The sequence below is a fragment of the Loxodonta africana genome, chromosome 1, assembly GCF_030014295.1.
Source record: "Loxodonta africana isolate mLoxAfr1 chromosome 1, mLoxAfr1.hap2, whole genome shotgun sequence".
In the NCBI taxonomy this organism is placed as follows: Eukaryota; Metazoa; Chordata; class Mammalia; order Proboscidea; family Elephantidae; genus Loxodonta; species Loxodonta africana.
Window position 1 is genome coordinate 75890826 of NC_087342.1, and position 288358 is coordinate 76179183.

General features: G+C 40.3%; 1 protein-coding gene and 27 non-coding genes across 32 annotated transcripts; 16 read left to right on the plus strand and 12 right to left on the minus strand.

The window, feature by feature from the left end:
* Positions 1-25409: 25409 nt before the first annotated feature.
* Positions 25410-59689, minus strand: ZNF184 (zinc finger protein 184). Of its 5 annotated transcripts, XM_064282123.1 has the most exons (7): positions 59558-59671; positions 59167-59266; positions 58808-58960; positions 52621-52709; positions 32714-32840; positions 32253-32351; positions 25410-28792 (listed from the first exon to the last, which is right to left on the minus strand). In XM_064282123.1, exons 3-7 carry the CDS (start codon positions 58812-58814, stop codon positions 26820-26822), a joined length of 2295 nt encoding a protein of 764 aa, XP_064138193.1. In that variant the 5' UTR covers positions 58815-58960; positions 59167-59266; positions 59558-59671; the 3' UTR covers positions 25410-26819. The 5 variants fall into 5 exon arrangements, with proteins under 5 accessions (XP_064138193.1, XP_064138188.1, XP_010598983.1 ...); XM_064282118.1 differs by lacking the exon at positions 59167-59266 and having other exon boundaries at positions 59558-59689; XM_010600681.3 differs by lacking the exons at positions 59167-59266; positions 59558-59671 and adding an exon at positions 59267-59509.
* A 4876-nt stretch (positions 59690-64565) lies between these two features.
* Positions 64566-64647, plus strand: TRNAS-AGA (transfer RNA serine (anticodon AGA)). The gene has a single exon. It is a non-coding gene; the product is annotated as a tRNA-Ser (tRNA).
* Positions 64648-65272: 625 nt separating this feature from the next.
* Positions 65273-65344, plus strand: TRNAD-GUC (transfer RNA aspartic acid (anticodon GUC)). Its single transcript has one exon. It is a non-coding gene; the product is annotated as a tRNA-Asp (tRNA).
* A 16771-nt stretch (positions 65345-82115) lies between these two features.
* On the plus strand, positions 82116-82197 carry TRNAS-AGA (transfer RNA serine (anticodon AGA)). Its single transcript has one exon. It is a non-coding gene; the product is annotated as a tRNA-Ser (tRNA).
* A 10249-nt stretch (positions 82198-92446) lies between these two features.
* TRNAS-AGA (transfer RNA serine (anticodon AGA)) lies at positions 92447-92528 on the plus strand. Its single transcript has one exon. It is a non-coding gene; the product is annotated as a tRNA-Ser (tRNA).
* Positions 92529-97171: 4643 nt separating this feature from the next.
* Positions 97172-97253, minus strand: TRNAS-UGA (transfer RNA serine (anticodon UGA)). The gene has a single exon. It is a non-coding gene; the product is annotated as a tRNA-Ser (tRNA).
* Positions 97254-101413: 4160 nt separating this feature from the next.
* TRNAQ-CUG (transfer RNA glutamine (anticodon CUG)) lies at positions 101414-101485 on the plus strand. The gene has a single exon. It is a non-coding gene; the product is annotated as a tRNA-Gln (tRNA).
* A 6592-nt stretch (positions 101486-108077) lies between these two features.
* On the plus strand, positions 108078-108159 carry TRNAS-AGA (transfer RNA serine (anticodon AGA)). Its single transcript has one exon. It is a non-coding gene; the product is annotated as a tRNA-Ser (tRNA).
* A 13963-nt stretch (positions 108160-122122) lies between these two features.
* Positions 122123-122204, minus strand: TRNAS-AGA (transfer RNA serine (anticodon AGA)). The gene has a single exon. It is a non-coding gene; the product is annotated as a tRNA-Ser (tRNA).
* A 5073-nt stretch (positions 122205-127277) lies between these two features.
* On the plus strand, positions 127278-127359 carry TRNAS-UGA (transfer RNA serine (anticodon UGA)). The gene has a single exon. It is a non-coding gene; the product is annotated as a tRNA-Ser (tRNA).
* A 6096-nt stretch (positions 127360-133455) lies between these two features.
* TRNAQ-CUG (transfer RNA glutamine (anticodon CUG)) lies at positions 133456-133527 on the minus strand. The gene has a single exon. It is a non-coding gene; the product is annotated as a tRNA-Gln (tRNA).
* A 13200-nt stretch (positions 133528-146727) lies between these two features.
* TRNAR-UCU (transfer RNA arginine (anticodon UCU)) lies at positions 146728-146818 on the plus strand. The gene is given in 2 exon segments: positions 146728-146764; positions 146783-146818. It is a non-coding gene; the product is annotated as a tRNA-Arg (tRNA).
* A 9132-nt stretch (positions 146819-155950) lies between these two features.
* On the minus strand, positions 155951-156057 carry TRNAL-CAA (transfer RNA leucine (anticodon CAA)). The gene is made up of 2 exons: positions 156020-156057; positions 155951-155996 (listed from the first exon to the last, which is right to left on the minus strand). It is a non-coding gene; the product is annotated as a tRNA-Leu (tRNA).
* A 1111-nt stretch (positions 156058-157168) lies between these two features.
* On the plus strand, positions 157169-157241 carry TRNAK-UUU (transfer RNA lysine (anticodon UUU)). The gene has a single exon. It is a non-coding gene; the product is annotated as a tRNA-Lys (tRNA).
* Positions 157242-161234: 3993 nt separating this feature from the next.
* TRNAM-CAU (transfer RNA methionine (anticodon CAU)) lies at positions 161235-161306 on the minus strand. Its single transcript has one exon. It is a non-coding gene; the product is annotated as a tRNA-Met (tRNA).
* A 3561-nt stretch (positions 161307-164867) lies between these two features.
* On the minus strand, positions 164868-164939 carry TRNAD-GUC (transfer RNA aspartic acid (anticodon GUC)). The gene has a single exon. It is a non-coding gene; the product is annotated as a tRNA-Asp (tRNA).
* A 5438-nt stretch (positions 164940-170377) lies between these two features.
* TRNAM-CAU (transfer RNA methionine (anticodon CAU)) lies at positions 170378-170449 on the plus strand. The gene has a single exon. It is a non-coding gene; the product is annotated as a tRNA-Met (tRNA).
* Positions 170450-172113: 1664 nt separating this feature from the next.
* Positions 172114-172186, minus strand: TRNAR-ACG (transfer RNA arginine (anticodon ACG)). The gene has a single exon. It is a non-coding gene; the product is annotated as a tRNA-Arg (tRNA).
* Positions 172187-176293: 4107 nt separating this feature from the next.
* Positions 176294-176365, plus strand: TRNAW-CCA (transfer RNA tryptophan (anticodon CCA)). Its single transcript has one exon. It is a non-coding gene; the product is annotated as a tRNA-Trp (tRNA).
* A 3366-nt stretch (positions 176366-179731) lies between these two features.
* On the plus strand, positions 179732-179802 carry TRNAG-GCC (transfer RNA glycine (anticodon GCC)). The gene has a single exon. It is a non-coding gene; the product is annotated as a tRNA-Gly (tRNA).
* A 3997-nt stretch (positions 179803-183799) lies between these two features.
* On the plus strand, positions 183800-183906 carry TRNAL-CAA (transfer RNA leucine (anticodon CAA)). The gene is made up of 2 exons: positions 183800-183837; positions 183861-183906. It is a non-coding gene; the product is annotated as a tRNA-Leu (tRNA).
* Positions 183907-189771: 5865 nt separating this feature from the next.
* Positions 189772-189878, minus strand: TRNAL-CAA (transfer RNA leucine (anticodon CAA)). Its single transcript has 2 exons — positions 189841-189878; positions 189772-189817 (listed from the first exon to the last, which is right to left on the minus strand). It is a non-coding gene; the product is annotated as a tRNA-Leu (tRNA).
* Positions 189879-195020: 5142 nt separating this feature from the next.
* TRNAT-CGU (transfer RNA threonine (anticodon CGU)) lies at positions 195021-195093 on the plus strand. Its single transcript has one exon. It is a non-coding gene; the product is annotated as a tRNA-Thr (tRNA).
* A 3227-nt stretch (positions 195094-198320) lies between these two features.
* TRNAR-ACG (transfer RNA arginine (anticodon ACG)) lies at positions 198321-198393 on the minus strand. Its single transcript has one exon. It is a non-coding gene; the product is annotated as a tRNA-Arg (tRNA).
* Positions 198394-202537: 4144 nt separating this feature from the next.
* On the minus strand, positions 202538-202610 carry TRNAR-UCG (transfer RNA arginine (anticodon UCG)). The gene has a single exon. It is a non-coding gene; the product is annotated as a tRNA-Arg (tRNA).
* Positions 202611-204509: 1899 nt separating this feature from the next.
* TRNAW-CCA (transfer RNA tryptophan (anticodon CCA)) lies at positions 204510-204581 on the plus strand. Its single transcript has one exon. It is a non-coding gene; the product is annotated as a tRNA-Trp (tRNA).
* Positions 204582-251349: 46768 nt separating this feature from the next.
* TRNAR-UCG (transfer RNA arginine (anticodon UCG)) lies at positions 251350-251422 on the minus strand. Its single transcript has one exon. It is a non-coding gene; the product is annotated as a tRNA-Arg (tRNA).
* A 1642-nt stretch (positions 251423-253064) lies between these two features.
* TRNAW-CCA (transfer RNA tryptophan (anticodon CCA)) lies at positions 253065-253136 on the plus strand. The gene has a single exon. It is a non-coding gene; the product is annotated as a tRNA-Trp (tRNA).
* Positions 253137-288358: the final 35222 nt, after the last annotated feature.

Consider the following 288358-nt stretch of genomic DNA (forward strand, 5'->3'; position numbering starts at 1 on the left):
CCAAAGGAGAGAACCTAACTCAGCCCACCTGACTTCTAACCTACTGTGAGATAATAAATGAGTGTTATTTTAAGTGTTAAGTAACTAACTGTGCAATAGTTTGTTACGCACCAATAGAAAACTAACATAGCTGCCATCTGAACTATTTGAAATCTCTTGGATTAAGTTATTTCTAGCTTTGCTGTCTTTCCAACTAGATTGGTTTCTTTAACCTGCTGAAGAACATGAACAAGTCTTCAGTGTGGAGAGAAATCAGATTCAGAGGCTGTGTCCTGTAATGGCCTTGTTGTTGTTAGCTGCCATCCAGTCAGCCCCTGACTCATGGCAATCCCATGAACAACAGAACGAAATGTTGTCAGTCCTGCGCCATCCCCATGATCAGTTACAGACCAGACTGTTCTGATTCATAGGGTTTGTGTTAGCTGATTTCTGGAGGTAGGTCTCCGGATCTTTCTTCCTAGTCCATCTCAGTCTAGAAGCTCCACCGAAACCTGTTCAGCATCATAGCAACATTGCAAGTCTCTACTGACAGATAGGTGGTGGATGTACATGAGGTGCATTGACTGGGAATTGCTTCCTCATGGAAGGTGAGAATTCTATCACCAATGCCCTGTAATGGCCTTAAGCTTCCATATATCCTGGACATTTTGAACAAGGCGATCAAAAAGATTTTTTTTTTTTCTCTATAGGAATTATATCTGCTGGTGTCAATGTTCATTTCATTCCCAGTTAGTTTAGGCTTAATCAACCTTATGCATCTTCATCTTCTACCACTCCACCCTGTACCCCATGCAACAGCAATTGCCCCAAGCCTATGTGGTGTTTGGGAATTCTCTATAAACTTTCAAACCTTTTATCATGCTGCTCTCTATTCCCAGAATGTCCTTCTCTTCTTCTTTCTCTGCTTAGACAGTTCCATGATTGTGGAAGTAGTTACATCAAAGTCCAGTTCAAATGTCACCTTCACTGGGAACCTTACAATCAAATAAAATGTTTTGATGCTTCTTGGTTGAGTGGAGCACTTTGCTCACATCTTTAGTACAGCTGACATTACATAATTTTATTGTCCCATCTATATGCATCCTCTTGATACTGAATTTTATCTTTGTATCCCTAATTTCCTTTTTTCAACAACATAAATGGTGGTTATACACATGGACATGGAAAACACAGGAATCAAATTGACTACATCTGTGGAAAGAGATGATGGAGAGGCTCAATATCATCAGTCAGGAAAAGGTCAGGGGGCAACTGCAGACAGACCATCAATTGCTCATGTGCAAGTTCAAACTGAAGCTAAAGAAAATTAAAACAAGTCCACGAGAGCCAAAGTAAAACCTTGAGTATATCCCACTTGAATTTAGAGACCATTTCAAGAATAGATTTGATGCCTTGAACACTACTGACCAAACACTATTGACCAAATACCAGACGAGTTGTGGAATGACATCAAGGACATCACACATGACAAAAGCAAAAGGTCATTAAAAAGACAGGAAAAAAGAAAAGACAAAAATAGATGTCAGAAGAAGCTCTGAAAGTTGCTCTTGAATACAGTAGGTAAATGGAAAGGAAGAAATGATGATGAAGTTAAACAGCTGAACAGAAGATTTCAAAGGGCAGCTCAAGTAGACAAAGAATTATGATGAAATGTGCAAAGACCTGGAGTTAGAAAATCAAAAAGTAACTCCAGACCAACATGGCGCCATAGACAGAAGCACCACGCCGTCCCTCCACAGCAAAGACCCAAAAAACTAAACAATACAAAGACAAACGTCAGTCCAGGAACCTGAAGTGTCAAATAAAGAGATAAAGAACTCAGCCAAGCACTGAATGGAATAAGAAACTGCCAGAGAAGAGAGCAAGAAGGGATATGTGCAGAGGTCCCCTAAGAGCAAACGCAGCTTGAATTTGCCATCTTGGGCTCCTGTCTGAGATTGGCACATGGGGAGCACAGGAAAGTAGCTTCACGGAGCTCCCAGGAGACAGAGCACCTGGTAACCAGCAATACACACTTTCCCACCCCCCATCCTCTCCCGCTGCTCTACCTCCATGCTTCCTAGCTGGCAGTGGTGGCTCAGCTGGCCAGGAAGCGCAACATCTGTACTGCTTGGACTTGCCCCACCCACATCGGAGATTGGCAGATAGAGAATACAGGAAAGCAGCTTCACGAAGTTCCCAGCAGGAGACAGAGCACCCGGTAACTAGCGATATATGCTTTCCTAGCCCCCATCCCTCTTCTCCCTCACCCCTCGGCCCCCTCCACTTCTCACTGGCCTCAGTCTCTTGGCCTGAAGGCAAGTGCTTCGGCCCCACGTCACTTGGATTCACCCCACCCACACTGAGTGCCATTTGTCTGTTACTGAAGTTGCTTTTTTCTGTTTCTTTTGGTTTCTTCTGTGCCTCCCACCACCTCCCCCTCCTTTCTCTTGAACACCTGGCTCTGTGTGCCATCTTTGCTTCCTCTTGAAAAGCTGTGAAGCAACACTCACTTGGGAACCACTCCCTTGGCCTGAGACACCATGCTGGTGGGATCCCCAAGGGTTTTTGTTTGTTTGTTTTGTTTTGTTTGTTTGCTATTTCTTTTCGCAGCTTGGGAGCCCCTCCTAGCTGGGCAGTACTGCACGGCTTAGGAGACATTCCCCCAATCTGCACAACTGCGTAGGTGGGATCCCTGGGGGCATCTCCTTTTTCTTTCTCTTTTTTCCTTTCTGTCTTTCTTCATTTCTCAGTTCTCGTCTCTCTATACTTACCTTCTTTTCCTGTCTCCTGAATACCTGATGCTGTGTGACATCTACACACCCTGTAGCCACAGTATATTGCACAGCCTGAGAGCCAGGTTCCTGGTTTTTGTAGCTGCACCAGTGGGGCCCCTGGGGGCTTTTCTTTCCTTTTTTCTTCCAAATTTTTATCTAGTTATTTTTTTCTCTCCCCCTCTTTTTTCTTTTTAGTTTTTCTCCATTTCTCAGTTTATTATCTCTCCACTCCCACAGCAACCTCCCTTAGAACTCCTTTTTTTGTTTGTTTTGTTTCTTTGTTTTTGGCTGCTGTTTCTCTCGCCTCTCTCTCCTCTTCCCCGTACCCGTATTAGCTCCACACGTCACAACCTCCCCCCTCCTTCCTGCCTACCTGCACTGTGTGCTGAACATCATACCCCTGAGCAGCACAGGCACACCCTGCCAGAACCTGCCCAGCACTGATTCCCAGCCCACTCTGTCGGCCCTAGCATGTGCCACAAACAACCCATCCCAGCCCCTCCACTTCAGTTGGATCTGCCCTGCTGCACCATAGCTGAGTGACTGGCCCTGCCCATTGGACAAGGAGATGAAAATTATCATGACCATGGACAAGGAAACAACAAAGAATGCACAGCCCACCTACTCAGATATAACCAAATAAAACAAAAAAGCTAGATGAATCAAACAGATCTACAATCAATAAATGAAGAAAATAACTACTGAATGACCCAAGGACAGCAGACAATATCAAAATATATTTAAAAAAAAGGACAGGATGGTTCCAGTAGGCAACCAAAATAAAACACCAGATGACTTTCTGGTAGAAGAAAAGGCACTAGAACTACCTGATAGGGAATTCATATCTCTAATATTCACAGCTATCCAAGAGTTGAAGCAAAAAGCAGACAAAAATGATTAAAAAAAGAAAAAATAGACAAATTCATGGAAAAGCAGAAAAATTCATGGAAAATACAGACAAAAAAATGGAAGAACTCAGGAAAATAATACAGGAACAAAATGCCAAAATAAATTCACAAATAGAAATCATACAAAAGCAACAATTAGTAATGCAAAAGGTAAACAACAAGATTTCAGAAATAGTGTCATAGAGGGGCTGAGGAGTAGGTTTGAAGTGGTGGCAGACAGTGTAAGCGAAATTGAAGACAAACACTTGGATACAACTCTGAGGAAAAATCAGAACAAAGAATGAAAAAAACTTGAGAATTATATGAGATACAATCAAAAGCAAAAACTTGCACGTGATCAGAGTTCTAGAACAGGGGAGAAAGTGGAAAACACAGAGAGAATCATTGAAGAATTGCAGACAGAAAACTTCCCTAATATCATGAAAGATGAAAAGCTGACCATCCAAGATTCTCAATGAACCCCAAATAGGATAGACCCCAAAATAAAATCACCAAGGCATATCATAATCACACTCGCTAAAACCAAAGACAAAGAAAAAATCCTAAGAGCAGCTTGAGAAAAACAAAGTCACATACAGTAGAGAAACAATAAGACTAAGCTCTGATTATCTGGAAGAAACCATACAGACAAGAAGACAATGGGATGACATATATAAAACTTTGAAAGAAAAAAATTGCCAACCAAGAATAATATAGCCTGCAAAACTTTTATTCAACTATGATGGTGAAATTAGGACATTTCCAGATAAACAGAAATTAAGGGAATATGTAGAAACCAAACCAAACTTAGAAGAATTATTGAAGTGAGTCCTTCAGTCTGAGAACAAACAACATCAGGTCACAGACTCAATCTAGGATGCAAGATTGTACCAGCCAGATAACAACGTAGGAAATTTTCTCTCAAGGACTATCCAAAACCAAAAGAATTACAACAGGGAACCAGAGAGGTTAATCTGCAAATGACAATAACGTCTAAACAATAAAAGAGGGAATAAACAAAGTAGTATAGAACTTCCCAATGCAAAGGAAGGCAAGGCAATACCAAGTATTAATCAACTCATTAAAATCTAAGAAAGTTGACAAACTTACTCATCAAAATGAAGAAAAACATAAAGTCTCAATAGAAACAAAATCTACAAAAACAAAAATGAAAAAGAAATCCACAAACAAAAGGAATTCAGCACAGGAGAGTAAAAGGAACAAAGGAAATGTCAGTACCACAAAAAAAAAAAAAAAAAAAAAGCACTACAAAATCACAGCAATAAACTCACACCTATCAATAGTTACACTGAATGTAAATGGCTTAAATGCACCCATAAAAAGACACAGAGTGACACAATGGATTTAAAAAAAAAACAGAATCTATCAATATGCTGCCTACAAGAGACACAACTTAGAAACAAAGATGTAAATTTATTAAAAATCAAAGGATGGAAAAAATATATCAAGCAAATAACTACCAAAAAAGAGCAGGATTGGCAATACTAGTCTCACATAAAATAGACTTTAAAACGAAATCCACAATAAAAGACAAAGAAAGACACTATATAACGATTAAAGGGACGATCCACCAAGACTTAACCATAATAAACATCTATGCATCCAATAACAGGGCTCCAAAATGCATAAAACAAACTCTAACAACATGAAAAGAGAAATTGACAGTCCCACAATAATTATAGGAAACTTCAACACACCACTCTCAGTAAAGGACAGAACATCTAGAAAGAAACTCAACAAAGATACAGAAGAGCTAAAGGGCACAATCAGCCAACGTGACCTCACAGAAATATACAGAACACTCCACCCAGCAGCTGCAAAGTACACATTTCTTTTCCAGCGCACATGGAACGTTCTCCAGAATAGACCACATCTTAGGCCACAGAGAAACCCTCAATAAAATCCAAAACACTTAAATAATACAAAGTGTCTTCTCTAACCATAATGCCATCAAAGTAGAAATTAACAGCAGGAGGAGTAAGGAAAAAAAATCAATTACATGGAAGCTGAATAACACCCTGCTTAAAAACCACTGGGTAATGGAAGATATTAGATGGGATCAAAAAAAATTCCTGGAATCAAACAAGAATGCAAACACATCATACCAAAACCTTTGGTACAGAGCAAAGCCAGTGCTTAGAGGTCAATTTATAGCAATAGGTGCACACATCAAAAAAGAAGAAAGGGACAAAATCAAAATATTAGCTACACAACTTGAACAAATAGAAAGGCAACACCAAAAGAAGCCCACAGCCACCAGAAGAAAGGAAATAATACAGATCAGAGCAGAAATAAATGAAACACAGAATAGAAAAACAATAAAAGAATCAACAAACCAAAAGTTAGTTCTTTGAAAGGATCAACAAAATTGACAAACCACTGGCCAAAGTGACAAAAGAAAAACACGACAGGATGCAAATAACCCAAATAAGAAATGAAATACAACAGACCCAAATGAAATAAAAAGGATCATAACAGAGTATTATGAAAAACTATACTCCAACAAATTTGAAAACCTAGAGTAAATGGACAAATTGCTAGAAACACACTAGCTACACAAACTAAAAAAAAAAGATGTTGAAAATCTGAACAGACCCATAACAAGAGAATAGATTGAAAAGGTAATTAAAAAACATCCCCCTGCCCCCTGCAAAAAAAAAAAAAAAAAAAAGCCCTGGCCCAGATGGCTTCACTGGAGAATTCTACCAAACATTTAGAGAAGAGTTTACACCAGTACTATTCAAAATATTTCAGAACACAGAAAAGGAAACAATACTGCTGAATTCATTCTATGAAGCCAAGATAACTCTGATACCAAAACCTTGCAACAAAACCACAAAAAAAGAAAATTACACATGAATATCTCTCATGAATATAGATGCAAAAGTTCTCAACAAAATTCTAGCCAATAGAATTCAGCATCATATAAAAAAAAAAAAATACACCATGATCAAGTAGGATTCATTCCAGGTATGCAAGGATGGTTCAACATTACAAAATCAATCAACATAATCCACCACATAAAAGGAAAGAAAAGAATCACATGAATCATCTCAATCGACACAGAAAAGGCATTTGACTAAGTCCAACAATCATTCCTGATAAAAACTCAATAAAATAGGTATAGAAAGGAGATTTCTCAACATAATAAAGGACATCTATGCAAAACCAAAGGACAACATCGTGCTCAATGGAGAGATGCAGAAAATACTCCCCTTGAGAACAGGAACAAGACAAGGATGCCCTTTATCACCACTACTATTCAACACTCTGCTGGAAGTTCTAGCTATATCAATAAGGGAAGGAAAACAAATAAAGGGCATCCAAACTGGTAATGAAGAAGGTAAACTACGTATTTGTAGATGATGTGATACTATACATAGAAAACCCAAAAGGATCCACAAGAAAAACTGGAACTAATAGAAAGATTCAGCAGATTAGTAGGATACAAGATAAACATACAAAAATCAGTTGGAGTCCTATACACCAGTAAAGAGAATGATGAAAAGGAAATCACAAAAACAAGGCCATTTATAAAAGCCCCTAAAAAAATAAAATACTTAGGAATAAATCTAACCAGGGATGTAAATGACCTGTACAAAGAAAACTACAAAACACTACTGCAAGAAACCAAAAGAGATCAACATAAATGGAAAAATATACCATGCTTATGGATAGGCAGACTCAACATTGTGAAAATGACAATTCTACCCCAAACCATTTACAAATACAATGCAATGCCGATCCAAATACCAACACCATTCTTTAAAGAGATGGAAAAATTTACCATTAACTTTATATGGAGAGGGAAGAAGCCCTGGATAAGTAAAGCGCTTTTGAAGAAGAAGAATAAAGTAGGAGGACTCACACTACCAGACCTCAGAACCTATTATACAGCTACAGTAGTCGAAACAGACTGGTGCTGGTACAATGATGCGTACATTGACCAATGGAACAGGATGGAGAACCCAGATGTAAATCCATCCACCTATAGTCACCTGATCTTCGACAAGGGCCATAAGTCCATCAAATGGAGAAAAGACAGTCTTTTTAACAAATGGTGCTGGCAAAACTGGATGTTCATCTGCAAAAAATTAAAACAGGGCCCATACCTCACACTATATACAAAAACTAACTTAAAATGGATCAAAGACCTAAATATAAAGACAAAAACTATGAAGTCCCTAGAAGAAAAATAGGATCAACACTAGAGGCCCTAATACACAGCATTAACAAGATATAAACCGCAACCAACAACACACAAACTCCAGAAGATAAGCTAGATAACTGGGATCTTCTAAAAATTAAACATGCCCATCAGAAGACTTAACCATTCCCAAAGCCAACTTGTCAGACAGGGATTGGACTGCACAATGGGATAGAAAAGATACTAGTGAAGAATGAGCTTCTTGGATCAAGTAGACACAGAGACTATGTTGGCATCTCCTGTCTGGAGGGGAGATGAGAGGGCAGAAACTGGTGGAATGCAAACGAAAAGAGAGAGTGGATGGAAGGAGTGTTCTGACTCATAAGGGAGAGAGCAATTAGGAGTATATAGCAAGTTGTATATAAATTTTTGTATGAGAGCCTGACTTGTACAATTTCACTTAAAGAACAATTAAAAAAAAAAAAAAAGAGTTTACCAAAAGAGTAAAAAGAGAACCTACAGACTGGGAAATTTTTTGGCTATTATAAATTAGACAAAGGTCTAATCTCTAAACTACGAGAAAATCCAACACCTCTACAGCAAAAAGACAAATACTCCAATTAAAAAATGGGCAAAGGAAATGAACAGACACTTCACCAAAGAAGACATCCAAGCAGCCAACAGACACATGAGGAAATGCTCACAATCACTAGCCATTAGAGAAATGTAAATCAAAACCATAATGAGATACCATCTCAGCCCAATATTACTGGCACAAATCAGAAAACAGGAAATAAATGTTGGAGAGGCTGCAGGGAGATTGGAACTCTTATGCACTGCTGGTGGGAATGCAAAATGATACAACCATTTTGGAAAACGATATGGTGCTTCCTTAGAAAGCTAGAAATAGAAATACTGTATGATCCACCAATCCCACTCCTAGGAATATAATATCCTAGAGAAATAAGAGTCATCACACAAACAGACATATGCACACGCATGTTCAATTCCGCATTGTTCACAATAGCAAAAAGATGGAAACAACCTAGATGCTCATCAACAGATGAATGGATAATCAAACTGTGCCACATACACACAATGCAGTATTACAGAACGATAAAGAACAACGATGAATCTGTGAACCATCTCTTAACATGGATGAATCTGGAGGACATTATGCTGAGAGAAATAAGTCATCACAAAAGGACAAATACTTTATGAGACCATTACTGTAAAAACTCCTGAGAAGGTTTACACACAAAAATGAACAGTCTTTGACAGTTATGAGGGATGGGATGGGTGAGGATGGAAAAACACTAAATAGACAATAAATAAGCAGTAACTTTGGTGAAGGGTAAGATGGTACACAATACTGGGAAAACTACCCCAACTTGTACAAGGCAAGGTCATGGATGCTCCATAGACATATCCAAACTCCCTGAGGGACCAAATTGCTGGGCTGAGGGCTATTGGGACCATGGTCTCGGGGAACATCTAGCTCCATTGGCATAACATAGTTTATAAAGAAAATGTTCTACATTCTACTTTGGTGAGTAGCGTCTGGGGTCTTATAACTCTGTGAGCTGCCATCTAGGCTACTCCACTGGTCTCATCCCTTTGAGAGCAAGGAATAAAATGAAGAAAACTAAAGATACAAGGGAAAGTTTAGTCCAGAGAACTAACTGACCACATCTACCACAGCCTCCACCAGACTGAGTCCAGTACAACTAGACGGTATCTGGCTACCACCACTGACTGCTCTGACAAGGATCACAATAGAGGCACCTGGAGAGAGCTGGAGAAAAATGGAGAATAAAATTCTAACTCAAAAAGAAAGATCAGACTTGCTGGCCTGACAGAGACTGGAGAAACCCTGAGAGTATGGCCCCCAGACACCCTTTCAGCTCAGAAATGAGGTCACTCCTGAGGTTCACCCTTCAGTCAAAGATTGGACAGGCCCATAAAACAAAATGAGACAAGCCAAACTGACAAAAGAAAAACAGGAGAGGAAGCAAATAACCTGAATAAGAAATGAGAGGGGCGATATTACAACAGACTCAACTGAAATTAAAAGAATCATATCAGATTACTATGAAAAACTATACTCAAGCAAATTTGAAAACCTAGGATGAATTCCTAGAAACACACTACCTACCTAAACTAACACAAACAGAGGTAGAACAACTAAATAGACCCATAACTAAAGAAGAAATTGAAAAGGTAATTGAAAAACTCCCAATAAAAAAAAAGCCCTGTTCCAACGGCTTCCCTGCAGAGTTCTACCAAACTTTCAGAGAAGAGTTAACACCACTACTACCCAAGGTATTTCAGAGCATAGAAAAGGATAGAATACTACCAAACTCATTCTATGAAGCCACCATATCCCTGATACCAAAACCAGGTAAAGACACCACAAGAAAATTAAAGACCTATATCCCTCAAGAATATACATGCAAAAATCCTCAACAAAATTCTAGCCAATAGAATTCAACAACATATCAAAAAAATAATTCACCATGACACAGCAGGATTCATACCAGGTATGCAGGGATGGTTCAACATTAGAAAAACAGTTAATGTAATCCACCACATAAATAAAACAAGAGTCACATGATTTTATCAATTGATGCAGAAGAGGCATTTGACAAAGTTCAACACTCATTTATGATAAAAACTCTCAGCAAAATAGGAATAGAAGGAAAATTCCTCAACATAATAAAGGGCATTTATACAAAGCCAACAGCCAACATCACTCTAAATGGAGAAAGCCTGAAAGCATTCCCATTGAGATCAGGAACCAGACAAGGATGCCCTTTATCACCACTCTTATTCAACATTGTGCTGGAAGTCCTAGCCAGAACAATTAGGCTAGATAAAGAAATAAAGGGCATCCAGATTGGCAAGGAAGAAGTCAAAGTATCTCTATTTGCGGATGACATGATCTTATATACAGAAAACCCTAAGAAATCCTCCAGAAAACTACTGAAACTAATACAACAATTCGGCAGAATATCAGGATACAAGATAAACAGACAAAAATCAGTTGGATTCCTCTACACCAACAAAAAGAACATCAAAGAGGAAATCACCAAATCAATGTCATTTACAGTAGCCCCCAAGAAGATAAAATACTTAGGAATAAATCTTACCCGTGAAGTAAAAGACTTATACAAAGAAAACTACAGTACACTTCTGCAAGAAACCAAAAGAGACTTACATAAGTGGAATAACATACCTTGCTCGTGGATAGGAAGTCTTAACATTATAAAAATGTCTATTCTACCAAAAGCGATCTATACATTTAATGCAATTCCAATCCAAATCCCAAGGACATTCTTTAATGAGATGGAGAAATAAACCACCAACTTCATATGGAAGGGAAAGAGGCCCCGGATAAATAAGGCATTACTGAAAAAGAAGAACAAAGTGGGAGGCCTTACTTTACCTGATTTTAGAACCTATTATACCGCCACAGTAGTCAAAACAGCCTGGTACTGGTACAACAACAGATACATGGACCAATGGAACGGAATTGAGAATGCAGACATAGATCCATCCACATATGAGCAGTTGATATTTGACAAAGGCCCCAAAACAGTTAAATGGGGAAAAGACAGTCTTTTTAACAAATGGTGCTGGCATAACTGGATATCCATCTGCAAAAAAATGAAACAAGACCCATACCTCACTCCATGCACAAAAACTAAATGGATCAAAGACCTAAATATAAAATCTAAAATGATAAAGATCATGGAAGAAAAAATAGGGAAGTTAGGAGCCCTAATACATGGCATAAACAGTATACAAAAGATTATAAAGAACGTAGAAGAAAAACTAGATAAATGGGAGCTCCTAAAAATCAAACACCTATGCTCATTCAAAGACTTCACCAAAAGAGTAAAAAGGCTACCTACAGACTGGGAAAAAGTTTTTAGCTATGACATTTCTGATCAGCGCCTTATCTCTAAAATCTACATGATACTGCAAAAACTCAGCTGCAAAAAGACAAATAACCCAATTAAAAAATGGGCAAAAGATATGAATAGTCACTTCACTAAAGAAGACATTCAGGTAGCTAACAGATATATGAGGAAATGTTCATGATCATTAGCCACTAGAGAAATGCAGATCAAAACTACAATGAGATTTCATCTCACTCCAACAAGGCTGGCATTAATCCAAAAAACAAAAGAATAAATGTTGGAAAGGCTGTGGAGAGACTGTGACACTTATACACTGCTGGTGGGAATGTCAAATGGTACAACCACTTTGGAAATCGATTTGGCACTTCCTTAAAAAGCTAGAAATAGAACTACCACACGATCCAGCAATCCCACTCCTTGGAATATATCCTAGAGAAATAAGAGCCTTTAACAAACAGATATATGCACACCCATGTTTATTGCAGCACTGTTCACAATAGCAAAAAGATGGAAGCAACCAAGGTGCCCATCAACGGATGAATGGCTAAATTATGGTATATCCACACAATGGAATACTATGCATCGAAAAAGAACAGTGAGGAATCTGTGAAACATTTCGTAACATGGAGGAACCTGGAAGGCATTATGCTGAGTGAAATTAGTCAGTTGCAAAAGGACCAATATTGTATAAGACCACTATTATAAGAACTTGAGAAACAGTTTAAACTGAGAAGAAACCATTCTTTTGTGGTTACGAGAGGGGGGTGGGAGAGAGAGTGAGAGAGGGGCATTCACTAATTAGATAGTACATAAGAACTACTTTAGGTGAAGGTAAAGACAGCACACAATACAGGGGAGATAGCACAACTGGACTAAACCAAAAGCAAAGAATTTTCCTGAATAAACTGAATGCTTCGAAGGCCAGCGTGGCAGAGGCAGGGGTCTGGGGACCATGGTTTCAGGGGACATCTAAGTCGATTGGCATAATAAAATCTATTAAGAAAACATTCTGCATTCCACTTTGAAGACAGGCGTCTGTGGTCTTAAACACTAGCAAGCATCCATCTAAGATGCATCAATTGGTCTCAACCTACCTGGATCAAAGGAGAATGAAGAACACCAAGGACACAAGGCGATTACGACCCCAAGAGACAGAAAGGGCCACATGAACCAGAGACTACATCATCCTGAGACCAGAAGAACTAGATGACTGCCCTGACAGGGAACACAACAGAGAACCCCTGAGGAAGCAAGAGAGCAGTGGGATGCAGACTCCAAATTCTCATAAGACCAGACTTAATGGTCTGACTGAGACTAGAAGGACCCCAGTGGTCATGGCCTCCAGACCTTCTGTTGGCCCAGGACAGGAACCATTCCCGAAGCCAACTCTTCGGACATGGGTTGGACTGGACAATGGGTTGGAGAGGGATGCTGGTGAGGAGTGAGCTTCTTGGATCAGGTGGATACTTGAGACTATGTTGGCACCTCCTGCCTGGAGGGAAGATGAGAGGGTGGAGGGGGTTAGAAGCTGGCAAAAGGGACACGAAAAGAGAGAGCGGAGGGAGAGAGCGGGCTGTCTCATTAGGGGGACAGTAATTGGGAGTGTGTAGCAAGGTGTATATGGGTTTTTGTGTGAGAGACTGACTCGATTTGTAAACTTTCACTTAAAACACAAGTATAAAAAAAAAAACTGAAAAAAAAAAATTGAGACAAAAGGGGAACACCAGCCCAGGGGCAGGGACTAGAAGGCTGGAAGGAACAGGAAAGCTGGTAATAGGGAACCCAAGGTTGAGAAGGCAGAGTGCTGAGGTGTCATGGGGTTGTTAACCAATGTCATAGAACAATGTGTATACTGATCATTTAATTACAAACTAGTTTATTCTGTAAACCTTTATCTAAAGTACAATAAAAAATTTTTTAAAAAAAGCAAATCAAAAAGTAAGAACACGTTCAGCATTTCTCAAGCTGAAAGAACTGAAGAAAAAATTCAAGCCTTGAGTTGCAATGTTGAAGGATTCTATGGGCAAAATATTGAACAACACAGGAAGTAGCAAAAGAAGATGAAAAAAGTACATAGAATTACTGTATCAAAAAGAATTGGTTGATGTTCAACCATTTCAGGAGGTAGCATATGATCAGAGCTGATGGTATTGAATGAGGAAGTCCAAGGTGCACTGAAGGTATTGGTGAAAAACAGCTCCAGGAATTGAAGGAATACCAATTGAAATATTTCAACCAACGTATGTAGCACTGGAGGTGCTCACTCATCTATGCCATGAAATTTGGAAGACAGCTACCTGGCCAAACGACTGAAAAAGATTCATTTTTGTGCCCATTCCAAAGAAAGATGATCCAACAGAATGCAGGAATTATCAAACAGTATCATTCAAAAGGTGCTGCAGCAGTACATCAACAGGGAACTGCCGGAAATTCAAGCTGGATTCAGAAGATGTGGAATAAGGGATAGCATTGCCGATGTCACATGGGTCTTGGCTGCAAGCAGAGAATGTAAGAAATGTGTTTACCTGTGCTTTATTGACTATGGTAAGGCATTTGACTGTGTGGACCATAACAAATTATGGATAACATTGTGAAGAATGGGAATTTCAGAACACTTAATTGTGCTCATGAGGAACCTGTACATAGACAAAGAGACAGTTGTTGGAACAGAACAACAGAAGAAGGGGACACTGTATGGTTTAAAATTAGGAAAGACGAGCATCAGGGTTGTATCCTTTCACCATACTTATTCAATCTGTATGCTGAGCAAAGAATCCAAGAAGCTGGACTGTATGAAGAACGTGGAATCAGGACTGGAAAAAGATTCAGTAACAACCTTCAATATGCAGATGACACAACCTTGCTTGCTGAAAGTGAAGGGGACTTGAAGTACTTACTGATGAAGATCAAAGACTACAACTGTCGGTATGGTTTACACCTCAACATAAAGAAAACAAAAATTCTCACAACTGGACCAATAAACAACATCATGATAAATGGAGAAAATATTGAAGTTGTCAAGGATTTAATTTTACTTGAATCTGTGATCAGTTCCCGCGGACGCAGCAGTCGAAAAATCAAATGATGTGTTGCATTGGGCAGATCTGCTGCAAAAGACCTCTTTCAAGCGTTAAATAGCAAAGACGTCACTTTGAGGACTAAGGTGTGCCTGACCTAAACCAAAAGCCAAACCCACTGTCATCGAGTTGATTCCAGCTCATAGCTACCCAAGCCATGGTATTTTCAGTTGCCTCATATGCATTAGAAGGATAGGCAACTAATAAGGAAGACCAAAGAAGAATTGATGCCCTTGAATGATGGTGTTGATGAAGAATATTGAATATACATACTATGGACTGCCAGAAGAACAAACAAACCTGTCTTGGAAGAAGTACAGCCAGAATGCTCCTTAGAAGCCAAGATGGCGAGGCTCCATCTCACATACTTTGGATATATTATCAGGATAGGCCAGTCCCTGAACAATGACATCATGCTTGGTAAAGTAGTGGGTCAGCGGAAAAGAGGAAGACCCTCAGTAATATGGATTGACGCAGTGGCTGCAACAATGGGCTCAAGCTTAACAATGATTGTGTGGATGGCACAGCACCTGGCAGTGTTCCACTCTGTTATACATAGGGTTGCTACGAGAGCTGACCAGTTGGCACCTAACAACAACTTCCCAATTTCCAAGAAATATGAGTGCTCAATAAATATTCCTTAAATAAAGAAACTCAAAGACAAAGGAGATACTGAATTTGTTCCCTGAGGAGGTGGTGATAAATTCAGTTTCAGGGGTATTTAATTTGACATGGCTACTTTTGAATTCTGTTAAATTGTTGAATTGTTATCTTTCACCTTACTAATCTCTAGAAAAGTTTTTATTGTCATTTAATCAACGTCTCAAATGGCACATTAGATTTAATTTTGTATTTCTAGCAGTTAATAACCAAAACTTCAGTATTTCGTACTAAAGTCACTCTACACACACACACACACACAAAAAAAAAAAAAAAAAAAAAACACCCATTGCCATAGAGTCGATTCCTACTCATAGGGACCCTAAAGAACAGAGTAGAACTGCCCCACAGAGTTTCCAAGGAGCACCTGGTGGATTCAAACTGCTGACCTTTTGGTTTCCAGCTATAGTACTTAACCACTATGTCACCAGTGTTTACAAAGTCACTGTAGCGACTAGCTATTTAGATATAGTACAGGGACCCAGCAGCATCAGTATCGCCTGTAAAAACATGTTCACAATGCTGAATTTTAGACATCTCTCCAGAATTACTGAAGTGATAGCAAGTCCACAATGATTCATAAGCACTTTAAAGTTTGCGATACTGCACCCTGGATTGTACCTTGGCAAATTTATGGTGCATGTATGTCAGATTTGGAATACTAATCTTATACTCAAATTTTGGTTATTAAGTATGTGTTTTTGTATAATACATTAGATGAAACTCCCTTATGATCCTCAACCTCCCCAAATTGAAAATTTCTTTGTTATAAAAATGAAAATTGCCCAGCTGAGATTCAACAGAAATCTTCCAAGAAAATTAAAACTCATGTATCCAATGTTTCTAATATTGTCGTTGCCTACTCTGTTTCTTAATTTACCATCTTTAACTTTATAGTTAAAGAAACAAGTTTTTGGTAAAGTGGATAAATTGATTTTTTCAGAAAACTGGTCATTCATTGATTTTTTTCTAATCGGTTTTGAATAAATTGGCCTCATTCCACAGGAGAGCTTTGTGAAGAGAGGGTGAGAAGTGGCTCAAGCACGCTGAAGTACCAGTTTTAGGAAGCCTAACAATATCCATTTCATAATCTTGTAGCTCTTTGATGGACAGAAAAGTTAAAAACCTGAAGTTCCACTGGTAGTAGTAATAGTGCTGAGATTTGATCCTGAACTAAATGGTAATAGTAATCTCTGTCCTTTGCACCATGTTCATTACAGCATAGATGGTATAATCAGCATCTACAATTAAATGCTGATCATTTGCTTTTTTCTATTAATTGTGGGTGCACTGGCAATCCTTTGGTAAACTGATACAATGAAGAAGTTTACCTTGCTGCTGATGATAACATGATCTATTTAGATTTTCAGAAAGCTTTGACAAGGAACCTCATCAAAGGTTATTATTTTTAAAAAAAGACTCATCTTGGGACTGGAGGAACTTTTTGACAAGGGAAGTGGTACAGAGATAGAACACTGAGTATATAAAAGGCAAGTTCCTATTGGAGATTGAAAGAGGTGCTTGACTGTGTATCCTTGTCACCAGAAGAAACCAGGCTGGCTGAATGCTCAGAGGGTACTGTTACCTTTGGTAATTTACTAACAGGCATTGTGATGACATGGAAAAACACATACTTTGGAGTAAGCCAGAACAGAATTTGAATGCTGATTCTACCACTTTCTATATGATTGACCTTAGAAAAATTACTTTACCATTCTAATTTCATCGCTTGTAAAACAGGCATAGCAACACAAGCCTCCTAGGGTTGTTATAAAGAGTGAATGAGATAACGTACATTATGTGGCTTTTTTTATGATGCTCGGAATGCTGCTACTTAATAAATGACAATTATTGTTGCTATAGTTACCATCAAGCACCTGGTCCCATGTTTTTATAGCCCCCAAAACTAGATGTGGCCAGAAAATAGAAGTTGAATAAATTTAGGGAAACTGATTCACATTGACCAAACTCATTTGAGACTGGTGTATAAAACAGAATGCTAATTTATTAAAAATAAGAACTGCAGTTGTCACAAGCAGTGCAATACTTTATCAGTTCAAACTCTGTAGTCAGGCCTATAGGGGAAGCCAACTTGTTATCAGAAAATAAGGGTGTGGACAAAGAAAGCAGCCTAGAAAATGTGAAAACAGTGCATGGGGAATTAGTTGTGTGATTGAAAATGTTTTGGATTAAGCTAAAATAACCTGATGCAGAACATAACAACATCACAGCTGCTTCTGGCTCTTTAAGCCCCCCAACCCACCTGCATGTGGCCTTCATGGGCCCCCATGTCCCTGTTTTCTTGGTCTCTTCCTGATTTCACTTCCTATTCACTCCAGCCTGGATTCTACAATTTACCTAGATACTTAGGCCATGGTTATTTTCCCCCTAAAGAATGGGATCATGATGATGGATATTGATTTCCCCAAATGTATCCACCCACTTATCTTACAACCACTTAATCAGTTACACATACTAATTGAGTGCCCATCATATGAGGTAGTGTGCCCAGGGCTTCGTACCCTCTTCCACTGCCTTCCTTCTTCCCCTTACCATAGGATTTGGGAGCTCAAGCTCTGTGATCACTATTCTTGACTCAAAATGATTTTTGGATGTTCCCAAATTGTCAAATCCATTTTCTTATATGCATTTGTAACAGTAAGGGAATTCACAAGAAAATGTATCGCAGACTCTGAAAACAATTCTCCAAATAATTCTGGCACTTTATAAAGATTTTCTTTACCTTCCTGCTTTTCTCTACCATCTTCCTTAGGTAAGCATTGGCTGCTTTTTCTTCTATATCTGACTTACTACTGGACCTGGAGGTGAGGTAGATGTCCTTCTTATTTCACGTTGCCACTTTCAGGCTACTTTTCTCCCTCCTCCTTAGAACCCTGTACCTCCACCAAAACACCTGCTATCAGACTAGATACTCACTACCTTTTCTTGTTGAAGTCAGCTACTGACCTGGAGTCACTCTCTCATTCATTGATGATTTTAGTACTTGGCTCACTCTTCCCATGAATGCTTTGATCATTACACTCAGTGATAATACATATGTAGACAATCCATCCAATACCCCAGGCTTTCAGTTCTTTAACTTCCCCTCCTCCCATGATTTGGTTCTCCCATCTTCAGACATCAATTTCCATAGTCAAAACCTACACCTAGTATCATTACCAATAAATTCAGTGCTCAAAATCTCAATTTCAAGCATCCCACTTCTTGACTACCACCTCCTATCTTTTCTTACTCCCTCCCTCTAGTCTTGTAACTTTTAATTTTCTTCAACCCAACAAAACCTAAAATAGTAAGACCCATGGATTTATTTTTGTTTCCCTCACTTCCTCCCCAACTTCTCCTCTTCCAATTTAATGCTCGATTTCATTTCCTCCAAGTTTAAATTCCACAGGGCATCATTACAACTTCTCTCTCACAAGTACCCTTGTTCCTTAACCCTCTCTCTCGGGTTATACTCTCCTAGAAAAATCCTGGTTAAATACAGTTTTCTGCTTAGTCCATCCCTGCCCCCATGCAGGTGAACATAGCTGACAAGAACTGTCATGATTGATCTCATTTTAAAATTATGACCACATACCTCAAACAGACTGTCAGTGCTGCCCTACGATCCTACACTTCCTTAGCAATTCGCTTTCCCACTTTCTAGGAGGTGACTATTCTATGCCTTATCTCCTCTTAAACTTTTAACACTTCTCATTCTCAGCTGATGACCTTATTTCTATGAAAAAAACAGAAGCATTCAAAAGAGAAATTCTCCACCAACATACCTGCATCCATAGTCAAATACATACTCTGTGTTCCCTCCTGTTTTAATGCCCATACTGTTTATGCTCCTATTTTAAGGCCACCCCCTCCACTTGTAAACTTGTGCTTATCTCATCTTGCTTCCTCTAGAACTTCATACCAATTGTCCCCTCTCCTTTTTGCATTATTTTTTCCCTCTACTGGCCAATCCTAATAGCATTCAAACATGTTGTAATATCTCTTGTATTTAAAAAAAAAAAAAATCCCCTTGACTCTACATCTCCTTCTAGCTACTACCCAATTTTCTTTTCCTTTACAGCAAAACTTCTCTTCAAACTTGCTTTCTTCAGTTGCTTACCTCCTATTCTTGTGTTAACCGCCTCCCATCCACTCTATCAAAATTGCTCATCTGATCACCAGTGACCTCTTCACTGCCAAATCCAAAGGTCCATTCTCGTCTTCGTCTTATTCAACCTTCAAAAGTGCCTGACACTGTTGATCATCCTCTCATCCTGAAACGTTATTTCCATTTGGCTTCCAGAATACTACACTGCATTGATTATTCTTTCACTTCACGTCCTCATCTTTCTGATTTCTAAAAGTTTGGATTTCTTCTAAGAGATCAGTCCTTGTAACTCTTCTCTCTTTTATATGTACTCATCTTTCCTAGGCCACAGCATCCAGTCCCAAGATTTTAAATATATATTGTAGGTTCCCAAAAGTGTACCTCTAGAGTGGACCTCTCCCCCATCCTCCAGACTTGTATATCCAACAGCCTACTCGGTATCTTTATCTGGATGTCCAATAGGTACCTAAAACAACACTTCACCAGGAAAGCTAAAATTAAAAAGACAGTGAAAATGTTGCAAAGATGTGGAGCAATGCCAAGTTTCAGACATGGGAGTGTAAATTGGTACAACTCTTTGGTAAACCATTTGGCAATAAATTCTAAAGCTTGACCTATGTATACCCTATGACACAAAAATTTCACTTCTAGGAATATACCTAACAGAAGGAGTTCACATGTGGACCAAAAGACAGGTACAAGAATGTTCTCAGTAACATTACTTATAATTGCCTAACACTAGAAACAGTCCAACTGTCTATCTGCAATAGAATGTATAAATAGTGGTATAATTATACAGTGGAATATTACATACCCATAAAAGCCTGTTACTTAGAACAACATGGATAAATCTTATAAATACAATGTAAGTGAAAAAAGCTCAACACATACTGTATGAATCCATTTATACAAAGGTCAAAACTAATCTGTGGTATTAGAATTCAGGATAGTAGTTACCTTTGGGGAGAAAGAAAGAGGTTGTGATTGGAAGGGGTAATAGGAAGGGTTACTAGGATGTTGGTAATGCTGTATTTCTTGACCTGGGTGATAGTTCCACAGATGTGTTCACTTTGTACACTTACATTTTGTGTTCATTTCTGTGTTTAATTCAATTAAAAAAAAATACTGTTCCAAAACTGAATTCTGACCTCTCATCCCATGACCTGCTCCTTCCTTGCTATTGTTTTTCTCGGTACATAGTAGCTCCTTTCTTCAAGTTGCTCAGGCCAAAGCCCTTAGAGCCATCCCTGACTCCTCCTTCTCTCACACCTTCATGTTTAAACCATCAGCAAACCTTGTCAACTCTACCTTCTAAATATAGCCTCATACCAGCTACTTTTTATTTTTATTTCTAATACTTTTTATCAAAGCCACCATTAGCTCTTACCTGGACTACTGGAATAGCAATCCATTTGGACTCTGATTACAATCGTGACACCCTACAATCTCTTCCCTATTTAGCAAATAATTCTTTAAAACATAATTCAAATCATGTCACTCTCTTGCTCAACACCTTCCAAGGGTTTGTCATCTCATTCTGAATAAAAAGTCAAATCTTTACCACGGCCAAAAAGGCCCTGCATGAACTGGCTTCCTGCTGCATCTCCTACCATTCACTCATTGTACTCATACACTGGCCCTTTGCCTTTCCTAAAACTGCCAAAGATGCTCCTATCTCAAGACTTTCATGGCTGCTAGTCCCTCTATCTACCTGGTTCATACCTTCACTTTCTCCAGGTCAGTGCTCCAATACCTTAGAAAGGCATTTCCCAACCATCCTATCTACAACAGCACCACCATGACCCCTGCACTCTCACAAGCACCCACTCTATTATTATTTATAGAACATCACCACTTGGCATTTCACACATTTATAATAGGTTGTGAACTCTCTGAGAGCAGAGACTTGGCTTTATGCGCTTCTGAACCCAAACCACCATTAATAAAGTCAGGTACCTCATAAGTGCTGGCTGTAACTGAAAGATTTTTAATGAAGACTTAAATGTTTAATTAGTGACTCAGTTACATGGTATTTCCTCTCTTTTCCTCTTCCCTCACCTAGTTATTTGTTAAAAACTTAGTCAAGTGACTCAATGTCTATAATCTGGTGGCAGCTAAGGAAATTGCCAACCTAGGTCCTAGAAAAAAATACTTTGTCTCTGCAGTGCAGTGGGTTTCTCTTATATATGGTCTTTCTGGCCTTGGGTTTATAATTCTGCCAAAAATGATTAGCTGCGCCACAATCTTGCAAGGGATTGGTTGATTACGATGCAAATAGGGGCTTGAGAACCCACCCAATATCAATGAGCCCCTTGCAGGGCTCAGGGGTTAGTTGCTTTTGCCATCCTGCTAGGTTTATATAAGGGCCAATCCCATAGAGGATCAAGGGGGAACCTCACTACCACCAAGACGCATCTGGATCAGAGCACATCCTTGAGAGTCAGGGTCCCTACACTGAGAACTTCCTAGACCCAGAAGAGAGAACTTTAACACTGAAGACAGTGCAAGACAATGAGAAATGGTGGCAATCACAGCAGAGAAACAGCAGCAGCAGTACAAGTGGTGGGAACTGCAAGACTCATGCAAGAAAAGACCTGCATCAGACAGCTGGGGTGGGCTTGCCAGCCCACTGAGAGAGACTTGAGCATCTTTGGGCAGGAGGCCTTCAGGCAGAGAGGGGTGCCTTGGTGGAGCTACAAGAGCTGTAAAATTTGCCCAAGCACAGGGCAAAGGCCTAGAGGGGCAGAGCTGGCAGTGACAGCAGAAAGCTGCTGTTAGGGGGGCAATAGTCAAGCAGGTTGCTATATTGGCCATGAATTGGGCCACTCAGCAGGGGAGAGGACATGGAAGCTGAAGGCAGAGAAGGGCATGGATGGCTAAGGACCTGCCTGCAGGCACGGCTGAGAAGGGTGGTCAGGCTAATGTGGCCAAGGAGCTGAGAACTGTCCTGGTTGGAAGCTGTCCTGATTGACAAACTGCATCCTGTCTCCTGAGTTGTATCCTGTTTCTTCCAAGTTGATCCTAATCCTGAGTTGTAACCTGTTACTTCCCTAATAAACCACATAAATGTAGTATGGCGAGTTCTGTGTGGCCACCCTAACAAATTATCAAACCCGGCAATTGTCATGAGGGGACGGCAGGTGTCAGAAATGGTGAAGAATTTGGAAAGTGGAGGTATGTCTCTCCTCTACCTCATGGGAATCAGCTTTGTGGTGATTCTAATTATTACGTGGAAATTTAAGCAGCCTCATACACTAGTTAATCTTCATATACTCAATCTTGGACACTGAAACATTCAAAGAAATTACGCACAAAGGTATTAGAATTTTTTGTAAGTAGCAAAGAATTCCCTGTGTGGCTGTGGAAGCTAAAAACAAGATGGAGTCACTTACGCCATGCCCAGGAGAGCATGGCTGCTACCTGGTCTCACAGGGCAAACATTCAAGATAACAACCTAAACCTTAGCGATAATAACTAGCTTGTTTCTTTAAGTTTATGTGTGGATCTACATTTCAGACAAGCTGGTATCAGCAGGCACTCTTCAGACCTGCTGTTTGTCTTCTTAGCCAAATGCAATTCTGAGGAAGAAAGGATTTCAAGAGACATTTTGACGAATTTCCAAGTCGCACTGAAACCCTTGGACATCCCTGACTTTCTTTGTTCCTTGGACTATAAAAAGCCCATATTGTCTCATCAGAGGTGCAACACCCAGTCTCATGCTTTGTGTTGTTCAATTCACAAAATGTATGATTGGCTAATAAATTCCTAGCATTGTTTTAACTTTGTTTAGACTCTTGGAAGTTATTCAACATTTCCCTCATAAAGAATTGTCTGGCTTTATTGGTTATTTCTGAGATCTTTTTATTTCTGGGCAGATCTTGTTCAACGGATGTTAGACCTCTAACATAAACTGTCTGATTTCCTCTCCTATTTTTCTGAATTCATTATAACTTTAATAGCTATAACTTCTAATTATCCCTTTTAGATTTTAATTTTGCTCTACTCTTTCAGCATAAGTATTAAGGAATTAATGTTAGTGTTACACCAAGTTCCTATGTAACCTAGTGTTATTGATTCTATATTCAGAATTAAGAAAGAACAAACTAAATAAGAAATCGTTATAATAATTTCCTTTCAAACTCCCCTTAAAATAGAGGTAAAGAGGAGAAAAGATAAGTGCAGGAAAGTACATGGCTAAGGAACATGTCAGGTGATCAAGGACAAAACCTTATTTCACCATTGTGTATAATTAGATTGACATGTCTGAGCAAGAGCGGCAAGTGCAAGGTCCACCTGCTTTGGAAAACAGGAATGTGTTCTGGGTGGCTATTAGAGATGTTTTTGAGATACTCAAAAAGGAGATAGAAAAACCAGGATCATGTTAACTTCTGGAGCCTCACTACCTATCCCTTCTCCAGGACTGTATTATCTGGCTTGTATTAGCACATTTCTAGTCTAGGAAGATGAAGGCCTAGCAAGCAGAAGGCAACCATCAAAGTTAAGAGCTTTTTTGTAAATTTTTCAATGAAGAATTAAGTTACGTGGTGGTCACATATTCTTGGCGCTCTGGGTTTGATTGGAAAGCATGAGAGAAAATTAATAAAACAAAGTGGGATCTTTCAGGGTTAATTACAAGTGCCCACATAACTCAAATTCTATTCCTTCATATAGGCAAAAATCAGAGCGGCACAAGGACAAGAATCTTCCCATTCCAAATTGACTCTGGTGTTTTCCATTTTGGAATCTCCTTTGAAATAGGAAGACTCTTTGATTGGATACCAAAAGATCATTTCCTCATGCCATGGAGATGCTCAGATTCCAACCAAAGCTTATCCTATAACCTGAGATCCATTCTGTGCAATGGGATAACTGTAATTCTCATACAGTGACAGCCCAGAGGAATTATTAACATCAAGAAGACATTCCTTTATAGAGATTTCAAATTACAACTGAAAATGGTTCTAAGATTTAAATGGTTATTCTGAATTCTGTTTTTTCTGTTCTTCACCATCTAGTAATGACAGTTAAAGAAGTAACAAAATTCTGATGCGGGTCACTAGCATTTATATAAGCAAAAAAGATGGCACTGATTTTTTTCACTTGTATAAATCTGCAGCACCTCCCTCCTCCAAACTTCTGTTTGTCGAAAAAGACTAGAAAAGCTCCTTTTACATAATAATCAATTTCCGTACTACCCTCTGTTTTCAGAGCTTTCCACACTCAAGTCTAGGCAGGGAAATTGTCAATTGCTGAGCTGATAATTAGACTGTATGTGGAGAAAATATAAGGGGCCTATTTACCTCTTTATGAAGAGTCCTTGGGTAGTGCAAAGGTTAAGTCCCGACTACTAGCCAAAAGGTTGGCCGTCTGAACCCATCTCTGAAGACAGGCCTGGCAACCTGCTTCCGAAAGGTCACAGCCTTGAAAACCCAATGGAGCACCTCTACCTGTGTACATGGGGTCGCCATGAGTCAGAATTGACTCAACGGCAACTAACAACAATCTCTTTACGATTAGACCTATAGTTTGTTCTGGCTCAAATGTTATCCTGACCAGGGCTGCTACAAATGGCCATGCAGGCTGTGGGCTGCACATCTCCAGGGATGTCATTCACAATCATCTGCTATCAGGTAACCAAGGACAAGTAAGTGACATCACATTTTTTTACACTGCTATTTAATTTTGGAAACCCTGGTGGTGTAGTAGTTAAGAGCTACCACTGCTAACCAAAAGATCAGCAGTTTGAATCCACCACGCACTCCTTGGAAACTGTATGGGGCAGTTCTACTCTTTCCTATACGGTCACTGTAAGTCGGAATCGACTCAACAGCAGTGGGTTATTTTTTTTTTTTTTTTTTAAGTTTTGCAGTTTGGTGAGGAAGCAAATTGACTTTACCTCCCAGACCTTTCAAGAAGAATTCAATTTACAAAACAAGATTAAACTGTCAAAGGTACATTATGTGTAATCTGAGGCTTCAAAGAGCAGCCACAAGGGAAAGACAATAAAGGTGTGAATAATGAAGCCTAAGACAACTGTTCTCTCCAGGGTGCATATTAGGAGTTAAAAACAAAAATTCTGAACCCTGCGTCCCATCCTAGGCAAATTAAACTAGTCTCTGGGCATAGGACCTTTGCAAGAGAATTTTATAAAGTTCCCCAGATGATTCCAATATGTAACCAGGATTAAGCTGTAGAAGCTGATCACTGTAGTTATGATAAATTCCTTGTTATGGACTGAATTGTGTCACCCAAAAAGACAAGTGGTAGTTCTAACCCCTGAACCTGTAATTATGACCCTGTTTGGAAATATAGATTTTCTTTTGTGATGTTAAAGAGGTCATACCAAAGTAGGGTGGGTCCTAAACCTAATCACTTCTGAGTGTTATAAAAAGAGCAGAATAGACACATGCACACACACACATACACACACATGGGGAAGAGACCATGAAAATCCATCTACAAGCCAAGGAATCTCAAGAATTACCAGTTTTTTACTACAAGCTAAAAGAGACAGAGAAAGGCCTTCTATAGAAGAGAGAGAGAAAGAGAGAGCCTAGCTCTGCCAACAACCTGAATTCAGACTTCTGGCCTCCAAAACTGTGAGACAATAAATTCTTGATCTTTAAAGTCACTCACTTGTGGCATTTGTGTTATGAGAGCACTAGAAAACTAAGACACTTCTAGATGTTAAAACACACTAGAAGGAAAAATAATAGGAAACTTTAATACTCATAGCTATTATATGCTACTGAATTACTGAGAGTATTTTATAATTCTTTTTATTAGGAGGCAGTTACCTAAACAACTTAGGTGCATTAGAACAGGAGCATAATAGATCCCCAGTCTAGTTACTGAAGCACAAATGCCTTCTACCGGCAAAACATGCAAAAACACACACAGTCCAGATTCAACACAGCAAAATGCTGATATACAATAATCCTATTCAAGAATATACTGTGAATATACAAAATTAATATAAAACTCCAAAGTACCTTTAAAATCATCTACTCCAAATTCCTCATTTCACAGATGAGGAAACTGAAGTTTAAAATAGTTGAGTTTCCCAACATCACATAACTGGATTAGTTTAATCCAATGTACTTTTCATTCTATAATGTGATTGTGAAAACTTAAAATATTTTAAGCTGTTTCTCAATCCATTTTGATTCTTCAGCACTTAAGAAAAAGATGAGCTAGATTAAATGTATCCCCTTAACTTATGATGTTCCTAAAATAGTCATATGCCAGGATGAAGTCTCTGATGTTTGTTGAGAGCAGAACGGTATCTAAATGCTTTTCCACAATCATTACATCCAAAAGGCTTCTCTCCTGAATGAATTCTCTGATGCTGAATGAGGTACGTGCTCTGACTGAAAGTTTTCCTGCATTCATTACAGTTATAAGGTTTCTCTCCAGTATGAGTATTCTGATGTTCAGTCAGATGAGTGCTCCGACTAAAGGCTTTGTCACATTCATTGCACTTATAAGGCTTCTCTCCAGTGTGAATTTGTTGATGCTGAGTCAGATGTGAGCTCTGGCTGAAGGCCTTATCGCATTTATTACACTGATAGGGTTTTTCTTCTGTATGGGTTTTTTGATGTTGAGCAAGAGAAGAACAATGACGAAAGGCTTTACCACACTCAGCACACTCATAAGGCTTTGCTCCTGTATGAATTCTCTTATGTTGTGTAAGGTGTATGTTCTGGTTGAATGCTCTCCCACATTCATTACACTTGTAAGGTCTTTCTCCAGTATGTATTTTCCTATGCTGAATAAGGGATGAGCCGTAACTAAAAGTCTTCCCACATTCATGACACTGATAGGGTTTCTCTCCGGTGTGAATTCTCTCATGTTTAGCAAGAGACGAACTACGAATAAAGGCTTTTCCACATTCCTTACATTCATAGGCTTTCTCTTGGGTATGAGTCTTCTGGTGTTGATTAAGGTTTGAGAGGTAACTAAAAGCCTTTCCACATTCATTGCATTCAAAGGGCTTTTCTCTGGTGTGAATTCTCCGATGTTGAGTAAGGGATGAGCAGTAACTGAAGGCCTTCCCACATTCATTGCATTTGTAAGGTTTTTCTCCAGTATGAATTTTCAGATGTTGAGCAAGGGATGACCAGTAACTGAAGGATTTTCCACATTCAGCACAATCATAGGGTTTCTCCCCAGTATGCGTTTTCTGATGTTGAGTGAGGTTTGAGTGCTGACTGAAGGCTTTTCCACATTCATTGCATTCATAGGGTTTTTCACCAGTATGAATCATATGATGTCGGATAAATGTTGAGGGTCCATTGAAGGCCTTCCCACATTCATTACATTTATAGGTTTTCTCTCCAGTATGAATTTTTTGGTGTTGAGTAAGGTGTGTGCTCCTAGTGAAAGTTTTATCACATTCATCACATTTAAAAGGTTTTTCTCCTGTATGAATTTTCTGATGTTCCATAAAGTGGCCTCTCTGGCTAAACGCTTTTCCACACACATTACAAGTATATGGTTTCTCACCAGTATGAATTCTCTGATGCTGAACAAGATGGGTCCTCTGACTGAATGATTTCCCACATTCATCACATTTATAGGGCTTTTCTCCAGTGTGAATTCTTTGATGCTGAGTAAGAGATGGTGCCTCAATGAAGCCTTTTCCACACTGATCACATTTATATGGTTTATCTCCAGTATGAATTCTTTGATGGTTTATAAGGTTTTCACTCCGGCTGAAGGCTTTTTCACATTCATTACATTTGTAGGGTTTTTCTCCAGTATGTGTTCTCTGATGGCGAATAAGAGCTGAACAATAACTAAAAGCTTTCCCACATTCATTGCATTTACAAGATTTCTCTTTTTTAATTGGGTTTAAATTCTGTTTGATACCTGCTTTTTGTTCATTACATTTAGGAGGGCTCCCTTCTGAAGATATTTCTTGTGTTACAAAGTTTGAACTCATATTGATACGTTTCCCATAGTCATTATTTATAGGGCCTTTCTCCCAAGTGGGTATTATCTTTTCAGTGATTTTTATTTCCCTTGGCAGTGTCTGTTGGTTTGCCTGTTCCCTATCTAGACTGCCTTCAGATTCACAAGTTTTTAAGAAGTTGGAACTCCCATGATCATCCCTTTTTACGTTTTCCACTATTGCTGCTGGAGATGGCTTTTCTTCAGAAATGTCTAGATCTGGGGCTGACCCACTATTTTCAGGCCTTGTCTCCCAGTCTGAAAGAAAAAGAAAATACCAGTATTCTCAGGAGAAAAAAAAAAAAAAAAAACTGCTATTATGGGAATGATCTAAAAATAGATCCCTCAGGAAATTCTGAGGGTATACAAAATACAGGCCTATTATCTGGAGAGGAAGTTGGAAAAAACTAAGGAAAATATTAAATAAAATATAAAAATGGCAGGAGAATGCCTAATTCAATTCTATAGATAATCTCTAAGAACTAGTAAGGGAACTCCATTTAAGGTATTAGTTAATTAAAAAGGTAATCATAGAAATGGCCAAGAGGAGATGCACATGAACTGAATCTAAACGAGGCATTCTGAACTGGGATTCGTTGGTAAGGAACAATAAAACAAAATTCCAAGAACCATGATTTAAAAACAGGACAAACTGGAATAGCTTGGCTAAGATCCCATGGTTTTTAAGCATAAAAGAATACTGGTAGAAACGGGAAAGTTGTAAATAGTAGAAGAAATAATTCAAGGGAAGGAAGATAGTAGGCTCAAGTCTAGGATTCTGAGGATTAGGAAAAGAAATGGAGGATTGGACTAGAGTAGTGCTTGCTGAGATTCCAAAAGCAGGTGATTAACCAGAAAGTCCAAATGCAGGATAAGAAATATCAGCTCAAAACAGAAACACAAAATAATAGTTGAAGCCATAGGAATGTATGTGAGAAGAGAGGAGAGGTAGAGGGACGATCCTTGAGGCTGTTTAGGGTAATGGGATGAATAAAATATATTAACAGAAAAAAGCAGTGTAACAGCAAACAAACACAAGATAAGAAAGGAAAATATACAACGAGAAGTACACTTGAGAAATGACAACTAAAAGAAGCAAGGTATTCAAATCTGGCAGTCTCAGTAAAGAATACAGGCTGTATTTAAAACAACATTTCTTTGGTTCCACTGGTAACAGATGGTACAGCAAACCCTAAGAACCCTGAGTCTCTCCATTGCTGCCAACCTGATCACTATCACTGCAAGCATAAGGCAGAGACCCAGAGCCGCATACCATCCTCCCCACACCTGGCATCATGGGTATTAGTGCAGGGAGTATAAGCACAAACAGCCTCATAACCACAGAACTTCCCCAACAGGGACAAAAAGATCAATGCAATCAGATTTTGGAAACAACCAAAAGGTTCCATAAAAGAAATGGGTATGTCTTCATCAACAGGAATGACACCAAGTAAGACATGTTTGTATAGCTGATCATCAATAAGAATACCTCCTGGAAGTGTACTGCGGTGAAGGAGATGGAGACCATGGCGACTGATGTTGTTAAAGAAGAAAAGTATGAAAGTGTCTTATCTTCAGCCCTGGTTGGAGTTCTAGTTGAAGGCAATAAATATGCAGCAGACTGACCGATGTTATCCATGTTGTTGGGTCTTCCATGCAATTACCAGCAGAATTACCAGAATATCGGCAGTGAGGCAAAGAATGAAGGACTGGAGAACGCTCCAGAAGGCCAGACCAAACAAAACCATCCCTACTGCAGAAAGCAATTCCCACCTTATGAGATGCAAAGTCTACAGGCATTTACCACAGTATTCAGACATCCCTGTTTATGGAGAAGTAATCGAGGGTGCTGACAACCAGGCTGCAGAAGAAAAAGGTAAACAAGGTAGACTGATGGAACAGAGTATTTATCAGGGTTTATAGATCATGATTCTACAGGGACCGTATCACCAAGACAGTCTAGGGAGAATGACCATAAAGAGGACAGAAAATGCTGACGACAAGGCCCAGGACAAGTGGCCACCTCAATGTAGGTAATGCCACACTTTAATTACCCATATAGATGCCTAGAAAACTGTAAACTATTTTTACAGACACAAAAGCAGCCAATCCACTAAAAAAAAAAAAAAAAATTTTTTTTTTTTTTTTAGCTAAGAATAAATCTTCTCCAAATGCTGAAGAGGGCAGAACCAAGGGCTGGCTTCCTAAGATTACCATCATCAGGTTAGTCATCCAATAAAAAAAGGGATCAGCAATAAAAATGTAAGAGCGGCATTAAATGCCTGAAGTGCTTTCCTTTTGCCCAGTGACTAGATAACTGGAACTATCTAAACTACCTATTCAACATGGGAGTCTTATTATTTTTACCTAAATAATTTTTTTTGGTAATGACTAAAACATTTTTTGAAAAACCTGGGTTTTTTCTATACACATTTAAACGTTTCAAAATTGTTTTCTATCTTGTCAAGCTGGGATTTTTCTAAAACTTAATTTTTAATTTGTAATAAAAACTTGACTTTATTTTCCCCAAAATTAACACTGTAAACACCAGTTAATAAAGCTGTATTACAAAAATAGAGTTTTCCAAACTCTGTTCCATAAACCATCTTCTAGGGGAAAAAATTTTAAAATATGATATGAAAAGAAAAAGGAATAAAGGAATCATGGTAAAAAAGAGAAAGAATGAGAGAGAAAGAAATACGTTACATTTTTTTTAATGCCTATTAGAAATCAAATTCAGCATTTCCCAAAATTGGCCATAGCACACTCCTCCCTCCCCTCATCTTCATAAAAATAAGCCCCTTCTCCCCATATTGGGAGCCCTGGTGGCACAATGGTTAAGCGCTCAGCTGCTAACCAAAAGGTTGATAGTTTGAACCCCCCCAACCGCACTGCAAGAGAAAGATGTGGCAGTCTGCTTCCATTAAGAATACAGTCTTGGAAACTCTATGGGGCAGTTCTGCTCTGTCCTATAGGGTCGTTATGAGTCGGAATTGACTCGATGGCAACGGGTTTCTCCCTGTATTAACTCTGAAGAGGTACTCCTTAGGCTATAACTAGGTCTGTGCAATTTTCCAGAGTCAAATTCTTGAAGAGGTCTCTCTGGACAGTTTGGGGACTTAACGGTTTATAAAAAAGTTATTCATAACTTTCAAGGATAGTCTGAGGAGGTGATAGGCTTAGAATCTACACAGTGAGACTAAGAAGGGAATAGGTGATAAAAGAAATGAAGGCCACAGGTATAGAACTCATTTTTGCTAAGTTTGGTTGGAAAGACAAGAAAGGCTGGGTGGTGGCCAGAAAGGTGAATTGTGCTGAGTAAAGATATTTGGAAATACAGGTTTGAAGACACTAGGGATGGAGCCTGTAGATTGAAAAAAGAAAACTGAAAGGGCTGAAAAGTGAGGTAATAATTATGAGATCAAGGTACCAAAGGGTATGGGAAGAGATGGGAATCCAGAGTTCAGGTTGAAAGGTTGGCTTTAGGAAAAGGCAGGAAGGATACCTCCTCTGAAAGGAGTATAAAAATAGAATATATATTGAGACAATTTGTGATATGAGAAACATAAGAGGGTCCAAAACAAATGGCTTCCCACTTCTCCACAGGAGACATTTTAAAGAGAAGCAAGCACATCCACATTTCAGGCAAAAGATCCTCCCTTTGACAGGCTGGCAGTTAGAGTTAAAGACGCTCATTTGCTGGGCTTCCATGACTTACCTCCAGAAGTACCTACTGGAACGCCTGGTTCCACTGTCCATGGCTCTGTCCCTTGTTCTAACTGAGAAATCACATCAGGTTTGGAAACCTGGAGTCCTGCTTATGGGGAAAAAAAGAAAAGAACTTGTCTGCAGTAAGGGAAAAGTACCATATCAAAATTCAGCCTCACCGCTTTGTCTTTAGAGGAGAGGGTATGTGGGACAAACCTGACGGGAGTAGATAGCTTATCAAGCTTAAATGTTACAAATTTCCACATGTGGTGGGTACATAGGTTGGGAACTGATCTCAGTCCAGAAAAATTATTAATCTGTTTGCTCCTCTACTTGTTAGTAGAATAGAAGCCTTTCCAAACCTTTTAAAATTTAGCAATCTCTGCTTCCCAAACCTAAAAGCAAAACTCACCTAAGCACAAGACAGAATCCCAGCCCTGCCACAGATATTAACATATAAGTCATCCTTACCTATAGAGACCAGGTGTGTATAATTTTCCAGTGTCACATCTCTGAACAGATCTCTCTGCACAGGATCCAGCCATTTCCATTCTTCCTGTGTAAAGTCCACAATGACATCCTTGAAGGTCACTGATCCCTGAAATATCAAATATATTTCTGCTTAGCCATAAAGCATTTGCCTGGGAAAGGGATAAAGTTAGCAATGACGGCAGAAGTAAGGACAGACTACAACAAACCCAAACCAAACTCGTTGCTGTCAAGTTGATTTTGATTCATAGCAACCCTAAGGGACAGAGTAGAACTGCTCCATACGGTTTCCAAGGAGCAGCTAGTGGATTCAAACTGCTGACCTGGTTGGCAGTAGAGCTCCAACCAGGACCCCCAAGGGTCACCAGGGCTCCCAAGGACAGGCTATAGGCTATTTGAAAAATGATTCTGACAATATTTTCTCCTTTGTAAAATAAATATAAAAACAGTACTTAATTCATACCGTTACTGTAAGAATTAAATAAGAGATGTTCAATGTGAAATGCTTCACTTAGGGTCTGGCACAGTCAGTGCTAGCCATTGTTGTTAATCATCATCTCTGTGTTCCAAGATATATCAAGTATTAATAGTATGTCTACTATGATCAAGAGTATTTTTTTACTACCTACAATATGCAGTAACAGCCAAAAATTTTTTTAAAGAATTTGGGGTGGGGGGAATTTATTCGACCACATTTCAAAACATACCAAAAATAAATTATTTAAAACAGAGTGGCCTAGTATAGAATAAAACTCAGTGAAACAAAATAGACTCTAGAAACAGACCCATGTTTATAAGAATTGGGTAAGATTAAGTCATAGGATTAAGCAACTTTCAAACAGGATAAACTAGATTAGTCAATAAATAATGTCATAACAAATGACTTTATTTGAGAAAAAAAAAAATCCTTCACAGCACACACAAAAATTCCTGCTAGATTAAATTTTAAAGAAAAAGCACAGATAAAATAGTAGAGTAAAAGACAGGAATAGAGATTTATAAGCTTGAAATATAGAAACCAAAAACTAGAAGACAGAGAGAAACTGACAAATTTAACCACACGAGAATGTAAAACTTCTATAAGACGCTATAAACAAAATTAAAAGACAACATTCTGATATTCCACAACTAATTACAGAAAAGATGACCAACCCACACCAATAACAACAACAACAAAACCCTGTCAACAACCCAAATAGGCAATTTACCCTAGAAATGGTTAAACCATGAAAAGATGTTCTGCTTCATTAAAAATAAAAAAATAACAAACCAATTAGATGTCAGATTGGCTAACACTGCTGAAGTACTCAAGTGTACTGAGGTAGGAACAGAACCCTAATGCAATCTATTTGGTGTGTAATCTGACAGGATCTATCAAAACTTATACCATTCAATCCAATCTTATTTCTTCTAGGAATTTATTCTTCAAAAACCCTTCACGGCACAAAGACATAAGTACAAGTGTCCCTGCAACACTTTGTGTGAAGAAAAAAAATTAAACAATTGCCCTTTAATAGCATAGTGCCTAAAGAATTTAGCATATGTTCATACTAAAGTACTTTACATAGCCATTTTAAAAATGAGGTATCTCTTTTTGTACTGATTAGGAAATATGTATACAATTGTGATTGTTAAGGTTGTGTGTCAATTTGGCTGGGCCATGATTCTCAGTGGTTTGGCAGTTATGATGTAGTTTGGCAGCAGTATGATGATGTGATCACTTCTATGATGATATCTGATATAATGTGATCACCTCCATGATGGGATCTGCTGTGAGTAGCCAACCAGCCAAAAAGGAGTTTCCTTGGCCGTGTAGCCTGCATCAAATATGAATGGACTCTCTGGCAAGGCTGGCAGGCTTTTGCTTGCTCTGGATTCTGCAGCTGGCTCCTGTTTGTCTGTGTGACCATGAAAGAGGGAGGGACTGGAAAGCCTGCACCTGACTTCTCTGGAGTCTGCTTATGCACTTATCTTTTTCCAGATGATCCTCTCTTGTATTCTTTTTGTAATAATCTTTAGCCTGCTACCGAGTCCTATGCATCATTCCAGAAATCACTGAAGAGTAGTTATGAGTGCCTAGAAACATAATCCTAGAGTAAGGCTACAGCTGACCTGCACTAACAAAACTTGCAGTTCAAAAACAAACCTCAAAAGGATCAAGGAGTGGCTAAAAAAGGAATAATAAGAACTGGATTTACCCTCCTGAATGAAACTACCAAAAAATTTCAAACAAAATGTATGAAACAACACTTTCCAAGACACTAGACGAAAGGCATCAAAGAACAGTGACCTCTGAGAGTTGGGACACAAATGAGGCTTCAGCTTACTGCCTTGAAAGTTTCTAGGTAGTGGTGCAGGGGTAGAGAACGTAGGAGGAACCCAGCAGACTCCCTGAATTAAAGAGAGAGATCTGAGAATTTGGGGAAACCAAAGCAACTAGGGTTCACAAGACAGAGTAATGGAGAAGAGAAGGCTGCACAAAGAGAGAAGCCAGGAGAACTGCAGAGGTTGCCTCTTGATTGTTCAGCAAAATACCAGTCAGTGTGTAGGTATGATCAAACTATCTCAGGTCAGGGAAAGAATCATCCAAAGGATTAGAGGGAACAGTACAGGCACTCAAAAAGAACTGGAAATACAGCCTGTTTGTATCAACCAGCCCGGGTAACTTCATAATTCATGAGGCATTAGGTAAAATATTCAAAATGGTCTTGCCCCAGTAGTGGGGAATAAATAGCCTTATGCTAAACACGGGTTTGGGTTCACCTTACAAGTTTTAAAAGTAAGATCTGAAAGGAACACAGTGTTTTCCAGTAAGTTAACTGCATCTCAGAGAGGGCTGAAGAATATATTATACGAATATAACAATATGTAGCACTCAATAAGGTAAAATTCACAATGTCTAGCATGCAATCAAAGATTACTGGGCATACAAAGAAGAAGTACAACGAACAATGAGGAGAAAAATCAATCAAAACCAACCTAGAACTGACAGAGATGCTAGAATTAGCAGACAAGAACATTAAAAGTTAATATTACTTCATTCTGTATGTTCAAAAAGTTAAGCAGAGACATGGAAGATATAAAGACCCCAATGGAACATCTAGAGCTGAAAGTGATGTTCTGAGATGAAAAATACACTGGGAAATATTAACAGCAGATTAGGTACTATAGAAGAGAGGATCAGTAATAGAAATAGAAATAGAAACTATCCAAAGTAAAACAGAAAAAAAAGGAGCATCAGGGAGCTATGGGATAACTTCAAGTGGCCGAATATATGTGCAACTGGAGTCCTTAAAATGAAAAAGAGGGCAGAACAATATCTGAAGAAACAATAGCTGATTATTTTCCAAATTTGATGAAAATTATAAACCCACAGAACCAAGCAGCTCAACAAACCACAAGCACAAGAAACACAAAAATATTCCAACGCACATATAATCAAATTGCACAAACTCAGTGATAAAGACACAATCTTACAAGCAGCCAGAAACAAACAAAAAAAAAAGGACATACAAAGATAAAGGAAAAAAGATTTTTAAATGACAGTAGTTTTTGTTGTTGCTGTTAGAAATAATGCAAGTAAGAAGACAACTCAGCAACATCACTACAGTACTTAAAGAAGAAAACTGTCAAACCAGAATTCAATTCCCGGTAAAGTATCTTTCAAAAATGAAGGTGAGAAAAAGACTTTTCCAGACACACAAAAATGGAAAGAATTCATCACCAGCAGGCCTGCACTATAAGAAATGTTAAAGAAAGTCTTTTAGGCAGAAGGAAATGATAGCTGATAGATAGAAATATAAACCTACACCAAGGTTTCTCAACCACAACACTTACTGATATTTTGGATCGGATAATTCTTTTTAAATAACAGTGGAAGGTTGCCCTATGCATTATGGGCAGCATATCTGGCTTCAACTCATTAGATGCCAGTAGGACACCTACCCCTCACCCCAGTCATGACAATCAAAAATGTCTCCTGGAGGACAAAACTGCTTCCAACTTAGAACCACTGATATACACAAAGGAATGATGAACCTTGGAAATGGCAACTAAATGGATAAATATGTGCAATTTTTCTTATTATTTACATATGTTTGAAAGATAATTGACTGCTTAAACAAAAAATGATTAACATATGTATACGCTGTCATGGATTGAACTGTGTCCTCCCAAAATATGTGTCAACTAGATTAGGCCATGATTCCCAGTATGTGTGCTTGTCCTCTATTTTGTGATTGTAATTTATGTTAAAGAGGATTAGGGTGAGATTTTAACACCCTAAGTGTTAAACCTAACTACGGCCATATCCCTGATCTAATGTAAACAGTTTCCCTGGAATGTGGCCTGCACCACCTTTTATTTAACAAGAGATGAAAGGGAGGTGAGCCAGAGAAGTGGGGGGTGGGGGGTGGGGGGCCTCAAACCACCAAGAAAGCAGTGCAGGAAGCAGAGCGTTTCATTTAAACCCAGGGCTCCTGCACAGAGCAGCTCCTTGTCCAGGGAAAGATTGATGAGCAGGACATTCCTCCAGAGCTGACAGAGAGAAAGCTTTCTTCTGGAGTTGATGCCCTCAATTTGGACTTCTAGCCTACTTTACCGTGAGGAAGTAAAGTTCTCTTTGTTAAAGCCATCCACTTGTGACATTTCTGTTTTAACTGCACTAGATAACTAAGACAAAGTAAGATATATGACAACAATAGCACAAAAACTAGGAGAGAAGAAAAGTATACTATTGTAAGGTTCTTATACTACTATTCAAGCAGTGGTATAGTATCACATGAAGGTAGATAGCTGCCATAGAGTCTACTCTGACTCATGGTGATCTATGTAAAATAAAACAAAATATTGCCTGGCCCAGCATCTACCTCATGATTGCTGACATGTGTGTCTATCAATGCAGCTATTGTGCCAATGTTTGGAAGTAAATCACTAAGCCTTTCTTCCTTGCCTGTCTTAGTCTGGAAGCTCTAGTGAAACTTTTCCACCATGGGGAGGCCCCCCGCAGGCATTTCAAATACTTGTGGCATAGCTTCCAGCATTACAGCAACACACAAGCCACTACAGTACGATAAACTGACAGACAGGTAGTGGCACTCGAAGGTATAGTTACACACTTTAGTGTACTTAAATATGTATACTAAAACCTTAAAGGAATAACTAAAATAACAGAACAAAGCTATTGCTAATAAGCCAACAAAGGAGATAAAAGGGGGAAAAAAAAACCTAAAAGAAGGTAGAAACAGAGGAAAAAGGGAACAAAGTACACATAGAAAACAAATAGCAAGATGACAGATTTAAACCAAACCACACCAGGAAAATCACATTAAATTTAAATGGTCTAAACACTACAATTAAAGGAAGATATCAGAAAAAGAAAATTTTTTTCTTTCTCACCAGGTTGGGTTTTTTAAAAAGGCAAAACCAAACTACATGTTGCCTATAAGTAATTCACTTTAAATCTAAAGACATGAGTTAAAAGAAAAAGGATGGAAAAAGATACACCATTCTAACACTAACCAAAGATCAAAGTAAAGTGTAGAACAAACAATAATACCAGGCTAAATATAAAGATCATTTCTAAATGATAAAGGGGTTAATTCATTAGGAGAACATAACAATCCTAAATGTTTATGTGCCTAATAACAGAGCTACAAAATACAATAAGAATCAACAGATCTGCAAAGAAAAATAGACAAATCCATAATTTTAGTCCAAGATTTCAATATCCCTCCCACAATAAATGAGAAAAACAAGTAGACTGAAAATCAATAAAGATGTGAAGACCTGAATAACACTATCAATCAAATTAACCTAACAGACATCTGTTGTAGAGAGAATAATGGTCCCTCAATGATGCCCATGTCCTAATTCCTTAAACCTATGAATATGTTACCTAACATGGCAAAAGGAACTTTGTAGATGTGATTACGTTAAGGGCCTTGAGATAGGAAGATTATCTTGACGTAATCAAGAGCCCTTATAAGAGGAAAGCAAAAGGTAAGAGCCAGAGTCAGAGTAGGAGATGTGAAGGTGAAAGTGGAGGTCAGAGTCAATGACAGAAAGATATGAGCATGCCATATTGCTGGCTTTGAAGATGGGAAAGAGAAAATGAAGCCAAGGAATACAGACAGCTGCTAGATGATGGGAAAGGCAAGGGAAGAGATTATCCGCTAGAAACTCCAGAAGGAATGCAGCCCTGCTGACTCATTTTAGATTGCTGACTTCTAAAACTGTTAAGACAGTAAATCTGTGTTGTTTTCAGCCACTAAGCTTGTGGTAATTTATTACTGAATTAAGGGGAAACTAATATAACATCTACAGAACATTTCATCCAACACAGCAAAATATACATTCTTTTCAAGTGCTCAATGGTCATTTACCAAGATAGACCATATTCTGGGCCACTGAACAAGTGTCAGTAAATTTAAAAGGATTCAAGTCATACAAAGTATCTTCTCTGACAATGGAATTCAGTTAGTAGAGTAAGTCCCTGACTTAAGATGTATTCAAGTTATGAACAACTGCACTTAGGAACTTTTTTTTTTTTAACATCTTATTATCAGTGATATTTACTACATACAATGTTGCAGCATGTAATTTGCTGATGTTGTCATTTTCAGATGTTCACACCCAGATGTTCGATTTTATGATTTACTGTTCAGAACACTCCTATATAGCAGGCTACGGTCTGCCCAGTCTACAATGAAGTCAGTGTTGGGAGTTGTAACTGCCAGAAGGTTACGGAGTGTCCAGCTCCAAAGACATATAACAACTGAACTACGCACACACCCGACAGCCATTACTTCCTGGACTTCAATGTTAGGACCAACTTCACTGTAGACCAGGCTTATAAAACCACTCACTGCAGTCAGTTGACTCTTAACAACCTTACAGGGCAGACCAGAATTGCCCCATACGGTTTCCAAGGTTGTAAATCTTTACAGAAGCAGACTGCCACACCTTTCTTTTGTGGAGCCGCTGATGGTTTTTTGTTTTTTTAATTTTTATTGTGGTTTAAGTGAAAGTTTACAAATCCAGTCAGTCTCTCATACAAAAATTTACATAAACCTTACTATATACTCCTAATTGTTCTCCCCCTAATGAGACAGCACACTCCTTCCCTCCACTCTCTATTACCGTGTTCATTAGACCAGCTTCTGACCCCCTCTGCTCTCTCATCTCCCCTGCAGACAGAAGGTGCCAACATAGTCTCATATGTCTACTTGATCAAAGAAACTCATTCTTCACCAGTATCATTTTCTATCCCATAGTACAGTCCGATCCCTGTCTGAAGAGTTGGCTTTGGGAATGTCTCCTGTCTTGGGCTAACAGAAGGTCTGGGGACCATGACCTCCAGGATCCTTCTAGTCTCAGTCAGACCATTAAGTCTGGTCTCTTTACAAGAATTTGCAGTGTGCATCTCACTGCTCTCCTGCTCCCTCAGAGGTTCTCTGTTGTGTTCCCTGTCAGGGCAGTCATGGGTTGTAGCCGGGCACCATCTAGTTCTTCTGGTCTCAGGCTGATGTAGTTTCTGGTTTATGTGGCCCCTTCTGTCTCTTGGGCTCATAATTACCTTGTGTCCTTGGTGTTCTTCACTCTCCTTTGATCCAGGTGGCTTGAGACCAATTGATGCATCTTAGATGGCCAATTGCTAGGGTTTAAGACCCCAGACGCCACTCTCCAAAGTGGGATACAGAATGTTTTCTTAATAGATTTTATTATGCCAATTGACTTATATGTCCCCTGAAACCATGGTCTCCAAACCTCTGCCCCCGCTATGCTGGCCTTCAAAGCATTCAATTTATTCAGGCAACATCTTTGCTTTTGGTTTAGTCCAGTTGTGCTGACCTCGCCTATATTGTGTGCTGTCTTTGCCTTCACCTAGAGTAGTTCTTATCTACTATCTAATTAGTGAATACCCTTCTCCCACCCTACCTCCCTCTCCCCTGCTACTAACCATCAAAGAATATTTTCTTCCCTGTATAAACTATTTCTCCAGTTTTTATAATGGTGGTCTTATATAATATTTGTCCTTTTGCAACTGACCAATTCCACTCAGCATAATGCCTTCCAGATTCCTCCATGTTATGAAAAGTTTCACATATTCATCATTGTTGTTCATAGATGTGTAGTATTCCACTGCATTAATGTACCATAATTTATTTATCCATTTATCCATTGCTGGACACCTTGGTTGCTTCCATCTTTTTGCTATTGTAAACAGTACTTCAATAAACATGGGTGTGCACATATCTGTTCATGTAAAGGCTCTTATTTCTCTAGAATATATTCCAAGGAGTGGGACTGCTGGATCATATGATAGTTTTATTTCCAGCTTTTTAAGGAAGAGCCCAAATCGATTTCCAAAGGAGCTGTACCATTTTACATCCCCACCAGCAGTGTATAAGTATTCCAATCTCTCCACAGTCTCTCCAACATTTAGTCTTTTGTTTTTTGGATTAATGCCAGCCTTGCTGGAGTGAGATGAAATCTCATTGTAGTCTTGATTTGCATTTCTCTAAAAAAAAAAAAATTTTCTTTTTTAATGGCTAATGATCGTGAGCATTTCCTCATGTTCTGTTAGCTACCTGAATGTCTTCTTTAGTTTAGTTGTCTATTCATATCTTTTGCCCATTTTTTAATTGGGTTGTCTTTTTCTAGTTGAGTTTTTGCAGTATCATGTAGATTTTAGAGATCAGGCGCTGATCAGAAACATCATAGCTAAAAACTTTTTCCCAGTCTGTAGGTAATCTTTTTACTCTTTTGGTGAAGTCTTTGGATGAGCATACTAGAATCTTTGGACGAGCATAGGTACTTGATTTTTAGGAGCTCCCAGTTATCTAGTTTCTCTTCTGCATTGTTAGTAATATTTTCGTATGGTGTTTATGCCATGTATTAGGGCTCCTAGCATGGTCCCTATTTTTCTACCGTGATCTTTATTATTTTAGATTTTATATTTAGCTCTTTGAGCCATTCTGATTCAGTTTTTGGGCATGGTGTGAGGTATGGGTCTTGTTTCCTTTTTTTGCAGATGGATATCCAGTTATGCAAGCACCATTTGTTAAACAGACTATCTTTTCCCCATTTAACTGACTGTGGGCCTTTGTAAAATATCAGCTGCTTGTATGTGGATGGATTTATGTCTAGATTCTCAATTCTGTTCCATTGGTCTATGTATCTGTTGTTGTACCAGTACCAGGCTGCTTTGACTGCTGTGGTAGTATAATAGGTTCTAAAATCAGGTAGAGTGAGGCCTCCCACTTTGTTCTTCTTTTTCAGTAATGTTTTACTTATCTGGAGCTTCTTTCCCTTCCATATGAAGTTGGTGATTTGATTTCCATCTCATTAAAAAATGTCATTGGAATTTGAATCAGAATTGCATCCTATCTATATATCGCTTTCGGTAGAATAGACATTTTTACAATGTTAAGTCTTCCTATCCATGAGCAACGTATGTTTTCCACTTATGTAGATCTCTTTTGGTTTCTTGCAATAGTGTCTTGTAGTTTTCTTTGTTATTGGTCTTTTACATCTCCAGTAAGATTATTCCTAAGTATTTTATCTTCTTGGGGGCTATTGTAAATGGTATTGATTTGGTGATTTCCTCCTCAATGTTCTTTTTGTTGATGTAGATGAATCCAACTGATTTTTGTATGTTTATCTTGTATCTTGATATTCTGCTGAACTCTTCTATTAGCTTCAGTAATTTTATTGAGGATTCTTTAGGGTTTTCTGTGTATAAGATCATGTTATCTGCAAATAGAGACACTTTTACTTCTTCCTTACCAGTCCGGATGCTGTTTATTTCTTTATCTAGCTTAATTGCTCTGGCTAGGTCCTCCAGCACAATGTTGAATGAGAGTGGTGATAAAGGGCATCCTTGTCTGGTTCCTGATCTCAAGGGGAATGCTTTCAGACTCTCTCCATTTAGGATCATGTTGGCGGTTGGCTTTGTATAAAAGCCCTTTACTTTGTTTAGGAATTTTCCTTCTATTCCTATTTTGCTGAGGGTTTTTTTTTTTTTTTTTATCATGAATGGGTGTTGAACTTTGTCAGAAGTCTTTTCTGCATCAATTGATAAAATCATGTGGTTCTTGTCTTTTTATTTATATGATGGATTACATTGATTGTTTTTCTAACGTTGAATCATTCCTGCATACCTGGTACGAATCCCACTTGGTCATGGTTTGGTCACGGTGAATTATTTTTTTGATAAGCTGTTGAATTCTATTGGCTAGAATTTTGATGAGGATTTTTGCATCTAAGTTCATGAGGGCTTTGGTCTGTAATTTTCTTTTTTTGTGGAGTCTTTACCTGGTTTTGGTATCAGGGTTATGCTTGCTTCATAGAATCGGTTTGGGAGTATTCTGTCCTTTTCTATGTTCTGAAATATGTTTAGTAGTAGTGGTGTTAACTCTTCTCTGAAAGCTTAGTAGAACTCTGCAGTGAAGCCATCTGGGCCAGGGCTTTTTTTTGTTGGGAGTGATTTGATTACCTTTTCAATCTCTTCTTTTGTTATGGGTCTATTTAGTTCTTCTACCTCTCTTTGTATTAGTTCAGGTAGGTAGTGTGTTTCTAGGAACTCATCCATTTCTTTTAGGTTTTCAAATTTGTTAGAGTACAATTTTTCATAGTAATCTGATATAATTCTTTTAATTTCAGTTGGGTCTGTTGTAACATCACCCACCTCATTTCTTAGTTCGGGTTATTTGCTTCCTCTCCTGTTTTTGTCCATTTGGCCAATGGTTTTTTTTTTTTTTTTATCAATTTTGTTATTTTTGTCAAAGAACCAGCTTTTGGTCTTGTTAACTCTTTCAACTGTTTTTCTGTTTTCTATTTCATTTAATTCTGCTCTAATTTTTATTATTTGCTTTCTTCTGGTGCCCGAGGGTTTCTTTTGTTGCTCTCTTTCTATTTGTTCAAGTTGTAGAGATAATTCTTTGATTTTGGCCCTTTCTTCTTTTTGGATGTGTGCATTTATTGATACAAATTGACCTCTGAGCACTGCTTTCACTGTGTTCCAAAGGTTCTGATAGGAAGCATTTTCATTCTCATTGGATTCTCTGAATTTCTTTATTCCATCCTTAATGTCTTCTATAACCTAGACTTTTTTTGAGCAGGGTATTGTTCAGTTTCCAAGTGTTTGATTTCTTTTCCCTGCCTTTTCTGTTACTGATTTCTACTTTTATGGCCTTACAGTCAGAGAACATGCTTTGTAATATTTCAATGTTGTGGATTCAGCTAAGGCTTGCTTTATGACATTATATGTGGTCTATTCTAGAAAATGTTCCATGTGCACTAGAAAAAGTATACTTGGCTCTTTTTGGGTGGAGTGTTCTGTATATGTCTATGAGGTCAAGTTGGTTGATTGTGGCATTTAGATCTTCTGTGTCTTTATTGAGCTCCTTTCTGCATGTCCTGTCCTTCACCAAAAGTAGTGTGTTGAAATACACTACTATAACTGTGGAACTGTCTATCTCGCTTTTCAATGCTGTTAGAGTTTTTTTTTTTTTTTAATGTATCTTGCAGCCCTGTCATTGGGTGCATAAATATTTAATATGGTTATATCCTCCTGGTATACTGTCCCTTTAACCATTATATAGTGACCTCTCTTGTCCTTTGTGGCATATTTAACTTTAAACTCTATTTTGTTGGAAATTAATACTGCCACTCCTGCTCTTTTTTGATTGTTGTTTGCTTCATATATTTTCTGCCATCCTTTGAGTTTTAGTTTGTTTGTGTCTCTAAGGTGTGTCTCTTGTAGGCAGCATATAGATGAATCATTTTTTTTTTTTTAATCCATTCTGCCACTCTGTCTCTTTATGGGTGCATTTAGTCCATTTACATTCAGCATAGTTTGGTATGAATTTAGTGTTGTCATTTTGATGTCTTTTTTTTGTGTGTTGTTGACAGTTTTTTTCTTATTTAATATTTTGTCCTGAGTAGTTTATATATTGTCTTTTCCTCTTAGTCATTGCTGTTGAATTTCTTTGAGTCTCTATTTTTTTCCTGTATCTTATTTTGATGAGTAGGATAGTTAGTCTCCTTTGTGGTTACCTTAATATTTACCCCTATTTTTCTAAGTTTAAACCTAACTTTTATTTATTTATATTGCTTTGTCTCCCTCTCCATATGAAAGATCTATGACTACATTTCTTAGTTCGCCTTTATTGTTTTAATGTTGTCTTCTTTTGCATAATAACATCGCTGTTTCCCTGTTTTGAGCATTTTTTTTTTATAGTGATTTATTTTTGTGATTTCTCTGGGTTGACCTCTGATTGCTCTACCCTGTGTTCTAGTCTTGGATTGATACCTGATATTATTGATCTTCTAACCAAAGAACCTCCTTTAGTATTTCTTGTAGTTTTGGCTTGTTTTTTACGAATTCTCTAAACTTCTGTTAATCTGGAAATATCCTAATTTCACCTTCATATTTGACAGACTGTTTTGCTGGATATATGACTCTTGGTTGGCAATTTTTTCCCTCTAGTGCTTTATATAAGTCATCCCCTTGCCTTCTTGCCTGCATGGTTTCTGCCGAGTAGTCCAAGTTTATTCTTATTGACTCTCCTTTGTAGGTGACTTTTTGTTTATCCCTAGCTGCTCTTATAATTCTCTCTTTATCTTTGGTTTTGGCAAGTTTGATTATAATATGTCTTGGTGACTTTTTTTTAACATCTACCTTATGTGGAGTTCAATGAGCATCTTCTATAGGTATCTTCTTATCTTTCACAATATCAGGGAAGTTTTTTGCCAACAAATCTTCAACAATTCTCTATTTTCTCTTGTCCCTCCCTGTTCTGGTACTCCAATCACTCATAGGTTATTTCTCTTGATAGAGTCCCACATGATTCTTAGGGTTTCTTCATTTTTTTTAATTCTTTTATCTGATTTTTCTTCAAATATATTGGTGCCAAGTGCTTTATCTTCAAGTTCACCAATTCTGCCTTCCACCTGCTCAATTCTGCTCCTCTGACTTTCTACTGAGTTGCCTAACTCTGTAATTTTATTGTTCATCTTCTGAATTTCTGATTGCTGTCTATGGATTCTTGCAGCTTATTAAATTTTTCCTTATGTTCTTGAATAACCTTTTTAATTTCTTCAACTACTTTATCTGTGTGTTCCTTGGCTTGTTTTGCATATTGCCTGGTCTCCTTCCTAATCTCGTTCCTGATGTCTTGAAGAGTTCTATATATTAATCTTTTAAATTCTAGGAAGGCACCTTCATCCAGAAGATCCACTGAGTCTTTGTTTTGAGAGCTTATTGAGGCTATAATGGTGTTTCTTTATGTGACTTGATATTGACTGTTGTCTCCAAGCCATCTATTAGTTATTGCATTAGTTTATGTTTGCTTACTGTATCCTAGCTTATTGCTTTGTTTTGTTTTGATATGTCCAAACGAGTTGCTTGAGTGAGCTAGCTTGATTATTTTTGCCTTTGAAGCTTTGACGTCCTCTGACCAGAAGGTTAGAGGTGTTATCAGGTATATCAGTCTAGGACTCCATTCACTTTTCTTGTATGAATTCAGCTCAGGTGTCCAGGTAGCTTATCATCAAATGTGTGCTACAGGTTCTGTCCTACAGTCTTAGAGGGGCAGGGGTGATTGGTGAAGGTACTGGTACCTGGTTGCAGCAGGGGGTCACACTCTGAACAAGGCAGGGGGCTTACAACCATCCTCCGAGCACCTGTGGGGAAAGCATGTCCCTGTTTCCTAGAGCGTACAGGTGGGTGGGTTCTGTAGGTGGATCATGGGCACCCAATGCTTTTGGTTGTAAGGATTGGGAGGTACCAGTTATCCCTGGACCCCTGTCATGGATGGCTGCGTGACCTGAGTGAAGCCAACAGTCCTTAGCCCCCTGATGTGGGTAGGTGACAACCCTGTTTAATAGGCAAAAAAAAAGGCAAAAAGGTATCAAATATCAAATACCCACCTCTTCACCGCACAGCTGAAACAGCTGCAGTCTGCCAACAAGGGCCTATTCTCCTGAAATAGGTCCACACAGGTCCATGCGGGGGGAAAGGTATTCAAAGTCCACGTACCATTTATGGCTGGAGAGGAGCCGCTTCTGTCCTGAGCTCCCCTGGTTAGTGGAGCTGGCAAATTATCTTTTCCCCCAATTGTGAATTTATTCCTACTCCAAGGCAGGAGGATGGCTCCAGGTACTCAACAAGGCCTATCTCAGGCACAGGGAAATGAACAGCCACTGAAGCCAGCTTTGGGGCTGGGGACGCAGTGAAATATACGCAAATACTTAGCTTTTGCTGAGAGCGCCGTTCTTCTCTGGTTCCGTAGGAGTGAGTAGGCTGTGCAGCTGACTGCTTCTTCCTGAGGAAACTGCAGCCAAACACTACTACCAGCCCACCACAGCCGCTCCCAGGAATGGTGCCTGAGGGATCCCGGTGATTCAGGTCCAGCAACTCCTCTCTGCTTCTGAACCGTCTCTCCCTCCCCCTGCTGCTCAGTCTTTTTTCTAACTTTGCCTTTGATGTTCAGGGCTCCTGGCTTGTCGTAAAAATAATCACTTCACTTATTTTTTCGGGTCTTTGTTGTAAGAGGGATCGCAGGAACCTTCTGGCTATTCTGCCATCTTGGCCCCGCCCTCACGGGGTTTTTGAACCACTGACCTTTAGGTTAGCCATGAAGCACTTTAACCACTGCACCAGCAAGGCTCTAGTAGGCCAGGCCTACAAAAAAAAGCATCATCTTATTCAGTGTTCTTTTCCATAAGAAATGCCAGTTGTTAATTTGAAGGCAAGCTGTTCAAGTCTCCCTAATTGTAACACCTGCACTGCTTATACTCCAAACAGTATGTCTAGCAAAAGAAGTCATGCCACTGAAAGTTCTAATCCAAAAAAGGTGAGGAAGACTCTAGACATGAATATAAATATGAAGAGCACTAACGCCTCTGATAATGGAAAGTCAGCAAAAACACCACGTGAGAAAAGACGGTCTCATTTGACTGCTTTGACAATCATTAAGGATTAAAATAGGATTCTGGAGGCAGTTAAAGGCACAACTGGTATAAAACCAACAACTTTAACAAAGAAGAGGTAAGGGCCAATCCATGAAATGGAGAAGCTGTTGATGATTTGGTAAAAGACTAAATCCAGAGGAGGGTTGCTATGAGTTCACTGACGATTCAAATGAAACCACACAGCCTTTTCGAAAACCTGAAGGAACAGCAAGGCTACCGTGAGTACTCTAATGCCAGCAAGAGCTGGTTTCATCGCTTCAAAAGCAGATTTGGCTTACATAACATGCATGTAACTGGAGAAGCAGGAAGTGCCAATGTGGAACAGCTCATGGATCACAAAGAAGGGGAATTGACAGATCAGGGCTTAATGGATTTTGAAGAGGAAAGTAATGCTGAAGAAGAGAGAAATAATGAGGAAGAGAAAGAGAGAAGTTGTCAAAAAATTTTACAGTGAAAGGATTAGCTGAAGTTTTTTCTAAACTAAATCAGGGACTTCAGTTGCTTGAAAACACAGACCCAAATGGTGATCACTTTAATAGTCAATAGGCAGATTTGGAAAGCAGTGAATTGTTACCAAGAAATACATGAACAAAAAAGGAAAGAAACATACAGATAACTCTCACTAATTTTCTGACTAAAGATGCCATCCCATTCCCCAGGATCATCTAGGTGACCCAGAACCTTCCAAAAGTGGAGTTATTACTGCAACTGACAAAATGCCAATGCTGTCCAACTCTTTTTCATCATTAAATTTTTTATGATTTGTGTATTTTTTTATGTATGTATGTATTAAAATATATCTGTGAGTTTATATGTAATGCTTCCAACCCTCAAAGACAATTAAAGATCAGATTTACAAAGATACTGATAATAAAAGGCAATAATAATGAAAACTAAAAAAAAAAAATATAAGGGATTGAATTTACATTGGAGCTGACTTAGGACAGAGGCGCTGGAACAGAACCCCATCATTAAGTCAGTGACCACCTGTAATTCGTATCAGAAAGATCTGGAATATTGCCAAGTATTTAGAAACTAGATAACACACTTCTAAATAACCCATGAGTCAAAAAAGAAATCAAAAGAGAAATTAGAAAGTATTTTGACCTAAGTGAAAATGAATACAAAACATTTTATGGGATGCTATCAAAGCTGTACTTAAGAAGAAATTCATAGCACTAAATAACTCTATTTGAAAAGAAGGGTTTCAAATCAGTGATTTCAGCTTCCACCTACGAAACTAAAAGAACAAATTAAATCCCCAGTAAGATGAAAGGAAATAATACAGGGCAGAAATCAGTGAGCTAGAAAACAAAAAACAGTAGAGAAAATCAATGAAACCAAAATCTGTGATAAACTTCTAGACAGATGGCCAGGAAAAAAGAGAGAAGACACAAATTACCAATATCAAGAAAGAAAGAAACTCTACAGATTCTACAGACATTGAAAGTACAAAAAGGGACTGTTATGAATAACATTATGGCAATCAATATGACAAACAAAATGGACCAATTTCTTAAAGGACATAAAGTAACCAGCCCACCCAAAAAAAAAATAATAATAATAACCTGAAATGTCAGAAATCAATTTAAAAAATTGAATTTGTAATCAAAAACCTAACAAAAAGTTCAGGCCCTAGAGCTTTACCAGTCCACTCTACCAAGCATATAAGGAAGAAATAATGCCAAATCTACTCAACTTTTCCAGAACACTGAAGAGCAAATAATACTTCCAAACTCATTCAATGAGGCCAGCATTACCTTGATACCAAAACCAAAGGCATCATAAAAAAAAAAAAAGAAACCAAAAAAGCACAATACAGTTGCTTTTGAGTTGATTCCAACTCATGGAGATGCAATATGTTTCAAAGTAGAACTGGGCTCCACAGGGTTTTCAATGGCTGTGATTTTTCAAAGTAGATTGCCACGACTTTCTTTCCAGGTGCCTCTGGGTGGATTTGAACCGCCAACCTTTTGGTTAGTAGATGAGCACTTAACCATTTGCACCACTCAGGGACCCATACGAAAAGAAAACTACGGACTAATATTACTCATGAACCAAGATGTAAAACTCTAATAAAAATTTTACCAAATCAAACCCAACAATATGTGAAAAGGGTAACACATCCTGACTAAGTGGAGTTTATCTCAGGAATACAAGGTTGATTCAATATTTAAAAACCAATCCATGCATTGCTTAAGTGGTGAAAAATTAATAACAACATATCAATATTGGTTCTTCAATCATAACAAGTATACCACACTAATGCAAGATGTTAATAACAGGAGAAACAATGTGCACAGGGGAGCAAGGGTGTATGGGAATTCTCAATACCTTCTGTACGAGTTTTCTCTAAACCTAAAACTGCTCTAAAAAATAAAGTGTATTTAATAATGATAAAAAACAACAGTGAAGTCACAAAACATCTCACAACATGGATGAATCTGGAGGACATTATGCTGAGCGAAATAAGCTAATCACAAAAGGACAGATATTGTATGAGACTGCTCTTACAAAAAGTCATGAAAAGATTTACACACAGAAACATTATTTGATGGTTACCAGGGATTTTTCTTTTTTTTTACCAGGGATGGGAGGGGGAGCGAGGGAGAACTAGATAGTAAAAAATACATGTTAATATTGGTGAAGGGAAAGACAATACACAATATGGGGGAAGTCAGCACAAGGGGATCAAGACAAAGGAAGACAATGAGAGGTACCCAGGAATAAAGGGCAACCAAATACCATAACATATACAATCCTGCAACAACAGTAATAACACACAATAATTTACAAAAAGTATACATAGTTAGATATGTATGTTAAATAAGTATGGGAAGTCATGGAAATATACCTGTGTGCTTATATAGGTTTGGCTGTTGATATTTCAACATACATACATGTATGTACAGCACATATATTCATATATATAACAGATCACATAGGGGGCACAGTTATGGAAACTCCCTAGACATAACCAAACACCTCGCAGGACTGTGCTACCGGGCTTGAAGGCTAAGGACCACAGTCTTGGGAGTCTTCTAGACCAATTGGCATAACACAGTTCATAAAGACAATGTTCTGCATCCTAGTCTGGTAAATAGCATCTGGGGTTTTAAAAGCTTGCAAGCAGCCATCTATAAGCAATTACTGGTCTCTTTTTGTTTTTTCCCCTCTGGAGCAAAGGAGAATGAAGAAAACCAAAGACTAAAGGAAGCAATTAGTCCAAGGGCCCACATGAGCCTCCTCTAATCTGGGGCCAGAAGAACTAGATGGTACCCAGCTACCACTACCAACCACTCTGACCTGGACCACAATAGGAGGTCCCAGTTAGAATGGGTGGAAAATGTAGAACAAAACTCAAATTCATACAAAAAGACCAGATCTGCTGGTATGATAGAGACTGGAGGAATACCTGAGACTATTGCCCTAAGACAACTTTCTAATTGGAAACTGAAGATACTCCTAGAGGCCACCTCTCAGCCAAATAATAGTCTGGCATATAAAACAAACAGTAACACCCTTGAGAAATGTACTCCTTAGAATAATCAACTGTATTGGATCAAAAGGGCAGAGTTTGCTCAAAAGCAAAGATGAGACAGCAGGGAGGGGCAGGGAGACTGGACCAGTGGAAACAGGGAACCTAGTGGGGAAATGGGGAGAGTGCTGACACAACGCAAGGACTGCAACCAATCTCACAGAACAATTTATGTATGAAATATTGATGGGAAAAGTAATTTGCTATGTAAACTTTCACCTAAAGCACAATAAAATATTCCAAAAATTTAGAAAAAATAATAAAGTATATCATAAAAAAATACGTGCAGTTTATTGTCACATTATACTTCAATAAAAAAATTAAGTGATACAAAAAGTACTTGAGCTGAAAGTGGGAAGAAATGGGACCATTTCTTTGTCAAAATTGTGGACAGGACGCAGGCAAGGAGAAAAAAGTTTAAGAAGCAGCCTGATTAAAGAAGGGTTTGAGGCTGATTATAGCTGTTGAAGAAACTATTAACACTTTTTTGTCTAAGTTCTCAATCAGTTATTGGATTTTCCTAAAACCTTATCATGTTGCTTTCCTCTTCAAAAACCATTACTGGTTCACAAATGGCCCACAGGATAAAGCCATCAACTTCTCATCTAGACATCCAAGGCCTTTCCTATTCTAACCTCATTCAACCATTTGGTTACAACTGCCAAAATAAACCACCTCCTCCAAATTTTTCTGAATCCTGCATAACATTTATTTGTGAACCTTTGCTCATAATCTTCTCCATATCCAGAATTCCTCCCCCTACCATGCTTCACTTGTTCAAATATCCAAATGTCATCTACCTTTGAGAGGCGGTACATCTTCTCGTTAGTGATACGTACTACATACAATGTTGCACGACATAATTTGCTAATGTTACAATTAGCAACCTCCAAAGACAGTCAAAGATCGGATTAATAAAGACACTGATAATAAAAAGCAATAATAATGAAAATTTAAAAAATTAAAAAATAACACTGAGGTATTCGACTTACATCAGAACCAACTTACGACAGAATCATCGAAATGGAACCTCATTGTAAGTCGGGACTACCTGTACTCATTTCACCTTTCTTATATTTACCTGTTTTGTTTTTTAGTAGTCATTTTAGTCTATACAAGTAAGGGATCAAATTTTGTACCTCTTTTTTTGTCTCACATCCCTGGAGCATGGCAAGATAGTAAGCAAGAGGTAAGTGATAGATGTGTTAAGTTAAAGCTGGAGAGGCAGAGCTAGGAAGGAGGCCACTGGGGAGATAAGAGCTCAGAATGTATTGCCAATATTCGTTTTTAGACAAACATTCTCCAAGGCAAACAAAGAATACACAATCCCACCCTAAGAATTAAAATGGTATTTCAGGAAATTCCAACTTACCTGAAAACTGGCTGATGAAAGTAGAGGGGTCAGTCCTCCTTTATCTGTATGCCCCCCTTGGAGAAGGGCAGAGTCTGAAGAAGACAGATCTAGAGGAAGAAGAAGCCGCAATGAATCCTGTCCAGCTTAGCTGCTCCCAGCAATCCATAAAATCCACTTACTTTTCTATTTGAAAATAACAGAAACTATACCATTTCCTTTAATATTAAGTGAGGGAAAATGTTTCTGCTACCTTCTACATATAAAATACGATGAAATCATCAGATTACTTTCTAAGAGTCTTCATTTAAAAAAAAAAAAAACTCAAAATCAAACCCACTGCAGTTGAGTCTATTCCGATTCATAGCAACCCTATAGGACAGAGTAGAACTGCCCCACAGAGTTTCCAAGGAGCGCCTGGTGGATTCAAACTGCCAACCCTTTGGTGAGCAGCCATAGCTCTTAACCACTATGCCACTAGGATTTCCTAGGCCCTATGAAAATGTGCTCTTAATGCAAATTAAATATCACAATGACATATACTACGCACCCACCAGAATGGCTAAAATTAAACAGACATTGTCAATACTAACTGCTGGCAAGAATGCAGTGCAACTGTAACTTTTGTACACTGCTGTGGAGGTGCAAATTTATCAACCACTTGGGAAAACTGATTGATAGTATATACTATAAAGCTAAACATATGCCTACCCTATGACTCATCAATTCTACTCCTGTATCTACACCCATAGAAATGAGTGCTTACATCCACCAAAAGACTTGTACAAGAATGGTCGTAACAAGTTTATTTATACCATCCCAATACTGGAAACAACCCAAATGCCCTTCAACAAGAGAATGGATAAAGAAACTGTGGTATATTCATACAATGGAATATTACTCCATAATAAAAAAGAGCAAGCTATTCACTTACCTAACAACATGGATTCATTTCATAAGCATAATATTGAGCAAAATAAGCCAGGCACAAAAGAATATATATGACTTCATTTACATGAAATTCAAAAACAGACTAAACTGATCTATGGTGATGGAATTTAGAATAGTGGTTACATGTAGTGGAGTTACTGACTGGTTATGGCACAAGGGAGCTTCCTGGGGCATTAGAAACATTCTAAACTTGGTGTGAGTGGTGGTTACAATGGTATACCCATATATAAAAATTCATTGATGTCTCAGTTATCTAGTGCTGCTATAACAGAAATACCACAAGTGGATAGCTTCAACAAAGAGTTTATTCTCACAGTCTAGTAGGCTAGAAGTCCAAAATCAGGGCATCAGCTTCAGGGGAAGGCTTTCTTTGTTGGCTCTGGAGGTAGGTCCTGTCATCGACCTTCCCCTGGACTAAGAGCTTCTCTGTGCAAGAACCCTGGTTCAAAGGACACACTCTGCTCTCAACACTGCTTTCTTGGTTGTATGTGGTCCACACTCTCTGCTTGCTTCCCTTGCCTTTTATCTCTTGTAAGATAAAAGGTGGTGCAGGCTGTGGGAAACTCCCTTTACATTGGATCAGGGATGTGACCTTAGTAAGGGTGTTACAATCCCACCCTAATCCTCTTTAACATAAAATTACAATCACAAAATGGAGAACCACCACATAATACTGGGAGTCACAGCCTAACCAAGTTGACATATATTTTTGAGGGACACAATTCAATCCATGACAATTAATTCACTTAACATTTACACACTTTACTGTATATAATTCATACCTCAACAAACAAAACCACATTTTGCTCTTGGAGAAGTCTATTCACAGAGTATTGGTTGACAGGAAAGCACAATTCTCAGAATGATTTCCCTGGTAACTACCCAGAACCCAGTGCCGTGAAGTCGATTCCTTGGCGTAGTGGTTAAGTGCTACGGCTGCTAACCAAAGGGTCAGCAGTTTGAATCCACCAGGCGCTCCTTGGAAACTCTATGGGGCAGTTCTACTCTGTCCTATAGGGTCGCTATGAGGTGCCCTGCTGACTAGATGTATATAATCACGTAAGTCTCTTGTCTTTTCCAAGCTTCAATTTCCTCATCTTGAAAGTGTGGTGACATATACCTGACAAATATAACTTTCAAAACTCTCCTGAGGAGGAAATGATGATGGAGCAAACCAAACTAGGTGTACCTGTTTCCACAAAGAAGTAAATAGGAAGAATTTTCTCCCTTTTGAGATTTGATGTATGCCAAAAGGCTAGAAGAGGAAGATGTTTCTGGACATAATACCTGAATGAGAGTCAGGCAGTATGAAACAGAAAGACTAATAATGCAGCAAGAGATACTTGGTAAAACTCAAGGAAAAAAAGGGAGGGAAAGGATCAAGGATACTTATCGTCACAGATACCCATATACTAACGCATGAAGTAGGGGCAATAAACCAAGTGAACTTACACCTGAACAAAAGGAGGAAAACACAATCTCTTAGGTATTACCAAGGTTTATTGAAACAGAAGTCATAACTGGAATAAGACCATCAGACTATATACTATTTGCCATCAAGTGAACTGCGACTCATGGCGACCCCATGCGTGTTAGGGTAGAACTGTGTGCCATAGGGTTTTCAATGGCTGATTTTTCAGCCGTAGATCACTAGACCTTTCCACCAAAGTACCTCCAGATGGATACAAACCTCCAACCTTTCACTTAGCAGTGAAATAACTGTTTGCACCATCCAGGGACTCCATCGAGCTATATAACTTTAAAAAAAAAAAAAAGGATTAATTGTAAGGACATTGGGGAGCTTGAAGAATAATAAGAAAAGCTGAACAACCAGAAATAGACAGAACCTAGGTCATCTCAGAGGATCTAGGTTGGACCATTAATGGGCAGCCTCTTTCGGATGCCACCGTCAGGTGGGTCTACCACCACCACCACGAGTTGCTGTAGAGTCAATTTTGGGACCCCATGTGAGTCCGATCTGATTTTATTCCCAAAATTCAAATTCTATAGAGATTCCAATGGCCTAGTGTGGGTTTTCTGACCACGCCTTGGTTAAAAGAGGGCTGGGTATAACTTACTTTAAATGATCTGACAGAAACAGATGGACTAATTGAATCCAGTGCAATAATCTTGAGAATGAAACCTGATGAAAACTGTAGATAAGTCAAAAGGAAGAGGAAAAAAAAAAAAAAAAGCAGCACCATGTTGTAAAAATGGTGTGTGGACAGCAGACCTTATTTAACTTCATGAGGGGAAGAAGAGAGGATCAAGGTCAGTATCAGCCCAAGGCCGTGTGAGGTGAAGGTCGGACATACCTCCTCTCTCCAACCTTTGTACCAATTCTGACACCACCCATCTCTCACACAGCACTCTCTACTTCTCTGCTGGGCTCGATAATTTATTGCAATGGCCACACAGAACTCATAGATCATACAGTTATGGGGTTTATTAGGCAAGTACCAGGTTACAACTCAGAATCAGGATCGATAGGCTACAACTGAGGATCAGAATCAGGAAGCACATAGGCAAAGTCTCCCTTCTTGAGTGCAGGACGGCTCTCTCAGCTCCTCTCAGCTGTGCAGGGCTCTTCTCGGCCCCCTCAGGACAGACCTCCTCTCTCAGCTCTTGGCCTCTGCCCTGTTCAGGCAAGTGTTACATACCTCTTTTAGCGTTGCCAACAAGTGCCCGGAGGCACCCCACTCGGCAAGGAACCTCCTGCCTGAAGATGCTCAGCTCTCTTGCTCTGTGAGTCAGCACGCCCACTGTAGCTGCATGGTCTCCCGCAGGTCTCCTGGTTCTGCTGCCACTGATTCTCACCATCTCATGCTGTCTCTGGTGTTAGAGTTCTGTCTCCTGGGTCTAGGAGGTTCTCAGCACAGGGACCCCAAGTCCAAAGGACGTGCTCCGCTCCTGTCTCTTATTCTTGATGGTAGTGAGCCCCTCCCTCCTCCCCCAGCCTCTGGGATGGCTCATTTTAAGCCTAGCTGGATGGCAAAACTGATCAAAAACCCCTTATTAGGGTTCCATATACTTTATTTGCATGGTCCCACTCCCACAAGGGTTCCATGCACCTTATTTGCATTATTAGCAAGTTGTCCAATCCCATTGGTGGGCCACCAGCACCTTATTTACACAGTTCCACCCAATCATTTTGTGGAAGTTACAAGACTATGAATGACTAGAAGGGCCATATTAAGTAATTCACTGTACCAAAATGCTGACAGCAGCACGCCATGGGCTGCTTAGGCAAGTGGGGTGACGGATAACATGGAGGAAAGCTAGAGTGGTCAAGGTGGTTTCAACTGTCTGGATAGGTTTGGAAATCTCATTTTATAAAAAGTGTTAATCAAGAAATTCTTGATTTATCTTCTTAATGGTCTCATGTCTCAGAAAACAGAGCAATAAAGGGAACTAATATTCTCAATTTTGAACAGTAGGAAAAACTGTTTTGTGGCAGAAATCTTGAGTAATAAATGAAGATGTTATCTTGGAGTTTTTAATAGTGAAAGAAAATGTTGCACATGGACAGATATACACCCAAAACTTTAAGAAAACAGAATCAAAAGATGTCTCAGGTAAGATGCTAAGTAACAGAAACCAACAGAACGAATAACTGAACCAGTTACAGAAGCCAACTAAGTGCCTGGCACATAGTAAGCACTCAGTAAATGTTAGCAAGTATTATCATGATTACAAAGGACATAGGCTCAAAAATAATAATAATAATAAAATCATGTTCTTATTTCTTAATTGCAGCTGATTTGTAATAAATGTTGATAATGTTGAAAAATAAGGACATAGGCTCAAGAAGATTAGTTCTAACTCTAGAGCTGTGAAAGATACCAAAGAAAAAGCAAAGACATTTAATGAAACTATTTTGGCTCATTTAGGAACTGAGAATCAAAAAGAATATTTATAAAATATGAGAGAGGCAAAGAATTTGAGGACAAATATTAAGTATAATTCAAACATAAATGCATAATATGTATAATGTTGAGGCATCTAATGATGTTATTTTTAACACTAAAAAGAAAGGGGGGGACAGTTTGCTAATATGTTAAATCATACCTAACTGTCTAACCATACCTAAAGAATGTAAAGGCAATGCCAATGCAGCGGGAAGTCTATAGTGACATATCCCAGGGCTCTGTCTATACCCTGATCTGTTTAATGACATGTAGGGAGAAACAGACAGAATACTCATCAAATCTGCTGGCTACACAAAGTTGGAAAGACGAGTTGAAACACTGAATAGCTAAATTAGGATTCAAAATTATTCTGACAGGCTGGAACACTTTGCCAAAAAATTCAACAAGCATAAATGTGAAGTACTCACATTAAGGATAAAAACAACCCCATTACACAAGCATGGTGTAAATCTAGTTCACTGCAGTTTACATAAAAAATGATCTACCATTTGCAGTACAATATTGCTGGGTTTTACAAAGCATATACAATCTGACACTAATCAGTAGAAGTATAATTCAAATAGAAAAAAGAAATACATCATACCTTTGGATATTTTTCAAAGTTTACCTAAAGAACTACATTTATTTTAGGTGCTGCATTTTAAGAGGAATGCTGGTAAACAGGAGAGTTTCCAGAGAATAAGTCCAGATATCATATCACATGAAGACCCATCAAAGGAAGATAGGCTATTTTGCTTAGAAAAGAATTTGTGAGGAGGAGTTGTAACAGCTCAATTCACATATCTGAAAGTCAGCAATGTGAAAGAAAGAGCAGACAGTGTCTTTCACTTTGGGGACAGAACTAAGGTCAGCACAGAAGTTACTGAGGCAGGCACTTCTGCCAAATATAAAGAAATAAAGAGCGCCAACAAGAGAATTAAAAAAAAAAAAAAAAAAAAAACCTGTTGCCAGTGAGTTTGAGTTCAATGCTACACTTCTCAGGCATAAGCTTGACAGAGGCCATCTGCCAAGGATATTTTTTAAAAACTGATTCTTGCATTGAAGGGATGGTTACCAAGATTTTCTCTGACTGCAAGATTACCATTCTAATATTTAATAGATTGAAGTCAGGTGGGGTTCGCAGACATTCTATACCGTCGCTTTTTTTAATTAACTCTTCCTCCACGTGTCTATGAGTCTCTCCCTATAATGTAATTGTTTCCTTTATTCTCTAAGCATACTGCTCTCTCCTACCACTTACTCCTCTCCTCAAGTATTTCATTCCCCCGTCATGACCGTTCTCTTGACTCCATCACCCCGCTCCCCCTACCCCCAGTTATTCCCACTACCTTCCATCTCAGGAGCTCATCCTGTTCCTCTGGAACATGGACAACCGTTTCCCAGACAGCGTCCCCTCCAGCTGGGATCTCGGACTGGGGCTCAGAGGTCCAGCTCTCCTTGCAGGAGAGTCCGAGCCCGTACATACGCTGAGGTTGGCTACCCTAAAAGACACAGGGTGGAATTAGCAGCATCCGTCACACAATCACACCTCAGAGTCTTGCAGAGTGGCCAAGAGGTCCCGGACAAGGGAAGTGACCCGAATGAGCACTGGACAAGAATGTGGCGCTCCCACTGAACAAAAATAGAATGGAGATCGAGCAAGCAAAGTTCAGGCCAGGTTAAAAAAAAAAAAAACCTTGGTGCCCACCCTAGATTCTGGTCAGAGGCGCCCACGGGACCTAGCCTGGTCTCTCGGTGCACACTTTCCGGGCTCACATCCCCGCGGGTTCGAATACAGGAAGACACACCTGTTGCGAAGAGGAAAAGCTAGGAGATGGACCAGCCCGGCGTGGCCCAGCTCCGGTCCTCCCTCAAGACCGGAACAAAAGAACAAAGCCCTCCAAGGGATCAGGGCGCGCCCGGCAAAGGCTGAGGTAGGCGAGGGGCTTCCCTGTCCAGAACTCTAGCTCTCCCTCGCAGAGGCCGCTAGACACTAATCCGGAAGGGTTACGTCACGCGCCCAGGGGACCGGCCGTTGCCATGGTGCTACCCGTCCCCCCCCCCCCGCCACCACCACCCTGTAAGCTCTACCCACGCACTCCAACTCCGAGTCCGGAAGCACTGGGGCGGTGTGAAGGCAGCCAAGGTTGCTGGACTTCCCGGGTGCCCACCTCTTTTCACGCCCGCAGCCGGCTTCAACAGCCACTTCCGGTCGGGCCGACAGCGACCCGCCCCCGCACGCAGGCTGTATTTGACCGCGCCTCGCGGACACGCAGAACTACTATTCCCAGAATCCTCCAGGACGACGTTTCTAGATTCCATTTTCCAGAGGCCCTAGCGGGCCTGCGCTTTTACGTTGCGCGGTTCCTGCGTTCTACGCGCCAGTTTTCAGATCATACGTGTGTCAGGTGTAGGTATGCGTTAGCGCGGTGACCTTCAAGCTTTTCTACCGGGACTGGTTGCAAGAAATACGTATTTACATACACATAGTTTAAAGACCGAAACAAGCGTTTCACGAAACAATATTTACCATTACCATGTATCTTGCATTCTATTTTGTGTTCTATTCCTTTGTCGTTTTAAAAATGCTTGTCATACGAATGATCTTAGGTGAAAAGAAGGACAACACACAGTACAGGGAAAATCAGCACAACTGAACTGAACCAAAATCCAAGAAGTTTCCTTACTACAACAAAACACTTTGAGGGACAGAGTAGCAGAGGAGGGATCTGGGGACCATGGTTTCAGGGGGACATATAGGTCTACTGGCATAACAAAGTTCATTAAGAAAATATTCTGCATGCCACTTTGGTGAGTGGCATCTGGGGTCTTAAAAGCTAGCAAGCGGCCATCTAAGTTGCATCAGTTGGTCCCAATCCACCTGGAGCAAAGGAGAATGAGTAACACCAAAGCCACAAGGAAAATATGAGCCCAAGAGACATGAAAGGCCATATAAACGAGAGACTCCATCAGCCCGAGACCAGAGGAACTAGATGGTGCCTGGCTACCACCAATGACTGCCCTACCAGGGAATAAAACAGACAGTCCCTGATGGAGCAGAAGAAAAGTGGGGTGCAGAACTCAAATTCTAGTACAAATACCAGACTTAATGATCTGACGGAGACTGGAGGGACCCCAGAAGACATGGTCCAGGACTTTCTGTTAGCCCAAAACTAAAATCATTCCCCAAACCAATTCTTCAGGCAAAGATTAGATTGGACTATAAGACGTAAAATGATACGCATGAGGAGTATGCTTCATAGTTCAAGTAGATACATGAGACTAAATGGGCGGCTCCTGTCTGGAGGCAAGATGAGCAGGCAGAAAGGGACAGGAGCTGGTTGAAAGGACACAGGAAATATGGGGTGGAAAGGAGGAGTGTGCTGTCACATTATAGGGAAAGCACCTAGGGTCACACAACAATGTGTGTATAAATTTTGTATGAGAAACTAACTTGAACTGTAAACTTTCACTTAAAGCACAATAAAAATGAAAAAAAAATTCCCATCATGACCCATTAAATAGTTGTAGGTGTTTATATTTTTAAACTGAGGCCCATGCACTTTGTTGTGCTTCTGTGTGTCCCATCCCCAGCATTTGGATAGAGATGCTAAGGTCAAGTCGTCGCTCAGCTTGTACACTTGGCCGAAACGCTACACCTGGAAATCCTAACACTGGATATATGAAAAACAAAGTTATAGTCAAGGGACAAAGGACAACATTTAGAAGTCTCAGCAGATTTCAGAAAAAAATCTAATGTAGTAACTAGAAAAGAATTTCATGAAACAATTTGGTATACTCAGTATATTGCAAGAAGACCTGGCCTGCATGGAACGGGAACAGAAAGCTGTGAGAGAAGAGGCTGAAATAACAAGTCCTTAGATGAAAAGGGGGTAATGAGATTAAGAACACATACACCTAACCTAATAGCAAACATATTTAAAATGAAGCAACATAATTAAAGTCATTCTTGAGAAGAACTAAATTGTTGCTGTGGGAAATTGAATCATTATATATAAGATATTCTTTTAGATCTCACCATGATTCAAAAGAAAAAGACGAATAGAATAGAATAAGACAAAGTAAATGGATAAACTATAGTACATACACACAATGGAATATAATGAAACGATAAAGAATAACAAATCCATGAAACATCTCACAACATGGAGGAATTTGGAGGACATTATGCTGAATGAAATAAGCCAGTCACAAAAGGACAACTATCGTATGAGACCACTATTACAAAGCACAAGAAAAACTACACACACACAAAAAAAACAAGTTTTTGTTAGTTACCAGGGAAGGGAGGGGGAGAGAGGGCAAATTACTAAATAGGTAGAAGGCACATGGTAATATTGGTGAAGAGAAAAGTAATACATATGGGAGAAATCAGCACAGCATGACAAAGGCAAAGGCAGACTCTGAAAGGAACACAAGAACAAAGGGCAACTACAGCAATTACTATAACATAGACAATCTGGCAACAACAATATTAATAAACTATAATTTATGAAGGTATAAGGTAGATGGGTATGCTAAAGAGGTGTGAGAGGGTGTAAGGGAGCACAGTCACCTGCAGATATAGGTGGCTGCGGGCCTCACTACATACATAGTTGTAGATCTTGCATGTATACAGACAATAGAACACACAAGAGGCACAGTCATGGAAACTTCTTATGCACAACCAAGCGCCTCCTGGGATGCAAATACTAGGCTTGAAGGGTAATTACCATAGACTCGGGACATCTATGTCAATTGCCATAACATAGTGCATAAAAACAATGTTCTACACCCTACTTTGGTGAGTAGTATCTGGGATCTTAAAAGCTATTGAGCGGCCATCTGAGATACAACTAGATGTGTCTTCCCATCCGGAGTAAACAGGAGTGAAGAAAACCAAAGACTGAAAGGATCATTTAGTCCAAAGGACTAATAGACCACACGCACCCCAGCCTACCTGACCCCAAGACCAGAAGAAATAAACGGTGCCTGGCTACCACCACTGACCACTCTGACTGGATTCACAATAGAAGGTCTTGGACAGAGCGGGAGAAAAATCAAATTCATAAAAAAAAGATCAGACTTACTGGCCTAATAGAGACTGGAGGAATCCATGTAACTATAGCCCTTAGACACCCCTCTGACATGGAACTGCAGCCATTTGCAGATCACCTTCCAGCCAAGGAACCGACAGGTCTGTAAAATAAAGAATAACACACTAAAAGAACGTGCTCCATAAAGCAACCATACGAGACCAAAATGACATTTGCCCAAATGCAAAGATGAGAAGGCAGGAAAGTGTAGGGAAACCAGATGAAAGGGAACAGGGAACCCAGGACAGAAATGGGGAGAGTGTTGATACAGTGTGGGGATTGCAACCAACGTCATGGAAGGAACACTTTTTGTACAATTTGTTGAGTGAGAAACTAATTTATTCTGTAAACTTTTACTTACAACGCAATAAAATATTTAAAAAGACAGAAAGTGATAAATGCAAAGGACAAAGGATGGAAAGCCAACATGTAGGTAACTGGTACTCACTAAGGAGCGGCGTAGTGGTTACGAGCCACGGCTGTTAACAAAGGGATCAACGGTTCGAATCCGCCAGGCGCTCCTTGGAAACTATGGGGCATTTCTTCTCCGTCCTCTAGGGCTATTATAAATTGGAATCGATTCAACCGCATTGGGTTTGGTTTGGTTTGGGTTTTAAGAAGAAGCCAGATAAAATTAGCTATCTCTTAACAATTTCTACGTACCAGGTAGTATTTTAAGTGCTTTACATATATTAATATATCTAATTCTCAAAACAACTTTATGAAGTTACTTCAAGGTTATTATTCTTACTTTACCAAAAAAAGGAAGCTGAAGCACAGATAGATTAATTTGCCCAATTACAGGACTATGCACCCAAACGCTCAGGCAAGAGTGGGTTAACTAGTAAGCAACGTATGCACAGGCTTAAGGAAGGCAACCAAAAAAAAAAAAAAAAAAACCAAACCCAGTGCCGTCCAGTGGATTCCGACTCATAGCGACCCTATAGGGCAGAGTAGAACTGCCCCGTAGAGTTTCCAAGGAGCGCCGGGAGGATTCAAACTGCTAACCCTAGCCATTACGCCACCAGGGTTTCCTAGTAGTAAAAAAAAAAAAAAAAAAAAATGGGTTTAATTGTGTTTCTTTACTAATCTGTAGTGAACAATTTCACGTGGGATTGTGCGCTGCAGATTAGTAAACACAAGTAAATCCACGCCTACCTCGATTATTGGGTAAACCGTCCCTGGCCCAGAAAAACACTGTGCCTGGCAGCCCTGGACGCTAAAATGGAATTAAGAAGGGGAAAAGAAAACATACAGTGTTGGTAAATTTAGTGAAAATGAGCTCCTGCCTTGGCCAAAATTCAAGCTAGAATCTTCCTTTTGGAAGGTAGCAGGTGGGGGAGGGGGAGAGAAACTCAGGAACTACTTATAAAATTCGTTCTTAACCTGACTGCAGTGTGGAAGCGCACCGTAAATTGCAAAGTATTGTGTAAACACCCTGGGATTGATGGTGCAGGCCTAGGTGGTAGCGACACCAGGGCTAGGGGAGGCAAGTGAGCTTCTCTGCATCGTTTTCTTGACGCTCCACCTGGGACACAAATAAGCGTTAATAATTCCTTCCCTGAAACCCAGGAACCTCAATGCCTGGAATTTTCAAAACAAAAGCAGTAGTATAAGGCCTAAAGACCCACTTAAATTGTGAGGAAACACTGTTGTTGATACAGCGAACGTCGAGTCCTACTCACAGCAAGCCAATATGACAGAACAGAACTGCCCTACAGGGTTTCAAAAGAACGGCTGGTAGATCAAACTGCGACTTCTTGGTTAATAACCGAGCTCTATAACCATCGAGCCACCAAGGCTCTCAGTAGTTGAAGAGAGGAGGATGGTCTTCTTTACCAAACTCGCCCTTCACCTGAGAGTTTCTATCTAACTCGCAGAGTACGTTCTATTACGCACGAGGCCTTTCTGACCTTTATTTAAAAAAAAAAAAAAAGGCAAAAAACACGCTTTATGATGTCAGGAGACAAAATTTCCTTTTATGGACCTGAAAAGAGTTGGAATTACGTATGTAGTCGTGGCCGAGTGGTTAAGGCGATGGACTAGAAATCCATTGGGGTTTCCCCGCGCAGGTTCGATTCCTGCCGACTACGGGCATTTTTCCTCTTCCTGGGGCTCGTACAAACCACCTGGAACGTCTGGCTTAGAAAGAAACAAGGGTAAAACTCGGTCTTAATTGTCTAGGGGAGGGAGAAACTACTCTCTCTATCGCTTCCTCCCTTTTTTTCACAAATAGGCTTGCCTCCATAGAGCCCAGACCAATTTTATTTTCCCTTTTCGAAATGCAACTATCTGCCCCGCCTCTGCATTTCTTGTGTTCTAAACCTGGCTTGAAACCTCTGTGGAGTCAACTGGCGCCCCTTTCAGAGTCTGGCGACTATGTTCTATGTTCGCTAGGAGACTGAGAAACCAGAGTTACAAGCGTTCTATGGGAACAGGTGCACCACCATGAAAGATAGCGAGGGCTTTTTTTTTTTTTTTTTTAATTTTACGGCTCTCAGAAAGCACCCTACCGACTGTCCCACCGCGCTGGCCTGTTCCGAAGGATAAGGGATGGATTACAGTGGACTGAGGGCTGGGCGCGGACACTCTCGGCTCAGATACAGAGTCGCGCTGTTGTGTGGGCGGTATGGGCCTCGCGTGCTTGCAGAGTGACTGGACGCAGGACAAGAGTGACTCACTTCAGGAGGATTTCTTAAAAGTAGACTCCTCGTCACTTCCTCGTTAGTATAGTGGTGAGTATCCCCGCCTGTCACGCGGGAGACCGGGGTTCGATTCCCCGACGGGGAGGATATTGAGGTTTTTTTTCTTTTTTTTTTTTTTTTTTCTTTGTTTGTTTGTAAAAAAAAAAAAATAAATCCTCCCGGTGGATATCATCTCTATTCTTGTGATCAAATATTACACCCTTCTGGCGAATGGCATGTCTATTCTTGTGATCAGGTAATACATTCTTCCTTCCTTGAATGCATTTTCTTCAAAGAAATAGAGTGATCACTGACAAAACGATGAGCTGTAGAAATCACGAGAATCAGTAGTACAAACAGAAAATAGTAACTCTACAGCGGAAAAACCTGGCAGCTACTACCACCTTAACCAAGTAGCTGAAGTTAACATCACCAGTAGTGGGACAAATAAACGTTATGTACCTCATGATGTAATGTACTGAGAAGGGCACAACATATCTTTTGTGATATTCCTGACAAAAATGCCTAATATGAATCCGATCAGAGGAAACACCAGACAAACCCAAACTGAGGAACATTCTACAAAATAACTGGCTTGTCCCTATCAAAAATAACAGTGCTATGAAACACACACAAAAAAGACTAAATGTTCCAGATTAAAGAAGGCCATAGAGATAGCACAATGAAATGGCAGAGAATGCAACACCAAAAGGTGATTCTGAATCAACTGGATATACAAAGGAAAGCAATGTGGACAACAACTCCCTCCTTAAGCTTTTCCCCAATTTAGTTCAAAGTAAAGATCTAAAATATGCAAAATAAAACAACAAAAGTTATAGAGAGAAAAAGGAGAATTTTTTTATTGTGTTTTACAGGAAAGTTTACAGCACAAATTAGCTTCTCATTCAAAAATTTATACGCAAATTGTTTTGAGGGTTGGTTACAATCCCCACAATGCGTCAGCACTCTCCCCCTTTCCCTTTACACCCGAGGCTCCCCGTGTCGGTTCATCCAGGTTTCCTGTCCCTTCCTGCCTTCTCAGCTTTGCTTTTGGGCAATTGTTGCCCATTAGGTCTCCTATACTTGATTGAACTAAGAAGCGCATTTCTCCCTTGTTACTGTTTGTTTTATAGGGCTGTCTAATCTTTGCATTAAAAGTAGACTTCGGGAGTGGCTTCAGTTCTGAGTAAGCAGAGTGTCCAGGGACCATAGTCTCAGAGTTTCTTCCAGTCTCTGTCAGACCAGTAAGTCTGGTCTTTTTTTGTGAATTTGAATTTTGTTCTACATTTTTCTCAAACTCCATCTGGGACTTTCTATTGTGATCCCTGTCACAGAGGTTAGTGGTGGTAGCGGGGCACCATATGGTTTGGGGCTTAGGTTGTTGGAGGCTGTGGTTCATGTAGTCTGTTAGTCTTTTGGCCTAATATTTTCCTTGTGTCTTTGGTTTTCTTCATTCTCCTTTGCTTTGGACAGGGTAAGACCAATAGGTGTATCTTAGATGGCCACTGGCAAGCTTTTAAGACCCCAGAATACTCACCAAAGTAGGATGTAGAACATTTTCTTTATGAGCTACGTTATGCCAATTGATCTAGAAGTCCCACAAGACGATGGTCCCAAGCCCTCAGCCTCAGTAACTCAGTCCCTCGAGGTGTTTGGATGTGTCTAGGAATCTTCTATGGCTTTGCCTTGGACAAGTTGTGCTGACTTCCCCTATAACTCTCTGTTGTCTTTTCTTTTACCAAAGTTAACACTTTTGTACTATCTAGTTAGTGATTTCCCTTCCCCATCCCTCCCTTCCTTCGTAAGATTGTCTTTTCCTGTGTGTTAACCTTTTCTTGAGTTTCTATAATAGTGGTCTCATACAATATTTGTCCTTTTGTGATTGATTTATTTTACTCAGCGTAATGCCCTCCAGATTCATCCATGTTGTGAGATGTTTCACAGATTGATCATTGTTCTTTATTGTTTTGTAGTATTCCATTGTGTGTATGTACCATAATTTGTTTATCCATTCATTTGTTGTTGGACACTTAGGTTGTTTCCATCTTTTTGCTATTGTGAATAACGCTGCAATGAACATGGGTGTGCATATGTCTATTTATGGAACAGCTCTTATTTCTCTAGGATATATTCCTATGAGTGAGACTAGTGGATCATACGGTATTTCTATTTCTATTTCTTCTTTGGTGTATTGTCCGTTTTTTAATTAGCTTATTTATCTTTTTGTTATCAAGGTGTTGAAGCATTCTATAGATTTTAGAGATTAGAGCCTTGTTGGATATGTCATAGCCAAATTTTTTTTTCTCAGTCTGTAGGTTCTCTTTTAACTCTTTTGGTGAAGTCTTTTGATGAGCACAAGTGTTTAATTTTCAGGAACTCTAAGTTTTCTAGCTTATCTTCTGGTGTTTGTGCATTATTACTTATAGTTCTGAATTTAAGCCTTGTGTTAGGGCCCCTAGCATTGTTCCTAATTTTTATTATGTGATCTTTATGGTTTTGGGTTTTATAATTAGGACTTTGGCCCATTTTGAGTTAGTTTTTGCATGAGGTATGAGGTATGGGCCCCGTTCCATTTTTTTTTACAGATGAACATTCAGTTTTGCCAGCAGCGGTTGTTAAAAAGACTGTCTTCCCCATGTAATGGACTTTGGTCCTTTGTCAAAGAATAGCTGACCATAGGACCATAAATAGCTGACCATAGGAGTAGAAAAAGGAGAATTTCTTCATGAACTTTGGGTTGGCAAAGATTTTCTGTTTAACAAGACACCCACACACACAAACATTAACCATAAAAGAAAAAATTGATAAATTGAACTTCTTTATACTTAACTCTATATATACTTAAAGTATATATAGAGGCACCATTAAGGGTGTGAAAAGGCAAGCCACCCAGTGGGAGAAGATATTTGTAATGCATATATCTGACAAAGGACTCATGTCTAGAATATATAAAAACCCATTAAAACCAATAAGAAAAAGAGAGGTAATAAATCAGTTTGGGATGGTGGGAACTGGCTAGAATCTCCTGGAGCAATGGCTGATAAACTAGTCACTAACAGTGACATCCTCTTTCAAGGACAGTGTCAGTCAGCTTTCCCCTCAGTGTGACACTGACATATTATTTTTTAATCTTCTGGGGAGGCCCTCCATTTTGGGCAGAACATTTCAGCTTCAATGTCTGTTCAGGGGATAATAGATTGGCAGTAACCATCTATTTCCATCTACTTCAAGTGAGACTTCCTGTACTACAGAGGCTAGAAAGTTAAAACGATATTTCCCTAACTTCCTTGCAGTTAGAGTTCTCGATGTGATTTAACCTTTGCCTCACAGTTCTGTAACACGGAAATGAGGCAGCTTTTGGTTCCGTTGTTTTGCGATGACAAGAATTATCGGGGACACCACAGGATCTCCTGCAGAGGAATGCAAGGTGAGGAGATCAATTGTTTTGCCATTTCATGTCTAGAACATGTGGTGTGCTCCACAACAGTGGTTCTCAAAGTATGGGCCCCAGACCAGTGAGGTCAACAGCAACTGGCTACTTGCTAGAAATTTAAATTCTCAGGCCTCACCCCAGACATACTGAATCAGAAACTCTAACTGGAACTCAGTAATCCGTATTATATAGAAGCCCACCAGGGATTCTGATACATGCTAGGTTTTAAATAACTTTATTGAAATACAATTGAAGTCTTGTATATTATTACACATGTTTAAAGTGTACAATTTAATCAATTTTGACACCCCCAAAACCATCACTGTAATCAAGATAAGAGACATTTTCATCACACGGAAAATTTTCTTGAGCCCCTTTACAATCTGTCCTTCCCTCCATCCCCACTAACTTGCTCTGTGTTGTGATAGATTATTTTGAGAACCACTACCAAGAGCCTGGAAACTCTATGGGGCAGTTCTACTCTGTCCCATAGGGTCACTATGAGTCAGAATCGACTAGACAGCACTGGGTTACCAAAAGCTCAGCTGGTAATCAAATGGTTGGCAGTTTGAATCCACCAGCCACTCCTTGGGAACTCTATGGGGCAGTTCAGCTCTGTTCTACAGTGTCGCTATGGTTTGGAATTGACTGGACAACAAAGGGTTTAGGTTTTTTTTTGGCCCTGGAAAGAACACTGCAGAAGCTTCATGACCCCTGGATTACAGTAACAGCATCCTGATTTCCTACTTAAAAAATTTTTTTTATTCTGATGAAATATATATAGCAAAACATTTGCCATTTCAACCATTTTCAGATATACAATTCAGTGACATTATCTTTGCCATGTTGTGCAACCATCACCACAGTGGTGTCACGGAGTGGGGGGGGTGTGGACTGCACCAGGTGACACCGTCAGAGGGGGTGACACAGTGTTTCAGCAGAAATTTATTTTTTCAAAATATCCCTGTAGTTAGTTGCAAAAACAAAACATTTTTTGTAAGCCCAGCTTACATGTATCAACATACCTACAAGGCTAAAACTCTATGCTAATTTACTTTTTGAACATTCTAATGCACTCTGGAAACCCTGGTGGTGTAGTGGTTAAGCACTAAGGCTACTAGCCAAAAGGTTGGCAGCTTGAATCCACCAGACGCTCCTTGGAAACTCTGTGGGGCAGTTCTACTCTGTTCTACAGAGTCTCTATGAGTAGGAATCGACTCAAAGGCAGTGAGTGGGTTTGGTTTAATGCACTCCGGTCGGGGCTGTCATTATTACCCAATTACAATGACACTTGGAATCACGTGGTTTCCTCTGCATGAACTACAAGCATGCGCTATTGTTTTTGTTGCTGTCCCTGTCGCTGATTTTGTCAAATTTTCTGGTGTATTAGCCACAGTATTGTAGTAATTAGTATTCGTGAACCTATATCAAGAACTTTTTTGGAATGTGGTAGTAATTACAGGAAAAGGAGAAAAATCGAAAAAGGCTTAGGCTTAGTTACTAATAATGTAACAATGTTGTAATTCAATGTAGAAAGATTTTACAAAATAATTTTGTTGTTAGTATTCATGTTATCTAAGAAATGTTACATTTTAGCAATTTACAAGTATATTTATCACATATTATTCTATGATTAAAATTGATAGTAGACATTACTAAGCATTCTGTATGGTCTGGTAGGAGAGGAGGTCCATGGGAGGAGGGAATGGCACCATGACTTACAACACTGGGTGACACCAACCCTAGTGACTCCACTGCATCACCACTATCCATTTCCAATTTTTTTCATCACCTTTAGAGACAGTACCTTTTAAGCAATGCCTCCCTACTTCCTCCTCCTGCCCACCTCTGTAACCCCTAATAAACTTTAGTCTCTTGGCATTTGCCTAATCTAGATACTTCATTTAAGTGGGATCATACGATATTTTTCCTTCTGCACATGACTTATTTTGTTCAACACACAGTGTCCAAGGCACAGATTAATTTCTCTTTATGGCTGAAATATATTCCATTGTATGTATATACTAGATTGTATTTACCTAGTGAACATTTGGGTTGGTTCCACCTTTTGGCTGTTGTGACTATGCTGCAATGAATATTGATGCACAAGCATCTGTTTGAATTTCTGCTTTTGATTCTTTTGGGTATATATGTAGGAGTGGAATTGCAGGGTCAGATGGTAATTTTAGGTTTAACTTTTTTTTTTAATAATTTTTATTGTGCTTTAAGTGAAAGTTTACAAATCAAGTCAGTCTGTCTCTTATAAGCTTATATATACCTTACTCCATACTCCCACTTACTCTCCCCCTAATGAGTCAGCCCGTTGCCTACTTCCAGTCTCTCCTTTCGTGACAATTTTGCCAGTTTCTAACCCTCTCTACCCTCCCATCTCCCCTCCAGACAGGAGATGCCAACACAGTCTCAAGTGTCCACCTGATACAAGTAGCTCACTCTTCATCAGCATCTCTCTCCAACCCATTGTCCAGTCCCTTCCATGTCTGATGAGCTGTCTTCAGGAATGGTTCCTGTCCTGGGCCAACAGGAGGTTTGGGGAACATGACCCCCGGGATTCCTCTAGTCTCAGTCAGACCATTAAGTCTGATCTTTTTATGAGAATTTGGGGTCTGCATCCCACTGAGCTCCTGCTCCCTCAGGGGTTCTCTGTTGTGCTCCCTGTCAGGGCAGTCATTGGTTGTGGCGGGGCACCATCTAGTTCTGGTCTCAGGATGATGTAAGTCTCTGGTTCATGTGGCCCTTTCTGTTTCTTGGGCTCATAGTTATCGTGTGACCTTGGTGTTCTTCATTCTCCTTTGACCCAGGTGGGTTGAGACTAATTGATGCATCTTAGATGGCCGCTTGTTAGCATTTAAGACCCCAGACGCCACATTTCAAAGTGGGATGCAGAATGTTTTCATAACAAAATTATTTTTCCAATTGACTTAGAAGTCCCCTTAAGCCATAGTCCCCAAACCCCCACCCTTGCTCCACTGACCTTTGAAGCGTTCAGTTTATCCCGGAAACTTCTTTGCTTTTGGTCCAGTCCAGTTGAGCTGACCTTCCGTGCATTGGGTATTGTCCTTCCCTTCGCCTAAAGTAGTTCTTATCTACTAACTAACCACTAAATAACCCTCTCCCACTCTCCCTCCCTCCCCCCCTCATAACCACAAAAGTATGTGTTCTTCTCAGTTTATACTATTTCTCAAAATCTTATAATAGTGGTCTTATACAATATTTGTCCTTTTGCATCTGACTAATTTCATTCAGCATAATGCCTTCCAGGTTCCTCCACGTTATGAAATGTTTCACAGATGCGTCACTGTTCTTTATCGATGCACAGTATTCCATTGTGTGACTATACCACAATTTATTTAACCATTCATCCGTTAATGGACACCTTGGTTGCTTCCAGCATTTTGCTATTGTAAACAGAGCTGCAATAAACATAGGTGTGCATATATCTGTTCGTGTAAAGGCTCTTGTTTCTCTAGGGTATATTCCGAGGAGTGGGATTTCTGGGTTGTATGGTAGTTCTATTTCTAACTTTTTACGAAAATGCCAGATAGATTTCCAGAGTGGTTGTACCATTTTACATTCCCACCAGCAGTGTATAAGAGTTCCAATCTCTCCGCAGCCTCTCCAACATTTATTATTTCGTATTTTTTGAATTAATGCCAGCCTTGTTGGAGTGAGATGGAATCTCATCCTAGTTTTAATTTGCATTTCCCTAATGGCTAATGATCGAGAGCATTTTCTCATGTATCTGTTAGCTGCCTGAATATCTTCTTTAGTGAAGTGCATGTTCATATCCGTTGCCCACTTTTTGATTGGGTTGTTTGTCTTTTTGTGGTTGAGTTTTAACAGAATCATATAGATTTTAGAGATCAGGCGCTGATCGGAGATATCATAGCTGAAAATTCTTTCCCAATCTGTAGGTGGTCTTTTTCCTGTTTTGGTGAAGTCTTTAGATGAGCATAGGTGTTTGATTTTTAGGAGCTCCCAGTTATCTGGTTTCTCTTTATCATTTCTGGTAATGTCTTGTATTCTGTTTATGCCTTGTGTTAGGGCTCCTAGGGTTGTCCCTATTTTTTCTTCCATGATCTTTATCATTTTAGTCTTTATGTTTAGGTCTTTGATGCACTTGGAGTTAGTTTTTGTGCATGGAGTGAGGTATGGGTCCTGTTTCATTTTTTTGCAAATGGATATCCAGTTATGCCAGCACCATTTGTTAAAAAGACTATCTTTTCCCCAGTTAACTGACACTGGGCCTTTGTCAAATATCAGCAGCTCATATATGGTTGGATTTATGTCTGGGTTCTCAATTCTGTTCCATTGGTCTATGTGCCTGTTGTTGTACCAGTACCAGGCTGTTTTGACTACTGTGGCTGTATAATAGGTTCTGAAATCAGGTAGAGTGAGGCCTCCCACTTTCTTCTTCTTTTTCAGGAATGCTTTACTTATCTGGAACTTCTTTCCCTTCCATATGAAGTTGGTGATTTGTTTCTCCATCACATTAAAAAATATCATTGGGATTTGGATCAGAAGTGCATTGTATGTATAGATGGCTTTTGGTAGAATAGACATTTTTACTATGTTAAGTCTTCCTATCCATGAGCAAGGTATGTTTTTCCACTTAAGTAGGTCCTTTTTAGTTTCTTGCACTAGTACTTTGTAGTTTTCTGTGTATAGGTCTTTTACATCTTTGGTAAGATTTATTCCTAAGTATTTTATCTTCTTGGGGGCTACTGTGAATGGTATTGATTTGGTAATTTCCTCTTCGATGTTCTTTTTGTTGATGTAGAGGAATCCAAGTGATTTTGGTATGTTTATCTTATAACCTGAGACTCTACCAAACTCTTCTATTAGTTTCCGTAGTTTTCTGGAGGGTTCCTTAGGGTTTTCTGTGTATAAGATCATGTCATCTGCAAATAGAGATAATTTTACTTCCTCCTTGCCAATCCGGATGCCCTTTATTTCTTTGTCTAGCCTAATTGCTGTGGCTAGGACCTCTAGCACAATGCTGAATAAGAGCGGTGATAAGGGCATCCTTGTCTGGTTCCATTCTCAAGGGAAATGCTTTCAGGCTCTCTCCATTTAGAGTGATATTGGCTGTTGGCTTTGTATAGATGCCCTTTATTATGTTGAGGAATTTTCCTTCAATTCCTATTTTGCTGAGAGTTTTTATCATAAATGGGTGTTGGACTTTGTCAAATGCCTTTTCTGCATCAATTGATAAGATCATGTGGTTTTTGTCTTTTGTTTTATTTATATGGTGGATTACATTAATAGTTTTTCTAATATTAAACCAGCCTTGCATACCTGGTATAAAACCCACTTGGTCGTGGTGGATTATTTTTTTGATATGTTGTTGAATTTTATTGGCTAGAATTTTGTTGAGGATTTTTGCATCTATGTTCATGAGAGATATAGGTCTGTAATTTTCTTTTTTTGTGATGTCTTTACCTTGTTTTGGTATCAGGGATATAGTGGCTTCATAGAATGAGTTAGGCAGTATTCTGTCATTTTCTATGCTTTGAAATACCGTTAGTAGTAGTGGTGTTAACTCTTCTCTGAAAGTTTAGTAGATTCTGCAGTAAAGCCATCCGGGCCAGGGCTTTTTTTTGTTGGGAGTTTTTTGATTACCGTTTCAATCTCTTTTTTTGTTATGGGTCTATTTAGTTATTCTACTTCTGATTGTGTTAGTTTAGGTAAGTAGTGTTTTTCTAGGAATTCATCCATTTCTTCTAGGTTTGCAAATTTGTTAGAGTACATTTTTTCGTAATAATCTGATATGATTCTTTTAATTTCAGTTGGGTCTGTTGTGATGTGGCCCATCTCGTTTCTTAGTCGGCTTATTTGTTTCCTTTCCTGTATTTCTTTAGTCAGTCTGGCCAATGGTTTATCAATTTTGTTAATTTTTTTCAAAGAACCAGCTTTTGGCTTTGTTAATTCTTTCAATTGTTTTTCTGTTCTCTAATTCATTTAGTTCAGCTCTCATTTTTATTATTTGTTTTCTTCTGGTGCCTGATGGATTCTTTTGTTGCTCACTTTCTATTTGTTCAAGTTGTAGGGACAGTTCTCTGATTTTGGCTCTTTCTTCTTTTTTGTATGTGTGCATTTATTGATACAAATTGATCTCTGAGAACTGCTTTTGCTGTGTCCCAGAGGTTTTGATAGGAAGTATTTTCATTCTCGTTGCATTCTATGAATTTCTTTATTCCCTCCTTAATGTCTTCTATAACCCAGTCTTTTTTCAGCAGGTATTGTTCAGTTTTCAAGTATTTGATTTCTTTTCCCTAATTTTTCTGTTATTGATTTCCACTTTTATGGCCTTGTGGTCTGAGAAGATGCTTTGTAATATTTCAATGTTTTGGATTCTGCAAAGGTTTGTTTTATGACCTAATATGTGCTTTATTCTAGAGAATGTTCCATGTACGCTAGGAAAAAAGTATACTTTGCAGCAGTTGGGGGGAGTGTTCTGTATAAGTCTATGAGGTCAAGTTGGTTGATTGTAGCAATTAGGTCTTCTGTGTCTCTATTGAGCTTCTTACTGGATATCCTGTCCTTCTCCAACAGTGGTGTGTTGACGTCTCCTACTATAATTGTGGAGGTGTCTATCTCACTTTTCCGTTCTGTTAATGTTTGTTTTATGTATCTTGCAGCCCTGTCATTGGGTGCATAAATATTTAATACGGTTATATCTTCCTGATCAATTGTCCCTTTCATCATTATGTTTTGTCCTTCTTTATCCTTTGTGGTGGATTTAACTTTAAAGTCTATTTTGTCAGAAATTAATATTGCTACTCCTGCTCTTTTTTGCTTATTGTTTGCTTGATATATTTTTTCCCATCCTTTGAGTTTTAGTTTGTTTGTGTCTCTAAGTCTAAGATGTGTCTCTTGTAGGCAGCATATAGACGAATCGTGTTTCTTTATCCAGTCTGAGACTGTCTGTCTCTTTATTGGTGCGTTTAGTCCATTTACATTCAGTGTGATTATAGATAAGTATGTGTTTAGTGCTGTCATTTTGATGCCTTTTTATGTGTGTTGTTGACAATTTCATTTTTCAGTTACTTTTTTGTGCTGAGACATTTTTCTTTGTAAATTGTGGGTTCCTCATTTTCATAGTATTTGACTTTATGTTTGCTGAGCCGTTATGTTTTTCTTGGTTTTTATTTTGAGTTATGGAGTTGTTATACCTCTTTGTGGTTACCTTAATATTTACCCCTATTTTTCTAAGTAAAAACCTAACTTGTATTGTCCTATATTGCCTTGTTTCCCTCTCCATATGGCAGTTCTATGCCACCTGTATTTAGTTCCTCTTTTTTATTATTGTGATCTTTTACATATTGACTTCAATGATTCCCTGTTTTGAGCATTTTTTTCTTTCTAAAATTAATCTTAATTTGTTTTTGTGATTTCCCTATTTGAGTTGATATCAGGATGCTCTGTTCTGTGACCTTGTGTTGTGCTGGTATCTTGATATTATTGGTTTTCTGACCAAAGAATTTCCTTTAGTATTTCTTGTAGCTTTGGTTTGGTTTTTGCAAATTCTCTAAGCTTGTGTTTATCTGTAAATGTTTTAATTTCACCTTCATATTTGAGAGAGAGTTTTGCTGGATATATGATCCTTGGCTGGCAGCTTTTCTCCTTCAGTGCTCTATATATGTTATCCCATTGCCTTCTTGACTGCATGGTTTCTGCTGAGTAGTCTGAACTTATTCTTATTGATTCTCCTTTGTAGGAGACATTTCTTTTATCGCTGGATGCTTTTAAAATTTTCTCTTTATCTTTGGTTTTGGCAAGTTTGATGATAATATGTCTTGGTGATTTTCTTTTTGCATCAATCTTAAATGGGGTTCGATGAGCATCTTGGATAGATATCCTTTCGTCTTTCATGACATCAGGGAAGTTTTCTGCCAACAGATCTTCAACTATTCTCTCTGTGTTTTCTGTTATCCCTCCTTGTTCTGGGACTCCAATTGCACGCAAGTTATTCTTCTTGATAGATTCCCACATGATTCTTAGGGTTTCTTCATTTTTTTTAATTCTTTTATCTGATTTTTTCTCAGCTATATTGGTGTCAATTCCCCTGTCCTCCAGATCCCCCACCCTGCATTCCAGTTGCTCAAGTCTGCTCCTCTGACTTCCTACTGAGTTGTCTAATTCTGTAATTTTATTGTTAATCTTTTGGATTTCTGAATGCTGTCTCTCTATGGATTCTTGCAGATTATTAATTTTTCCACCATGTTCTTGAATAATCTTTTTTGAGTTCTTCAACTGTTTTATCAGTGTGTTCCTTGGCTTTTTCTGTAGATTGCCTTATTTCATTTCTGAGGTCATCCCTGATGACTTGAAGCATTCTGTAAATTAGTTTTTATATTCTGCATCTGGCAATTCCAGGATTGTATCTTCATTTGGGAAAGATTTTGATTCTTTAGTTAGGGGAGTTGTAGAAGCAATCATGGTCTGCTTCTTTATGTGGTTTGATATCGACTGCTGTCGCCGAACCATCTCTAAGATATTGTAGTGATTTATTCTATATTTGCTCACTGAGTCTTATCTTGTTTTGTTTTCTTTCAATATACGTAGATGGGCTACTAGATTGTGCTGTCTTGATTGTTGTAGCCCTTGAAACACTTATGTCCTATTACTAGCTGGTTTGGGCTGTTACCAGATATACAAGCCTACGAGTCCATTCACTATTCTTGAGTAGAATCTGATTTTGGGTCATCAAGTGTGTGGTGCAGACTGTCACCTATCCACCTAGAGAAGTAGTGGTGATAGTTGTGTGCACCAGATTCTAGTAGCAGCAGGGTTTCACACTCCAGGGGTGGCAGGTTGCTGACAGGTTCCCCCAAGTGCCCATGAGGTAGGTGTGTCTCTATTCCTAAAGCACTTTGGTGGGTGGTCTGTGAAGCTGTACCCTAGGCCCCCAATGCAAGTACCTCTACAGATTGGTAGGTGTCACCCTCCTTAGACCCCTAAGGCAGGAGGCTAGGTGGTCTGGGGGAGCTTCAGCCCTCAGTTCCCTGTTGTCGGTCAGTGAGGGTTCTGTTGAATACGCAGAGATATCAGACCTGGGAAACTTGTCTTTCCAGTAATCCGCTAAAACAATTACAGTCAGATCCCTATCAGAATTGCCTTTGCTTTATAATAGCCACCTTGTTCCCTGTAGGGATAAAAGCCCAAGACTGTGGATCACATATGCTTGGCTGGAGCTGGTTCCGTGTTTTTAGTCCAATTAGGGAAGGATTTTTGGTCCCTGGGTTTTTTGTAGCTGCTTCTCTCAGGCCAGGAGAATGGGTTAGGAAAAGACCAAAAAAAAAAAAGAAAAAGAAGAAGAAAAACCACAGAGCCTTCACTCTCTGGCTCTGGAAATTCTAATGTTAATGAAGCCACTTGGGAAGGGGAGGGGAGGGTTCAGACAAATAGGAGAGAGTAGCACCCCGGAATATAGACAAAGTAACTTATCTTGCTTGGGATGACTGTTTTATCTGAGATTCCCGAGGGGCGTGTTACCTGTATGCGCTGGCTGGGTAGAGATTGCCCCCGAGGGTCAGGCCCCCGTCCGTGCTTGCGCTGTCTCAGAAGCCGTGGTCAGTTCCTCCTCCCCCAGTCCAAAGCCCAGGGCCAAGGTTCCCCGGCTGGGACGCCGCACTCCCGGCTCCAAAACCATTCACTGTCTCCTGGTGACTTCTCCTCCTGTCAGCCGCGATGCTGTGCTGCCTGCGTGCACTGGCTGGGCTTCTCCCGAGGTCAGTTCAAGGGTCTAGGGCTGCGCCCCGTGTTTGCGCTGTCTCAGGATGCAGTGCTCAGCTCCCCTGCGCCCAGTCCAAAGCCCAGCGCCAAGGTTTCCTGACTGGGACGCTGGCTCCAGGCTCCGAAAACAGTCGCTGCTTCCCCATAGTTGTTCCTTCTCAGTCTCTGTCTCTCAGGTCAACTCTTTAGATCTGTGTTTGATGGTCAGGGTTCGTGGATTGTCATGTATGTGATCGATTCACTTGTTTTTCTGAGTCTTTGCTGCAAGAGGGATCCGAGGTAGCTTCTACCTAGTCAGCCATCTTGGCCCTGCCTCCTGGATTTAACTTTTTAAGAAACCATTGATTTCCTTCTTTCTTGATTGTGGAACTAGTAGCAGCAAACCACCCTGTTCCCCCAGACCATTTCAGTAAGGTTGTTGTGGCAGTAATTCTGCAGGCCAGACACCTCCCTCCTTCCAAAAATTCTGTAAGCACTTGCATTTTTTTATTAATCCCTTTTCACTTAAGACAGCTTCAGAGGTTTTGGTTTTCAAATAATGTTCAATTGACATATAAAATAAATACAGAAAGGTACACAAGCCATAATTACACAACTTAAGAAATTTTCACAAATTGAACACATCCATGTACCCAGCATCCAATCTGAGAAACAGAACAAATCCTAGCATCCCTACCAGCTCCTTTCCTGGCCTTTCTCAGTGATAACCACCCTCAACAATAACCACCTTCTTGATTTCTAATACCATATACTTTTTCCACTGTCTTGAACTATGTATAAACAGAATCATATGGTATGTGTGCCTTTATGTCTGGCATCACATCAATGTAATGTTTGTGAGATTCTTGCAGTTTGAATATAGTTGTAATTAATTCTCATTTCTCTGCTATTCCTTTGAATAAAAACCGTTCTATCCATTTACCCATTTTATTGCTAATGGGCTTTGGGTTGTGTCATGGATTGAATTGTGTCCCTCCAAAATATATGTCAACTTGGCTAGGTCATGATTCCCAGTATCATATGATTGTCTACCATTTTGTCATCTAATGTGATTTCCCCATGTGTTGTAAATCCTACTACTATGGTGTAATAAGATGGATTAGCAGCAGTTATATTGATGAGATCTACAAGTTTAGATAGTGTATTAAGCCAATCTCTTTTGAGATATAAAAGAGAGACGCAAGCAGAGAGACATGGGAACCTCATACCACCAAGAAAGCAGTGCTAGAGAAGAGTGCATCCTTTGGACCTGAGGTTCCTGCACTAAGGTGCTCTCAGACCAAGGGAAGACTGATGACAAGGACCTTGTCCAGAGCCAACAGAGAAAGCCTTCCCCTGGAGCTGACATCCTGAATTTGGACTTGTAGCCTACCAGACTGTGAGAAAATAAACTTCTCTTTGTTGAAACTATTCACTTGTGGTATTTTTGTTATAGTAACACTAGGTGACTAAGACAGGTTGTTTCCAGCTTAGGGATAAAATGGCTAGGATAGTTTTGTTTCCTGCAGTTGAACACTGATTCCCTTCCTTTATCTGGGACTTTTTTTTTATTCTACCATGGTTTCTGTTTGTTCGTTTTTGTCCACACATATTAATGAGGAAAAAAACAAACAAGGTTAAAGCTCCCAAGAGGCTTTGTTCATTCTATTCTAAGTCAAAAAACAAACAAACAAATTGACTATGTCTTAGTCTGGGTTTTCTAGAGAAGCAAAACCAATAAAGCTTATAAATACATATATAGAGAGAGATTTATATTAAGGGAATGGCTCATACCATTGCAGAGGCTGGAACATCTGTCCCCAGTTTGTGAGTTAGGGTAGAGGCTTCTTCTGATTTACAAAGCCACAGGGGCTGGCGAGGCCAAGATCAGCACATCAGAGAGCAGGGCTTTTGCTCACAGGCTGTGAAGATTCACGAATTCCAAAATCAGCAGGAACCGCAGGTCAGAAGAACAGGAGCTGGCTGCAGGATACAGAGCAGCAAAAGGCCAGGAGCATTGCCACATGCCCCAAGGAAACTTTCTTTCAACTGATTGGCTACTCACAGCAGATCCCATCATGGAGGTGATCTCCTTATATCAAATCTCATCACGCAAGTGATGACATCATCATACAACTGCCAAACTGTATCATAACTGCCAGACCACTGAAGATCGTGGCCCAGCCAAGTTGACACCCAACCTTAACGATCATGGACTAAAACTTAGTTTGCGTTAATCGTATTTATTTTCCCTTTTGGCTGAAATTTTTTAAGCATGAAAAGTTTCTGTTTTTCTGCAGTACTTAACTGCCTTCAAACTAGAGTCCCAAACAAATTTAACCAAAATGTTATATGCATGTTAAAAACTTGTAGACCAAGTAAAATGGACATTATACGACTAATTATGGCAACATATATATTAAAACATATTTTACTTTGAGTTTGCTTTCAAGTCATGTCACAATTCGGAGTGTTTTTTTTTTTGTTTGTTTTCTTGACATGATTTTTTAAGGATGTTTATGTAATTGAAATTTATTTTGATGGGAAAAAAAAAAGAAAATTTAGGAAAGATGACTCAAATAATAGACTGCTCCGTTAAATATGGACGTCTGGCTCCGCTAACCAAAATTCTGCTTAATGCTCCGCTAGGAGCAGAGACCCCTCCATTAAACCATGGGGTTTCTTAGAGTCGATTTTTATCTCCACAGAAAAGCAATCTCTCTTCATCTCCCTATCCCCCCCCCCCGCCCTCTCCCCACTATTCTCCTCACTCCTCTCCTGGTTTCCGCTCTTCTTTGCTTACATGTGATGGTAGATCCTGTCATTTCTCTCTCTCTCATCTCCCCTCCACCCTAGGGGTTGGAGGGCAACTAACAACAATAATAAGACCCTCTAAACCCGGTGGAGACCCTGGTGGTGGAGTGGTTAAGAGCTGAGGTTGCTAACTAGAAGGTTGGCGTGTTCGAATCCAGAAGGCCCTCTTTGGAGACTCTAGGGTCAGTTCTACTCTGTCCTCTAGGGTCGCTTTGAGTCGGAATGGACTCCAAGGCAATGAGTTCAGTGGCTTTTATAAAGCTCAGTGGACAAAGTCAGTTTCAGGTCTTGGGAAAGCATTGTGACTAAGAGACCTGAGGTCGAAATGCAAGAAGGAGAAGAAAGAAAAACTGCAGTACTGCTTAAATTTAGAAGAAGGAAAAAGGAAAAATACCAGCCCGAGTATCAAAAATCACGCGGGGCGGGGCGGGGCGGGGCGGGGCGGGGCGGCGGAGCTTTCACATTATTTTTCGCGCCCTTCACCTGAGACACAAATCAGCAGAAACGATTCCATCTGAATCTACTACGCAAGGCGTCTTGGCTCTGGGATGTCCGAAGATCCAGGACTGGAGGAGGGTTAGGACCTGACTCCCGCTCGGTTCGGGCTAGGTTCGGTGCCACTTGCAGTGATCACCTGCAGAGGTCCGCACCAGGCGCTTGCCAGCCTTTAGATGGACTGACCTGAAGTTTGCCGGCAATGGTGATGCTCTGCGGTGAGGGCTTTCTCTCGTTCCAGTGCTCTTGATTCTCTGGGATGCCCGAGAGGTTGGCCTCCCTTCCTCGAACTCTCTTTCCACCTCAAGATTTCCACCAAACTTACCAAGAATGTATTTTTAGTCTGATTCGTGCCCCTTGATTTACATCAACAAATTAGAAAGGCCCCGGCTGTGCCGCTGTAGTCGTGGCCGAGTGGTTAAGGCGATGGACTAGAAATCCATTGGGGTTTCCCCGCGCAGGTTCGAGTCCTGCCGACTACGAAGCGCTTTTACGTAGGTTCAACTTACTTAAATTTCTGAGTTGACATAACCATCTGAAATTGCCCACCCAGGAAGAAACTCGATTTTTCCGCCAACTACGACGGCGAAGATCTCTTGACTAAGTTTGTCTTGCTCCAAAAAAATCAGCCAAAACTCCACTGCCAGTGGGCTCCGGCATGTTGCCCAGAAAAAAATGATTTAAAAAAGTTATCTTCATAAAACCCTAAAAAGCAAGCTTTTCTCTGAGCTGATGGCAGGTATTGGTAATGTCCATTTGTTTCCTCCCCTCTAAAACTCCGCTCAGGGTTTTCTTCCCCCACGGAATCGTGTCTTTTTTGAGGGAACACTAAGGCAAACATGCCGTACTTGGCAAGGGAAACTGTGAAATTGGTGATTCACTGCTCTCTTCGCAGGGACTCGATATCCTTTTTGGGTCAGTATGACAACTATTGCACTACCAAACAAACCAATCCTGTCACACTGAATCGGCTCGTCCAGAATAGGGGTAGAGCGAAAATGCTTTTTCCAGGTACTTTCTTCGTAGTAAAGTGGTGTGTATCCCTGCCTGTTGCGTGGGATGCTGGGATTCAATTTCCAAATGAAATGACTGGATCTTTTCCTTGAATTTTGTAGCTCTGACAAACTGTCCCTGTCCTTATGCTCAAATATCATATTCTTCCTTTAATTTATTCTTTTCAAAACAACCAAGTATGATGAAAAAGAAGTGTGCTGCCTAAATCATGAACAAAAGGAAAATACGAAAGAAAAAAATAGCACCTTGAGAGTGGAGAAACTTTACGAACACCACTTTAGTCAACTGATCATAGTTAATATTGGGAGTATTTGGGACTAATCAGCATCACGTTGCCCCTGATACGATGAACTGAGAAGGACACAACTTCATTTCTGTGACGTTCCTGCCAAAGTTCATAGTTTGAATATAACTCAGGGGGAACATCAAACAAATCCAAATTCAGAGAACAATCTGCAAAACACCTGACCTATTTATAAAAAAATTAGTGAAATGAAAAACAAAGATTAAAGAATTCTTCCAGATTAAAGGACTAAAGAGCCACGGCAAGTGAATGTAAGACACTTGCTTTTGTATAAAGGATTAACACAATTTCGAAAACATTAATAAGGCCTTGATTAAATAAAAGTTTTGATCTTGATTTTGTAATTGTTCCTTGTTAGGAAAGAGCAGGCCCCTGTTTTTGGAAAATACACAATGAAGTATTTAGGAATAAAGAGACATCTAGGCACTAGAAAAAAAAAAAGTCTGCAACTTACTCTCACAGTTTAGAAAATAATATATATTATAAATTTATACATAAATATAAAAAATTATATATAGAGAGAGCGCGCACATGAGAGAGAAAAAGAAATATAGCATACATAGTAAATTGTTAATATGTGGGGAATCTGGGTGATTTATGAGAATTCCTTGTACTATTCTGGAAGCTTTTCTATAAATCAGAAATTATATCAACAAAAAAAGTTAAATAAGAAGTTAAAATAAGAAAATGATGTCAACACGATGGCAGAAAAAGAAGCTTCACACTTCGGTCTCCCCATAGCAACATCAAAAAATAAGCAGAAACTGTCAGAACCAACCTTGCCAGAACTCTGGTAAACAATCAAAATTTCACAGCAGCCAATTACTCAGCCATAGATAACCCATTGCCATCAAGTCAATTCCAACTCATAGCTACCCTATAGGACAGAGTAGAACTGCCGCCATAGAGTTTCCAGGGAGCACCTGGTGGATTCGAACTGGCGACCTTTTAGTTAGCAGCCGTAGCACTTAATCACCATGCCACCAGGGTTTCCCACAGCAACCCCATAAATGCTGAATGAAGAAAAAAGGCAACAGCCCTATAGGATTTCCAAGGCTATAATCTTTACAGGAGCAGACTACCACATCTATCTCAGGAGGAGCAGGCTGGTAGGTTTGAAATGCTGACCTTTTGGTTAGCACCGAGCACTTAACCACTGTCCCACCAGGGAGATCCTTCAAAAATGGTAGGAAAGCTATTTGATTTTTTTTTTTTTTCCTGGCTTGTGCTCCAACCCCCTTCCCAGCTTGGAAGCAGCCAGTGTTTTCAGCCTGGGATCCTGATCCCTGGCTCCAGGGGAAGCAGAGCAGACCTATTCACAAATTACTGTGGTTGTTCCAGTCTCTTAGGTGGCTCATTAAGGTAAAGAAGCAAACCACATGTATCTGTTTCAACCATCTCAGAATTCATGCAAGGCAGGAAAGAGTCAAGCATTCCTGGAAACTTTTTAAGGCCAACTATCAGCCTGTAGCTGTATAAGCAAAAAAGTGCAATAGGGACGTACAATAGAAGGTCCAAGGCCAAGGAGAAAAAGCTAGAGAGATTTTCTTTGGAAAATTAGGGCACTCAAAAGCACTCATGTAAACAGGGATTCTAGAAAGCCATACACATGTCCCAGGAAAGACAAAAGCTCAGGAAAAAAACTGAGAAAAACCCAAGTTTTCACTTCAGGCTGATCTCTAGGCTTAGTGTAAGCCTGGCTAAGTGTTAAAGGAATACCCAAGCACTAAATCAATCTGCAAAGACTGCAAGAAGTGGTTTTATACTTTTTTTCCCTATTGTTTTTATTTTTAACTCTTGGGATCAAGGAAATCTCTGTCAGAACACTAGCTGAACACAAGCTAAAGAAACAGAGACTTCAGTGGCAACACTTGTCAAGGAATCTACTCTTTGCAAAAATAGTTTGGAAAAGTATTTAAACCAGTGGACTACTACAGCCTTCAAAAATAAAAAACAGTAACAACAATAAAAACAAAAACAGCAAATCCTGAAGAAGGGGGAGAATCTTATTTCCAGATTTACTACATTATAATATCCAAAAGTCTCATTTTCAACAGAAATTGCCATTGCATGCAGAGAAACAGGAAAAAATGGCCCATTCAGGGGAATAAAATGAAGTGACAGAAACTGTGAGGAAGCACAGCCATTGAACTTACAAGACAAAGACTATAAAACAGCTCTCTTAAATATGCTCAAAAAGCTGAAGAAAAACATTTAAAAGCTAAAGGAAATCAGGAAAACAATGTATGAACAAAATGAGCATATCAATAAAGAAATAGAAATTTTTTAAGGAGCCAAGCAGAAATTCTGGAGCTTAAAAGTACAATAACAGAAATAAACAATTCACTAGAGGTATTCAACAGTGGATTTGGGCTAGCAGAAGAAAGAATCAGTGAACTTGAAGATAGGACCATTGAAATGATCTGGTATAAGGAACAGAAAGAAAAATATACAGAGCCTAAGGGATCATTTGGACACCATTAAGAGGGTCAACATACCATTAAGAGGATCAACATTTTTATTGTGGAAGTCCCAGAAAGAGGAGAGAGAGAGAGAGAAGGGGGCAGGTGGAATATTTGAAGGAAAAAAAAATGGCAGAAAACATTCTATGTTTGGTGAAAGACATCCGAGAAGCTCAATGAACTCCAAGTATCATAAACTCACAGATATTCATATTTAGACACACACACACGTATATAAAGAGAGAGAGAGAGAGATTTATCTCAACGAATTGGATCTTGTGATTGTAGAGGCTGGCAAGTCGCAAGTCGATGGGTCAGGCATCAGGCTGGAGGCCTCTCCTGACTCATGCAGCTGCAGGTGCTGATGAACCCAAGACTGGCAAGTCAAATGGCAGGCTGCTAGCTCATGGGCTGCAGAGGCTAATGAATCCAAGGTCAGCAGGCTGCTGGCTCAAGTTCCACAATCCTGAGGTCAGATAATGATGAGCCAGATGCAGGATCCAGAGCAAGCAGAAGCCAGTGAGCTTTGCCAGAAGGTCCATATATATTGGATGCAGGCCACACCCCTGAGAAAACACCCTTTACAACTGATTAGTTAATCACATCATGAAGGTGATTACATTATATCACAAAATAGAGGATAACTAAGTCATTACATAACTGCCAAACTACATCATTACATAACTGCCAAACCACTGAGAATAATGGCCCAGCCAAGTTGACGTACAACCTTAACCATCAGAGTCCACCCCTTCTCAACTTGGCACCCGTACACATCTCCTTAAACCATACACAATCTCTAAATAAAGACAATTACAAAGTCATACTTGCACCTAACATGATACAACTAACATGCGTACAACTGAAAGGGCACTAGCCATGTTTACATCTTATATTTTATAAGTGAAGTAAACAAAAATATTTCATGCACACTGTCATGGATTGAATTATGTCCTCCCCTCCCCCCAAAATGTGTGTATCAATTGGGCTGGGCCATGATTCCTGGTATTGTGTGATTTGCCTATATATTGTAAATCCTGCCTCTGTGATGTTAATGAGGGAGGATGGGTGGCAGTTGTGTTACTGAGACAGGACTCAACCTACAAGACTGGATTGTGTCTCGAGGCAATCTCTTGATATATAAAAGAGAGAAGTGAGCAGAGGGACTTCATACCACCAAGAAAGAGGCACCATGAGCAGAGTGCGTCCTTTGGAACCAGGGTCCCTGTGCAGACAAGCACCTAGTCCAGGGGAAGATTGATGAGAAGGCCAACAGAGAGTGAAAGCCTTCCCCTGGGGCTGACATCCTGAATTTGGACTTTTAGGCTATTTTACTGTGAAGAAATAAATTTTTCTTTGTTAAAGCCATCCGCTTGTGGAATTTCTATTATAGCAGCACTAGATGACTAAGGCACACACATACAAGGAAGAAATACTCATAACAATTACAGTCTTCATTTCTGCAACTGGTCACATGGCTGCAACTGGTATATAGAACCACCTTCTTCCACTATCCATTCCGTACTACCTTTGCCCCCAACAAACACCTCAGCTGGTCATGGTTCTTTGCCTGGGAGGGTGACCCAAACCTTCATTCCTGAAGGGTCTGGGCCACTAGTAGTCATGTTGGCATTGGGTTGCTGTAATTTTCCATTGAATTTAATCACAGGGCATGGTAGTACTAAGACATGCCCTAAGGGATGTCCTGTTTTTCAGACATACTCTTCTTTATCTCCATTGTGTAATATCGATCCAATTTCTCCTTGATAATCAGGATCTATCACACCAGCGAATACAGTAATTCCCTTCTTTGTTGATCCGGAGGCATGAAGATCCCAAAGTGGCCGGATGGCATTGTTAATTTCCAGTTCAATGGAATAATTGCTGTGTCTCCTGGTGGGAGCATTCCTCCCTTTGGAACTAAGAAGTCTAGACCTAGAGAGCATAGGGTTGCGGAAACAGGAAGCAAAAAATTTGTGAATGGGTCACTAGGGGGTAATAGAGGTGCCACTCCCAACTCCACCCATGAATCCTGGCTATCAGAGAAATGGCACCATATATTGGATGCTGATTTAGAGTATATACAGCCTCTTGGAGAACATTGCCCTAACTGTGCAAGGTATTGTCACATACCTGGTGCTGTAATTTTGCTGCTTCAGCATAATGGGGAACATGGTAAGACCAGTGAATTCCATGAGCCTGGGCCTACTGCCACACTTGATTGGCTATGAAGTGAGTCCCTTGATCCGAGGCAATGCTGTGTAGGATGCCATGATGGTAGATAAGGCATTCTGTAAGTCCACGGATGGTAGTTTTGGCAGAAGCATTGTGTGCAGGGAAGGCAAATCAGTATCCAGGAAAAGTGTCTATTCCAGTAAGAACAAAATGCTGCCCTTTCCATGATGGAAGTAGTCCAATGTAATCAACCTGCCACCAGGTTGCTGGCTGATCACCTAAAAGAATGGTGCCATATCTGGAGCTCAGTGTCAGTCTCTCCTGCTGGCAGATTGGGCTCTCATTAGTGACTGTAGCCATGGCAGCCTTGGTGAGTAGAAGTCCATGTTGCTGAGTCCATGAGTACCCTCCATCCCTGCCACCATTGCCACTTTGTTCATGAGCCCATTAGGCAATGACGGGAGTGACTGGGGAAAGAGGATTACTGGTTTCCACAGAACATGTCATCTTATCCACTTGATTGTTAAAATCTTTCTCTGCTGAGGTCACTCTTTGGTTAGCATTTACATGAGACACAAATATCTTAACTTCTTTGGCCTGTTCAGAGAGGTTTGTCCACATATCTCTTCCCCATAATTCCTTGTCTCCAATTTTCCAGTCACTTTCCTTCCAAGCCCCTGACCATCCAGACAAACCATTGGCCACAGCCCATGAATCTGTATACAGTTGCATATCTGGCCATTTCTCCTCCCAAACAAAGTGAACAACCAGGTGCACTGCTCGAAGTTCTACCCATTAGGAGAATTTCCCTTCACCACTGTCCTTCAGGGAGGTTCCAGAAAGGGGCTGTAGTGCTGCCACTGTCCACTTTCAAGTGCTGCCTGCACATCACGCAGAACAGTCTGTTAACCAGGCATGAGTTTTCTCTTCCTCAGTCAACTGATCATAAGGAACTCCTCATGAGGCCATAGGTACAGACTTGAAGAGGGTAGGTAATGTGACAAGAGTGGAGACCACCGACATTTGGACCACGTCCACATGCAACTTACTTGTGCCTTCAGGTCCTGCTTGGACCTGATCGCGTATACACCACTTTCATTTAATGTTGGAGTGCTGCTGTGCACATCCAACTTTATGGCACTGTAGGTAAGATGACACCCAGTTCATGATGGGTGTCTCAGGCCACGTGGTGTCTTGGTGTCCCATGGTTAAGCATTCAGTCTCTACTAAGGCCCAGTAACAAGCCAAAAGCTGTTTCTCAAAAGTTGAGTAATTATCTGCAGAGGATGGCAGGGCTTTGCTCCAAAATCCTAATGGTCTGTGCTGTCATTCACCAGTAGGGGCCTCCCAAAGACTCCATACAGCACCTCTCTCTGCCACCGACGCTTCAGGCACCATCGGATCGGGGGATCATATGGCCCAAGTGGCAGAATGGCTTGCACAGCAGCCTGAACCCATTGCAGAGCCTTCTCTTGTTCTGGCTTCCACTTGAAACTAGCAGATATATATTTTTTTAATTTTTATTGTGCTTTAAGTGAAAGTTTACAGATCAAGTCAGTCTCTCACACAAAAACTTACATACACCTTGCTACATACTCCCAACTGCTCTCGCCTTAATGAGACAGCCCGCTCCCTTCCTCCACTCTCTCTTTTTGTGTCCATTTCTCCAGCTTCTAATCCCCTCTGCCCTCTCATCTCCCCTCCAGGGAGGAGATGCCAACATAGTCTCAAGTGTCCACCTGGTCCAAGAAGCTCACTCCTCACTAGCATCCCTCTCCAAACCCATTCTCCAGTTCAATCCCTGTCTGAAGAGTTGCCTTTGGGATTGGTTCCTGTCCTGGGCCAACAGAAAGTCTGGGGGCCATGACCACTGCGGTCCTTCTAGTCTCAGTCAGACCATTAAGTCTGGCCTTTTTATGAGAATATGGGGTCTGCATCCACTGCTCTCCTGCTCCATCAGGGGTTCTCTGTTGTGTTCCCTGTCAGGGCAGTCATCAGTTGTAGCCGGGCACCATCTAGCTTTTCCGGTCTCAGGCTGATGTAGTCTCTGGTTTATGCGGCCCTTTCTGTCAAAACTAGCAGATTTTTTAGTCACTTGATAAGTAAGCTGGAGTAGAACATCCAAATAAGGGATATATTGCCTCCAAAATTCAAAGGCCCAGTAGGTGTTGCGCCTCCTTTTTAGTTGTGGGAGGAGCCAGATGCAATCACTTTTCCTTCACTTTAGAAGGAATATCTCGACATGCCCCACACCACTGGACCCCTAGAAATTTCGCTTAGGTGCAAGGTGCCTGAATTTTTGTTGGATTAATTTCCCACCCTCCAGGATGCAAGTGAATAGCCTGGTGGTGTAGTGGTTAAGAGTTGGGCTGCTTACCAGAAGGTTGGCTATTCAAATCCACCAAGCTGTCCTTGGAAACCCTATGGGGTAGTTCTACTCTGTCCTATAGGGTTGCTATGAGTCAGAATCAACTTGACGGCAATGGCTTTGGTTTGGTTTTGGTAGTGTGCAAATGTTTTACTCATACGTCCACAGCTGTTGACACTTCTTCCTTACTATGTCCAATTGGCATAATATCATCAATGTAATGAACCAGTGTGACATCTTGTGGAAAGGAAAGGTGATCAAGGTCCCTGAAGACTAAATTATGACCTACGGCTGGAGAGTTTTTATACCGCTGAGGTATGACAGTGAAAGTGTATTGCTGGCCTTGCCAGCTGAAGGCAATCTGCTATTCTTTTGAAATCAGCATTGAGAAAAATGCATTGACCAGATCAATAGCTGCATACTAGGTACCACAAGATGTATTAATTTGCTCAAGCAATGGAATCACATCTGGAACAGCAGCTGCAGTTGGAGTCACCACCTGGTTAAGTTTACGATAATCCACTGTCATTCTCTAAGATACATCTGTGTTTTTGCACAAGCCAAATAGGAAAGTTGAATGAGGATGTGGTGGGAATCACCACCCCTGCATCCTTGAAGTCATTTCTGGTGGCAGTAATCCCTGCAATCCTCCAAGAATGCAGTATTGCATTTGGTTTACTATTTTCTTAGGCAGTGGCAGTTTTAATGGCTTTCACTTGGCTTTTCCTACCATAATAGCCCTTATTCCACTTGTCAGGGATCGACTATGGGGGTTCTGCCAGTGGAAGTGAATAATTAAAATGTCTATTTCAATTACTTTTGTATTCTTTAAATTTTTTATAAGCATTTTATAAGCATCTCCACTGTGAGATGGACATGAGCTAAGACTCCATTAATAACCTGACGACCATATGCCCCCACTCGACTGGTGGCCCACAGTGATGTTTTGGGTCTCTTGGAGTTAGTGTCAGTTCAGAGCCAGTGTCCAGTAATCGCCAAAAAGTCTGATTATTTCCTTTTTCCCAATGAACAGTCACTCTCTTAAAAAGTCATAGATTCCTTTGGGGAAGACAGGGAGAAAGATTAACAGTATAAACTTCTGACAGTGTAGTGGGGTCCTTCCTCAAGGTGACCCAGCCTTCCCTTCATTCAAGGGGTTGTATGTCTGTAAACCAGCTAAAGTCTGGGCCGTGACTCTCTCATTCTGGCAATTCTAGTTAGGTTGTCATTCACTTGACCTAGAATTCTTCAGCTTGTACGGATCAAGTAAGTCTTTTGTAGATTTCCCATCTATTTCACTCCTGAATATTTGAGAGAGAAAAACTGAAAGAAGAAAATACCCCAGTAAAATTAGTATTATTTTCCACTTATACATATCCAGTTTTCTTTTTTTTTTAATTTCCGGGTATGTAACGTTATGCTGTTTTTAACATACTTTTTCCATTTATATGTTTTTTCATTATATAAATGATGTAGAAATCAATGCTTATAAAAAATTTAAAGAATACAAAAGTAATTGAAATAGACATTTTAATTATTCACTTCCACTTCACTTTGCTCTCTTATTAGATGGTTGGGTATGCCTTCAGATGTTTTAAATTTCTTTATTTAATTTGGGTTCTATTTGATGTAAATAGAGTTATTTATATTTGGTTTTTGTTTTGTGTAGTAATATTCACACACATTTTTCCAAGTCAAAAGACAAGGATCTACCTTATGTTTTAGAGGATGGATGGTATACAGCACTAGAAATGCATCATAATATATTTACCATTCCTTTGGTGAGTCATATATGTTACTTCTCCCCTCCCCCTCCCCCCCCTTTTTTTTTGCTATTACAAACAATAGTGCAGTGGACATTCTTACATTGTAACCATGTAAATCCCCAGTTGTTTCTGTCCTGTTTCTACCTTGGACAAAGTAGTGAGGCTTTCCCTTCACATCCATATGTCACACAATCTATCCAATCTCCGACCCTCTCTTCAGTGTGCTTATTAGTGTCCGGGACTATTGAATGGCAGGTTGTTCAAAGGCCCATGACAATTGGAGGTTAAAGTTTGACTCCACCTTGGAGTAAGCAAAGTTTTGTTCCAGTTACAAAGACCCTAGCTCCCAGGACTAAAGCACAGCCTGGTCCCCGGAGCCGGCAGGCGCACTCTCAGTGTTTACTGAATTGAAGTTTGCTCGAAATGCTGATGGTCACGCGGTAAAGACTCTCATTCCAGTGCTCCTGATTGCCGAAGCAACGCAAAAGATTTGCTTTTTCTTGTTGTTTTTAACCAAATACTCAGGTAAAATGAAGGTTTGGTTTGTGTTCGACTCCAAAACCGACTTTCTTGAGCACAGATCATTTTTACCCTGATTTATGACTCTTCGGTTTACAGCTTGGAAAAAGCCGTGGAGCGTGAGTAGTCGTGGCCGAGTGGTTAAGGCGATGGACTAGAAATCCATTGGGGTCTCCCCGCGCAGGTTCGAATCCTGCCGACTACGAGTTTCTTTTGCTAACTGGAAATTACTGGGACTCCAGGAACACTAAATTGTCGAGATAGAAAATTGAATCAAACCACAGTGTCTGATTCTTCGCCCAGGTCAAAACACCTCTACCATGAGGAAGTAAGTTATTATTAATTACTTTCATTAAAATTATAGTGGTCTTGGTAGAACCTTAACCCTTTCCTCGGAGGCTTTGGTGCTGTGGTGTTTAAGTTCTATGGCTGCTAACCCCATAAAAGGTAGGCATTTCAAGTCCACCATGCCCCCCTTCGAAACTCTGTGGGGCAATTCAATTCTGTCCTGTAGGCTCACTGTGAGTCGGAATCCACTAAACGGCAGCGGGGTTTTGCTTTTTTTTTTAATTAACCCTGTTCTCGTCAGAGGTCCTCTGTACAGTTCTCCTGTAAGCCGCGCGTTTCCCTCTTCTCCAAACCCACTTGAAATCTACCCTTTCAAGACAAGTCTTTATACGGTGTTTTCTTCCCCCGTGGAACTGCGCCCTATTTAGAAATCACAGTCTTCGGTCAATTAGCTGAGAGGCTCCGTGGAATCAGTGGCTCAATTGCTCTGGTTGTCCGAATTCAAAGCCGGATTTGCGACTTACAAATCTAGAAAGAGAAACAAAGAAGAAGAAGAAGAAAAACAGTAACCCGAACTCCGGGAAAGGCCAGCTGCAGAGGGTTTTCGAGGCTGTCATCTTTTGGAAGCAGGCCATCAGGCAAGTCTTCGGAAGCACCTCTGGTTAGGTTCGAACCGCCATCCTTTCAGGTTACAGCTCACGTTTAGCCGTTTGCGCCACCCATTGATGCCTAATTGAAGTTGTTATTTTATCACTGCCTGTCACTCCGGATACCACGGTTATTCCGACGGAGAAATAGTTCTACTCGTTTTGCACTTCGTCATGTATTTTAGGATTCCTGACAATTGTATTGTCACTTTTCTGATCAAATGTTAGATACCGTCTTCCTTTAACTTGAAAGCTGCAAAAATCACTCAAGCAGGGCCGAGCGTGAAAGACTTGAGATTCTACCGGTTGGCTGCAGCTTCTGCGGTCCTCTGGCGAGCGCTCCACTATGGGGGTGGGGGGGTGGGGGGCTGCTCTTCCTCTGTCAGGACTTTTCCACAGCAGCTCTCTCGGTTCCCTTTCCCTCACCTCTAGTTCCGGCTGTTTTGATCAGAGAAATGTTTCAGTACAATTCTAAAATGTCCTGCGTTAATGCTCAGAGGAAAATCTAGGTTTAAATGACACAGGCTTTAGAATACTCGTTGAGAGTAAATAAGAATATGGTTGTCTGGCATCTGCCTCCCTTTTGCATGCAGAAAGGGCAGCTGGGACAGTGTGCCAAGAAGATCAAAAAGCCCGTGCGGGACCATAATCCCGTGGAACGACTCAGTCAATTGGCATAACAGTTCATAAAGTTACGTTCTACTTCCTAGTTTGGTGAGCAGTGTCTGGGGTCTTAAAAGCTTGCAAGTGGCCATCTAAGATACAACTATTGGTCTCTACATGTCAGGAGCAAAAGGGAAAGAAGGAAATCAAAGACTCAAAGAAGAAATTAGCCTACAGGACAAATAGTCTGCACCAACCACCGCCTCATCTAACCTGAGCCCACAACTAGATGGTGCCGGGCTACCACTACCAACCCTTCTAATCAGGGCCACAATAGATGAACCCTGATAGAATGGGAGAAAAATGTGGAACAGAACCTCAAATTCATTTAAAAAAAAAAAAAAAGCAGACTTACTGAACTGGTTGAGACTAGAGGACTTAACCCTAAAGTTACCTAACCCTTTGGTAACTTTATAGCTAAATAACAGATTGGCTTGTAAAATAGTGAATATCACCTGTAAGTACTGTGCTTTTAAAAAAAAAAAATCACTTACATGGAACCAAACAGTCAACTATTTCTTTAAAACAAAGATTAGAATGTAAGAGAGCAGGGAAACTAGATTAACGGACATGCAACAACCAGAATGGAAATAATTAGAATGCTCATGCTCTCTGAAGAAAGTAACCAACGTCACTGAACCATTTCTGTAGAAATTGTTGAATGGGAACCTAAACTCTTTTGTAAACCTTCACCAAAAATACAATAAAATATTATATTTTAAAAAGCTTATGCAGGTGTCCAAGTCCTCCATCATCCTAGACATCAATCCCTTGTGGATGATGACACCAACATGGCCCAGTTTGGGGCTTGTGTGTGTTATATCTAGCTGCACCTGCTAACCTGGGCAACTCCAAACTGGTGCCTGTGGACTACAGGGCCCACAAACTACAGATCAGATGTGTGGAGGAAGATGACAAAGAGATCACAGGCTTATTGAAAGAGGAAATCAGTAAGTTCTAGAAGCATGTGAGGCATGGTAACATCAGTGCTTTCAGCAAGATCTGAAGCTCCCAGCAATGTGTTTGTGAATGTATGTCGGACCGTAATGAATTGAAGACTGAGCCTTTTTTTTTTTTTTTTTTTCCTTTGGAGGTGGGGAGACTGTTATAAAGACATAGCAGTCAAGACAGTGTGTTATTGGCTCAGAACAGAAGAAAGCAACCTAAACAGACCCACTATTTCACAATCACTTGATTTAAAACAAAGATAATCCTGAAGGGAAATGCTGTTCTTTTCAATAAATTTTGTTGACTTAGTTGGCTATCCATATGGAAATAAATGTAGCATCATCCCCACCTCATGACATATACAAAACTCAATCGAATGAATTGTACATCGAAACATGCAAGGTAAAGCAATAATACTTCTGGAAGATAACTTAGAAGACTATCTTTATGACCTTGGTGTGGGCAAGAATTTCTTAAGCAGAGCACAAAAAGCAGGCAACACAAAAGGAAAGGTACCATGACATTCACAACAGTTAATCTGTACCTAACCGTCATGTGCAAGACAAACTACCTAAGCTCAACTTCTTACATCACTTTATATATTCCAAAGTAATACCACAGTAAGAGTAACTCCACATGGACTCATATTCCAAAGATGAGAAGACTAATTGTTCCAGTAATTTGCTTAGTTTAAATCCTGATCACTCTCTTTACAGACCTCCTTTACTAATTTCTTCTCTAAAACCATTCTGCTCTAAAATGATCTTATGGTTAACCCTGGCCCAAAACTCATTTATACGTCCCCCTCCCTAACTTTCCCTTTTGAGACACTACTGAGGAGCTTACAGAATGGGGCTCTCCTTGCTCAGGAAGTTGAATAAACCCAGCATAGTAGGATCAACAGGCTTCCCTGGTGATTTTTATACGGAGGCTTCCACAGGGATTTTGCTTTTAGTTTCAAATCAGAAATACCCTAGGCTTGGCAGCCAGGGGTTGGCTTTAGCACTTACCTCCTATGGTTTTAACAAACCTTTTCCACTCTCGGGCTCTGGAGTTTTCAGGCTGATAAGATGTAGTGGATATGGTTCTGTTTATAAACTAGTCATTTCTGGCAAGCTACAATAACAATCACTGCTATTATTACTCAGAAACAAAGCTTCATCACCTGTTGAATGACATTTTCTAAATTCGGGCTAGCAAAACACTTAATACAATGGGCAACACCATGACACCCCAACCAGTAACTTAGATTTATCCATAGAGACCAGACTCTGAATAAGAGAGTCAGGCAGTGGTGTTAATTTCCAGATTTAGACATAGCAACAAAAGGGCCACTGACCTTCCTCCTCTTCCCCAATTGTTTGGCTTCCCGGCTATAGACACAAATCCAGGCAGGGTTCAAGCTCAAGCCTGCCACTTACTAGCTTGCTCACCTTGGTCAAAGTATTTAACTCCCATGGACCTCAGTTTACAGGTTTGCAAAATGATGGTAGTTATAGTATTTACTTCAAAAGAATATTGTAAAGATAGTACAACTTAATAACACTTGGAAGAATATGTATGTAATCAGTGCTTGACAAATAGGGGCTAATATTGAAACCATTTTTATGTATACACTACACTAGAACTGAGCCAGTAATCGCCGGTTTCAAAAAAGTGTTCCTTGTAGTAATTGCAAAAAAGTGACTTCACAACCATATTTAAGAAAGTCCTTAGTCTAGATACCACTTTACTGTAAAGTGTTAGACAAGTCAGTCCTCAGTTTCTTCATCTTTAAAATGGGACTAATAATACCTACCTGATAGTGTTATTTTGGTGATAAAATGAGATGATGCATGTAATGCCAGCTCAGTACCTGGCAAATTGCAAGAGTTTTAAAAACGGTAGCTGCTAGAGTAAATGCTGTTTTATAAATTCTGAGATCCCTAGAACAGATAGTAGCAATGAAAGCACCTCCACCCTACCAAAAGAAGATGGAGTTTGACTTTGATACTCAGACCAAATCCAGGTTGCCTATGGCTTGTAATTGAGGAAGAGAATTGCCTCCCTCAATCACGCTTAAGGTTAAGTGATGCTCATACACTGCGTCTACCTCAGGTGTAAGATTCACTCTTACTCTTGAGACAGTTGTCAATGTTTCAGACACAAACTTCTAAATGGGACTTGAAGTTATATGACACAGGGAATGAGGAAGATGGTAAGGGAGGATGTGCAAAAAGGATGACAAGTAGGACAGAGTTTGGGTTTTCTTGGGTTCGCTTTGTTGTGCAAATGGTCAGAAACCTACAGAACAAAACTACACCGTAGCCGGCAGGATTCGAACCTACGCGGGGGAACCCCAATGGATTTCAAGTCCATCGCCTTAACCACTCGGCCACGACTACCAGATACTGGAGTTTCCTTGTTAACATCTTTGAAGATATAGTGAACGTTATGCCATTCTCGGTTAGTGGAGGTACTATAATATTGAAAGATATTTTGGGTGTAATTATTAGATCTGGTGACAGAGAATTTTCTAACTTCATCCAAGACTTCTTGTTGCCTAATGAAAGAAATTATTCATAACAGAGCAAGATTCAACCGAAGAAGCTGGAATTCAAAGGATACCACAACAAGAGATCAGAATTTCCTTTGCCCCAGAACTTCTCCATCACTAGTCCCAGTTGACACTCCCGTTCACAGGTATTTCTCAGAAACCGTCAAAAAAGGGAGTTTGGAGCCGAAGATGACTCTTCTAGCCTCGGATTGAAAATGCCAGCAGGACGGGAAAAGGGCTGAAAGAAATTTGTGGAAATCAGAAACCTTGACGTCATCCGCGTTTGCTTTCAGCACTGAATACTAAAAGAAAAGTATCTTCGATGACTTTAAACTACTTCGTCCTTTCCCTAGCTCAAAGAACTGGCTGAAACCCGACTTGGGCGGGGATGCAGGGTGAGGGCGGGAGGGGACTGTCTAGCACCTGTCCTAACTGGAGAAGATGCTAGGAAGGTCTCCATCCCCTCAGGAAACGCTCACTCCTCTCAGCCTTCCCCAGTGAGGGAAGCACACAGACCCAGGAGCCTGGGGAATAGGGAGAAGAAACTTAGAGAACATGTTTTGCAAGTTTTTCCAGCTTGAAGACATTCTCTGTCCCTCCCAATGCACAAGAGCATATGAATGACAGACTAAATTTAGCTCTATTAGTAGGATTGTCTCTGGGCTTAAAGCCTATTGGTCCAGTGAGGACCAGGTTCTTTTTTATGGGTAAGTTCAGGGACTATAGCTTCAAATTATGAGAAATGAAGTGCTTCTCCAAAGCACCATCAAGTAGATTCAGACAGGCTTTCAGATACAAACAGGAGAGTTCCTTCCACATGTAAGGTCGTCAAACTCACTCTTGTAGTAAAAACTTCCAAAAAAAAAAAAAAAAAGATGATTGCTTTGTAGTGGGTTGAAACATATGTCAAAGTCCTAATCCCCAGTACCTGTGAATGTGGTCTTCTTTGGAAATACGGTGTTTGCATATATAATCAAGTCAAGATGAAGTCCTACTGGAATAGAGTGGGGAGATTTGTAGGCACACAGAGATATAGACACTCAGGGAACATCCTGTGATGATGGACACAGAGAATGGAGTGATCCAGTTACAAGCCAGGCAATGTCAAAGATTGCCTGCAACCCCCAGAAACTAGGAGAGAGGCATGGAACAGATTCTCCCTCAGAGCCTCCAGAAGGAACCAACCTTTCCTGTTTCTTGATTTTGGACTTCTGGCATTCAGAACTCTGAGGGAATAATTTTTTGGTGTTTTAAGCCAACAAGTTTGTAGTAATTTGTAACAGCAGCCACAGGAAAGTAATACAGCTCCCTTCACTGTATGCTCAGAACAAAATCCTTGCTGTTGCCACCTTGGCATTTCTACATTCCACCCGGGAAACTCATACAAACACTTACTCCCTTCAACTGTGGTAAACTTATTTTGGAGAAAACTCTCTTGGGGAAATAATCCAAACTAAGGAAAATCATTCATGTGCAAAGACATATATGAAAGTTGTAGTTATACTATTAAAATAATTAAAATAACAAATATTTCCACCAGTGGGAGATGGGATGATTACAACTTAGGCTACATCAACCTGGCAGAATATTACAAAGCCATTAAAAATGATATTTTGGAAGAGGTTATAATAACTCAAGGGAAAAGCATATGATATAATGTTAAGTGAAAAGAGCAAGATAAAAACATTTATGTACAGTATGGCCTTGGTTATGTAAAATTTTTTCAGTATGTGTAACTGGGGGGAATGGCTATACCAAAATGTTGCTAATGCAGTTTCCAGTTTGTGGGATTGTGGGTTTCTTTATTCTTTTCTTTCTTTCTTTTTTTTTTTTTTTTAGTGTGAAGCAAACATCATCACTACAGTCTTAAAAATGAAAGCATACAGAAATAGTGATTTTATTGCTGAAACAAAAAAAAAATGTAGTCTCTAGACATGAGCACTTTGATGTTACTCAGTAGTAAAACATTTGGCTCAAGTGGTCATTGTCCAAAGGGACCTCTGGTTAAACATGTTGGTGAAGGCCAAAACATTATCTTTGCTTTCTTAAGAATCCATACTGAAGGTTGTGGTCTTTGATCTTCATCAGTAAGTGCTTCAAGCCTTCTTCACTTTCAGCAAGCAAGGCCGTGTTATCTGCATAACGCAGGTTGTTAATGAGTCTTCCTCCAGTCCTGATGACCCATTCTTCTTCATATAGTCCAGCTTCTCATATTATTTGCTCAGCATACAGATTGAATGATTATGGTGAAAGGATACAACACTGACACACACCTTTTCTGACTTTAAACCATGCACTATTCCCTTGTTCTGTTCAAATGACTGCCTCTTGATCTATGTACAGGTTCTGCATGAGCACAATTAGGTGTTTTGGAATTCCCATTCCCTGGGAGACTGAGGTGGGTTCTACAACAGGGAAGCTGCTGGTACCAAGCTGTAGAAATTGGTTTGGAGTCTTCATGTTCACTTATACACATTTTATTTATTTCCCAACTATCTCCTCTCCTCCATTTATTTATTTATTCAATAATTCATATCAGCATGGAATCATGTATATTTATTTTATTCTTTGGGTTAAAATTCAGTACTGTTTTGTTTCTTGTTGCTCCAATTGTTCCAGTTTTGGCCGTTGAGGCATATATTTTTACACCTTTTTTTTCAGAAAGCCCAGAACCTGGTACAAAATCTAGCCCTCAGAAATGCTCATAATAAGCTTGTTACCTGGGCCTGAGGTTTTTCAAAAGCCTGCAGCAAGCTACGGTTATGTTGAAAGGGCTCACTATCTTCCTGTTTCTTATTCCTGAGGCTTCTGTAAATCACTTTGATTTATCCCACAGGGCAGGAAGTTTTCATTCTATTGTCTTCCTCCTCCTGAGCCAGTGGACCAGGAGGACGTAGGGGTTTGAGAGTTGGACTGAGATACATGGAGATGTTCCCTCTGCCAGCCTAGCGGCCACATATCACAAAGCACACGGCCTTGCAAACGGGCTAGATTTAGCAGGGTAGTGACGGTGGCCCCTCATTCAAGCTGGAAGGATTTCATTTTATGCAATCAGACGTCTTTATGCCACAAAAAGCGTCTTAGTAGAATTCCAATACCTCTCGTGGGATCTTGTGGGGAAGGTTCAAATCCTAACACCTGCGATTACTTACTCTTAGTAAAGGCTATTTTCTTCTCTCACTAGCCATTGAGCTTGACCGTCTGGGTCCGTCCCTGCCTCCTGCCAAGGCTGGGGCGGCCACGAACAAAAAGTCCTGTCCCGTCCTTGACACGAGTAAATCTTTACTGCTGCGGTGTTTGGGAGCCTCATAGTTGCTGCCGGTAAAAGAGCCCAAGTCAAAGCTTTCTCAGTGAGAGCCAAGTTACAAAACCCTGCTTTGAAAACATTTGGACTTTTTACAGTGTTTTTGCCCTTAGGTCTCCGCAAGGTGGAGCCTTTCCCGGAAGCAGAAGGCATCTCTAGGCAGCGCGCTTCCCCACCCTCCTCTCCCGGGGAAGGCCAGAAAGAGCCAGGACTGGTGGGTACGCCGTGTTAAATAAAATCATCCACAATTTATGTGGTCACGGAATTGAACTTCCAAAACTGTCTCTAGAGTTCGGGGGTGAGAACAAGCAACGAAGGCTCGGCAACCAGCGGGCCCTGCCGCTCCTCCAGCAACACGACTCGTTCTCGCAGCTCGGCTGAGGCCCTGCTGGAGCTGCTGCCCCTCGCCTGGGCAGCCTGGCTGAGCGCGGCCAAGCGCAGGCCAGGGGCCTGGCGAGCTGCAGAAGGCAGAGGGGCGCTAGGAGGCTGCGGGAGGCACAGGCCTGTTTTATCTATCTCTAGAAACAGATTTGCCTTTGGATTTTCACTGAGTGAGAGCACTGTACGCAAGAGAAAAGGGACGTGTGCCATGGAGGCAGATAGTGAAACTAAGATACACACTTAAACTTTTATAAAGAGTACATGCTTTTAGGAACGGAGATTATCCCATCAGGAAGGAGGACTAACAAGCCTTCCAGCTGTGGGGTTCCATGGTGTAATGGTTAGCACTCTGGACTCTGAATCCAGCGATCCGAGTTCAAATCTCGGTGGAACCTGGCTTAGTTTTATTTCCTTTTCCCCCCACATCTCCATTTCAGGCATGGCTGGCAAGGAATTCCATGTTCTCGAGAACCCAGAGTGTGATCTAAAAGAGGTATATTCAGAACAGGGAAACGTCTCTCTCTCCCCTCTCTCTGTTAACCACGCACATATAAGGATTTTGCATTGAGTAAAAACTTTTCCTTTGATTAATTACCTTATAAAATATGGTGATCTCGTTTTGTGTAGGAGTGAGAAGAACCAATAGGACTGAGGGAAAAGATAGATTCAAATGCCCAGAGAAAATCAGGCTTTAAAATGCCCATTAGGTACAATGACCAGAATTGTGTTTCATTTTCCACTGAGAAACGAAATGTGTTAAACTGTTATATTTGTATTTTAAACAAAGAATTGCTTGAACTCTCTCAGATATTTGAACACAACTGGATTCCTCCATGAAAAACTGAAGCACTAGCAATAGAACAAGATCCAGGTACGTCTTCTGAGTGCTTCCACGATGTTTCTTTAGGCATTTCTACACCCTAACCTACTATATAGAATTGCCCGTTTATGCTGAATATGTCCCACTGAAATCATAGTTTTAAAACTGTGTCCTCGGATGTCCCTGTAGTAATTTTGTTTTCATAAAAATAATGTCTTCTATTGCAAGTTAGTGTATTTTTTGGCAGATGTCTGGATTTGCCACAATTTAAGGCAAGACAAAGAAGTTACTGAGGTCCTCAAGAAATAAGTCCAAAGTGCTTTCCTTAGTTTTATCTTCCTTAGTTTTATCTCACCTACATATACTTCCAAAAATTGTATTTTTAAATTTCAGGTAAAGTACAAGACTATAGACAATCTTATGGATCTTACGCTCTTCAATTAATAATATACTGCTAAAATCAATTTTTACTTTTGTTGCACCTAGCTGTCATTCATTATCCACGCTGGCTGCCGTATAACACTCTGCCTGTTTTCATTCCTGCTTTCCTCTGGGTTACTTCATTTTTTAGAATTCCAGGGTATGAATGTATCACACTTTATTTAACCATTCACCTGTCGAAGGGCATATGGGCTGTTGTGTGAATACATCACAATTCATTTATCCACTCTTCTGTTAATGGGAAACTCCCAAGTTGTACATAGTATGAATTTGAATTATATCAGCTCTGAGGCTACAAGAAATTAGAAATTGTCTTAAGGCAGAGGAAATCCTTGGTTCTGTAACCACACATTTAGCTGAGAATTCATAACTCTAAACTTGTCAATTTTTTCCTCCAAATGCCTTGGCACAGTAATGACCACTCACCGTTTTACATTACACTACTCAATCCTTCTAATTCATCATGCATTTCTAGAGCTAACTGCCAGCAGAATTATATCCCCATCATGGAATGCCATTACTAGGGCCTATACTATCTCTGCCTCTAAAACATAAATATCTCCCTGATAAACTCACTCTCTCTTAACAAGGAGCAATTCTGCATAAGTGTTATTGCACATGTTTCTTTCTTCTGAAAAAAAGAAATCTTGCTTTGGTACATCTGATTGGCAAAGCCTTGGGCACATGCTAGCATTTTCGCTGCACAAAAGCCTGGGGAATTTACCTATGACTTTTCTCTTGAGGACACATAATTCATTGCTAGGGAATTTTGCCTAACATATGAAGTCTTCATCATATTAGACCAACATGTTAATCAATCTGATTTTCATCTACAATTCTTTTTTCATAACTTTCCAAACTTTTCTTCTTCCACTATTTTTGTCTTCCACTCTGATTAAGCCACAGGATCTCTTCTAAGGGAAATTAATCAAACACAGCAAACAAAAGAATAGATCCTTAAGAACTTAATTATGAAAAAGACCACTTAATAAAGAATAGAACCATAAATGAAAAACGTATTCATTGATAATAAAAACTTAAGTATATAGTTCGGACAATACCTATAAGAAAAGTGATGAACAAATTAGTAAACTAAAAACCGCGACTAATGAATAGTATACAAAAAGCTATAAAGAACAGGGAAATTCAGAAACTTATGAGAATATCTAAACAGTGAATGCATAAGACAATATTACTAGTAATTACTAACTTTGAAATGTACAAACTTGACAGAACTAAAACAATAGTCACCAGTAATATATAAAATGGGATGTTGTGATCAAGGTCAAATTATAGTAGAGTCATTTATTATGCTGAAAGATTAAAACTAAAATTCACTGAATTCATAATTCATGCAAATGATGAATGATGACTATTAAAACCAGAATTTGTCTAAAGTTATGGCCAAAGCCATATAGCACCCTTTTGCAATAAAGGGATACCTTGCCAGGGTATAAAAATAATTATGCAATTGTACTGAAAATTTAATTATTATTGGAATTATGTCATTAAATTTTAGTGGTCAAAATTTAAAAGATTGATATTTTTATACATCATTGCAGTTTACTAGATTATTCTTCAGTCATTCTACTATACAATTGAGCCGACTTTCAATCAGATGGATCTCAGTTGTTTCTAATTATTTCTTTTTTTCATAGATTTTATTAAATTTGAATAAGTGAAAATATCATGGATACTGTACGTAATTTTGGAGTTTTTCTCTTGTGAAAGTTTAATATGGCAAAATTGACATTTTGCTTTTAAATTATCTTGACAAGATGGAGAGAATTCTTAAATAGAACTTTTTTTTTCCTGAAGACTCAAGGCCAAAATAAAAAATAGTTTTAAAAAGGTATTAAAAATATTCTAGAAATGAATAGTTAAGATACAATCACATCTTTATTGCTCCTCATTGTACTCTAATATAAACATAAACATTTGTTGGAAGTGAAAATATATGATGTTCTTTCTATAGTTACCTACTTCTGAAAATTAGCCAATGAAGGCCCTGTGGATCACAACAGACTATTGTCCACAATAGTGCTGGAAGATGAATCCCCTAGGTTGGAGGACACCGAAAATACATAGTCGCTGCAACAATGGACCCAAGCATATCAACAATAGTGAAGATGGCTCAGGACTGGGCAACATTTCATTCTGTTTTACATAGGGTTGCCATAATGGCAACTAATAACAACAACAACATCTATTGCTTTGAAGTCCCATCATCTGTCATTTGAGTCACCAGCCACCCATCATAATTATCATTTTTTTAGTCTTAGAATGGAGGACTTCGTATGTATGCATTTGTGGCAAGCTAGCCAGTATTTAGGTGAAGTGACTAAACCATTGTGCCCTTGTGTGGATTTTATCCCATTACCTTACTGATTTTCCTTTCTCTTAAAAGCCAGCCTGGTACATAGGGAGTTGGCAGTTGTTCTATCCTGAGGTATTTGGGGGAATACAATGCTCATCAGTTTAATAATCTCTAGGACTGCTTGAAAGAAAGTTAGAATTTACAACTGACTGTCCTCCTCATCTCATTACCATTGGACACGTGGAAATGGTGGTGAAGGGACAGTGGCTTTTTTTTTTTCTTTTCCATGAGGAAAGAGCATGGCATGTGGATTAAAATAAACTTAGGGGCCACTCTAATTCCAGTAGTCAGTAATTGTAGGTATTTGAGCATTTCTCTCATTCCCTCATTTTCTTTGTTTTAAAAATGAGGATGGGAGCACTTAACAGAGCTGATGGCAGTATGAAATCAGGCTATGTTTGTGAAGAAATTTTGTGAAACTTGATGAACTAACGGAATGTTAGTTATTTTACTTAATACCCATGTCATGTCATTTCCTGTTTTTGTAAACCATTGACAATTGATGGAGAGTTATTTGGAGTTTAAAGGGAAGTGAGTGACACCTTAAAATACAAATACAAAAGAATACACATTCTTTGCTGAGAATCATCATAGCGAGGTTTTTGTTGTTGCTGTTCCTATAATTTTTCACTTTTTACGCTTGGGACACAAAGGAGTGGAAGCAAGTCCCTGTGTGAAACCCATTGCTCACTTTACCATGCATAGAGTACCCCTGGGCTACAGGAAGTTGCAGCACATTTGCTGGATCCATCCTGGCCTAGAACTAAGGTTAAAGCCTGGCTTCACCTTGGTGCAAAGAAAATTTGGTTGCCCAACCCAGAACTCAACTGAAATCCTGGAAAAGGCTATCAGTGTTTGCTGAGTTGATCTGAAGATTATTTGAAAGACTTGTGCTCACGTGATGAGGACTCCTGTCCCTGTGTCCCTTGATTGCCAGAGGTTGGTTTCCTTTTTCCAAGCCATTATTTCTAGACTCTGCTTTCATGTTCTGGTTCTGAAGGTAATGTGGGATCAAGCTAAAACACTACGAGGGTGCCCATTCACATTCAAGTTTGTGCTCCCAAGAGTGAAATAAATAAAAGAATTGTGCTGTGGCTTTGTAAGGGAATACCATATGGCAGTATGAATCAAACTCTTAATATATGAATTATGGGTGACTCTTAAAAAAATTTTTTTTCTTACAATATAAAATACTTAATGAAAGAAAACAGACACAAAATGGAATAATCTGTATAATCCTACTTATGTACTTTTTTTTTTTTTTTTTTAAAGATAAAGTTTACCTATGTTGTTAGAAATGAAGACAACGGTTATCTTGGTGGACAGTGCATGGGAAGGAGCTTCTAGGGTACTGGTTGTGATCTATTTCTATCTGGGTCACCCTGGTTCGTGAACATTGAGGAAAGTCATAGGAACATACACTTAAGATTTGTGCATATTTCCATGTACGTTTTATTTCAATAAAAACAAAGATCATTATTTTCTTGATTCTAGAGAAAGTAATAATAAACCTCAGTATTTAACATAGATCTGTCTTGGAAGAAGTACAACTAGAATGCTCACATAATTTGGACATGTTATCAGGAGGAATCAGTCACTGGAGAGGGACATCATGCTTGGTAGAGTAGAGGGTCAGAAAAAAAGAGGAAGACCCTCAACAAGATGGACTGACACAGTGGCTGCAACGATGGCATCAAGCATAATGATTGCGAAAAAGGTGCAGATCCGGACAGTGTTTTGTTCTGTTGCACATGGGTTCATCATGACTTGGAACCAGTTCCATGGCACCTAAAAACAACATTTAATATAGCAGTTGTTCTGTGGCAGGATTTTTCTAAGTACTTTGCACATATTAAACCCTTAAATCCTTATTTTAAGGAATAGGAAACCGGTTCAGAGATCTTAAATAACTCACTTATAATCACAGGTACCAGGTGGTAGAGTTGGTGTTCGGACTTGCCGGGGAACCCAGGAGTCTGGGCCCTGAAATCTTAACCTCCATTGCAGAGAAAAACATGAGCTTCTTCTGTGATTCTTCCAGGAAGTAAATCTAAGGTTGAGAATGATAATGGACTCAAGGAAGAGTCAATCTAAATATGATAGCGGTATAAAGGCCTAAGAAATTTTACCGGGAAAATGGGGAGGAGTGGAGAGAGATACGGAAGGATGAGGGTGAAGGACGTGAATTCTGTGAAATATCTTAAAGTTTAATGTTAATTTTATCAAGCAATGGTAGCAGACAGGCATCAGCAAAGCGAGGGCAGATGCTCCGATTTAGAGCCAGGAGACTCTTCTGTGTTTAGCGCTGACTGACGCTTCTCCTCTGCTCCATTTCTTTCTTCTCTTCTCTCTCCCACAAGGAATTTTCTTCTCATCTTTCTTTCTTTTGGTTGGAGACCAAACTAACTCAACGAATCTGCCATTTGTTTCCCGGAATCATTTGTGAAGCTCACAGAAGTATTCAAAGTCACTGAAAGTACTGAAGGTAGGGAGAACGCAGGGAGAAAGTAGCGTCTCTAGATTGCGGGTTAAAGGCATTTAGGACTATCCTTACAGTTTTTACTGATGGGAAGTTGCTTTGCCTAATTTGCGACCATTTTTTTTTTTTACCCTCCAGCAGGTCTGGTTTTATGTTGCAGAATTTTTAAAATCTTGGAAATAAGTGTCAATTTACTTTCCACACAAACCCAGTAATAATCTTTCTCTGTTTTGTGAAGCAGGAGTTGTTTACTGGAATAAAAGAATTTGGAACCTTTTGTCAGTGTCAAACGAATATACTCCCAAACAGGAAACACGTGCAACGGCCAGGATTACAAGCTACTTAGAGAGATCTCCGTGAACTTCCACTCCACCACCTCGACTACTGGACCACGACTGCAGTAAGTGTAAAACGCACAACGAAGTAGACCTCATGTAGTTTAACAGCTGCAGAATCTTCCACTCTATGGATGTTTTAAAAGTCAAAAATTAACCGTCATTTAGGGGTTTTCAGGTCGTGGCTATACCATATAATTCTGCAGTGACTGTTAGAGCCTGTTCCAGTTGTGGGTGTATCTCATGGATCCTCATCAGAGGCAGACAGAACGGAAAGCTGGTCTTTTGGAATATCTTCTGTTTAGCTTCATTTCTTCAACACAGCAGGATAAGGAGTCCTCTCAGTTCTGAAGATCAAATGTTATCTGCCCGTTTGGTGTAACAGCATGACAATCGTCTAAATAATGTCAAAGAGTAAGAAACATTGACGGCAAATACACTTTCTGGTGTAAAATGTGATCTTATGAAAAGGTAAACCTCACGCCCACAAACCTCACTACAGCTATTTAATGCTAAGGAGAAGAGTGTCCTCCAGGTAGTCGTGGCCGAGTGGTTAAGGCGATGGACTAGAAATCCATTGGGGTTTCCCCGCGCAGGTTCGAGTCCTGCCGACTACGGTCCTTTACTCTTTGGAAAGTTAATTACCGGTCTTTTAAAAAGTAAGGTAAATTTGACCAAGAACTTCTCATTCATCCCAACCAGTAAAAAATTCTTTCTCTCCCTCTCTGTCTCTATATATAATTGGGGGGGGGGTAAGTTGGGGGGGGGGTAAGTTCAACCTCAATCCTAATGATGTTTCCTTTTCCTTCAAGAAGAGCCGAGGTTTTGACGATTCTTCGTGTTCCTTGCAACCAAAACCCTGTTTGAAGGCAGCCCTTTCCTAAAGAAAAATGTTGGTAGGAGTGTTTGCATCCCTACAAAACCGTCCCTTGTCAGGGATCTTCTCCAATCATGCACGTCTTCGTTCACATAGACAAAATTTCAAGAAATTCAGGATCAAACCAAAGGGAAAGTCAAGGCTCACAGCTACGGTCGCCTAGACACGAATACAAATTGGGGATCAATAAGCAAAGCACTACACAATTAAAGAAATTCAGTAAAGCAATTTTCTTTGTAAAGGGTGGACGACGTCACGCTGAGCCGGCTTGTCCTGCGGTCTAGGACCGTGGTGAAATGAGAAAAAAAAAAAAAAAAAAAATGAGAGCGGCTAAAAATGAGGTGATTTTGACTCACTCTGGGCACCAGTCCCAGTTCAGACGCAGAATGGCGATGTGTGATTAAGAAAGCATGGCTTAGGTTTCTATCAAAGAAATACTTGACTCTGTACTAAAACCTGGGCTTCGGGAGGAGGAGCCTGCTCCTTCTTTGCAAAACTTTTCATCGGCCCTCTCTCCCTCTCCCACACCCACTGCTGGTTGCTTAGACTCGGTAAAACAATCTAATTCTAGAAAGTCAAAGCTAATGAAATGTTAAGGTGCTTCTGCAAAATAACTCCTAATTTGAGTTGTGAGTGTGTCCTGCATCTTAGTACAGAATTTGAAAATAAAAAATTTTGTTAACAGATCCTTACAGTGTTGGTGGCATAGGCGGGAGCTCCTTCTGTTCTGGGTGCTTCCTCCTGGCAGAACCCATGGAAAATATTCTCAGGTATTGGCGGCGGAAGCAGAGGTCCTGGGTCAGGACTGATCATTACATACAATTTTGCTTTGTGGAGTAACTGTGTCTGCTCTAGCTTCTGAGTACTTCCGTCAGGATTCAAGAGGGAATTCTTGTCTCCTTACTTTTTAACTACTGAGGTGGCTTGTAAAGAAGGAAAATAAAACTGAAGACTAGATATGGGTGGGCAGTGTCACCAAAACCGGAGTTGCAACAGAGATGTAAATGAGGAAGTGGAGACCTGCTAGAGCCACGCTTCACTACCTGGTCATTTCAATATTCAGAGAGAAGTGCTAGAGCATCAGTATATTTCAAAGAAATATACGCAATTCACATATGTAATGAAAACCTTTCTAGTAGCCACATAAAAAGGAAAAAGAAGCAGGCATAATTACTTCTAATAATATATTTTATTTCACCCAACATATCCAAAATATTATTATTTCAACATGTTAGCAATTTGAAAAATGGACAATGAGATATTTTACATTATTTTTTTGTATAAAATCTTCAAACTCTGGTGTGTATTTTACACTTAGAGCATATCCCAATAGGAATCAGTCACATTTCACTGTCAATAGCCCATGTGGCAAGTGGCTACAACATTGGACACCATGACTCTAGAGTGTGTGAAGAGTATAAAATTGAACTGATAGAAAATTGAAACAAGGTGTGCTCTAATGGAAACAACCTGCTACAGTTCAAGATGCAAGTCTCCTTGGCTACTCAGCCTGTTTGAGCCAGCTCTACTTGGTGCTTTAATGACTATTGCATCTACTATAGCATCTGCTTCCAGATACTAAACTCACTACTTCCTCACTGTATCTGCCAAAGCCCAGTGTGTGCTGCTCCTGTCTCAATATGGTCGACAACTCCTTGGACACCATCATGGACAGCTGCTGTTTCAGTACTGTGGGCAGGGGCTATTTCTGGGAAGATAGAGGCCAAGAAGTCTATATACTGCTTCCGCTCATCAGTCTCTTTTATTTGTTTCAGCCATGCCCAGTGTTCATCCATTATTGGCTGGGTTGTTCTAGTTAAAGCCAAGGTAGGGGTCCTCAACTGTAGAAATTGAGAATTATCTTCAGCATTGGAGTCTGTCACTTCCAGCTTCTTTACTTTAAATCCTTAAAGACTGCTCTCCCATGTCCCATGTCCCCTACCCTGAAAAGTCTTTAAGTTCTTCCCTCCTCCACTTGCTTCTATGCCCTTATAGTGTCTTTGGAGATAGAATTGTTTAAGAAAATGTAAACAACAAAATAAGTGCTCCTATATACCCCTTTGTACATATCAAATTGTTTCTATATTTATGATTCATTCTGCCATGCTGGTGGGTGTGTTTATGGAGAGATGAACTGTTTAAGTCATATCTGAATGCTTACATTCCAGGTGGTCAGTTATTAAATAACTTTAAATGACAGTTTTATTCCATACAGAAACTAGCCCTGTTTATTAATCTTACTGGTCTCCTAGGTTGGTCTTATGTCCTCCACAAAATAATAAGTTCCTTTAGAGTGTTCCTTAATCTCTTTGGCTTTCTTGGTGCTAGTAGAGGTCTCAATAATGTAGGTGACCAATTAATTCATCATTTTTTCTTTGTATGTTTTAAGAATCCTTAATTTTTCTTTTGCTTCATCTGTTAGTCTTCCAAAACAACAGAACATCCTAAATAAAATGTTATTTATGAAGTGTGTATGATTCTGAAATGGAAAGTGCTACTTCCAAGTAGAAACTGCAGTAAAAACCTAGTGAAAACACAGGATTCAGAGTACTCTTTGAGACTTAATGGAAATAATGTTGCCTTGCATTGGCCTCTCTTTTCCATGCCTCATTCCTAAACAAGAAAGAAAGAACATCATAAATTAAAGGCTTCTCAGCGGAGATCTCAGACTAAGGGTTTAAAAGGAGCCGAAATGGAGGTTCCAATCATTCTCTCCCCCATGTGTCTGTTCGCTTGCCTTATTGTGGGGGCTTGTTTATTATTGTGATGCTGGAAGCTATGCTACTGGTATTCAAGTACCAGCAGGGTCACCCATGGAGGACAGGTTTCAGCTGAGCTTCCAGACTAAGACTAGGAAGAAGGACCAAGCAGTCTACTTCTGAAAAGATTTAGCCAGTGGAAACCTTATGAATAGCAGAGGAACATTGTCTGATATAGTGCCAGAAGATGAGCCCCTCAGGTTGGAAGGCACTCAAAAGATGACTGGGGAAGAGCTGCCTCCTCAAAGGACAGTTGAACTTAATGGCATGAATGGAGTCAAGCTTTTGGAACCTTCATTTGCTGATGTGGCATGACTCAAAATGAGAAGAAACAGCAGAAAACATCCATTAATACTCAGAATGGGTAATGTACAAAGTATGAATCTAGGAAAATTGGAAGTCATCAAAAGTGAAATGGAATGCATAAAGACTGATATCTTAGGCATTAGTGAGCTAAAATGGACAGGTATTGGCTGTTTTGAATTGGACAGTCATATGGTCTACTATCCGGGAACCACAACTTGAAGAGGAATGGTGTTGCATTCGTCATCAAAAAGAACATTTGAAAATCTATCCTGAAGTACAACGTTGTCAATGATAGGATAATATTCATACTCCTACAAGGAAGACTAGTTAATACAACTCATACTCAAATTTACACACCAACCACTAAGGCCTAAGATGAAGAAATTGAAGATTTTTACCAACTTCTGCAATCTGAAATTGATCGAACATGCAATCAGGATGCAATGATAATTACTGAAGATTGGAATATGAAAGTTGGAAATGAAGAAGTATCGGTAGTTGGGAAATAAGCTTTGCCGATAGAAACAACGCTGGAGATTGTATGATAGAGTTTTGCAAGACCAAGGACTCCTTCACTGCAAATACCTTTTCTCACCAACATAAACAGCCACTATACACATGGACCTCGCCAGATGGAATACACAGTAATCAAATGGACTACCTCTATGGGAAGAAAGGATGCAAAAGCTCAATATCATCACTCAGAACAAGGCCAGGGACCATCTGTGGAACAGACCATCAATTGCTCATATGAAAGTTCAAGTTGAAACTGAAGAAAATTAGAACAAGTTGACAAGAGCCAAAGTACATCCCACCTGAATTTGGAGACAATCACAAGAATAGGTTTGACACGTTGAACAGTGATGACAGAAGACCAGATGAGCTGTGGTATGACATCAAGGACATCGTACATGAAGAATGAAAAAAATAAATAAATAAAAGCCAAACCCGTTGTGGTCCAGTCAATTCAGACTCATAGTGACCCTATGGCGGGGAGCAGGGGGAGTAGAACTGCTCCATAGATGTTCCAAGAAGCTCTAGGTTTGCAGCCTTAGCACTTAACCACTAAGCCACCAGAGTCTCTTGAAGAAAGCAAGAGGTCATTAAAAAAACAGGAAAGAAAGAAAAGGCAAAAATAAATGTCAGAAGAGACTCTGAAACTTGCTCTGGAACATCGAATAGCTAAAGTAAAAGGAAGAAATGATGAAGTAAAAGAGTTGAACAGAAGATTTCAAAGGGCGGCCCAAGAAGACTAAGTAAAGCATTACATTGACATATGCAAAGATCTGGAGATAGAAAACCAAAAGGGAAGAAAACGTCCAGCATTTCTCAAGCTGAAAGAACTGAAGAAAAAATTCAAGTCTTGAGTTGCAATATTGAAGGATTCTCTGGGGAAAATATTAAACGACTCAGGAAGCATCAAAAGAAGACAGAATGAATATAAAGAGTCACTATACCAAAGAGAATTGGTGAACGTTCAACCATTTCAGGAGGTACCATATGAGCAGGAACCAATGGTACTGAAGAAGTCCAAGATTCACTGAAGGCACTGGAAAAGACAAGGCTCCAGGAATTGATGGAATACCAATTGAGATGTTTCAACAAACAGAGGCAGTGTTGCCAGTGCTTAACTCGTCTATGCAAAGAATTTTGGAAGACAGCTACCTGGCCAACTAACTGTAAGAGATCTATATTTATGCCTATCTCCAAGAAAGGTGATCCCACCAAATGTGGAAATTATTGAACAGTATCATTAATATCACACACAAGTAAAATTTTGCAGAAAATCATTCAAAAGCAGCTGCAGCAGTATATCGACAGGGAACTGCCAGAAATTCAAGCTGCATTCAGAACAGGATGCGGAACCAGGGATATCATTGCTGATGTCAGATGGATCCTGGCTGAAAAGCAGAGAATACCAGAAAGATGTTTACCTGTGTTTTTTGACTACATAAAGGCATTCAACTGTGTGGATCATAACAAAGTATGGATACCATTGTGAAGAATGGGCTTTCCAGAACACTTAATTGTGCTCGTGAGGAATCTGTACATAGATCAAGAGGTAGTTGTTTGAACAGAACAAGGGGATACTCATTGGTTTAAAGTCAGGAAAGGTGTGTGTCAGGGTTGTATCTTTTCACCATATCTAGTCAATCTGTATGCTGAAAAAATAACCTGAGAAGCTGAACTATATGAAGAAGAATGGGGCTTCAGGACTGGAGGAAGACTCATTAACAACCTGCTTTATGCAGATGACACAACCTTGCTTGTTGAAAGTGAATTAAATGCTTGAAGCTTTTACTGATAAAGACCAAAGACCACAGCCTTCAGTATGGATTAAGCCTCAACATAAAGAAAACAAAAATCCTCACAACTGGTCCAATGAGCAACATGATGATAAAACAGAGAAAAGATTGAAGTTGTCAAGGATTTCATTTTACTTGGATCTACAATCAACACCCATGGAAGCAGCAGTCAAGAAATCAAAAGATGCATTGCATTGGGCAAATCTGCTACAAAAGACTTCTTTAAAGTGTTGAAAAATGGAGACGTCACCTTGAAGACTAAGGTGCACCTGACCCTGGGATTTTCAAACACTTCCTCTGCATGTGAAAGCTGTATAATGAATAAAGAAGGCTGAAGAAGAATTGATGCCTTTGAATTGTGGTGTAGGAGAACCAAACTGAATATAGCATGGACTACCAAAAGAATGAACAAATCTGTCCTGGAGGAAGTACAAACAGAATGTTCCTTAAAAGCAAGGATGGTGAGACTACATCTCACATACTTTGGACATATTGTTGGGAGGGATCAGTCCCTGGAGAAGGACATCATGCTTGCTAAAGTAGATGAGATGGATTGACACAGTGGCTGCAACAATGGGCCTAAGCATAACAGTGATTGTGAAGATGATGCAGGACTGGATGGTGTTTCGTTCTGTTGTACATAGAACTACTATGAGTCGGAATCGACTCGATGGCATCTAACAACAACAACAACAATCATCCTCTGGTTAAAAAAAGAACTGGATTCCACTCCATTCTGCTCGAGCTACCTGTGTCTCATTCTAGTATTCCAAAAGTGTATTGTCAGGAATCTACACCCCAAGAGCCTTCTGAGAAAGGAGAGAGAAGCTCATAAAACTAGCATGACTAAGATGTTAGCTTCAGGAATGCGTACACCTTTGGACTCCTAACTTATAAGACTAAGGTTAATGACCCATTCAGCCACATTTCAAAGGTATTTCCTTAGCAACTTTGTGCTTAATTACAGTTTAATGATGGTAAACCTCATTAGTTAAATTTGGTATGTGACATAAAGGAGACACTTAAATGCACAGGATTCTCAGCTTGGTATCCATAATCTCTAACAGTATTTGAGAACTCCCCGACATGTTGCCACAATTGCTACTTTTGTGTCAGAGGTGTCTCTTTATGAGAGGATGAATAAGTTTTATTCTACATACCATGGAGTTTTGAGCAAAAAAAAAAAATTTTTTTTAAGTTTTAATAGGCTTCTTGAGATTTTTCTTCTAGAGAGTTATCGTTCGTAAACAAAAATACATCCACAAAACAACCACAAAACATTGTGGGAGTAAGAAAAGAAATCCGAGTTCTTAATCCAGCCCTAATGGTCATCTTAGACTCAAAAGGGATGACTGGCAAACCCTTGAAGAAAGAACTGAAGACTGTAAAGATTGCGAGCAAGAAGTTTTATGATGATAACAATTTGAGAATGACACTCATGGTAGAAAAGAAAGTGAGTAATGTGCATATAAGAGATGGGTGAAGGAGGAGGATGTCTTTGTTGTTTGTTGCCCTGGAGTCATTCCAACTCATGGCAACCCCACGTGTTACAGGATAGAACTGCTCCATGGGTTTTCTTGACTGTAGTCTTGCAAAAAGAGATCACCAGGCCTTTTTTACCGTGTTATCGCTAGGTGGGTTAAACCACCAACCTATATCAGTCCAGTGCGGTTTGCACCACCTAGGGACCTTGTGTCTCAGGTACTTTTTCAATGAATAAAACCAAAAAACCCAAATCCATCGCCATCAAGTCCGACTCATAATGACCCTATAGGAAAGATTAGAACTGCCCCATACAGTTTCCAAGGAGCCCCTGGTAGATTTGAACTGCCAACCTTTTGGTTAGCAGGCATAGCTCTTAACTACTATGCCACCAGGATTTCCTTTGAGTAAATAAGAATCAGAAAACTATCTCTCTCATACCTGGGAGCAGAGTGGGGAAGGGGAGGTATGCTGGGCCCATAACCCAGAGGTTGATGGATAGGAGCCATTCTCTGCTAGGTTCTTGCCTTTTGATCTTGAACGTACACGAAGATGTTCTTGCCACCCTCCCCAACTAGAAAATCCACAAAGCTGGAATGTTAGTCAAAAGAAAGGACTGCACCAGTAACAGCTTCACAACCATTCTTGCTCATGGATTGAATTACCTCACTTTCATTGCTCCTACTATTATATCCTCAAAGCTCACTAAATACTCCAGAGTTTCATTTGTCTTCTACCTCAACTGTTTACTCTCTTACTGATTGTGTGACTCTCACTGTTATTGTTAGTTCCTAGTTGAGTAGATTCTGATTCATGGTGACCCCATGCTCAAAATATCTGATGAATCAGAGAAGCCTTACCATGACTATGGCAGTGCATGTTATTTCTTCAACTGTCGGGCTGTTCTTGTTTTTTAATGGGATGAGGTCAAGATATAGTGTAGAGGGAAAACATTAGAGAAAGACCTGGAATAATGTGAAAATCTTCGTGCTTTGAGTTAAGGAGGGTGGTAGATTAGCATGTGATTCCACCTTGTCCTTGTCAAAACCCGTAGAGGAAGGGAAATGGAGGGAAAAGTGTTCAGTTGGTAAATTCTGGGTAATGGCAGAGAGTGGGGTGGAAGGAGGAGTGGAAAGAAGTGGGAAAAGAATAGGAGAAGGGAGATTGGAGAGAGAGGGTGGAGAAAAGGGGGAGAAAGTGAGGACAGAGGGAGAGAGACAGAGAGGAGGGGCAATTGAGTGAGGGTGCAGAAAGAGGAATGAAGTATGGGATTTGGACAATGTGAGGCTTAAGGGAGTTGCTCCTCATCAACTGAAGTTGCTCTGGAGTCCCTTCAGGTAAGGGACCAAATGGAACTCCCAGCTTGAACCAAGAACCTCTTGATCTGCAATTAAATACTGCCGAACCATATCACCACCTCCCTAACAGGTATCAAGTGAAATCCTTATCCTCCTGTCTCTACCGTCAGTGAGCTCTCCTCCTCCTTCACATCAACACCCATTTCCCTCTGCAAATTTTTATGTGACTTGAGCCTTGTGGTTTTCTCTTGACTCCGCAGAGGTAAGATGATCCCCTTTGTGCAGTCATTGCTTCAAGGAATAAACTCTCCCGAGTCAATTTCGCCCAACTTACAGAACCAGACTTTAATCTACTTTGCCTCTGCACTTGCACTCACTAATCATCAGCAGTGCTGAGGCTCAATGATCTGTTCATTGAGAAATGCTGAGCTGCCCGGGACTTCCCCATTGCCAAGACCTAAGGTGAATTAGAAATTACCAAAACTTGGGAAAGACCTTGTATTCCCTCAATTCATGGACAGCTTAGTCAATAGACTGGCAAACTTTTAATCTAGATCTAGGGTTCAAATTCCTGTCCTCTTCCTTTTGATTTTAGGCTCAATAGATATGGCCCACCCACCACCAGGGAGGATCCTACCCATTGGAAAATTGCTGGGAACCCAGTAAGTAAAGAAGAAGAAAAAGTACAACAATTTGCAGATCCATCTCTGGTGGTATCCATCATTGCTTTTGGGCTTATTTGATTCTTATTTAATACACCTAAAGGAAAAGTCAACACACTGACAGTCCTAGATTGTATGTGAAGAACAATCACACAAAGGGTTCCTTCTTTTCCTTTTCTTCCTTCCTCTCTTCTTCTCTTCCTTCCTTCCTGTCCTGCCCTGGATCTCCAAACTTGCAGAGACAGCAGAAAAAGAAAAAAAAGCAAATAAAGCAATTGCTTACAAGGCAACACTTTGGAATGATGCTAACATTCCTTGCTATCATGGCCTCAGTTAGTTCATGCTAACGATTCCATATGTTCATAAAATGACTAGGAAAACTTTGTAATATCTCTATTGATACTACATTAAATGTTTAATCTGAACATCAATATTTTACACTCTATGATTTCATAAAAACTAAATACAGAACATGATCAAAAGAATACCCACAGATGCATCAAGAGACTTTCCAGAGATTTAAAAAAAACACACACACACACAGTAAAAAACCTTTGCAGAAACTTGTTCTCCTGGAATGTACTCTGGACAAACATCTTATTTTCAAGACTTCTTTTACCGAGTGCTAAATATAATCTAGACTCTGATTTTGGGCCTAAAGACATCACAGGGACCAAAATAGACAAGTAAAGATTTTGGAGAATCTATCAATGAAGGCAGAACAATGAAGGTCATCAATGGGACAGAAGAGGTGAATTTAGGGTGTAACTTAGTGGATGACTTCATTTGGTGTGGCGTGTTACCCAGATCTGGCCATTTTGAGGGCTTTATAAAGAAAAAAATACTTGTACCAGCAGATGCTTTCAATTTCTTGGAATGGGCTCCACCACTCCACTCTTTTGAGAATATACAGCCTTAAAATACTATTCTCATATTTCAGGCTTTATAGAGAGCTGTTTTCTAACAGAGTTTGGAACATAATCCTTACATGAAAACACTGTTCTAGGCTCTTTTTGAGCAATTACCATGAACCTCTTCCCGGCTTTTCTGCAACAAAATTTTTTTGGTACCAAGAACAGTAGAAGAAACATCAAGAACTGATCATAATTACTCCAATGATGACAAGGGAAAAGCAGGAGAGAGGAGCAACCTCGGACTGTCAACCTGAAGCGCTGCAGGGAGAAAGAAATGGTCTTTGCAAAAGACTAAAGAATCACAGGTGTCAGGATTTGAACCTACCCAATTAGACCCCAGTGGGCTTCATAGCCGTAGTGCAAAGACAATTTTATTGCATTGTGAATGTTTTTTAATACAATGGGAGGAGACACTCCCAAGTTGAATGAGATGGCTATGACTACTCAGTAAAAATTTGTGCTGCACAAAGGACTGTGTGCTTTGTGATTTAAGGATAGCAGCCACTGGATTAACAGAGCAAAATATCTCTGCCTTCTCTCTCTCACAGTCCACTTGCCCACTTAGAGGGAGAGTGTAGAAAACAAAAAACCTCCTGAGACCTGGAATTAAAAAAAAAAAAAACTATGTTAAACAAAGGTGTCAAACCGTTTCTACCAGCAGTCTCAAGTGGAAAAACATACAAAGAGCACTTTTAACATTAGTTTCAGTTTACAGTAAATTTTAAATTTAATTCCATCAAATACATTTGTAGTGAACACTTGCTTAAAGGAAGCCCTTTGTGACAGGCTGTGGGCTCTCTGCAACAAATATGTAAATATGTATGATCTAGTGAATCAAGTGTTAGTCTATTCTCACTTGAATTAAGAACAAGAATGTAGACGAAGGAAGGAATTTCTCCAAAAGAAATTTAGAAACCAGAGCTTGCAACATAACACATACAATTTATCTTGCTTCAGTAAATCGGCTAATTTCCGGAACCCAGCAATAGTCAATGGTCCTGTAAGCAGCCATTTCTTGACAAGTTCAGAGCTGTTTTAAGGGAGAATATAGACCTAGAAAGAGGAGCTGAGATGAGAAGGAATTTGAACTGAATAACCAAGGGGTTCATGTATGGAAAATAACTGATCTAGGTTCTTGCTCCACTACCTAGCTGTCAGTTTGTCATACTGTGGTGGCTTGTATATTACTGTGATGCTGGGAGCTATGTCATCAGCATTTCAAATAACAGCAAGATCACCCATGGTGGATAGGTTTCAGTGGAGTTTCCAGACTAAGACAGACTAAGAAGAAAGTCCTAGTAGTCTACTTCCAGAAATTAACCAATGAAAACCTTATGGATCACAATAGGATATTATCTGACTTGCTTGCTTTGGACACGTCATCTGGCGGGATCAATTACTGAAGGAATATATCATGTTTGCTGAAGTGGGATGAGGCAGTCCCTCAGTGAGGTGGATTGGCCCAATGGCTTAAATGATGAACTCAGGCATGCCACTGATTGAGGGGATGACACAGGACTGGGCAAATTTTCATTGTTATACATAAGGTCATCATGTGTTGGAGTTGATTCAACGGTAGCTAGCTATCTAAGCTCTTGCCTGTGAAACATACATTAGAGTAGAAGCTCCATCAAGGCCATTCTTTCTACAAATGGTATTACATTTTTGTGGTGGGTCAGGTGCTGTGCTTGGTGCTACAAGCACAAAAGTAAACAAGAAAAAGACACAGTCCCTGCTCTTGTGGAGATCAGTGCCTACCAGGAGGGATACTCTAAAAACATAAATAAAATAAAGCTCACACAGGAAGAGTTTGGGGAAACTGCTTGTGGCTGGCATAATGGTACAAATGCAGTGAAATGCATGGATAAAAATGAAAACTGTAATTTCTAGGTGGATGAATATTAGAGAGACTGACTGGAAGAAAACATGAGTCTACCACATCCCACATATATGATGTGCACAGTAGAGGGATAGCTTGTGGCCCCTGATTGTTAGAGAAGGTGCTTGATTCTGAGGAGCAACAGCATGAAAGAAGATAGAAATAATAAGTCTGGCAATGGGATCAGCAGCATGGCTCAGGCAAGGTCTTGAAAGTCATTTGCTTTAGGTGCACATGTATCTGCTTTACTTTGTGAAGATCAGCAATTTACATGGGCCATGGTAATGAGCTCAGCCATTTCTAAAAAAGCTTTCCTCCCTGGTACAGTGATGAGGGTAGGCTTGTCACTGGGAAAACAGATGCTTGGCCCATGTCAGAAAAACTGTTTGCAACAGTTAGAAGACACTTGTTTGGACTCCGCCTATTCTCTCATAGTATTTTATGCATTTCCCAAAACAACAAAAAGCAGCTGGAAAATTCTTCTCTGTCCCATCTCACGTCACAAAGTTTTATCAGGAAAGAGATTCTTAACTTTTTTGGGGGGAGGGGGGGAGATATTCAAAATCCCAAGGCATATAGAATAAAACATATAAACTCTATCACAGAAAGATGCTCTGGCACAAAACATACAATTGTGGAAACCATGTCAGGGAGATTACAGGAATTGTGGAAGACCATGAGTGACAAGGTAGGAATCCCCTTCATTTTGAACTCCCCTTCATGTCATAACCTAATTTAACCAATAAGGTTCGGAATCACCAAACTGTAGTTAAGCAGGAGGCTGCTTAAGAAATATCACCTTTGAATTGAGGCCAAATGATTCATTAACTTCAATCTTGTAAATTAGGAGGCCAAAAGTGCACCCAGACCCAAAGCTAAGATCCTAGTCAAACCAGTTCTTTGACCTTCTCCCTCTTTTCTCAGAGGGCTCATGGGGTGTGGGTCCTTCACAATACAGTCTGAGACACTAAACTGAGACACTTATAGGTCCGGGACAGTGGAGGCTGAATAGAAAGGTGATCGAAATCTCTACTGGAAAATGCGAAAATACCTACAGATGAACTTTTTAATGTATGCATTTAGAAAGGTATTGGATACGTGGACGGCAATAAAGAGTCAATTTTTAAATTCATAAAGCAGCAAAAAGTAATTCAAAAAACAATGAAGAGTTTTTACAAAGAAAGAACATGCTCATCTTCCCAAAGCTCAGGCCTCAGCACACACGGCCAAGTCGTGTTTTTCCTGCGGGTGATTATGCAACTCTAAGTTTTTTGTTTGGAATCTGGTATTTGATCAATGATCAGAACCAGAACTGTGTTTGCAAAAACTTATTAAAGTATTCTTGGATGCGATGCAATAAAGTATGACAACTCTTCAAGACAGATGTAAGGACAAAGTCCCACTAAACTGCCAAGGCAGTGACTGGCCAAATTCTCCTAATAATCCCCATGAAGGTATTCACCTGTGGTAAGCCTTCCTTTGGTCAATACACTGATCCATACTTTGTTCCTCATGCAATGTGATTTTGCACCTGAGCCGGGGCTGGGTCTGAGTCCAGAATGCGTCAAAATCTCACCTCGATTTTCTCGTTCTCGCTTCACCACCATCTTGGACCCCAGGACAAGCCAACTTGGCATGAGGTCATTGACGCTTTTTGACTGGATTACGAAGAAAATTGCCTTAATTTCTTTAATTGTGTAATAGTTTGCTTTTTAATACGCAATTCGAGCTCGCATCTTGGATACCACTGCTATGAGTCTTGGCTTTCACCTGTATTTGAAACTTCCTTTTCAATGTGGATAGGGACGGACATGACTGGAGAAAGTCCTGATAAGAGAACAATCCCGCAAAGACGCAAACACTCATAACAACATTTTCCTTTAGGAAAGGGCTGCCTTCAAGCAGCGTTTCGGTTGCAGAAAACACAAAGACATAGCCAGAGCCTGGGCTCTTCTTAGAGGAAAAGAAAACACCATTAGGACTGCGGTCGAACTTACTTAAAATAATAATAATAATAACCTCTGTTTTGAGAAGCACTCGGCCAAACTTTCAGACTGGTAACATGCCAGTAAATTATCTTCCCAAAGAGGACAGGATCGTAGTCGGCAGGATTCGAACCTGCGCGGGGAAACCCCAATGGATTTCTAGTCCATCGCCTTAACCACTCGGCCACGACTACATAGCACAAGACTTTTTCCTCAGCATAAAGTAGCTGTAGTGAAGTTTAACTCTTCACAAGATCACGTTTTGTATCAGAAAGTGTATTTCCTGTCAGTGTTTCTTACTCTTTGACGTCATTTAGATGGCCATAATGCTGTTGCGCTGAATTGTCAAGTGACACTTTACCATCAGAACTGGTAGGACACCTTATTCTGATGGGTCGATGGAAAGAGACATTTCAGGAGGCCAGTTTTCTTCTCTGTCAGCCTCTGATGGGGATCCACGGGTTCTATGCCACAACTAACATTCCCTGAGGAATCATGAGTTATAGCAGAGACTTGAAAAACTCTAAATGATCCTTAGCTTTTTACTTTTTAAACAAATTTTGGAAAGTTCATATAGTGGAAGATTCTGCAGTTGTTAAAATGAATGGTGCATTTCTATGTACTGATAGGAAATGCACTCCAGGACATACTTTTAGGGGAAAGAAATAACCAAGAAGCAAACAGATTTGCTACCAATGGTACAAAAAGAGAGTGGAAAGAAGATTGAGCACACATTTATGTTATAACTCTGGAAGATTATACCAAGCCTGATTTCTACAAGTTTGCTGCTGTGGATAGAAATTTCATCACTGAGCATACAGTAGAAGGGAGATTTTAGTTTTCACTAAATATACTTCAATATAACCTGAGTTTTCTATGATCGGTACTTACTATTTTTAAAATATTTCAGTTTATAAAATGAAATTCTTAATGTGCAAGGAAAATAAACTTTATGCCAGTTGGTTATTGCTTTTTATTAGACCTGGTTTTCTAGTCACAAAGAAACAGGGAAATTTTGCTGTCCTGGCCCAGTATTGGAAACCCTGGTGGTGGTGTGGTTAAGAGCTATGGCTGCTAACCAAAAGGTTGGCAGTTCCAATCCATCAGGTGCTCCTTGAAAACCCCTTGGGGCAGTTCTACTCTGTCCTCTAGGCTTGCTATGAGTCAGAATCCACTCCATGGCAGTGGTTTTTTTTTTTTTTTTTTTGTCCAGTATTTACTTTTGACCCTTCTTCCCTTCCTTACAAAACAGGCTGCAGCTGCCTGAAACCCCCTTAACCTTTATATAGACAAAAAAAAAAAAAAAACCTCAGCAAAATAAAGTTGAGAAAGAAACAGATTCACCAAGAGATTTGAATCTGCATCACTGAATTCAGAGCCAAGAGTGTAGCCATTACACCATGGGACTACCCTGAAAAGTCATTCCTTCATGATATAGTTAAAGCCCCGTTCTTCATTGTGTTTAGTGTTATTGATTGGAATCTAAAATTCCCATCTGTATTTATCTCTCTTGGAAATAAATCTTTAGTTAGGAACATCTGCATGCGTATTCTGGAAACCCTTCAGAAAAAAACAATAGTAAGAAAATATCTACCCCTTCCCACCCCTGCCCCCACCCCCAAACTCATAATTCCCATTTCTTGGTTTTCTCTAATTACTCATATACTCAGCCGTCTTGGGACTTGCTTTATTCACTGAGAAAAACTTATAGAACTCTTAAATATGAAATACCGGTGTAAATCATTATGTTATATAATATTTACATATTAGTGTCTATTGTGGAGATGAAGAAACTGAACCAAACATTATATTAAAAGCTCCTTCAAGGCCATTCTTATAACAAATATTGGTTGTTTCAGTAATGTTGTGGTAAGCCAGATAATGCTCTTGGTGTTGTAGAAACAAAGATAAACAGGTAAAGGACATGCCCTCTGACCTTGTGCAGATTAGTATCCACTAGGAGGGATCCATAGGAACCCTGGTGCTTGGCTGCTAAGGGAAAGGTCAGTGGTTCTGAGCCTACCAGCTGCTCCATGGGAGAAAGGTGTAGCAATCTGCTTCCGTACAGATCACAGCCTTGGAAACCCTATGGCGCAGTTCTATTCTGTAAGGGCGGTTGTATTCTGTATGGAGTTCGACTCCATAAACTTGCACAAAAATACAGCCCACAAAGGAAGAGTTTGAGGAAACTGCTTCTGGCTAGCAGCTTATTGGCAGAGATAATGTGGAAATCACAAATGAAAATAAAAACTCTAATTTTGCAGTAGAATGGAATTGTAGATGATGATAGGAAGAAAGTGCTTACCTACAATAAATTTTTTTTTTTTTTTTTACAATACACCATACAAAAGAGGCAAAGGAGGCAGACACCTAGCAGACTAACAAAGCCAAACTCTGTTATACGGAAATACTACTAAAGTTAATAAATTCCTGGAAAATTTGATTTAAAAAATTTTAAAGAAAGCAGAAACAATTAACAATAAAAAAAATCAGAAATAATAATGGCAGGTCTATTAACATAATTTTATGCATCCAGGCTAATCATAACACCAAAAGCTGGTAAGGATATTATAAAAAGAAAAATTACTTGTCCAATCTCACACATGACTTAGATGCAAATGTCTTAAACAAAAAATTAGTAAAACAAATAAACACAATAAATGTGTGTATAAGATAGTGTATATATAGAGAAGCTTATCATTACATATTTAATTTCAGAAATTATTCACCACTTTAATAGAATAAATAAGAATAATTATAAGATAACTTCAATATGTATAGAAAATAATTAGGTAAAGTACATCCTTGTTTTATAAATTTAAAATACTCAAAGTAAACTAAAAATAGAGTACTTTCCTAATAAAAGGAGGGGGAAAAAAAAAACCCTACAGCAAACATCATATTTATGGTACAAGGCTGAACGAGGATACCCAGTTTCACTATTTTTGTTCAACATTCTACTGCAGGATCCAGTTGGTACAGTAAGGCAAGAAAAAGAAATAAATGATACAGGGCTTTTAAAGAAAGAAGAAAAATTGTCAGATTCATACATTGTATTATTGTGTATGGGGAAAATAAACAGAGCTACAAATGAAAAAAAATTTATTTGTACAAATCTATAAGTGAATTAATATGTAAATTTAGCAAGGCCATTAGATATATGGCCAATATAAAAAATAAATTATATTTCCATAAAACAGAAAGCAATTAAAATGCAAATAAATATCATTTAAATATCACCTAAAACATCAAATACATATAAATAAATATGGTAAAAGATGTATATTACCACCATAGAGGAAAATATAACAACTTATTAAGACAGACTGAAAAAGAATCGAGTTAATCAACATGTACTATATTCGTTGAGTGGAATGCTCAGCGTTGTCAAAAAGTTGATCCTCTATGAAATTGGTCTGTAGACTTTATGCACTTCTATTCTTGAAGGCACTGGGTGGGTTGGGTATTCATAAGCCAGCATTTGTGCGAAATTTGACAATTTAATTTTTATAAATATGAAAGAACAAAGGGCCTAAAATAGCCAAGACAACCTGGAAGGGAAAAACAAATTCAGGTGACTTACTTTACCAAATACCAAGACACGTTTTAAAGCTACAGTAATTGAAAAAATATGGTGTTGGTAAAAGAATAGGCAATAAAGATTGAGCTTTGGAAACCTTAGGCGACAGTTCTACTCTGTCCCATGTTGTTGTTAGGTGCTGTGGAGCCGGTTCCTACTCACAGCGACCCCATGTACAACAGAACGGGTTCTGCACCATCCTCAAAGTCGTTCTTATGCTTGAGCCCATTGTTGCAGCCACTGTGTCACTGCTGAGAGTCTTCTTCGCTGACCCTCTACCAAGCATGATGTTCTTCTCCAGGGACCGATTCCTCCTGAAAACATGTCCAAAGTCTCGCTATCATTGTTTCTAAGGAACATTCTGGTTGTACTTCTTCCAAGACAGATTTATTCGTCCTATTATAGGGTTTGCTCTGTCCTATAGTGACCCATAAACCAAAACCAAACCTACTGCCGTCGAGTCGATTCCGACTCATAGCGACCCTATAGGACAGAGTAGAACTGCCCCATAGAGTTTCCAAGGACAGAGCGAATCCTATAGGACGAATAAATCTGTCTTGGAAGAAGTACAGCCAGAATGTTCCTTAGAAACAATGATGGCGATACTATGGGGTCACTATGGAAACCTGGTGGTGTAGTGGTTAAGTGCTACAGCTGCGAACCAAAGGATTGGCTGTTCGAATCCGCCTAGGCGCTCCTTGGAAACTCTATGGGGCAGTTCTACTCTGTCCTGTAGGGTCGCTGTGAGTCGCACTCGACGGCACTGAGTTGTTCTTTTTTTTTTTTTTTGGTGATAGGGTCGCTATAAGTAGTGGGTTTGGTTTTGGGGTTTTGGTTGACATCTCCGTAAGATGAAATCTGATGCAAACCATACGGTCTCTGACCCAAAAATCAACCCTATTAATTTCGCTGAATTTATTCTGACATTTACGTGCTTTCATCTCTCTTTGGTTTTTGTGCTTTGGGAGGGACAGAGAATATCCTCCCACGGAATTCGGGTCCTTGGAAAAGCCCGTTTTCTGAGTTCCTCCCTTTTCCCGGGCCTCAGGTGGCCGAGAACTTCCCTTTCTTGTGAACGATCTTGGTCCTTCATCAGGACAGACTGGAGTCACCTTTCCCTGAAGTGGTCGGAGACTTTCCCAGCATGGTCCTTTCTAGTTAGAACAGAAACTGCCCCCCCCCCCTTCTCCCGCCTCACTCCCCGCTACAGTCCGGTTTTAACCCTTCCTCTGGAGAGGCAAGTCACTTTAAGGCCCTGGAAGAGATTCTTGATTTAGATTTTTAACTTCGTAGGCAAACGCTGGTGACCCCGTTCTAGTACGTACTCTTCATTGCCGGTCCTTCTACCATTGGCATTCACAAGCCTGATGTTGTTTAGAGAGAACTGTCGACTTAAGTCTTTCTTTCTGCCTGTTTCTGAGAATTCGGTGTGAGCGTGCATGTCCGCGGGTATCAGCGGCTACTGGACAAGCTTCCAGGAAGGTCTAGTCGCCTGTCTAAAAAAAAGAGGCTCCATTTATTAAATTGCAACATCATCCACTGTTTCTGGATTTGCTCTTGATGAGCTTTTGCATTCATGAGAGGCCTGGACAGAACTATGAAATTCTTTGTTGTCAGTCTACTAGTTGTGAAAGCTCCATTCTTCCATTATTTGTTCACTTCGGTCCTTAAGATTACTGAACGGTGAGTAGTCGTGGCCGAGTGGTTAAGGCGATGGACTTGAAATCCATTGGGGTTTCCCCACGCAGGTTCGAATCCTGCCGACTACGGTTTTACCACCAACGTTGTGTGACCTTCCTGAGGTTTCTCAAGTTATTTAGCCACAATCAACCCAAGTTCCTGCACTACAGTTGTTCCTCTCGAACGCTCATCCTCCATCCGTAAGATCAGACAGCGGCCTCTTTCCCCGTGTTTGGAGACTTCCTCAAGACATTCTGTGGACCTTACCTTAAAATTAGCATAATCTACAAGGGACAATTTCCTAAACTTCGTTAAATGCCTCAGGTCATAGCCAGCTCGAATCTCTTAACATCTTGTCAGACTCCTGCCTCTCCTGCTGTAATAGCGCTGAGGTGGCACCCTCTTAGCCACTGTCAAGTCAAGGGCTGTCAGGATACACAGAAGGCAGTAGCACTGACGGATTTTTCTTTCGAGTACTTAAGAGGTACTAAGACATGAGTTAAGTACCAATCACATAAAATTTTTTCCCCATTTTACAGATTAAGAAATTGAAAATTAGTTTGCTTGAGGACAAACCATGAAATCTACTTAAATCGAGGACATCTAGACAGAGTTGTGAACCCAGGTTTTCATACATTCCACAGGGGCTATCCCTAAAATTATCAAGTTGTTTGCATATTCAGGGTTGAATTTCTTAGTATACAAAACTGATACAGAGCAGATCCTATTTTTCAAACCTTTATTATATGTCACCATTCCAAAGGTTTTTACATGCCTTTTAATTTGTGGCATTCTCACCACATGCTCATTTTACAGACCATAGAGTCCCTTTTTAGGGGGTCAGTGGGTTTAGAGTCCACAGAAATAGTGGAGCCAAGACCTCAGAGCTACAGAGCTACAGAGCTGCAGGTCAGAACTTGAACCTTGCATGCTTTTGTCTCCAAGGCCTGGTGCTCAGCTGGTGTCCCAGTCTGCTTCTGCCTGTGCTAGGGATTAACACCACAACCTGTCTTTATCATTCAGAGTCGGTTTGTTGTTCTGGATTTCTCCTCCATGGTAAATGGAGTCTTTGGCAATTTCCTTATCAGGCCACCAGTGGTATGATTTAACCTGCTGGATTTAGCCTGGAGTGTGGTGTTGTTGCCTATCTAGTGCCTGGGCTTTTGTTATCTCCAGTGCAGGGATTATTATTACTTGTTTTCAAGCTGTGTGTTTCTGAACAGTTTATAAAGAGCTCCCCACACATTAGATCTTTTCAGCCCCTGGGTCCCAGAGCCTGATTCTCAGAAAGACTTTTTTAATCAACAGGATTTGGGTGCAGAATCCAAGACTACTTAGAGAAAGGTTAAAAAAGAAAAAGAAAAAAACTATCTTGGCCCAGAGATGGAGAGAAATTGGCGGTATGCCACACATGTTGGAAGGAAGTGAGATGTCTAGAAATCTGCAGAGCTAAGAACCACAAATTAGTTCAAATTACATTAGTAAAAATTAATGCCTCAATTCTGTTGCACAGAGATGCCAGAGAAAATTCTTTTGTCAACACTCCTTGTCTCCTCCAGTACTTTCAGGGGACAAAAGTGTTTCTGTGGGCTTCACAAATGATTGGAAGAAACAAATAGTAGATTCAGAGGCTAATGAGTTTAGTTCCCATACAGAATAAAGAAAGATGTTAGCAAAGTTCTGGGTGAGAAAGAAGAGATGGCAGGAATAGGGCAACATAAAAAGGTGATAGCATTAACTAGAGAAAAAGACTTACAGATGTGGACTATAGGAAAGGAGATAAGTATAACATAAAGTTTACAGGGAAAAATTGATCCCAACTGGTCAGACCAGGATATTTTCTTGTAAAATTACTTGACTTTGAAAATGAAGGAATAATCATTTAGAGAGCCAATAAAAAAATCACCTTTGGGGAAGAAAATTGCACTGGAAGCAGCCCTTTCTAGGTTAATATTCAATTTCAAGAGAGTGGAAAATACCTACAAGAAACTTAAGGAAACATAATGTGAGTCAAAGATTTCTTATTCAGCTAAGTTGTATTTTGTGCCAAAGACAAGTGGATTCACACCAGGAAGTATTATGCAGTATCGAAAAGGAATAGGTACGTATATATGGCTGAATCCAAAAGATATGTTGAAAATTTCAGAAGGAAAGTGAGATAGATAGCTAAACATTATTCAGGTAAAGTAAAATTAATTGTACATATAATACTAATATCTCTTTTGCAGGGATACATTTTAGTAAAAATGTAAATGTTACATACATTTAAAATTGCCTTTGTGAGAGAGATTGGAGGGAGGGAGTCCATTATGGAGACAAGGAAGAGTCAATCAGTCAAAGAGAGGTCTTTACACAGACCAATTTATGAATGAGATAACCTAAAATTTCTACAGGTGCTTAAAATCATTGTAATCTTTGAGACACAGGGTAAAACAATGTCAGAACTTGAACTTTGCGTACTTTTGGCTCCAAGGTCTTGGTGCTTAACAATTGTCCCAATCTGCTTATGCCTGTGTATCACTTAAAAAAACCAACCCACTGCTGTCGAGTGGATTCTGACTCATAGTGACCCTATAGGACAGAGTATAACTGAAACTCTATGTGTATCACTTGATACCCTTTAAATGGATAAACATTAGAATGACAAAAATTTTCAAAGTATTGGCAATGTTGTAGGGATATTCAAGTACTTGCGAAATGCCGGTTGGAATTTTACGGAGTCATTTTGAATAGAAATCTGGCACCATCCAATTAAATAAAATACAAATCCCAGTGAACTTTCCCAACAAGCCTATAGGAAGCTATCTATGAGTATGTTCAATGCAGTGGTATTTATATTGGTAAGATTCTTAGCCAATTTGTCCAGAACTTGGTGAGTTGATAAACAAAATTTGTGTGTGTGCACACACTGAAGTATCATATAGGAAGTAGAAGTAACAGATTAAGTGTAAAAATTATGTATGAATACTTTACCATTTATACAAAATGAAAACATGCAAACAAAATTGCATATTTCACAAGAAAATATTCAAATAAAAAGTTACATACTAAGTAGTAAAATAGTTGCTACTGGAATTGTTATGGTGTGAAATGGAAAATGTCAATCAATTATTAAGTCAAAAAAGGGATCTTACGTGGACCAATAATGGTAACGTGCCCTGAACTGTGAAATACAATGAACTCAAGTGTCTATGTTTGAATTCCAAAAACAAATTAGAACCCTTTGATATTTTGTGGATAGTATCATTTTCCTCTAGCCAAAGACCACAGGAATATACCTATAGTCAAATAAATTCAGTTTATTATTCATTGCAGGATAGGAATGTGCATACTATGGGGAATCGTGAAGTGTGTGAGTAAGAGGGTATTAGGAAGAACCTATTCTAGGATGTAGGCTTTGGTTGGGTGGTTTAGGGGAGTGAATAAGAAGCTCTAGATTGGATATTGTCAGAAGCCAGAAGCTATTCTATGACTGGGTCTCTTAATTAATCTTATTTATAGGCAGACAAACTACAGCAAGGATAAAGTTGTAATTGGTTAAAAAAACAAAGTGACAGTCACTCATTTTAGCTGAGAAAGAGGGATATTTGGTACTCTGTGGCTGGCACAGAGACAATGTTTTTGTCTGTTCTTAGATAAAAACATGAAGTGACCTTGTTTCTTCTTCCTTTATTATGGTCTCGGAGTAACTTTGCCTGTTATTTGTACTCTTTGAGATTGCTTATGTTCAATAGGAGAGCAACATGGCCTATATCTGGGTGCCAGACCAACTTCTGGAAGCTGTAGGCTGCTTCTGTAGCCACACATCTCTTGTGACAAAATGCTGTTTTACCTCTTAACTTTAAAATTGAGACTCAATACATCAAAATTCTTTTGGGATAGGAATGAGACATTGATTTTGACCAAACTCTTTGAGTTTCATCTCACAACAAGACAGCATCTAACATATGGGTAATGAAGTACATTAAAACAATCTAAAATGGAATCACTAGTTTGGTGTGAGATGAATGAATTTTGAGCTGATCTATGGTCATTAGCATGATAAATTCTATTTTAGGACAATCCCTGTACAGAAAATGTCTGATCTTGTCAGCGAGGTATGTTTAGTTTACAGACAATAAAATAATCTATGTATAGAATATTCTAGAATACAGACATTAAAAGGGTGTTGATGTATGTGGCAATACTTTTGATAGGAGAACATTACAAAAATGACTCTGATCACACTTAAAGAAATACCTGGTTTTTTTCTTAATAGAATCAATAAGGAAGGCCAGAGAGCTTAAATAATCCAGCTGGTAAAACCTGAATTTTTAGAGGGAGGTTTATACACAAATACATGTAAACTCTTTTTCTTCTGGGGAACAGAAAATACTTAACTTTTTTTCCTATGGCAGCTTTTATCATCGATATATACGGAGCGATTGGCATTGACTGTGGGTAAACTAAATTTCTGCTTTCTCTGGACATATACTAATCTACTTCAGTCCATGCCTTCTTTCTTCCCACATCAGGGTGGGTCCTCCTAGGCTTAGTAAGAAAAACCAGACAGGGAAAGAATGCTCCCACTTCCCTTCTATGATAATTAGAATAATCCATAGGTTGATAGGTTTTAATCAAATGTGGCTACCAATTTTTGAGCAGAGAGAAAATATGCATTAACAATCTCTTCTCTGAATTTTCTAATTTCAATTCACCTATGCAATTTTCTGATGATATCGATGTATGAGATAAAAACTTAGGGTTTTACAGTTGCATAGTGAAGACATCTTTTTACATTTTCATCTAGGAAAGAAAATGAAAATTTGGGGGAATATAAGAAAGAAGAAAGCAAACTTCAATTTTGAACAAACTTAAAGCAATCTATTTATATGAATGATGGTGCATGAAGAGTAAATTCCACATACTGTGAAGGTCAACAGGAGTGTAGTAAGACCATAAGTGATATTTCCCCAGTACAATACTTGCAAAAATTCCAGAAATGCATAGTGTTTAGTGGTTAGTGACATACTCTGAGGGAGAAAATCTACAGCCTGGTTTTAAATAGTGAAATGTGTTTGCATCTAGCAGCAGAAGCTTCAGAGAACTCGTTTGTTATGAAGTAGAACCTGTGAATGTTTGAGTAAACAATTTACACAAAGGACTGTATTGGGAGGAAGCAGAGGGTAAGTCCAGTAGAGGATGGTAGGAGTGGAGAATCCACATTTTGGACACATTTGGAGGTAGTAATATGTACAGGTCGTGAGAAAAACACTTACTTAAAAATCTCACACACACAATGTGGTATTATAATAAGAGTGCCTGCTGGAGTGGAATCCACCCCATCCCCTATTCCACAGGAAATGTCTGCAGCTTCCTAATCTAGAAAAAAACAAAAAACTCTCACTTCAACCAAAAGAAATACTATGCTAAAAGCAATATTCCCAAGAGGTATGCAAATCAGCACAAGAACAAATGAAAAAATATAAAAGAAGAAAACTTGTACAAAGAACCCAATTACTGAAGAAACAGCGGTCACTCATTGTAGCTGTTGTTTCGTAGGTGGCATAGCGACCAGATTAACATTATAATCAAAGTATCATTAAGGATTTTTCCCAGATTTTGACCCTGAAATCTGTTAAATTTGCAGATTTGTTTTTGTAATTTTTTAAGTTTTATGTATTCTTTAAAAAGTCACCTAATTTAAGATTATATATGCTGGTTTCAGTGACCATTGGGAGGATGGAGTATAAACTGTGCAGTTAAATGTCATGAATGGAAAAGAAATTTGCTATTAACTGTATATCCTCCTATACTATTAGAATTATTTATGTTCCACGTTTAAAATATTTAATGTTTTCGAACAATATTTTTAATGCGCAAAAAAAAAAAAAAAACCTTTGAGTTGATTATTGCTTTTTACTAGAGTTTGTTTTCTAGTAGCCCCAGAGAACAGAATTTTTGCCGGATTCCTTCTCTATTTACTTTGATGCTTCTTCTTTTCTTCCCCTTAAATAAATTGCATTAAACCTAAATAAAATCCTATCTCTGTCTTTACGCCCAGATGCAGGTGTGCTGGGACTTTTAGGAACTCAAGAGAAATATCACAGACAAGATGTATTTGGGTCATTTAGGCTGGCAGTTTTTTCTATGACGCGAGCCAGAAGTTTTTAAGGAGACAAGGGGAAAAAGAGAAGAAATGACACAGGTTCCACCGAGACTTGAACTCGGATCGCTGGATTCAGAGTCCAGAGTGCTAACCATTACACCATGGAACCCCGCTTATGCAAGTACCACCCATAAAGATTTATGATAGGCAATAGTGACTCTGCTGAAAGCATTAACCCTAGCTTCGCAATCGAAATTCTTAGTCTACCCCTCCCTGCTCACCGCAGTATTTCGAACAGATCCTTGGAAGGTTTTATTTTTTTCCAAGTACTCTAACCCACATAGTCTCCCCCCCCCGGCCCCCGCCCCGCCCAGTTCTTCCTTAGGAATAACTGAATGAGCGCTTCTTATATGCCAGCACTGGACCCAAACGTTTTATAATCGGTTTATAGTTTAGTGCTTAAAACCTGGCGAAATGGGTAATTTTAGTCCCCACGTAGATGGGAAAACTGAGACTTAGAAATCTCATCTTTTATGTGCAACTCTGCTCAATTTCAGCTGTATGAAATTTTCTTCACTTAGATTATTTAGCTCAACAAACTTTAATATGTTGGATTCTGGTGCATTTACGGAAGAAAACAAGCAGTAGATTTTGGTGTGCTCGAAGAAAAGGTCTAAATCTTGTCACATGGCGGTGAGAGGCACATCAGAGGTCATAGACCTAACCAAATCACCCTACTCGCCTTCACCAATAGGAAGGTGCCCAGTGAAGGCTGCCAAAACGTTCCCTGCTGCTATTCCACCGAGACCTTTCTCTTAGGACTAGCGCGCTTCCTTCCAGAGCCGGGCTAAGTAGTTTCCTTGGCGTCGATCCCACACCAGTCACTTATCGCCCCTCTCGCTTCTTCTTCAACTCTCCTGGTCTCTCACCTTCATTCGCAGCACGCATTGAGGCTGCTCAGCAGCAAAATTTCATCAAAATTTCAACAGAACTTTTACTCTTTGGAATTTGTGTTGGTGGAATTACTGGGGTGCAGGTTGTCTTCTGCACACTTGTCCCAGAGGATGAAAGGCATTCTCCCACGAATATTTTTCTTGCACAATGGCTTCTAACACCAGCTTAAATGAGGTGGCACGGTGACTACCCGGTTAAAACGTACATCCGCCCTCAGGACCGTGTGCTCTGCGAGTTAAGCGACTAGAGGCCTCTGTACTTGGAGAGAGAACATCCCTCTCCCTCACAGCCGCTCCCTGCACCTTCTGATGCCCTCACCTACATGGAAGAAGGCCATAGAAAGAGATCTTCCAGCCAACTGGGATGAACAAAACTGATTAGAAAAAAGAAAGAAAAAAAGCACATTTAAGCCCTTTCAGCGTAAACTTTAGTTTATTGTGTGTTTTTGCAAAACATCATTTCCATGCAATTCTCTTATACTGAGCACGTTCTTAGGGCAAGGACCTCGTGCCAGACTCAGTTTTTGTGCACACTATCTATAACTGGGTATGATTTCTAGCACAGGTGTTATGGATTAAATTGTGTTCCCCCCCAAAAAAAAAGTCTTGGAACAGTAATTTCTACAGTTATGAGTAGGATCAGACTTGATGGCAACCTGTTATGGCTGTGGATATAATCCCATTTGGAAATAGTTCTCTTCGTTACATTAATGAGGTTCTACCTGTCTAGGGTGTATCTTAAATGCAATCACTTTTGCGATATAAAAAGAGCAGATTCTGCACAGAATCAAGGAAGCACAGATGGGGGAAGACAGATGCCAGGCCACATGAACATCTCCAAGTAACCCAGAAACAGGAGCTGAAAAAAGACAAGGACCTTTCCCCAGAGCCGACGCAGAGAGCCTCCCCCTAGAGCTGGTGCCCTGAATTTGGACTTCTAATCTTCTAAGCCTAGAGAAAATAAATTTCTATTTGTTATAGCCATCCACTTGTATTTTTGTTATAGCAGTACTAGATAAGTAAGGCAACAGGAAATAAAGAAGGTGTTATCTTGTAACTCTCAACAGTATAGACCAAAAAAATAGCCAAAGGAAATACTTACAAAGAAAATTTGGAACCAGCACTCGTAAAATATGGACATGCAATTCCCCCTCACTAAATGCAGGAACCACTTTCTCAGGCCCCATGATAGCTGATGTCCCTCTGGGCAGCCCTTTCTTGGCCTAGAGTTGATCTAAGAGACTACACAAACCTGAAAGCAGGGAGGAGGAATTGGGAAGAGAAGAAAACAGAACCGAAATAAATTGAAGGATTCAAACAGGACGGTATATTCTTTTAGGTTCTTATTATTAAAAAAAAAAAGTAATTAGATTAGAGCCTTTTACAAGATCATTCGTTTAACTAGTGTTATTGAAGTCTTGTAGTGAGCCAGGTGTTGCGCATGGTGCTGAAGACACAAAGGTAAATGAGGTAAAGTCACAATTCCTGCTTTTTTGAAGATCAGTGTCTACCAGGAGAGATGTTCCATAAACATGTACATAAAGCAAAGTGCCCTCCCAGGGACAGGTTGAAGAAAATGGTTGTAAAAGAGCAGCCTAATATAACTGATAAGAGGGAAAGCTGAAATACAAATGAAAATGGAAATTTCTGTTTTGGACAAGAATTGATAATGTTGGTCTGAGGGAAGGGCTAGTCCCTGATTTTCCATATACAAAAAGCACAGCAAGAGTGCAGTTTATGAATGCTAATAGTAAAAGAGGAAGTAGTTCATTCTGATCGGCAACAAGTTAGTAAAGTACAAAAAAAAAATCAACACAAAAGATAAAGTATAAATTCCATAATGGACTTAAAATTATGGCTCAAACTGGCCTCCAAAGTCATTTACTATTAGGGTAGCATGTGCCATTTTTGATATGTGAACATGAAAAATCTTGCTCGATAACCATGTTATTTCTACTCTGCTATTATTATTATAAATAAAAACACTGTAACTGTTTCTGTATACAAAACGTTTGTGTTTGGTTAAGATTAATTCCCTAGGACAGTGTACAATGTACTGAAAACGAACTACTGGTTCAAACGTTATGGGAATGGCTGTATTTGTTAACCCTATGATTGCAGGAAGAAGTAACATCCTGTGGGAGTATGGAGAAGGGAACATTACTTCTGTTGTCTCAGAGAAAATCGGAAGTAGGTGAACTTTAACTGCCAAAGAGCTTTTGGGACAAGGGCATAAGGCAACTTTCCCCCTTTGCCTCAGAATTTGAGGAAATCTACTTGTTTGTGTCCTGGCAGGGCTCTTTTGTTCCCAAAATTGGAACCTAGAGTCTGTAAATAAGCTTTCCGTGCCATACTCGTTAAAATGAAGCTGGATCCTTCCCTTATAAACCATGTAATGTCTAAGTCCCGAATCAACCCTATTAATAATACAGCCTAATGTTGTCTAGCGTTTACATGTTTTTATCTGTCCTTTGCTCTCCTGAGCAGGACAGAAGGGCCCCCGCTAAACCCAGTTCTTTCGAAAACTTGTTGTCTGCCCTCGTCCCTTTTCTTCTGGCCCCTGTTGGCGGGGGCTCCCTCACTCGAGGGATGTTCTTGTGTCCCTCACGCAGGAGCAGAGACGTGAATTTTTCCGAGCTGTTGGAGACCTTCCGGGAATCCTCCTCTTCAGTTAGGAAGACCCCCCCAAAAAACAAACCCATTGCCGTGGAGTCGATTCCGACTCCTGGCGACCCTGCTGGTCTATTCTCCATCGCCTCTCATCAGCATTCCGCTTAAGTCCCATTTCAATTAGTCCTTTGAGCCAGGGGGCAATTGAGTTTAACGCCATTGAAAGAATCCCTGGTTAATATTTAGCTATTAAAGTAAACGCAGATGGCCCCGATTCTCTCCAGTTCCCTTCACTCCGGTCCCCTGTCCCACTAGCGTTTACAAACCGACGGTACTTAGAGGCCACACTCGGTCCCAGGCCGTTTGTCGGCCGGTTCCCGAGTCTACTGCAGGACCAAAATATTACAGACAAATAAAAAAAATCTAAATACCCCCTGATTATTGCCCACATAGAAAATAGGAAGTCTAGAATACATGATTTACAATAGATGTTTAAAATGTTTGGATCCGGGCGGAGCCAAGATGGCGGACTAGGCAGACGTTACCTCGGATCCCTCTTACAACAAAGACACGGAAAAACAAGTGAATCGATCACATACATAACAATCTACGAACCGTGAACAACAAACACAGATTTAGAGACGGAGAACGAACTAATACAGGGAAGCAGCGATAGTTTCCAGAGCCTGGAGCCAGCGTACCAGTCAGGTACGGCACAAGCACAGAGACCTGCTCCACCCCCCTGAACTAACCCCGGGAGGGGGACCAGCCGGTTCCACGGGCGGCGTGGGACGCAGCCAGTAGGAGAAGTCCCCAGGAGGCAGTGACTGATCTTGGAGCAGAAAGAGCAGCATCCGAGCCGGGGAACCGTCCCGCAGGGATTTGGACTGCTCGCAGGTACGCCATAAACACGGAGAGTTGCTCCACCCCCTGAACTAACCCCGGGAAGGGGACCAGCCGGGTCGCGCGGGCGGCGTGGGACGCAGCCGGTAGGAGAAGTCCCCGGGAGGCAGCGACTGGTATTGGAGTGGGGAGAACAGCGTTCCAGCCGGGACACTTGGTCGCGGCACAAGCACGGGGAGCTACTCCACCCATCTGAACTAACCCCGGGAGGGGGCCCACCTGGTTCACGGGGGCGGCACGGCCACGCGGCTGGAGGGACGAGAAGTCCCCGGGAGGCAGCGACTGATTTTGGAGTTGAGAGTGTACCGTCCCAGTAGGGGAGCCTTGACGCTGGGCGTGGGGCTGGAAGCGGAGGATCTGACCGTGACTCCAGCGGGCCAGACCCCCTGGGGGCAATCTCCACAAAGCCAGCACACATAGGCGACTCACCCGCGGGAATCTCAGATATAACAGTCATTCCAAGCAAGACAAGCAACTCTGGCTATATTCTGAGGTGCTACTCTCCTATCTCTCTGTTCCCTCCCCCACCCTCCCCAGGCGGCTTCATTAACATCTGAATAGCCTGAGCCAGAGGGAGAACTCTGATAGGGATCTGACTGCAGTTTTTTTTTAGCGGATTTTCTGGAAAAACTAGTTTCCCAGTGATGGCTCGGAGACAACAATCCATATCAAACCACTTAAAGAAGCAGACCATGACAGCTTCTCCAACCCCCCAAACAAAAGAATCACAATCTTTCCCAAATGAAGATACAATTTTGGAATTATCAGATACAGAATATAAAAAACTAATTTACAGAATGCTTAATGATATCACAAATGAAATTAGGATATCTGCAGAAAAAGCCAAGGAACACACTGATAAAACTGTTGAAGAACTCAAAAAGATTATTCAAGAACATACTGGAAAAATTAATAAGTTGCAAGAATCCATAGAGAGACAACATGTAGAAATCCAAAAGATTAACAATAAAATAACAGAATTAGACAACACACTAGGAAGTCAGAGGAGCAGACTCGAGCAATTAGAATGCAGACTGGGACATCTGGAGGACCAGGGAATCAACACCAACATAGCTGAAAAAAAATCAGATAAAAGAATTAAAAAAAATGAAGAAACCCTAAGAATTATGTGGGACTCTATCAAGAAGGATAACCTGCGGATGATTGGAGTCCCAGAACAGGGAGGGGGGACAGAAAACACAGAGAAAATAGTTGAAGAACTTCTGACAGAAAACTTCCCTGACATCATGAAAGACGAAAGGATATCTATCCAAGATGCTCATCGAACCCCATTTAAGATTGATACAAAAAGAAAAACACCAAGACATATTATCATCAAACTCACCAAAACCAAAGATAAACAGAAAATTTTAAAAGCAGCCAGGGAGAAAAGAAAGGTTTCCTTCAAGGGAGAATCAATAAGAATATGTTCTGACTACTCAGCAGAAACCATGCAGGCAAGAAGGGAATGGGACGACATATACAGAACACTGAAGGAGAAAAACTGCCAGCCAAGGATCATATATCCAGCAAAACTCTCTCTGAAATATGAAGGCGAAATTAAGATATTTACAGACAAACACAAGTTTAGAGAATTTGCAAAAACCAAACCAAAGCTACAAGAAATACTAAAGGATATTGTTTGGTCACAGAACCAATAATATCAGATATCAGCACAACACAAGGTCACAAAACAGAACGTCCTGATATCAACTCAAATAGGGAAATCACAAAAACAAACAAATTGAGATTAATTAAAAAAAAAATACACATAACAGGGAATCATGGAAGTCAATAGGTAAAAGATCACAATAATCAAAAAGAGGGACTAAATACAGGAGGCATTGAACTGCCATATGGAGAGTGATACAAGGCGATATAGAACAATACAAGTTAGGTTTTTACTTAGAAAAATAGGGGTATATAATGAGGTAACCACAAAAAGGCATAACAACTCTATAACTCAAGACAAAAACCAAGAAAAACGTAACGACTCAACTAACATAAAGTCAAACACTATGAAAATGAGGATCTCACAATTTACTAAGAAAAACGCCTCAGCACAAAAAAGTGTGTGGAAAAATGAAATTGTCAACAACACACATAAAAAGGCATCAAAATGACAGCACTAAAAACTTATTTATCTATAATTACCCTGAATGTAAATGGACTAAATGCACCAATAAAGAGACAGAGAGTCACAGACTGGATAAAGAAACACGATCCATCTATATGCTGCCTACAAGAGACACACCTTAGACTTAGAGACACAAACAAACTAAAACTCAAAGGATGGAAAAAAGTATATCAAGCAAACAATAAGCAAAAAAGAAGAGGAGTAGCAATATTAATTTCTGACAAAATAGACTTTAGACTTAAATCCACCACAAAGGATAAAGAAGGACACTATATAATGATAAAAGGGACAATTGATCAGGAAGACATAACCATATTAAATATTTACGCACCCAATGACAGGGCTGCAAGATACATAAATCAAATTTTAACAGAACTGAAAAGCGAGATAGATACCTCCACAATTATAGTAGGAGACTTCAACACACCACTTTCGGAGAAGGACAGGACATCCAGTAAGAAGCTCAACAGAGACACGGAAGATCTAATTACAACAATCAACCAACTTGACCTCATTGACTTATACAGAACTCTCCACCCAACTGCTGCAAAATATACTTTTTTTTCCAGCGCACATGGAACATTCTCTAGAATAGACCACATATTAGGTCATAAAACAAACCTTTGCAGAGTCCAAAACATCGAAATATTACAAAGCATCTTCTCAGACCACAAGGCAATAAAACTAGAGATCAATAACAGAAAAACGAGGGAAAAGAAATCAAATACTTGGAAAATGAACAATACCCTCCTGAAAAAAGACTGGGTTATAGAAGACATCAAGGAGGGAATAAGGAAATTCATAGAAAGCAACGAGAATGAAAATACTTCCTATCAAAACCTCTGGGACACAGCAAAAGCAGTGCTCAGAGGCCAATTTATATCGATAAATGCACACATACAAAAAGAAGAAAGAGCCAAAATCAGAGAACTGTCCCTACAACTTGAACAAATAGAAACTGAGCAACAAAAGAATCCATCAGGCACCAGAAGAAAACAAATAATAAAAATTAGAGCTGAACTAAATGAATTAGAGAACAGAAAAACAATCGAAAGAATTAACAAAGCCAAAAGCTGGTTCTTTGAAAAAATTAACAAAATTGATAAACCATTGGCTAGACTGACTAAAGAAATACAGGAAAGGAAACAAATAACCCGAATAAGAAATGAGAAGGACCACATCACAACAGAACCAAATGAAATTAAAAGAATCATTTCAGATTATTATGAAAAATTGTACTCTAACAAATTTGAAAACCTAGAAGAAATGGATGAATTCCTGGAAAAACACTACCTACCTAAACTAACACATTCAGAAGTAGAACAACTAAATAGACCCATAACAAAAAAAGAGATTGAAACTGTAATCAAAAAACTCCCAACAAAAAAAAGTCCTGGCCCGGACGGCTTCACTGCAGAGTTCTACCAAACTTTCAGAGAAGAGTTAACACCACTACTACTAAAGGTATTCCAAAGCATAGAAAATGACGGAATACTACCCAACTCATTCTATGAAGCCACCCTCTCCCTGATACCAAAACCAGGTAAAGACATTACAAAAAAAGAAAATTATAGACCTATATCCCTCATGAACATTGATGCAAAAATCCTCAACAAAATTCTAGCCAATAGAATCCAACGACACATCAAAAAAATAATTCACCCTGATCAAGTGGGATTTATACCAGGTATGCAAGGCTGGTTTAATATCAGAAAAACCATTAATGTAATCCATCACATAAATAAAACAAAAGACAAAAACCACATGATCTTATCAATTGATGCAGAAAAGGCATTTGACAAAGTCCAACACCCATTCATGATAAAAACTCTTACCAAAATAGGAATTGAAGGAAAATTCCTCAACATAATAAAGGGCATCTATGCAAAGCCAACAGCCAATATCACTCTAAATGGAGAGAACCTGAAAGCATTTCCCTTGAGAACGGGAACCAGACAAGGATGCCCTTTATCACCACTCTTATTCAACATCATGTTGGAAGTCTTAGCCAGGGCAATCAGGCTAGACAAAGAAATAAAAGGTATCCGGATTGGCAAGGAAGAAGTAAAGTTATCACTATTTGCAGATGACATGATTATATACACAGAAAACCCTAAGGAATCCTCCAGAAAACTACTGAAACTAATAGAAGAGTTTGGCAGAGTCTCAGGTTATAAAATAAACATACAAAAATCACTTGGATTCCTCTACATCAACAAAAAGAACACCGAAGAGGAAATAACCAAATCAATACCATTCACAGTAGCCCCCAAGAAGATAAGATACTTAGGAATAAATCTTACCAAGGATGTAAAAGACCTATACAAAGAAAACTACAAAGCTCTACTACAAGAAATTCAAAAGGACATACTTAAGTGGAAAAACATACCTTGCTCATGGATAGGAAGACTTAACATAGTAAAAATGTCTATTCTACCAAAAGCCATCTATACATTTAACGCACTTCCGATCCAAATTCCAATGTCATATTTTAAGGGGATAGAGAAACAAATCAGCAATTTCATATGGAAGGGAAAGAAGCCCCGGATAAGCAAAGCACTACTGAAAAAGAAGAAGAAAGTGGGAGGCCTCACCTTACCTGACTTCAGAACCTATTATACAGCCACAGTAGTCAAAACAGCCTGGTATTGGTACAACAACAGACACATAGACCAATGGAACAGAATTGAGAACCCAGACATAGATCCATCCACGTATGAGCAGCTGATATTTGACAAAGGACCAGTGTCAATTAACTGGGGAAAAGACAGCCTTTTTAACAAATGGTGCTGGCATAACTGGATATCCATTTGCAAAAAAATGAAACAGGACCCATACCTCACACCATGCACAAAAACTAACTCCAAGTGGATCAAAGACCTAAACATAAAGACTAAAACGATAAAGATCATGGAAGAAAAAATTGGGACAACCCTAGGAGCCCTAATACAAGGTATAAACAGAATACAAAACATTACCAAAAATGATGAAGAGAAACCCGATAACTGGGAGCTCCTAAAAATCAAACACCTATGCTCATCTAAAGACTTCACCAAAAGAGTAAAAAGACCACCTACAGATTGGGAAAGAATTTTCAGCTATGACATCTCCGACCAGTGCCTGATCTCTAAAATCTACATGATTCTGTCAAAACTCAACCACAAAAAGACAAACAACCCAATCAAGAAGTGGGCAAAGGATATGAACACACATTTCTCTAAAGAAGATATTCAGGCAGCCAACAGATACATGAGAAAATGCTCTCGATCATTAGCCATTAGAGAAATGCAAATTAAAACTACCATGAGATTCCATCTCACACCAGCAAGGCTGGCATTAATCCAAAAAACACAAAATAATAAATGTTGGAGAGGCTGCGGAGAGATTGGAACTCTCATACACTGCTGGTGGGAATGTAAAATGGTACAACCACTTTGGAAATCTATCTGGCGTTATCTTAAACAGTTAGAAATAGAACTACCATACAAGCCAGAAATCCCACTGCTAGGAATATACCCTAGAGATACAAGAGCCTTCATACAAACAGATATATGCACACCCATGTTTATTGCAGCTCTGTTTACAATAGCAAAAAGTTGGAAGCAACCAAGGTGTCCATCAACGGATGAATGGTTAAATAAATTGTGGTATATTCACACAATGGAATACTACGCATCGATAAAGAACAGTGATGAATCTCTGAAACATTTCATAACATGGAGGAACCTGGAAGGCATTATGCTGAGCGAAATTAGTCAGAGGCAAAAGGACAAATATTGTATAAGACCACTATTATAAGATCTTGAGAAATAGTAAACCTGAGAAGAACACATACTTTTGTGGTTACGAGGGGGGGAGGGAGGGAGGGTGGGAGAGGGTTTTTTTATTGATTAATCAGTAGATAAGAACTGCTTTAGGTGAAGGGAAAGACAACACTCAATACATGGAAGGTCAGCTCAATTGGACTGGACCAAAAGCAAAGAAGTTTCCGGGATAAAATGAATGCTTCAAAGGTCAGCGGAGCAAGCGCGGGGGTCTGGGGAGCATGGTTTGCGGGGACTTCTAAGTCAATTGGCAAAATAATTCTATTATGAAATCATCCTGCATCCCACTTTGAAATGTGGCGTCTGGGGTCTTAAATGCTAACAAGCAGCCATCTAAGATGCAGCAATTGGTCTCAACCCACCTGGAGCAAAGGAAAATGAAGAACACCAAGCCCACATGACAACTAAGAGCCCAAGAGACAGAAAGGGCCACATGAACCAGAGACCTACATCATCCTGAGACCAGAAGAACTAGTTGGTGCCCCGCCACAATCGATGACTGCCCTGACAGGGAGCTCAGCAGAGGACCCCTGAGGGAGCAGGAGATCAGTGGGATGCAGACCCCAAATTCTCATAAGAAGACCAAACTTAATGGTCTGACTGAGACTGGAGGAATCCCGGCGGCCATGCTCCCCAGACCTTCAGTTGACACAGGACAGGAACCATCCCCGAAGACAACTCATCAGAAATGAAAGGGACTGGTCAGCGGGTGGGAGAGAGATGCTGATGAAGAGTGAGCTGATTATATCAGGTGGACACTTGAGATTGTGTTGGCAACTCTTGTCTGGAGGGGGGATGGGAGGATGGAGAGAGAGGGAAGCCGGCAGGATTGTCAAGAAAGGAGAGACTGAAAGGGCTGACTCAAGACGGGGAGAGTAAGTGGGAGTAGGGAGTGAGATGTATGTAAACTTATATGTGACAGACTGATTGGATTTGTAAACGTTCACTTGAAGCTTAATAAAAGTTATTATAAAAAAAAAAATGTTTGGATCCTTCCAATAAAAAAAAAGTCTCTGAAAACTATTTAGTAGGAAGAGTTGCTATGTTACAGAATGTAGGGTGGGTGAAACCACTCACCTTCACCAAGGTATAAAATAAAAAAGAAACCACTACTTAGCGATGGTTACCAGGTGGTTACCAAGGTGAAGAGATTTCTTCAAATTTATAACTCTCATAGAGCTCAAAATTCCATTTCTTTACTTCTTTTTCCATTGGGCAGCAGGAAAAATGAAGGGGAGAAGTTGAAAGAGGGAAGGAAGAGAAGAAAGCCCAGAAAATGAAAATATAATACTGAAGGAAGGAGCGGTGGGGGCTACGAGGAGGGAGGACCACTCAAAGGGGGCCAGTTAAAATGCTGAAAGAGGATTGTACAAGGAGCCCTAAGCCTTTCTCAACCGACGCTCCCTGCTGTTATTTTAATTCTTAGTTTGTGAGGCATCGAGAGTGAGTTTACATTGATTGAGACTGAACTTGGCGTAAAGAGGCCTCCGCAGTCGGGCTTCGATGGAATCTGCTTACCACCTCTCCCTTTCCTTAGGTTCCCCGAAGTCCCCCCGAGGCACTAGGGAGGTGCTGGGAGGTAAGACCAGTTGAAGGAGCTGAGCGCTGAGGAAGGACGGCCAGACGAGGAGGACAAGGAGGGGGAAGTGAACGGAAAACTGCTCTCACGGTACCTGGGCTCGCAGGTTCTAGGGCTCAACCTTCAGTCCTGGTCTAAAACTTCTTTCTGCCTTGTATTTCTGCAGACGGTCAGTTCAGAGCTCGTGATTTGTCCTGCACGTTTCAGAATTCTTTTCCGGAGGCAAGACGGAGTTGAGAAGTCGTAGACTCCGCAAACTACCTTTCCACCCATCTTCAACGTTAACAATAGTGGCGTAATGGTTAAGAGCTATGACTGCTACCAAAAGGTCTACAGTTCGAATTCGCATTTCTACCCTGTCCTGTAGGATCGCTGTGAGTTGGCATCGACTCGGTGGCAACGGCTTTGTTTTTGGGGTTTTTTTACTATTAACAAGTATGTGAGGATAGGCAACTCGGAGATTCCGGTCTCCCCGTGAAGACGTGAGTTCAAATCTCACTTCTGACATATTGCGCCAAGACCACCTTGTGGTCGGGACACCTGAGATGTTTTTCCCTTCCCTCCACAACTCTCCTGCTGCTCAGATAAAACCGCTCGCTTCTACAAACCGTGGACTCGCTTGCGCTTGGATCTTATCCTCGGTAGCATCACCTGTAGTTCATCCCTTTTTTCCACAAAGACGTGGACCCACCTCACCGACGGCCGCTAGCAGAGCCAGTGCGTCAGAGAAAAACTCCAGCAAAAAAGGCGTTTCTTGCTTCTCAGCCCAAACAGAAAACCTGTGATATTTCTAAAGTTACCTGGACTTGTTTTAAAACCTCAGACCTTTCTTCCCAGAGGGAAGGCGAGAGTGGACTTGCGTCACAAGGCCAGCGTTTTCTCCGGGAGCACACTGACAAAATAACACATGGAACCGGTCTTTTTAAAAAGAACACAGACGCAGATAAAAAGGGCCTTCCTTTCCGGAGAGAGAACTCCAGGCTGGAGTTTGAGGAGAAGGAGTGGTGGGGCCTGGCTACTTATTAGAAATATCTCCTACGAGCACAAGCTGAAAGTTCCTCCAATTCTCTCTTGTGTAGCAAAGGGTCTCGAGTGTGGGATCGAAATAGCTCAAATTAAATGAGATGTGGTCTTTGATCCACTTTATCTCACCGAGACGAAAGATAATAGTCACCGGAAGGTTCAGAAGCTCCCCTATGTCGAGAATTGCATGTCCTTTGCGTTGTCCTACTTTTTTTTTTTTTTTTGCGTTCCTTGAGCTTTTATGCTTCCTGGAACAGTGTAGGTTTTCGTGAAATGTATTAATAGTCAAATAAATGTGCTCAGCAATCTTAGGATGCCAGCAAAAGTGGGCTGTCGCCTAGGCTCTGTGGCGCAATGGATAGCGCATTGGACTTCTAGCTTTCCTCTGATAAGGGATTCAAAGGTTGCGGGTTCGAGTCCCGCCAGAGTCGCTACTTTTCTTTTTAATTCATCCCTTCAGGTAATTTTACACGTAGTCTACGAATCTTCTGTCCCTACAAGGCTCACTGCGAATCAATTCTTTTAATGGTGTTTACGTTTGAGGAGCTTCTTCATGAACATTCCTGCATGTGTCCATAAAAAAAAAAAAAAAAAACTTCTGATAATTACATAAAATGTAAGGGAAAGAGAATGAACACAATAAAAGTTGAATGTTAAAATGAATACTAAAGATTGTTCCTTATGAAAAAGCTTCCTGGGGTGGATCAGTTTTGTGTTTTCCTGGCCTCTGTGTGAGGATTACCAGTAGGTTTCACAACTGTCCCTATTAAGAATGCCGCAGCGTCGACTTGAAACAGCCCCTGTTTTCTAGCTGGTAAAATCCAAGTCCACTCTTTCCACACTGCCCCTCAAGCCCAGTAGCACTCATTGTAAGCACAAAATTCTCACCTCTAAGAAAATAATTAAAATTTAATTTGCTTTTAAATGAAATATTATGGATGAGAATGTCTACAAATGATTTTGTCCAAAACAAAGATCAGTAAAACTCCCTCCTTCCCTTAACTGTACAAATACAAAGAGCAGAAAAAATCAGTCTCCTATACATCCTAGACCACTTCTTCCTTAATTCCCTCAACTGGTACCTAGTTTTGAGTATCCTGTGGATCTTCCCAAATGTTTTTCACTCATATATCTCCACTCAACTGTCTTTTATCCAATCTGATCATTTCTGCCATTAAGTTGGAGTTTTAGTTTTTACAATGAATGTACTTGTTAATGTGATTGAGTTTAACTGTATCAATTTGCTATTCGTTATCTGTCATATTTTTTCTTTGTCCCTTTGTTCTTCTTTTCCTGTCTTTTTTTTTGGGGGGGTTGAGTATTTTTAAAAATAATTTTATTACTTCCACTGACTTTTTACGTATACTTTTTTTGGTTAAAAATACATTTTTGGGTTTACAATATGCATTCCTAATTTATGCGAGTTTACTTTGAATTAATACTATGTCACTTAACGTATAATGTAAAAATGTTTCTACATCGTAATTCCATTTAAACCCCTCTCATGTATCTTTTTTTTTTTCCCCATGTATGTATGGAGACCCTGGTGGCGTAGTGGTTAAGTGCTATGGCTGCTAACCAAGAGGTCTGCAGCTCAAATCCGCCAGGCTCCTTGGAAACTCTATCGGACAGTTCTGTCCCATAGGGTCGACTATGAGTCAGAATCGATTCGACAGCAGTGGGTTTGGTTTTTTGGTCATACGTGCATGGAAACCCTAGCGGCATAGCGGTTAAGTGCGACGGTTGCCAATCCAAACGGTTGTGGTTCGAATCCGCCAGGCGCTCCTCGGAAACTCTATAGGGCGGCTCTACTCTGTCCTATAGGGTTGCTATGATCTGGAGTCGTCTCGACCCCAGTGAGTTTGGCTTTGGAGTTTTCATTTCCGTACTGTGCTCTTATGGTCACATATTTTACTTTTACATGTTACAAACTCCACAGTACATTTTTATTATTGTTTTTGCTTCAAATAGTTGCTTGCCTTTTAGCAAATTTAAGAAATAAGAGAAAGTATAGTTTTTCATGTTAATCTACATATTTCAATGTCCAGCTTTTTTTTTTTTTTAATCTCTTCCTGGAGATCCAAATTTCCTTCTGAAATCTTATTCTTTCAGTTTGAAGAAATTTAGTATTTCCCTTAGAGAGAATCTGCAGGTAGCAAATCCTCTCAGCTCTTCTTTACCTGAATATATATATATTGTACCTTTATTTTTTAAAAGATATTTTCATTGGATATAGACCTCTAGGTTGATAGGGTCTTTTTGTCTGTTTTTCTTTAATACTTTAAAGATTCCATTCCTTTGTGTTCTAGACTTGCATTAGCTCTAATGAAAAGTCAACCATTATTTTTATTATTACTACCCTGCATATAATTCGTCTTTTGTCTCTGGTGCTTTTAAAAATTTTTCTTTACTAAAACTATAAAGATCATAGAAGAAAAAATAGAGTCAACACTAGAGGCCTTCATATGTGGCATAAATAGCATACAAACCATAACTAACAATATACAAACACCAGAAGATAAGCTAGATAACTGGGATCTTCTAAAAATTAAACATTTATGCTCATCAAAAGGCTTCACCAAAAGAGTAAAAAGAGAACCTACAGACTGGGGAAAAAAATTTGGCTATGACAAACCTGACAAGGCCTAATGTCTAAAATCTATAGGAAAATCCAACACCTCTACAACAAAAAGACAGATAATCCAAGTAAAAAATGGGCAAAAAAAAAGGGTATGAAAAAACATTTCACCAAAGAAGATATTCAGGCAGCTAGCTAGTAGACACAAGAGGAAATGCTTGAGATCACTAACCATCAGAGAAATGCAGATCAAAACTACAATGAGATATCATCTCACCATGACATTACTGGACAAAAAAAACCACACACACACAGAAAATAACAAATGTTGGAGAGGCTGCGGAGAGCTTGGAACTCTTAGCACTGCTGGTGGGAATATAAAGTGGTACAACCATTCTGGAAAACAATATGGTGCTTCCTTAAAAAGCTAGAAATAGAAACACCATACAATCCAGCAATCCCACTCCTAGGAATATATCCAAGAGAAATAGCCATGACACTAATAGACATATGCACACCCATGTTTGTTTCAGCATTACTCACAGTAGCAAAAAGATGGAAACAACCTAAGTGCCTATCAACAAATGAATGGATAAACAAACAAGGGCACATACACAATGGAATACTATACAATAATAAAGAACAAAGATGAATCTTTGGAACATCTTACAACATGAATGAATCTGGAGGGCATTATGTTGAGTATAATAAGTTAATCACAAAAGGACAAATACTGTACGAGACCACTATTATAAAAACTCATGAAAATGTTTATACACAGAAAGAACAACCTTTAAAGGTTACTAAGGAGGGGAGGGGTGGGGAAGAAAAAACACTAACTAGACAATAGATAAGTGGTAAATTTGGTAAAAGGTACAACAGTCCACAATTCTGGGGAAGTCAGCACAACTTGACCAAGGCATGGTGGTTGAAGCTTCATAGATACATTCAAACTCCCTGACATACCTAATTACTTTCCTGAGGGCTGGGGACCATGCTCTCTGTGGACATCTAGCTCAATAGGCATAACATAGTTTATAAAGAAAATATTCTACATCCTACTTTGGTGAGTAGCATCTGGGGTCTTAAAAGCTTGTGAGCAGCCATCTAAGATACTCCACTGGTCCCACCCTGTCTACAGCAAGGGACACTGAAGAAAACCAAAGACACATTGGAAAGATTAGTCCAAAAGACTAATGGACCACAAGTACCACAGCTTCAGCCAGACTGAGTCCAGCACAACTAGATGGTGTCTGGTTAGCACCACCAGCTGCTCTGACTAGGATCACAATAGAGGGTCTAGACAGAGCTGGAGAAAAATGTAGAACAAAATTCTAACTCACAAAAGAAGACTAGGCTTACTTGTCTGACAGAGACTGGAGAAACCCTGAGAGTATGGCCACCGGATACCCTTATAACTCAGAACTGAAGTTACTCCTGAGGTTCACAAAAAAAATTTCTCCTTATGTTTGGTTTTAGCAGCTTGACTATTACTTACCTAGGTGTGGTTTTCTTTGTATTTATCTTGGTTTGGATTTTGGATTTGCAGTTCTTCCTGAATTTATTATTTCCTGTTTTTGATTAGATTTGGAAAATTTTCATCTGATATTTCTTCAAAAGGTTTATTCCGCTTCATTCTATCTCTCTTTCCCTTTGGGAATTTCAAATACATATATGTTAAACTACTTGATACTGTCCCACCATGGAGACTTTTAAAATATTTTTCAACCTTTTATCCCTCTTTGCTTTAATGCATATAATTTCTATTGACCTTCCAGTTTATTAATCTTTTTTTTTTTCCTCTGTTGTATCCAACGTGGCTTTTATTTCAGGCATCATATGTATTTTGTTTTAAGGTTCCATTTTGTTATTTTTAAGAGTTTCCATATTATCTCCTGAAATTTCCCATATCTTTACACTATTAGGTTTACTTTTTCCTGTAGATACTTTTACTATACTATGCTGTATTAATTGTCTATTGATGTGTAACAACTTACTCCAAAACTTAGTTGCTTAAAACAACAAATATTTATTATCAAGTATAGTTTCTGAGTTTCAGGAATCTGGAAGTGCCTTAGCTGGTTGGTTCTGGATCGGGGTCTCTCCTGCTGAGGTTGCAGTCAAGATGTCAACTAGCTCTGCACTAATATGATGACTTGACTAGGGCTGGAGGATCTGCTTCCAAGATGCCTCACTCACGTGGTTGTTGGCTGGAGGCCTCAGTTCCTCATTACATTAATTTCTCTGCAGGGTTGCTTGATTGTCTTCTTAACATTGTAGCTAACTTTCTCTAGAGTGAGCAATTCAAGAAAGAGAAAACAAAGGAGAAGACACAATGTCTTTTATGACTTAAACTTGGAAATCACATGCCATTGTCAAAAACTGTGACGGATCTGGGGTTTTACTCGTATGCTAAGAAGTTAGACTGTTACAGGTTCACGGATACTAGCAGAAAATATGAGACCCCTGGGTGAGAGACAAAGGACATTTTATTATTCACTGTGATAGTAGTAACCAGAGTAACATCAGTTGCACTGATTCCCCAAGCACCATTTCCCACAGGATGGTACACTGAAGGCCAGGTGATGCCTGCACATGTAGCAGGTACACGATAAGAAAAGAACTCCAAGATCAAGAAGCTCAAATCTTATATAAGTGTTTGCTAACAAACCTGCCTAGTATTCACCCCCAGAGAAAGACATTGTCTTTATTATTTAGGACAGTAAACAAATCTCCATAAGGAGTCCCTATGTCTTCCAAGGCCTCTTGCTATACAGATGTCCACAAAAAGATAGCGTGGAGCAAAAACTGTTAATGCCTGTCACGGATTGAATTATGTCACCCCAAAATATCTGTCAACTTGGCTAGGTCATGATTCCCTTGTATTATCGTATGATTGTCTACTATCTTATCTTCTGATGGGATTTCTCTATATGTTGCAAATCCTGTCACTATGATGTAATAAGATGGATTAGAGGCAATTATACTGATGAGGTCTACAAGATTAGGTAGTGTCTTAAGCCAATCACTTTTGAGATATAAAAGAGAGAAACGAGCAGAGAGACATGGGAACTTCGTACCACCAAGAAAGCAGCACCCAGGAGTAGAATGCATCCTTTGGACCTGAGGTTCCTGTGCTGTGATGCTCCCAGGCCAAGGGAAGACTGAAGACAAGGACCTTCCTCTAGAGCCCATACAGTGCAAAAACCTTCCTCTGGAGCCGGTGCCCTGAGTTTGAACTTCTAGCCTACTGGACTGTGAGATAATAAACTTCTCTTTGTTAAAGTTATCCACTTGTGGTATTTCTGTTACAGCATGACTAAGACAATGCCTTTTCTCAGAAGATGGGCAAAAATGAGAGAGAACTAGGGAGACACCCATCACTTCTGTCCTGATACCATGTGGATGGGACTACACAAGGGTTTGAATGCCAGAGGGCAGGGATCACTGGGGAGCCATCCTGGAGGCTGGCTACCAGATATGACAAAGTGTGGTTTTCTTTGTTTTTATTCAGCTCAATTATAATAGGGCTCCTTGAATATTTAGATCAATTTTTAGTCATTATCTTTTCAAATATTGCTTCTTCCCAATTTTTTTCTCTTCACACCTTCTTGGCTTTTATTTTCAGTATGTTATACTTACAGCAACAGTAGCTGCAGAAACTTACACTGTAGCTCAAACCCAAGAGCTGGCGATGGCTCATAGGTAGCCAGAGACCTAAAATATGTCCACAACTGCATGAACCTATATTATACAGAAGATTGTCAGTTCATGGAATTACAGAGTCAGGGGAGTCCAAAAATAAGGGGAAGAATGGGTGTCCATGTAATCAACAGCACCAGCTTGTACATTGCTCCCCAGTCTGTAAAAAACTGACACCTCAGATTAAAGGGAAACAAGTAATAGTGATGGAAGCAAGATCTGGAACAAAAGACAAAATGTATGGTCAGAAAAATTATCTGAAACTTAGAAATAGGCAAAAGAGATTAGTGGTTGTCCTTTTGGTGCAGTGCTAGGCTTGATTTTCTATTAACTGGGTGATTTTATGAGTCTGTAAGAGCAAGAATAACTTGTAGAATTTTTGCCTGATAGATACTTACATTGTATATCACAGCCTAATGGAACAGATTACCCCAAATGTTATGGTTTATGGCCCTACAGATTGTTAAGCAGATTTATATCTAACACAGGAATCTCTTCCTAACACTTCCTTATTAAATTTTCTATAATTATCTAGCTTCTCAAATGCTCTTTGAACTGGCTTTAACATCAAATTTGTTCCCTTACGAATTAATATATTTAAAAAATATTTTGTCCTTTTGATTTTATATTTTCATGAAATCCATGATTTTACTTTTTTGAAAAATACACCTTAAAAGTGTGTTTTCATATACTTTGTATATACTAAAAAAAACCTATTGGAAAGATGGGAAAATAAGGTAAGAGAAAAATAATAGGAAACTGCTACCAATGACAATATATTCTATACCAATGACAATATATAATACCTCAATTTTACAACTGGTTAAACTGAAGGCAAGAAACAGAACCATGTGACCTAACCAAAGGCCTTACCATCTTCCCTATCAGTTAAATGTCTGGAAATACTATGCTTATTGATTAGTTTTGAATCAATCCATTACAACTTTTGGGGTATCATAAGATTGAAAACAATAACATGTTCTTGGGGGACAAAAGAAGGGAAGGTAATTTCTGACTGGGACACCAAGATGATGGAACATACAAAATAGATGGGTTTAATAACTTCAAAAGATTGGGGCAGCAGAAATGGCAAGAAACACATTATGCTAGTGGGGAGGGACTAGGGCAGATTTTCCAGTGCCCATGAAATGTTAAATACCTAGGAAGATAAATTTGGGAAGAGGGTTTGGAGCAAACAATGGGGTGCCTTGAATGTCAGAGCAAATGGAACTATGAAGGCTAATCATTTAGTGCTCACATGCTTTGTTTCATATGATTTGAAGGCAATTTATCAAATTCATGATCCCTTTCTCCTCCCCCCAAGAACCTCCAGGTAAAAATTGTTATCTCTGTTCTATAAATAAAAGAATAACAGTTAGAGAAGTAAACAATCTGAAATAAAAGGGAACTACTAAGTGACAGCACCTGAATTCAAGCTTGTATAGGTCCTCATGTTTTTGATTTCTATACATTTTTTAAAATAATATCCTGAGTCTTATATCTGAGAAAGAACAAAATTAAATCAAGCAAGTAACAGTAAGTAAACAATACTCCCAGATGATCACCCATACAAGAAATACACAACAGCCTTAAATAGCTGATAGACAGTTGTTGCTTATAATATTTGAACTATCCTCCATAGGAAATGAAATCCTCTGAAAGCTATTAATTAGAGAAGTAACCAATAAAACTAACAAATACTAGTAAGAAGAGTGACCACTGCATGAACAACTCTTACCTTCACCAGGGTAGGAAAGATAGAAGAAATTATTGGTAGTAGGCTGAATAAGGGTCCCCCAAAGATGTCCCATCCTAACCCCAGGACACTGTGAATATGTTACCTTATATGGTAAAAAGGGACTTGCAGGTGTGATTAAGGATTTTAAGATGGGGAGATTATTTTGGGTTATACAGGTGGGCCCAATGTAATCACAAGGGTCCTTATAAGAGGGAAGCAAGAAGATCAAAGAGAGAGGAAGAGGAAATGTGATGATGGAACCAGAGGCTGAAGTGATACACTTTGAAGATGGAGGAAGGGGCGATGAGTTATAGCTCTCTTTCCATCTTTTTTTTAAGATGTAGATTTTAAAACTGAGGTATTACCATTATTCCACGAAAAATTGATACACTTGTAATTCTTATTGAAAGAAAGAGCCAGAAAAGAGGTGAAGTACCAGGAGGAGGTGGAAGATGGGAAAGTGGCATACAGGCAATGCCCTAGTGAGGGAAACAGAGTCAAGTGATGCAGGCTGCCTCTAGAAACTAGAAAAGACAAGGAAACAGATTCTCCCTTAAAGCCTCCAAAAGGAATGCAGCCCTGCAGAAATCTTGATTTTATACTTCTGATCTCCAGAACTGTAAGAGAACAAATTTGCGTTGTTTAAAGCGACCAAATTTGTGATAATTTGTTACTGAATAGTGATTATAAAGCAAGCAGGAGAGTTCTTTCTAGTCCAGAGTTTGTCAGTATTTTAGGCCAGATAATTCTTAGTTGAGGGGTAGGATATTTAGAATCATCCCTGCATCTACCCACTAGATGCCAGTAGCACTGAACCCAGTTGTGACAACCAGAAATATCACCAGACACCACCAAAAGTCCCGTGGGGGAATGGGAGGTGGGGCAAAATCCCTCGTTAAGAACAATCGTCCTTCAGTCTTTCACATCTTTCTTACTACATGCCATAAAATATATCACATCCCTATATATATATATATATATTTTTTCATATCCTTAGGCCAGCAGAGGGAAGTGAGGGGGTCAAGGTATGCAGGAAGGAAAGAAGACAACCAGCAGGTGAAGAAAATGACTAGGATCAGGTGAGGAATATGCAGAGCGAGGGACATACAGAAGTGAGGAAGAAAAGCTCAAAACACCTGCCGCTAACCTCACCAAAAAAAACAGGACAGTTAAAATACTGAAATTACAATTTGCAGCTCTCTTTTCATCTTTTTTTAAGACGTAAATTTTAAAACTGAGATATTACCATTATTCCACAAAAAATTGATACACATGTGATTTTAATAGAAAGAAAGAGCCAGAAAAGGGTTGAAGTACTAGCAGGAGGTGGAAGATGGGAAGGTGGCATATGGGCAAAACTCTAGTGAGAGAAACAGAGGACATTGGAGAAGGTGGGAAGGGCAAGTTTTGGTGATGTGGCCAAACCCGCAGTTTGTGACTCGGTCAACAAGTAGTTGCGGAGGGAAAAAGAGAAGAAACTCCGGGCGTTAGCACTCAAAGGTGAGATTCTTTTGTAGCAAACTTGGCAGAAATGAAAAATCGTTATGTCAGGAATGGGATTCAAACCCACGCCTCCGTCTGGAGACCAGAAGCCCCAATAGCTGGAAGCGAGAACTTGAGTCTGGCGCCTTAGACCACTCGGCCACCCTGACACGTCTGGGACAATTTCTCACAAAGTCTTACCCATTGCACTACCAGAGCTCCCTGATGGACATTTATTAATACATAAAATTCCTTAGGTATATATTCGTCATATTATATTTAATTCCTGAAATCCTGTATGTAATCTATATACTAAAGTGACACAATATACTGTTTTATAGTATTTGGCACCACGCATAACATGATTTTTACGCGTTATTCATATATGGTTAAAGTTGTATTTGTCTTCATATACACAAAAACCAATAAATATTGTTATAAGAAAGAAGTATTGACTCAAAAATAAGTAGCCCTGTGTTAGGCAGTCCAAAGCTTGTACAGGCTCTTCCTATCTTACTCCACCTTTGCTTCTGTATTTTGTCCTCATGGTCTCTCTCTGTAGGTGCTCAAAAAGATTCTCAAGAACCAATGAACACTGAAATGAACCATGAACACTGTGTCTTCAACTTCCAGGTCATTCCTGTCTTTGAATGAGTTGTGGTTCAAGATTAAATGTGGAGGAGAAAATTTTGGAAGGACCTGGATGTTTTTACCTGGCCCTAAAGAACTTTTTTTTTTTTTTTAAAGAACTCAGAAATTCCATCTCTGAAAGTGCAGGGAAAAATACCGAAGGATGCAACCGAACTTGATTCCCCTGCTTTGTGTCAAAGTGACCATTTCATTTTCTTTCCCCATCTTGATTCTCTAGAGGATTACTCCAGTTGTTATTCAATTAGTAATTACCCAGTTACTCCGGTTGTTCCTGAAGTGGTCATCTCTTGTCTGCTCTTCTACAGGCTGGTGAGGGAGCCAGCTCATCCTCTCTTCAAACATATCTGAGGAGTGAATTCCGTCTCCGAGGAACTCTCTGGCCAGACTAACGATACCTCTTCAGCAACAATTGGCTGTAGGAATAATCTTCATTTTCCTTGCAGTTGTGCTCTTTAATCAACTGTTTAATGAATGTGCAGCGTGGATGTTAAATGATCTGCTTGGTGATAAGTGATTAAGGAACACTTAGTCCTAGGTGATTCAGCCATACTTCTGAAAGACCAAAGACTTGCTTGTAGCCAAGGATTACCCAGGCTCTTCATGATGATCTAAAACCACACACCCCAGGGAGCCTGGATAGCTCAGTTGGTAGAGCATCAGACTTTTAATCTGAGGGTCCAGGGTTCAAGTCCCTGTTCAGGCGCTTGCAGTTGTTTTGATTTCAATCACATGTAGGATCCTTTAAAGGTAAACGGAAGCACTCCTAGGCTTTCAAAGGGAATTTAAAATCCTGAGAAATAGGAAATACAAAAATTAATTTGTAATCAACTTAGTTGTGAGTAATCCATATTTAAATTCTGTGGTTCATGTGGGAGTTGCTCATTATTCCAGTGGGTGGGGTGCCATTTGGGTGGGCCCTATTAGAATATAAACTCTGAGAGTAGTAACATTGGCTTTTTGATCTTAGAGGTTTCCCAAGCCTTAGACCAGATCCTAATACACAGAAGTTTTGCCCCACCCTACAAAAAAACAGTTGATAAACTAAAATCCAAACACATTTTGAAATTGTATTAGTTGTCCGTTTGTCCTCTCATCATAAAACCAGCCTCCTTTCCCTGGGACTTAGATAATCTATAGAAATTTTGGAAATGGCTTCTGTGCATTCTTTTTTTCCTTAGTGCAGTGCTACGGGGTGCAGCAGTACATCAACAGGAACTGCCAGAAATTCAGGCTGGATTCAGAAGAGGATGTGGAACCAGCGATATCATTGCTGATGTCAGATGGATGTGGGCTGAAAGGAGAGAATACCAGAAGGATGTTTACCCGTGTTTTACTGACTATGCAAAGGCATTCAACTCTGTGGATCATAACAAATTATGGATAACACTGCGAAGAATGGGAATTCAGAACACTTAATTGTGCTCATGAGGAACCTGTACATGTATCAAGAGGCAGTCGTTCGGACTGAACAAGGGGATACTGAGTGATTTAAAGTCAGGAAAGGTGTGTGTCAGGGTTGTATTCTTTCGCCATACCTATTCAATCTGTATGCTGAGCAAATAATCCGAGAAGCTGGACTATATGAAGAAGAATGGGGCATCACGATTGGAGGAAGACTCATTAACAAGGTGCGTTATGCAGATGACACAACCTTGCTTGCTGAAAGGAAGAAGGACTTGAAGCACTAACTAACGAAGATCAATGACCATAGCCTTCAGTATGGTTTGCACCTCAACGTAAAGAAAACAAAAATCCTCACAACTGGACCAATAAGCAGCATCATGATAAAATGGAGAAAAGATTGAAGCTGTCAAGGATTCATTTTACTTGAATCCACAATCAATACCCATGGAAGCAGCAGTCAAGAAATTAAGACATGCTGCACTGAGCAAACCTACTGCAAAGGACCTCTTTAAAGAGTTGAAGAGGAACGATGTCACCTTGAAGACTAAGGTGCGCCTGACCCAAGCTGTGGTATTTTCAATTGCGTCATATGCATGTGATAGCTGGACAAAGAATAAGAAAGACTGAGGAAGGGCTGATGCTTTTGAATTGTGGTGTTGGTGAAGAATATTGAATATACCATGGACTGCCAAAAGAATGAACAAATCTGTCTTGGAAGAAGTACAACCAGAATACTCCTTAGAAGCAAGGATGGTGAGACTGCATCTTATATATTTGGACATGTTGTCAGGATGATCAGTCCCTGGAGAAGGACATCATGCTTGATAAAGTACAGGGTCAGCAGAAAAGAGGAAGACCCTCAACGAGGTGGATTGACACAGTGGCTGCAACAACGGGCTCAAGCATAACAACGACTTTAAGGATGGCGCAGGACTGGGCAGTGTGTAGTTCTGTTGTGCATAGGATCACTATGAGTCAGAACTGACCTGACCGCACCTAGCGATAAAAACATCAACTTTCCTAAGACTTTAAATGGTTATTGGACAAAAAGTTAGGATTCTCACCCAGTGAATGCTGTGTGTGCAGAGAAAGATTGCATTATTCATAATTGTTTCTCTCATTTCCAGGATGTCATGTTTCCCTAGGTTAGGAGTGAAAGGATTCCTAACAAATAAACACATATCTAAAAAGTCGTGAGGTCTTTCCCCTCCGCCCCTAACCCCACCTTAAACTGGGCCTCAGGAACCCTCCAGCAGTAGAGCAGCAGGAATCTTCTGTATCTAGAAGTGCCTGACATAAAAACGTGAAGTAGTCTCTCAACAGGAACATGGAATAAAAGATCAAGTCTGCTGTTCTCCGGATTGAACCATCCAGTCCTCTCTAGAGTCCTAATTCAGTTTGTGAAAGCATGAGATGTCCAAGAAGAGCTAGAGAAGTCCATGGCTTCAGGGACTTTGAGGGTCTCCCGGAAGTGCGTCTGAATCATCCAGGGCCTGGAACTGGTACCGGAACTTTTTATCTCTGAGAAATAATTTAATCTCTAGCTGTGCGTTGTTAAACAGTCAATTAAGGCGTTCAACCGCAGGGGAAATGAAAGTCCAGCTCAGAAAAGAGTTAAATCCATTCAGGAGCATTTTCACTGGGGTCAATCAATGATTGCAGAAAGGGGGTAGTTGAACAGAACAGAGGGGCCCTGGGAGATGGCCTATACTTAACGGACAGGGGAGAAGAGCAGGATGAGCAAGTTCTTTTATGATTTTAAGAAGAGGCTGTGTCTAGGAGTCCTGGTGGCATAGTAGTTAAGAGGTTGGTTGCTGACCAGACACTTCTTGGAAAGCCTATGGGCCAGCTCTACTCTGTCCTATATGTAGCGTCTCCATGAGTCGGAATTGACTCCACTGCAACAGGTTTGGGATTTTGGCTTTAGGATGTGTTCAGTTTAGAAGAAACTGCAAGAGAATTAAGAGACTGAGGGAGAAAAGGAAGGTTACAATTTACAGCACAAGACAGGGGGGTTAATTCTGTTGCCCCCCTTCAGAGTTTTTTCTGCACTTTCATAATTGGGATTTCCAGGTTCTTTGGGGGGGGGGTGACGCCCACTTCGAAGTGTTTCTTCAGTGGGAAAAGACCACCTCCCTCAGAACCCACTTCTCTTGCACTTCTCACTTTTCTGCACACCTCTCTCCAGTGGCCTCTCCTATGCCCTCTTCTGCTCTTTTCCCTGCTTGGTTCCCCATTATCCCTCATTTGTCATTTAAACCCATCCTTTCTCATCCACGAGGGCAAAGTGGAACCACTGGATAATCCATCACCCGCTAACACTTGAAGATTCCACGTTAATCCAGGTCCTCGTCTACTGTGTATCACCGCATTTCATCTTGAGTTCCACTCCGTTCAAACATAGGAATGATCTTGTCTTTGAGGAAGTAGTGTTCGCGGCCACGGTCACATTAGGTCTTCAGTCGTTCCTGAGAGATTTAAAAAAATTTTTTTTTTATTGCGCATTAAGTGAAAGTTTAGAAACCAAGTCAGTCTCTCATACAAAAATTTATATACACCTTGCTGTATACTCCTAATTGCTCTCGCTCTAATGAGACAGCACACTCCTTCCCTCTACTCTCTTTTTCATGTCCATTCGGCCAGTGTCTGACCCAGTCTGCCCTCTCGTCTCCCATCCAGACAGGAGGTGCCCACATAGTCTCATGTGTCTACTTGATCCAAGGAGCTCACTCTTCACCAGTATCATTTTCTATCCCGTAGTCCAGTCCAATCCCTGTCTGAAGAGTTGGCTTTGGGAATGGTTCCTGTTCTGAGCTAACAGAAGGCCTGAGGACCCCTGAGGTCCTTCTAGTCTCAGTCAGACTATTAAGTCTAGTCTTTTTTATGAGAATTTGAGGTCTGCATTCCACTGCTCTCCTGTCTGCTCAGGGGTTCTCTGATGTGTTCCCTATCATGGGTTGTAGCTGGGCCCCATCTAGTTCTTCTGGTCTCAGGCTGAAGTAGTCATGAGACATTTTTGAGCACCTTGTCTGAAGAGGGAAGGGAGCAGTGAAGTAGAAACCAAACAGAGATGTCTAAAGAGGCCTGATGTTTCCCATAATAACGTCAGTTTTTAAATCTTTGAGAATGAGGTAAGGTACTAGACAAGAAAAGAAATGAAAAGCTGTGTGATGATGTCTTTCTTTTGACAGCAGGGCGGCTTGCTTCTTCTCTGTGCTGGGCAATTTCAGCGTTAGAAAAACAGCGTACATGATTTGTGTCTCTAAGCAAGGGTCTGATAAGAAAAAGTTCATAGCAGAGGATAGTTTCGATCTATCGACCTCTGGGTTATGGGCCCAGCACGCTTCCGCTGCGCCACTCTGCTTCACAGCTACTTGGTGGATAGATAATCATCTTGATGCAACAAATTAATTCAAGAACGCAGAGGCCCAGTTTCTTTTGTTTTGTTTTTTCAGCTTTCTTGATTTATTTTCCTGCCATTTCACTCATTTCCTCTAGTCCTTCTCTTCATACTCCTGAATTTCTTTCCTCTTCTGAATATAGTCTACTAGCAAGCAGAAGAATGGGATGGATATGAGGGTGAGTGTGGTCATGGATGTGAGCATTGCAAGGGTGAAAGCTGTAGAAAGGAAGCTGGAACCCAAGTTAATTCTAAGTTTTCGTGAGTTTTCTGTTGCCTGAGAAAGTTAAATTCAGGTTTTTCTCCCCTTCCTAGATCTAACATTCTCAGGCTTTCTTTCTACTAAGGTAGGCCATTGGCTTGTTGAAGTGGGTATTGCCGAAATCAATTTACCAGTAGTATTAAGAGATGGTATAAAAAAGATCCAAAGTCATGCACCCTGTAACGTGATATTTGAGTGTTTAAAGGTATTATCTATTAATAATTGAGTTCTGAAAGTGTGGGTTTAAATTGTCAGGAATTTTTATTTGTGCTATGACAAATTACATTATTCAGAAGGCACCAGTATTTGGATGAAAGAGACTTCTTGCAATCTCTGGTTCCCTCTGAGCTGTTTAAGAAAAATGTCTTCCTTTTAAGACCATTACAAACCCCTCACCCTGTATTCATTTCCACCCGGCTCTCCACTTAAATAGCTTTCCATCAGCTCTAGTATTCTCTAATGGCTAAGGTAAGGTTAAATGTCTATAGTCTACTCTCAGCAATAATAATAATAGCATTAGTAATAGTAATAATAATACTGTAGTTTCCCAGATTTTATTTTACTCTCATATATTATTTGAATGATTTTTCCATATTTCTAGATCATTCCCTCTAGCATTCTGGAACTGATATTGTGATTTACAAGTGTTAAGGAGATGACAGGACTCACCAATTTGAGTGTGTTTTCTCTTCTCAGCCTAGGATGAGGACAGAAAGAGAATGTGTTCATCTGTAAATGGATCAACCGTTTCCTAAAGAATTTTGTCCTCAAACGGCCTAACCGTGATAACTATAGTGAACAATTCCACATGGATTTCAGGTGAAACAGTTCACTACAGGTTAGTAAATACACACAAGTAAGCCTGTGCATACCTTGTTTACTGGTTAAGCCATCCCTGGATCTCTGTTACTCAGACTGAATTGTGGATCTTGATTCCAGCATAAGCTGTGACTGACACTAGGCTCAGGGGGACCACTTTTACCCTGTGACTATTATTTTTGTGTCTCAACTGGGCATTGGCCCCCATTCTATAGAGTGCTCAAGGGAAAGACCGATAACTTGTAGAATACATGGGCCCATCAGGTGGTTACACATTTGAGGAAGAGCAGTCACCATGTGATATGCTGAGGTCAATACTCTTAAAGAAGATGGCTCACTGTGACCCTGTGCTGCTACTGTTGCTGCTGCCTTTGAATGTGTCACCAAAAAGATACTGATTCTGAGGTTATAAGAAAAACATTCATGGCACCCCTGGGGCCGCAGACCATAAAAATGGCTCTGAATGATTTACCCACCCTTCCACACACCTCTTAAAGGATGGGAGGGCACCATCATCCTATTGGATAACTGTGAAAGACACTGATAAAGATTCTGGGTTCAACTGAATGCATTGGCTTATCAAAACGCCAAGGGATTAATTCAAGCCCAACTTAAGGTCAGGGTTCCTAAAGCTGATAAGGCAACAACTGCCATGACAGAGGTCGCTAACTCTGAGGATACTGATTTGGGACTTGCTGGAGGAAGAAATATAAATCCGAGGATCTTAAAGTAGGAATTATTATCCTAGGATCTTGCATGAAGGGAGAAGGCTCAGAGGGGCAAAATAACCTAAAAATCAGCAAACTTATAAGTGGTAGAACCTAAATTTAACCGTTCATATACCTAATCCAAGAGCCTCATGTTTTCCATTACTCTACGTTGCTGTAAAAATATTTCAGGTCTTCTACATGAAAACCTGAAAAAAAAAAAATCTAAACAAAGCAACTGCCCACACAAAATACGCAGCTGCAGTTGATTGCCAATATGTTCCTATAATTTTCACATTCTCTTCTGTAGAAAATGAAAGCCTCTGATAGGGACTTTGATAAAATGATACTATGGCACAGAGGAAAGAGTGAACAGTCGATGAACACCTCTCTACCTAACCACAGTAGGACAGTTTTTTTTTTTTTCGTTTTTAAGGTAATCGTAGTGGTTATAAACCAAGCACAGATCTTCCTTCTAGTCCTTCTTACTCTCACATTTCTCTTATTATTTGTCATAAACTAAGTCACACCTCGCCTCCTCAACCCACATTCCCACTCCTGCGTCCAGCAGAGGGAAGTGGAGAAAGGATAACTGGGAGCCGGAAGAGGGCAGCCAGGGGAGGAAAATAAATGAAGGAGAAGCGGTGACTGGAGAGGGGCGGGGTGGGGGACAGGGGACTCAAGAGGAAGTGAAACAAATTTCGATACTCCAGCCACCACCTCACAGTAACCAAACCAAACCCTCCGCCGTTGAGTCAGAGGAGACAGTTTGAATTCCCAAATTAGATTTTTACAAGGAGTGTTTAAGCCCCGTCCATGGTCACCCTCTACACCAACGTTATTTCTTAAATTAAAATTCGAGCTCAGGAGAGATGGCGTGGGCCGTGCGGGCAGCTCTACGCCCACGCTGTCCGGACGCCAACTCCATTCTTTTCTGAGATCGCTGAACCCTCGCTGGTAGAAGCTGGCGGGAGTGGCGAGGACACCGGCAGGAGGAAGTGGGCGGCCGGCACTTTCTCCCGGTTTGCAGGGCCGCAGGGTCTCTGAGTCCAGAGACGAATTTCAGATCCACCGAAACTCATCCTTTCCCGCCATCCCACCTCACACTCAGCTCAGAACTGCTGCTTCGTCCAGAAGTCATTTATAAAATCCCGCCTAGATGCAACCTTGACTGTTGCCTGCAGTGTCGGACTATCACAGGAGCTGTGGCATTCGGAGAGGCGGTGGTTGAATGGTTTAAAGTAGACACTTGCTGCGTTTGGCCAAGCGTCTGGCCCCCGTCGAAACATAAGTTCGAACCCTTTGCCTGACAAAGGCATTATTTTGCTGTTTGGCCATTTCAGAGTCTCTCTTTTCTCAGTGTGTAACACCTGAGGGTTCCTTCCGCTCTTCCTCCTTCAGTTTTCCTCGGCTCTTCCAGTCACACCCATTCGCCCTGCCAGCCTCGCCCCAAGTTAGGCTCCCCTGCGCAATAGAGCTCTAGCCTCTGTTATTTCACCTTCGGCCCCCATTCACAGTTCACCCTTTTTTCCCCGCGAAACATCTCCTTCCCCCTCATGTCTGCAACAGACACTCGCCAACGACTCAGAGTGCTGGAATGCGTTGCAGTAAAGAAAGAGACATTTTTCGCACCTCACACCAAACAGTGGGCAAACGAAGACCTGACAGCAGAGATCTTGGAGTATTTTCGAGCCAAGTGAACACATGCTAAATTACTGCAAAACGGAATACCTTAGCCTCCCCCTCGGGGAATCGAACCCCGGTCTCCCGCGTGACAGGCGGGGATACTCACCACTATACTAACGAGGAAGACGGAAAAGACACCTGAAAGAAATATCTATTGAGGAAACATCGACACTTTGGGTACAAGTTTTACTGGGCAGAAAAAAAAAAAAAAAAACTTTTTTTTTTTTTTTTTTTTTTTACCACCGGGGAATTCACTGATCCTCACATGAAGAACTTACAGTAAGAGTCTATAAAACGGGTTACTCCATGTTACTTCAAAACTCCAAGGAGGACAGGCCCGTAGAAGACATTGCCGTAAATATTTTTAGGTCATTAATAGCAAACGTTATTAAGAGCAAAGAGTGCGTTAAACTTAAAACTGTTCCTCCGCTCAAAATAACTTCTCCCTTCACTTCAAGTTTACTCAGTATTTTAGATTTATCTCTAGGCCCACCTTCCCCTGGGACCTTTTCTCAGACCAGTGTGAGTTAGATATTCCTCCTATGTTTCGGATTGTGATGATGAAAATTGCATATGTATAAATTTAAGATCCAGTCTTAAAATCTAGGTCTTAGAACAGTGCTGGCATTAAATGAAATTCCACTCCATAGAAAGTTCCTCAGTAAAATTCCAGCTGAGCCCCATCCTAGACGGCTTCGGTGAGGTTAGTCATTGTAACAGCTTGAGGTAGCAGAGAGTTGGAGGCAACCTGGATGGCCATCACCAAAATTACGTACTGAGGAAAAGGAAAAAAAAAAAAAAAAGCATTAACAAATAAGAATAAGGGGGAAAGTGCTGCATGCACAAGCTTAGCTAACTGCACTAATGTAAACGTTAAGAGCCAAAAATAATTAAATTCGGTTGTGGAGAAGAAAGGGAGGTAGGGAGATAAGAGTATACAATCTTGTTATTACTTCTCAAACTAAGCAAATAAAAGATTGTCTAAAGAAAGAGGGAATGATGCTCTTATACAATGATACAATGATGAAGATAACTAATAGATGAAAAATACAAACTTTCTAACGATATTAGAAGAGGTAGAATGACAAGTAGCCTAATTTCAGACAGACGTTAAAGACCTAAATACACAGATAAATATATGTTTACAGATACAAAAACTTAATCCCAAGTATATAATTTCATCTTAAATTGACCTATTGGTTCAACGTAATTCCAACATAAATTTCAACAGTGTTTTCCAAGAACTTGTTATACTGGTTTTACAATTATGCAAAAGTGGTAGAACCTATAAAAGCACAGACACTTTTGACTAAAAATAGGGAGATAATTGCCAGAAACTTGCAGAACTTATGAGACACTATTTATACAGGCACTGATACAGAATCTCAAATGGACAAATAGAGAGTTCAGAAACAGATTCATGTATATATACAATTTGGTATATTGACAGAGGCAACATGTCAGATTAAAGGAGAGTTTTTTTTATAGCTGTTTAATAAATGGATCTAGGAAAAAATATATTCTCATGGGGAAAATGTGAAGTTGATTAAAAATTAACATCAGAAGGATCAAGGATATAAATGTCAAAAATGACACTTAACTCTTGTTAGTATGTATGTGAATCCATGAGAACCCTGCATAGATTATTGTAGATAATAAAATGGAGAAAATTTAAAACAGTAAATTGACTACACTGGTGATGGAAGAGCTGATCTGATAAATGGGACAGCGATTACCAATAGTAATCCTTTGAATCCACAGAAGGCCAAAAACCTGGGCCACCTGGAAGAACCTGAACCAGTTGTCCATCAGGCATTCGAGTCATTGAAAGATGTAATCTAGGCCAAGCAGGGGTGGGTGATATCTCAATTTCAATTTTCTTTCTTGCCTGCAATCTCTATCTGGTGCCTGATGTTGGCTAACCCCAGCCAGAACCCAGCTGATAAGAGAGGATGGGAAATGCAACTTATACAGTCCACCATCTTGGTTGTATAGAGCACAAAACAGCATGGGTGATGTATAAATCTGAGCACAAATAGATAAGTGCGATCTACAAGAAATACCACAGTGGGTAGCTTTAAAGAACAGAAATTTATTTTCTCACAGTTTAGAAGGCTAAAAGTCCAAATTCAGGGCGTGGCTCTAGGGAGACATTCTTCCTTGGCCATTTCAGTTTCTAGTAGCCGGAATCCTTGGAATTCCTGGGGTTGTCTCCATTCTCAGATAGCATCTGTCTTCCTCCTGTGGGTCTCTTTGTCTATTCTGCTCTTTTTATAACTCATACGTGATTAGGTTTAAGACCCATCCTATTTCAGTATGACCTCATTAATATAACAAAAGAAAAATCTTATTTTCAGTTGGGGTCACAACTACAGGTAGAGGTACCAGGACTTCAATACATATTCAATACATTCTATAATAATCCCTGAAAAAGATATGTTGATGTCTTAACCCCTGTACCTGAGATTGTGACCTTGTTTGGGAAAACAGTGTTTTCCTTTGCAGGTGTTATTAGTTAACAACATCCTGCCAGAGTAGGGTGGGTATAATCCCCTCTCAATAGAAACCAGAAGACTAAATCAATTACCATGGAGTCAATTCTGACTCATGGCAACGCCACGTGAGCAGAGTAGAACTGCACTCCATAGGTTCGTAAGGCTGTGAAAGCAGATTGTCAGGCCTTTTTTCCAAGTTGCCTCTGGATGAGTTTGATCTACTAACCTTTTGGTTAGTTTTTTTTTTTTAGGGACTCCCTCCCCTCCCCAGTGTGTCTTATAAGAAGAGTCACACATAGGGGGAAGACAGCATGTGAAGATCTGTCTAAAGGCAAAGAATGCCAGTAAATGCCTGGGACTGTCAGAAACTGAAAGAGACAAGGAAGGCTCTTCCCTAGAGTTGACAAAGAGAAAATAGCTTGGCTGATGGAAATAAATTTCTGTTCTTTAAATTCACACACTTTGTGGTATTTTTGCTTTGGAAGCCCTAGGAAATTAAGACAAGCCCTATCAATTTGGGGTATTTCCTCTCCGTTGTTATTCAGAGCTGTAGTGTGGAGCTGTAGTGCTCCAGAAAATCGCTTTTGGCTTGCACTCATATGCCAAGCTGACACATCTGTGAATTAAACTCGGACTTTCTTCCTTCATCTACTCATCATAAGGATTCACCTGAAGCAATGGTTTTGAATTGAGGGAGAGGAATTGGGGCCCAAGTGGTGACTGACTTGGTGGTCTGGAACACATGCTCATGCAGATTACTTGCATCTCTTGGCCCTGCTTGTCTCTTCTCCTGGACGAATCTCTTTGATTGTACAACAGGTTCCTTATCTTATAACTTATTGTGCCTAACCAAACCCAGCTGATGATGGGCATCCTGGCTACAAGACCATTTAATTTCTTGTGGTCATATGATCCGTCTTTACCAGGACGCAGTAGCACACCCAGAACTGCTTTTCAAATGGTGGCATGGCTTTGTTCCAGAATCCTTTGGAATTGTTATAGCATAGAACAGGAGAGCTATCTTGGATCTGAAGAAAGACCTTAAACATGTAGTGTCCACCCCACATTAATACATTGATACTGGTCCTGTTCCAGATTCTGCTACTAAGACTCGCAAAAAAATTCCACAAGACATTTTTTCCCTTCACAGACACTTCTAATATTAAAAAGTCTGCTGGGTCATATGACCCAAGTGGCAGGGGAACTCGCGAGAACAACGGCCACATTCCATGTCCCTAAGTCTTTATACATCTGCTCTGGAGACAGAAGATGCAAAAGTCACTGCTTTCAAAGATTTTACCTTCTACTGGGGCTTCCCTGAACTGCTCTTCCCACACCCAGATTAATGAACCACCCCAAGGGAATTTTTAAAGGCTTGACTTCCTAGTTATTACATCACTAGCTTATTATTTTTACATGAAACTTTTTCTACTTTCCTTGGAAACTTGGCGGGGGGTTGGTTCAGTTAACATTGGGAAAGGGTAACAAATGAAGACAGACTAGAGCATAAGTTCTTTCAGGGCAGTGCCTTTGTGGGTTTGGGCTGTCATGTATGCCAACTCCAGATACGTCCCTAAACTGGCTCTGTTACCTATCCAGAAGTGAAATAAAAACAGCGTACATCAACTCAATAGAGACTTGAACCTTGAACTCTCATTTTAAAGGTCTGATGCTCTAGCAATTGAGCAATTTAGGCCACAAGTGAGATGTACTTTCTTTAATTCACTATATAAAATGACCGAGATCACCAAGAAGTATTAGAAATTATCATGATTTCGGGAATTACTAGGATTTTTTTAAAGCTGTTAGTCACATACCCCAGGCCTCAGGACTGCAACCCAGCCTTATTATACTGAGCGTTCTATTTAACCGCCAAGCTGTTTGTTACACGATTACTGCTCAGTGTTTACTGCAGGGAGAAGGACGAGGAGAGTTGGGCTCAGAACAATGCGGGTCCATTCGGGCTCTCTGGAGTTTTCAAAGATACTTCCGCGAGTGTCCCTGGCAGATGGTGGAAAGAATAGATAGTCGGTGGGAGGAACAAGAAGGGAAACTGAGGGAAAGGGCGTTGCCTAAGAAATGACGCAATGGAAAAGTTTTCAAATGACTTTGCCCGATTCTTTCTCTGGAAGAACCAAGACTCGCTGACAAAAACCGATGACAAGCATAACTAGAAAGCGATTTTAGCCTTTATTTTCTGATCCAAAGTCCATAGAACAAGTTGTCAATACACACACTCTCTTATTCAGTCTTGTAAATAGAGAGAAATCGCCCCTACAATCTTTGTGAACTTTCACCGTGTAAGGGAAAAGGAGCGCTGAACCTTGTGTATAGTCACAGCGTGTGCTCTCCACGTCTCCCGCATCCTTCGCGAAAGACGACTCACAGAATGATTTGCTTTTCTTTTCTGCTCCCTCTTCAGTTTTGACTTGGTCGCTCCAGCATGGCCAGGAAAAGGGCCACAGGACTGGTCAGCGCCCCTTCCTCTCCTCTGCCTTCCCAAGGACGCGAAGAACCCAGAAGTTGGTTCCAGCTGCAGAGTCAGTACGTGCACCGTGGGAGGCGCCGGAAAAACCTGAGTTCAAAATTCATTCCTAGAAATCAGTATTTGAGACTCTAACGAGTTGAGTGCCAAGTTCCTAAGACAGAGTTTCAGAGCTTCGGTTTTCTTCAGTAAGCTGCAAAAGTGCAGATATCTTAGAAACTGTTTTTAGGCAACGATTTTGAAAAGGGAATGTGGAGCAGGCCCAAGATGAAAGACGAAAAATAGAGGAGGTAGGTGGAAAGACCAAAACCACCAGAAAAACCCGTTGCAGTCGAGTCGATTCCGACTCCTAGTGGCTTTTTAGGACAGGGTATAACTGCCCCGTAGAATTTCCAAGAAGCGCCTGGTGGAGTCACAATGCCAACCTTTAAGGTTACCAGTCATAGCACTTAACCACTAAGCCACCAGCGTTTACAGGTCAGAGAAAGGGGAAAGGAAATACCTTATACCATACCCGATGCAAACAGAAAACAACTAGAAATTTACATTGGATTGTTCAAAGAAAAGACTAACAATGAGGGAGCAGAGTGGCGCAGCGGAAGCGTGCTGGGCCCATAACCCAGAGGTCGATGGATCGAAACCATCCTCTGCTATTTTGATATCTTTTTTCGCCCCAAATTCCAAGGTGGTAGAAACGGCTCTTGTCAGCTAACCAAAAGGCTGGAGTCCATTCAAAGGCCCCTTGAAGAAAGACCTGGCGATCTACCACCGAGAAGTGTCGCCATGATTCGGACCTACTCCCAGCATCTGCTTTAGATAAGAGAAAAAGGGCACTAATTTGTAATACGAGGGGGAACCTGCTACAGTTGCCATGGGGCCTGAGAAGAAACTTTTTGATGTGCAGTTCTCTCAGACTTCTGCTTCTCTGTCTGCCATACACCACTATCCAAAAACCAACTCTCAAAAATAACTAGAACAATAAAAGCAACAATAATGGCTTTTATTGATTGCTTGAGCATTTATGTGCCATTCACTAGTCCCAGTTCCAAATCATTTAATCTTCACAATTCTACAAAGTACTACTATTATTCTCACTTTACAAATGAGAATACTGAAGTTTTTAGAGTTTAAATAACTTGTTCAAAGTTGTGCAGAGCAAAAGCTCTTGCTGCGTTCATTTATTCCTTTACTAATTCCAAAATTCTCTTTACTCTATTTTTGTAGTTATTTATTCATTTATTCAAGCAAAAAAATATTTGATTGCCAGTCACTGTGTGGTGCTAGGACTACAGCAGCCAATAAATGAAAAACAAAACAAAACAAAACCCTGCTCTTATGAAGCTTACATTCCAGTGGAGGAAACAAAAAATTAATAAACCGTGAAGAAAGATAAGGCAGGGAAGGAGAATAAAGAGTGTTTGTGTTGGTGGGCAGTGGAGGTGTTGCAAATTTAAACAGAAAAGTCAGGGAAAGTCTCACTGAGAAGATGAATTTCAGCAACTATTTTAAAGAGATGAGAGAGAGAGCCACATTGCTATATGAGGAATGGTGGTTGCAGGCAGAGAGAACAGAAAATGCAAACATTCTGTGGCAGGAGCAGCCCCGTTTGTTCCAAGAATGGTAAAAGGCCAATGTGCCTGGAAATGAGCGAATGACTAGTATAGCAGGTAACATAAGAGGTTTCTGGGGCTAGATATTACAAATCCTTACGGAAAACCCTGGTGGTGTAGTGGTTAAGTGCTACAGCTGCAAACCAATGGATTCGGCAGTTCGAATTTGCCAGGAGCTCCTTGGAAACTGTGGGGCAGTCCTACTCTGTCCTATAGAGTCGCAATCGACTTCGGGGCACTGAGTTTGGTTTTGGCTTTTTGTATATATATTTATGGAGCTTTTTATTTTTTTATTTTTTAACGGTGCAGTGGTTAAAAGATTGGCAGTTCGAATCCCTCAGCCGCATTTTGGAAGTTTATGGGACACTTCACTGGTTTTGCTCTTCTAGAGAACTCAGCCTAAAACAGCGGTATTTCTTCCAAATTAAATCAATCAAACAAACAAAACAAAAACACCTACAGAATAGTGGAAGAGGCAGCAACAGCTCTTTTGTATTTGGAGCGAGGGAGAAATGAGAGCAGAAGGCAGCACTCAGCAGATCATTACAGGATGTCAGACAACGGAGTCTCTCCAACGTCTTTCCTCAATGTCCTTTGTACTCAGTAGACGCAGAACAAACACTTTGATGGTGAGAGAATAATATTTCTGGTGGGGTTATTTCTCAGAACCTAATATTTCCATGGAACCTTAAAAACGCACTTGGGAACGAACCAGCCAGGAGTCGAACCTGGAATCTTCTGATCCGTAGTCAGACGCGTTATCCATTGCGCCACTGGCCCGTCTACGCAGGAAGTCTTTTAATTACACCCATAGAAAAACGAAGTGATGGGATTACGGTGTCATTCTAAAGGTGACTATGTGAAGCCCTACTTTCAGCTTGCTTTTTTCAATCGTCGGAATTTCAAACCCAAGAAAGCTCAGAACTGAATCAAAATAGGATTCTATTGGTGCCCTTGACTTAGTTTAGTCATTCAAAATAATTCCACCCAGGGCAATGAGAAATCCATTGTTAAGTAACTTGTAAAAGGTCCGAGAGAACGTTCAATATTTTTGAAAGTAGCTTGCAATACAATATGGTAATTAGCAATCAGAGGCAGAGATGAAGACAAAAGTCAACGCTCGTAGTCCGCGAGGTAACCTCAGTGGACTTCTAGATCATCTCCTTAACCACTCGACCACAACTACAGATGCCCATAGGTTCTTTACACTGTACTCTGTTACCACATATCCTCTATTCCGTGATACTTTCATTTTAATAAGGACTTGATAATAATCGACTGTAACCAATAACAACGATACTTCTTTCATAACTGTTTTTTTCTAACCAGGATCCAGCCAAAGGTCATTCATTGCCTTTGGTTTTTCCTTAATCCCTTTTAGTTTAGACCAGCCTCCCATCATGTTTTCTTGTTTTGCCTGTTTTGGCATTCATTTTTAAAAAGCCCAAGCCAATTGTCTTGTGGAATGTCCTACATTCTCAATTTGTCTCATTGTTTCCTCATGCCATCTTTTAATTCATTCCTCTACTACCTGTACACCGGAATGATTATATCATTTTGATTAATTGATTAGATTCAGGTTCAGCATTTTTGGCCTGACACTGTATGCTGTTAAGGATCTCTGGAGGCTCGATGGTTAAGCGTTCGGCTGCTAACCAAAAGATTGGGAGTTCTAATTCATCGGCCGCTATTGGCAATAGGTTTGTTTTTTTTTTGTTTGTTTGTTTTACTTCACTTTAACAGGCACTTGTCAAGATATACCGATGATAATGAAAATAAATTGGTGCTCCCAGGTTTTTTTATTTTTTACCTTTCCATTTGGGACGTAATCTGTGGGATGGTAACTTTAGCGCCATGCACATCTCTTATTTCCCAGTAACCTTCTGCCTAATGGTTTTAAGATCGCGAACGCTCTTTGCCTAAGTCTACTATTTCTCTGGGGGCTACGGATAGTGATTGCTCTACTTCTATCATTCTTTCTGCATTTGTGAGAGGTTACTCTTGTCAAGACCGTTGCCTTCTTTCCTGCTTTCTTTTCCCGGGTGCACCTCTCCACGCGCCTCCAAGTCTTTGCTTAGCAACCTGTGAACTCAACTTGATTGGCGCCAAAAGGCTTGGAGGAGTTTTCACTTTCATGTCAAGTGGACGGGAAGAAAGTGACATTATGTAGATTGTAAGGTCTCCGAGGTTCTCAAACTCGAGTGCATATAGGAATCACTTGGATATCTTGTTAAAATCCAGATTCCTGGGCCCCACCTCCAGAGATTCTAATTCAGTAAATGGAGGGCGGCGCGGGGCTGAGGGATCCCAAAAACCCCAGTGCCGTCGAGTCGATTCCGACTCATAGCGACCCTATAGAACAGAGTAGAACTGCCTCCTAGATTTTCCAAAGAGGGCCTGGCGGATTCGAACTGCAGACCTCTTGGTTAGCAGCTGTAGCACTTGATGTACCCCCCAAATTTGCATTTCTGAGCAGCTCCCAGCGGCTGCTGCCGATCCACCAACCAAATTTTGAGTAGCTCCGACCCGGAATGGACTGACTGGTGTGGTGGTAATGAGGGGTTGTTGTTGCGTGCCGTCGAGTTGTTCCGACTCATAGGACTCGGTAACGAGAAGTGGCAGATATAAACAAAGAGACACTTGGAGGGAGAAAAAAAGAAACAAAAACAAAGAATGTGGAGGGGAAATACATGGAGGATAAAATATTAAGGTGAAAATAAGTAGATTTCTTATTTCCGACTTTAACCAAGAAAAGAAAATACACATTTTAAAACGGAGCACAGCGACCAACAAGCTCTGGGATTCTTCCAGTGGAAACTATTCATTAACCACTAAGGGATTCGACCTCCTCCATTTTCTAGATACAAAGTCAGACGCCCTATCCATTAGTCAACCTAAGCCTGTAAAACTGGGTGCCGAAAACTTTTTAAAACTTTTAAAACTTGAGCTGTAAATGTAATAAACTAAAAAAAACAAACTCATTGCCGTCGAGTGAATTCTGACCCATAGCGACCCTACGGGACAGAGTAGAACTGCCCCACAAGGTTTCCAATAACCGCCTGGTGGATTCGAACTGCCGACCTTTTAGTTAGCAGCCATAGCACTTAACCACTACGCCACCAGCGTCTCCGCTAATATAGCATACACATATAATTTATAAAGTATTTATAAATTCATATTTATAAAGTATATATATACTTTGTAAAGTACATATGTATACCTTTTACAGTATATATATAGGGTTGCTATGAATTGGAATGACTCCAAGGCAACGGGTTTGGGTTTCTTTTTTTTGTTTTTGGTACGTGTATATATAATATAGGGAAATTATTATTGTATTTCAGGGAGATTCCAATGCCTCGAAAATGCTGAAGACTAACTGGGGAAACAAATTTAATTTAATGATCAAAAATACTGTAGAGTTACAACTAGATAACTGCAAAGGAGGGAAACAATGTTACAATAATTGGAATATGGTGCTATTATTAGTTAGAAGGCTTTACTTGATAGAGTGCTTTATCTTTGTATGGAAATCAGGGAGGAAGGCCACACCAGGGAGGAAATGCTTGAGCTGAGAGCTGAAGGAGGAGAGGAGTTAACTAGGCCAACACAGAACCCAGCTGCTTTACAGGTCCCGGAAACCTCCACTCCCTTGCCTTCCAGGTAAAGTTTCTGAATTAAACACAACACTTTACTTTTGGGTACTTCAGACATCACACTGAAATAATTCTAAAATACAAATTCATGTAGGATATAAAGCTCAAGAGTGGAGAAAACAGCAACAAGGTGTTATAATCTGGAAAGGCTGTTGAGGAGTGATAGCTGATTTGTCAGACCTAAACCAACAGTGGGAAAAGCAGAGAGGCAACCAGATTTGCACCGCAGAACCCCCATCTCTATCACCCATGATATGGCCTCATTGTCTCAGGAATTGTCAGCACCAGCGTCATCTGGAAACTGCCCTTCCTCTATCCTGGAAGAAGACGGGAAGTTTATTTCCTTGAGAAAGTAAAATATAGCGTTTCTAGGCCAGAGCAGCAATTCTCAAACTTTTCTGTGCATCGCGACCACCTGGAGAGTTTGTTAAAACACAGATCGCTGGGGCTTCAAGCCCAGAGTGTCCCATTCAGCACGTCTGGAGTGTGGCGGAGATTTTACATTTCTAACAATTTACTTATTCCCAAAGCCCTGGCTTCCAGACCTTCACCATTCAGGCAAAGGTGGAATAGTTTTCTACCACATATATAAGGTAATATGAATTAAAAATCCCATTAACACAGGACTAATAGTAAGTGGTAAGCACTCAGTAAATGTTAACCGTTTATAAATCCGGAGTTCCTGTTGTAAACTGAATGTCACTTGCACGCAATAGAGGCCGCAGTGCCCACGGATCCTGACTGAGAAAGTGAGGATTTTGTCAAGAGATGCCACCCGCTCTAGGCTTTGAGGACAAGCAGCTTTTCACCAGGCTGAGGATGAGGCCGGTGGGCATTCGGATAGGGAGGAGGAAGGGAGAAGACCGCGAGGTCTGGCACCACAAGGCTGAAAGTGGGATACAGAAGAGAGAGGCATCTAGTGAATTTATAGGAAAAGTAATACTGCAAACTTTGTAGCCGTTTTTCACTGAGACTCTAAACCCAATAATAGGGAAATGTCGACGAGTAGAAAGACCGAAAGTTTTTTCCTGGGCTTTTCTTACACGGAACGTTTGAGATTAATATTCACTCTGGTCAATCCTTCATTTTTTTCTCAAGGAAGAGTTGGCAAAACTGTGAAAGGTGGAGAGAAAAACGGTCAAAGCTAATAACAGAGAAATAAATATTTTGGATCTGGAGGAAGGGAGATGAATCAAGATCCTATTTTAAATAGGCTAAATCGGTGAGCTGTGACCTCGTGGCGCAACGGTAGCGCGTCTGACTCCAGATCAGAAGGTTGCGTGTTCAAGTCACGCCGGGGTCACGGGTCGTTGTCTTTTGGAGGAAGAAAAAATAAGTAAATTTCACAGTGTACTTTCCTTCGAGGCGTAGTTAATTGTGAAGATCTCCAGTTTGAAATCTGTTAAGGCTGCAGAGACTAGAAGATTGTACGTTTTCAGAGTTTTCTTTTGCCTTTGACTTGCTGTTGGGATTCTATGATGGGGGCACAAAATCTTCAGATGCGCCGTGCACCTTTTGCCGCCTTACTTAAAAAGATATTTAACTCTCATTTTTATGGCATCAGAAACTATGTCTACTTCATTGAGAGCCATAAGTAACGTTAAGAAAGCCTGGTGGCGTAGTGGTGGAGAACTACGGCTGCTAACCAAAAGGTGGGCATCTAGGCTCAACCAGGAGCTCCTTGGAAACCGAATGGGGCGGATCGACGAGTCGGAACTGGGTCTACTGGAACTCCTTTTTTTTTTTTTTTTTTAATTAAATACCCAATGCTAAGTACATAGTAGGAGATCCATAAATGTCTGTTAATTGGAAGGGAATTAAACAGATCAAGAGTTGAGAAGGCAGAATGACGTGAAGCATGTTACATTGTTTCTTATAGTTTATGATTTCTTTGTGTTATGAAAGATGCAGTGGATAGTTTAGCTGTAATTGTGGGGCTCTTGCAATATGGTATAGAATAACATGTAGGAATCTCCTTAAAAAATAACCTTGGGCACTTCATCAGGCTTTATCATAACCAGGATGAAATATCCCTCAAGACCCGCTTTTCTTTCCTCCGATGCCATGCTACCAGGCCCCTTTATCATTACTGAGTCACCCTCTAGAGAACCTCATGATCAGGATCAAGGTGACCTGAAGAGTGGCTATGAATATCTGTCTTGAAAAATTAAACTCCCCTCCCAGTTAATAAATTGTGTTCGGATTTATAACATCAGGCTTCTGTGAGTCCTATTAGTGTGAATCAGTCCCTGAACCTAACTACCCTCAGGTGATAATTTCACTGAGTTTACCAACAAAGCTGAGGCCCAGACCCTAGAACAAGAGACAAAAAGGAGGCAGTAATCTTGTCGGGGAGGTTGACTTACCTCCAAATATGAGATTTAAAAAAAAGATATTTTATTGTGTTTTAGGTGAACAAAAATGACATTTTTAGTCTGTCTCATACATGGGTTTCCCAATTTTAGGTTTTATATGTGCACACTCTCCCGTTTTCACTAGATTTGTCTTTTAGCTGAACATTCAGTTTCATCTCACTGCCATCCCCAGGGCATCCTCTAGTCACAATGTCTAACATACTGATACATTGTAACCATTTTTATTGACTCTGATGTTTGATAAGGGAATGCTACATTCCACCTCTGTTTCAATGTAAAAGTCAAGCTAGTGTATCATTTCCATAAAATACCAATCCAAAGCTGCTTTTAAAAATCCTGAATATTAGGAAGTAGCGTCTAATTTTGAAAAACGAGGGATATTAAAACAATGAGTATTTTAAACTTTATTGTAAGTCAGCCAGTAATTTCTAGGTAATTTTTTTCCAGAGTTTATTGTTTTTAATATTGCTTTTTAAGTTCCTCTGTCAGAAACTGTATCTGCATAATTTATGGGAGCCTTGGCCTAGTGGTTAAGAGCTAAGGCTGCTAACCAAAAATTCCACAGTTCATAATTCACCAGGCGATCCTTAGGAACTCTATGGGCAGATCTACTTTGTTCTATAGAGTTGCTATGGGTCAGAATCAACCCCACGACAACGGGTTTGATTTTATAATGAATGTGAGAATTGAAACCATCCCCACAGATTACTGTCTACATTCACATGAGTTTAGTATTCCAGTATTTTCATGCATAACACTACCATTCTCTGAGATTCTTGCCTAGGAAGACGAAAGTTGCAAAAAACTTTTTGCTTATTCCAGGAACTTTATTGTTCATTGCAGGAATTTCTTGAAAGGCCCATCAACTTCTCGTTAGAAGATATGGAATGACAGATTACACAGCAATACTCTTTAAGTAGCTGTGGTGTTTTTAAAATACGTCCACACAGCCTTAAATACCCCTGTCCTTCAATTTCCTTCCCCTTGAGTGGTTCTAGTGAATAGAATAATGTGAAAGTGACAGTGCCATACTAAGTCATACAAGATGCTACAGCTTCCTCTTGGCTTTCTCAGATCACTTGATCCGGTGGAATCCAGCAGCCACATCAGGAGGACATAGCATGGAGAGGCCCATGTGGTCAAAACAAAAACTAAGGTTCCATTCAACAGCCAAGTGAGTGAGTTTGGAAGAGTGTTCTCCAGCCCCAGGTAAGCCTTCAGATAATTGTAGCCCCTGTCAGCATCTTGTTTGCAACCTCATAAGAAACCCCATCAGCTAAGCTCCCTGAATTCTTGACCTACAGAAACTATGAGATAATAAATGCTTGTTGCTGTAACCCACTACTTTTTAGGACAATTTGTTACACAATAATGTTTACAACCTCAAAATCCTTTCCTGGCTGTGTCTACCAATTCTAAACTATTATATCATGATCCTTACCCAATCTGAACCTCCTCCTCACTTTGAAAGACCACCATAAACTGGACTTCAAAATCTCAATAAATAGTTCAACTTTGCTCTTATAACCTGTAAGACACGTTTAAGACTCTGGAGGTTGCGTTCCTCCTTACCCAACTAACTCAGCTTTTTTCTCCCAATTTACTCTTCATTGTTTGACTTTGGTTTTCTATGTGTTGGCTTCTTCTCCAAAATCCTCAGAAACAAGGGTCATATCTTCATTTATTTTGAGGCCGCTTTTTGACTTTTGGTTGCAAAGTGCCACAGCAATCTCAGTAACTGGTGGTCACCCTCTCCGGGGGGCAAGTAATGGGGGTGCCCATATGGAGGAGATTAGAAGAATACTTTCAGAATTCTACGTTATCATTCCCACTTTCAGTGACAATACCTTCCTTTCCAATCTTGGGTCTCCAAAACAGAATGTCAATAGAAGTTTTTGATTTCTTCTGGAGATGTTGTAACTTGGTGTTTCAGAGTTGAATTGAGTGCTTTGATCTACTACATTAATAAAATTGGCTTGCATGCTAAAAGAGGGATTTTCAGAATTTGTTTTCACTAGAGATTTAAATTGATGGTGGGATGGAGAAAGACATTTTCCTATGTTTTGTGTTTGTAGGTATTTTTCATCAAGGGTCACATATCAGAGGAGGTTCAGCTTCCTGCCACTTTATGGGTTTTCTCAGAACATCTTTTAGATATAATCTTTTCTTTAACTGGACTTACGAAATTCCCAGAGGGGAAAAAAAAAACATGCATTTTTATTTTACTAACAATTTAGGAATGGAGTTAGTATAGCTATATGAGGCTTAAAAAAAAAAAAGGAACACAACGGGAAGCATTGGTGGTTCAGTGGTAGAATTCTCGCCTGCCACGCGGGAGGCCCGGGTTCGATTCCCGGCCAATGCAGCTTGTCGACTCTCTTTTCCACTCTGGGAAAAGAACACTTTCACTGAAAAACAAAACCACGAAAATTTTTATACAGTTAACATGGTTCTCTTACCCCAGGGATTTTGGAAAAATACCAAAGATAACGCTTGTGCAATTTCATGTGTATAAATTATTCCAACTAGCGTGCGTTTGGTTTTCCAATAATCCGAAACAATTCTGTCCAAGTATAAAAATATAAAACAACTTCTCTTAAAAAGAGAAAACAAAGTTAATCTTCTTGAAGTTAGGTGTTAGAAGCTCTCATAAAGCAAATGTTTTTATTGACACTGTGACACTATTTTTTTTACAATGGTAATTGTTTTTTAATCAACAAAAGTATCATGACCCGCCCAGCCCCCGCAACCCAGAGTACAGCCTCCAGACTCCCTGCTAACTCAGAGCTGAAGCCAATCCTGAAGTCCATCTTCAGCCAGAGATTGGACAGGCCTATAAAACAAACGATAACACACGTGAGGAACGTGCTTCTTAGTTCAATCAAATATAGAAGACCTAATGGGCAACACCTGCCCAAGAGCAATGTCGAGAAGGCAGGGAGTGACGGGAGATCCGGACTAATGGACAAGAGGATCTCTTAACCACTATGCCACCAGAATTTCCGTTGTTACATGATTGATGGTGTTAAATACGATCTATGCTAGACTATGGATGAGAGTTTTGCACGTAAAAACAGATTTGATTTTATTATATACAATAAAAACTGTAAGCATGCAAGTAGGATAATCAGAATAACCAATGATAAGGAAATGGCCTAAAGCACTTGTTCCCAAACTTTGCACATTAGAGTCACCTCAGGATCTTTATAAAATATCAGTTTGTCGGCTCCCACCCCCAGACATCCTGATTTAATTGGTATGGGATGTCACTCAGGCATCAGAGTTTTTAAAAGCTCTGCTGGTGATTCCAATGTACAGTAGTATTTGGGAATATTGAGAGGCTTCTATTCCAAGTCTGGTCTCTGTACCAGCAACATCTGCAGCACCAGAGAGCTGGTTAGAAGTACAGAATCTCCACCACACCCAGATTTACTGAATTTTAGCAAAATATTGAGGCAACTCCTATGCACATTTAGAGTGTGAGAAGTTTTGGTTTAGAGCAGTGTTACTCAAGGGGTGGTCAGCTGCCACCAGCAGCACCCAGGAGCCAATTAAAAAAGCAGGTTCTTGGACCTCACTCCAGACCTACTAAATCTGTGTCTCTGGGGGTGGGTCCAGAAATCTGTGTTTTAACAATAGCTGTAGGTGATTCTTATACATACTACATATACTAAATAAAAAATATGCATTTTCGCCAGATTTCTAGGTGTTTTGTAAGCTCATTAAGATGATAAAAAGCCCTGGTCTAGAATGTAAGAAAGGAAAGCCTCCTGCTCCAAGTTCAGGAAAATAACTTAGACTAACTCCACATTATGTATTTATTTCAGAACCTGTGGTCTTTCCAGATCAATTTGTAATGGCCCTGAGATAAATGGAAATGACTTGCAGAATGGTTTATATTCCACTCACCTCACAGCTTATCAGTCAATTATGTGACTTTTGTGCAAACAGCTGTGGTCACAAACTACTGTCTAAGGAGTCTACTAAGAAGTCTATACTTCTTTCAAAAGCACAGATATAATTAATAGAAAATGCATTTTTACTGCTCTCCATTCTAAAAGACATCCTTACAAATGAAAACTTCAATCAATTACATTGTGGAGTCTTTAATGACCTTGCTATATCTCTAGATTGCCACATTGTTCTCAGTTGACTTGTATGTTGCCTTGGGCGCGCGAAGCCTGTTGATTTTGAAATCCCTTCACACTACATATATCTGATATTTTAAACAAAGATAACCAAGTAGGAAGGAATAGAAGAAAGATTCAGAACAAAAACAAAATAAAACATTTGTTTTTATTCATATCAGAAACATAAGAGTCCATTAGAAAGAGTGTATATCTAAGGAAACTCTAAAATATTTAAAAATGTTCCACCTAACCACAGTGCTGAAAATAGATATGAGCCCCTAGTTTTATAAATGATAAACTAAGGACCAGAGTTAGAACTAAGTGATCTGATCAAACATGTCATCTCCATTTTTGCTAACACCTTACTTACTAACTTACTTTTAAATAACATACAGGCTCTTTGGAAACTCTATGCGGCAGTTCTACTCTGTCTTATAGGGTTGCTATGAGTCGGAATTGACTCGACGGCACTGGGTTTGGTTTTTTTGTTTTTTTTTTTATGTATGGTGTTACGTGTGTCAGGAAAAATTGTCAAAAATTTAAAAATGGACCAAAGAAATTACGGGGTCCTGCCTTTCAGTGAAATGTTGGGCATTGCCTAGCACATGCTCCAAGAATTATCTGATACATAGAGGGAATATGCCTTTGAATGACTAAGATTGATTCAGTGGACTTCAAGACCTCTGTGTTGGTAGAAATTAAATTATGGGAATGTGATAATAATATAATGGTACTTGTCCACATCAGTGCAAAGAATTTTGCTCAGTTGAGGTACAATTTTGCTCAGTAGAAAAGATAACCTCAAACATTAAGTTTTTTTTGCCCTATAGAATACACCCACTCCTCATTTATTGACATGGTTAGGTTTATTTTAAAAAATGTATTAATTTGCTTTTGTTCTGAATTTTCTTCTGTTCCTTCCTACTTGGTTACTTTATCCAAAAGATGAAGAAACTGTTCCCAGAGGATCAAAGTACCATAAAACATCATACTTTTTAAAGTAGTGAACCATGAATTCAAGTACACTTATATTTAGTTCAAGAACCTCACTTTTTCTACTACTTTACATTGCCTTCAAAACAATATTTTGGTTCTCCATATGAGGGCTGGGGGAGGCGGAATGTTGAAACAAACAAAACAAAACAACTTATCCCTGATCATTGGGCACACAAATTAGGATCTTACAACAGTTGTTTGCCAGTCCCTGCATACAATATTTGGATTGTCTTCCACAGGAAATGAAGTCTCTAAAAGCTATGGATTTGGGGGACTGACTAATAAAACGTTACTGTGAGACAGGATGGAAAGTGAACAGTGAATGAATGCCTCTCACATGAATCAACATTGTAGGGATATCTATCAATCCATCCATCCATCCATCCGTCCATCCATCCGTCCATCCATCCGTCTATCCATCCGTCTACCCATCCGTCTATCTATCTATCTAATCTGTCTGTCTCTGTCTATTACCTATGTAGAGACTTTACACCAGGACAAAGATCTTTTTGTTGTTGTTCTCCGTGGTGTCGTATTTCTCTTATTATGTATCCTATAACCACGTCCTGACTTTCACTTCACATTCCTTCTCCCACAGCTGGCAGAAAGAATAGAAGGGGGTATGGTATGTGAGAGAGAGAAAGAAAAGGGCAATGGAGGAAGACAAGAAAAGGAAAAAGAGGTTGGGTTAGGCGGGGCGTGCGTAGGAAGGGAAACTGGAGGAGCCTGGAAAACGGTCAAGCTCTCCTCTACCCTTCCAGAAAAGTAAAAATGCCGAAAATAGGATTGTACACGGAATATATTAGTCCCGCCACGGGCCCAATCCCCACTAATATAACTTCTTAAAATAAAATATGGGCGAGAGATACTGTGTGCATCGCGGAAAGCTGCTGAAATACTGTTTCAACTCAGCGCGGACAAAATCTGCATCCCAAGTCCTCTACTCCTTAAAGCCGATCCTGCAACTCCCGGTCTTTAGGGGCAGGCTCAGGTGGGGCGGGGGAGGGGTCATTGGAAAAAGGGGACGTGGGGTGGGTGGCGTGTGCTCCGGTCTTAAGGATTGCATTAACTCCGTTGTCCAGGGCAACTTCTACGTTCGCTGTAAAACGTGTTCTTTCCGCTTTTCTGTTTTTAGAAATAATGTCTTCCTCTTTTTTTTTTTTTTTTTCTTTCTTGGACTGAACAGTCTTCGGTCACTGTGTAGAGTTGCCATCCTGGAAGCATATTGCGCTCAGTGTCAGGATGGCCGAGTGGTCTAAGGCGCCAGACTCAAGCTTCAGCTTCCCGTTCGCGGGCTTTCTGGTCTCCGATTGGAGGCGTGGGTTCGAATCCCACTTCTGACAGAGCTTAGTTTTGTTCCCGTCATGCCTAATCGAAAGTATCACCTTTGAGCCAGCAATTGAGGTTTCTTCTAGCTCTTGCCGGCTTAACTCTCCTCCCGCTCTTGCAATCACACCTGCTCTCTCTGTCCGCGTCATCCCATCTTGGGCCCCTCCAAACACTAGGCCATCACTCTCCGTTTCTTGGCCTTCTCTCTGTTCCCACTGTCCTGGTGCAACCCTTTCTGCCTCAGAGATGCTCAGCCCCCAATACTCTTGCCAACGGCTCAGCGCGTCTGCACCGATCCCACAGAAAAGCACAGCAAAGAGGCATCCATCGCCAACTCAAACCAAACAGTCCACAAAACAAAAGCCCTGAACTAGAGAATTCTGCAATGTTTCCAGAGCCATTTCGACAAAATTTAACCCCCCGGCGCAGCCTCAGGTTCTCTCCTTTCAGAAGAAAGCAGGCAGTGGATTTCCATTAGTTAGTCATCACATGCTCCGTGAGCCAACTGAGAAGTCAAAAATGGGGAAATTCCATTAAAAAACATAGAAACAAAAGAGAAAAAGGCCTCTCTTCCAGGAAGAGAAGCCTCTATGCAGATTTCCGTAATGTATATTACTTGTCTCCAGGTTGGGTAATGAAACTATGAAACTTGGCCTCACAAGTAGCAAGCTAAAAACCCACCGTTGTGCTTACGGTAAAGTAAGAGTTCTCTCAGTCTTTTTACTGGAGTGTTATCCATGCGTCTGGTCCTGGGCTTTTCCTGTGGAAAGAATTACTGAAATCTTCACGGCTTTCTGCACACGGGCAAGAATCTGTTATAAAGTTCTATCTATAAAGACGTCACTTCTTTTGTTTTTTAAAGATAAAACTTTCATACATATGAACTTCTACATGGAACTTGGTCTTAGATTTTTGCAGCATTGTCATTGAATTAGATTTTTTTTTTTTTCTGTATAGTTTTAAACTACCACCCACCATTTCCTTTCCTGACAGTGGATCTCAGTGAAATAAATTCCAGCTCAGCTCTCTGGCTGGCCTTCCCTAGGATAGTCTTTGTAGCATTTTGAGGTAACAGGTTGTTAGAGGCAATTTAGAAGTCCATTAAATGTACTTCAGTGGCTGCCTATGATTTTCACACTATGCAGCAGCCTCAAGTAATGAAGCAAATGTAAGTGTAGCAAGACTGGTAGTTTTTTCAAGCTGTGTCAAGTAAAAGAAGAAATATATATATATCGAGATTATGATGATTAAAATCACACAATTCAACAAACACATATTTCTAAGATAATTTCTTTTCTAAATAATATATTAAATACATTAGAGAGGGTGTCTAAATGATGGGGGAGAGGTTGGACACAGGGCATGACAGGGAAAAATAAACAAAGTAAAACTAAGGGTCGCCTTTCATGGACCAATAACAAAAATGAGCCACAGAGAGTCAAGTGTGATTAATTTACCTCTCTGGACCCTACACAACACCCCACTCCAAGGATTAAAGTCTACTTTTACATTCTCCTTCTCATCCCTACAGATTCATAAGACCTAACACTCTTTTCTGTTTTACATTCTCCCTTACATATCTTCCAAATTTTCAATTTTTTCCATTCTCTGTGTTATGGATTGAATTGTGTTCCCCCAAAATACTTGTCGTAAATCCTAACCCCTATATCCATGGTGGAAACCCTGGCGGCATAGTGGTTAAGTGCTAGGGATGCTAACCAAGAGGTCAGCAGTTCGAATCTGCCAGGCGCTCCTTGGAAACTCTATGGGGCTGTTCTACTCTGTCCTGTAGAGTCAACTATGAGTTGATTCGACGGCAGTGGGTTTTCTGGGTATACCCTGACCCCACCTGTTGCCTTCGAGTATGGTTATAATCCCATTTGGGAAAGGGTTTTCTTTGTTGTGTTAATGACACATGATTAGTGTAAGGTGCATTTTAAGTCCATCACTTTTGAGATATAACAGAGATTAAATAAGCAAGTGAGAGAAGTAGAGATGGAGGAGAGAGATGCCAAGCCACATGAAGAGTGTGCAGAAGCAGCTCAGAAGAGATAAGGACCTTCCTCCGAGGCGACAGAGAGAGAAAGCCTTCCCCTAGAGCTGGAACCCTGAATTCACACTTCTGAGCTCCTAAACTGTGAGAAAATAAATTTCAGTTTATGCTATTTCTGTTACACCAGCAGAGATAACTAAGAATTTGGTACTAGGAGTGGGGTGCTGGTCTAAGAGTTAACCTAAAATATAGAATAGATTTTAGAATTGGGTATGAGTAGAGACTGGAAGAGTTTTAAGATGTCTAATAGTATAGTAAAATCCTAGATTTCCTTGAAGAGACTGTTGGTAAAATTATGGATGTCAAAGGCAATTCTGGTGAGGGCTCAGAAGGAAGTGAGGAGAGCCATAAGGATAGTCTCTATCATCTTAGAGAACACATATGGCACTAGCCACAGTATGTTGCTAGATATGTGGACACATTTGTTGTCCTCCAAGAAAAGAAAAGGACCATCCCTAGAGCAGCTGAGAGATCAGCAGAAATGTTGGAAGGAGCAACGGAAGCAGGGCTACCATTGTTCCAAATGGTGGAGTTCCCGCCTCATAGGTTTCAAAGATTAAGATCTCTACCAACTCTGTTCTGGAGTGTGGGGCTGCCAGGCCCAAAGGCCAAGAGGATAGGGCTGCGTCCCAAAGCTGAGGGGACGGGGCTGCCATGCTCAAGAGACAGGAGAATGGAGCCCACCCAGCCTGAGGTGTTGGGTCACCACTCAGATGGACTAGGAGAATGGGGCTGCCCAAAGCTGAGGGAGCGGAATTGCCAACCTAGTAGGCCTAGAGCCTGGGCTGAAGCCCAAGGCCAAGGATCCCCACCCAGAACACAGAAGGCATGACTAGTATCCATAGTTTGGAGGGCAGAGCAAGTGCCCAGATGATCTCAGAGAACAGAGGATTATTTTCAAGCCTTGAGAGCTAATGTAATGTGTCCTGCTGACTTGTTTGGTACCTACTATCCCTTCTTTCCCTCCAATTTCTCCGGTTTGTAGTGGAAATGTCTACCTTGTGCCTATTCCATCATTGTATTTTGGAAATAGGTAACTTGTAGTCTACATTTCACAGGTTCACAGATCAAGAGGAATTTTGCTTCAGGATGGAATACGCTTAAATTTTCACTAGTATCTGATTTATATGACTCAGAAGATGAGATCTTGGACTTGCAGTTGATTTAAGACTTTTGAGATGATGTGATGGGGTGAACATGTTTTGCATGTGGAAAGAACATGAATTTTGGGGTGCCAAAGGGTGCTTTCATCTTTTCCAACCCTTCTTTTGAATTGGAACTGTTCATTTTTCTGTTACTCATTTTACTTTCTGCATTTCAAGGCATTCACAATGTACTTTGGACTAGGTGGGGGAACCCAAAAAATAAAATAAAATGGAAACCATTTTTCAATGTTTGCTTCCTCTATTAAGTACCCACCCCCTGCTTAGGATGTTGAGTACTGAGTTCCAAAGATTCCTCTAGCCAAGAAAGCATGTGGAGCTTGATAGAAACTTACGAATTCATGTTCTGAGTATTTGCCACCTTCTACAATGTGTTATTTCTTACTTAACATAGAAGAGGTAATAATACAATGCATTTTGATGCTATTTTTAAATGCAAAACGCAGAAGCAAAAAAATGTATGTATTCACTGCCACAGTATGTCTTCATAATACAAAAATACAATGGCTGCAAATTGATTAGAGCAGTTTATTATGTCTCCATTTTATTTTCCTAAATTCCTCCATATGGAGAAAATCAGTAAATTTTCCAGTAATTCCTCACCTGGAAAAGTCTGGGACAGATGTGTGGGAGCTCAGTCACCCAAACTACCACTAAAGAAAGTGTATGTTTTTCTCATTCATATGGTGAGGAATGTCCTTGCTGTTCACATAGGAGATGGATGAGTGTCCAACATCAAGGCAGACAATGTAGCATTTTCCTCCTGCCCACAGCAATCTGCGGCCTTGGTGGTGCAATGGCTAAGTCTTTGGCTGCTAACCAAAAGGGAGGCAGCTGGAATCCACCAGCTGTTCCTTGGGGAAACTCTGTGGGACAGTTCTACTCTGTCCTATATGGTCCCTAGGAATCGGAATATACTCGATGGCAATGGGTTTTATTTTGTTTTCACTGCAATCTGGCTAGAGGTCTTCTTGTGGGAAGATTATATGTATGTTTTGTCTTGTTTTTAAGGCCAAATTCTGTGGTGTTATGGTCAAAAGGCTTGACCTTTTGGTGGAAATCCATCCTTCTTTCTTGCAGAAGGAGTCGCCAATGACGCCAGGATTTAAAATGTGTCCCATTAGCTCCGAAAATATTCCAGAATCTGTAGTTGGGATTTTCAGTTGTCGAGTGTTTCATTTGAGGTGCAAGAGATACCTTTCTTTCAGGTACATTAGGCCAGCTTCAGAAGAGGACGTGGAACCAGGGATATCATTGCTGATGTCAGATGGATCCTGGCTGAAAGCAGAGGATACCAGAAGGATGTTTACCTGTGTTTTATTGACTATGCAAAGGCATTCGACTGTGTGGATCACAACAAATTATGGATAACATCGAGAAGAATGGGAATTCCAGAACACTTAATTGTGCTCGTGAGGAACCTTTACATAGATCAAGAGGCAGTTGTTCAGACAGAACAAGGGGATACTGATTGGTTTAAAGTCAGAAAAGGTGTGCATCAGGGTTGTATTCTTTCACCATACCTATTCAATCTGCATGCTGAGCAAATAATACGAGAAGCTGGACTATGTGAAGAAGAGTGGGGTATCACGATTGGAGGAAGACTCATTAACAACCTGCATTGTGCAGATGACACAACCTTGCTTGCTGAAAGTGAAAAGGACTTGAAGCACTTCCTAATGGATTGCACCTCAACGTAAAGAAAACAAAAATCCTCACAACTGGATCAATGAGCAACATCATGATAAACGGAAAAAAGATTGAAGTTGTCAAGGACTTCATTTTACTTGGATCCACAATCAACAGCCATGGAAGCAGCAGGCAAGAAATCAAAAGGTGCATTGTATTGGGTAAGTCTGCTGCAAAGGACCTCTTTAAAGTGTTGAAGAGCAAAGATGTCACCTTGGAGACTAAAGTGGGCCTGACCCAAACCATGGTATTTTCAATTGCATCATATGCATGTGAAAGCTGGACAATGAATAGGGAAGACGGAAGAAGAATTGACACCTTTGAACTGTGGTGCTGGTGAAGAATATTGACTATACCGTGGACTGCCAAAAGAACGAACAAATCTGTCTTAGAAGAAGTACAACCAGAACGCTCCTTAGAAGCAAAGATGGGGAGACTGCGTGTTACATACATTGGACATGTTGTCAGGAGGGATCAGTCCCTGGAGAAGGACATCATGCTTGCCAGAATACAGGGTCAGTGGGAAAGAGGAAGACCCTCAACGAGGCGGGTTGGCACAGTGGCTGCAACAATGAGCTCAAGCATAACAACGATTGTAAAGATGGCGCAGGACTGGGCAGTGTTTCATTCTGTTGTGCATGGGGTCGCTATGAGTTGGAACCGACTCGATGGCACCTAACAACAAACAGGTCAGTGGTGAGGGTTGAGGGTGGGCTGTCAGTGGTGGGTTTCTTTGGAAGAGAAAAGATTACACTTGGGAGGCGGGAGGAAGGCGAAATATGGGATTGTGATGTGCTAGTGAAGGGGGAGCCCAAGTTAGGGCGGCACACGCAGGGGGAAAGTCAGGGATTTCAAGAGTAGGAGAATTGGGGAGGAGAACCTTTTAAGAAAGAGAAGAAACCTTAGAAACCTCAGATGTTGCTGGTTCAAAGGTGATACTTTTGACTGAGCGTGACGGCAACAAAATAGAACTCTGTCAGAAGTGGGATTCGAACCCACGCCTCCATTCAGAGACCAGAAACCCCAAGAGTGGGAAGCAGGAGCTTGAGTCTGGCTCCTTAGACCACTCGGCCATCCTGACATACAACATAAGATGTTATATTAGTCTTTCAGCAGACTAAAGTATCAGCTCCTACCTAGCACTCAACAGAAAAAAGAAATTGTGGTATTTGTTGGACTAAGTGGAAGCTCTAAACTCACTGACTAAAAAAAAAAAAAAAAAAAAGAACTCAAAAAGCAGGAGAGTCCGATGGTAGACAGGAGCTGAATGATTCTTACAGGCCTGGAGGAGAGGGAGCCAGGTTATTGAGGGCAGCTCGTCCCTCTCTCCTCCCCCGCCCTAGTATTCCTGGCCCAGTCCTAGGCCCAGCACCGTCCGCGCCCTCCGCTTGCTCGCCACCTCCCTTTGTTGGGGAAGGCACTGACTAACAGAAATTTGACACTGTTGTGCCAAACTCGCAGAACTTGCTTGAATTCCGCCGCCTGGAACTTGCTGGAAATCCATTTTCTAGGATGCTCCGAAAGCGAATCATGGAGAGGTCTTTCACCGAGATGGGGGTGGGGGGCACTCTGCTACAAAATGCTCAAAGGGGATGCTGGGGAAGTCACTGGCTTTTGGGTGCTGTTGGCTCTGTGGTGCAGGGGCCTGATGCAGGAGACAGCCATGCGTGTGGCAAGAACACTGGGGAAGCCGCAGGCCAAGCAACACCTGGACACCAGGAAGCAAAACCCTCTTCCGCCTGCAATGTCTCTCCAGTATTCTCTCCAGGCAATCCTCAGTGCTAGGCAGCAAAGGAAAAATATTTTAAAGACCCAGATTTATTTTCACAAAGCAGGGAAAAGGATGATTTGGGGCTGAGAGAGAATGAATCGATAATGGGCAAAAACTAATACAGATTTATGTATAAAAATCCATTGCTGTCCGGTCGATTCCGACTCGTATCGATCCTATAGGACAGAGTAGAAATGCCTTACTAGGTACCCAAGGAGCGCCTGGTGGATTCGAACTGTCAAGTTTTTGGTTAGCAGCCATAACGCTTAACCACTACACCACCAGGATTTCCACCTATGTATGTGTATATATGTATATGTATATATACTTTTTTTTTTTTTTTTACCTGAAAATGAGATACTGCTGTAACACACCCAAAGGCGTGGCTTTGGGACCAGGCAGCAGGTGGAAACTGGTAAAACCTTCAGGAGAATGTTAGTGAAAGTTCCCCAAGACAGAAATACAGCTTCTATCTGCTGCCTAGTCAGAAGAATGAGGAAAATGTTATTAGAAGCAGAAGGAAAGGGGGCTCTTGTTACCTAGTGGCAAAGTTTAGCAATGCTCACCGCGGTAATGCAGAAATGGATGATTTAGCTAAGGATATTTCCAGGCAATGTGTTGAAGGTGAACCCTGGGTTTTTCTAGCTGCCTATGGTAAAATGGGTTGTGTGTGGGTGTGTGTGTGAGATAAACTAAAGAAATAATTGTTAATTATAAAGGAACCACCACTTGGTGGATGTTAAAAAATAAAATTTTCTCATTTTCAGACTTTCCAGATGACAAGCTATGCTACAATTAAGAAAAGGCTTCTGGAAAACATCAGACCCAAGGCATTGTTAAACAAACAAAACGTTGCCATTGAGTTGATTCCGACTCACAGGAGAGCGTAGAAATGCCCCATAGGGTTTCCATGGAGCAGCTGATGGATTTAAACTGACATTCTTTTGGTTAGCAGCCTGAGCTCTTAACCATTGCGCCATCAGTGCTTCATTGTCATAAAGACCAAACCAAACTAAACCCATTGCCCTTGAGTCGGCACTGAATCACAGTGATCCTATGTCTCTGTTTTTTTTTTTTTTGTAATTTGTTATGCAGTCATAGAACTGAAACAATAATTATGACAAAAAATACAATATCACAAACACTATAAAGGAGAAAGAAAATAAATTCAAATAAAGGAGTTTAAATTTCTAACAAGACTGAGAGCTTGTAATTCATTCACATTTGATATTAGAGGAAGGGGAAGGGAAGGACCCAGGCTGACTTATTTTGGAACCAACTCCAGGCTTCTTAGACTAACAATTTCTCTCTATTCTGGACAAGCTTCCACTTATGGAGAAGCATGACTTAGAGTGGTGTGGGGTATGAATCTAAGGCTTCGCGAGAGCTCTATGGAAAGCAGAGAACTAGGCACACCGCCCACTGGACTGTGCTGCACTGGAGGCTCTATTGGCCTTCTTTCTGCACTGTGGTGCACTTCAATACGTTTCTTTACCTCAGAAGGTGATAAAGACTATCTACCGACTGTCCACAAGACCAATAAGCTCTTGTGTTCTGATTCTTCTTGAAAGCAAAAGAGATTGACTCATTTATGGAGTCTTTGGCATTCTCGGGACTTCCTTCCAGCTTCTTCGAACCTAGCTAAAATTCTTTGTTTTAGAAATGTATCTGCACCTTTTCAGCTTCTGCTGCTGCCTCCTTCTCATCCTACAAATGAGGAGGCAAAAGTACTTGTTCCACTAAATCTCACCTATTACAGATTTGAAAGGTATGTAACAATTACAACCACGTTAGGCTTTCTTTAGGTTTAAAGAGAGATGTTATGAATTCTAGTTGAGCCCTGTTTGTCAGATACCTGCCTCCAAAAGGAACTACTGTATTACAAAGTTGGGATCTCTCTTTGCTTTATAGACCCTCACTTAGTCCAACAGAACCAGCTAGGTACCTATGGGCTCAAGGTCATGCCAATGCGTGTGGACACTGTCAGTGGATACTCTCAAAGCAAATGACTATGATGGTATCTCCATAGAATATGATGTGGAGCACAGCCACTGAAAATGTGGTCTGCAGAAGAGTGCTAATCCATGTGTTTGCTACCAGACAGCACCATTTCCAGATACAGAGCTTGTGCCATAACGTAAATCAGCTATATCACCAAGCATATTGATCAATTTATTATTTATTTATTTTTCATGTGTAGAAAGAGTTCCTCAATGAAAGCAGTACTGCATTTAATTATATTCTGCTGCAAGTTCACTTCTTTTGCGAACCAGTAACTGATGTTCCCTAATGGACAACTTTGCTCACCACCAATATTGAGAAATGAGTGCCTGGTGGTGCAAATGGTTAAATGCTTGGCTGCTAACTGAAAAGTTGGAGGTTCAAACACACCCAGAGGCACCTTAGAAAAGGTAAGCTGCTTCTGAAAGGTCACAAATATGAAAACTCTATGGAGCTCAGTTCTACTCTGCAACACATGGGGTCACCATGAGCTGCAATTGACTTGACTCCTCAGCCTTACTTGAAAGAAGATATGCCTTCCATATACCAGTCTTGCCGCGGTGCATCTGATGGAAAGAGTCTATATTGCCTGTCTGCAACCTCACTTAGCACTAGGTTAGGTGTTCAGGCAACCTCACTTCATGAAAGTTTATGGCAAACATATTTGTGTTCCTTCTTGTCATGGTTATGCCCCTAATAAAAAATGTCTAGGGGTAAATATTTTCTATCAGCTGCTCGAGCTCCAATCTTTCTTGTTATCCAAGGATTATATATATATATATATATATACATATACATATATATATATATATAGGATAGAAATTCATGCCCCAATCAAATGTAGGAAGGGATGACACAAATTACAAAACCAGTGTGCTGTTGTGTTCTCCATTTGCCCTCCCACGACCATTTTCTGCTCTGCTCTGTAGCTTGGAAGGCTGCTTCACTCGGGCTTTCTTGCCCCCTGGGTTCTGGCTGGATTCAGAATTCCAATGGGAAGCATTAGCAGGAGATCACATGGCAGGAAGAGAGAGAGGTGATGCAAATGTTTCTCCCACTCATTCCCTGCCAGGCTGCGTTTCTCCCAAGGGCACAGCCCCTGGTGGGTGGCTCCTCTCTCCTGGCGAGAGCTCATGCCAGGTTCTGGAAACTCCACTCTTTCCTCCTGCCCTTAAACCATACATTTTGCAGTCTCTTTTCTGGAAGCTGAGAGAGCTGTATCCCCGAGATGGAACAAACATACAGAGCCGGGATTCCTCGCCTTCTGACTAGCGACTCCTATTTTTCTGGGTCGTTTTAATAAGTTACTTGTACTCATCAGTAGTAGAGGATTTTGTTTTATTATTATTACGGGCTACTGTTTATGGTGAGCTATCAAAGTATTAAAGTAGAGAGGATAACAATTCCTGCTTCTTTTCGGATGCCCTGTGGGGCGGACGTGCAGGGCCCCTGGCTTGGAACAGGAGACCTAGGATTCACGGTTGACTTTCCTTTTTGCCCCTGTCTACTTACTTTATGGTTGTAGGTTTTCTCCGCCGGGTCCCAAAATAGCTTTTCTGATGCCCCCACTCAAAGCTCCAGTAACAGTGGAATTTATCTGGTAACAATTTTCTAGTTTCTTGGCCACAACGCGCTTGGACAGGACTCTTCTATTTGGATTTCTGCGCCGCCGGATGGAGAATAAGAAACACGGCCACGGGATTTGAGACCTGAATCGACGCTCGGAAACAATTTTTTCAACCTCAAAGACCAAGGTACAACAGGAGGACTCCCTCGATTAGGCTCCTGTTCCTGGGAGCTGGTCTCATTTTCCCCTTTCAGGCTGCGTCACCGTCATCCCTCCCCTCCCCCTTTTAGCCTATCTCTTAAGAACTGAAGTTCGGAATACCTGGGCGCAAACCCTGAGAAAAGTACTGCACAGCGGAGGGCCTGGCTGTAAGTAAAATCAAGACGGCACCGAAGACCTCACCCCAAATTCCCTCTCGTGACAACGAACAGACTGTTATTTCCATCTCTGGTCAACTTGTAGTCCCTGATCTTCGACTATGCGGGATTTTAGCAAAATTCTCAGGAGTATTACGGTTTTTTATACTTCTTTTAGAAACTCTGGCGGCGTAGTGGTTAAGAGCTATCGCAGCTACCCAAGAGGTCAGCAGTTCGAATCCACCAGCACTCCTTGGAAACTCTATGGTGCTGTCCTATAGGGTCACTATGAGTCGGAATTGACTCCATGGCAACAGGTTTATGTTTCGTTTTGGGGGGCACTTCTTTTTTTTTTTTTCTTTTGACAAAGGTCAATGGACGGGAAGTTAAAACTACCAGAGTGTGGGACTTGTTCGAAAACAACACAGAAAACCAGAGAGGAAATGAGGGTGGAAAGTCAGATTTTCTAGAAACGAAATAAAACTAAAAATTAAAGTTTGACTGTGTCAGTCATCAGTTTCAGGAAAAGGCTCCGTAGCTCAGGGGTTAGAGCACTGGTCTCGTAAACCAGGGGTCGTGAGTTCGAATCTCACTGGAGCCTTAACTTGCTGCTTTTCTCGTTGTTTAGATGATTTGAAGGGTTGTTTTCGAAACCCTGGTACCGTTGGGTTTAAGTGCTACGGCTGCTAACCGACGGCACTCTGTTTCTGTTTGTTTGTTTATTTTTGGCTTTCTGCTAACCAAAAGGTCGGCGCATCGAATCCACCAGGCGCTCCTTGGAAACTCTATGGGGCAGTTCTACTCTGTCCTATAGGATCGCTAGGAGTCGTAATCTACTCGGTGGTAACTGGTTTGCTTTCTTTTTTTGGTTTCCTAAAAAAGTGGTTAAGCATCGAAACGTAGCAGTTCGAACCGTCCAGGCACTCCTCCGCAGGGGAAAGATGTAGAAATTACAGCCTCAGGAACACTACAGGGCAGTTCTATTCTGTCCTATGAGTCGCTACTCGTCGGACTGGAGGTCAACGGGTTATTTGGGTTTCCTTAAAGCCAAATCTCTAGGAATTTGAGCCCGTTATTTTTTATTATGCTTACCTTCTCAGGGTACAGGAACTCTCTACTAACAAATATAGAAAATTCTAATACGAAAATTCCTCAGAAAAAATGGAAACAAAGCGGCTCAGTTGTTGAAAATACAGGAAATTCGGCTGTAAGAAACCTGCTAAAAGCTACCAATGCACGATTAGTGTCTATCTAAGCGAGTTAACAAGTGGAACTTTCTGATAAAACCCTTTAACCCTTTGCTTTCGAGTCGATTCCGCCTCATAGCGACCGTATAGGGTAGGGGTCCCATAGGCTTTGCGAGGAGCGCCTGGTGGATTCGAACAGAACCATAGGGTTTAGTGGATTCAAACAGCAGACCTCTTGGTTAGTAGCCATTTGCTTTAAAAAAAAAATTTTTATTGCGCTTTAAGTGAAAGTTTGCAAATCAAGTCAGTCTCTCACAAAATTTATATACACCTTGCTACATACTCCCAATTACTCTGGCACTAGTGTTTTTTTTTGTTGTTGTTGTTTTTTAATGAGACAGCCCGCTCTCTCTCTCCACTCTCTCTTTTCGTGTCCATTTCTCCAGCTTCTACCCCCCTCTATCCTCTAGCCTCCCTTCCAGGCAGGAGATGCCAACAGTCTCAAGTGTCCAACGGATCCAAGAAGCTCACTCCTCACCAGCTTCCCTCTCCAACCCATTGTCAAGTCCAATCCATGTCTGAAGAATTGGCTTCGGGAATCGTTCCTGTCCTGGGCCAACAGAAGGTCTGGGGGCCATGGCCACCGGGGTCCTTCTAGTCTCAGTCAGACCATTAAGTCTGGTCTTTTTATGAGAATTTGGGGTCTGCATCCACTGCTCTCCTGCTCCCTCAGGGGTTCTTTGTTGTGTTCCCTGTCAGTGTAGTTATTGGTTGTAACCAGGCACCAAGTAGTTCTTCTGGTCTCAGGATAAGGTACTTTCTGGTTCATGTTAGCCATTAGCTCTTAACCACTACGCACACGAATTTGTAATTTGTTTCAGTCGCTTGCAACTTTAAGAGCACTAACTAACTTAGCCAGCTGTAGATCTAAAGAAACTATGTTATAATTGTTGTTTCTATCATCAATTTTTTATCTACTGAACTTTGAGCTTCCTTGAAGACAGGAGTCTTGTTCCACCAGCAGCTCTGCAGGAGAAAAGACAGGGATTTGCTCTGGTAAATATCACAGGTTAGGAAAACCTGTGGGGGCAGTTCTACTCTGTCCTATAGGGTTGCTATGAATAGGAATCCACCATATGGCATGCAACAACAATGACAACAGTGTATTGTTAAAAATTTTGTGAGTAGAAAGCACACCAAAAGTAAATGGCATTTTTCTTAGGTTATAAAAAGCTAATTATTTTCATCAGATGGCAAAAAGAGGCAGGACCATATCTAATTCTTCTGGAACAGAATGAATAGAGCCATGAGTCTTGGGTCCTTCAGAATCATCTCTCTGAGAGAGAATTTGAGTATCACGTACCATTACTGCTTGCTATCAGGTCTTCATCTCCTTCTTAAAAAGCATGCAAAAACTCAGTGATCTTTCTGTATTTTTATAACTGTTACGAAACTAGTATACGTTCATTTCCGTGTTTTTTGCCCCATATTCAAAACATTTATAATATTATCTATTAGCCACCCTCTCCGCAAATTATTTCCAGCCGCTCATAATGACCTCATCACTTGTATCATGGTTTCTATCAGTCAGGATCTCAACAGGAGAAAAATGGCCTGTTCAAATTGGGATGACTCGAGCAGGGCTTTAAAAGGAACTGTTTAATTAGGGGGCCCTGATGATGCGGTGTAGCTCAGTGGTAGAGTGTGTGCTTCGCATGTACGAGGTCCCTGGTTTAATCTCTGCCACCTCCATTTCACCTTTTGAAAACCTTGGTGGCAAAGTGGTTAAGAGTTTGGCTGTTAACCAAAAGGTCAGCAGTTTGAATCCATCAGGCGCTCCTTGGAAACCCTGTGGGGCAGTTCTACTCTCTCCTATACAGTCGCTATGAGTGGGAATCGGCCAGATGGCAACTGGTTTAGTTTTGGTTTTGATGGTACAATAGGAACCCTGGTGGCATAGCGGTTAAGAGGTAAGGCTGCTAACCAAAGGGTCGGTACCTTGAGTCCAACCGACTCTTCTTGGAAACCCTATGGGGCAGTTCTACTCTGTCCTGTAGGGTCGCTATGAGTCAGATTTGAGTCGACAGCAATGGGGTTGGTTTTTTGGTGGTGCAATGGTTAAGCGTTTGGCTGCTAACCAAAGGCAGTTAGAATCCACCAGTCACTTCTGGAAATCCTATGGGCCAGTTCTACTCTGTCCTATGAGTCGGAATTGACTCCACAGCAACTGGATATATAGATATAGATATCTATATTTGTATATATGTTTACACTCTTCACTGGTTTTGCTCCTCTAGGGAACCCAACCTAAGGCAATGTTATTTCTTCAAAATTATATCGATCAGCCAAAAAAAAAAAAAAAAAGAAAAGAAACAGTTGAAGAGGCAGCAAGAGCTCTTTTGTATTTGGTTAGAGTGAGACAGAGATGAGAACACAAAGCAGCACTCATGAGATCATTACAGGAAGTCAGACACGGAGTCTCTCCAACACCTTTCATTTCTCACTGTACTTTGTATTAAGTAGACACATAACAGATACTTGTTAGTGTGAGAACAAAACCCCTGCAAAGGGCATCTCTCAGGACCTGCTATTTCCACACTAACCTTTTAAATTTGTGGAACCCAAAAGAATCAGGCAGTAACGAGCCAGCCAGGAGTCGAACCTGGAGTCTTCTGATCCGTAGTCAGACGCGTTATCCATTGCGCCACTGGCCCACTCCTTTACAGCTTGTTAGAGTTTTTGTTGTTAGGTGCCATCAAGTCGATTTCGATTCAGAGCAATCCTACATACAAGAGGGGGAAACACTGCAGGTCCTGAGCCATCCTCACAGTCGTTCTTATGCTTGAGCCCATTGTTGCAGTCACTGGGTCAATCCACCTCGTTTAACATTTTCCTCCTTTTCTCTGAACCTCTTTTTTTTTTTTTTTTCTGCTCTACCAAGCATGGTGTCCTTCTCCAGGGATTGGTCCCTCCTGATAGCATGTCCAATGTGAGATGAGTCTCACTATCCTCGCTTCCAAGGAGCGTTCTGGCTGTCCTTCTTCCGAGACAAATTTGTTCGTCCTTCTGGCAGTCCATGATATATTCAACATTCTTCACCAACACTGCAATGCAAAGGTATGGTTTCTTCTTAAGCCTTCCGCATTCGGTGTCTAGCTTTCACATGCATATGAGGCAATTGAAAACACCATGGCTTCGGTCTGGAGCACCTTAGTCCTTAAAGTAATATCTTTGCTTTTTAACACTTTAAGAGGTCTTTTGCAGCAGAATTGTCCTATGCAATGAGTCCTTTGATTTCTTGACTGCTGCTTCTGTGGGTGTTGATTGTGGCTCCAAATAAGATGAAATCCTGAACAACTTCAGGCTTTTCTCCGTTTATTATGATGTTGCTTATAGGTACAGCTGTGAGGATTTTTGTTTGGTATTGAGGTATAATCTACTGAAGTCTGTAGTCTTTGATCTGCATCCGTAAATGCTTCAAGTCCTCTTCATTTTCAGCAAGCAAGGTTGTATCATCTGTATATCGCAGGTTTTTGTGAGTCTTCCTGCAATCCTGATGCCACGTTCTTCATATGGTCCAGCTGGATTATTTGCTCCGCATACAGATTGAATAAATATGGTGAAAAGATAAAACCCTGATGCACTCCTTTCCTGACTTTAAACCTCACAAACCCATCCACTGCCGTCGAGTTGAACCTCACAGTATCCTCTTTTTCTGTTCTAATGATAACCCCTTGGTCTAAGTACAAGTTCCTCACGTGTACAACGGAGTGTTCTGGAATTCCCATTCTCTACAATGTTATTCATAATTTCTTATGATTGACAAAGTCGAGTACCTTTGCATAGTCAAAAAAACACAGGTGAATCTTGGGGATACCAAAACACAAGCATTGATAATAATACCCTGACCCAATTCTTCCTCAAATGGTGGATTGTGTATTGAAAAGAAAAGGGGCCCAGCTGAACACCATTTTACATCAGAGTCTCAGGCTTTGAATCAGGAAGAGTATTTGCTGCTTTCTCAAGCTGGGGATGGAGTTGGACCATCCAGTGCAACTGTACCGATGGACTCTGTCATTTCCCACTCATCCTGAACTCTGGGGAGCTCAGCTACAACACAGAATGATAATGTCAGTCACACCCATGAGGCCTAGTTAATGTTACCCATTGCAAAAATAGTTTAGACAAATTCCATCCTTCGCTTTAATAGGATGACTCTTGCCATTAACTCAGATTTAGCTTAGAAAAAGCACTGTTGCTGCCTTTAAACAGTTTAGACTAATCTTGGGTGCCCTTTGTTAGTAATTATACCATAGGGCTTAATTTACCCTTGAGGTCATTAGAATTTTTTCATCCTCACTCTCTGATGTGGCCTGGGAACATTAACTTAATTTGCAGCTCGTCTTTATGTGTGGCCGCAATAGGACCTCGGAACTTCTTTTGATTTGTTTATGTGTTGGCTTCTTGCAATTATCAAGAACGTTTAGTGCTCTTCTCTCCATAATCTGGGTTTCTGCTCAGGAGTTATCTATTTACACCAGATGCAGGAATTTTGGTTTCTAGAGACAGACCAGAAAATATTGACAGCGGCAAGGATTTGGGTGAGAGGTAAGTTGTGAGGAGAATATGTATTTTAGAATGTAGCATCAATTTGTTTCTTCTAGCATAATGCTATGATTCATCAGGCTAATCATTTAAATATTATCCCAAATGCTTGACCAAAATTAAATAAAGATAAAAATCCATTTGCTAAAAGTAAATAAATAAAAAAATAAAACACAGGTAAACAACTTTCTGATATTCTCTGCTTTCAGCCATGATCCATGTGACATCAGCCATGATATCCCTTGTTCCACATCCTCTTCTGAAGCTGGCTTGAATTTATGGAAGTTTCCCGTTGATGTCCTGTTGCAACCACTTTTGAATGATTTTCAGCAAAATTTTACTTTTTGTGATATTAATGATACTGTTCAATAATTTCTGCAATCTTTAGATCACCATTCTTCAGAATGCATACAAATATGGATCTCTTCCAGTCATTTGAATAGGCAGCTGTCTTTCAAGTATCTAGATTTAGGTGACATCGCAACCTATATCAAGTGCTACATCCTTCATGCCTACAGAAAAAGGAAGTGGTGGGATTACTGTGTCGTTCTAAATGTGACTATGTGAAGCCCTTCTTATAGCTTGGTTTTCTTCAGTCAATGGGAATTTGAACACAAGAAACCTCAGCATTGAAACAAAACAAGGTTCTATTGGTTCCCTTGACTTAGTTTAGTCATCCAAAATAATTTCTTCCAGGGCAATGAGGAATCCATTCGTTAGGTAACTTGTAAAAGATTCAAAAGAAAGTTTAATATTTTTAAAAGTAGATTGCATTACAATATGGTAATTAGCGGGCGGAGATGGAAATGAAGGCATAATAGTCAATGTTCCTAGTTCCAAAGGGAGACCCCAATGGAATTCTAATCCATCACCTTAACCACTCAACCACAACTACAGATGCCCATACATTCTTTACAATGTACTCTGTGTTACCATGTATCATCTATTCCAAGCTATTTTTTATTTTAATAAGGACTTAATAATAACTGACAGTAACTAATAACAACACTTCATCTTTCAGAACCATTTTTACTAAACAGGATGCAATCAAAAGTCATTCATTTATTTGATTGTTTCCTTAATCTGTTTTAATCTAGGCCAGCATCCCATCATTTTTTGTTGTTTTTGCTTTATTTTGACATGGACTTTTTTAAAAAGTCCAAGCCAATTGTCTTGTGGATTTGTCTCATTGTTTCATCATGCAATCTTTTAATTTATTCCTCTACTTCCTGTACACTGGAAGTCTAAAGGATTTGTTCTATTCTTTTCATTAACTGATTAAATTCACATTAAATATTTTTGGCCTGATGCTGTATACTTTATACAGTACTTGCTTCACATCAAGAGGCACTTGTCAGGATATCCCAATGATAATAAAAATAAAGTGGTACTCCCAGGGTTCTCTATGTTTTCCCTTTCCAATTGGCAAGTAATTGGTAAGGTGGTAAGTTTTGTACCTTGCACGTCTGTTATTTCCCAGTAACCCTTTGCCTAATGGTTTTAAGATCGCTAATGGTTTTCGGGGTGATGCTCTTTGCCTAGGTCTACCATTTCTCTGGGGGTTGGTGATAGTAATTGTTTTCATTCTACCATTCTTCCTACATTTGTGAGAGGTCATTCTTGTCAAGGTTGTTGCCCTCTTTCTTGCCTCCCTCTCCTTCCCGCCGCGCCTCCCAGTCTTTCGGTAGCAAGCTGGAAACTCTGGCTGGTGGGCGCTACAAGGCTCGGGAGAGTTTGCACTTTCTGGTCCAAGTGGACGGGAAGAACGCGGCAGTATGCAGATTGTAAAGTCTCCAGTGGTTCTCAAACTCGAGTGCATACAGGAATCACTTGGATAACTGGTTAAAAACCAGATTCCTGGGCTCCATCCACCTCCAAAGATTCTAATTCAGTAAATCGAGGGTGGTGCGGAGCTGCGGGAGCACCGCTCAAGTTTGCATTTCTAAGCAGCTCCCAGGGGTTGCTGAGGGTCCCCGAGGAAATTTTGAGTAGGGCCGGACGAGAGAATGGACAGGCTGTTTAGTGGTAAAAAAGGAGGGCATATAAACGAAAGGCACTTGGAGGGAGAAAAAGACACAAAAAGAAAGGCAAAGGATGTGGAGGGGAAACACACGGAGGATAAAATATTAAGATGAAAATGAGTAAATTTCTTACTTCCGGCTTTAACCAAAAAAAATATTAAAAGGGAGCAGAAATGCCACTAGGAACAAAACGTTTTGGGATTTTTCCAGTAGAAATACAAAAGGCGCTAGACAACCACGAAGGGACTCGAACCCTCAATCTTCTGATCCGAAGTCAGACGCCTTATCCATTAGGCCACGTGGTTCCCGACCGAGAAGTACTGAAACTTTTTAAAAGAAGAACAATCTACTCCTCTTTATTTGTGCGATAAATGTAATATATGTATTAGGGAAAAAAATTAATCTATCAAAAGTACTGTAAAGGTACAACTAAATAACCACCGAGGAGAGGAATATAATGCTAAAATAACTGAAAGGTGGCACTGTTAATAGAAAGAATGTCCTAACTGACAGTTTGCTTTATTTTAGTGTGGGAATTAGGGAGAAAGGCCGCACCAGGGAGGACGTGCTTCAGAGGAAACCTTGGTGGCATAGTGGTTAAGAGCTACACTCCTATCCACGAAGGTTGGCAGTTTGAATCCACCAGGCGCTCCTTGGAAACTCTGTGGGGCGGTTCTACTCTGCTACAGGGCCGCTGTAAGCGAGAATCGACTCGGTGGCAACAGGTTTATTTATTTATTTGAAGAGCTGACAGGGGTAAACTAAGCCAAGACAGAACCTTGTTGCTTTACAGAACCCGGGAACCTCCAGGTAAACATTGATGGTGGATTAAACACAAAAATTTACTTTTTCGTCCCCAGAAATCACACTCGAATAATCCTAAAATACAAATTCACATTGGATAAAAATTTCCAGAGAGGAAATAACAGCAACGAAGTTTTGTAATCTGGAGAAGTGAGAGCTGATTTGTCAGACCTTAGAAAGCTGAATCCTAAGCAAATAGTGGGAAAAGCAAAGAGGCAACAAGATTTTCACCACAGAACCCCCATCTCCACCCCCCATGAAATAACCTCATTGTCTCATGAATTTCAGCACTAGCTTCATTTGGAAACTGCCCTTCCTCAGTTCTGGAAGAAGGCTGGAAGTTTATTTTCTTGACAGCATAAAGTATATGGTCTCTAGGCTGGGTCAGAGATTCTCAGACTTTTCCGCGCAGCAAGATCACCTGGAAAGCTTGTTAAAACACAGATTGCTAGACCTCAAGCCCAGAGTGTCAAATTCAGTATGTCTGGGGGGTGGTTAGTAATTTCTAACAAGTTACTATTGCCAAAGCCCTGGCTCCTTGAAAAGCCTCTTTGAAACTTCTTTGAAGCTTTGAAAAGCTTCTTTGAAGAAGCCTCTTCCTTGGTCCTCTTTACTTCAGGACTCTTCTTATAGGCCGCCAAAATTTCTTGTGTTCTTCTCATCCGCCCCTGAAGACCTGGAAGGCGGGGCAAAAAATGGAATAGTTTCCTGCCACATACGTAAGATAATACGAATTAAAAAGCTCGTTAACACAGGACTAGCAGTGAATGCTAAGCGCTCAGTAAATGCTAGCGGTTTGTCTGGGTCAATGCTGTGAAGTGAATGTCAGGTGCACAAGAGAGAGACCACAAGTCTCTTGGATTCTGACTGAGGAAATAAGAGTTTTGGGAAGATGTGCCACCGGCGCTATGCCTTGAGGACAAGCAGCTTTTTTAGCAGGTTGAAAATGGGGCCGGTGCGCAGATAGGGAGGCGGAACGTGGAAGATGCGAAGCCGGACCCGGCAAGGCTACAAGTTTGTGACGGAAGAGGGTGGTGTCTAGTGACTTTATAGGAAAAGCAGTACCGGAAACTTTGTAGCCGTTTATATTCCTGTTTCACTGAGGGTCTAAACCGAGTAAGTACACGATTTGTCTCAAAACATAGAAATTTCGACAAGGGGAAAGATTGAACGTTTCTTTCTGTTTTTTTTTTTTTTTCTTCCCAATATGGAGCATTTGGAATTAATATTTAATAGGGTCAATCCCTTATTTTTCCTCAAGGAAGCATTAGCAAAACTGTAAACGGTGGAGAGAAAATGTTCAAAGTTAATGGTAAGGAAATAAATATTTTGGATCTGGAGATAGGGGAGGGGAATTATTCAGAATTCTATGGAAGGAAGGAGGAGGGACCCTTGCCTGTGACCTCGTGGCGCAACGGTAGCGCGTCTGACTCCAGATCAGAAGGTTGCGTGTTCAAATCACGTCGGGGTCAGGGTGATTACGTTTTGGAGAGAGAAACAAAAAATCCATTTAACAGTCTACTTACCTTTGAAGCGTGGTTGCCTCAAGTTGATCCCCAGTGTGAGACCTGTTAGGGCTGCCTGAGACTGAGTAGACACAAAGAGAACAGATGATCCACCTTTCTAGAGTTTCAGTGGGATGTGACTGCATCTCCTCTTCTGTCTTTGGCTTGCTGTTGGGATTCTAAGATGGGGGACAGAATCCCCACCTAGGCCGTCCATCTTTTGCTACCTTACTTTAAAAAGATATTTAAGTCTCCTCGCTGACACGAGGGACTACATAGTCGCCTAGTACCCTCCTTTCTTATCACTTCTCACTTTCCTTAGCTACTCAAGACCCTCCCATCCACCTAAGTATTGGCCAATCCTGAGACGATTCCTTGGCCCTTGTTTGCTTCCGGACTGTTCCTTTTCTTATAGGCCTCCAACATTTCCTGCGTTCTTCTCATCTGGCCCACCGTTTCATCCCCAGCCCTGATGAGCCAAGAACCTGGAGCCATCCTGGACTACACTTTCTCTTCTTTAATTCCCAATTTGAGCAGCGAGTTATGTGAAGCTTTACTTCCTAATATGTTACACGCTGTCTTCCTCTCTTCATTACCACAGTGACCTCTTTCCTTCCACCAATTATTCCTTGTCAGGGATATTGACACTAACCTCCTAGCTGCTCTCTCCAAATCTCCTCTTGCTCTGTTAAATCGGTCTTCTTATTATGCTTGCTTTTAAATGCATGTCTTATACTGACTTTCTCTTGCAAAAAAGAAAACAAAATAATTAGCTGTGCTTATTAACCCTTTGCCACAGGGGCCTTCTTTCAGTTCCTCAATGCATTATGCTCCTTCCCACCACAGGGTCTTTGCCCCTGCCATTTCCTCTGTAAGGAATGTTCTATGTCCTTCACTGCATGATTCAGACACTCATCTTTTGATGGTCAATCAAAACAAAACACTAACAGGGGAGTACTGGTTAAAGAAATGTATGTTTATGACAGAGTAGAATATTATGTAGCCATTAAAATGATATCAAAGAAAAATAACTAATGATACAGAAAGATGTTTAAGACATTTGAAGTGGACAAAAGATGCATTTGGCAACTATTTACTGGTACTATATCATCCAGTTAGATTTACACCCATATGATTCATAAGTCTAACGAGCTCATGCCAACACTACAATACTAACAGTGGTTATCTCTGGGCATGAGATTAGACACTAATTCAATTTTTTAATTTTTTTGCTGACTTGTATTTTTCAAATGTTTCATAAGGATAAGGTTTTATTTAAAAAGTGGAAAATATAGAAATTATTTTAAAAAGTTACTGAGCATGTGTTCTGCCAGCTCTATAGAAAGAGGAATCATACACAGGAGCTTCTGCTCTGGAAAGGGTGGCAGCATGAGTTCAAAATTAGCGTAAACTATGAAACATAAAAGGACAAGCACATTTGACCCAGGTTTAATAGAGATTTAAAAGTGATTGACTGTGAAGGACAGTGTTAGTGTCAAGAGTACAGAGTGTGGGACTTAGGGAGTGTGATGGTTAAGACTGTGTGTCAACTTGGCTGGGGCACGATACTTACAATGTTTTGATCACTTCCCCATTGAGATTTGATAAGTGATCACCCTCATGATGGGATCTGCTGTGAGTAGCCAATCAGTTAAAGGGATGTTTCCTTGGGTGAGTCACCTGCATCAAGTGTGGGCAACTATTCTGGCAATGCTAGGGGCTTTTGCCCTTTCTGAATCCTACAGCTGGCTCCTGTTTGTCTGACCTTCAGTTCTTGGGACTTGAGCTAGCAGCTTACCTGCTGTTTTGTCTGTCGATCTTGGGATTTGTTGATCTTCACAGCCCATGAGCAGCAGCCCTGCTCTCTGGCCTGCAAATCTTGAGTTCACCAGCCCCTGGGACTAAGTGAATCAGGAGAAGCCTCTTTTCTGACCCACGAACTTGGGAAGTTACGGCCTCTACAACCGTGTGAGCCTTTTCCTTAATATAAATTTCTCTCTCTCTCTCTCTCTCTCTAAAAGTGGTGGTGTAGTGGTTAAGTACTATGGCTGCTAACCAAAGGGTTGGCAGTTCGAATCCTCCAGGAGCTCCTTGGAAACTCTTTGGGGGCAGTTTTACTCTGTCCTGTAGGATTGCTATATGTCAGAATCGACTCAATTGTACTGGGGTTTTAAAATATATATATATATATATATATATATATATATATATATATATATATATATATATATATATATATAGAAACCCTGGTGGCGTAGTGGTTAAGTGTACAGGTGCTAACCAAAGGGTCGGCAGTTCGAATCTGCCAGATGCTTCTTGGAAACTCTATGGGGGCAGTTCTACTCTGTCCTATAGGGTCGCTATGATTCGGAATCGACTCGACGGCACTGGGTTTGGTTTTTTTTGTTATACACACACACACACGCACATATATATATATATATATATATATATATATGCTTTAATGGTTTTGCTTCTCTAGAGAGCCCAGCCTAAGACATTTGGTACTCAGTGGTTCTAGAGAAACAAAATTGCAAGGAGGAATTTCCTAAATTGGTTCTTAAGTCTGATTAGTCTTAAAGATGTTGATGACTCTGCTTCAAGTAGTAAAGATGGTGCTGTTAATTCAAGACGTGAGGGGGCAATCCAAAGATGAAAAATATCACCACCAATAGATCAGGTATTGGTGAAAGATGAGGCTCTGGGTGATTGCATGTCTGATACTTTTCTACAATTTCGTCATAATGAGAAGTATAAGGAAGCTGGTTGTTTTGTCCTACTTTTTCTAGACAAAGTAGAGAAAGAAAGAGATTCATTCAGGGCTTCAGAGTCAAAGCTCGAGCACCACATATATGACCTCAATGTTTCCATTGGTGCCTTGAAGGGAAGTCTTATTTCCTGTAGTAACAGGGCTAATATTGCCAAAAACCCAACCTAGAGTCTTATCATAAGAGTGGCTGAATTAAAACTCCAACTCAACTGCCAACCTCAAGAGGTATCTGAAGTTAAAGTGAGGGCATTTATTGGGAAGAATTGGGATCCTGAAACCTGAGATGGGGACATATGGGCAGACGATCAGGAAGCTGGAGACACTGAGCCCCTAAATCCCATGGAATCACTGTTATCAGTAGAACTATTAGCCTCTCCACTCCCATCTAATGAGGTTAACCCAGCTGCATCTAAAATGCCCTTGTCTGAGCCATTGCCTGGGACATCGCCTGAGGCAGACGCTTTAAAAGACAATGCTGAAAGTACTCAGAAAATTTCCACATCGATTCTGGCTCCTAGACCTATAACTAGACTTAAGTCTCAGCGAGCCCCAAAAGATGAAGTAGAAAGTGTAACCCAGGAGGATGTATGCTACACTCTGAAAGAACTGCTTGACTTTTCTAATATGCACAAGTAGAAACCTGGGGAATATGTGTGGGAATGGCTATTAAGGGTGTGGGATAATGGTGCAAGGAACATAAAGATGGGTCAGTCTGAGTTTATTGATATGGGCTCACTAAGTACAGATTCTTCATTCAAAGTTTCAGCTCGAGAAATTAGGAAAGGATCTAATAGTTTATTTGGTTGGGTTGCTGAAGCATGGATTACATGGTGGCCTACACTAAATGAAGTTGAAGTACCAGACCTCTCTTGATATTATACTGTAGAAGAAGGTATCCCAAGACTTAGGGAAATCGGCATGCTAGAGTGCATTTATCAGGTTAGACCCACAGACCCACACATGGAGTGCCCAGAAGATACACCTTTTACCACAACTGTGAGGAACAAATTTGTGAAGGGGGTTCCAGCATCCTTGAATCTGTGATTGCTATTTTATATGTGTCGGATTTGACAGTGGGAACTGCCCTAACTTAGTTAAGACACCTAACTACAATGGGACCCGTTACAGCCTGTGGTGGTAAGGGCCAGGTGACAGCACTCGACTGATGAAGTAAAAGTGGGCATGGTTACCATAGTGGACAGCAGAGTCAAATCAGTAATCAGAATCGTCCAACTCAGATGGACTTATGGAGTTGGCTACCTAGTCATGGTGTCCCTAGAAGTGGAATAGATATGAAATCTACTAAATATTTACTTGATCTGTACAAGCAGATGGATTCTAGGTCAAGTGAACAGCAGTCTAACTCAAATCACAAAAATAGAGAGTCACGGCCCCTAAATCAATACCCAGACTTGAGCTAGTTTACAGACCCACAACCCCTTGATTAAAGGGGAGGACGTGCCTCTTTCAAGAAGGACTTCAATACGCTGCCCAAAACTTATACTGTTAGTCTTTCTCCCAGCCTTTCCCTAAGACATCTACTGCCTATTACAAGAATGATTGTTTATTGGGGAAATGGAAATAATCAGGCTTTTCTGGGATTACTGGATACTGGCTCTGAACTGACGCTAATTCCAGGAGATGCAAAATGTCACTGTGGCCAGCCAGCCAGAGTGCAGGCATATGGAGATCAGGTTATTAATGGAGTCTTAGCTCATGTCAGTCTCACAGTAGGTCCAGTGTGTCCCTGAACCCACCCTGTAGTAATTTCCCCAGTTCCAGAATGCATATTTGAAATAGATATACTTAGCAACAGGCAGAACCTCCATATTGGGTCCCTGACAAATAGAGTAAGGTCTATAGAGAACGAAAAGCCAAGTAGAAGCCATTAGAACTGCCCCTAAGTAGGAAAATGGTAAATGAAAGTCAGTACCACAATTCTGGAGGGATTGCAGAGATTTCTGCCATCACCAAAGACCTGAAGGATGCAGAGGTGGTGATTCCCACCTCCTCCCCATTCAACTCACTTGTTTGGCCTGCAATAAAAACAGATGGACCTTGGAGGATAACAATGGATTTTCAGAAACTTAACCAGTTAACAACTCCAATTGCAGCTGCTGTTTCAGATGTAGTCTCACTACTTGAACAAATTAATGCATCTCTTGGTACCTAGTATGCAGGTATTGATCTGGCTAATGCCTTTTTCTCCATACCTGTTTTGAAAGACCATCAGAAGCAGTTTACCTTTAGCTGGCAAAGGCAGCAATACACCTTCAGTTGTACAGGGCTACATCAACTCTCCAGCTCTACGTCATAATTTAACCCACAGGGACCCCGATCACATTTCCCTTCCACAAGACATCATGCTGATCCATTACATTGATGATATTGTGATGAATGGACCTAGTAAGGAAGAAATGTCAATGACTCTGGACTTTTTGGCAAAATATTTGTGTGCTAGAATGTGGGGAAATCAATCCCACAAAATTTCAGGAACCTTCCACCTTAGTGAAATTCCTAGGTGTCCAGTGGTGTGGGGGATGTCAAGATATTGCTTCTAAAGAGAAGGCAACGTTATTGCATCTGGCTCCTCCCACAATTAAAAAGAAGGTACAACACCTTGTGGGCCTCGTTGAGTTTTGGAGGCAATATAGTCCTCATTTGTGTGTGCTACTCTGGCCTATTTTTCAAGTAACTCGAAAAGCTCCTAGTTTTTAGTGAGTTCCTGTCTTAGTCATCTAGTGCTGCTATAACAAAAACACCACAGGTGGATAGCTTTAACAAAGAGAAATTTATTTCTTCACAGTGAAGTAGGCTAAAAGTCCAAATTCAGGGTGTCAGCTCCAGGAGAAGGCTTTCTCTCTCTCTGTCAGCCTTCTCATCAATCTTCCCCTGGACTATGGGCTTCTTTGCATAGGAACCCCCACTCCAAAGGAAGAACTCTGCTCCTGGCACTGCTTTTTTGGTGGTGTAAGGTCCCCTTTCTCTCTGCTTGTTTCTATCTTTTATATCTCAAGAGATTGCCTCAAGACATAATCCGATCCTGTAGGTTGAGTCCTGCTTCACTAACACAACTGCTGCCCATCCTCCCTCATTAACGTCGTAGAGGCAGGATTTACAACATATAGGAAAATCACACAATACCAGGAATCATGGCCCAGACCAACAGATACACATAATTTTGGGGTGACATAATTCAGTCCATGACAGACCCAGAGCAAGAGAAGGCTCTGCAACAGGTTCATGCTGCTGTGCAAGCCACTCTGCCACTTGGGCCATATGATTCAGCTGATCCAATGATGCTTGAAGTGTCCGTGGCAGATAGAGATGCCGTTTGAAGCCATTGGCAGGTCCCCATTGGAGAATCACAGCACAGACCTTTAGAACTTTTGGGGAAAGCCCTGCCATTATCTGCAGATAAGTACTCTCCTTTTGAGAAACAAGTTTGGGTTCTTACTCTGCCTTAGTAGAGACTGAATACTTAACCATGGGACATCAAGTGACCATGCGGTCTGAGCTGCCCATCATGAACTGGGTGTTGTCTGACCCGCAAAATCATGAAGTTGGACATGCAAAGCAGCAGTCTATCCTTAAATGGAAGTGGTATATACAAGATTTGGCCTGAGCCGGGCCTGAAGGGACAAGTAAGTTGCATGAGGAAGTGGCCCAAATGTCCAGGGTCTCCACTCCTATCACATTATCTTTCATACCCCAATCTGTACCTATGGCTTCATGGGGAGTTCATTATGATCAGCTGACTGAGGAAGGGAAAACTCATGCCTGGTTTATAGATGGTTCTGGGCAATATGCGGGCACCACTAGAAAGTGGACAGCGGCAGCACCATAACCCTTTTCTGGGACCTCCCTGAAGGACAGTGATGAAGGAAAATCCTCCCAATAAGCAGAACAGCACCTGACTCTTCACTTTGCTTGGAAGGAGAAATGGCCAGATGTGTGATTGTATACTGATTCATAGGCTGTGGCCAATGGTTTGGCTTGATGTTCAGGAACTTGGAAGGAACATGAGAGGAAAATTGGAGACAAGGATTTCTGTGGACAAGGTATGTGGATACACCTCTCTGAATGGGCCAAAGAAGTGAAGATATTTGTGTCTTTTTTGAATTCTCACCAAAGGGTGACCTCTGCAGAGGAGGAGTTTAACAGTCAAGTGAATAGGATGATGCGTTCCATGGAAACCACTCATTCTCTTTCCCCAACTACTCCCATTGTTGCTCAATGGGCTCGTGAACAAAGTGGCCTTTGTGGCAGGGATGGAGGTTATACATGGGCCCAGCAACATGGACTCCCACTCATCATGGCTGACTTGGCTATAGCCACTGTTGAATGCCCAATCTGCCAGCAGCAGAGACCAACACTGAGTCCCCAGTATGGCAACATCCCTTGAGGTGATCAGCTAGCAACCTGTTGGCAAGTTGATTACATTGGACCACTTCCATCATGGAAAGGGCAGCTTTTTATTCTTACTGGAATAGACACTTACTGTTGATATGGATTTTCCTTCCCAGGGAGCAATGCTTCTGCCAAAAGTACCATCTGTGGAGGTATAGAATGCCTTATCTACCATCATGGCATTCCACACAGCATTAGTTCAGGTCAACATAATCACTTCACACCAAATGAATTGCAGCAGTGGGACCATGCTTATGGAATTCACCGGTCTTACCATGTTTCCCAACATCCTTGATAGAATGATGAAATGGGCTCCCAAAGACATAATTATGGTGCCAGTTAGGTGGCAATACCATGCAGGGTTGGGGCAGTGTTCTTCAGGAAGCTGTATATGCTCTAAACCAGCATTCAATACATTGTGCTGTATCATCGATAGCCAGGATTCATGGGTCCAGGAATCCAAGGGTGGAAATGGGAGTGGCACCACTCACTATTACCACTAGTGAACTACTCACAAGATTTTTGTTTCCTGTGCCCGTGAATTTATGCTGTGCAGGTCTAGAGGTCTTAGTTCCAAATGGAGGAATGCTCCCATCTGGAGGCATATCACTGATTCCATTGAACTGGAAACTAAGAATGCCACCTGGCCACTGGTTTCCTTATGCCTCTGGATCAAAGGCAAAGAAAGGAGTTACCAAGCTGGGTGCTGTGATTGATCCTGATTACCAAGAAGAAATTGAATTGATATTACATAAGGGAGGTAAAGAACAGTTTCTCTGGAATGCAGGAGATCCCTTGGGACATCTCTTAGTACTACCATGCCTTGTGATTAAATGGAAAACTACAGCAACCCAATTCTGACATGACTACTAATGGTCCAAACCCTTCAGCAATGATGTTTGGGGTCACCCCATCAGGCAAAGAAGCACAGCCAGCTGAGGTGCTTGCTGAGGGAAAACGGAATATGGAATGGATGATGGAAGAACGTAGCTATAAATACCAGTTACAGCCACGTAACCACCAGCTGATTATAAGATGTAAACAGAGCTATTGCATTTTCAGTTGTATGTGTGTTCATTCCATCATTTTAGGACCATGTATGACTTCATAATTGTCTTCATTTAGAAATTATGTACGGTTTAAGGAGATGTGTAGAGGTGCCAAAGTGACAAGGGGTAGACTGTGATGGTTGAGATTGTGTGTCAACTTGGCTGAGCCATGAGTCTCAGGTTTTTGGCAGTCATGTAATGTTGTGATCACTTCCCTGTTGAGATTTGATACATGATCACCCTCATGATGGGATCTGCTGTAAGTAGCCAGTGAGTTGAAGGGGAGCTTCCTTGGGCATGTCACCTGCATTGAGCATGGGTGGACATTCTGGCAAGGCTGGAAGGCTTTTGCTCCTACTGGATCCTGCAGCTGGGTGCTACTCATCTGACCTTCGGTTCTTGGGACTTCAGTTAGCAGCTTACCTGCGGTCTTTTCTGCTGATCTTGGAATTTGTCGATCTTCACAACCTGTGAGCAACAGCCCTGCTCTCTTGCCTGCAGATCTTGGGCTCGCCAGCACCTGAGGCTTTATGAATCAGAAGCCTCTTTCCTGACCCACGGAATTGGGACCCTACAGCTTCTACAGCTTGATATAAATCTTTCTCTTTATATATATATTTATATACTTTACTGGTTTTGCTTCTCTAGAGAACCCAGCCTAAGACAGGGAAGAATTCAGAGAACAGGTACAATGGAGCAGATTTTTGAACCATAAATAAGAGATATCTATGACGGAAAAAACAGGTAGGAGGGCAGAGAAGAAATTTGTATGCTAGGTAGATACAATTTTGCTTATTTGCTTGTTTTTACATATATGAACAAAAAACAAACCAAGAACAAGAAAAACAAACAAAAAAAGGCTCTGAGCTCCCAACATGGGTTTTGTACATGAAAAGGTGGTATGATTATTTTAAAGTATCCAATAAACTTTAAAAATGCTATGTTTTTGTGCTTCCATAGTATCTTGAAATAATTCTGTCACTGTATTAACTTAATTAAGTGAAATTGCATGTTTTACCAGCTTGTTTCTTCCGTCAAAGTCCAAAACAAGTGAGGGCAGGAACCATGTATGTTTTATCCAGAGCCACACCTAGGGCTAAATACGTGGTAGGAGATTCATAATTGTCTGTTAATTGGAAGAGAATTAGACAGAGTAAGAGTTAAGAAGTCAGAACAGCATAAAGCATGTTACATTGTTTCTTATATCTTGTCATTTCTCTGTACCATGAAAGATGCGGTAGATAGTTTAGCTGTAATTGTTGGGCTCTTGCAGCATGAAATGGAATAACATATATGAATCTCCTTTTAAAAAATAACCTTGGGTGGCAACTAATGTCACAAAACAATTTGTATATAAAATTTTTAAATGAAAAAGTAATTTGAGCTGTAAACTTTTAACAAAAACACAACAAAATTGAAAAAACAAAACAAAAATCCTTGGGCAGTTCATCAGGATTTATCATAACCTGGATGAAATATCCCTCAAGAGTTATTTTCTTTTCCTTTGATGGTATGCCACCAGACCCCTTTCTCACCACTGAGTCACCCTCTAGAGAACCTTATGACCTGAATCAAGGTGACCTGAACTGCAGCTACATAGACCAGTCTTGAAAAGATAAACACCCCTCCAAGTTAATAAATTGTATTCTGATTTACAACATCCTGTGATCCCTATTAATGTGAATCAGTCCCTAGAACCTTATTACCCTCAGGTGATAATTTCACTGAGTTTAGTCTACCAATGAAGCTGAGGTCCAAACCCTGGAATAAGAGACAAAAACAAAACAGTAATCATTTCTGGAAAGTTGACTGATTTCCAAAAATGAATTTAAAAATTATTCTGTTTTGAGTGAATAAAAATGACATTTTTATTCAATCTCACACATGGATTTCCCAATTTTAGGCTTTATATATACATATGCTTCTGTTTTCACTGGATTTATCTTTTAGCTGAGCATTTGTTTTCATTTCCCACCACCACCCCCACTGCATACTCTAGTTAGGATGTCTAACACACTGACATATTATAACCATATTTACTGATTCCAGCATTTGGTAAGGAAATGTTACATTCTGCCTCTGTTTCACTATAGAAACCAAGCTAATATATCATTTCCATAAAATGCCAATCCAAAGCTTATTTTAAAAACCCAGGATATTGGGAAGTAGATTCTAATTTCCATCAGGAGGAATAGTAAAGCAGTGAGTATTTTAAACTTTATTGTAAGACAACTAATAACTTCTGGTTAATATTTTTTCCAGAGCTTATTTTTTAATACACTGCTTTTTAAGTTTACCTGAAGAAAATGCATCTTTTTAATTTATGTGAGCCTTGTACTGAATGTGAGAATTGAAACTACCCCCACAGCTTAATGTCTACATTAACATGACTTTAGTATTCCAGTATTTTTGTCTTGTTTTGATTCCTGCCAATACAACCCGTTCACTATCTTTCTTTTATTGGGGGAAAAATATTTTCACTGAAACCCACAAACAAAAATTATTTTTATATTACTGTGATTCCAGTACCCCGGGGTTTGTGGAAAGAGATAAAAGCTAACGCTTTTGCAATTTCATCTTTATAAATCATACCAAATAGCATGCATTTGGTTTTCCAATAACTGGAAACAATTCTGTCCAAGCTCAAGTATAAAAAGATAAAACTACTCTGAAAAGGAGTAAAAAACAGTTAATGTTCACGAAATTAGATGTTAGAAAACAAACATTTTATTGGCACTAAGACTTTTTTTTTTTTATCTTTTATGAAGGTATTTTTTTTCAGTCAACAAAGATTTAATGAGCACCCCCAAAAATATAGTCCCCTGACACCTTGCTAACGCAGAACTGAAGCTACTCCTGAAGTCCACCTTTTAGCCAAAGATCAGACAGGCTTATAAAACAATCAATAACGCATGTGAGGAATGTGCTTCTTAGTTCAATGAAGTATAGGAGACCTAATGAGGAACACCTACCCAAAAGGAAAGATGAGAAGGCAGAAAGTGACAGGAGATCTGGAGGAATGGACACGGGGAACTCTGGGTATAAAGGGAAAAAGCGAGAGTGCTAACATTTTGCTAGAATTTCAACCAATGTCACAAAACAATGTGTATAAATTTTTGAATGAGAAACTAATTTGCACTGTAAACTTTCACCTAAAACACAATAAAAAATAAATAAATTGAGATTAAAGGAAAAAAAACGTAAAAAATTTAATTAGCACTGTAGGATAAAAAGTCCTGGGTCAGCGGAAAATGATGTGTTTTCTAGAAGATACCTCTCTGGGTTATCTACCTCTTCTGATTCAATTTCCAACTGTGTAAATACTAAATAACTGATAGCAATACAAAATAATTCTTGTCTATAGATGTGTAACTCTGATCTGTCTACTAGAGTTTCATATAATTTCCCTCTTCCTGGTTTGGTTTGTTTACTGTGCAAGGGGCTAACTTTGTATCCGTTCTCACCTTTGCTTTGATATTCATCCTCTATAAACATGCCTGTTCTTTGGATTCTCCTTTGAACTGGTTAAATCTGTCTGGTTCCATTACTATGAGTTTAAAAAAAGAAATTCTGCCTTTAAAGAGCATACTTTCTAGTGACATATAAATTCAGTGTTGAAGAATTATTTTTAAAAGATGTTTAAGTCAATAAATACATTTATTATGTTAGAATTGAATTAGCCCAGCTTTTAAAGGCCAATAGGTATATTAAAAAATGTAATTGTATTAATATCAAGAGTCATCAGATGCTCTTAAAATTTCCCCTGAAAGGATGCCCTTTATCATCACTCCTATTTCACATTGTGTTGGAAGTCCTAGCTAGAGCAATAAAGGAAGAAATAGAAATAAAGGGGATCTGAATTGGTAATGAAGAAGTTATACTGTCCCTATTTGCAGATGATATGATACTATATATACAAAACCCAAAAGACTCCATGAGATAACTACTGGAACTAATAGAAAGATTCAGCAGAGTAGAAGTATACAAGATAAACATACAAGAATCATTTGGATTCCTATACACCAGTAAAGAGAACAATGTTTTCATCAGGAAAACAATACCATTTATAATAGCCCCCCCCCCCAAAAATACTTGGGAGTAAATCTAACCAGGGATATAAAAGACCTATACAATGATAACTACAAAACACTACTGCAAGAAACCAAAAAAGATCTACATAAATGGAAAAACATACCATGCTCATGGATAGGTAGACTCAACATTATGAAAATGACAATTCGACCCAAAGCGATTTACAAATACAATGTAATACCAATCCAAATACCAACAATATTCTTTAAAGAGATGGAAAAACATCATTAACTTTACATGGAAAGGGAAGAAGCCCTGAATAAGTAAAGCACTGTTGAAAAAGAAGAATAAAGTAGGAGGACTCGCACTACCTGACCTCAGAACCTAATATACAGCTACGGTAGTCAAAACAGGTACAAAGACAGATACATTGAGAACCCAGATGTAAATCCATCCACCTATGGTCACCTGATCTTTGAGAAGGGCCCAAAGTCCATCAAATAGGGAAAAGACAGTCTTTTTAACAAATGATGCTGGAAAAACTGGATGTCCATCTGCAAAAAAATGAAATAAGACCCATACCTCACACCATATTCAAAAACTAACTCAAAATGGATCAAAGACCTAAATATAAAGCCAGAAACTATGAAATTCATAGAAGAAAAAACAGGATCAATACTAGAGGCCCTCATACACAGCATTAACAGGGTACAAACTACAACCAACAACATACAAGCGTCAGAGGATATGCTAGACAACTGGGATCTTCTAAACATTAAACACTTATATTCATCAAAAGACTTCACCAAAAGAGTAAAAAGAAAACCTACAGACTGGGAAAAAAATTTGGCTATTACAAATCAAAGGTCTAATCTCTAAAATCTACAAGAAAATCCAGCACCTCTACAACAAAAAGACAAATAATCCAGTGAAAAAATGGGCAAAGGAAATGAACAGACACTTCACCAAAGAAAACATTTGAACTGTCAACAGACACATGAGGAAATGTTCACAAACTCTAGCCATTAAAGAAATGCAAATCAAAACCACAATGAGATAGCTTCTTACCCCAGCATTACTGGTACAAATCAATAAAACAGGAAAAAACAAATGTTGGAGAGGCTGTGGGGAGATTATAACTCTTATGCACTGCTGGTGGGAATGCAAAATGATATAACCATTTTGGAAAATGATATGGAGCTTCCTTAGAATGCTAAAAATAGAAATACTGGAGGATCCAGCAATCCCAGTCCTAGGAAAATATCCTAGAGAAATAGGAGCTGTCACATGAATAGACATATGCACACCCATGTTTATTGCAGCATTGTTCACAATAGCAAAAAGATGGAAACAGCCTAGATGCCCATCGACAGATGAATAGACAAGGAAACTGTGGTACCTACACACTATGGCGTGTTACACAATGTTAAAGAACAATGATGAATCTGTGAAGCGTCTCATCACATAGATGAATCTGGAAGCCATTATGCTGAGCGAAATAAGTCAGTCACAAAAGGACAAATATTGTATGAGACCACTACTGTAAAGACTCATGAAAAGGTTTACACACAAAAAGAAGCAGTCTTCGATGGTTACAAGGGAGGGGAGGGCTGGGGATGAAAAACAGGTATTAGACCATAGATAACTGGTAACTTGGGTGAAGGGCAAGACAGTATAGAATACTGAGGAAGCCAGCACAACCTGTACAAGGAAAGCTCATAGTAGCTCCATAGACACATCTAAACTCCCTGAAGGACCAAATTGCTGGGCTGAGGGCTGTGGGGACCATGGTCTTGGTGAACATCTAGCTCAATTGGCAAAACATAGTTTATAAAGAAAATGTTCTACATTCTACTTTAGTGAGTAGCGTCTGGGTCTTAAAAGCCTACAAGCGGTCATCTAGGATACTCCACTGGTCTCACCCCTTTGGGATCAAGGAAAAAATGAAGAAAACTATAAAGATACAAGGGAAAGATTAGTCCAAAGGACTAATGGACCACATCTACCATGGCCTCCACCAGACTGAGTCTAGTACAACTAGATGGTGCCCGGCTACCACCCCTGACTGCTCTGACAGGGATCACAATAGAAGGTCCCCGAAGGGGCTGGAGTAAAACGTAGAATAAAATTCTAACTCAAAAAGAAGGACCAGGCTTGCTGACCTGATAGAGACTGGAGAAACCCTGAGAGTATGTCCCCTAGACACCCTTTCAGCTCAGTAATGAGGTCACTCCTGAGGTTCACCTTTCAGCCAAAGATTGAACTGGCCCATGGAACAAAGCAGAACTAAAGGGGCACCCTAGCCCTGGGACAGAGACTAGAAGGCAGGAGGGAACAGGAAAGCTGGTAATAGGAAACCCAGGGTTGAGAAAGGATAGTGTTGACATATTGTGGGGTAGTTAATCAGTGTCATACAAAAATTTGTGTACTAACTGTTTGATGAGAAACTAGTTTGTTTTGTAAACCTTCATCTAAAGTACAATAAAAAAAAAATAATAATTAAAAAAATTCACCTAAAAGAGTAATGAAACAAATTTTTGTTTCTATTTTTCATTATGAAGATTTTCCAAAATTCAGCACATAAAAGCTGCCAGCAGGTTTTAATTGCTAATATATTTAGATACTTTACGTTAGTTAGTCTCTAATAACTTCACTGTTATTGTTGTTGTTAGGTGCCGTCCAGTCGGTTCCGACTCATAGCAACCCTATGCACAACAGAATGAAACACTGACCAATCCTGTGCCATCTTTACAGTCATTGTTATGCTTGAGCTCTTTGTTGCAGCCACTGTGTCAATCCACCTCATTGAGGGTCTTCCTCTTTTCCGCTGACCATGTACTTTGCCAAGCATGATGTCCTTCTCCAGGGACTGATCCCTCCTGACAACATGTCCAAAGTATGAAGATACAGTCCCACCATCCTTGCTTCTAAGGAGCATTCTGGTTGTACTTCTTCTAAGGAGCATTCTGGTTGTACTTCTTCTAAGACAGATTTGTTTGTTCTTTTGACAGTCCACGGTATAGTCAATATTCTTCGCCAACACCACAATTCAAAGGCGTTAATTCTTCTTCAGTCTTCCTTATTCATTGTCCAGCTTTCACATGCATGTAATGCGATTGAAAATACCATGGCTTGGGTCAGGCACACCTTAGTGTCCAAGGTGACATCTTTGCTCTTCAACACTTTAAAGAGGTCCTTTGCAGCAGATTTACCCAATGCAATGCGTCTTTTGATTTCTTGACTGCTGCTTCCATGGCTGTTGATTGTGGATCCAAGTAAAATGAAATCTGTGTCAACTTCAACCTTTTCTCCATTTATCATGATGTTGCCCATTGGTCCACTTGTGAGGATTTTTGTTTTCTTTGTCTTGAGGTCCAATCCATACTGAAGGCTGTGGTCTTCGATCTTCATTAGTAAGTGCTTCCAGTCTTTTTCACTTTCAGCAAGCAAGGTTGTGTCATCTGCACAATGCAGGTTGTTAATGAGTCTTCCTCCAATCCCGATGCCCCATTCTTCTTAATGTAGTCCAGTCTCTGGTATTATTTGCTCAGCATACAGATTGAATAGGTATGGTGAAAGAATACAACCTTGACACACACCTTTCCTGACTTTAGGCCACTCCGTATCCCCATGTTCTGTCTGAACAACTGCCTCTTGATCTATGAAAAGGTTTCTCATGAGTACAAATAAGAGTTCTGGAATTCCCATTCTTTGCTGTGTCATAATTTGTTATGATCCACACAGTGAAATGCCTTTGCATAGTCAATAAAACACAGGTAAACATGCTTCTGGCATTCTCTGCTTTCAGCCAGGATCCATCTGACATCAGCAATGATATCCCTGTTTCCACATCCTCCTCTGAAACCAGCCTGAATTTCTGGCAGTTCCCTGTCAATATATTGCTGCATCCATTTTTGAATGATCTTCAGCAAAATTTTGCTGATATTAATGATATTGTTCTATAATTCCCACATTCAGTTGGATCACCTTTCTTGGGAATAGGCATAAATATGGATCTCTTCCAGTCAGTTGGCCAGGAATCTGTCTTCCATATTTCTTGGCATAGATGAGTGAGCATCTCCACTGCTGCATCTGTTTGTTCAAACATCTCAATTGATATTCCCTCAGTTCTTTTTTGGCCAAGACCACAGGTTTTGCTTCTTACATATGAACAACAGATGATTTAACAAATTAGAGCTATGGAAGATGCCAACCAAAAAAGACATACTTTCCTAAGATGAAAACATACCAATCCAACTGTACATTTTGGCATTCTGAGGTGACTGCATAGTGCACAGTCTTCATTACTTTATTGTTGTTACATGGTGGATGGCGTTAAAAATGATCTATGCTAGATTATGGGTGGAATTTTTTGCATGTAAAAAAATTTGATTTTATCATATGCAATAAAAACTGTACGCATGCAAGTAGCATAATCAGAATAACCAATGATGAAGAAATGGCCTAGAGTAATGCTTCCCAAGCTTTGGACATTGGAATCACCTCAGAATATTTATAAAATATCAGTTTGCTGGCTCCCATCCACAGACAATCTGATTTAATGCTATGGGATGCCACTCAGACATCAGTTTTTAAAAGATTTGTTGGTGATTTCAAAGTACAGCAATATTTGGGGATCATTGAGAACTTTCTACTCCAAGTCTGGTCCCTGTATCAGTAACATCTGCAGCACCAGGGAGATGGTTAGAAGTACAAAGTCTCCAGACACACTCACATCTACAGAAAGAGAATCTGCATTTTAGGAAAATATTGAGGCCAATTCCTATGCACATTATAGTGTGAGAAGTACTGGTTTAGAGCAGTGTTATTCAAAGGGTGGTGAGTTGACCAGTAGTATCAGCAGCATCCAGGAGTCAAGTAAAAATGCAAATTCTTGGACCACAATCTAGACCTACCAAGTCAATATCTCTGGGGGTCACGTCCAGAAATCTGTGTTTTAACAAATGCTCTAGGAGATTCTTACTTATACTGTATATACTAAATGCAAACCTGTATTTTAACCAGATTCTTAGGTCATCTGTAAGTAAGCTCATTACGATGATAAAAGGACTGGCCTAGAGAACATAAGAAAAGAACGGCTACTGCTCCAAGTTAAGAAATGTAACTTAGACTAACTCCACATTATGTGTTTGTTTCACGACCTGTTCTCTTTCCAAACCAATTTGTAATGGCCCTGAGGTAAATGGAAACTTGCAGGCTAGTTTCACCGATAAGTTCCAATCAGTAGGCTCTTTCAGACCTCTGAGTTGGTAGAAATCATGGAAATGTAATAACAATACATATGATACTTGTACGCATCAATGCAAACAATTTTGCTCAGTTGTGGTACCATTTTGCCCAGTAGAAAAGATAATCTCAAACACTAAGTTTTTTTTGCCCTGTGGAATACACTCACTCCTTGCTTATCGATGTGGTTAGGTTTATTTTTTTAAATGTATCATCTTGCTTTCATTTTGAATCTTCTATTCCTTCCTACTTGGTTAACTTTACTTAAGAGGTGAAAAAAGGGTCCCCAGAGGGTCAAAGTAATATAAAACATCAACTTTTATAAGTAATAAGGCATAAATTTAAGTACACTTACATCTAATTCAAGCCCTCACATTTTCTACTCTTTACATTGCCTTCACAATAGTATTTTGGTTCTCTATATGAGGGCTGGGGAAAAAGCAGAAAGAAACAAAATAAAACAACTTATCCCTGATCACTGGGGACAGAAATTAGGATCTTACATTAGTCGTTTGCCAATCCCTACATACAATACTTGGATTATCTTCCACAGAAAATGAAGTCTCTAAAGCTATCAGTTGGGAGACTGCATAATAAAATTTTGCTGTGAGGTAGGATGGAAAGTGAACAGTGAATGAGTGCGTCTTACCATAACCAAACCTGTAGGAATATATCTGTCAGTCAGTCTCTGTATCTATCTGTCTGCCTCCCTGTCTATCTACCTATCTATCATCTTTGTAGAGATTTTACACCAAGACAAAGATCTTTTTGTTGTTGTTGTCTGTGGTCTCATACTTCTCTTATTATGTATCCCATACACAAGCCCTGGTGGCGTAGTGGTTAGGTACAATGGCTGCTAACCAAAAAGTCAGCAGTTCAAACACACCAGGAGCTCCTTGGAAACCCTATGAGGCAGTTCTACTCTGTTCTATAGGGTCGCTGTGAGTCCCAATCGACTCGACCGCAGTGGTTTTTTCTTCCCTTTTTTAAACACGTCCTGACTTTCACGTCACATCCTTTCTCCCACGGCAGGCAGAAAGAAAATAAGAAGGGTATAGTATGTAAGAAAGAGAAAGAAAGGCGCAAAGGGAGAAGAAAAGGAAAAAGAGATTGGGGTGGGAAGGGAGCGTGCGTGGGGAAGGAAACGGCAGGAGCGTGGAAAACCGTCCAGCCGACCGTGTACCCTTGCAGAAAAAGTAAAAATGCCGAAAGCAGGATTGTACAGGGAATATTTAAGTTCCGAGCATGGGACTAATATAACTTAAAATAAAATGTGGGCGACAGATACTGTGGGCATCGCAGAAAGCTGCTGAAAGACTGTTTCAACGCAGCGCGGATAAAATCTGCATCTGAGTCCACTGCTCCTTAAAGCCGATCCCGTAACTCGAGGTCTTCAGGGGCAGACTCGAGCGGGGCGGAGGTAGGGTCAGTGGGAAAAGGAGACTGGGTGTGGATGGAGTGGGCTCCGGTCTTTACAACCGCATTAATTCTGTCGCCCAGCTCAAGTTCCAGGTTCGCTGTAAAACGTGTTCTTTCCTACTTTTCTGTTTTTAAAAATAATCTTTTTTCTCTTTCCTAAACGAACCAGTTTTCAGCCATTTTTTACAACTGTCATCCTCGAAGAGTGCTGCAGGAAGTGTCGCGGTGGCAGAGTGGTCTAAGGCGCCAGACTAAAGTTTTCGATTCTCACCCCGGGGGTTTCTGGTCTCCAAATAGAGGCGTGGGTTCAAATCCCACTTCTGACAAAATCTCATTTTGTTCCTGTCAGGCAGCATTAAAAGTTGAACCTTGAAGCCCACAACATCTGAGGTTTCTTCTTGCTCTTGCCGGCTTAACTCTCCTCTTGCTCTGCTCTCCTCTTGCTCTTGCAGTCACACCAGCTCGTCCTGTCCGCGTCGCCCCATCTTGGGCCCCTCTAGGTACTAGGCCATCACTCTCCGTTTCTTGGCCCTTACCCTCTTTCCACTGTCCAGAGTGAAACCCTTTCTACCTAAAAGGTGCCCAGCCCCTAATACTCTTGCCATCGGCCTAGTGAGTCTGTACTGCTCTCACAGCAAAACACAGCAAAGAAAGACGCATCTATGGCAACTCAAACCATACAGTTGACGAACGAAAAGACCTGAACTAGAGAATTCTGGAATGTTTCCAGAGCCATTTGGACAAAATTTAAACCCCGGGGTGCTTGATGCAGGAGAAAACCATGCATGGGGCAGGAGCACTGGGTAAGTAGCAGGCCAAGCAACACCTGGACACCAGGAAGCAAAGCCCTCTTCCTCCTGCAATGCCTGTCCAGCATTCCCTCCAGCAAATTCTCAGGGCTAGGGAGCAAAGGAAAAATATTTTAAGGATTCAGATTTATTTTCCCAAAGCAGGTAAAAGGATGATTTGGGACAGAGAGAAAATAAGTCCATAATAGGCACTACTACATACATACATATATATATATATATATATTTTCTTTTACCTGAGAATGAGATACTACTGTAACACACCCTAAGGTATGTGGTTTTGGGACCAGGCAGGAGTTGGAAACTGAAAGACCTTCAGGAGACTGTTAGTGAAAAGGTCCCCAAAATGGGAAGACAATTTCTATCTGCTGCCTAGTCAGGAGAATGAAGAAACTATTATTAGAAGCAGAAGGAAAGGGGGTTCTTGTCATCTAGTGACAGAAATTTTAGCAACACTGTCACTGTGGTAATGCAGAAAGTAAAAAATATACCTAATGAACCGGGTGATTTAGTTAAGGATATTTAGAAGCAATGTGTTGATGGTGACCCCTGGGTTTTTCTAGTTCCCTAAGGTAAGATGGGTGAATTGTTAAGTACAAAAGAACCATGACTTGGTGTATATTAAAAAATAAAACCTTCTCATTTCCAGCTCCTCCAGATGACAAACAATGCCATATAAGAAAAGGCTTCTGGGAACACAGCAGACCCAAGGCATTGTCAGAAAAGTAGATTCTAAATACAAAGCTAAGGGCATGACTGTAAAACCCTTTGTTCAGGCCTCAGAAAGATTCAAGTGATCCCTCAAACAGACTGATGAATGAACAAGCATTCAGGGAATTTTAGTCACAGCTTTCAAGCCACTCTACCTGAGAGGAGCCCAGATGACCTATCCTCTCCACCCCTTCAGGCCTACCAACTTACAGACTTTTGAACAAACAAATTTTATTGTTTTATGGCCCTGTTTTTTGGGATAATTTGTTGTGCAGCCGTAGTACTGCAAAAATAATCATGAAAAAAAGATAATATCACAAACGAACACTATAGAAGAGAAAAAACAAAGTCAAATAATGGAACTCAAATTTCGAACAAGATTTGGGAGCTCGTATTCATTCATATTTGACATTACAAGAAGGGAAAGGAACCAAACATGCTTATTTTGGAACCAACTCCAGGCTTCTTAGGCTAATAATTTCTCTCTATCCTGGACAAGCTTCCATTTATGGAGAAGCATGACTTAGAGTGGTTTGGGGTAGGAATCTACGGCTTAGAGCTCTGTGGAAAGCAGAGAACTAGGCCCATTACCCACTGAATTGTGCTGCACTGGAGGCTCTATTGGCCTTCTTTTCATACTCTGGTGCGCTTCGACAACGTTTCTTTACCTAAGAAGGTGATAAAGACTATCTACAGAATTCCCACAAGGCCAATAAACTCTTGTGTTTTTAGTCTTCTAGGAAGAGAAATAGAATGGTGCATTTATGGAATCTTTGGCATTCTTGGGACTCCTTTCCAGCCTCTTCAAATCCAGCTAAAGTTATTTATGCCTGGCTAGAAATGTACTGACACCTTCTCAGGTTCTGTGGCTGCCTCCTTCCCATCCTACAAAGGAGGAGACAAAAATACTTGCTCCACTAAATCTTATCTGTTGGAGAGTTGAAAGGCCTATAACAATTACAACCACATTACACTTTCTTTAGGTTTAAGGAGAGATGTTATGAATTCTAGTGGAGTCCTGTTTGTTGGATACCTCCAAAAGGAACTACTGTATTGCAAAATTGGGACCTCTCTTTGTTTTGTGTACCATTGCTTAGGTACCTATGGACTCAAGGTCATACCAATGTGTGTGGACACTGTCAGTGGATAGTTGCGATTTTGAAGTAAGTGACTACGATGGTATCTCCATAGAATATGATGTAGAGCGCAGTCACTGAAAATGTGGTCTACAGCCCAGTGCTAATCCGTAACTGTTTGCTACCGGTCAGCACGATTTTGAGATACAGAGCTAGTGCCAGAATGTAAATCAGCTATATCACTAAGCATTTTGCCTAGTTCTCTTGATCAATTGTTTGATTATTCATTTATTTATTAGTTGTAGAAGGAGTTCTTCAATGAAGTCAGTAGTGCATTTAATTATATTCTGGTACAAGTTTACATCTTTTTTTTTTTTGGCTTTAAACAACATTTATTCCTTTTTATAATAAACTTTACATGACCCTAAATATTTTTTTTCTTTTTTTGTGCTTTAAGTAAAAGTTTACAAATCAAGTCAGTCTCTCACACAAAAAACCCATATACTCCTTGCTACACACTCCCAATTACTCTCCCCCAATGAGACAGCCCATTCTCTCCTTCCATTCTCTCTTTTCGTGTCCATTTCACCAGCTTCTAACCCCCTCCACCCTCTCATCTCCCCTCCAGGCAGGAGATGCCAAGATAGTCTCTGGTGTCCACCTGATCCAAGAAGCTCACTCCTCACCAGCATCCCTCTCCAACCCATTGTCCAGCCCAACCCATGTCTGAAGAGTTGGCTTCGGGAATGGTTCCTGTCCTGGGCCAACAGAGGGCCTGGGGGCCATGACCACTGGGGTCCTTCTAGTCTCAGTCAGACCATTAAGTCTGGTCTTATGAGAATTTGGGGTCTGCATCCCACTGCTCTCCTGCTCCCTCAGGGGTTCTCTGTTGTGTTCCCTGTCAGGACAGTCATCGATTGTAGCCAGGCACCACCTAGTTCTTCTGGTCTCAGGATGGCGTAGTCTCTGGTTCATATGGCCCTTTCTGTCTCTTGGACTCATAATCACATTGTGTCCTTGGTGTTCTTCATTCTCCTTTGCTCCAGGTGGGTTGAGACCAATTGATGCATCTTAGATGGCTGATTGCTAGCGTTTAAGACCCCAGACGCCACTCTTCAAAGTGGGATGCAGAATGTTTTCTAAATAGATTTTATTATGCCAATTGACTTAAATGTCCCCTGAAACCATGGTACCCAGACCCGTGCCCCTGCTACGCTGGCCTTCGAAGCATTCAGTTTATTCAGGAAACTTCTCTGCTTTTGGTTTAGTCCAATCGTGCTGACCTTGCCTGGGTTGTGTGCTGTCTTTCCCTTCACCTAAAGTAGTTTTTATCTACTATCTAATTAGTGAATGCCCCTCTCTCACCCCCGTCTTCCCCCCTCTCGAAACCACAAAAGAATGTTTTCTTCTCAGTTTAAACTATTTCTCACTTTCTTATAATAGTGGTCTTATACAATATTTGTCCTTTTGCAACTGACTAATTTCACTCAGTATAATGCCTTCCAGGTTCCTCCATGTTATGAAATGTTTCACAGATTCCTCACTGTTCTTTATCGATGCGTAGTATTCCATCGTGTGAATATGCCATAATTTATTTGTCCATTCTTCCGTTGATGGGCACCTTGGTTGCTTCCATGTTTTTGCTATTGTAAACAGTGCTGCAAAAAACATGGGTGTGCATATATCTGTTTGTGTAAAGGCTCTTATTTCTCTAGGATATATTCCAAGGAGTGGTATTGCTGGATCGTACGGTAGTTCTATTTCTAGCTTTTTAAGGAAGCGCCAAATCGGTTTCCAAAGTGGTTGTACCATTGGACATTCCCACCAGCAGTAGAAGTGCTCCAATCTCTCCACAGCCTCTCCAGCATTTATTCTTTTGTGTTTTTTGGATTAATGCCAGCCTTGTTGGAGTGAGATGAAATCTCATTGTAGTTTTGATCTGCATTTCTCTAATGGCTAATGATCGTGAACATTTCCTTATATATCTGTTAGCTACCTGAAGGTCTTCTTTAGTGAAGTGTCTATTCATGTCTTTTGTCCATTTTTTAATTGGGTTATTTGTCTTTTTGCAGTATCACGTAGATTTTAGAGATCAGATGCTGATCAGAAATGTCATAGCTAAAAACTTTTTCCCAGTCCGTAGGTAGTCTTTTTAATCTTTTGTAAAGTCCTTGGATGAGCATAGGTGTTTGATTTTTAGGAGCTCCCAGTTATCTAGTTTTTCTTCTACATTCTTAATAATGTTTTGTATACTGTTTATGCCATGTATTAGGGCTCCTAACATTGTCTGTATTTTTTCTTTCAGGATCTTTATCATTTTAGATTTTGTATTTAGGTCTTTGATCCATTTTGAGCTAGTTTTTGTGCATGGAGTGAGGTATGGGTCTTGTTTCATTTTTTTGCAGATGGATATCCAGTTATGCCAGCACCATTTGTTAAAAAGACTGTCTTTTCCCCATTTAACTGTTTTGGGGCCTTTGTCAAATATCAACTGCTCGTATGTGGATGAATTTATGTCTGGATTCTCAATTCTGTTCCATTGGTCCATGTATCTCTTGTAGTACCAGTACCAGGCTGTTTTGACTACTATGGTGGTATAATAGGTTCTAAAATCAGGTAAAGTAAGGCCTCTCACTTTGTTCTTCTTTTTCAGTAATGCCTTATTTATCAGGGGCCTCTTTCCCTTCCATATGAAGTTGGTGACTTGGAAGTTAACATCTTTTGTGAACCAGTAACTGATGTTCCCCAACTGACACCTTTGCACACCACTGGTATGGAGAATTGAGTCCCTGATGGTGCAAATGATTAAGGGTTCAGCTGCTAACTGAACGATTGGAGTCTCAAACCCACTCAGAGGCACATCAGAAAAGGTGATCTGCTCGTGAAAGGTCACAGACGGGAAAACTCTATGGAGCTCAGTTCTATTCTGCAACACGTGGTGTCATCATGAGTTGCAATTGACTTGATGGCGTTTAGTTTGGTTTTTTGGTGTGGTATCAGAGAAGCATTCCAACATTAGAACATAGATCAGTATTACACATTTCAAAATGAAAATTTGTTATAGGAGTATAAGAAGAAAGAGGTTTACAAAATAGTATTCTGAAGCTCACAAAGTCCCCAAAAGAAACAGACTATGTTGCTCTGTAGCAGAAACAGTGCAGCCAAGAAATATTACTGCAGCCTTCAATGGCTGCTTGGCATAAATGAAGTTATAGCTGAAGTCAGAGCTTCGCCACATTCTCCCACAACCAGATGCCTCCTCTGCCTTACTTGACAAAACCTGCACCTTCCACACACCAGTCTCACTGGGGTACATCTGTTGGAAAGAATCTATATTTGATGCCTGCATCCTCACTTTATGAAAGTTTATGGCAAACATATTTGTGTTGCTTCTCGCCATGGAGATAAAACAAAAATGTCTAGAGGTAACTATTTGTTATCAGCTGCTCAGGCTCCTATCTCCCTTATAATCCAAGGTTTATATAGGATAGAAATTCATGCACCAACCAAATGTAGGAAGGAATCACACAAATTACAGCACCAGTGTACTGATTTATTCTCCATTTCCCCTTCCAAGACCATTTTCTGCTCTACCCTGTACCATTGAAGGCTGCTTTACTTGGGCTTTCTTGCACCGTGGCTTCGAGCAGGATTCAGCCAATGGGGAGTATTGCACAATTAGTGTCAATCTAAGCCAATATAAGCTAGTTAGCAAGTGCCTCTTTCTGATAAAACCAAAAGCCAAACCAGCAGCCATCAAGACGATTCTGACTCATATTGGTGCAACAGGACAGAGTAGAACTGTTCCACAGGGTTTCCAAGGAACACCTGGTGCATTCGAACTGTCGACATTTTGGTTAGCACCAAAATCTTAACCACTATCCCCCATTCTGATAAAGAAATTTGTAGTTAGTTTCAATCAATTGCATATTAAAGGTCCTAAGTATTTTAGCCAGACGTAGGTCTGAGGGAACCTTGGTTGCATAGTGGTTAAGAGCTACCGCTTCCAAGAAAAGGTTGGCAGTTTGAATCCACCAGGTGTTCCTTGGAAACCCTATGGGGCCATTCTACTCTGTCATATAAAGTTGCTGTGAATCAGAATCCACTGGTTTGGTTTTTTTTTTTTTTTTGGTTTATGTGATGTGGCAAAACGTCCCCAGAGGTTCTTTCGGTTCATTTATGTGTTGGTTTCTTGAAATTAACAAGAACCTTTAGTGCTTTTCTCTCAACAATCTGGGTTCCTGCTCAGGAGTTATCTATTCATGCTGGATGCAGGGATTTGGGTTTCTAGAGAGAGATCAGAAAATATTTACATCAGCAAGGGTTTTGATGGAGGCTAAGAATGTGAAGAAAATAAATGTTTTAGAATACACCATCGAATCCATTTCTTCTAGCATAGCATTTTCATTCTTCAGGCTAATCATTTAAATATTATCCCAAATGCTTGATCAAAATTAAGTAAAGATAAAAATCCATTTTCAAGAAGAAATAACTAAATAAAACAGGTAAACATCTCTCTGATATTCTCTGCTTTCAGCCATGATCCATCTGAGATCAGTAATGATATCCCTTGCTCCACATCCTCTTCTGAATCTGGATTGAATTTCTGGCAGTTCCCTGTCGAAGTACTGCTATAGCTGCTTTTGAGTGATCTTGAGCAAAATTTTACTTGTATATGATATAATGACATTGTTCAATAATTTCTGCAATCCGTTGGATTGCCTTTCTTTAGAATGGGTACAAATATGGATCTCTTCCAGTCAGTTGAATAAGTAGCTGTCTCCCAAATTTCTTGATTTAGGTGACATTGCATCTCAAATCAAGAGCTGCACCCGTTACGCCTATAGAAGAAGGAAGTGGTAGGATCGCTGTGTTTTTTTAAAGGTGACTATGTGAAGCCCTTATTTTAGCTTCCTTTCCTCAGTGTCTTAGTCATTTAGTACTGCTAGAACAGAAATATCACAAGTGGATGGCTTTAACAAAGAGAAATTTATTTTCTCACAGTCTAGTAGGTTACAAGTCTAAATTCAGGGTGTCAGCTCCAGGGAAAGGCTTTCTCTCTTTGTTGGCTCTGGAGGAAAGTCCTTGTCCTCAATCTTCTTCTGATCGAAGAGCTTCTCAGGTGCAGGGAACCCCGGGTCCGAACGACATGCTCTGTTCCTGGTGCTGCTTTCTTGGTGGTATGAGGTCCCCAACTCTCTGCTGGCTTCTCTTTCCTTTTATCACTTGAGATATAAAAGGTGGTGCTGGCCACACCCCAGGGAAACTCCCTTTACCTTGGATCAGGGAGGTGACCTCAGTAAGTGTGGTGTTACAATCCCACCCTAACACTCTCAACATAAAATTACAATCACAAGATGGAGAACAACCACACAATACTGGGAATCATGGCCTAACCAAGTTGATACACACATTTTTGGGGGGACATAATTCAATCCATGACATTCAGTCATCAGGATTTTGAACCTAAGAAACCTCAGAACTGAAACAAAACAAGGTTCTTTTGGTTCACTTGACTTAGTATAGCCACCTAAAATAATTCCTTTCAGGGCAATGAGAAACCCATTGTTAGGAACTTGTAAAAGACGAGAGAAAGATTAATATTTTTAAAAGTAGCTTTCAATGCAATATGGTGATTCATGATCAGAGACTGAGATGAAGAGATAAAAGTCAGTGTTCATAGTCCCTCGGGGTGACCCCGATGGATTTCTCGTGCATTGCTTTAACCAACTGACCATAACTATAGATGCTTAGAGGTTTTTACAATGTAGTCTATTTTATCATATATTATCTACTCCATGCCATTTTTTGTTTTAATAAGGACTTAATAATAATTAGCAGTAACTAACAACATCTTTCAGACACGCTTTTTCTAACCAGGATTCAATCAAAGGTCATTCATTGCATTTGTTTGTTTTCTTAGTCCGTTTTAGTCTAGACCAGCGTACCATCACTGTTGTTTTTGCTTTGTTTTGATGCTGCCTTTTTTTTTTTTTGGAAGTCCAAGCCAATTGTCTTGTGGAATGCCCTACCTTCTGGATTTGTCTCATTGTCTCCTCCTGCAATCTTTTATTCCTCTATTTCTTGTACACTGGAAGTCTAAATGATTGGTTATATCATTTTGATTAATTGAGTAGATTCAGGTTCAACATTTTTGGCCTGAAATGTATACTTTATACGGTACTTACTTCATATCAGGAGTCATTTGTCAGGATACCCCAATGATAGTGAAAATAAAGTAGTGCTCCCAGGGTTCTTTATTTTTTCCCTTCCAATTGGCAAGTAATCCGTGGGGTGGTAACTTTAGCACCATGCACACCAATAACCCTCTGTCTGATGGTTTTAAGATCACTAATGCTCTTTGCCTAGGCCTATTATTTCTCTGGGGGTTGCATACAGTGATTGTTCTAATTCTACCATAACCCACTCCTCACTTATCAACATGGTCAGGTTTATTTTTTAAAATGTATTATCTTGCTTTTGTTCTGAATCTTTCTTCTATTCCTTTCTGCTTGGTTACCTTTACTTAAAAGGTGAAGAAATGGTTTCCAGAGGGTCAAAGTAATGTAAAATATCACACTTTATTAAATAATGAAGCATAAAATGAAGTACACTTACATCTAATTCAAGACCTCACATTTTCTACTACTTTACATTTCCTTGAAAACAATATTTAGGTTCTTCCTATAAGGATTGGGGTAGGGAGGAAAGAAGAAAGAAACAAAATAAAACAGCTTACCCTGATCACTGGGCACAAAAATTAGGATCTTACATTAGCAGTTTGCCAGTCCATGCATACAATATTTCAATTGCCCTCCACAGAAAGTGAAGGCTCTGAAAGCTATCATTTTAAGTAACTAATAAAACGTTGCTGTGAGACAGGATGGAAAGTGAACAGTGAATGAATGCCTCTCACCTTAACCAAACCTGTAGGGATGTATCTATCTATCATCTATTATCCATCTATCTACCTATTTACATTAAGTTTTTATGCCGAGAAGAATCTTTTTGTTGTTTTTGGTCTATGGGCTCATATTTCTATTATTATGTAACCTGTGACCGCGCTGATTTCACTTCCCATCCTGTCTCCCACGGCCGGCAGAAAGAATAGAAAGGGGTATGGTATTTGAGAGAAAGAAAAGGGCAACGGGAAAAAGGCAAGAAAAGGAAAGAGAGGTTGGGTTACGGAGGGCGTGCGTAGGGGAGGGAACTGGAGGAGTGTGGAAAATGGTCACGCAATCCGCGTACACTTGCGGAAGTAAAAATGCCGGCAATAGGATTGTTCAGCGAATATTTAAGTTCGGCGCACGGGTTCAGTATACAACGTCTTAAAATAAAATATGGGCAAGAGATACTGTAAGTCTCCTGGAAAGCTGTTGAAGGACGGTTCGACAAAGCGCAGACAAAATCTGCATCCCACGTCCTCTACTCTTTAAAGCTGACGGTGTAATTCGCGGTCTTTTGGGGCAGGCTGGGGTAGGGGCGATGTGGAGTGAGTGGCGTAGACTCCGGTCTTCAGAATTGCGTTAATTCTGTCGCCCAGCGCAAGTTTCAGGTTCCCTGCAAAACGTGTTTCTTCCTGCTTTTCTGTTTTAAAAAATAATCTTTTCGTCTTTCCTGGAGGAAACTGTCCTCATAATGTACCGCTGTCATCATGCGTAAGTGCCACACTTAGTGTCAGGATGGCCGAATGGTCCAAGGCGCCAGACTTCCCGTGCTTGGGGTTTCTGGTCTCCAGGTGGAGGCACGGGTTCGAATCCCACTTGTGACAGGGTTTTCTTTTGTTAAAAGATTAAAAGTTTAACCTTCCAGCCCGCAATACCTGAGGCTTCTTCTCGCTCTTGGCTGCCTTAACACTCTTCCTGCTTTGGCAATCACAACCGGTAGCCCTGTCAGGGTCGCCCGGTTTTGGGGCCCTCCAAGCACTTTTTTAAGCACTAGGCCATCACTCTCCGTTTCTTGGCCTTCACTCTGTTCCCATTGTCCATAGTGCAATCCTTTCTGCCTCAAAGATGTACAGCCCCGAATACTCCTGCAAAAGGCCCAGAGTGTCTGTACCAATACCCCGGGGAAGCACAGCAGAGAAAGACGCATCTCTCGCAACTCAAACCGAACAGTCGACAAACAAAAAGTCCTGAACTAGAGAATTCTGGAATGTTTCCACAGACATTCAGAAGAAATTTAAACCTCTGGCGCCCCCTGATGCAGGAGAAAGCCATGCAGCGGGCAAGAGCCCTGGGGAAGCCGCAGGCCAAGCATCACCTGGACACCGGGAGCAAAACCCTCTTTGTCTTGCAGTCTCTCCAGCATTCTCTCCAGGCAAATCCTCCGTGCTAGGAAGCACGGAAAAAATATTTTAAAGACCCAGATATATTTTCACAAAGCAGGTAAAAGGACGATTTGGGGCTGAAAGGCAGTAAACCATTAACGAGCACAAACTAATACAGATTTATATCTATAAATCTTTATCTGAAAACGAGATACTGCTGTAACACACCCCAAATGTGGCTTTGGGACTGGACAGCAGGTGGAAACCGGTAAGACCCTCAGGAGAATGTTGGTGAAAGGTCCCCAAGACAGGAAGACTGTTTTTATCTGCTGCCTAGTTAGGAGAATCAGGAAAATATTATTAGAAGCAGAAGGAAAGGGGGCCCTTGTTCTCTAGTGTCAGGAAGTTTTTCAACAGTGTCACTGTGGTAATGCAGAGATTAAAACATACACCTAATTAACTGGGTGATTTAGCTAAGGGTATTTCCAGGCAATGTGTTGAAAGTGACCCCAGGCTTTTCTAGCTGCCTACAGAAAGGAATGTGTGTGAGAGACAGAGAGATAAACTAAAGAAAGAATTGCTAATTTTAAAGGAACCACGACTTGGTGGATGTTAAAAAATAAAACTTTCTCAGTTTCAGCTTCTCCGAATAACAAACAATGCTTCAATTAACAAAAAGTCTTCTGGGAAAACATCAAACCTGAGGCATTGTTCAGAAAAGCAGGGTCTAAAGATGAAGCTAAGGGCATGATTTTAAAACCCTTTGTTCACACCTCAGAAAGATTCAAGTGGTGCCTCAAACAGACTGATGAATGAACAACCATTCAGATGATTCTAGCCTCAGCTTTCAACTCACCCTAGCTGAGTGGATCCCAAATGAGCTATTCCCTCTACCCCATCATGCCTGTCAAATTACAGATTTTTGAACAAACCAGTGTTATTTTTTTATGTCCCTGGTTTTTTTTTTTTTTTTTTTTTGGGTACTTTCTAATGCAGCCATAGTTCTGCAATAATAATCATGACAAAAAATACAATATCACAAATTAATACTATAAAAGAGAAAGAAAAGAAATTCAAATAATGAAGCTCAAATTTCAAACAAGACTTTGAAAGCTTATACTCATTCATATTTTACATTAGGGGAAGGGAAAGGATCCATACCTGCTTATTTTGGAACCAACTCCAGGCTTCTCAGGCTAACAATTTCTCTCTATTCTGGACAACTTTCCATTTTTGGAGAAGTATGACTTAGAGTGGTTTGGGGTATGAATCTAGGGCTTAGAGCTCTATGGAAAGCAGAGAGCTAGACACACTACCCACTGGATTGTGCTGCACTGGAGGCTCTATTAGCTTTCTTTTTGCACTCTGGTGCACTGAGGTATGTTTCTTTACCTAAGAAGATGAAAAAGACTATCTGCACACTTCCCATGACGCCAATAAGCTCTTGTGTTCTGACTCTTCTTGGAAGCAAAATTGAATGACTTGTTTATGGAATCTTTGGCATTCTTGGTACTTCCTTTCAGCCTCTTTGAACCTAGTTAAAGTTATTAATGCCCTGCTAGAAATGTATCTATACCTTCTCAGCTTCTACTGCTGCCTCCTTCCCATCCTTCAAAGGAGGAGGCAAAAGTACTTGTTCCACTAAATCTTACCCATCAGTGAGTTGAAAGGCCTATAACAATTACAACCACGTTAGGCTTTCTTTAGGTTTAAGGAGAGATGTTATGAATTCTAGTTGAGCTCTGTTTGTCAGATACCTGCCTCCAAAAGGAACTACTGGATTACAAAATTGGGACATTGCTTTGTGAACCATCACTTAGTCCAAAAGAACCAGCTAGTTACCAATGTGTCATACCAATGTGTCTGATCACTGTCAGTGTGTACTTGCCATTTTGAAGTAAATGACTATGATGGTATCGCCATAGAATATGACGTAGAGCATAGCCACTGAAAATGTGGTCTGCAGATCATGTGTTAGCCACCAGTCAGCACCATTTTGATATACAGAGCTTGTGCTAGAATATAAATCAACTGTATCACTAAGCATTTTGTTTACTTCTATTGATCGATTGATTGATGATTTATTTATTTTTTAATTTGTAAAAAGAGTTCCTTAATGAAGGCGGTAATGAATTTAATTACATTCTGCTTCAAGTTTCCATCTTTTGTGAATCCGTAACTGATGTTCTCTGACTGACAATTATGCTCACGACCAATATTAGAAAAATGAGTCCCCGGTGGTGCAAATGGTTAAATGTTTAGCTGTTAAATGAGAAGTTAGAGGCTCAAACCCACTCCAGAGGCACCTCAAAAAGGTGATCTGCTTCCAAAAGGTCACACACCTGAAAACTCAAAGGAGCTCGGTTGTACTCTGCAACACATGGGGTCACGTGGGTTGCAACTGACTGATGACAATTGATTTGTTTTTTTAGTTTGGTATCAGGAAGACATTCCAACATTAGACTATAGATCAGTATTACGCATTTTACAAAGAGAATTCACTATAGGAGTTTGTCATGGATTGAATTGTGCACCCCAAATTATGTGTCACCTTGGTTATGCCATGATTCCCAGTATTGTGTGGTTATCCTCCATTTGGTGTAATTTTCAAAAGCACTGTAAATCCTAATCTCTGCCTCTGGTTAATGAGGCAGGATCAGATTATGTTAAAGAGGATTAAGGTGGGATGTAACACCCTTACTCAGGTCACATCCTTGGTCCCAATATACAGGGAGTTTCCCCAGGGTGTGGCCCACATAGTAAGCAGAGAGTGGGAGACTTCATACCACCAAAAAAGCAGCACCATGAGCAGAGCCCATTCTTTGGACCTGGGGTTCCTGTGCAGAAGTTCCTAGACCAAGGGAAGGTTAATGACAGGACCTTCCTCAGAGCTGACAGAGACAGAAGTCTTCCCACTACAGCTGGTGCCCTGAATTCAGACTTCTAGCCTACTGTGGGAGAAAATCTTCTTTTTGTTAAAGCCATCCACTTGTGGAATTTCTGTTATAGCAGCACTAAATAACCAAGACACAGTATAAGTAGAAAGAAGTTTACAAAATAGTATTCTGAAGCTCTCAAACTCCCCAAGAGAAACAGATTATCTTGCCCTTCAGCATAAACAGAACAACCAAGAAATATCACTGCAGCCTTAGCTGGCTGCTTGTGGCATAAACCAAGTTATAGCTTGAAGAGAGACCTTTACCACATTCTCCCCAGGAACAGGTGCCTCTTCAGCCTCACTCTACAGAAGATATGCATTCCACATACCAGTCTCACCTGGGGTGCATCTGTTGGGAGGAATCTATATTTGATGGCTGCATCCTAACTTCATGGAAGTTCATGGCAAACACATTTTTAATCCTTGCAATGGCTATGCCCCTAACAAAAAATGTCTAGACGTAAAAATTTCCTGTTAGCTGCTCAAGTTCCAATTTACCTTATTATCCAACGTTTATATAGAATGGAAATTCATGCCCCTACCAAACGTAGGAAGGGATCACACAAATTACAATACCAGTGCACTAATTTATTCTCCATTTGCCCTTCTGGGTCCATTTTTTGCTCTGCTCTCTACCTTGGAAGGCTGCTTTGCTTGGGCTTTCTTGCTCCCTGGCTTCTGGCTGGATTTAGAATTCCAATGGGAAGCACTAGCAAGAGATCAGGCGGCAGGAAGAGAGAGAGGTAGATAGATACAAATGTTTCTCCCACTCATTTTCTGCCAGGCTGTGTTTCTCCCATGGGCACAACTCCTGGTGGGTGGCTGCTCTCCCATGGCGAGAGCTCTTGCCAGATTCTGGCAACTCAGCTCCTTCCTCCACCCCTTTATGCTTAGGGATGCTAAAGACTCCCAGTGTTCTGATCCCTCAGGGTTTCCTCCCATCTTATTAGTTTCCTTAACTCTATAAAGAGGTCTTTCAATGGTCTCCCTTCAATACACTCTTTGAATGCGTGACTTGCTTCCTGCTGGAATACTGATTAATACAACTGCTGTTTTTGTTGCGTGCTGTTGAGTCAGTTCTGACTCATAGCAACCCCATACACAACAGAAGAAACAGTCTCCATTCCTGCGCCATCCTCACAATCATTGTTGCAGCCACTGTGTCAATCCATCTTGACCCCCTGCTTTACCAAGCATGATATACTTCTCCAGGGACTGGCCCTTCCTATAACATGTCCAAAGTATGTGAGATGAATTCTCACCATCCTCACATCTAAGGAGCATTTTGGCTGTACTTCGTCCAAGACAGATTTGTTCATTCTTCTGGCAGTCTATGGTATATTCAATATTCTTCTCCAACACCACAACTCAAAGGCATCAATTCTTCTTCGATCTTCCTTTTTCATTGTCCATATTTCCTATGCATATGAGATAATTGAAAATATTATGGCTTGGGTCAGGCACACCTCAGTCCTCAAAATGATATATTTGCTTTTGAACACTTCAAAGAGGTCTTTTGCAGCAGATTTGCCCAAAGCAATATGTCAATTTATTTTTTGACCTCTGCTTCATGTGCATTGATTGTGGATCCAAGTAAAGTGAAATTCTTGACAATTTCAATATGTTTTCTATTTATCATAATGTTGCTTATTGGTCCACTTGTGAGCATTTTTGTTTTCTTATGTGGTGTAATCCATACTGAAGGCGCTAGTCTTTGGTCTTCATCAGCAAGTGCTTCAAATTCTCTTCGTTTTCAGCAATCAAGGTTGTGTCATCTGCGTATACGTAGGTTGTTAATGGGTTGTGAAGGATTGAGTTGTGTCCTGCAAAAATCTGTGTCAACTTGTCTAAGCCATGATTTCCAGTAATGCGTGACTGTTCACCATGAGTCTTCCTCCATTCCTGATGTCATGTTATTCTTTGTATAGTCCAGTTTTTCCAATTATTTGTTCAGCATACAGACTGAATAAATATATTGAGAGGATACAATCCTGATGCATACATTTCCTGATTTTAAACCACGAAGTATCCACTTGTTCTGTTTGATAGACTGCCTCTAGGTCTATGTACAGGTTCTGCATGAGCACAATTAAGTATTCTGGAATTCCCATTCTTTGAATTGTATCTGTAAATTGCTATGATCCACACAGCCAAATGCCTTTACATAGTCAATGAAACACAGGTAAACATTTTTCTGGTGTTCTCTGCTTTTAGCCAAGATTCATCTGACATCAGCAATGATATCCCTTGTTACACATGCTCTTCAGAATCCAACTGGAATTTCTGGCCTTTCCCTGTCAATATAGTGCTGTAACCTAGGTATACCCAAGTCCACTGCTCACCCTTCCCTTCCTGACCAGTTGTGGGCAGGAGCTTCAAGGGCTGTGCCTACAAGAACAACAAAGTCTGTGACAAGAACAGTAACGTCCTTGCATTTTCAATTTCCCCTCTTGAACATAGTCTTAGATTTGGAAATTGGTCTAATAATTGCTCTGAAAAACACTCATTACAAGAAATTCCAATTAGGCAAAGATTTCCTTTTGTATAAGAGGTGGAAATTAATAACAATGAAGAAGAGTTCAGAACAATTACATATCTGGTTTATTGTCACATAAGCAATGGGTCAGGCCAGGTCCTATGTTTTCTGAATCCTGACTTAATTGATTCCCCAAATCCTAAAAAGCTCAGTAGACCTGCTGCTGGAGAACAGTGAAAAAATCGCCTCTCACCCCCTCATTCTCGTCACTGTAGGCTGCATTAATATGCCCACTTCTTGTTTTGTTTTGTTTTCCCATTATTTGCATTTATGAACTCCAGGTCACATGGAACATTATTTTGCCTGTACTTAACCTAAAGCCTGAACAGGTGGAGTGGGTGATTGTTTTTTTTTTTATCTTGCAAAGACTTTGGTAACCCATGTGATGCAGTGGTTGAAAGCTATGTCTGCTAATCCAAAAGGTGGACAGTTGGGAACTACCAGCTACTCCTTTTAAACCCTGTAGGGCAGTTTTACTCTCCCCTATGACAGTACTGAGTCAGAATTGACTCCATGGCAACAGGTTTGGTTTGTTGGTTTTGAGATCTTTTGGAGAGCTGGCTGGCTGGCATGATCTTAAAAAATAGATTTTGCAGCCTTTTTTCTGGAAGCCGAGAGAGCTGTATCCCCAGATGGAACAGACGCACAGAGCTTGGATTTCCCACCTTCTAAATTTTTTTGAGTTCTTTTGGTAAATTACTTGTACGTGTCAGTAGAAAACGGTTTTTGTTTCGTTTTGTTTTACTATTGTTACCAGCTACTGTTTATGGTGAGCTATCAAACTATGAAAGTAGTGAAGAAAACAATTCTTGCTTCTTTTCAGATGGCCTGTAGTGTGGGCTGTACAGGACCCCTGACTTGGAACAGGAGGTCTAGGATCCACAGTTGAGTTTGCTTTTTATCCTGCTCTCCTTACATTATGGTTGTTGATTTTCCCCGAATAGCTATTCTGAAGCCCCCCCCCCGCCCCCCGCCAAACTCCAATGATAGTGGAATTCATCTTTTAACAATTTTCTGGTTTCTTTGCCACAGCGCACTTCGATTTCAACGCCACTCTGTGGAGAATAAGAAACACAGCTCCGGGATTTGAGACCTGGATCGACGCTGGGAAACAATCTTTCAACCTCAAAGACCAGGGTACAACAGGAGGAGCCTCTCGATTAGGCTTCTGTTCCCAGGAGGTCACCTCAGCTTCCCCTTCCAGACTGCCTCACCCTTAGCCTCCCCCCTCAGTCGAGCCTTTCTGATTTCTAGTATGGGGAAAAATGGGACAGAGTTCTCGTATTTTCCCCCAAGGCTCTAAGAACTGAAGTTCGGAATATTTGGGCTCCAACCCCTGAGAAAAGTACTGCAGAGCCGAGGGCCTGGCTGTAAGTAAAATCACGAGGGCACCAAAGACCCCACCCCAAACTCCCTATCTTGACAACCAACAGGCTGTTATTTCCGTCTCTTATCTCTTATCTACGTGTAGTCCCGGTCTCGACTACACTGGATTGGAGCAATAGTAGCAGATTCTCAGGATGCAGATTAGGTCTCCTGTACTTCTGACAAAAGTCCTTGGAGGAGGTGTTAAAACTTGCAGACACCGTGGAACTTGTTTGAAAACATCCCAGAAAACCAGAGAGACAATGAGGGTGGAACATCAAATTTTCTAGGAACCAAATACAACTAAAAAGCCAATGTTAGACTGTGTCAGTCATCAGCTTCAGGACGAGGCGGGTAATAACTGCCTCCTTTTTTTAAAGCTAAGGGTTGCTATGAGGTGGAACTGACTTGACCTCAACGGGTCGGATTTTTTTTTATGGCTGGGTTTTTCAAGGGTTAGAGCACTGGTCTCTTAAACCAGGGGTAGTGAGTTCGAATGTTACTGCCACCTTGGCTGCTTACTTTTCCCCTTGGTTAGGTGACTTGAAGAGTTATTTTTCCTAGAATACTGGTAAAGCACCGGAAGGTAGGGGTTCGAACCCTCCAGGCACTCCTCCGCAGGAGAAAGATGCAGAAATTACAGCTTCAGAAACCCTACGGGGTAGTTCTATCCTGTCTTATAGGGTTGCTATGAGTCGGACTAGAGGGCAACGGGTTATTTGGGTTTCCTTAAAGCCAAATCTCTAGGAATCAGAGCCCGTTATTATGCTTACCTTTTCAGAATAGGGGAAATCCCTACTAACAAACATAGAGAATTTAAAATGAAAGCTGCTCAGGAAAAATGGTAGTAAAGCAGCTGAGTTGTTAATAATACAGGAAATTCAACTGTAAGAAACCTCCTAAAAGCTACCAATGCACAGTTAGTGTCAACCTAAGTCAATATAAGGGAGCTAACAAGTGTTTCTTTCTGATAACATAATTTGTAATTCGCTTAAATCAATTACAAGTTAAAATAGCCAGCTGTAGACTTAAAGAAACTATATTATTATTGTTTTTATGATCAATTTTTTATCTAATGAACTCTTAGCCTCCCTGACGACAGGAATCATGTTTCACCAGCAGGCCTGCCAGAGAAAAGACTAGAAGATCTGCTCCACTAAAAATTACAGGTTAGGAAAACCCGTGAGGCAGTTCTACTCTGTCCTGTAGGGTTGCTGTGGATTGGAATCCACTCAATGCCATGCAACAGCAAGGACAATACATTCTTAAAGATTCGTGAGGAGAAGGCACACAAAAAGGTAAATGGAATATTTCCTAGGTTATAAAAAAGCTCATCGTTTTCCTCAAATGGCAAAAAGAGGCAAAACCATATCCCTTTCTTTCTGGAACAGAATAAATACAGCCTTGAGTCTTTGATCCTTCAGAATCATCTTTTTGAGAGAGAATTTGAGTATCACAAGCAATTACTCCCCCACGTGTCTGTCAGTTTGTTGTATTGTGGGGGCTTGTGTGTTGCTGTGATGCTGGAAGCTATGCCACCAGTATTCAGATACCAGCAGGGTCACACATGGAGGACAGGTTTCAGGTGAGCTTCTAGACTGAGACAGACTAGGAAGAAGAACCCAGCAGTCTACTTCTGAAAAGCATTAGCCAGTGAAAACCTTATGAATAGCAGCAGAACATTGTCTGATAAACTGCTGGAAGATGAGCCCCCCAGGTTGGAAGGCACTCAAAAGATGACTGGGGAAGAGCTGCCTCCTCAAAGTTGAGTCGACCTTAATGATGTGGGTGGAGTAAAGCTTTTGGGACCTTCATTTGCTGACGTGGCGCGACTCAAAATGAGAAGAAACAGCTGCAAACATACATTAATAATTGGAACCTGGAATGTACGAAGTATGAATCTAAGAAAATTGGAAATCTTCAAAAATGAAATGGAATGCATAAACATCGATATCCTAGGCATTAGTGAGCTGAAATGGACTGGTATTGGCCATTTTGAATAGGACAATCATACAGTCTACTATGCTGGGAATGACAACTTCAAGAGGAATGCTGTTGCATTCATCGTCAAAAAGAATGTTTCAGGATGTATCCTGAAGTATAACACTGTTAGTGATAGGATAATATCCATACTCCTACAAGGAAGACCAGTTAATATGACTACGATTCAAATTTACGCACCAACCACTAGAGCCAAAGATGAAGAAATAAAAGGTTTTTATCAGCTGCTGCAGTCTGAAATTGACCAAACATGCAATCAAGATGCATTGATAATTACTAGCAATTGGAATGTGAAAGTTGGAAACAAAGAAGAAGGCTCAGTAGTTGGAAAATATGACCTTGGTGATAGAAAGAATGCCGGAGCTTGAATGATAGAATTTTGCAAGACCAACCACTTCTTCCTCGCAAATACCTTCTTTCACCAACATAAATGGCAACTATACACATGGACCTCACCAGATGGAACACACAGAAGTTAAATTGACTACATCTGTGGAAAGAGACAATGGAAAAGCTCAATATCATCAGTCAGAACATGGCCAGGGGCCAACTGTGGAACAGACCATCAATTGCTCATATGCAAGTTCAAGCTGAAATTGAAGAAAATCAGAGCAAGTCCACGAGAGCCAAAATATTACCTTGAGTATATCCCACCTGAATTTAGAGACCATCTCAAGAATAGATTGGACACATTGAACACTAGTGACCGAAGACCAGACAAGTTGTGGAATGACATCAAGGACATCATCCATAAAGAAAGCAAGAGGTCACTGAAAAGACAGGAAAGAAAGAAAAGACCAAGGTGGATGTCAGAGGAGACTCTGAAACTTGCTCTTGAGCGTCGAGCAGCTAAAGCAAAAGGAAGAACTGATGAAGTAAAAGAACTGAACAGGAGATTTCAAAGGGCCTCTTGAGAAGACAAAGTAAAGTATAATGACATGTGCAAAGACCTGGAGATGGAAAACCAAAACGGAAGAACACAGTCGGCGTTTCCCAAGCTGAAAGAACTGAAGAAAAAATTCAAGCCTCGAGTTGCAATAGTGAAGGATTCCATGGAGAAAATATTAAACGACACAGGAAGCATCAAAAGAAGGTGGAAGGAATACACAGAGCCATTATACCAGAAAGAATTAGTAGATATTGAACCATTTTGAAGAGGTGGCATATGATCAGGAACCGATGGTACTGAAGAAAGAAGTCCAAGCTGCTCTGAAGGCATTGGTGAAAAAGAAGGCTCCAGGAATTGATGGAATATCAATTGATACGTTTCAACAAACAGATGTAGCGCTGGAGGTGCTCACTTGCCTATGCCAAGAAATATGGAAGACAGCTTCCTGACCAACTGAGTGGAAGGGATCCATATTTATGCCTATTCCCAAGAAAGGTGATCCAACCAAATGTGGAAATTATAGAACAACATCATTAATATCACATGCAAGCAAAATTTTGCTGAAGATCATTCAAAAATGGCGGCAGCATTGTATCGACAGGGGACCGCCAGAAATTCAGGCCGGCTTCAGAAGAGGATGTGGAACGGGGCATCAGGATTGGAGGAAGACTCATTAACAAGCTGCGTTACTCAGATGACACAACTTTGCTTGCTTAAAGTGGAGAGGACTTGAAGCATTTACTAATGAAGATCAAAGACCACAGCCTTCAGTATGGATTACACCTCAACATAAAGAAAACAAAAATCCTCACAACTGGACCAATGAGCAACATCATGATAAATGGTGAAAAGATTGAAGGTGTCAAGGATTTCACTTTACTTGGATCCACAATCAACAGCCATGGAAGCAGCAGTCAAGAAATCAAAAGACTCATTGCATTGGGCAAATCTGCTTCAAAGGACCTCTTCAAAGTGTTGAAGAGCAAAGATGTCACCCTGAAGACGAAGGTGCGCTTGACCCAAGCCGTGATATTTTCAATCACATTATATGCATGTGAAAGCTGGACAATATGTAAGGAAGACTGAAGAAGAGTTGGGGCCTTTGAATTGTGGTGTTGGAGAAGAATATTGAATATACCGTGGACTGCCAGAAGAACGAACAAATCTGTCTTGGAAGAAGTGTGGCCAGAATGCTCCTTAGAGGCAAGGATGGGGAGACTGCATCTTACATACTTTGGACATGTTGTCAGTAGGGATGAGTCCCTGGAGAAGGACATCATGCTTGGCAGAGTACAGGGTCAGTGGAAAAGAGGAAGACCCTCAACGAGGTTGATTGACACAGTGGCTGCAACAATGAGCTCAAGCAAAATAACGATTGTAAGGATGGCGCAGGACCAGGCAGTGCTTTGTTCTGTTGTGCATCGGGTCGCTATAAGTTGGAACCGACTTGACGGCACCTAACAACAACAACAAGCAATTACTTTTTGCTACCGTGTCTTCATCTCCTTCTTAAAAAGCAGGCTAAAGACCCAGTGATCTTTCTGTATTTTTATAACTATTATAAAAATAGTATATTTCTATTTTCATGTTTTGCCCAATATTCAAAACATTTATAATATTATCTATTAGCCACCCCTCCTCCAAACTATTTCCAGCCACTCATAATGACCTCATCATCTCTACCTGGGTTTCTATCAGTCAGGGTCTCAACAGGAGAGAACAGGTTCCAATTGGGATGACTCAAGAAGGATTTTAAAAAGGACTGCTTAATTAGGGGGCCCTGGTGGAGCAATATCTACTCTGTCCTATAGACTCAATGGCACTGGGTTCTGGGTTTGGGTGGTGCAGTGGTTAAATCCTTTGTCTGGTAATCACAGGCAGTTAGAATCCACCAGCTGCTTCTTGCAAACCCTATGTGCCTGTTCTATTCTGTTGTCGGAGTTGGAACAGACTCAGTGGAAACTGGATACATATTTATGTATGTACGTGCACCCTTCCCTGGCTTGCTCCTCTAGAGAACTCAGCCTAAGATAGTGTTATTTCTTCAAAATTAAATCAGTCAAATAAATGACACAAAAACACCTACAGAACAGTGTAAGAGGCAGCAACACCTCCTTTGTAGTTAGAATGAGAGAGAAATGAGAACAAAAGGCAGCACTAATGAGATCATTCCAGGACATCAGACCATGGAGTCTCTCTGATGTCTTTCATTCCTCACTGTACTTTGTACTCAGTAGATGCATAACAAATACTTGCTAGTAAGAGAATGAAATTCCTGGTGGAGTTATTTCTCAGAACCTAATTTTTTTTTTTTTTTAATATTTCCATAGTAACTTTTTTTTGTGGAACTTCAAAACTAGAGAAAGGTAATAAGCCAGCCAGGATTTGAAACTGGATTCTTCTGATCCATAGTCAGACACGTTATCCATTGTGCCACTGGCCCACCCAGAGAAGCAGCATCCTATTAGTTGTTTTTTTTTTTGAGTGGGTTCTGACTCATAGGTACCCTATGTACAAGAAAACGAAACACTGCTCTGTCCTTTGCCATCCTCACAGTCGTTATGCTTGAGACCATTGTAGTCACTGGATCAAAGCGTCTCATTGAGGGTCTTCCTCTTTTTCTCTGACCCTCTACTCTACCAAGCATGCTGCTCTTCTCCAGGGACTGGGTCCTCCTGATAGCATGTCCAAAGTATGTTAGATGATGTGTTGCCATCCTCTCTTCCAATGAGCATTCTGGCTCTACTTCTTCCAAGACAGATTTGTTCATTCTTCTGGCAGTCCAAGGTATATTCAGTATTCTTCATCAGCACCATAAATCAAAAGCATTGATTCTTCTTCCATCTTCCTTATTCAGTGTCTAGCTTTCACATGCATATGAGGTGATTGAAAATACCTTGGCTTGGATGGGGTGCACCTGAGTCCTTAAATTGCCTTGTCTGCTTTTTAACACTTTAGAGAGGTCTTTTGCAGCCCATTTGGCCAGTGCAATGTGTCCTTTGAATTCTTGACTGATGCTTTCTTGGGTGTTGATTGTGGATCCAAGTAAAATGAAATCCTTGACAACGTCAAGCTTTTCTCCATTTATCATGATGTTGCTTATCGGTCCAGTTGTGAGGATTTTTGCTTTCTTTATGTTGAAGTGAAATCCACACTGAAGGCTGTAGTGTTTGATCTTCATCAGTAAGTGTCTCAAGTCCTCTTCACTTTGAGCAAGCAAGATTGTGTCATCTGTATCGGACAGACTGTTAATGAGTCTTCCTCCAATCGTGATGCCACATTCTTCTTCATATAGTCCAGCTTCTTCAATTATTTGCTCAGCATACAGGTTGAATAAATATAGTGAAAGGATACAACCCTGACACATACCTTTCCTGACTTTAAACCACGCAGTATCCCCTTGTTCTGTTCTAAGAACTCTCTTTTGTTCTCAGCACAGGTTCCTCACGGGCACAGTTAAACGTTATGGAATTCCCATTCTTTGCAATGTTATTCATAATTTGTTATGATTGACGAAGTCGAATACCTTCTCATAGTCAAAAAAACATGCTGACCCTTGGGGATACCAAAAACCACGCATTGATAATACCCTGACCCAATTCTTCCTCAAATGATGGATTGTTTATGGAAAAGAAAAGGTGCCCAATCAGATAACGTTTTATATTAGAGTCTCAGGCTTTGATTGGGGAAGAGTATTTGCTGATTCTCAGGCTGGGGACTGAGCTGGACCATCCAGTGCAACTGTACCGACTGACTCTATTATTTCCCACTCATCCTGAATTCTGGGGAGCTCAACTACAATACAGAATGGTAATTAATGTCAGTCACACCCATGAGACCTAATGTCACCCACTTGCAAAAATCGTTTAGACAAATTCCATCGTTCGCTTTAATAGGATGACTCTTGCCATTAACTCAGATTTAGCTTAGAAAAAGCATTGTTGGTGCCCTTTAAAAGTTTAGACTAACCTAGCCTGTCCTTTGTTAATACTTTTTCTACATGGCTTCATTTACCCTCAAGCTCTCTAGAATTTTTTCATCCTCTCTCTCTGATGTGGCCTGGGAACATTGCCTTAATTTGCCCCACCTCTTTATGTGAGGTGGCACTAGGACCTCGGAACTTCTTTTGATTTATGTGTTGACTTGTTGAGATTAGCAAGAACCTTTAGTGCTCTTCTCTCCACCATCTGAGTTCCTGCACAGGAGTTATCTATTTATGCCAGATGCAGGAATTTTGGTTTCTAGAGAAAAGACCAGAAAATATTTACATCGGCAAGGATTTGAGCAGAAGCTAAGAATGTGAGGCGAATATATATTTTAGAAAAAAAAAATATTTTAGAAGGCACCATCAAATCTGTTTCTTCCAGTATAGCATTACGATTAATCAGGCTAATCATTTAAATATTATCCCAAATGCTTGATCAAAATCAAATAAAGATAAAAATCCATTTGCAAAAAGTAAATAAATAAATAAAAATAAAGCACAGGTAAACCTCTTTCTGGTATTGTCTGGTTTCAGCCATGATCCATCTGACATCAGCCATGATATCCCTTGTTCCACACCTCTTCTGAATCTGGCTTGCATTTATGGAAGTTTCTTGCTGATGTACCACTGCAACCACTTTTGAATGATTTTCAGCAAAATTTTACTTTTGTGTGATATTGATAATATTTTGTTTGATAATTTCTGCAATCTTTTGGATCACCTTTCTTTGGAATGGATACAAATATGGATTTTTTCCAGTCAGTTGAATAGGTAGTTGTCTTCCAAGGATCTTGATTTAGGTGACATCACGACCTAAATCCAGTGCTGCATCCGTTATGCCTATAGAAAAGGAAGCGGTGGGATTACTTTGTCATTCTAAATGTGACTACATGAAGCCCTTCTTTTAGCTTGATTTTCTTCAGTCAATGGGAATTTGAACCCAAGAAGCCTCAGAATTGAAACAAAACAAGGTTCTATTGGTTCCCTTGACTTAGTTTAGTCATCCAAAATAATTCCTTCCAGGGCAGTGAGAAATCCATTGTTAGGTAACTTGTAAAAGATCCAAGAGAAAGTTTAATAACTTTAAAAGTAGCTTGCAATAAAATATGGTGATTAGCGGATAGAGATGGAGATGAAGACATAAAAGTTAATGCTCCTAGTTCCAAAGGGTGACCCCCAAAGAACTTCTAGTCCATCACCTTAACCTCTCAGCCACAACAACAGATGCCTATAGGTTCATTACTATGTACTCTATGTTAGCATATATCATCTATTCTATGCTATTTTTATTTTAATACGGGTTTAATAATAATGGACAGTAACTAACAACAACAACAAAGTGTGTTTCAGAACTGTTTTTAAACAGGATCCAACCAAAGGCCATTTATTTATTTCATTGTTTCCTCAATCTCTTTTAATCTAGACCAGCATTGTATCATTTTTTGTTGTTTTTGCTTTGTTTTGACATTGACTTTTTTAAAAAGCCCAAGCCAATTGTCTTGTGGATTTGTCTCATTGTGTCCTCCCACAATCTTTTAATTTATTCCTCTATTTCCTGTACATAAACATAAAGAAAAATATAAACGTAAAGAAAATAAAAACCTCACAACTGGACCAATGAGCAACATCATGATTAAGGGAGAAGAGATTGAAGTTGTCAAGGATTTCTTTTTACTTGGATCCACAATGAACAGCCATGGAAGCAGGAGTCCAGAAATCAAGAGATGCACTGCATTTGGCAAATCTTCTGCGAAGGACCTCTTTAAAGTGTCAAAGAGCAAGATGTCTATGGTGCACCTGACCCAAGCCATGGTATTTTCAATCGCGTCACATACATGTGAAAGCTGGACAATGAATAAGGAATACCGGAGAAGAGTTGACACCTTTGAATTGTGGGTTGGTGAAGAATATTGAATATACCATGGACTGCCAAAAGAATGAACAAATCTGTCTTAGAAGAACTAAAGCTGGAATGCTCCTTAGAAGCAATAATGGGGAGACTGCATCTTACATACTTCGGACATGTTGTCAGGAGGGATCAGTCCCTGGAGAAGGACATCATGCTTGGCAGAGTACAGGGTGAGCGGAAAAGAGAAAGACCCTCAATGAGGTGGATAGACACAGTGGCTGCAACAAGGAGCTCAAGCATAACAACTATTGTAAGGATGGCGCAGGACCGGGCAGTGTTTCATTCTGTTGTGCATAGGGTCCCTATGAGTTGGAACCAACTCCACAGCATCAAACAACAAAGTTTCCTGTACAGTGGAAGTCTAAAGGATTGATTCTATCCTTTTGATTAACTGATTAGATTCATGGTGAACAATTTTGGCCTGATACTGTGTACTTTATAAAGTACTTACTTCATATCAAGAGGCACTTGTCAGGATATCCCAATGATTATGCAAATAAAGTAGTGCTCCCAGGGCTCTCTATGTTTTCACTTTCCAGTTGGCAAGTAACTGGTGAGTGGTAAGTTTAGCACCTTGCAGGTCTGTTATTTCCCAGTAACCCTTTGCCTAACGGATTTAAGATCGCTAATGTTCTTTGCCTAGGTCTACTATTTCTCTGTGGGTTGGAGATAGTGATTATTTTCATTGTACCATTCTTTCTACATATGTGAGAGTCATTCTGGCCATAGTTGCTCTTTTTCTTGCCTCCCTCTCCCTCCCGCCGCGCCTCCCAGTCTTTGCATAGCAACCTGGGAACTCAGGTTGATGGGCGCTAAAAGGCTCTGAAGAGTTTGCACTTTCTGGCCAAGTGGACGGGAAGAGCTCGACAGTATGCAGAGTGTAAAGTCTCCAGCGGTTCTCAAACTCGAGTGCATACAGAAATCACTTGGATAACTTGCTAAAACCCGGATTCCTGGGCCCCACCTCCAGAGATGCTAATCCAGTAAATGGAGGGTGGCGTGGAGCTGCGGAATGTACAGCTAAAAACTTGCATTTTTAAGCGGCTCCAAAGAGGAAATTTTGAATAGCGCCGAAGGAGAGAACGGACAGGTTGTATAGTGGTAATGAGATATAAACAAAAGACACTTGGATAAAACAAAAGAAACAAAAAGAAAGGCAAAGAATGTGGAGGGGAAATATATGAAGAATAAACTCAGGGTGAAAATGAGTAAATTTCTTATTTCCGGCTTTAACCAAGAAAAGTATTAAAAAGGAGCAGAAATGCCACTACGAACAAAACGTTCTGGGATTCTTCCAACAGAAATACAAAAGTTGCCGCACAACCACGAAGGGATTCGAACCCTTAATCTTCTGATCCGAAGTCAGACGCCTTATCCATTAGGCCACGTGGTTTCCTTACAGTAGATGCTGAAAACATTTTTTAAAAGAAAAATAACCTGCTGCTCTCCATCTGTGCGATAAATGTAATGAACATACTAGGGATAAAAGTTTAACCTAATGATCAAAAATAATGTAAAGTTACAACTGGATAATCACCAAGGAGAGAAATATAATGCTAAAATGATTGAAATATGGTGGTATTAATAGCTAGAATGCTTTAATTGATAGTGTGCTTTATCTTTTTACTGGAATTAGGGAGAAAGGCCGCGCCAGGGAGGAAATGCTTGAACTGAGAGCTGAAGGAGGAGAGAGGTAAACTAAGCCAAGACAGAACCGAGCTGCTCCACAGATCCCGGGAAGCTCCACTCTCCCGCCTTCCAAATAAACACTGATTGTGGATGAAACACAAAAATTTACTTTTTCGTCCCCAGAAATCACACTCGAATAATCCTAAAATACAAATTCACATTGGACAAAAATTTCCAGAGAGGAAATAACAGCAACGAAGTTTTGTAATCTGGAGAAGTGAGAGCTGATTTGTCAGACCTTAGAAAGCTGAATCCTAAACAAATAGTGGGAAAAGCAAAGAGGCAACCAGATTTTCACCACAGAACCCCCATCTCCATCCCGCATAGAATGGCCTCATTGTCTCAGGAATTTCAGCACTAGGGTCATTTGGAAAATGCCCTTCCTCAGTTCTGGAAGAAGACTGGCAGTTTATTTTCTTGAGAGCATAAAGTATAGGGTCTCTAGGCTGGGTCAGAGATTCTCAGACTTTTCTGTGCAGCAAGATCACCTGGAAGGTTTGTGAAAACACAGATTTCTGGGCCTCAAGCCCAGAGTGTCAAATTCAGTATGTCTGGGGGGTGGCAGAGAATTTATATTTCTAACAAGTTGCTACTGTCAAAGCCCTGGCTTTCATATCTTCACCATCCAGGCAGAAAATGGAATCGTTTTCTACCACATACGTAAGATAATACGAATTAAAAAGCTTCTTAACACACGAATAGTAGTCAGTGCTAAGCGCTCGGTAAATGCCAGCGGTTTGTCTGGGGTTCGCTTTGTAAAGTGAATGTTAAGTGCACACAACAGAGCCCGCATAGCCCACGGATTCTTACTGAGGAAGTGAGAATTTTGGGAAGAGATGCCACCGGCGCTATGCCTTGAGGAGAAGCAGCTTTTCTCCAGGTTGAAGATGAAGCCGGTGCGCGGATAGGGAGGAGCAAGGTAGAAGATGCGAAGCCGGGCCTCCGCAAGGCTGGAAGTTTGTAACGGAAGAGGGCGGTGTCTAGGGAATTTATAGGGAAAGCAATACCGGCAACTTGGTAGCCGTTTTTATTCCTGTTTCACTGAGGGTCTAAATTGAACACGTGCACGATTATTCTCAAAATAGAGAAATTTCGACGAGTGGAAATATTGAACTTTTTTCCTGTTTTTTTTTTTTTTTCTTTCCCCGTATGGAGCATTTGGGATTAATATTTACTATGGTCAATCCCTCATTTTTTCTCCAGGAGCCATTAATTAGCAAAACTGTGAAAGGTGGAGAGAAAATTAATCAAAATTAATGATAAAGAAATAAATATTTTGGATCTGGAGGTAGGGGAGGGGAATGATTCAGTATTCTGTGGAAGGAAGGCGGAGACACCTTGCCCGTGACCTCGTGGCGCAATGGTAGCGCGTCTGACTCCAGATCAGAAGGTTGCGTGTTCAAATCACGCCGGGGTCAGGATGACTGCGTTTTGGAGAAAAAACAAAAATACATTTGACAGTCTACTTTCCTTTGAGGCGTAGTTGCCTGAAGTTGATCTCTAGTTTGCGACCTGTTAGGGCTGCCTGGGACTGAACACACACAAAGATAACAGATGATCTACCTTTTTAGAGTTTCAGTGGGTTGCGACTGTATCTCCTCTTCTTCCTTTGGCTTGGTTTTGGGATCCTAAGACGGGGGACAGAATCCCCACACAGGCCATCCATCTTTTGCCACCTTACTTTAAAAAGATATTCAAGTCTCCTCTCTGGCACGAGGGACTGCATAGTCTCCTTCCTTATCACTTCTAGCGTTCGTTAGCTACTCAGGATCCCCCCATCCACCTAAGTACTGGCTGATCCTCAGGCTCTTCTTGGCCCTCTTTGCTTCCTTACCCTTCCTTTTCTTACAGGCCTCCAACATTTCCTGAGTTCTTCTCATCCGGCCCACAGCTTCATCCCCAGTCCCCATGAGCCAAGACCCTGGAGCTGTCCTGGGCTACACTTTCTCTTCTTTATTCCCAATCTGAGCAGCCAGTTATGCGAAGTTTTACCTCCTAATATGTTACATGCCATCTGTCCACTTCTTTTCATTACCACAATGACCTCTTTCTTCCACCAATTATTCCTTGCCAGGGATTTTGACACAAATCTCCTAACTCCTCTCTTCAAATCTCCTCTTGCTCTGTTAAAGCAGTTTCCTTATTACACTTGTTTGTAAGTGCACATCTTATCCTGAACTTCTCTTGCTTAACACAAAAGAAAACAATTAACTGCGATTACTAACTCCATATCACAGGGACCTTCTTTCAGTTCCTCCATGCATTATGCTCCTTCTTACCACAGGGCCTTTGTACATGCCATTTTCTCTGTAAGGAATTTTCTATGTCCTTTGCTGCATGATTCGGACACACATCTTTTAATGGTCAACCAAAACAAAACACTAACAGGGGAGTACAGGTTAAAGAAATGTATCATTTATCACAGAGTAAAGCAGCCATTAAAATGGTATGAAAGAAAAATAACTCATGATACACAAAGATGTTTAAGACATTGGAAGTGGACAAAAGATGCATTTGGCAACTATTTACTGGTACTATATCATCCAGTTAGATTTACACCCATATGATTCATAAGGCTAACTAGCTAATGCCAACACTACAATACTAACAGTGGTTATCTCTGGGTATGGGATTAGACACTAATTTAATTTGTTTCTTTTCTGCTGATTTGTATTTTTCAAATGTTTCATAATGACAAGGTTTTATTTAAAAAGAGGAAAATATAGAAATTATTTTTAAAAAGTACTGAGCATATGTTCTGCTAGCTGTGTAGAAAGAGAAATCATACATAGGAACTTCTGTTCTGGAAGAAATAGCAGTCCAGTGGAGGAGACAGCAGCACCAACTCATAATTACAGTAAACTTTTTTAATGAAATATCAAAGAACAAGCACATATTTGACCCAGATTTAGTAGAGATTTAAAAGTGATTGCCTCTGATGGACAGTGTTAGTGTCAAGTGTAGAGTGTGGGACTTAGGGAGTGTGATGGTTAAGATTGTATGTCAACTTCGCTGGGCCATGATTCTCAGTGTATTGGCAGTCGTATAATGTTTTGATTACTTCACCATTGAGATTTAATAAGTGATCACCCCCATGATGGCATTAGCCAATCAGTTGAAGGGGAGTTTCCTTGGGCAAATCACCTGCATTAAGTGTGGGCAAATATTCTGGCAATGAAGGGGCTTTTGCTCATTCAAAATCCCGTAGCTGGCTTTTGTTTTTCTGACCTCTGGTTGGGGACTTGAGTTAGCAGCTTACCTGCGATCTTGCTTGTCAATCTTGGGATTTGTTGATCTTCACAACACTTGAGCAGTAGCCCTGGTCTCTCACCTGTAGATCTTTGGTTCACCAGCCCCTGTGGATACGTGAATCAGGGCAAACCTCTTTTCTGACCCATGGATGAGGGAAGTTACAGCCTCTACAACCGTGTCTTTCCTCGATATAAATAAATATAATAATGGATATAATAATAGATAAATAGATATAAATTTCTCTCTTTATATGTATATTTATATGCTTTACTGGTTTTGCTTCTCCAGAGAACATAACCTAAGACATTGGATACTGAATGGTTCTGGAGAAACAAAATTGCAAGGAGGAATTTTGTAAATTTGTTCTCATATCTGATTAGTCTTAAAGATGTTGATGACTCTGCTTCAAGTAGTAAAGATGCCGCTGCTAATCCATGGCGTGAGATGGCAATTCAAAGACAAAAAATATCACTACCAATAGATCAGGTGTTGGTGAAAGATGAGGCTCTGGGTGATTGCATGTATGATACCTTTCTACAATTTTGTCACAATGAGAAGTATAAGGGAGCTGGTTGATTTGTCCTACTTTTTCTAGACAAAGTAGGGAAAGAAAGAGATTCATTCAGGGCTTCAGAGTCAAAGCTTAAGCACCACATATATGACCTCATTTTTTCCACTGGTGCCTTGAAGGGAAGTCTTATTTCCTGTAGTAACAGAGCTAATATTGCCAAAAACCCAACCTAGAGTCTTATCATAAGAGTGGCTGAATTAAAACTCCAACTCAACTGCCAACCTCAGGAGGTATCTGAAATTAAAGTGAGGGCATTTATTGGGAAGAATTGGGATCCTGAAACCTGAGATGGAGACATATGGGCAGACGATCAGGAAGCTGGAGACACTCAGCCCCTAAATCCCACTGAATCACTGCTACCAGTAGAACTATTAGCCTCTCCATTCCCATCTAATGAGGTTAACCCAACTGCATTTAAAGTGCCTTGGTCTGAGTCATTGCCTGGGACATCGCCTGAGGCAGATGCTTTACAAGACAATGCTGAAAGTACTCAGAAATTTTCCACATCGATTCTGGCTCCTAGACCTATAACTAGACTTAAGTCTCAGCGAGCCCCAAAAGATGAAGTAGAAAGTGTAACCCAGGAGGATATATGCTACACTCCGAAAGAATTGCTTGACTTTTCCAATATGCACAAGTAAAAACCTGGGGAATATGTGTGGAAATGGCTACTAAGGGTGTGGGATAATGATGCAAGGAACATAAAGATGGGTCAGTCTGAGTTTATTGATATGGGCTCACTAAGTATGGATTCTTCATTCAATGTTTCACCTCAAGAATTTAGGAAAGGATCTAATAGTTTATTTGGTTGGGTTCCTGAAGCATGTATTACACACTGACCTACACTAAATGAAGTTGAAGTACCAGACCTCCCTTGATATACTGTAGAAGAAGGTATCCAAAGGCTTAGGAACATTGGCATGCTAGAGTGCATTTATCAGGTTAGACCCACAGACCCACACATGGAGTGCCCAGAAGATACACCTTTTACCATAGCTGTGATGAAGAAATTTGTGAAGGGAGTTCCAGCATCCTTAAATCTGTGATTGCTTTTTGGTATGAGTCAGATTTGACAGTGGTATCGCCCTAACTCAATTAAGACACCTAACTACAATGGGGACACTTGGAGGCTGTGGTGGTAGAGGCCAAGTGGCAGCACTCAACAGACAAAGACAAAGTGGGCAAGGTTACCATAATGGACAGCAGAGTCAAAGAATCAATCAGTATAGTTTTACTGTGATGGATTTATGGCATTGGCTGGGTAGTCATGGTGTTCCTAGAAGTGAAATAGATAGGAAATCTACTAAACATTTACTTGATATGTACAAGCAGATGGATTCTAGGTCAAGTGAATAGCAGTCTAACTCAAATCACCAGAATAGAGAGTCACGGCCCATAAATCAGTTCCCAGACTTGAGCTAATTTACAGATCCACCACTCCTTGAATAAAGGGGGGGGGGCTGTGTCCCCTTGAGGAAGGACTCCAATATGCTGCCAAAAACTTACTGTTAGTCTTTCTCCCAGCCTTCCCCTAAGGCATCTATGGCTTTTTAGGACAGTGGCTGTTCATTGGGGAAAAGGAAATAATTAGGCTTTTCTGGGATAACTGGATACTGGCTCTGAACTGACACTAATTCCAGGAGATGTAAAACATTACTGGGGCCCACCAGTCAGAGTGGAGGCATACAGAGATCATGTTATTAATGGAGGCTTAGCTCTTGTCAGTCTTATAGTAGATCCAGTGGGTCCTTGAACCCATCCTGTAGTGATTTCCCCAGTTCCAGAATGCATAATTCAAATAGATATACTCAGCAACAGGCAGAACATCCACATTGGTCCCTGACAAATAGAGTAAGGTCTATATAGTAAGAAAAGCCAAGTGGAAGCCATTAGAACTGCCCCTACCTAGGAAAATGGTAAATGAAAGTCAGTTCCACAGTTCTGGAGGGATTGCAGAGATTACTGCCATCACCACTGACTTGAAGGATGCAGGGGTGGTGATTCCTTCCACCTTCCCATTTAACTCGCCTATTTGGCTTTTTATTATTTGGCTTGTGATAAAAACAGGTGGACCTTGGAGGATACCAGTGGATTTTAAAAAAAGTTAACCAGATATCGACTCCAATTGCAGCTGCTGTTCCAGATGTAGTCTCACTGCTTGGGCAAATTAACACATCTCCTGGTACCTACTATGCAGCTCTTGATCTGGCTAATGCCTTTTTCTCCATACTTGTTTTGAAGGACCATCAGAAGCAGTTTGCATTTAGCTGGCAAAGCCAGCAATACACCTTCAGTTGTACAGGGCTACATAAACTCTCCAGCCCTATGTCATAATTTAGTCCGCAGGGACCTTGATCACATTTCCCTTCCACAAGACATCACGCTGATCCGTTACATTGATGACGTTATGCTGATTGGACCTAGTAAGGAAGAAGTGTCAATAACTCTGGACTTACTGATAAAACATTTGTGTGCTAGAGTGTGGGGAAATCAATCCCACAAAAATTCAGGAACCTTCTACCTCAGTGAAATTTCTTAGGGTCCACTGGTGTGGGGAATGTGAAAATATTGCCTCTAAAGTGAAGGAAATTTTATTGTGTCTGGCTCCTCCCAGAATTAAAAAGAAGGCACAATGTCTAGTGGGCCTCTTTGGATTTTGGAGGCAGCATATTCCTCATTTGGGTGTGCTACTGTGGCCTATTTATCAGGTGACTCTTAAAGCTACCAGTTTTGAGTAGGACCCTATCTTAGCCATCTAGTGCTGCTACAACAAAAATACCAGAGGTGGATGGCTTTAACAAAGAGAAATTTATTTCTTCACGGTAAAGTAGACTAAAACTCCAAATTCAGGGTGTCAGCTCCAGGGGAAGGCTTTCTCTCTCTGTCAGCCTTCTCATCAATCTTCTCCTGGACTAGGAGCTTCTTTGCACAGGAATCCAGGATCCAAAGAATGCACTCTGCTCCTGGCAGTGCTTTCTTGGTGGTATGAGGTCCCCTGTCTCTCTGCTTGCTTCTATCTTTTATATCTCAAGAGATTGCCTCAAGACACAGTCCAATCCTGTAGATTGAGTCCTGCCTCACTAACAAAACTGCTGCCCATCCTCCCTCATTAACATCAAAGAGGCAGGATTTACAACGTATAGGAAAATCACACAATACTGGGAATCATTGTGCAGACCAAATGATTCACACATTTATGGGGGCACATAATTCAATCCACAACTGGCCCAGAACAAGAGAAACCTCTGCAACAGGTTCATGCTGCTGTGGAAGCCACTCTGCCACTTGGGCCATAAGATTCAGCTGATCCAATGATGCTTTAAGTGTCAGTGGCAGATAGAGATGCAGTTTGGAGCCTTTGGCAGGCCTGTATTGGTGAATCACAGTGCGGACCCCTAGAATTTTGGAGCAAAGCCCTGCCATCCTCTGCAGACAAGTACTCTCCTTTTGAGAAGCAGCTTTTGGCTTGTTACTGTGCTTTAGTGGAGACTGAAAACTTAACCATGGGACACCAAGTCACCAAGTGGTTTGAGCTGCTCATCATGAACTGAGTGTTGTCTGATGCACAGAATCATAAATTTGGATGTGCACAGTAGCAGTCCATCATTAAATGGAAGTGGTATATACGAGATTTGGCCTGAGCAGGACCTGAAGGGACAAGTAAGCTTCATGAGGATGTGGCCCAAACGTCCATAGTCTCCACTTCTATCACCTTATCTTACTTATCCCAGTCTGTACCTATGCCCTCATGGGGAGTTCCTTATGATCCATGGATTCAGGAAGAGAAAACTCATGCCTGGTTTATTATAGATTGCTCTGGGCAATATGCAGGCACCACTCAAAAGTGGACAGCGGCAGCACTATAGCCCTTTTCTGAGACCTCCCTGAAGGGCAGTAGAGAATGAAAATCCTCCCAATGGGCAGAACTTGGAGCAGTGCCTCTGGTTGTTCCCTTTGCTTGGAAGGAGAAATGGCCCAATGTGCAGTTGTGCCAAAGATCAGACAGACCTATAGAACAATCAAGAACACATGTGAGGAATGTGCTTCTTAGTTCAATGAAGTATAGGAGACCTAATGAGCAACACCTACCCAAAAGCAAAGATGAGAAGGCGGTAAGTGACAGGAGATCTGGAGGAATGGACATGGGGAAGCCTGGGTGTAAAAGGAAAGAGGGAGAGTGCTGACATATTGATAGAATTTCAACCAATGTCACAAACAACGTCCATAATTTTTTGAATAAGAAACTAATTTGCACTGTAAACTTTCACCTAAAGCACAATAAAAAATAAATAGAGATGAAAGAAAAAAATTAGTGAACACTGTAGGATAAAAAGTCCTGGGTCAGTGGAAAATGTTGCAATGTCTGGAAGATACTTCTCTGGGTTATCTACCTAGTCTGCTTCAATTTCCAGCTGTGTAAATACTAAAAAACTGATAGCAATACAAAATAATTCTTGTCTATAGATGTGTAAACTCTATCCTGTCTACTAGGGGTTCATATACTTTTCTTAACTGTCTATCAAGGCCTTCCAGTGGTCTCTCCTCAATTCACTATTTGAATGTGTGACCTGCTTCCTGCTGAAATACTGATTAATACAACTGTTATTGTTAGACCCTGTCTAGTCAGTTCTGACTCATAGCAATCCTATGTACAACAGAAGAAGTATGTCCGGTCCTGCACCATCCTCACAATCATTGTTGCAGCCGCGGTGTCAAACAATCTCATTGAGGTTCTTCCTCTCTTTCACTGACTGACTACTTTACCAAGCATGATGTCCTTTTCCAGGAACTGGCCCCTCCTGATAATATGTCCAAAGTACCTGAGATGAAGCCTCACCATCCTCACTTCTAAGGAGCATCTGGCTGTACTTTTTCCAAGACAGTTTTGTTCATTCTTCTGGCAGCCCACAGTATATTCAAAACTCTTCACCCACACCATAATTCAAAGGCATCAATTCTTCTTCTGTCTTTCTTTTTCATTGTCCAGCTTTCCCATGCATATGTGGTGATTGAAAATATCATGGCTTGGGTGAGATGCACCTTAGTCCTCAAACTGACATCTTTGTCTTTGAACACTTTACAGAGTCCTTTTGCAGTAGATTTTACCAATGCAACATGTCACTTGATTTTTTGACCTCTGCCTCCATGTACATTGCTTTTGAATCCAATAAAATGAAATTCTTGACAATTTCAATATGTCCTCGATTTATCGTGATATTGCTCGCTGGTCCAGTTGTGAGGATTTTTGTTTTATTTATGTTGAAGTTTAGTTCATATTGAAGGCTGTAGTCTTTGGTCTTCATCAGTAAGTGCTTCAAATCATCTTCACTTTTGGTAAGCAAGGTTGTGTTCTGCATATCATAGGTTGTCAACGAGTTGTCATGGATTGAATCGTTTCTCCCCAAAATATGTGTAAACTTGGGTAGGCCACGATTCTCAGTATTGTGTGATTGTCCACCATTCCATCATCTGATGTGATTTTCCTATGTGTTCTGAATCCTGTCTCTGTGAAGATTAATGTGGCAGGATTAGAGTCAGTTCTGTTAATGAGGCAGGACTCAATCTACAAGATTAGGTTGTGTCTTAAGTCAATCTCTTTTGAGATATTAAGGAGAGAAGCAAGCAGAGAGACAGGGAGACCTCATATCATTAAGGAAGTAGTGTCAGAGCAATATGCCTTCTTTGGACCAGGGATCCCTGTGCTGAGAAGCTCCTATACCAGGGGAAGATTGATGACAGGGACTTTCCTCTAGAGCCAACAGAGAGAGAAAGCCCCTGGAGCTGGCTCCCTGTATTTGAAATTCTAGCCTACTAGACTGTTAGAGAATAAACATCTGATTGTTAAAGCCATCCACTTGTGGTATTTCGGTTATATCAACACTAGATGACTAAGACATGAGTCTTCCTCCAATCCTGATGCCATGTTCTTGGATTATTTGTTTAGCATACAGATCGAATAAGTATGTTAAAAGGATACAACCCTGTTGCATATGTTTCCTGATTTAAACCAAGCAGTGTCCCCTTGTTCTGTTCCAACGACTGCTTCTTGGTCTATGTACAGGTTCTGCATGAGCACAATTAAGTGTTCTTGAATTCCCATTCTTCAAATTGTTATCCATAATTTATTATTGCCCACACAGTCTAATGTCTTTGCACAGTCAATAAAACACAGGTAAACATTTTTCTGGTGTTTCTGCTTTTAGCCAAGTTCCATCTGACATCAGCAATGATATCTCTTGTTCTGCCTTCTCTTCTGAATCCAGCTTGAATTTCTGGCAGTTCCTTGTCAGTGTACTGCTGCAACCTATATTTACACAAGTACTCCTCCCACCCTCCTTGATCAGGTGCTTCAAGGTGCTTCAAGGATTGGGCCTAGAAGAACAACAAGTTTTGTGACATGAGCAGTAATGTCCCCACATTTCTGATTTTTCCTCTTGAAGAGAGCCCTAAACTTGGAAATCAGTCCAATAGTTGCTCTGAAAACATTCATTACAAGAATTTTCACTTAGGCACAGATTTCTTTTTGTACGAGAGGTGGAAATTAATAACAACAAATAAAAATTCAGAATCTGGTTTATTGTGACATAAAACAGAGCAGTCTGTCTGGCTTGGTCTTAAACAATAGATTTTGCAGCCACTTTTCAGGAAGTTGAGAGAGCTGTATTCCCGAGATGGCATAGATGCACAGAGCCTGGATCCCCCACCTCCTAACAAGCGATTCCTGTTATTCTGAGTTGTTTTAATAAGTTACTTGTACTCATCAGTAGTAGAGGGTTTTGTTTTTTGTTTTATTATTACTACTACCTACTGTTTATGGTGAGCTATCAACTGTGAAAGCAGAGAGGAAAACAATTCCTGCTTTTTTTCGAATGGCCTATAGGGTGGGCTGTGCAGGGCCCCAGACTTGGAACAGGAGGTCTAAGATCCATGGTGGAATTTCCTTTTTATCTCGTTCTCCTTACATTATGGTTGTTGATTGCCTCCGCCGAGTCCCAAAATAGCTTTTCTGATGCCCTCACAAAGCTCCAATGATAGCGGAATTTATCTTGTAACAATTTTCTGGTTCCTTTGCCACAGTGCGCTTGGACAGGTCTTTTCTATTTGGATTTCAGTGCCGCCCAGTGGAGAATAAGAAACACGGCCCTGGGATTTGAGACCTGAAATCACCTCTTGGAAACTTTCAGCCTCAAAGACCAGCAAACAACACGAGGAGTCTCTCCATTAGGCTCCTGTTCCCAGGAGGTCGCCTCATCTCCCCCTTTCAGGCTGCCTCATCGTTACCCTCTCCCTTCAGTGTAGCTCTCTCTTCTCATTTCTACTATTGGGAAAAATGGAACAGAGTTCGCCTGTTTCCCCCCAGGGCTCTAAAAACTGATGTTCGGAATATCCGGGCACCAACCTGTGGGAAAAAGACTGCAGAGCTGAGGGCCTGGCTGTAAGTAAAATCAAGAGGGCACCGAAGTCCCCACCTCAAATTCCGCATCTTGACAACGGACAGGTTGTCATTTCCATTTCTGGTCGACTTGTAGTTCCCGATCTTCGATTATCCTGGCTTTGATCCAAATTCTCAGGAGGCGAATTAGGGGTCTTGTACTTTTTTGACGAAAGTCAATGGACGGGATGTTAAAACCAGCAGAGAGTGTGGGACATGTTTGAAAATATCCCAGAAAACCAGAGCAGGAATAAGCCTCAGTGGTTCAGGGGCTGGAACGCTGGTCTTGTAATCTGGGAGTTTTAAGTTCGAGTTTCATTGGGACCTTAACTATTTACTTTTCTTTTTGGCTAGTTGATTCAAAGGGTTGTGTTTCCTGGAAAAGTGCTAAAGCATCGGAAGGCAGCGGTTCGAACCCTCCAGATACTCCTTCGCAGGAGAAACATGTATGAAGTACAGCCTCAGAAACCCTACAGGTTAGTTCTATCCCGACATACAAGTCCCTGTGAGTCGGACTGGAGGTCAGTGGGTAATTTGTGTTTCCCTGAAGCCGAATCTGTAGGAATTGGGGGCCGTTATTATGCTTACCTTCTCAGAATACAGGAACTCTCTGCTAACAAAAATAGAGAATTCTAAAATGAAGATTCCTAAGAAAAAATGGAAACAGAGTGTCTGGGTTGTTGATAATACAGGAAATTTAGCTGTAAGAAACGTGCTGAAAGCTACCAATGCACAGGTAGTGTCAATCTAAGCCAATATAAAGGAGCTAACAAGTGCCTCTTTCTGATAAAACCAAAAACCGAGTTGGCTGCTGCGGAGTCCATTCTGAATCATATCAGCTCAATAGGACAGAGTAGAACTGCTCCACAGGTTTTCCAAGGAGCACCTGGTGGATTCGAACTGTCAACCTTTTGGTTAGCACCCAAGGTCTTAACCACCAGCCATCAGGGTTTCCTGTTCTGACAAAAAAAAAAAAAAAAAAAAATTGTAGTTTCAAACAATTGCAAATTAAAGAGTCCTGACTAATTTAGCCAACCATAAGTCTAAAGGAACCTTGGTTGCACAGTGGTTAAGAGCTACTTCTTCCAACAAAGGGTCGGCAGTTGGAATCCGCCAGGTGTTCCTTGGAAAACCTATGGGGCAGTTCTACTCTGTCATATAGAGTAGCTATGAGTCAGAAACACTGCAAGGCAACAGTTTCTTTTTTCTTTTTTTGGTTTTGTGGTGTGGAAAAAGGTCCTTAGAACTTCTTTTGGTTTGTTTATGTGTTGGCTTCTTGAAATTAGCAAGAATGTTTCACACTCTTCTCTCCACAATCTGGGTTCCTGCTCAGGAGTTATCTATTCATGCTGGATGCAGGGATTGGTTTCTAGAGAGAAATCAGAAAATATTTACATCAGGAGGCAGAGCCAAGATGGCAGAATAGACAAACGCTTCAGTGGAGCCCTCTTTACAACAAAGACCAGAAAAAACAAGTAAAACAAGTATATTTGTGACAAGCTGGGAGCCCTGAGCATCAAAGGCAAGCTTAGAGAAGTAACTGAGGGGCAGGGGGAGGAAGGGGCCATTCAGAAGTGGAGAGGAGTTGCCGGACCTGAATCCCGGGGAGCCTTCTGGCACCATCCCTGGAGCAGCTGTGGCAGCAGCGGGCTGGTACTAGCCTGCTGCCGCAGTTTCCTCAGGGAGAAGCAGCCAGCCACGCAGCACACCCACACCTCCGGAACCTGAGGAGAACGGTGCTCTTGGCAAAAGCTAAGTATTTGTGTATATTTTACTGCAGCTCCCCTCGCGAGACGGCTTCAGCAGCTGAATCCCTGGGCCTGAGATAGACCCTGGTGAGCACCTAGAGCCATCCTCCCGGGTTTGGGGAAGGAAAAAATTTGCAACTGGGGGGAAAAGATAATTTCTTAGTTCCACTAACCAGGGGAGCTCAGAAAAGAAGCAGCTACTGTCCAGGCATAAACCCTCCATGGACCTTGAGCACCTTTCCCTTCTGCATAGACCTGTGTGGGCCTATTTCGGGAGAATAGGCCCTTGTTGGCAAACTCCAACCATTTCAGCTGTGCGGTGGAGAGGTGGGTGTTTGACCTTTGACATTGCTTTCCTATTAAACAAGGTCCTCTCCTACCCACATCAGGGACCTAAGGACTGGTAGCTCCACTCAGGTCACCCAGCCACCAGTGACAGGGGTCCAGAGATAACTGGTACCTCCCAGACCTTAGAACCCAAAACTTTAGGTGCCCATGGTCCCTCTGCAGGACCCACCCACCAGCACACTCTAGGGAACAGAGACGCGTTTTCCTCAGAGACACATGGGGGTTGGTTCTCAGCTCCCCGCCTTGTTCAGAGTGTGACCCCCTGCTGCAATCAGATACTGGTATATGCGCCAATCACCCCTGCCCCTCTAAGACTGTAGGACAGAGCCTGTACCACACACTTGATATCAGCTACCTGGAAACCTGAGCTGAATTCATGCAAGAAAACTGAATGGACTCCTAGACTGATATACCTGGTAACAGCTCTAGCCAGCTGGGGACAGAACACCAGAGCTCCAAAGGTGAAAATTATCAAGCTAGCTCATTCAAGCAACCCATGGGAGTATACCAAAACAAAACAAAGCAAGCTGCTACAACACAGTAAACAAGCATAAACTAATACAATAACTTATAGATGGCTCCGAGACAACAGTCAATATCAAGCCACATAAAGAAACAGACCATGATCACCTCAACAGGCTCTCAAAACAAAGAATCCAGGGATCTTCTAGATGAAAGTGCATTCCTGGAATTACCAGATGGAGAATACAAAAGTTTAATACACAGAACCCTTCAGGACATCAGGAAGGAAACGAGGCAATACGCAGAACAAGCCAAGGAACGCACAGATAAAATGATTGAAGAAATTAGAAAGATTATTCAGGAACATAATGAAAAGTTTAATAAGCTGGAAAAATCCATAGACAGACAGCAATCAGAAATTCAGAAGATTAACAATAAAATTACAGAATTAGATAACTCAGTAGAAAGTCAGAGGAGCAGAAATGAGCAAGTAGAAGCTGGAATTTCTGAACTCGAAGATAAATCACTTGGTACTAATATATTTGATGAAAAATCAGATAAAAGAATTAAAAAAAAAATGAAGAAACCTTAAGAATCATGTGGCATACACTGCTGGTGGGAATGTAAAATGGTACAACCACTTTGGAAATCTATCTGGCGTTATCTTAAACAGTTAGAAATAGAACTACCATACAACCCAGAAATCCCACTCCTAGGAATATACCCTAGAGATACAAGAGCCTTCATACAAACAGATATATGCACACCCATGTTTATTGCAGCTCTGTTTACAATAGCAAAAAGTTGGAAGCAACCAAGGTGTCCATCAACGGATGAATGGGTAAATAAATTGTGGTATATTCACACAATGGAATACTACGCATCGATAAAGAACAGTGACGAATCTCTGAAACATTTCATAACATGGAGGAACCTGGAAGGCATTATGCTGAGCGAAATGAGTCAGAGGCAAAAGGACAAATATTGTATAAGACCACTATTATAAGATCTTGAGAAATAGTAAACCTGAGAAGAACACATACTTTTGTGGTTACGAGGGGGGAGGGAGGGAGGGTGGGAGAGGGTTTTTTATTGATTAATCAGTAGATAAGAACTGCTTTAGGTGAAGGGAAAGACAACACTCAATACATGGAAGGTCAGCTCAATTGGACTGGACCAAAAGGAAAGAAGTTTCCGGGATAAAATGAATGCTTCAAAGGTCAGCGGAGCAAGCGCGGGGGTCTGGGGAACATGGTTTGCGGGGACTTCTAAGTCAATTGGCAAAATAATTCTATTATGAAATCATTCTGCATCCCACTTTGAAATGTGGCGTCTGGGGTCTTAAATGCTAACAAGCAGCCATCTAAGATGCAGCAATTGGTCTCAACCCACCTGGAGCAAAGGAAAATGAAGAACACCAAGCCCACATGACAACTAAGAGCCCGAGAGACAGAAAGGGCCACATGAACCAGAGACCTACATCATCCTGAGACCAGAAGAACTAGTTGGTGCCCGGCCACAATCGATGACTGCCCTGACAGGGAGCTCAGCAGAGGACCCCTGAGGGAGCAGGAGATCAGTGGGATGCAGACCCCAAATTCTCATAACAAGACCAAACTTAATGGTCTGACTGAGACTGGAGGAATCCCGGCGGCCATGCTCCCCAGACCTTCAGTTGACACAGGACAGGAACCATCCCCGAAGACAACTCATCAGAAATGAAAGGGACTGGTCAGGGGGTGGGAGAGAGATGCTGATGAAGAGTGAGCTAATTATATCAGGTGGACACTTGAGATTGTGTTGGCAACTCTTGCCTGGAGGGGGGATGGGAGGATAGAGAGAGAGGGAAGCTGGCAAAATTGTCAAGAAAGGAGAGACTGAAAGGGCTGACTCAAGACGGGGAGAGTAAGTGGGAGTAGGGAGTGAGATGTATGTAAACTTATATGTGACAGACTGATTGGATTTGTAAACGTTCACTTGAAGCTTAATAAAAGTTATTATAAAAAAAAAAAAATGAAAAAAAAAAAAAAAAAAAAGAATCATGTGGGACTCTATCAAGAGAAATAGCTTACGAGTAATTGGAGTATCAGAACAGGGAGGGATAACAGAAAACACAGAGAAAATTGTTGAAGATTTATTGGCAGAACACTTTCCTGATATTGTGAAAGATGAGAAGATATCTATCCAAGATGCTCATTGAACTCCACATAAGGTAGATCTTAAAAGAAAGTCACCAAGACATGTTATAATCAAACTTGCCAAAACCAAAGAGAAAGAGAGAATTATAAGAGCAGCGAGGGATAAACGAAAAGTCACCTACAAAGGAGAGCCAATAAGAATAAGCTTGGACTACTCGGTAGACACCATGGAGGAAAGAAGGCAATGGGATGACACATTTAAAAAACTGAAGGAAAAAATTGCCTGCCAAGAATCATATATCCATCAAAACTGTCTCTTAAATATGAAGGTGAAATTAAGACATTTCCAGATGAACACAAGTTGAGGGAATTCATAAAAACCAAACCAAAACTACAAGAAATACTAAAGGGAGTTCTTTGGTTAGAAAATCAATAATATCAGGTATCAACCCAAGACTAGAACACTGGGCAGAGCAACCAGAAGTCAACCCAGACAGGGAAATAAAACAAAAACAAAAACAAAAAAAAACAAAGCAAGTTTAAAAAAAAAAAGCGCAACACAGGGTAACGGTGATGTTATTACATAAAAGAAGACAACATTAAAATAATAAAGAGGGACTAAGAAATCTAACCGTATACCTTTCATACGGAGAGGAAGATACGGCAATACAAAGAAATAAAAGTCAGTTTTAAATTTAGAAAAATAGGGGTAAATAATAAGGTAACCACAAAGCAGACAAACTATCCTGCTCATCAAAATAAAATACAAGGGAAAAATACAGACTCAGTAGAAACAAAACCAACAACAACAAATATAAGGAAAGGACACTATATAAAGAAAATCTACTCAGCATATAAAATCAAGTGGGAAAAAGAAACTGTCAAGACACAAAAAAAGACATGAAAATGACAGCCCTAAATTCATACCTATCCATAGTTACCCTGAATGTGAATGGACTAAATGCACCGATAAAGAGACAGAGAGTGGCAGAATGGATTAAAAAACAAGATCCATCTATATGCTGCCTACAACAGATACACCTTAGACTTAGGGACACAAACAAACTAAAACTCAAAGGATGGAAAAAAATACATCAAGCAAACAACAATCAAAAAAGAGCAGGAGTGGCAATATTAATTTCTGACAAAATAGACCTTAAAGTTAAATCCATCAGAAAGGATAAGGAAGGACACTATATAATGATTAACGGGACAATACACCAAGAAGATATAACCATATTAAATATTTATTCACCCAATGACAGGGCTGCAAGATACATAAAACAAACTCTAACAGCATTGAAAAGTGAGATAGACAGCTCCACAATAATAGTGGGAGACTTCAACACTCCACTTTCGGTGAAGGACAGGGCATCCAGAAAGAAGCTCAATAAAGACACGGAAGATCTAAATGCCACAATCAACCAACTTGACCTCGTAGACATATACAGAACACTCCACCCAACAGCAACCAAATATACTTTCTTTTCTAGTGCACATGGAACATTCTCTAGAATAGACCACATATTAGGTCATAAAGCAAGGCTTAGCAGAATCCAAAACATTGAAATATTATAAAGCATCTTCTCTGACCATAAGGCCATAAATGTGGAAATCAATAACAGGAAAAGCAGGGAAAAGAAATCAGACACTTCGAAACTAAACAATAAAAAAAAAAATAATAAATAAAAATAATACTCTGCTCAAAAAAGACTGGATTATAGAAGACATTAAGGATGGAATAAAGAAATTCATAGAATCCAATGAGAAAGAAAACACTTCCTATCAGAACCTTTGGGACACAGCAAAAGCAGTGCTCAGAGGCCAATTTATATCAATAAATGCATACATCCAAAAAGAAGAAAGGGCCAAAATCAAAGAATTATCCCTACAACTTGAACAAATAGAAAGAGAGCAACAAAAGAAACCCACAGGCACCAGGAGAAAACAAAGAATAAAAATTAGAGCTAAACTAAACGAAATAGAAAACAGAAAAACAATTGAAAGAATTAACAATACCAAAAGCTGTTTTTTTGAAAAAATCAACAAAATTGATGAACCACTGGCCAAACTGACAAAAGATAAACAGGAGAGGAAGCAAATAACCTGAATAAGAAATGAGATGTGCGATATTACAACAGACCCAACTGAAATTAAAAGAATCATATCAGATTACTATGAAAAACTCTACTCAAACAAATTTGAAAACCTAGAAGAAATGGATGAATTCCTAGAAACACACTACCTACCTGACCTAACACAACAGAGGTAGAACAACTAAATAGACCCATAACAAAAGAACAGATTGAAAAGGTAATTAAAAACTCGCAACAAAGAAAAAGCCCTGGTCCAGACAGCTTCACTGCAGAGTTCTACCAAGCTTTCAGAGAAGAGTTAACACCACTACTACTAAAGGTATTTCAGAGCATAGAAAAGGATGGAATACTACCAAACTCATTCTATGAAGCCACCATCTCCCTGATACCAAAACCAGGTAAAGACACCACAAGAAAAGAAAATTATAGACCTATATCCCTCATGAATGTAGATACAAAAATCCTCAACAAACTTCTAGCCAATAGAATTCAACAATATATCAAAAAAATAATTCACTGTGACCAAGTGGGATACATACCAGGTATGCAGGGATGGTCCAATATTAGAAAAACAATTAATGTGATCCAGCACATAAACAAAACAAAAAACAAGAATCACATGATTTTATCAATTGATGCAGAAAAGGCATTTGACAAAGTTCAACACTCATTCATGATAAAAACTCTCAGCAAAATAGGAATTGAAGGAAAATTCCTCAACAAAATAAAGGGCATCTATACAAAGCCAACAGCCAACATCACTCTAAATGGAGAGAGCCTGAAAGCATTTCCCTTGAGAACGGGAACCAGACAAGGATGCCCTTTATCACCACCCTTATTCAACACTGTGCTGGAAGTCCTAGCCACAGCAATTAGGCTAGATAAAGAAATAAAGGGCATCCAGATTGGCAAGGAAGAAGTAAAAAGTATCTCTATTTGCAGATGACATGATCTTATACACAGAAAACCCTAAGGGATCCTCTGGAAAATGACTGAAACTTATAGAAGAGTTCAGTAGAGTATCGGGATACAAGATAAACATACAAAAATCAGTTGGATTCCTCTACACCAACAAAAAGAACGTGCAAGAGGAAATCACCAAATCAATGGCATTTACAGTAGCCCCCAAGAAGATAAAATACTTAGGAGCAAATCTGACCAGAGATGTAAAAGACTTATACAAAGAAAACTACAGTACACTTCTGTAAGAAATCAAAAAAGACTTACATAAGTGGAAGCACATACCTTGCTCATGGATAGGAAGACTTAACATTATAAAAATGTCTATTCTACCAAAAGTGATCTGTACATTTAATGCAATTCTGATCCAAATCCCAAGGACGTTCTTTAATGAGATGGAGAAACAAATCACCAATTTCATATGGAAGGGAAAGAGGCCCTGGATAAATAAGGCATTACTGAAAAAGAAGAACAAAGTGGGAGGCCTCACTCTATCTGATTTTAAAACCTATTATACCGCCACAGTAGTCAAAACAGCCTGGTACTGGTACAACAACAGATACATGGACCAATGGAACAGAATTGAGAATGCAGACATAGATCCATGCACATATGAGCAGTTGATATTTGACAAAGGCCCCAAAACAGTTAAATGGGGAAAAGACAGTCTTTTTAACAAATGGTGCTGGCATAACTGGATATCCAACTGCAAAAAAATGAAACAAGACCTATACCTCACTCCATGCACAAAAACTAACTCAAAATGGATCAAAGACCTAAATATAAAACCTAAAACAATAAAGATCCTGGAAGAAAAAATAGGGACAACATTAGGAGCCCTAATACATGGCATAAACAGTATACAAAACATTATTAAGAATGCTGAAGAAAAACTAGATAACTGGGAGCTCCTAAAATTCAAACACCTATGCTCATCCAAGGACTTCACCAAAAGAGTAAAAACAGTACCTACAGACTGGGAAAAAGTTTTTAGCTATGACATTTCTGACCAGCTCCTGATCTCTAAAATCTATATGATACTGCAAAAACCCAACTGCAAAAAGACAAATAACCCAATTAAAAAATGGGCAAAAGATATGAATAGACGCTTCACTAAGGAAGACATTCAGGTAGCTAACAGATATATAAGGAAATGTTCACGATCATTAGCCATTAGAGAAATGCAGATCAAAACTACAATGAGATTTCATCTCACTCCAACAAGGCTGGCATTAATCCAGAAAACACAAAAGAATAAATGTTGGAGAGGCTGTGGAGAGATTGGAACACCTTACTGCTGGTGGGAATGTCAAATGGTACAACCACTTTGGAAATCAATTTGGCGCTTCCTTAAAAAGCTAGAAATAGAACTACCATATGATCCAGCAATATCACTCCTTGGAATATATCCTAGAGAAATAAGAGCCTTTACACGAACAGATATATGCACACCCATGCTCATTGCAGCACTGTTTACAATAGCAAAAACATGGAAGCAACCAAGGTGCCCATCAATGGATGAATGAATAAATAAATTATGGTATATTCACACAATGGAATACTACGCATTGATAAAGAACAGTGACGAATCTGCGAAACGTTCCATATCATGGAGGAACCTGGAAGGCATTATGCTGAGTGAAATTAGTCAGTTGCAAAAGGACAAATATTGTATAAGACCACTATTATAAGAACTTGAGAAATAGTTTAAACTGAGAAGAAAATATCCTTTTGTGGTTACGAGAGGGGGGAGGGAGGGAGGGTGGGAGAGGGGTATTCACTAATTAGATAGTACGTAAGAACTACTTTAGGTGAAGGGAAAGACAGCACATAATACAGGGGAGGTCAGCACAATTGGACTAAACCTAAAGCAAAGAAATTTCCTGAATAAACTGAATGCTTCGAAGGCCAGCGTAGCAGGGGCAGGGATCTGGGGACCATGGTTCCAAGGGACATCTAAGTTGATTGGCATAATAAAATCTATTAAGAAAACATTCTCCATCCCACTTTGAAGAGTGGCGCCTGGGGTCTTAAAAGCTAGCAAGAAGCCATCTAAGATGCATCAATTGGTCTCAACCCACCTGGATCAAAGGAGAATGAAGAATACCAAGGACATAAGGCAATTACGAGCCCAAGAGACAGAAAGGGCCACATGAACCAGAGACTGCATCATCCTGAGACCAGAAGACCTAGATGGTGCCTGGCTTCAACCAATGACTGCCCTGACAGGGAACACAACAGAGAACCCCTGAGGGAGCAGGAGAGCAGTGTGATGCAGACCCCAAATTCTCATAAGACCAGACTTAAGGGTCTGACTGCGACTAGAAGGACCGCGGTGGTCATGGCCCCCAGACCTTCTGTTGGCCCAGGACAGGAACCATTCCCGAAGCCAACTCTTCAGACATGGATTCGACTGGACAATGGGTTGGAGAGGGATGCTGGTGAGGAGTGAGCTTCTTGGATCAGGTGGACACTTGAGACTATGTTGGCATCTCCTGCCTGGAGGGGAGATGAGAGGGTGGAGGGGGTTAGAAGCTGGCCAAATGGGCACGGAAAGAGAGAGTGGAGGGAGAGAGCGGGCTGTCTCATTAGGGGGAGAGTAATTGGGGGTGTGTAGCAAGGTGTATATGGGTTTTTGTGTGAGAGACTGAGTTGATTTGTAAAATTTCACTTAAAGCACAATAAAAATTATTTAAAAAAAATTTACATCAGCAAGGCTTTCGATGGAAGCTAAGAATGTGAGGAAAATAAATATTTTAGAATACACCATCAAATCTGTTTCTTCTAGCATAGCACTTTGATTCATCAAGCTAATCATTTAAATATTATCCCAAATGCTTGATCAAAATTAAGTAAAGATAAAAATCCATTTTCAAGAAGAAATGACTAAATAAAACCCAGGTAAACATCTTCCTGATACTCTCTGCTTTCTCATGATCTGACATTAGCAATGATAACCCTTGCTCCACACCCTCTTCTGAATCTGGCATGAATTTTTGGCAGTTCCCTGTCGAAGTACTGGTTCAACTGCTTTTGAATGATCTTCTGCAAAATTTTACTTGTGTATGATATAACGATATTGTACAATAATGTCTGCCATCTGTTGGTTTACCTTTCTTTGGAATGGGTACAAATATGGATCTCTTCCAGTCAGTTGAATAGGTAGCTGTCTTCCAAATTTCTTGATTTAGGTGACATTGCTTCCTAAATCAAGTGCTGCACCCGTTGCTGTGTTTTTCTAAAGGTGACTATGTGAAGTCCTTCTTTTAGCTTGCTTTCCTGAGTGTCTTAGTCATCTAGTACTGCTATAACAGAAAAACCACAAATGGATGGCTTTAACAAAGAGACATTTATTATCTCACAGTCTGTTATAAGTCTAAATTCAGGGTGTCAGCTCCAGGGGAAGGCTTTCTTTCTTTGTTGGCTCTGGAGCAAAGCCCTTGTCCTCAATCTTCTTCTGGTTGAAGAGCTTCTCAGGTGCAGGGACCCCGGGGCCAAAGGACGCGCTCTACTCCTGGTGCTGCTTTCTTGGTGGTATGAGGTCCCCAACTCTCTGCTGGCTTCCCTTTCCTTTTATCTCTTGAGATATAAAAGGTGGTGGGGGCCACACCACAGGGAAACTCCCTTTAGCTTGGATCAGAGAGGTGACCTGAGTAAGGTTGGCGTTACAATCCCACCCTAATCCTCTCAACATAAAATTACAATCACAAAGTGGAGGACAACCACACAGTACTGGGAATCATGGCCTAACCAAGTTGATACACGCACTTTTGGGAGGACATAATTCAACCCATGATATTGAGTCATCGGGATTTTGAACCTAAGAAACCCCAGAACTGAAACAAAACAAGGTTCTATTGGTTCACTTGACTTAGTATGGTCATCCAAAATAATTCCTTCCAGGGCAATGAGAAATCCATTGTTAGGAACCTGTAAAAGATGTTAGAGAAAGATTAATATTTTTCAAAGTAGGTTCCAATGCAATATGGTAATTCATGACCAGAGACTGAGATGAATACATAAAAATCAGTGTTTGTAGTCCCTCAGGGTGATCCCAACGGATTTCTAGTCCATTGCCTTAACCACTTGACCATAACTATAGATGCTTCTAGGTTTTTACAGTGGGCTCTGTGTTGCCATATATCATCTATTCCATGCTATTTTTTGCTTTAATAAGGACTTAATAATAATTGAGAGTAACTAATAACAACATCTTTCAGAAATGCTTTTTCTAACCAAGATCCAATCAAAGCTCATTCATTGCATTTGGTTGTTTCCTTAGTCCCTTTTAGTCTAGACCAGCCTACCGTCACTGTTTGTTTTTTTGCTTTGTTTCGACATAGACTTTTCTTAAAAATTCCAAGCCAATTGTCTTGTGGAATGTCCTACCTTCTGGATTTTTCTCATTGTCTCCTCATGCAATCTTTTAATTTATTTCTCTATTTCTTGTACACTGGAAGTCTAAAGGGTTGGTTATTTCTTTTTGATTAATTGAATAGTTTCAGGTTCAACATTTTTCACCTGAAATGTGTACTTTATACAGTACTTACTTCACATCAGGAGTCATTTGTCAGGATATCTCAATGATAGTGAAAATAACGTGGTGCTCCCAGGGTTCTTCATTTTTTCCCTTTCCAGTTGGCAAGTAATCTGTGGGGTGGTAACTTTAGCACCATGCACATCAGTTATTTTCCAATAACCCTTTGTCTAATGGTTTTAAGATCACTAATGCTCTTTGCCTAGGCCTATTATTTCTCTGGGGGTTGCATACAGTGATTGTTCTAATTCTACCTTAACCCACTCCTCACTTATCAGCATGGTTAGGTTTATTTTTTTTTTAATGTATTGTCTTGCTTTTGCTCTGAATCTTTCTTTTATTCCTTCCTGCTTGGTTACCTTTACTTAAAAGGTAAAGAAATGGTTTCCAGAGGGTCAAAGTAATATAAAACATCACACTTTATTAAGTAATGAAGCATAAATTCAAGTACGCTTACATCTAATTCAAGACCTCACATTTTCTACTACTTTACATTTCCTTGAAAAGAATATTTATGTTCTTCATATGAGGTCTGGAGTGGGGAGGAAAGCAGAAAGAAACAAAAGAAAACAACTTACCCTAATCATTGGGCACACAAATTAAGATCTTACATTAGTACTTAGCCAACCCATGCATGTAATATTTTGATTGTCTTCCACAGAAAATCAAGTCTCTGAAAGCTATCAGTTTGAGGAACTAACTAATAAAAGGTTATTGTGAGGTAGGATGGAAAGTGAACAGTGAATGAATGCCTGTCACCTTAACCAAACTCATAGGGATGTATCTATCATCTATTATCCATCTGTCTGTCTATCTACCTATCTTTTAAGATTTTATACCAAGACAGAAATCTTTTTGTTGTTGTTGTCTACGGGCTCATATTTCTATTATTATGTAACCTATGATCACAGCCTGATTTTGCTTCACATCCTTTCTCCCACAGCCAGCAGAAAGAATAGAAGGGGATATGGTATGTGAGAGAAAGAAAAGGGCAATGAGAGAAAGGTAAGAAAAAGAAAGAGAGGTTGGGTTAAGGAGGGTGTGTGTAGTGTGTAAAATGGTCACTCCATCCACCTACCATTGCAGAAGTAAAAATACCAAAAATAGGATTGTTCAGCAAATATCTAAATTCGGTGCATGGGCTCAGTCCCCACTAATATAACTTCTTAAAATAAAATATGGGTGAGAGATACAGTAAGCCTCCCAGAAACCTGCTGAAAGACCTTTCAACAAAGCGCGGACAAAGTCTGCATCCCAAGTCCTCTACTCCTTAAAGCCAATCGCGTAACTCGTGGTCTTTTGGGGCAGGCTGGTGCAGGGGGTGGGCAGTGGGAAAACGGGATGTGGGGTGGGTGGCCCATAGGCTCTGGTCTTTAGAATTGCATTAATTCTGTTGCCCAGTGCAAGTTTCAAGTTCCCTATAAAACATGTTCTTTCCTGCTTTTAGAAATAATCTTTTCCTCTTTCCTGGAGGGAACAGTCTTCATTATGTATGGTTGTGATCCTGTATTAGTGTTACACGTGGTGTCAGGATGGCAGAGTGGTCTAAGGCACCAGACTTAAGGCATAGCTTCTTGCATTCGGGGTTTCTCTTCTCCAAGTGGACATGTGGGTTCTAATCCCACTTCTGATATGGTTTTCTTTTGTTCCCTTCAGGGTCTATTAAAAGTTTAACCTTCCAGGAGGTGGGGCCAAGATGGCGAAATAGCCAGACTCTTCAGTGATCCCTCTTACAACAAAGACCCAAAAAGACAAGTGAAAGGATTATATTTACAACAAACTAGGAACCCTGAACATGAAAGGGAAAGTTAGAAAACTAACTGAGAGGCAGGGGAGGGAGAGATGGTTCAGAAGTGCAGAGGAGTTACCAGACTTGAATTGCCAGGATACCTCAGGCACCACTCCTGGGAGTGACTGTAGCCGACAGGCAGTAGGGTTCAGTCGCAGTTTCCTCAGGAAGAAACAGCCAGCAGCACAGCCTACTTATACGTCCAGAACCAGAGAAGAAAGGCACTCTCGGCAAAAGTAAGTTCTTGCATATATTTTACCACACCCCCAGCCACCAAGCTGGCATCAGTGGCTGTTGATTTCTCTGGACCTCAGATAGGCCCTGCTGAGCATTTTTAGCCTCTCTCCCAGCATTGGAGAAGGACTACATTCACAACTGTGGAAAAGATAATTTGGCAGCTCCACTAACCTGGGGAGCTCAAGACAGAAGTGGCTTCTATTCAGGTTTAAATGGTCTGTGGACTTTAAATACCTTTCCCCCCTGCATGGACCTGTGTCTGCCTATTTCAGGAGAATGGGCCCTTGTTGGCAGGTTGCAACTGTTTCAGCTGTGCTGTGGAGAGGAGGGTATTTGATGTTTGGCAGTGCTTTGCCTATTAAACAGGGTCCTCACCTACCCACATCAGGGGTCTAAGGACTGGTGGCTGCACTCAGGGCACCCAGCCACCTCTGACAGCTGTCCAAGGATAACTGGTACCTCCCAGTCCTTACAACCAAAAGCATTGGGTGCCCATGGTCCTCTTGCAGAACCCACCCACCTGTATGATCTATGGAACAGAGATGCTCTTTCCTTACAGACACTTGGGGGATGGTTTTCAGCCCCCTACCTTGTACAGAGAGTGACTCCCTGCTGTAACCAGATACTGGTACCTACACCAATTACCCCCACCCTTCCAAGACTGTAGGACAGAGCCTGTACCACATACTTGATGACCAGCTACCAGGACACCTCAGCTGAATCCATACAAGAAAAGCAAATGTAGTCCTAGACTGAATACCTGATAACAGCTCTAGCCATCTGGTGACAGGATGTCAGAGCTTCAAAGGTGAAAATAATCAAGCTAGCTCACTCAAGCAACCCATTTAGGCATATCAAAATGAAACAAAGCAAGAAGCTAGGATACAGTAAGCAAACATAAAATAAACTATTATAATAACTTGTAGTTGGCTTGGAGACAACAGTCAATATCAAATCACATAAAGAAGCAGACGATGATCGCTTCAACAAGCTCTCAAAACAAAGAATCAAGGGATCTTATGAATGCAGGTGCCTTCCTGGAATTATCAGATGCAGAATACAAAAGATTAATATACAGAACTCTTCAAGACATCAGGAAAGTGATCAGGCAAAGTGGAGAACAAGCCAAGGAACACACAGGTAAAGCAGTTGAAGAAATTAAAAAGGTTACTGAAGAACATAGTGAAAAATTTAATAAGCTGCAAGATCCATAGAGAGGCAGCAGAAATTCAGAAGATAAACAATAAAATTACAGAATTAGACAACTCAATAGAAAGTCAGATGAGCAGAAATGAGCAAGTGGAAGGCAAAATTGGTGAAATTGAAGATAAAACACTCGGCACCAACGTATTTGAAGAAAAATCAGATAAAAGAATTTTTTAAACATGAAGAAACCTTAAAAATCATGTGGGAATCTATCAGGAGAAATAACCTATGAGTGATTGGAGTCCTAGAACAGGGAGCGATAACAGAAAATACAGACAGAATTGATGAAGATTTGTTCACAGAAAACTTCCCTGATAACGTGAAAGATGAGAAGATATCAATCCAGTATGCTCATCGAACTTCACGTAAGGTGCATCTTAAAGAAAGTCACCAGGATGTATTATAATCAAACTTGCCAAAACCAAAGATAAAGAGAGAATTTTAACAGCAGCTAGGTATAAACAAAAAGTCACCTACAAAGAAGAGTCAATAAGAATAAGCTCAGATTACTCGGCAGAAACCATGCAGGCAAGAAGGTGATGGGATGACTTATATAAAGCATTGAAGGAAAAATTTCCCAGCCAAGAATCATATATCCAGCAAAACTCTCTCTCAAATATAAATGTGAAAGTAGGACATTTCCAGATAAACAGAAGTTTAGGGAATTCATAACAACCAAACCAAAACTACAAGAAATATGAAAGGGATTTCTTTGGTTAGAAAATCAATATTATCAGGTATCAAACCAAGATTAGAACACTGGACAGAGCAATAAGATGTCAACCCAGTAGGGAAATCACAAAAATAAATCAAGATAAAAAATGCTCAAAACAGGGAAACAGTGATGCCATTACGTAAAAGAAGACAACTTTAAAACAATATAGAGGGACTAAGAAAAGTAGTCATAGATCTTTCATATGGAGAAGAAGACAACGCAATATAAAGAAATAAAAGTTAGGTTTAAACTTAGAAAAATAGGGGTAAATATTAAAGTAACCACAAAGGAGACTAACAATTCTACTCATCAAAATAAAATACAAGGAAAAAATAGAGACTCAACAGAAACAAAATCAACAACAATGAATAAGAGGAAAAGACAATATATAAAGATAAACTACTCAGCACAAAAAATTAAGTGGGAAAAAGAAACTGCCAGCAACACACACAAAAAGACATCAAAATGACAGCACTAAACTCATAAAAAAAAACAAAACAAAACTCATACCTACCCATAATTACGCTGAATGTAAACGGACTAAATGAACCAATAAAGAGACAGAGAGTGGCAGAATGGATTTAAAAAACACAACCCGTCTATACGTTACATACAAGAGACACACCTTAGGCTTAGAGACACAAACAAACTAAAACTCAAAGGATGGAAAAAAATATAGCAAGCAAAAAAAAACAGGAGTGGCAATATTAATTTCTGACAAAATAGACTTGAAAGTTAAATCCATCAGAAAGGATAAGGAAGGACACTATATAATGATTAACGGGACAACGTACCAGGAGGATATAACCGTATTAAATATCTATGCACCCAATGACAAGGCTTCAAGATACATAAAACAAACTCTAACAGCATTGAAAAGTGAGAAAGACAGCTCCACAATTATAGTAGGAGACTTCAACATTCCACTTTCGGTGACGGTCAGAACATCCGGAAAGAAGCTCAATAAAGACATGTGAGATCTAAATGCCCCAATCAACTACCTTGACCTCATATACAAAACACTCCACCCAACAGCAGCCAAGTATACTTTCTTTTCCAGTTCACATGGAACATTCTCTAGAATAGACCACATATTAGGTCATAAAGCAAGCCTTAACATAATCCAAAACATTGAAATATTACAAAGCATTATCTCTGACCACAAGGCCATAAAGGTAGAAATAACAGAAAAAGCAAGGAAAAGAATCAAACACTTGGAAACTGAACAACACTCTGCTCAAAAACAACTGGGTTATAGAAGACATTAAGGATGGAATAAAGAAATCTGTAGAATCTAATGAGAATGAAAACACTTCCCATCAGAACCTTTGGGACACACCTAAAGCAGTACTTGGAGGTCAATTTTTATCAATAAACGTACATATCCAAAAGGAAGAAAGGGCCAAATCAAAGAATTATCCCTACAACTTGAACAAATAGAAAGAAAGCAACAAAAGAAACCCTCAGCCACCAGAATAAAGCAAATAGTGAAATTTAGAGCAGAATAAAATGAAATAGAGAACAGAAAAACAATTGAAAGAGTTAACAAGACCAAAAGCTGGTTCTCTGAAAAACAACAAAATTGATAAACCATTGGCCAAACTGACAAAAGAAAAAGAGAAGAGGAAACAAATAACCCAAATAAGAAATGAGATGGGTGATATCACAACAGGCCCAAATGAAATTAAAAGAATCATATCAGATTACTGTGACAAATTGTACTCTAACATATTTGAAAACCTAGAAGAAATGGATGAATTTCTAGAAACACACTACCTACCTAAACTAACACAAACAGAGGTAGAACAATGAAATTAACCCATAACAAAAGAGGAGATTGAAAAGATAATTTAAAAACCTCCAATAAGAAAAAGCCCTGGCTTAGACGGCTTCACTGCAGAGTTCCACCAAACTTTCAGAGAAGAGTTAACACCACTACTACTAAAGGTATTTCAGAGCATAGAAAAAGATGGAATACTACCAAACTCATTCTATGAAGCCACCATCTCCCTGATACCAAAACCAAGTAAAGACACCACAAAAAAAGAAAATTACAGACCTGTATCCCTCATGAACTTAGAGGCAAAAATCCTCTACAAAATTCTAGCCAATAGAATTCAACAGTGTATCAAAAAAGTAATTCACCATGACCAAGTGGGATTCATACTAGGTATGCAGGGATGGTTCAATATTAGAAAAAGAATTAATGTAATACATCATATAAATAAAACAAAAGACAAGAACCCCATGATCTTATCAATTGATGCAGAAGAGGCATTTGACAAACTTCAACACCCATTCATGATAAAAACTCTCAGCAAAAATGGGAATAGATGGAAAATTCCTCAACATAATAAAAGGCATTTATACAAAGCCAATAGCCAACATCATTCTAAATGGAGAGAGTATGAATGCATTCCCCCTGAGATCGGGAACTAGTCAAGGATGCCCTTTATCACCACTCTTATTCAACATTGTGCTGGAGGTCATAGCCAGAGCAATTAGGCTAGATAAAGAAATACATGGCATCCAGATTGGTAAGAAAGAAGTAAAAATATCACTGTTTGCAGATGTCATGATCTTATACACAGAAAACCCTAAAGAATCCTGAAGAAAACTACTTAAACTATTGGAAGATTTCAGTAGAGTATCAGCATACCAGATAAACATACAAAAATCAGTTGGATTCCTCTACACCAACAAAAAGAACATCAAAGAGGAAATCACCAAATCTATGCCATTTACAGTAGCTCCCAAGAAAATAAAATACTTAGGAATAAATCTTACCAGAAATGTAAAAGACCTGTACAAAGGAAACTCTAAGGCACTACTGAAAGAAATCAAAAGAGACCTACATAAGTGGAAAAACATACCTTGCTCATGGATAGGAAGACTTAACATTGTAAAAATGTCTGTTCTACAAAAAGTGATCTATAGATACAATGCAGCTCTGATCCAAATCCCAACGACATTTTCAATGAGCTGGAGAAACAAATCACCAACTTCATATGGAAGGGAAAGAGGCTCTGGATAAGTAAAGCATTACTGATAAAGAAGAACAAAGTGAGAGGCCTCACTCTACCTGATTTTAGAACATATTATACCGTCGCAGCAGTCAAAACCTATTACACAGCCACAGTAGTCAAAACAGCCTGGTAGTGGTACAACAACAGATACATAGACCAATGGAACAGAATTGAGAATCCAGACATAAATCCATCCATATATAAACAGCTGATATTTGATGAAGGCCCAAAGTCTGTTAAATGGGGAAAAGACAGTCTCTTTAACAAATGATGCTGGCATAACTGGATATCCATTTGCAAAAAAATGAAACAAGGCCCATACCTCACACCATGCACAAAAACTAACTCAAAATGGATCAAAGACCTAAATATAGAATCTAAAATGATAAAGATCGTGGAAGAATAGGGACAACACTGGGAGCCCTAATACATGGCATAAACAGTATACAAAGCATTACTAACAATGCACAAACACCAGAAGAGAAACTAGATAACTGGGAGCTCCTAAAAATCAAACACCTATGCCCATCCAAAGATTTCACCAAAAGAGTAAAAACACTACCTACAGACAGGGAAAAAGTTTTTAGCCATGACATTTCCGATCAGCGTCTGAGCTCTAAAATCTACATGATACTGCAAAAACTCAACAACAAATAGATAAATAACCCAATTTAAAAGTGGGCAAAGGATATGAATAGGCATTTCACTAAAGAAGACATTCTGGTAGCTAACAGATATATGAGGAAATGCTCACGATCATTAGCTAGTAGAGAAATACAAATCAAAACAAGGCTGGCATTAATCCAAAAAACAAAATAATAATATGTTAGAGAGATTGTGGAGAGACTGTAACACTTACACACTGCTGGTGGGAATGTAAAATGGTACAACCACTTTGGAAATCGATTTGGCGCTTCCTTATAAAGCTAGAAATAGAACTACCATATGCTCCAGCAATCCCACTCCTTGGAATATATCCTAGAGAAATAAGAGCCTTTGCACGAACAGATATATGCACACCCATGCTCATTGCAGCACTGTACAATAGCGAAAACATGAAAGCAACCAAAGTGCCCATCAACGAATGAATGGATAAATAAATTATGGTATATTCACACCGTGGGATACTACACATCGATAAAGAACAATGATGAATCCGTGAAACATTTCATAACATGGAGGAATCTCGAATGCATTATGCTGAGTGAAATTCAGTCAGTTGCCGAAGGACAAATATTGTATGAGACCACTATTATAATAACTCGAGAAATAGTTTAAACAGAGAAGAAAATATTCTTCGATGGTTAGGAGAAGGAGGGAGAGGGGTATTCACTAATTAGGTAGTAGACAAGAATTATTTCAGGGGAAAGGGAAAGACAACACACAATACAGGAGAGGTCAGCACAACTGCACTAAACCAAAAGCAAAGAAGTTTCCATAATAAACTGAAAACTCCGAAGGCCAGCGTAGCAGGGGCAGGGGTTTGAGCACCATGGTTTCAGGGGACATCTAGGTCAATTGACATAATAAAACCTATTACGAAAACATTCTGCATCCCACTTTGGAGAGTGGCATCTGGGGTCTTAAACGCTAGCAAGTGGCCATCCAAGATGCATCAATTGGTCTCAACTCACCTGGAGCAAAGGAGAATGAAGAACACCAAAGACACAAGGTAATTATGAGCCCAAGAGACAGAAAGGGCCACATAAACCGGAGACTACATCAGCCTGACACCAGAAGAACTAGATGGTGCCTGGCTACAACCGATGACTGCCCTGACAGGGAGCACAACAGAGAACCCCTGAGGGAGGAGGAGAGCAGTGGGCTGCAGACCTCAAATTCTCCTAAAAAGACTAAACCTAATGGTCTGAAACTAGAAGGACCCCGGAGGTCATGATCCCCAGACCTTCTGTTAGCCCAAGACAGGAACCATTCCCAAAGCCAACTCTTCAGACAGAGACTGGACTGGACTATGGGGTAGAAAATGATACTGGTGAGGAGTGAGTTTCTTGGCTCAAGTGAACACCTGAGACTATGTGGTCAGTTCCTGTCTGAAGGGAAGATGAGAGGTCAGAGGCTGGCCGAATGGACACAAAAACAGAGAGAGGACAGAAGGACTGTGAGGTCTCATTAGGGGGAGAGCAACTAGGAGTATATAGCAAGGTGTATATAAATTTTTGTATGAGAGACTGACTTGATTTGTAAACTTTCACTTAAAGCACAATAAAAATTGTAAAAAATTAAAAAAAAAAAAACCTAGTAAAAGCTACCAATGCACTATTAGTGTCAATCTAAGTGCCTCTTTCTGATAAAACCCGTTAATCTGTTGCCCTAGAATAGATTCTGACTCATATTGACCCTGTAGGACAGAGGACCCATAGGGTTTGTAAGAAGCACCTGGTAGATTTGAACTATCCCATAGGATATAAAACCAAAAACCAAACGCACTGCCATGGAGTGGATTCCAACTCACAGCAACCTTATAGGACAGAGTAGAACTGCCCTGTAGGGTTTCCAAGGTGCGCCTGGTGGATTCGAACTGCCAGCTCTTTGGTTAGTAGCCATAGCACTTAACCACTAATCCACCAGGGTTCACCCATAGGATATACTGGGTTCAAATTGCCCACCTCTTGGTTAGTAGTCATAGCTCTTAACCACTATGCCAGCAGCATTTCCTTGTTGTGATAAAGTAATAAGCAATTAGTTTCAATCACTTGAAACTTTAAGAGTGCTGACTAACTTAGCCCGCTGTAGACCTAAAGAAACTATAACTGTTGTTTTTAGTATTAATTTTTTATCTAATGAACTCTGAGCTTCCTTGAAGAAAGGAGTATTGTTTCACCAGCAGCTCTGAAGGAGAAAAGACCTGGAGATCTGCTGCTATAAAGATTACAGGGTAGGAAAACCTGTGGGGCAGTTCTACTCTGTCCTGCAGGGTTGCTATGAATGGGAATCCACTCAATGGCACACAACAACAACAATGTGTTCTTAAAGATTTGTAAGGAGAAAACACACCAAAAAGTAAATGTTTTTTTTCCTTAGGTTATAAAAAAGCTGATTATTTTCCTCAAATGGCAAAAAGAGGCAAAACCATATCCAATTCTGGAACAGAATAAATAGAGCCGTGAGTCTTGGGTCCTTCAGAATCATCTTTTTGAGGGAGAATTTGAGTATCACATACAACTACTGTTTGCTATTTACCAGGTCTTCACCTCCTTCCTGAAAAGCATGCTAAAGACTCAGAGATCTTTCTGTATTTTTATAACTATTACAAAACTAGTATATGTTTATTTCCATGTTTTTGCCCCGTATTAAAAACATTTATGATGTTATCTATTAACCACCACTCCCCACAAACTATTTCCAACCACTCATAATGACATTATCATCTGTATCATGATTTCTGTCAGTCAGGGTCTCAACAGGAGACAGATGGCATGTTCAAATTGGAATGACTCAAGGCGGGTTTTTAAAGGGACTATTAATGAGGGGGCCCTCATGGTGAAATAGGAAGCCCTGGTGGTGTAGTGCTTAGCTGCCCCGACCGCTAGCCAAAAGGTCGGCAGTCCGAATCCAACAAGCGCTCCTTGGAAACTCTTTGAGGCAGTTCTACTCTGTCCTATAGGGCTGCTTGAGTGGGAATCCACTTGACAGCAATGATTTTTTTTTTTTTTTTTTTAAGGTGCAGTGGTAATTCTGGTGTCACAGTGGTGAAGTGTTACAGCTGCAAACCAAACCGCTAATCAAAAGGTCTGCAGTTCAAGTCCTCCAGGCACTCCTCGGATACCCTATGGGGCCCATCTACTCTATAGAGTCACTATGAGTCAGAATTGACTCCATGGCAATGAGGTTTTTTTTTTTTTTTTGGTGGTGCAATGGTTAGCCGTTTAGCTGCTAACCAAAGGCAATTAGACTCTACCAGCCACTTCTTGGAAATCCTATGGGCCAGTTCTACAATGTCTCATGAATAGGAATTGACTCAAGGGCAACTGGATATATAAAAAAAAAAAAAAAAGAAAAGAAACCCGTGGCGGTAGAGTCAATTCCGACTCATAGCAACCTTATAGGACAGAGTAGAACTGCCCCATAGGGTTTCCAAGGACTGCCTGGTGGATTTGAACTGCTGACCTTTTGGTTAGCAGTCGAATTTCTTAACCACTATGCCACCAGGTTTTCCAACTGGATATATATATGTATATATATGTATGTATGTATGTATGTATGTATGTATGTATGTATGTATGTATGTATGTATGTATGTATGTATATATGTATATATACATACACACACGCCCTTCACTGGTTTTGGTCCTCTAGAGAACCCAGCAGAAGATAGTGTTATTTGTTCAAAATTAAATCGATCAACCAACCAAACGAGACAAAAAACACCTACAGAAGAGTTGAAGAGGCAGCAACTGCTCTTTTGTATTTGGTTAGAGTGAGGGACAAATGAGAACAGAATGCAGCACTCATGAGATTATTATGGGATGTCAGACGTGGAGTCTCCCCAGCGTCTTTCATTCCTCACTGAACTTTGTATTAAGTAGACGCATAACAAATACTTGTTAGTGAGAGAACAAATTTCCTGCAGGGGGCATTTCTCAGAACCTATAATAAAAAAAAAAAAAAAAAATTTATTTTATTGTTTTTTTTAATATTTCCACACTAACCTTTTAAATCCGTGGAACCCAAAACACACAGGAGGTAATGAGCCAGCCAGGAGTTGAACCTGGAGTCCTCTGATCCATAGTCAGATGCTTTATCCATTGTGCCACTAGCCCACTCATGCAGAGACTATTGTAGTTGTTGTTGTTAGGTGCCGCCGAGTTGATTTTGACTCATAGCAACCCTGCCTACAAGAGAACAAGACACTGCCAGGTTGTGCATCATCCTCACAGTCGTTATGCTTGAGCCCAATGTTGCAGTCACTGTGTCAATCCATCTCATCGAACATCTTCCTTTTTTTCTCTGACCCTCTACTCTACCAAGCATGAAGTCCTTCTCCAGGGACAGGTCCCTCCTTATAGCATGTCCAAAGTATGTGAGAGGGCTTGGGTCAGGAGCACCTTAGTCCTTAAAGTAACATCTTTGCTTTTTAACACTTTAAAGAGGCCTTTTGGAGCAGTTTTGCCCAATGCAATGATTTCCTAACTGCTGCTTCCATCAAGAAAGTGTTGATTGTGGATCCAAGTAAAATGAAATCCTTGACAACTTCAAGCTTTTCTCCATTTATCACAATGTTGCTTATTGGTCCAGTTGTGAGGATTTTTGTTTTCTTTATGTTGAGATATAATTCATACTGAAGGCTGTAGTCTTTGACCTGCATCAGTGAGTGCTTCAAGTCCTCTTCACCTTCCACAAACAAGGTTGTGTCATCTGTATATCGCAGGTTTTTATGAGCCTTCCTCCAAACCTGATGCTGTGTTCTTCTTGATATAGCCCAGCTGGATTATTTGCTTAGCATACAGATTGAATAAATATGGTGAAAGGATACAACCCTGACGCACTCCTTTTCTGACTTTAAACCTTGAAGAATTCCCTTGTTCTGTTCCAATGACTCCTTGGTCTCAGTACAGTTTCCTCACGAGCACAATGGATTGTTCAGGAATTCCCATTCTCCACAATGTGATTCATAATTTATTATGATTGATGAAGCCGAATGCTTTGCATAGTCAATAAAACACAGGTAACCCTTGAGGATACCAAAAAACAGGCATTGATAATACCCTGACCCAATTATTCCTCAAATGATAGATTGTTTATTGAAAAAAAAAAAAAGTGCCCAACTGGACAACATTTTACATCAGAGTCTCAGGCTTTGATAGCGGAAGAGTATTTGCTGCCCTCTCAGGCTGGTGACTAAGCTGGACCATCCAGACCGCCTCTGTCATTTCCCACTCATCTGGAACTCTGGCAAGTTCAGCTACAATACAGAATAATAATTAATGTCAATCACACCCATGAGGCCTAGTTAATGTTACCCATTGCAAAAATAGTTTGGACAAACTCTGTCCTTTGATTTAATAGGATAACTCCTGCCATTAACTCAGGTTCAGCTTAGAAAAAGTGCTTAGAAAAAGTGCTTTAGTTGCCCTTAAAGAGTTCAGACTAATTTTGGGTGTC

Excerpts from the sequence above, each read along its gene's own strand:
- ZNF184 (XM_064282118.1), bottom strand. Across the intron at positions 32,841-52,620 it reads TTTCATCAGCCAGTTTTCAG|GGATCAGTGACCTTCAAGGA; the intron begins GTAAGTTGGAAT and ends TTGATATTTCAG. Across the intron at positions 32,352-32,713 it reads TACACACCTGGTCTCTATAG|CAGGACTCCAGGTTTCCAAA; the intron begins GTAAGGATGACT and ends TTTCCCCATAAG.